Source organism: Haemorhous mexicanus, chromosome 3, assembly GCF_027477595.1.
Source record: "Haemorhous mexicanus isolate bHaeMex1 chromosome 3, bHaeMex1.pri, whole genome shotgun sequence".
NCBI lineage: Eukaryota > Metazoa > Chordata > Aves > Passeriformes > Fringillidae > Haemorhous > Haemorhous mexicanus.
The window spans coordinates 51,435,787-51,689,227 of record NC_082343.1 but is presented as its reverse complement, the minus strand read 5'-3'; the positions used below and the strand labels follow the sequence as shown (position 1 = coordinate 51,689,227).

At 39.3% G+C, this 253,441-nt stretch overlaps 1 long non-coding RNA gene across 1 annotated transcript; it reads right to left on the bottom strand.

Moving 5' to 3' along the window:
• Nucleotides 1-33,862: 33,862 nt before the first annotated feature.
• On the bottom strand, nucleotides 33,863-117,415 carry LOC132325007 (uncharacterized). Its single transcript, XR_009485813.1, has 4 exons — nucleotides 117,212-117,415; nucleotides 116,321-116,385; nucleotides 38,180-38,368; nucleotides 33,863-34,344 (listed from the first exon to the last, which is right to left on the bottom strand). It is a non-coding gene; the product is annotated as an uncharacterized LOC132325007 (long non-coding RNA).
• Nucleotides 117,416-253,441: the final 136,026 nt, after the last annotated feature.

The window sequence follows — 253,441 nt, the reverse complement described above, 5'->3', positions numbered from 1 at the left end:
CTCAAATATTCTGAGATCACATTTAATCTTTTGGACTGGAGATAAGAGCTGGTTCTAGACCACCTGATGAAACTCAGTAAGCACAAATCTTTGAGGGACTTAGAGCAAACTGGAGCTGGAAATAGATGGTCTTTAAGGTCCCTTCTAACCCAAACCACTCTGTGATTGTCTTTTTATGTTGCATTACCCACAGTCTTTCAGGCTTTAACAAAATGAAAGTTAATTCTACTCTCATAAGTAAAAAATAATTCAGATTAGTTCTAAAACAATTATTACAGGTCTCAAAGTCATGGCTCTAAATCCCTGTCTTCCCCATATAAGCTACATGGGTTGCAATTCAGTTTGGACAGAAAATTAAATTTAGTGCTTATCTGTAATCATTTTCCAATTTAGATATGGAATAGATAGTTATACATTTAAGATTGTCTATCATCTGGAATCTTCAAATAGGTATTAGATGTGTTTTCTTAATGAAATACTATAGGTCAGAGGGAAGTGATGGACAAGTGCTACTTAAACTTATGTGGTCCTGACGTGCAGCTGTCCTTAGTAAGTCATAAGCACATTGCTAAAATGTAGCTCTGTGACTGATAAACCACCTCTACATTCTACATGCAAAGGTTTGAGAGGGCCCAGGCTAGCAATATGCTTGCACTTTGAGCAAGGCAAACACAGTCAAATCTGTTGTGGGCAGCCATCACAGCATCTACTGATAGCAGTGCTCTTTGCCCTTCCTTCCCCTGTTAAATACCCAGACTATAATTTCAGGAAGAAAATATTTATTTCCTTCTTTACAGATAAAAGTTAAACATCTCTAGTGAGGTGCTGTTCTGAAAAAAAGAGGAGGTTCTCTGTCTATGGAGAAGACCAAAAAGTAGAAAATTGCATTTGTGCTTTATGCCTGTTTTGAAGTGACATAGCATTGGCCTTCACTATTGAAAGGTTAATATTTCCTACCCCTGCATTATTTAAAAATTCTTTATGTGGGACTTAAAATTGGGAGAACATTAGGGATGCTCCTTTTCCCAAACTTCAAATGCCCCAAAGTCCTACAGGGCTGCTGGCTCATTGTCTGGATCTACACATATTCTCTGTGCCACAGATTACAATTCTGGACAGAGAAAAATTGGTGTTTTTTCTTACACACAAGAATGATTAAAGTATAACTTATTTGGTAATGCTGATGACCTCAAACATGGATGGCCCATCCTTATTCTTTGGGAAGGTACCAATGGAAACATTCTAGGGAAGAGTAACTAGCTGAGCTTTGTCCTTAAAAACCAAAAACCAAAACAAAGGAACAACCAAGAAGAGGAAGAAGTCTTCCTGACAGATTTTTGATAATGAGAGCTGTTAGTGGCCTTGTACTTGTATCCAGCCATGCTGTGATACAAGGTCAGACAAGATGCATCTGGCCTGGCCACTGGTTAGGAGAGTATTTCTGAGTAATATTCTGCCTGCACAGAATAAATAACCTCGGGCCGTCAGAGATGCTATTGAAACTCAAGTGCTCTACCTGATAAATGAATGGATTTTTTTTTCACCAGACATTATTTTCTGAAGAGACTGAAATATCAAGAGCCATATAATTGCTCTTTGTACCATCACAATTAATTTCTAAAATTTTTCTGATGTTTTGTAATGGCCACATGACCAGGAAAAATATCCTCTTGATGATAATGCATGAAACTGTTAGCAGGTATAAAAGTGATGCTTAAATTCTGTATGTTAATAAATTTCTAAGCAGCTTTAGAAGCATATTATTTGTTGAAGAGACCACATACCTGCATAATTTTGTGAGTAACTATATCACAGTCAGCTGAGAGATGATCAAGTGAAAAATCAGTTTGAAAAAGACATCTACTAAAAAAAAAAACTTTTTAGAAAGCTTCCTTAAGTGCTCAAAGAAAAAAAAGCCATTGAAACAAAATAAAGGTCAGTAAATTTTTGCTTTTTCCATTATAGAGAAGCTTGAGTGACCCACTCACGCTGCACAGCTTTTATATGGCAGGCCAACCAGATTATCTGATGGAAACTGAAAACTCATTAAAGGAGATTTCAGAGCAAGCGTTTATTTTGTCAAATCACGAGATCCACGTGGTGATGTGTAACCTCCTGCGTAGAGCTGCTTGGTGCCTGAAGAGTGGAAGGTAACCAGCAAGGCAGCTATTTAATAAAGTGACTTCAGGGTTGATTTGGGGTGAAGGGTTTACAAGCTTGTAAATTTGAGGTTTGGGCATATTGGTAGATACCAGTTTAAAGTTATGAGCAACTTGATACTAGAAGGAATATGATACATGTGCTACTAGCTATTGTTTGTTTTTTTTTTTTTTAACAAAATGGTTTTAACTGGGCAAAATGTATACTATTGCTCAAGTGATGGAGAATTTTGTGTTTCCTAATTTCAAAATGTTATTTTAGATGGATGGCCCTTTGACTTTATCTAGAACAGCTGTTTCTGATCAAAAAGTTTTCCGTATACTTGCTATTTACCTTTTAAATGAGACAAAATATATAATCAATTAAACCTGATTTTCCTGCTCATGTATCTTAGTATTTTGTCACATATCTGGCAAATCACAATTTAAGTGGGGGCAGTACTCTAAATTCTGATTTTAACCTAGGTAATTTGTATGTCAATTAACTAAATTGAACATATATATATTACTTAGCACAGAGACTGAGAAACCTGGGGTCCAGTCAAAATATAAAACTCTGTATAGAAGTGCACATCCAAGGAATTGTTGGACTGCTTTATTTGGCTCAATGCATGTTTAAATTATATTAATCCGCAAATCTGCCACAAAAAAATCTTCAAACAAAATTTCCATAGGCTGATTTTTATATTGTGCTTTTGTGTAGCATGATTTGCAACTTGTGCATCATGAAGTTATTACTTATCTTGCTTAGTTCCTTGGTTTGAATCTTTCTATTCAGATGTCAACACTTCAGCCATGTGATCTCATAGGAGAAATAACAAGGCTACTTTCTGACTGCATAATACTGTTTCTCCCCTTAAACATTTTCCCTGTACTGCCATTATATTAAAATGTTAGACTCAGCTATTTCTCTGAGGAAAACCAGATTCTACCATTATTTCTTCATTTAATAACTGTGTAAGTTCCAGAAACTTTCAGTCATCAAGTTCTTGATAACCCCTTATCAATCAAAAAGCCTGCCTTATTCTTCTTATACCTTTTACAGTTAAAATACTTTTATCCCATTATTTAGTGCTGTAAACGAATTGTTAATGACAAAGGCTGTAATATTGTGGCAGTAAATATTTTGTTAATTGTTTTTGAAGACATTCTGGTAGCTCTAATATGATGTTCCATGCCATGTATATCACTTCAGACACAGATTCAGGTTGAAACAAAATTTGTTTGCTCTCTATTTATATTTTTAAAAAAAATGTTCACTGAAGAATTAATTATTTATTCCAAACTGATGGCCTAATCATCCATACTTTTGACAACAAACTGTCAGTAATAGTACAGAACTACCCTATTTTTGAAGCATTTTTCATCTGCTTTGTATTAGTTTCAAATGTATTCAAAGAGTATTTCAGAATAACTCCAGTTAGTTTAAAACATCACATCCCCAACGTGAAGTTTTTTGCCTTTTTTATAGGTCAATCTCATCAGGTGAGGTTTTCCAATATAAACAGCAAGTGTGTCCCTGTACTTGTTTTTTTGTTTCTGTTCAGTCAGGCAAGTACATTATAAATATTGTCAGTAGTGTTAAGTCTTTCTGATGGAGAAGCAAACGGATTCCTGAATTTCTGAAAATGACCCCTGCTTATTTAAGAGCAGAACCAGCAGCACTAATGCAAGCTTATAACTTGAGTAAATACCTCTGATTACATCTGAGCTTTCCTCCATTGCCCGTCTACCAGATGAAGTCTCAATAAAAGTAACTTGACTGGGCTCTGCTTTGCTTCCTGGAGGAAAGGTAAGGGTCTAGTTTGTACCTCTTGGGCTTTCAAATGAAATACCTCCAGTGTGATCCAAGTGTATGCAACATAACTAGTTTTTGAATTCACAGGGAGATTAAAAAAGAAACCATAGTTTGAGGCGTGAACAGCCCCATTCATTGCAAGGCTGTTACCTCATGTAAATAGTATTTTAAAATATCAGTACTCTTAACTATTTTGTTACAGAAAGCATGCAAAAACAGATGGGAAGTTCAATAGGAAGATTCATGCAATTTGCTCAGAGAACTGCTCTTTTGAGAGAAGCATTTAACAATACACAGTAAAAATTTTTTTTTCATTTTTACTCCTTGTTTTAAAGTCATTTAAAGAAGACAGACACAGCTTTCAAAATGTGCTCTTGTCAAAGAGTTTGTTAAAACAAGAGTCTGGTTTAGCTAAATGGTAAGGGAGATTCAGACCCCTGGAATCAACTGCACATATAGGAAAAAAGAAATACTTAATGTGATACAAAAAGTTACTGCAATTGCCAAGCATTAATACCAGAACAATCTTCTTGCTTTACAAACACAGGCTTACTGCAAAGCCAGGCATTGTGCAAAGCCTTGTTTAGAGCTGATATGATTTACGTTTGGCTTCATCACCATCACTGGCTAAATAGCTGCATTTGCTGCATTCTGTGCTGTGTGTAATGCATGAATATTTTTGGATATTATGCTGTGTAAATCAATCTCATGGTGGAATACTGAATCAGCTGTGCTGTTGCCCTTGCACACAGACATCTTAAAACTCATGTTACTTTTATATTTCTTACTGTCTCTTGGGATTTCTGTTACTTCTAAAAGGCAACTGCAGAATTTTCCTTCTACTGAAAAAGGAGGATTTGCAAATATTTCAAGACCACATTTTGTTCTTATCTAGCTTGTACTTCTTAGAATTGATTTCTGGAGTCTTTTCTGTTTATGCTGTGGTTTGGGAAAAATATGTCACTTCAGTAGATTGAGCTCACTGACAGTAAAGAACCATTATGAGGAATTTTTTTACTTCAGTCCCCTTTCCTTAATTTATTTAATAATATCTCCTTAAAAACATAAAATATATTCACTGGCCTGTAATACTATCGCAGTGAAGCTCAAGACGTCTAAGAGACAAAGCGATTTTCAGATATTTTCATTAGATGTGTTTAGCTGCCGTGTTAAGCAGTAGCTGTAGTTCCTTTCTCTGAAACAGGATAACCCAGGGATGAGCAACATTAGGACTGTAGCAAACAATTTGCAGCCCATGTTATGCACATTAACTAAAATATGGTCATTACTTTTTCACCCTCTAAGAAGAGCTGCATAGTTTTAGACGTATGTTTTGGATATATCCGACATACCTCTGACTGCAAGAATGCCTGTTGTACTGTTATACACAGATAATCAAAAGCAGAATCTCCAGGCCACATATCTCTGGTGATTTTGACATGAGGTCCTTTTGTTCTTCAGATTCATGTGTGGTCTTTGAATCAGATTTTTTTATTTGATGTATTAAGAGTATGGGTTTTCTGACTCCATTTTAACACACACCTATCAGTCAGCTTTAATGCATTTAACATGTAAAACATTCATTTTGTATCATTCTAAATTGTTAGTAGAAAGTTCTAGTCAAGTCTTAATGTTCCACAAAAGCTATTGGTACTGTGTTAACAGCATTAACATTATAAGTAAAACTTAAAAGCTAATTAAAAGACATTATTTGACATGTCCTGTTGTCCAGATTCTATTTTTATAAATGTTATACAATTTTATACAAATAAGTATCATTTTTATAAGCCTCTTCTAATTGTTTTTATCAACATTTTCACTTATCTCCAGGTTTGATGTTAATCTGCAAGACCTATTATTGCCTGAATTACTTTTTTCACTCCATTAAATGCTGGCTTCATTTTTCTTCCCACCCTGTTGAGGTTCTAGAGCCTCTTTGCTGGTGGGCTCTGCAAGGGCCTGTGACCAGCCTATTCAATTATTCTCTTCTCTGCTGTGACACCTACAGAGACAGCTGAAAATTGCCGTCAACAGCAGTGATGAAAAAGTTGAACATTTCCATTCCATCAGTAGTGAGCTGTGATGTGAAAGGGCCAGATTCCCTTCCTCACTGGTGAAAATAATGATATCTTCCTTAAAAACTTCTTTGTCTTTTTCCTCTTCTGCCAACCATAGCATCTCCCATAGCACAGGAATGAGTCACTGCTCCTGTCCCTACCTCTTCATTCTAAAACTGGAAACATAAGATGCTCTGGCTATTCTAGGAAGTGGGAATTGGTCCACACATTCTGAACACTTAGTAAACACTTCAGGGAAGTAAAGACAGAAGCTACTCTTCTTGGAAGTCAGAAAGTACTATGAAAGTGGTATTTTGTCAGTGTAACATTGAAACATTCATCTCTGATGTAAAACTGGACAAAAAGTGCATGTACCAGATCACTTTGTTATTTGTTGTCTGTCTTCAGACCTCTCTCACAGTGTCACTAATGATAACAGTACTTCAAAGACAAAGAAGAGATTAATCTAATGATCCACTCCTATGAACTGTTCATCTTAGATAGACTCTTGAGCCACATCTACCAAACTGTCCCTTTTTGAATGGGCTCAGATCCTGGAACATCCTATTAGCTCTGAGGGCTGACTGCCAGAATATGTGTGAATCATGTACTGTGAAGTGATGCTTTAAAAAAAATAAATAATAAAAATAAATTACTTCAAATATTGGAAGAAGATTCTGCAGTTCATTTTCATTACAGCAGTTGTTTATTGTGACTCAGGAAGTAAAAATTCTTCTGTAGAAATTTCTGCAATACTTGAATTCACGCTACTCCCCTCTGTCTATGACTCGTTTTTCTTTTTGTTGAATTTATCTTGTTTGACGTTAACACTCTATCTTGAATTGAATTAGTTATTAAATTAATGCAATTCTAGCCTCATCACAGTGGCCAAAGAACATGGAGCAAAGATTTCATCACAATTGAAAATTATAAGAATACATTTCCAAGCCTGTTAAAAAAGCAGTACTGCAAAAACTTCAAGTGTCGGTTTGCAGTAAAAAAGAAAAAGTGATGGGCTGCACAATTACCAAGGGCTTTATATGCTACTCTGCTTACAACATACACCAAACAAAGGTCAACAATAATGATTAGGAGTGCATGTGGAATCACAGAATGCCTGTAAAACTGGGATTTATGAAGTTTAAATGCTGGGCTTTATAAATAAAATCACATTGATGAAGTATCAAGTGAGGACATTGTATTGCCATGAAATTCTGATTAGTTTTGACACAGTACCAGATTAAATGAGCATATAATGGCAAAACCTGTGCTGGGAGGAGTGCAGAAGTGAAGCTGAATGTTGGAAGCATACACAATAGTTTTCCCTTTTCCTGATCTATGCACTGTGAAATTTAAATTCCCTTTGCTATTTGAATCCTTTACATGAATTTAAAGGCCAGATCATTTTTAGGGGAGAAGGAAATAAACATATGCCAGTTATTTAAATATTACTGGTTTAAGATCTAGAAAGATTGAGGGTTTCACACTGGACCAGTTCTTGAAACAAAGCAAAATAATTATTAGTAATAATGTGTTTTGGCTAGTCATGCTGGTAGCGTTTAGCATCTTGTGCTCACATAATCATTCTTCAGACTCACTATTTTTCTGCTTTTTTGAAATCAAACATTTTTTATATCATTTCTTATTTCAGTTGCCAGGTTAATTTTCATGTATAAGGACCAAATATTACTTGTTCCTCTTTGAGATCTTGCTTAAAGTGGAATAGGGACTTTAATCAAATCAGGAAGATTAAGACCAACAGTAAATCAAAGATATGTTCTGCTTTCTGCTTTTCTTACAAGATCAAGTAGTAAATAAAGTTTATTACAAGCGGCCACATATTGGGGCTGCAGAGGCTTTCAGCAGATATAAGAAATGGTTAGACAATTTCATGGAAAACAGGCCTTTAAACATTATCAGGAATAGGCAAAGTTCTGATGTCTCTAATGCACCAACTGGAGTAATGGTGCAGTAGAAGGAGAGTGTGTGCCTGAAAGCCCCCAAGTCTAGGTGTTCTCCCTAACAACTGCATCTCCAGCTGCCATTAGAGCATTAGGATGGAGGGATCATTGATCTGACTCAGTAAAGCAATTTTTATGTTCAAATAAGGAGGACTGAAATGGATGAGTCATTAAAATAAGATTAGTACAAAAATAAGACAAAAGTAAGTTAGGTAACACAGAAGATAAACAATTCTTACAGAAGGCACTCAGCCACAATGACTATTACAAGGACAGATAATATATAGGTAAAGAATAATTAGAAACTCACTGGTTTAAGAAGAAAATACAATAATATTTAGAGAAGGAAAAAGCCAGCTGCCACAAAGAGGAGAGAGAGAAAAGTGAAATACAACTCCTAAGAATCATAACAAACAACTAATAATCATAACCATAAATTTATGTAGAAATGAATGAGAGCAGTATGACTTCAGATTTATGTGCCACTATTAGTCATAGGTGAACAGATTATTTAGAATCATCAACAGATGAAGTGAAACTGATCTTAACCAAAAATCTCCAGTTTGACTGCATGTGCTAGGTACTGGGGTCAAAGATACAATGAAATGTCTGAATCCAGTACTCCAATAGACAGAAGTGTTGAGGATCTTATTTTGCAATAACTTTAATTGTATTAATACTCAAAATTCCTTTAAAATAAACACACATGCAAAGTCAGGAGATCTAATATGTCTGGGCTACTTTTAAGATCTAATATGTCTGTGCTTCATTTTAAGTGCCTGTATAACTCCACACAGTTTAATTAATTAAGCTGTATTTAAAGTTAGTAATACTCTATTAATTTTGCTTTAAGTATTGTTCTGAATACTTCAGTAAGCAGAGTGGTGAGGATTTGCAGAAGAGTGATTATTTATGAACTTAGAAGTTTGTTACAATGCAAGTCCTAATGAGCTAGATACAGATCCAAGTTCTGTTCTCAGTTACACTGCTGTAAATCCAGAACAATTCTACTGAGGTCATTGGGCTCTGGGGTGAGACAGAAAGAAAAGCATGTGTTTCAGGACAAAAAGCTAAAAGAAGACTTAGGCTAACACAGGATGTAACTGGACAAAGTCGAGGAATGTTTTAGCTCTAAAAACCAAGCAAATACTTTGCTCTCCTTCCAAGTTTGCTGTAATACAAAAACACTAGTCAAATTACATATCCAGCTAGCAAATTTCCAAACAAGAAAACATGTGTAGTTGTGTCTACAGCCCATCTTCACCCTTTGGAAAGAAATCATATAGTTTTTACATGCAAAGGATGAATGCAGATGCCAACTCCCCTGCAAAATTTCACAGCAGACACAACAGGATGAGAGAGGAAGCTGCAAGTATCTGATGCATCTCTTCAGCCCCATCAGTCTTCCAGACTGTTGCGTGCATCAGGCTAGCCTGTTCTTGGGTGAGAATTTACACTACTCATACTGTTAGTGAAGTTATCCTGGATTTATATTGCTGAAATCCAAGGCTTTCTAGATGTTGAGAACAATACAAAGTCTGCTGTGACAAAAAATTAGAAGCTATAGATAAAGACAGAAAATATACAGGATTTGAGGCAGATAATAAGGCTGACTCTTTGGAAACATTGTTTAATAAAGGCAATAGAAGTACATAGAGCCCATCAACAGAGGACTTGTTCAAAGGAGAGAATGAAGCTTACATTTAAAGGAAGCAGGTGTCTGTTGAGCATCATGATAAACCTCATTTATTTTACACTGGAGCACTCTCTATATCCAGTTCACAATATATCATTGTACAGTTAAGGAAAGGGGACTGGACAAAGCATTAAAAGATGTAAGTATTAAGGAATTCTGCAGTGCAAATGGGAATAAATTGGGCTAACTTATAAACACCACAAGTTTAAAATATTTGGGTTCACAATTTAGAGGAAGAAGCATTTATCATATTTAATCAATCACAACCCTGCTAGTTACTTTATTTGTCCTCTCCTTAGTCTATTAGCAACCTAGTAAGAGGATTAGATCACATCCCCAAAAGCAGTAATACTCTGTCCAAGCTCCCTCATTAAAATGACCTCTTGCTAGATATTTTCCCCAATGAAAAGTATTTATTCCATCACTATTGCTAACAGTTTGGATTGATGAAAAAAAATGTTCCAGACTTGCATGTTTGACCTGGACAGGGTCATCTTCAAGGTTTTTACAGGTGCCTGAAATGTGAGCTATACCATTAAAAACCAGTTACCCCTGACTCACAGCTTGCGGAACCAAACCTGTGCACAGGCAAGATCGTTCACTCTGGATTTCTCAGTGGCTCCCAAATCACTTTTGTCTTCAACTACTAAGGGAGTGTCCTCAAGCTGCAAGAGCCATTTCTGCACCACAGCCTTGGCAGGAGCCAGACTCACTTCAGTGATGTCTACAGAGCTGGAGAGAAGAGGATTTGCTTTAGTCTAGACTGATCTGATAGATCTGCCTCAAACTGACTTAAGATTTTATTTTCACATACTTGTCAGTCTATTTCTCTCAAACTGCATTTTAGACAGTGAGTAAGCCTTGCTTCGGTATTTTTCATCCATTGAGGAGGATGGACTATTGTCTGTAGTTTCACTTTTTGTTTCTAAGGTGCTTTAAAATAATTATTTTTAACACTTTATTTGGATTAATTAATTACATTATTAAGCAATGACTAATTAATTTGTAACATCAGAGACATTCCAGTTTCCAAACACTCTTCATTTAAGAATATTTCTTACCCTTTGTAACTTCTTTGCTTATCTGTTACTATTTTACACTAATAATGAGTCAACTTCTTGCTTATTTGGCTATAATCAAAAAGCCATGCCGAAACCAAATTGCCTAGGGATTTTTTCAGTTATCTTTTCTTTTCCCAAGCTTCTTACAGAAGTTATGTCTTCCTGACCTGTTGTCAGGCCAGCCTGTTAAGCGTATTGCAATCTTAGGTTGAGAACCTACGGCTGTGTGATAAATTAGACATTAGGGGCAGATCTGACAGTGAGCTGAGGAGCTAAAATGCCAGTTTAGGCATCTGAAGTCATAGAATATGTCTTGAGTTGGAAGGAATCCCTAAGGATCATTGAGTACAAGTCCCTGTTTTATTCAGGTCTGCCTAAATCTAAACCATATGACTGAGAGCATCATCTGAAAGAAATTGGAAAAAACACCTTAGATATTGAGGAGACACCTTCTCATCCTTGAGCTTTCAATGATAATAGGAATGCCCTAGGATTTTGATTTAACCTAAATCCTCGTTAGGGCCTAGCCTTTCAGTTCTTTCTCTTAACATTGCTAAAAAAAATGGGTTCTCACTTTGGCCTATGATTTTACAACACAAATGGGATACAAATAGAAGAGAGTATTTTCCTAGCTCTGATAATTGATGTTGAGCTGTGTTAATGCCATGTTTGCAATAATGTGTGACAAAGTAGCTGAGCATTCCTCACAGGGCTCTGCTGGTGTTTTGAAGCACTCTCAGGTCAGATCTTTCTTTACATTGAGATTTTGTCATTGTAGTAAATAAAAGACAGCAAAGCAAGCAAACAAACCCACAAGCCAGAACTCCAGATTGCCTTTTAGAGGATCCAGTCCTATTTATTGTTGACAACTGTAATTTAAAAGAAAATAAGGACTCTTAGCATATTCTTCACTTTCATTTCAAGTAAAAATGTCACAACTGAAGTGATTGTGCTTGTCCCGGTTAAGGAATGGTATTCTCCAATTTAGTGCTCCCATGCTGCTGCTTGCTCTCCCTTCCCTCCTGAGGGTGGCTGGAGAGAAGAATTGGAGGCATAAAAGACAAAGATCACAGGTTGGAATAAGAATGATTTACTGGAAACAGCAATGAGGTAAGAACAATAGCAGCAACAATACTAATAAGAGAGGGTAGAAGGGAAGAGGGGATCCACACAGAAAAAAGCCAACCTGGTAATAGAAAATATTGGATGGCTCCCTCTGCCATGTTTCCTCAACAAGCAGGAATCCCTTCTTGCTGGAAAAGTCTCCCTTTTCCCCATCCCCAGCAATGAAGTGAGGTGTTTTAGAACAACCTCTGTGTCCTGGCCATGCCCCCTCCTGGTTGCTGCAAAAAATTTATCCTGTCCTGGCTGGAACCAGGATAGTGCTGTAGAGTCAAATGTTAAAAATCCAACAAATCATGATGTCAATAAATTGGCAGAACAGTACAAAAAGCCCTAGGGAATATATTATGAATAACATTAAAAGCCTGAATGCAGTGAAATCAGTGGGAATTTTACCATTCAACATGACAAGGTCCCATTGAAACAGAATATTTTGTTGCTTTTCAGTATTATCTTTTATTTATACTGTGGTACTATTCAGAGGCTCAGTATTTTATTCATAGAAGAGTTGTAAGTCCCAAAACTAATTCAAAAGTTTACACAAATGAGCATTGTTTGCATTTTGCCTTATTATTCTTATTATTTCTTGTAGCAATGTCATGTATCGACTCAGAGGACAAAAACAATAATGTGACTCAGTGAGTGGCACCATATTTCATGTAAGTGAGCACAGAAAAAGCTATCTAAAAACTGAAATTTATTTGCATAAATTATTTGCTGAATAATTATGACTATCAAGAACATTTAAACAAAATCTGGACCATCGCAGAAGACGACAATGAGAAAAGCAGCCAAGGACAAGACAAAGTATCTCGTGCAGAGTTCTGGAGTGCCAAAGCTGAGCTGCCACTGCTCTTCAAGCTGCATCATATCAGGCTGGCCTGAGTACTTCAAGTTGCTACAAGTTGCTGCTCTCTTGTCTAAATAAACCACTTACAAGAAATTATTCAAACAATTCAAAATCTCGGAACACATCGGTTTAATAATACACGCTAATTCCAGCAGTTTCCAACTGTCGGTCACTCCTTACTATGCACTTTAAAAATATTTTTAATTAACATGTTCAGTCGTAATAACAACATAGAGACAAACAAATGTTTTACAAATGTTTGAAATCATAGAAAAAGAACAACTAAATTAATACATGTGAATTACTTTTTCTCTGTGGTACTCTTGTTTGAAACATGCGAAGTAAGACAAGGAATTAATTTTCTGCTAGCAATTTCTCCAGTTTTCTTATTCTTCCTAGGTTTCCCTGTGGCTGAATGGGAATAAACTAGAATAAACTAGATTTAGAAGGAACTACCACAGTTTTGTGCTATGTGGTGCCCTGCTGGGTTTCCTATGTGAAGTTGCCATTTAACCAAATAAATCAAATACAGTGTTATAAATCCAAATACATTTTAACTGCTCAGCCTAATTTTCATATTATTGGAGAAAAACACTGTCATTTTTTTCTTCTGACTGAAAATAATTTTAAAAAGGAAGAAAAATCTGCAGAAAATGAGGGGTCTGGCTGGGTTCTATATAGAGTACCTCCCCCCACACCCCATACCCCAATTTCTGCCACAGGTTATCGCCAGGCATTTAAAGAAAGCAAATGCAGAAAATAGAAATATTTATATTTACATCTAGAGCACCATGAAGTAGAGTTATAAATTAAATTCTGTAGATGTTGGTTCCTTAAATGGAACACAAAGCTCCTCTTACATTACTTAAAGTTTTGCTTTATGGAGCATAAGCCTAACACAGCCTTAGGTCAGGATAAAAATATTAAAGACTACATCTTCTATTGGGTGTCTGCTTCCACTTGAGAGGGCCTCCTTGCCAGGAACAAGTGCTGACAATCTGATCCACTTTGAGATCCACTCAAGACTCTTCTTGCCCAGCTTTACTCTGAATTTTAACTTTATGGCTTACCAGTTTATACTACTAAAATGGTGATTTAGCTTTGAGCTGTAGTTTCAAATTGTGCTTTTCTCTCTCTTTTTTAAAAATTTTGTTTGGTTTTTTCCTACTACAAAATCGTTGTACCTTCTACCAAGCAAGGTTTTGAATAAAATTTTCTGCATTCCTGAAAAAAACAAGGTTTTTTCATTAAATTACTCTCAGTGATGCAATGTTTTACTTACTCCATTTGGGATTTGGTTGATGCTGAGTGAACTTTGTGATCTACTACAAAACTTATTGTGAAAACTCAGCAAGTATTCTGGATCTACAATGCTTCTGTTCTCTTGTAATGAGATTATAGAAGTATTTATCTCATAGAAGCTTCATAAAACTCAGCACTCCAAAGAATGGGGGTAATGTAAATTACAGTAGAGAGAAGATAGACAACTGCTTGGACAAAAAATAGAGGAGAAAAAAGCTGTTTCTGGGATAGTGCCAAAGGGCCTCAGTAAATTTATTCAGAAGTAGGCTGAACCTAATTTCCTGGTTTGTTTTTAAAGTCTCACTGAGGATTTATGTAGCTTGCAGTGCTTGTTGTCAGTAGTTTCAAGTGGCCATGTCCACCCAAATTACAAGAAGATTTCAGTCATGGAAATATCTTTTTCTTTTTTTTTAATTTTCACAGTCTAAAACATAGTCTGTACCACCATACATATATTATTGTAAAAGGACAGAAAAGTTTGTATGTACTTCAGGATTTTGTAAAAGCAAACTTTTGAAAAACTTGAAATCATTATAAAATCTTTTCCAGACTTGTGTTTGTTTTTTCAAATGCCAGGGAGGGTCTGTATACATTATAGAAATATATTTATATAAAGAAAAACAGGGACAAAAACCTTTTAATCCAAATGTGTTGAAAATGACACATTTTTCTATGGCAAGTTTGTTCAGCTGCTGTCAATAAGGTCATTATTTAACTGTTTTCTAGATGGAGACAGTTTATCTATAAAAATGTTTTATTTTGTTTTTTGAAGGACATAGTTCAGCTTTGATTTGGCTTTTTCAGTGGAGTACAGCAAATCCTTTTTCTACAAACAAAATGTTCTAATTTACTGCCCTCGATAAGATCCCCAGGCTTGCTTAAATTGTTCAAAGTGTTAGAGGTGCAACCTATGCCAAAAAACTATACTAGAATAAATATTGCATATATTTTCGATTTGTGGGTGAATGTAATGCAAAACAATTTTGGTTGTTAGGCACATTGCAGGCAGGCTCTGCAGGCTTCCCACACACATTGCTACCAAAGCACTTCAGTCCTGACAGTTAACACCATATGATGTTCCACTCTTGAATTACATTGTGAGCAGCAACTGCCAACTCTGTCTGCGAGTTTTGGAATATTCAAACCCTGTAGACCTGATGACTGGTTGGATTTTTTGGTTTGTTTTCCTTAGCACCCTGCTCTTTACACAGTATGAATGTCTGCTTGCTGCGAAGGATTTCTTCTGCACACTTTGCCTCCTGGAAAGTCAATTTTGCTCAACTTACTGTCATTCCAAATCATGGGACAACTCCTTTCTAAGTGAAGGTACTGGATTTCTTTCTCCAGCTCCTATTAATATAATAAACTTGTGTTTATTGACACTATGAATACATAATTTGGTCTCCAGTCTCTTCCTAAAATTTCTTAGCACTTATAAAAACAGTTAACCCTCTGTATAAGTTGACTCCTTTGACTCTATGAAGAGATACACTCAGTAAATTGAAATGAGAATGGCCAGAAAAGTGTCCCCAACAGCCCAACAGAAAAAAAAAAATTCTTCCTCCAGCAGTACTGGAAAGAAGAAGCAGCAGGTTGTGGGGAGGGAAAGAATAGTATGCCTGGTTTTATGCATTAACTTAAATTTATGTTGGCTCATTCTTTATTACACACCAGAAATTTTCCAGTTTTGTTCCACAGTGGTCAGATGAAGAAACTTTAGAGAACGGAGAAAACAGGCAAAGTAAGGATAGGCTGATTTGGAAAGACACTGGAGATCAATGACTGTTTTATTTTATTCAATGTTGCCCTGTATCATTTGTCCTATGAGGGCTCAGCATCACTTGTGGCTTTGGAGCATTTGTCATAGCAACCAAATAAACTGGTACATGCCTAACAAGGCAAAGTGTTGTCCAGTCATACTTCCTTCAGACTCTTGCTGTCAAAAAAGATTTGTAATAAAGACTAGAAATAATAAAGCTGTAGCTGTAGTCTATGCGCAGGCAAAGAAAATTCAAAAAAGACCTACTAGCACATACATGCAGAAATAATTTTGGAAATAGTGTTGGAAATGTAATCTATATATGCATAGGATTGGAGAAAGTAGTAATTAAATTAATGGCCTCAGAAAGTCTACAAACCACCTGCACACCAGCAAAATCAAAAAATTACAGGAAAACATATCCAACTGAAGCAGTGCAGGAAATCCTAATTTTATTCAACATTCTTAAGTATTTTTTCTTTTCCTAAGACAATTTACATTGAACTCAGAGTCGAATCAAGCTCCCTAGGCATTATGGGTGTATTTAGAAACAAGGCCTGCTGCAGTGTACCACCAAGAGAATGCTGGCTTTTGGATGGACATTTAAATAATTTTTAGGTACAAATCCTCTTTAAAATGTAACAGCAGCAGAACTCATTAATTTAGGTCATCTGAAACATCTGTCAGCTTTTCCTGCCTACTTTGACCAGTGTTGCTAGAAGAACCTCTCTTCTCTTCAGTCTTATGTCTCTACCAGAGTTGGAATTTGTAGTTATTATACAGCTTAAGGTTAGTCCACAGCGCCTGTCCACTGCACTTAACCACCAAGTCTGCTGGGTTGTGCTCTTTCCCTCTGGTTTTGTGAAGTATGAAAGAGGTGAACATGGAAATTTGACAGTTTTATTGTTCAGCTTTGCTTGAACATAGTTAACATCTAAAATTAAAACCACAGCATTTACAAGAAGACAATAAACTAATAGAATGCTGGTTTTATTCCATCTGCAAACACCCTGCTTAAGTTTATTTGTTAGATGTCTCTGAGCATTTACTCAGTGAGAGAGATCATATTCACCCAGCCAAAGTTCCTCAGCCCTGGTTCACTCCTGGGTTTTGCCTGTTTGTCCAAACCTGTTCATCAGGTTCATGAGGACACTGAGCCCAGCCTTTGCAGCCCATCAGTTATATCATTGCCATTAATGGCACTCAAATGTTTGCCAAGGTGTGACCAGTCTTCAGTAGATCTTCCTTCCTTGTTTTCAGGTTCAGCTAAAAGAATTTATTTGCAAAAATGTGTCTCATAAGCCCAGTCTGTTTTGCTGCTTTGCTGAGCCTCAACTCAGAGCAGCTACTTGTTTCGTTGTGTTGCCCCTCCATCCTTAATATCTGTTCCTTCCATCTTTTCATATTGTTTAGATAATGCCCATCCTGTCTTCAGTTTGAACATATTGAGTCACTGTTTCAAAGGACATATTCTATGCAAGAAATTCCTGCATGTAGATGCACTTGGATGGACAATTGCCTGCCAGCATCTTTCACCGGCTCTTCCTCTTTGAGCAGCAAGAGAAATGAGGTGAAATGGCAACAGTGTCCTGTAGTCATTACAGGTTTGGAAAATTTAATCTTTACCCTGTCTCACTCCTTTTCCTTCTTCAGTCACAAGCACTGATGGGAGGCACAGAAAAATTGTGCCATTCACACACCCATCACAAGCAGATACAGTAAGATTAGAGTTCGGTGAGGCAGAGAAAACAATCCTGATGCTCCTTGTTAAAGGCAAGGGAAGCAAGAGACATCTAGCTGAGCAGACAGTGGTGCCTTAAGTGGCCAACAGAAAAGGAAGAGAGGTCTGGGAGAGTATTGATTATGTGGCAATTTAGGAGGCAGCAGGACTGATGTACTGTTCATGTTGACATAGTTCAACAATCATTTCTACCCTGTGACAATCAAGCTAATCCTCTTTGCCAGCCTTATTCACCCCAGCCTGGCTTCCTGTGTAAAATACCTGCATCAAAAACTTGCATGAAATAGTGTTTTGTTACAGCACTGCTCTTTTGGGCCTAACCATAGGAAAATAAGGCAATATTCAAAGACAGTTACTTGCCAAAGAAAACAGAACCAAGTGGCAATTCCCATGTTAACCTATCCAGATGAAACAGCATGTCTTGTGTATAGGAAAGAAATTAAAAGTGTTTTTAAGTGTAAGAATTTTGTTCATTCATCATTCAGGGAAAAGAGCTTTCACATGGTGGAAAACAGAAGAAGCTTTTCTGTGTTGTTCTGCTTATATGTGGCAAGAGAATCCTACCTGTTCTTGGCACAGAGTGAAAAAGCAAAGTAATTCAACTGCAGACAATAAATGACCTGGACAAAATAGCTGAAAAAGTGTCATGCACTACAAGAATCCTGTTGTATGTGTAGGATTGCTCCTTTACTTTACTATTAAGCATTCTGATTTGAAGGATAACAGGTGAAACACAATATAGCTGTAACAAGATTCAGTACGTAAGTTGCTCAAGGCAAAGGTCACAATGAGGTTTTTTTTAGTATTTACACATATCACAACCAGCACTGGAATTTATGGGGACTAATACAACACAAATTGCTTCTAGTACTATTCCTATGGTAATAAATGCTATTTATTAGAAAGAGAAAACTGGTAAAAGTCTTCTGTAAAGTAAAGAAATTAAAAATGGCTGTAAATTACATGGGATATATTGAGATTATAGCACTTGGCAGTGTAAGTTTCCTCTCTCCTATGGATAATTGCTGAATTAGGCATAGAATGGCAGGTAAGGGGGCTGACATAAAATGTTGATCCTATTTTCATGAGAGCTATATAACTTATTTTATTATGGAAAGAGGTTAAATTATGATCAATAGTGATCCTTTCAGCCCAGGCTAGCCTGCTGTATCTGTCATAGATGCATAGCTATCTCACAATTCCCAGTGCAGTCCTGACAGCTACCCCTTTAGTCTTGAGCACAGTCTTGGGAGCGTGAGTGAAAAAGGTGCCTCAACCTTGGGATTGCATAGATCTCTGCTCTTCAGCATGGCTTCATGCTGGTTCTTGGGTTTTCAGCATCTCCAAGCAGCTCAGCAATGCAGCCTGACATTGACTGCTACAAATTACAGAGCAGAGTCACAAAACTGGGATAATGTTTTGACTCTCCAAAGTGGAATTTTCATCATGCTGGCAGTGGGCTCATCATTCAAACCAGACTGAGCCTAGACAGAGCTATCCCTTTCTGTATTAGTGGATATTTCTGAAGTCAAGTCTGGAGTCAGGCCCTTTCTTGTGATTAACTTCCCTACCTGAGGAATGAGATCCCTACCTCCTAAGCTCTAAGCAGCTCTTGTTGCCAAGCACTAGACTCAGACTCTCAACAGCTCCTCTCCTGAATGTGGTATTGTGTCCTATTCCTCCTTGCTCTCTCCCTTCCAGACCAGCTACCCCTTCAAATATCAAGTCACACCATTCCCTCTAGGCATTAGTTTCTCAACTCTGTGTTGCATCTGGTGTTTATCCCATTCCCCATGCTATCCTGGAAAGGGGAGGAGGTACTTTCCAACACGCACCATTCTCCCAAACTTTTTTATGCATTAACAACATGCCAAATTTCTCCTCTTCCAGTCTCATTCTGTCTGTTTCCCATTTCTTTTCAAATATGCAGCTACTTGAAGATGCTCTGGCTAATATGCTGACATGAGACTTGCATGTCATGCTGACATGCTGTAATCTTGTAGAGGAGAAATGAAACAACATCTCATTGTTTAGAAATTAAAAAGCATAAATTCTTCCCTCCCCCCTCTGTATTTCCTTGCCAGTTTCCGTTTTGATTGCTAGCTTGGTTTTTTATCCCTCTTGCACACAGCACGCTCCTGAAAGATTCTGTGTACTTTTTTGGATGCAGAAAGCTGTAATGTTCCACCCACTGCATTGCAGTTGTGACTGAGAAACAGTCTGCAAAATATATGGGGTTCCCAGAAGCTCTGAGACACCATTATAAATATATTTAAAGTGAATATACTATGATAATGTTTATTTAGGAATCATATATGGTGTTAAATAGTGGCATTATTGCTCACCACAAGGACTGTACTTTCCTCCTTTATTTGAAGAGGTTCACTATGTTTTTATTTCATTTCAGTTTGATTTTCATGAAAACAGCTAGCTGCTTATTCCTTAGTGACTGCTCCCTTTCTGAAAAAGATGTTTTGTAAAAATATGATTTATGCCCAAAAGGCAAAACTTGTCTTCACTCTGAGCCCAAGGGAGAGAAATGCCCACGTTAGAATGGTCCTCTGTTTTCTTGGCAAGTCTGGTTTGTGAGCCATCACTACATGTAGTATTGTGGAGCTCACAAAAAAATTCTCAGAAACAGCTACCCTGAAGCAGTTCTCAAAGGGTCTGAAGAGTAAAGCCCAAGCCACTACAAAAGGTCAAGAGGTGGATAGAATACTGTAGAGAATATAAATTCACTAACTCAGATTTTCTCCAGAACACAAACTACAATCACAGGAAACAAAGCAACCCCGTAACTTCATAGTGCTGTCAGCAGATGAAGTTTTCACATTTCATACCTTTCATGTACTCCAAAATGATTTTTCTAGCAATATGGACCTAGCCATTATATGCTAATTTAAAGAAGATTTTCTTAACTGTTTTGCAGGAGTTTAAAATGAAGGAGCCACAGTACAAAGAGGAACAGCTTTAGACGTGTGTCTTGCTGGAAGGGGAGGGAAGGCAGAAGGAAAGGGAGGGAGTTGAAGGAGGCAGAGAGAGGGAGGGAAGAAGGGAGAAAAAGAAACTCCCTCTTAATTTCTGTCCCTACCCATCCCCCCTGAAGCAGAAAGTGATGTAATAGCTCACTTCTTTTTTTCTTCTTTTGTTTTTTTTTCCAGAAAATTTACAGTAGATTTAGCTTCCAAAACTCTTATACCTGGTATACAGGAGAATGTTATAACAACAGAATTAATGACATGTTCTTCCTTCTGTATTGTCTATTTGAAAAACTAGCTCTGTCAAGAACTAGTTTATTATGTGAAGAAAGTGCTCACTTTATTTTCTGGCTAGACACAATTCATTGTTTTCCCATGGGTGATGACAGATCTCCCTCCCCCTGTTACAGCTGAAAGCTGGCAAACAGCTATTTGATGGTGTTAGGAAAAACCCTATAAGACAAAAAGAGAAAACGTAAGCCTGATTTAGAAACTCCTCTAGAATTTGAAAGGCAAAAAGATGTTTGTTTACAGGTTAATGGGGTACTAGAAAACAAAGCTGAGTGAAGTGTATTTCAACATTCACCTCTTTCTTATTTATACAAATAATTTTGGATGTGTCTTTGAAAATCTCTGTTATGAAAAGATTTCTAAGTGCAAAGCATAGTCTTTTGAGACTTATAGTCCCTGCCTGTAAGGATAAGATAATAATAACTATATATATCACAAGAGTATTTTTATGTTAGTTTGATAGATTGTTTTACATTAATTTGATATTTAATATATGCATGCACCTATGCAAAAGTCTCTCAAGAAAACAAAGTATTACATTTTCTGCAGTATATTATGTCTTATTTTTACATTCCTTCATATTAGGAAATGCTAACCTGCTCCTGAAACTTCTTGAAAAGTCAGCATTACTGGGGGACTGTGAAAACAGTAATTCAGTTGTGATTCAAATTCAGAAGACCTTTTATTCTCCTATTTCTATCAATGAGGTAAAATGACTATATAGATAATAAGAAAGGTGTGCCTTTGCTCTACAAAATGGTTCTTTGTTTTGAGTTAATATTACAAAAAAGGCTTCTTAAGTGAAGTGGCAGGGCATTCTGAAATTAGCAGATAAAGCAGAATTCAATATTTACTGCCTTTGAAATCTGAAGGAGGATTCACAGATATATTGGTAATGCTTTGCAGGAGACATATCAAGCATTCTTCACCAGGAATAATCTACAGACTGAATTCAATATCTTTCTCTTTGAAAGAGAGGTAATGGTAACAAATCTGCCTTTAACAGTTGTTTTCATTTTGTAAGTTTCTAAAGTGATTGGAATAAAAGCAGTGAAACTATAATAGGCTTTCCTTTCTCTCTATTTGGATGTTGAAGCCAACATTCAACACTGATTTAAAACAGATTTCTTAGAATACTTGGAAATCTTGCCAGGTATTTATCATCCTGACCAAATCCAGCACAGTATATCAGAAAAAAAAAAAATATTTGATTTTTTGATTATCCTTCTCTTGAAGAAGGATTCTGATCTGGGTGGCTTGACAAACCAGAAGCACAATAGTAAGCTGTAGGGTCACATTCTGTAGTTCTTTGCTGCTTTAAAATCACAGTATATAAAAATGAAGTAAAAAAGACCCACTTGGGATCTGGGAAAACCTAAAGAGTGATGATGAAGATTTTGCATGCAAACAAATAAACAGGTATATATTTTTTTCCAGAAAATATTTGCTCTTATTATTTAATGTGTATTTTAAAAAAGCCATTCACACATTCCTCAGTCATCTACAAGAAAAATTCTGTGTGGAATAATTATGGAGTAAGTGGAGTAAGGCCTTTGTCTGTCAATCAGTGAATGGTTCATGTATATGAGCAACTTAAAAAGTAAAGTGTGCAGATTTAAGTACATTTTATCTCAAAACGTCTGAATTTATTTCTCAGCACAGAAAGCCAGGCTACCCAAGGAATCTTTTTTGTGACTGTATACACCTGTCAGCAATGGATGATGATCCCTGACTGAGTCAAGACCTGACAGGCACTGGCAGTAGTTTGTCTCACCTTTTTATTTTCCACTGCACACTGATGCTAGACTCTTTGTTCGCTGGGTTGCTTTTAGCTTTTCCATTTTTTCCTACAAAATGGCAGCATCTATTCATGGTCTCCCTTTATCTTAAGGTGTCAGTATAATGCTACACTGTACTATAAGCTTTGATGAACCCTTGAATACTTGACATTTTCATGGTGATTATTATATTAATGTGAAATAAATCCAGGGTCTCACATCAAGATAATTAGTAAGCTGATCTTCTGGTCCCATCCATAATCACATCTCTGTTCATATATATAATGAATTATTTCTTCAAATAAAAAAAAAAATATTATTTCTTCAAAAGCTTTTTGATTTCAGCTACAACACCTTAACATAAAAACACTGGCCCCAAGGAACAATTTCTGTGTTTTCTAAAACCCCATTTTTCTGCACACAGGCACAAAGGGTACAGATACAAATTTTTTAAATCACAAATATTCCTACCAAAGTTTTTAAAAAAATTATTTCAAATATGTTTTAATGAAGATAAAGTGGTTGAAGAATGGCTTTCCAGTTGCAGTTAGGAACATCAACTATAGCACACTTTCAAAAAACATGCATTCAAAAAAAAAAATTCAGCCCTGAGCTTAAAAAATCTTCAGCAAAATACAGTTGCCATTCACTTTTCAATATCTGGTAACAAAATAGGTGTGAGAATGCCTCAGAAAAACACTGAATTGTTTCAGCTTTTGAGTTAAGTAAATATCCTGATTAATTATAAAATTGTCGGTGTATTCTGTGGGGGATTTTTAGGTCCTTGATATACAAACAAGGTTTGAAAATTCCTCTTAATACAGGGGAAAAGAATGTGAAAAAAAAAAAGGCCTTGGTGCAGAATGAAAGACGTCTTTAAGCTGAATTCTGTATTGAATGTTAACAAATACTCCATGTTAATGCCTCAACAAGAATCTCGTACGGAGGTTTTCGCATGCAAAAAGCAGCAGAGCAGCTTTCCATGGCTACTGCTCCTTGCCTTTCACACCCGCCTCGTCTGCCAGCTGGATCTATCTTGAAGGAGAGACCTTAAATCCCTGCAAGGCAGACTGTAAGGCACATGCAGTAGCAGCAGTGCACTGACATTTGCTAAGCACCAGTGTCCCTCAAGTGACTGGGAGCGAAGCCATTGACGTCACTGAACAATAGGCAAAATATTTCCTCCTCCTCCATAGTCCTGAACTGTAAACACCCAGCTTGCACACAGCAGGCTGAACATTTGGGGAGAGGCGGAGAAGGAGAATGTGAAAAACTCTCAACTGATGCTGCTGAAAACAAGCAGCTGTTCCTGCATAACCAGTCTCTCCTTATTCCTTCCATTTTGCTGTGAGGATTGCTGGTTCCCCCTTAGTGTAGGTCACACAGTAAAGAAGATAAAGCTAAAATAAACTATGAATAAAACCTTGTCTACTGCACTCACAAGGAATTTCTTGAAGCAAAATACCTATTAATTACAAGTTTAAAAATCACACTTTTTTTTTCCCTCTTTCTGTCTCTGTCATGGATAACTGCAATACTGTAACAGCCATCCATGTGTTTTGGGCAAGGTGTGGCGAACTGAATGTAAGTGAATTTCTGTCTCAGTCGTCATCTCTTCATGCAGCTACGTTATTGCAAGCCAAGGAAAAAAACCCCCCTTAGATCATAATTATAATTATAAAATCACATAGATCAGTATATGCTCTAGATTCACTTTTAAGACTGGTATAACTCCTTGAGTTGGAGAGTTATGGTTTATGGCATAGGCAGAAAACAAAAGGCCAGAGCTAATCTTGAAAATGAAAATCCAACTACAGCTTTTTGTGAATATATTAAAAAAAATACTGATACATGAAATCATTAGGATTTGCCAGTTATTTGACAGAATGCTGTACAGTGGTATGAACAGTTAAACAGTTCTGGAATGTTATAAATTAATGGAATCGCATTCAGCTCTTTTCTTTGCAGCTGCTTGGAAGCACCTGCAATCCTACAATCTTCCCTGTTTTCAGAGCATCCCACGGAAGATTCCTGGGGAGCAGAAAAAGGAGACTGCTAGAAACAGGGAGCAGTGTGATGCTGAAAAGAGGTCAGAAATGCTGTACCTCTGAAAAAGCTCAAGAAAACCACTGAACCAGGGAGCCCTGGAAGCTTATGTAAGCCATTTCAGAGAATGCACCAGCTTATTTGGTCCATCAATGTGAGCCAGAGAAATTAATCTCACCAGGAGTCCTCAGCCTTAGATCCAAAAGCCAGCATTGGAAGAAGCCCTCAGATAAAGCTCCATAAAGATATCAGTTTTGTTTTAAGAGCCTTGACTGAAAAAATCAGCTTGATGTGCCTGGAAAGGCTTTAGGAGTGCCAAAAAAAAAAAAAATTCTTGTGCCACCTGATTGCTAACTGAAGAGTCATGTCTGTGGAGGTCAAAGTGATCCACAGACATGGCAAACCATGATGTCTATCTTCCTCTTGCCTCATTTAGGCTTTGCTCACTGAGGCCAAGGTGGTGAATAAGCCCCCTTGGACATATTTGTTCTGAAACTAAGATGAAAGAATCACACCCATCACCATTTTCTGCAGAAGGCAGCATGTAAGAGCCAGGGAGGAGCACCTGTTTCCCTCTCCAGTGCGGTCTTTGTTGAGTGAGGCTTTTAGGTGGCACACCACATTTGCAGCATATATTGAGTTATGATTTCAAAGTGCTGAACAAACAGTCATTTTTTCCTAACAGACCATAAGCAATTGCTCATTATCCCCCATCTAATATGCAGGAAAAGTAGGTGGGCAAATAACCTAGTTTGCTGTTCAATTACTCTAGCATGCCACGATGCTGCACTAATGTGGCTTCGTGTCCAGCTGCTGTGCTTGTGCTGAATTAGCTGTGCTGTTGAAAGTGCCCAGATGAAAAAGAATGAACCTCATCACCTCTCCAGAGTGTGCAGCAGCAGCACACATGATTAATTGCACTTCTGGGGTTTGACACATACTGTTCCACATGTTTTGCTCTGTTTGTCCATGTGCTGGCACTCAGCCTCTGCACCCTATCTGTGCTTTCACACAGAAAACAGTGGCTGAAATGCAACTTCTCATCTTATCAGAGAAAAGGCATGTGGAAAAGTAACATTTTGCTGGCCTGCTTTCCTTTTTTTCCTTTGTCATTTTTCGTCTTTGCATTTACTACTCCATGTAGCTGAGCTAGGTGGCAATATCAAAACGTAGTGAAAAAAAGTAGCTAGATTAAATGAATAAACTGCTGCCTGACATGACCATTTCACACAAATATGTGCAATACCAGCCTAAAATGCTATATTTTTGATCTGATTAAATCTCACTCTTTCCTTACTTACACCTGAACAACCACCTACAATAAAAAGCAATGCATGCCTTACTGGGGACCGGGAGAGCCCTTCACAACTTTGGGAAGCCCAGTATGCTGAGATATAATTGGAAGTGAATTTAGGGCTGCACAGCTGAGAAGGTCTCAGATCTTTGTGTATGCCCCAGTTGTATCCTAGTCCCAAAGAGTTGTTCAAGCAAGTGTCTTTAGTTATACTGTTTTCTACAGGAGGCACTCAGGCATCTGGATTTGAATGAGGCCAAGACCCTAGGACAACCTGTAAAAATATTTGCCACTCAGTCTTATGTCTATTTTGGCACCTTCCTTGAGAAGTACTGTTGCTGGAAGCCAAGTGCAGACTAAGAAAGGGTTACATACTCTTTGGGGAACAGCCTGGAATGTTAAGTACATATACTTCATTCATAGTAATGCATTTTTAAGCATACCTTTAGGCGAACATTTGTGCATTTAAGTTTTACTAGTGCAAATACTCAAAGAAAATACATCTTATTTTGGTTTCTTGCCCACACTGATGTGAACATCATTTGATACATTCATGGTAAATTCCAGGCTTTTCCACCTTTCCCCTTTTGCACAGCTGAAAACATATTTCTCAGAAAATATTGTGTATAGGACTCACAGACATTTCTAGCTACTCCCTGAACATGTGCGCTAAAGAAATTAGGGATGGGGGAAGGAATCACAGAAAGAAAATCACAGGAAAAATTCCCTCACTGAAGGAAACATGCCTTTTACATTGTGATACCTCCATGTATAGCTGAATGGATTTTACACAAATTCCCCTTCAGGCAGAGTCTGAGAAGAGAAAATGCTGAAAAAGTACTGGAAAACAGTGCACTCTAATGAAGTCTCCTACAATTTAAACTACAGAGTATTTGCATAAAATTAAAAGCTAAAGGATTTCCTCTTGTTCCATCTGAGCTAAAATGAAAGCATAATATATCCAAAAGAACATAAGCAGCATTTTCCTGTAGATTAATTGGACCTAATACAATCAGAAAAACCAAAGGTAAAGCTAAGCCACATGTGTATAATTCAAAACATGAGCAAATTCTTTAACTTATGCACAAAGTGCCAGGGAATACTTTGGTAAATAGAATCCCTGCACTCCCAGGAAACAACAGCAGAATCATTACATGGCTGTGTTTTCAAAGGGTAATGTATCTTTAAATCACAGTGTCTAGAAATTTGTTTTATAGATCCTGCTTTAGGATCTACCATGCTATAGGCACATCAGCCATGTTTAATTATGGCCTTCCTTGGATGAGTCCTTCAGCAGTAATAAGAGTGAAGTTTATTAAAAAACAGGTTTCTGTGTGTTCATAAATTCTTGGCATGCATGGTTTAATTATTTAAGTATCCTTATTAGGATTTGGAAATTTGAGCTTTTGACTCAGATTGTGAATTTTGTGAATTGTCAAGTATGGTACAAGCAGAAGTCTAGACTGAATGTACGTGAAGTAAGTATTGATATTGAAAGTAAAAGGAGAAAAAAAGAACATCTTCACAAGACAGTTTTGACATGGAAACCACACCATTCTCTTGAGTACCTTCTTGAATTTCTCCGGATGTCACCTTGAATCCATATTGCTGTTGGCACATAAGAATTTGTTGATTGGGCAGTGTTTCTAGTCCTCATGTACTATCTGGATATTTATTCCCAGCCCAAGTTCCTTTGTTGTAACCATACAGTGGACACAGCAGGCAAAAAAGTTTATATAGTATAGAAGTGATGTAAATTAGATCAACAATGTTAAAAATCAGATGGAAAATGATGTTATATACTTCTTAGCAGTGGGGTTTTTGAATACCACTGATATACTTGCCTCAAAATTTTCTGCTCTGCTTCAGAAAAACCTCAAGAACTATAAAAATAAGGCAGTGTGCTTGGAATAAGTACTAATTGGAATAATCTAGCCCACTGGAGATACTGGGAGAAGCATCTTGGTGGTGCTTCAGATTTTAGAAATGTCTACTGGCAATGTAAGTTTTTACATATCTAGTAACAGGTGTTTAGAAAACCTTGGTGAACTGTAAGAGAAAAGTTTAATTCAGTCTTTCATTGAGCACATACTTTAGCTTTTATCCAGCAACTACTGAACTGTAGAAACTTGATTATACATCTGTTGAAGTCAGTACAGCTTTGACACATTAAGGAAATTAACACAGGTAGGTCTATTGTTCTCACTCTGACTAATTGCAAGTTTAAAATTAGACATTAATTAAAGAACACTTTAATGTCCTTCTGCAGCAGGAATTTGTTCCTACAAAACTTCCACTATTCTCAGCTCTCTAGATAAGCAAAGCTTCTCTTCTGGCCCTGTGTCCTGTGTGGTCGGTCACAGGGATAAAATTCTATAGTGAGGACAGTGGCTTTAGCTCACAGAATCTTACAATACAGCCACAGTGATTACCTTGTATCAGGGAAAATTGGTGACATTTTCTTTATTATGAATAACAAAAAACTTAGGGATCTCCTGAGCAAACCTCCTAGGCAGCCTGTAAATCTTTGCTATTTCTTACAATTCTCCCAATATGTAGCAGAAAAAAAAAAAATAATTAATTAATGTAGAATCCAAGAAATTCCATGTTGTGCACAAACCAGTCACTAATAAAAGCTCAGATGCTGATATGCAAGGTCATAGTAGCTGTTCCAAGACTTGGCTAACCCCCAAGGTTGCCTTGACATTCCTCATGTTATTTATAATTCTGGAAGTTAAGAGCAGATCTATTTATTTAATAGGAGGCTCGATCTATTGCTCCAGAGCTAGTTTAGTAGAAAGTAGTGATATACATCAAAGGGCAATGCTTATGGATGGCTGAAACTGTAAGGCATGCAAAACCAAACAGACTGGAAGCTCATCAGGAGTTTTGAGATGTATCTGTAAAGAACAACATACTTCTTTTGGCTGTAGGTTCACTGTAGGTTTAGATGAAGGACATGATTTCATCCAACATTTTTGTGGTTCATTTGCAACCAGGATGTTTATATAAAGTAAATAGCTGGAATTGAAAATTTGATTCTTTGCTTGCCAGTAATATCTCAAATCTGAAGTGTATTTCAGGAGCTTAGCAGAACCTAACTTATACACAGCTAGCATTTTATATTCATATCTGGAACTCACTATTTTTCTCCAAACCCTGATTATTTATTGCCAAATGCAAATGAAATAGAAAAAGGTTAGAAAATATTATGAAAACCTAAAATGCCTTAAGACAATTTTTTAAAAATGCAAAAGACAACCATGTCTTTTGTTTAAACCCACTAAAAACAGTATCATGAGGGTAAATTCAAGGAGATATGAGATCACATCATAGCATATTTAGAAGGTAATCTTTGGGATATTCAGCAATTAGTCTTTAGAGTTATTCAGCTTCAGAGATAGACCAACACTGTGTATCACCCTGACCTAGCAACTGGTTCAGCTCATGAGGATGTGGAATGCAGTTATTCTGCAAGATAGTGACCTAAGGGAAAAAAACAGGCAGCTCAATATCATGCCAATATTTCTTTTCACTTCAGATTGAAGGTTCTCACTTTTTATTATCTCTCTTCCTTCTTCAGTTTCTTTTGTTTCAGGATAACTGTATTATTTACAGAATTTTACTGTTCAAACTGCCAAGATTAATCTTAGTCAATAAAAAGAGTTTAAGAAAAGTACTCTACATTTACAGAAAAAAATGGACGTTAAATCAGGCACCTGCAAAAAGAGACCAGAAAATGAAGATTCAGACAACTATATTTATTTTCTTTTCATGCATTCTTGTTAAAAACTGCTGTTAGTTGTGGCACTACTTTACTTGAATCCTGCTGTCAGTTGAACACAAAATTCTGAAAATTCTGCTGTTCTTTTGTTTTAAATGAAGGTAGCCATAAGAAAGAGCAATTTCATTAACCTGATTTCTAGAGGAAGCTCCAAGAGAAAAGGAGTTCAGTCTTCACAGTAAGAACCAGGTTCATTTAGCTCTTGCCATATGCCACCAAAGCTGCAGAGGTTCCGATGTTGAGCATCAAACCCTCAGAGTAGATACCACACATGAAAATGCAGGGGAAAAAGATGATTCATAGCTATCAATAAAGTCTTTGAGTCTTACTTCTAACCATGCAATTGCAGGCTCAAGCCATGCCATTTCCAACCTGCCACAGAGTCTTGACATTTTGGGAGCATTTTCAGCTTTGCAAAGGTCAGAAATCTGAAACAACATTTTATCTCACAATAAATAGTTAAAGTCATGGGGCCTTTGTGTGTCTGCATATTTTTTATTAAAACCAATAGTGTTGTGGATATATGAATGGGTTTTATTCTTTTGACAGAAATACTCACCTAGTCTTTTCCTCAGAGAAAAAAATATTTGTCAAAAATATACTTTAACTGAGACTTTTTGTAATTAAGGAATTCAGAACACATTTTTTTCTAGTTCAGAAATTTACATTTCATTATTTCTTAAGCACTAGAATCTTTTTCATAATGGCGTACCATTGTTCATCAAAGGGTCTCCTCTGTATTTCTTGGAATAAAGCCAAAGCAAAATCACATTATGACTAAGTGGAATGCAAATGATCTCTCTTGCTTATTGCCTATCTCGTTTCAATTTTTTTTACAGAATATCTGAATTTTGTCTCCTAAATTAAATTAAAATTCTCTCTTATATACATACACCTACCATTCCACTGCCCTCTGCTGGAGAGAATACATCCTAAAGCAGATTTATGGAAAAGTAATCTGTGATTGACTAGGGGCTGATGTTTCTGGACCCAAAACCAGGTGTTCCTCTCTTGGTGAAGCCTGCAAGCAGTTGGCTAGTACATCCAAAGGCAGATGTTTGGTCATTATCTGTCTCCAGTATAAATAAACATTCCATTCAAAAAAGTAAAAACACTGTGTTAAGAAAACATGAAGACAGCACAATTAAGTACCCAAAAATTAGGATGTGCCAAAGGTAAAGTTTCACGTGGAAATGTATCTCCAACTCCATGTGCATATGCATTTGCAGTGCAGATTTTTTTTTATGGAGGAAAACTAAATTGTTTTTCTGCATGGTTTAGGGGTGCTGTCAGATTGAGGTAGTTTTTTAGTGTGGTTAGATATAAGTGAGGATTTATCTGAATCTTCCCAAAATAATGGCAGGTGCTCTTCTGCTTTTTGTTATTGAAACCAGCTGATCTATAAACATAAGGTGCAAACCAAATTCATAAATAAGCTGAACACACAAATTCAATCTGGATTGTTTGAAAAATCTGTAATAAATTGCTTTGCAGAATGACACACTAGAGTACCACTTACAACTGTGTCAAATAACTATTCAAAACTAGTATTTTGCATAAGCAAAAGGCAATTGAATCAGGACTTGCCTCACTTCAGGCAGCTAGATGGTTATGAAGTGATCACTCATTCACACAAAACATTAAATGAAAATGAGCAAATCTCTTCAATGCACTGTCACTGGCAAAAAATAATCAATATGATGATTTAACATTTATCAATGCTGATTTAACATTCATCTTGCTGCATTACAAAATTTCTCCATGTTTTTCGCCTGGTACAGCTTCACACTGAAAACTACTTCATGTTAAAAGCTGGTAAAAGAGACTGGAAAACAAACAGCATACAGAAAGACTTCCTATATTCTTTCTTCTGTTTTCTATTTAGTTTGCAACGACAGATCTGCAAACCACTTTTCCTATTCTGGATTCATCTGAAGAACAGAGGGAAAAATGAGAATCAAAGATCTTACTTGTTTCAATTTGAGCTATTCTCACTAACTCAGATTTACTTACAGATTAGGAAAGTAAAATTATATGTGCACTTCTACTTTTAAGGTACTACATATCCTGTAAGTGATGAGGCTATAAAATCCATTTGTAAAATCATTTGCTTTTATTTCAACTGAAATTTTGCTGTAAGACAGCCAAATTTCATCACAATCTATACACAAGAAATATTTTTTGCTTAAAATAATACCCAACATACAATCCAGTCATTCACATTTTCATCAAAAATTGGTATTGTTGTTCTCTTGCAGCTGCTTTTTGTCAGACTAAATTTTATTTTACAGAGCATTACAGTAACAGAAGTAAACCCCTCTTGGCAAGAGTTTGTTAGAGATTGAAGTCCTTTCCTTGTATTACCTGAAGGCAGCACACTGCTCAGCAAGTCCCTTGGATCCAAACAGTCCCGGTGGGAAAATCTAATTAAATTGATTTTTTTTTTTCTGGAGATGAAGATTTTGCATTGCTCTGGAGCAGAAATGCTAAAAAAAGCTGTGTTAGACCACACCATGTTTAGCTGCTGAAAAATCAGGGTACAGAGAGTACAAACACAACAGGCTCCCAGACCTCAGGCAGGGGGATGTCTAACGTGGCATCACCAGCACAGTTGGGCAGTGTAACTTCTCCACTTGAAGGCTTCATTCACAGACCTTTAAGTCTTTTCCCTATAATTGAAACCCCTGAAGGAAAACAAAACCAAACCTGACTTGTGTTGCTGAGGGAAATTTGTGAACTGTTTGACAGCTGCTCACCCGTCCTTCCAGGTCCCAAGGCTTTCCAGCAAATGAACCACCAAGCTGTTCCCCACTGGTTCAGGCAGGAACATCTCTGGGTACAAGAACATATTTTTCTTTCCCTTCAGCTGAACCTTTGCCCATCTTCATGTAGCAGGCCTCACTTTAATAGAGAGATTATTCCCTGTGTATTTAAATACATGGGAAAAAGTAATTTCTGTAGAAGTACAGGATGACCTCATGCATGTATCATTTCTCCCACCAGTCTATTTTGGAGGCAAGGACAGGATCCTGGTGTGTGCAGCTCAAAGCCACCTGACCTGCAAGACTGATGGACTCTTGGGCTTCCTCTCTTGGTTCTCAACACAGGGTAAAAATAATCAAAAAGACCATGAATGTTTTGCCTAATACAATATTTGAAAGTAAGTGCATGTAATGTTGCCTTCATCAGTGATTTCCTCATCAGTTTTTTGACATCATGGAATGCAGTGGAGTCTGGTAACAACTGCTGAAATGAAACTCGATCTTAACTCTAAGCAAAGTTCCTGCTACCTTGTGTGTGCACAGAACTAGCATGCAAATGAACAAAACCTCAGGCTAACTAGAAGGCACTGGGGGAGGAATGATTTAAAAGGAGATTTTAATTTCCAGAACCGATTCAAATCTTCGCTGGCTAAAGCCAGGCACAATAATATTAACAGTGAGTTCTATAACAGCACCTCACAACAGTGACACAGACAGGTTTGTGTGTTGTAAGATTTCTCATGTTTCTGCCTCATAATATAAGAAAAAAATTATTAGTTTCTAGAAGTTTTGGGGAAAATGTAGTATTGATCTTGCATAATTTTTTTATCCTTATAAGTTATTAGGGGAAGCTATACTAAAAAAAATTTGTTTCAGTATTAAAATATTTTGTTCATGGCCATGGTGGGGGGAACAGAATAAATTGTTCTTCTGCCATGAAAATTTTCTTTTCTCAGAAGCTCCTCTTGGTTGATTGATTATATATTCCAATGATAAACATTGAAATTATAGCTTTCATGAGAGCATATGGAAAAGAAGAGTCTCCCTCACCTGTAGCTTGAACTGGTCAAAGGAAGGTTCTGAGTCCTAAACCAAAACTCTTCCAGTTAACTTGGAATCTCATACATGCAGCAGAACACCAGGCTGGTGAGCTCTTTGCAGCCTGTGTTGCCAAGGAGACGAGGAACTGGTTTTGGAAAGCGATGTTTTGTACATTTATATAACAAGGAGTTGCAGGTTTCAGTGCTGCAAGTGTACAGATTTCTGCAGTAATATGTATTGAATATATTTGAGATGGCTGGTTTTTTCCACAAAAATAACCCCAAAAACAACAACAAGAAAAAACCCAAAACCAAAACCAAACAAAAACCAACCAAACAAAAGCATATATAGGAGAATAAGCAAAGAAATCTTTGAGACACTGTTAAGGTAATTTTTTTTTTCAAATTTATATTTATTTATTTATTTTTTGCTCTCACTTGGGTAATCAGTAGCACTGAAGGAGTCAAAAGGTTCTGAAGACAAGAACTGACATACTCTCAGCCAGGCCCACAGAAAACAGTGTCTGAAGGTTGTACACTGCTCCAGACCCATTCATGTGGCCAGCCAAGGGCCAAGAGGCAGCAGCCATCTGTCCAGTGAGGATTCTGAGCCATGAAGATGCCTCCTTCCTCGCTCAGCAAGCAAACTGAGGTGGGGCTGGGGCTGGCTGGGACAGAATAGTTGCACCCAGTGTTGACAAGCTGAACTGTTTTCTTGCCTGTCCTCAGTGTGCAGGTGCATTGGATGACCAGGGCTTTTCTTCTAAAGCATTTTCTCTTGCTCTGGTTCAGTTTTATCTTGCTTCTTTCATTTCAGCTGCCCATTTGGACAGTGTATTGAGAAGGCTACACTTCTCCCTTTTGGCTGAAAGGAGTTGTAGAATTTTTAGATTATAGTCACAAATTTCCTAATAAATAAATAAAAAATTTCCTAGCATAGTGATAACTGGTATTTCATTTAATAATTTCAACACAAAGTAGTAAGACAATGACATTGAAACAGATTTTTCTAATTTGTTTGACACTTCAAACAGAAATGTATATTCAAAAGTTCTCACTTTTACCGCCAATTTAAATTGTAGTTAAATTCAGACCTTTGCTGAAATATTTACTGAGAAGAAGTTCATTCACAGAAATTAGTTTTTCATTTAGTTCCAAAAGTTACTGGCATTGTGGGACTACAAAACTGCTGGTCTAAAAGCTTTTGTGAGTACTTATTGCATACTACAATGTACTAGCTGTCATATTAATATAGTCACTACAGAAATAAATGGGATCAGTTAAATGAATTCAATTCTTTACAGAGGTACACAAGATTCCATCTAACTATAGAAAACACAAATTTTCTTAAAATTGGCTACTAAAGTTAAAATTAGTAACAACATATGTCCTTGCTTTCCTGCTTCCCCTGTTTGAAAAAAATTGACATTCCTTTCTGCACCCTAAAATCCAGATTTGCAAACAAAATAAATCAGCCCTTCTATCAAGTTACGCATTTGCAGAATAAGACACTTTCACTATATTAATTCTTGGTATTAAAATACCCTAATGAAGGCAGGAGCCAGATAATGTAGAAGTAAATTCAAAATAACAGAATCTGAATCAAAGAATTTACAGACTAGCAGAGAGTATCACGGACAAACACCAGAAGAACAATTTCCCTAGTATGTTATTTGTCCAATGGCAGGAATAGGAAATCCTTGGGCTTTATAATCCTCAGGTGATTTAAAATAATTAGAAATGGTTCAGATGCATATTGCTAGTTCTGTGTTAAAGGAGTTGAACACAACAGGAAACAATGTTGGTCACAACCTATGTAAAATAAGCTCATACAACTAATAGCGCCTTGTTGAGGACCAATTTTAAACCTTTAAAAACAATTCCTAAGCTGAATTTTATTTAATAATAAGCTCTTTCCATTGTGAAACCAAAGAAAAATATATTTAAATATGAGAATAGGTGTCCTATATGCTGAAAGGCACAAACCAGTATTTCCTGGAACTGGTTAAATAATAGTGGAAAAAGCTCAACTTCTATATAGTGCAATAAGGTCCTCCTTAAATCCAAGTTGTCGCTAAAAATTGTCTAACTTTGGAGCTCTTTGCTCCTCTGATTCTGTGGCTACAAATTATAGATAGTTTCCAGCTTATTAAATGAATCTAGAGTTATATTTTCTGTTATCTTAAAAAGGTTGCATTGGCAGTAACCAAGAAGAAGACTCTGTTTACCTTACTCTGGCTGCTGTACTCTAAATTTGAAGCTTCTGGAAAGGAGAAGGAAGGGGGGAATTGCTTATTTTCTCAAGAGCAAGCTCATCTCTGCTGAACTTTTTAAATGCAGATGGAAAAGACAAGAAGAGAAATGGTGAGCAGCATGATTACAGACTGGGATATTCCTAAGAGGACGCAGCTACTTGCCTCCAGCATTGCCTACAGATTCAAAGCTGAGCTCTGGAGGAAACAGATCAGAGAACAATTCCTAGGAATGGGGAGAAGGCTTCATCCTTTATTTCAACCCCCAAAGTCACTGGCAGCTGCTGATTTTGGAAGGAATTTGGAGAAAGGACTCTCATCCTGCAAGAAACATTGGTTGGGGTAGATTTTTCCATGCTTCGTTTATCCAGTACCCTGATGTTCCCTACTTCCTGAGGCATATTCTCCAACTGTGTTTACTTTTGTGCTAACGGCACATGTAATTTAGAATTTGGAGATTTTGTAGCTTACATAAAAGAAAGTATGACAGGAAGACAGCAGAGAGGTTCTGTCCCTAGATTTTAGCAAATTCAGTGTTGAGACAGGAGAGAGGCATAAGTACTGAGTAATCCCAGGCTGGAATATCAGGACACAGATATCCAAAGTGTTCTGCTAGCACATTTGTTATTAAGCTGCTTTTAGGATTATGTTTAGAGGAGCAGGAGATGATGATGCTAAGCAGTTCAACAGGCAGCTGCATCAAACAACAGGTATCAGAGACTCTTTGTACAACTGGCTACCATCAAAAGACTTGAAATCTGAAATTCTTACAACTAGCTCATCTGTACAGAGAACAAAACCATATTCAATGATACAAATAGCAATGCTGTTGTGGCTGAATGGATCTTGGATACAGTTCTTCAAAATCAAATATTTTCCACCAGAATTTCTCAGTTGCCCAATATTTATTATCTGTGCATGATCGAGAAATTAGGTTTACAAGCATCCTATTCTGCCTAAACTTAAAAAATGCCGAACATTTATTTCCTAAAAGAAAAAGGTGAAATTATAAAAGACTGTTTGTTTTATATTAGCTCTTTTTAACTTTCACCAACTACTCAATTTTTTTTTTCAATCAGATCATAGACAAGACTACTAAATTAAGAATTTTCAGTACGATTTGATGAATTTAAATTAATCTCTCTGTGTGAAGCAAGAGAATAAAGTGGGACATTTGATCTACATTATCAAGCAGATTAAAAAGTCCTGTGCAACAGATGTTAACAAACATGCACAACACTTTCATAGATTTCAGAAGACTATAAGGAAAGAAATCTGATTCCTGCTCTTCAAGCTGACCTTTAATTTGGTCGTCACTGGAATCAGATCACTTGTGGCCTCAGTCTAGCATAGCCTTTCATCCTAACAAGAGTATAGTAGCAAATCCTAATCAGAGTATTAATGAACTCCCAGCTATGTACTGTCTTGAAGGACCACAGGACCTAAGAAAAATTAGAATTCACCTATTTTGCATTCCTGATAGCAGATGATTTTAGTAATAGTGGTAATGAGATAATACTGGACCTGTGAAAAAAATTAAATAAATTACAAAACAATTGAAAAACAAGACCAGAGCTTGTTACCAGGGCATTTTTTAGAAGACTGACTATATAATCTTTCTGGTAATTCATTAACATTGCCTAATTCCAAAGTTTTCTTCTGTTTTCCAAAGCCATGAGATTTAATTGGTTGTTTTCAAAAAATCATTGGGTGAAATTTTCAACAACATGCTACTTTAATTTTAAATTGCAGCAGATTGACAATCTGAGATGCACCTGCAGCTATACATCATCTCCCTGCCACTAAACCTGAATACTTGCTCATTGCACTTTCAAACTTGTCCTTATGCCCTGTTGAAAATCATATTTCAGATTATCACAGGAGGAAGGCTGTTGCCTCCACAAACAGTTTTACTGAATTAGTTACTCTCTAGAGAACTGGTTTGCTTTGAATTTTTGTCCAGAGTCAGGCTTTTCACCACAAAGATTAGAAGCAAATATTAAAGTTTAGTGAAGGAAAGCAAAAGCTGAAGTTCTTGGTTTAAAGACTGGAAACTTACAGACGTGAAGGAAACAAAGAAAAAAAGAAAGAACTATAGATTGTACCTAGCAGTATTACACAATGAGCCTTGAGGTATTATGTAGAACATTCTTACTCAAGGAACAGCTTCAGCTCATACCACTTCATGCCCATCCTTGCTGCTGCTCTTAGTATGGATTAGAACTAGTTTGAAGACCTAAAAGTTCCCACGCTGCTAGAGTTCATCAAATTCTTTTGTGAGTTATTTTCTCCTTTTACTCAGAAAAGAACCTTATCCCCCCATTTCTCATCTCTTCTCTGGCATTGTTATCATGCAGGAATACAGTTTCTGGATCTCCACAATAATGAGTGTTTTGACTCCTGTCCCCCCACCCTGTCTTTCAGAAGAAGCTATAACACGAGTTTTACCTTTAGATAATTAGCAAGTATCTGAAGTGCATGGGATCACCCACAATGTTAATGCATATGGATGAGTATTGAAGGAGAAAGAAAACTTTCTTTCAGTGACTGTGGTTCCTCTGCATTTTTCTTCAGAGCTCTGTCCAAGCTTCTTCTGCAGGTGCTCCTGTGGTTGAAGGGAAATGCCCTCTTATCTACCTGGAAAATAGAAGGAGAATGAAGGTGCAAGAGTATTTTTCTAAGTCAGTTTAGGAGACCTGACATTCTCAGAGCTGAGGTCATCAGTCTTCTCCAAAACTGACAACAAAGATGGATTAGTAGTCAACTGGAGTGCCAAAGCCCCTTGACAGTTTGAAAGTCTATTGACTATCCAGGTTCAAAAGAAAACGGTGTCTAGCCAAGAAATTCTTATGCATGTACAGATCACACTGTTTGTACCCAGGAATTACAAGAACAGCGACTACTGTTCAAAACCTAAACTTGTGTCTATGTCATCTTATGTCTCACTCATGTCATCTTTCTGAAAGATGGTGATGATGAAATATGAAACTAGCTGCAGAAACTGGCAAAGATAAAAATCCAGAGGCAAAATATTAATTAACATGAATGGATATTTCAGGTTACCATAAACAAAAAGGGCACAAAAGGTACTGTGGGTAAGAGCTGAGTGCAACCTTCATATTGTTTTACAGAGCTGGAAAAATTAAGAGGAAACAGAACAAAACAAAATAACTCCACCCCAAAACCCATGAACAAAATAATATGAAAAGCATTTTGTTTTGGCAAAAAGACATAATATAGAAAGGGTTTTGTTTTGTCAAAAATATTTCTCTCCACTGTCTAAGTGTTCTCATTCAGCTGAGCAGCTTAGATGATGCAAGGGACTCAGGCATGTGCATAAAGAATAGCACCTTCCAGGCACATCTAAAGCAAAACAGGGTCTGACTTAATCACCTGCAAAATAAAAACCCATAATAACCTGAATACACATGTAGGAAACACTCAACAGAGAATTGCCTTCCTTTGCATGTTTCAGCTGAGGAGGCTTGTGGAACATTTCCAATTCAACTTCCAAAATGGGTCCATCTAAGCCTAACTTTTAGCACAAGTTAGACTTTTAAGTGCTAGTCTGTACTAAAAATGATACTTCTATTTTAAAAAGTTATTTCTGTATGTAAATATTGTTGGCTATATTCTTTCTCCAATAGGATTTAAAGCTTTGCTAGGTCAGATTTCCATCATTAAATACGTCTCACTCAGCGGGCATTGCAACACAACTAAATCCATTCTCCTTTTAAATATTCAAAGCAAGGAGAAGTTTGAGGGCAGCCCGTGGCATAGATCAAAACCCACAAATTAAGTAACTGAATGAGAAACATAGGAGGCATTTGGCAAAAATTTTCTTTCACAATAAACCACACGGAAACTTGATTTCATTTTTCAAGCAAACATTCAGAGGTTTCAAAATCTATGTTTCTCAAAACTAAAAAGAGAACTTGAAACAGGTTTCTTCAATCATTTGGGGCCAATAATTAATATGACAAATGCTGAAATGCAAAACTGGAAGACCTCAAAGTTCTAGATAAAAGATCAAATCTGCTTTTTATTTTAGTTTTTCATTGCAATTGCCATTCACTACATACATATTTTTTTTGTCTAAGAAAATCTTCACAGTATTTCTTAAATTTATGATGAAATTCGTACAAATTGCCATTCCTACCAACTGCTCTTTTCACTGTAGTCTTGTCTCCCTTTGCAAAAAATGCAACAGTCATGAAATAACTCGCATACAATGAAGCAATGAACTCAGATCTGAGAAATATGAACAGCAGATGTGGGGGTTGTGATTGACTATATATTCAAAATACAGTGACGTGTGAAGAAGAGGCAAAAATGCTTGTAGTGTACAACATATGGTGGTTGAAAAGTAAACAAAGATAATATACACCGCTGCTTTGTTTGAGATACTCTTTTTTTTCCACTTATACCCTATCCAAACACAACCACATTCTATCCCGAGCGACGTGGAAGTGTTTTAAGTGTTATGATTGGCACTGTTCGGTTGAACTGTACACTCAATTAATTTGCTTTTATTTGCCAGAAACACGATCATCTATATCTATTCTACTGAATTCTTTCAGATATTAGGTTCTGCAGATCCAGCTGGGTAAGTACAGCTACAGAAAATAATTTCCATATTACAGTTTGGTTTACCCAAAATGTAATCCGTAACTGGACAAAACATGTTATAGCACTAAGCAATTTGGCGACAAAATAATTAATTACTAAAACTTGAATTTGTGGGTTAAGTCAACAGAAATAAGTAAGCCCAACAAGACAGCCTGAAAGAGAATTCAGAGTCAATTTGGATAGGAGTCTGGCCAAAAGAAAGGGACTAGCACTTCTTCTTTGAATAATTGCCCCATCAGGCAATCCATTCAGTCTTTTTGTACTACACGCATGTGAAATCTGTCATAATGAGTTTTGAGCCCAGAATTTCATAGGTATTGCAAAGAATAAATATTTAATTATACCGAATCACTGTGCAGCAACGTACAACAGAAAGTAACTGAATTGCTCTCTTGATATCTTCAAATGATATTTGAGTGGCTCTTTAAGAACATATGCTTCGCCATAGAACCATCTTGTTACTGGAGTTAGAGAATGAAATAGTAAGTCTTAAGCAGGAAGTCAAACAAGACGACTTAGTGGTGCTGTCTGGCTTTAAAAATTTGTCAAATGCAGGTCGAAGTGAAAGAATACCTATGGGCTGTATTTTATCAGGAGGTAGTAATTGCTGTGCTGGCTGCTATAATGTGATCACATGAAAACCAGCTTTGTTTTTTGTTCTCATGTCTTGTGAGATAAGCCAGTGATTATAGGCAAAACCTAAATACCCACTACTTCTAAATATGAGTACAGCTCTCCATCATTCTAACTTTTTTTTTTTTTTTAAATGGTATACACTCTGTCCTTGACCTAATGCTGCTATTTAGGTGTGATTATCCATTCACTTGGAATCAGTAAGGGCTAAAGAAAAACAGTGAAAAAGAAAGTAAGGACTTCAGAAACATGAGTTAATATCAGATACTAGAAGATCCTGCAAGTCCACAACAAAATCTTCTTGAGAATGTTAATGATCTTGGCTCCATCCCTCCTTTATTTGAAACAGCTGCTGGGCTGATACCAAACCATACACTGAGTGGCAAAGGGAAGGCGAAGGAAAGCATGGCCAACAGCTTGCTTCCAGCTCTAGTGAGCTGTGGTGGGAATGATTATTTGGATTCTAGTACAGCTGGTCTGCTGCAGCCTCCGAATGGAGTGGCTGTACAAAGCAGTCACACGGCATCAGTTTTTGTACTCCACCACTTTCCAGGAGGGTTAATAAGTCCTGAATGAAAATTAAACCAAAATGAGGAGAAGTTTTTGTGCTTTAGGGAGAATCAAAATAATGAATGATATAGTATGCTAGGACCACACAAGCAGGGAGAACAGCTGGTGAAGTAAAGGAGATGAGACTGAGAGGGTACAAATCTTCTCCCTAAGGAAAAAAGTGTGCATATTTGTTTTGAGAAACAAGATATCACAGAATCAGCTATCAAACTCCCTCAATCCAAATACCTCATTTCTGACCTTGCATTTGCTGATTTATTGCCACTGATAACCAGAAGCAGAGCCCTCATCTGCAACTTCAGGGTTTTCCCCTAACAATTCTTGGCCAGAAAGCAATGAGACTTTTCAACAAAATGTAGGCCCAAGTTTCTAAGTGCCCCGCTGCAGTAGATCACTCCACAGAAATAACCAGATTTAAGGATTCTTTCAGGGTAAATCTCACAGCTCAAAAATAACCATAGGCTTAGAAGAGAATCATGATTAACAGCATCCCAGTGTCATTTGGCACCGCTCTTGTCATATCCCCATTGCAGCTCCAGTGATTTAGAGGATATGTGTCTCTATGATCACACAGTAAAATGTAAAACACTTTCTTACATGTCGCAGAATCACACAAGCATCAAGGCTGGAAGAGGCCTTCAAATCTATTCCAACCATCAACCCAGAGCCAACATAATCACCCCTAAACCATATCCTCAAAAGCCACATCCAGGCACCTCTTGAATACTTACAGAGACAATATATCCCCAGACAACTAATTCCAATGCCTAACCACCCCTTCGGTGATTTTCTTTTTCAAATATCTAATCTGGACCTCTCCTGAAAAATGTGGGGTTTTTTTTATTTGTGTTTTGATAATTCATCAAATCATTTTGAAGGTTCAAATAGGTTTACTTGGACTGAGGTTTTTTCTGCCTTGTTGTTTTATCTGCCAAAATTAATGTCAGTTCTCTTCAGATGGTGATGAAAGATGGTTAAAAATTCATAACAACGGAAATAATGCCAGAAGAATGTGCTTGTGAAGTAGGAGTGGCTACCAAGCAGCAGAGGCAATTCATACAAAGCTGTCAGGTGTTGTTCCAGTGAGACAGAAACTCTTGTTATTGACACTTCCTTTCTGGCTCAGAGAAGTCTGCCTTAGCTGGATTACATAAAAAAGCCCAAGAGGAAAGTGAAGCAGGTTGGGGAGCTTGGCAAACACTGAGAAGAACGTGTGCGTGCTCATGCTCCAGCGCACGTGCGTGACGGGCACGTGCGTGCAAGTCCCTGGGTGGATGTCTTTTTTCCCAGTGCATTGTTAAAGTGGAGTGAAAGGGCACTGCCCACGCTCCCCTCCCAGGACTTGACCCGGTGGCAAGGGCCTTGCATTCCTCAGCTGAGAAGTGCGTCAGTTTGCCTGAGCTGAGCCAGATGAAAGCAGCGCTACCAGGCTCTAGCTCTGCCTCAGGCCCTTGCTTTTGAAAGAGCCAACCCTGCTGTTTCTCTTTGGGGCTTATTTCTGGTTTGAGAAGAATTGGCTAAAAGGAAAACCTTCCATTTTTCATTTGCCTTTGTAGCTTAGTGAGGAGACAACATATATTTTTCATTTGAAAATTCATTTATTTTAAACATGGCAAGAGTTGAATTTTATGCTTGAAAATCACAATCAAATCCCCCCCAGAAAAAATTGATGCATTCATAAACTGGAACGTGTTTAGAGTAAGACAGCTCCTTACAATTTCATTTCTAAGCAAGAACAGGTTTTAGAAAACTGCTGGTCCCATAATTTAGTTGAGAGTGGCATTAGGCAGTGGTATTCCTAGTGGTATCCCTGACCAGATCCTTGGGCAAATCATTTTACTTCACTGTATATCCAGCTTCCAAGAGCGATGCCTTTCTGTTGGAAGAGGTATTGTGGATTGGCTCTGTGGGCACTTTCTCATACATGTATCTTTAGTACTATGTTCAGCATGGTTAGTTAAAACATATCAATGTTTTTGTACTAAATGGTAATGTACGCAGTTTCTCTAAAGAGGCTATCACTGAAATATTGAGCATAGTAATATCTTTCTTGATATGATCACCCTCTCAGGAAGAAGTCTCTCGCCTAAAAGCCAGATGTCAGGTCTCATGCATGGAGTAAGAAACTCTCATTGTCTCCCAAGATTACTCTCCCAACCAGACCTACCTGTTACCATCTGCTAGACACTGCTGGCAACCTGTTAACTGGATGCATTTAGAATTTTAGGTCATAACAGGGGGAAGCCAAGGGACACTAATGCAGCAAGGAGATGTGCAACACTTCCCTTATTAGTTGTTTTTTACTTTCATTACATGGCCTAATGATGCTCTGATGCAATTTGTAAGTTTTGCCATGCAGAACTGCCAACACAAAACATATGAAGAGACAATGGTGGGAGAGATTAACAGAGCTCGCCACATACAGAAAAGTGTACCACAATCTTGGGTTTTCCTCTATATATTTATTCCTATAAGAACTGATTGTAACCACTTTTAAAAACACCCAATATACTCAACATTTTATTAGAAACATAGTTCCATAGAACAGCTCGTGTTGGAAGAGACCTTAAAAATCATCTAGTTCTAGCTCCCCAGCCACAGGCTGGGATAATCTTTCCCTAGACCAGGCTGCTCAAAGCCCCATTCAACCAGGCCTTGAGCACTCCAGGGATGGGGCTTCTACAGCTTCTCTGGGCAATCTCTCCCAATGCCCCAGCCCCCTCAAAGTGAAGGACTTCTACCTAATATCTAATCTATCCTTACCCTCTTTCCATTTGGAGATATTCCCCCTTGTCCTTCACCACATGGCAGAGGGACTGTAAAAAGCCCCTCTCCAGCTTTCTTGTAGGCCCCCTTCAGGTATTGGAAGGTTGCAATTAGATGTCTATTTTTTTTTTACTCATAAGAACACAAGCAAAGCTTTTTTTTAACCTGTATTTTATTCATCATTTAATCTCAGTTCATTCTAAAGTTAATCCTCTGTTTCTGAGACCAGATGGATTTTTTTTAAAAAACATTGGAAGAAACCAAGGCTGAGTCAAATGGTTTCAGTGGCTTTTTGTTCTTTTCTAGTGTTGTCTGGAAGCAATTTTCTCAAGCTTTGTAATTTATTTGTCATCTTCCTCAAAATCCCCACGCAAGAAAGAATGAGAGCCTTTCTTTGGAATTAAAAACAAACAGAAGAAACCTTGACATTAGATTTTTATACATATTGTTCATATCCTGAGTGTAATAAATAGGTGTTTTTAGTACCAGTGGTGGGGATCTTGGGGAAAATCAGTTATGACTGAAATCTTGTATTCTGGAAAACAGAAGTGATAGTTTGAGTCTCCAGGGATTCAGTCACACATTACCTACTAAAATTCAAGCGGCCTCATATTTTTCTGTTGTAAAATCTGACATATAAAAGCAGAGTATGTATTCAAATCTTTAACCTGGTGTAAATGTTGCTTCTATACTCTCATAACAACAAAGTAACTCTGCAATAAAAGTAAAATCCAACAACATTTTTATGTTTTACAAATGTCATTTTCTTATGTTTTGTTTTTTTCACAGTCCATATAAAGAGGTTAATGTTCTCATGAACACACAAGAAAATTAAATTTTGATACTATAGGACCAAAAAAGAGACAGAAAAACTAAATTCAAAGCTGAAAGTTCCTGAAAGGAAACAAAAAAACCAACTTATTTTTACTTCTTCTTTCTCTTTTTTCTCTTACTCTTTTTTTTTTATTTTCTTGATCCAGCTCAAATTCTTCCACCGGGCAGAGCTGTGGCAGGATGATAGAGGGCATAAAACTGAAATGTGTAGGTTCCAATTCATTCTTGCAAAATGATCCATATCTTCAACTGCATCTGGAAACTCACATGGACATCAAGCATCAGGTGTGACATTCTGTACCAGCTGTGGGTTCTGGATTGATTTAAATTCAAAGGCTCATAATATGTGCAAACAATCTATTTCAAAAGGGAAAAAGCCCTGTCTGTGTTCAAAGTAGACCAAAGCCATTTGTAAGCCAAAGATGGGAATAGCTTTCCCCAGAAACACTGGAATGTGATAATTTTACAGCACCCCGGCCTCAACACTAGAGTATTTGGTAAACATAAGTTATGAAAAACAGAAACATTGAATCAGAAGAAGAGGTAGAGTCGCTAGATTTACACAATTGCTTTCTACAGCTCCCTGAGATTACCTCAGGCTGACTGGACTGAATGCCTGTCAATTAGCTAACATCCATGCACAAGGATGGAAACAATCCACTCTCAAACACTACAAACAAACATTGGCATTGAGCTAATTTATTTTTAGTTTATATTAAATTCCAGATAAATTCTAAATTAAAAATTTTGAGTTATATGAATGGAGGCAATAATGTGAAGTTCTGAAATATTCTTCATGTATTATAATAATCATAATCTTCAGACAGTTCATTGAATCATAATGTCTTTCTCATGGAAAGCATAAAAAAGCAACAAGATGCATCAGGTAATTAAAAAAAAAACAATGAAGAAGAAACCCGAACCTAGGTTAGCTGATTGGAAACTGTTTCTTTGTATCAGTTGTGACTGTGAAGAAAGGACGAGAAGGCTGGACACGCTTTCAGTGCCTCAAGGGGGCCTGCAAGAGACCTGGAGAAGGGCTTTTTACAAGGGGATAGGACCAGGAGGAATGGGTTTAAATCAAAAGAGGAGAGATTTAAATTTTAAAAAGGAGAAATTTAGGCTAAATATTATGAAGAAATTCTTCATTGTAATGGTGGTGAGACACTGCAACAGATTGCCCAGAGACCTTGTGAATGTCCCATTCCTTGAAGTGCTCAAGCCCAGGGTGCATGAGGCCTTGATCAACCTGAACTAGTGGAAGATGATCCTGCCCACGGCAGGGGCATTGAAATTAAATGATCTTTAAAGTCCCTTTGAACCCAAACCATTAGTTTCTATGAAACTAATGAAAATTCTACTGAGCACACAATCCTGAGATGTATCCAGAGATGTATTTTTCTAGAAAATATCAAGTAGTCCATAAAAGCATTCACCTAGAAAGTTGTATGAAATTCTTCTCACTTTTTTTTCCCCTTAGAACCATGAGCATTCTGGAATTTTCCTCCATTACTGAAACAAGTAATATTCTTGTCTCTCACTAAAAAGTAATTTTTATAACTGAAATTTAGGTGGAATTATATGGTTAGTTCTACATATCTGACAGCATAAAAGCATGTCAATCTCTTGCTGTTGCATGTCATGTCGTCCTTTTCACGGAGGAAACAAAAAGTGGTTACAATGCCTACCTACACCACTCCTACTGGGATCCTCTTTTAGAGTCTTGTACCTCTGGTGGTTAGAAATTCTATTCTAATCTCCCGCCTAAGCTTTTTATGACAAGTTTAATAGATGTTCTCTTTTTGGCCTACCCATGCATTTATAGAGAAAACCTGTTATTTCTTCTCAGTCTTCACTTTGCTAGGGTATACAGGCCAAGCCTTTTTTTCTCATTTTGTCTAACACTCTCTCCATGCCCTTGGCTGCCACTGCAGGCCTCCTTTACATCTGTATTTCACTTGAACTAATGCACCTAAAAACATAAGGAGGTAGAACTGCACCCAATTTTCTAGACGAAGGCTTCCCCAGGCTGTCTTTTCCAGAAGATACCTCTCTGGATAGATCTTGGCTTTTCTTCATAGCCACGACAAGTACAGGATTTGCAATCCAATTAACAAACCTATGCTGATTTTTTTCCTCTACTTTCTTATTACAAGATACTGCCAATCCATATGGCAGCAGTTATCCTCATTATTAGTAGTAAGATGAAATATTATCTCCATATCATATTTTTATTTGTACATAAACATGCATTTTGTTTCTTTATTACTCTGTTAGGGCACATTCCTGATTCTTGGAGATAACTTGTAAAATACTTATCTGGCTGTATAAAAATTCCTCTTTTTCTACATGGAGTAAATATTTTACAATTTTTTTTAATTTTAAAAAGCCTAATTTTTGGTCATATAAAGTTCAGCATTTCTACCATTTTGTCCTACACAACCAGAATTTTCCAGGGGCATGAATTTGAGTCAGTAAAATCTTAATGTAAATAAGACATTTTAACTTGAAAAAATCTATAATTTGTCCTTGATCTACTGAGCCTACTGTTGTTTGCTATTTACCTGTATATTTAGTTAAAATAATTCCTTAATGGAGAACTGCTGTATCTGTGGGCCCTCCACTTTAACTGTTAAACTTCTAGAAGCTGTTGTTTCAGTTTCCTTGATAAACCACTGCTTCATATATGGTGTTGGCTCATACCCCAATGCCAACTTTAAAATTAATGATTCTGGGTTGTTTAGGCTGTTAACATATTCATCTTCTGCTTCACTGTTGGCCATTGAACATTTCCAAATATGTGAATCCAATGAGGAGAGAAAGCAAGCAGCAATGAATAAGGAAGCAATAAGGCTTACAATAATAGCATGAATGTTTTGGAAAAGCAACACACCCATTTTGCATTCAGAGCAGAAATCACTTATGAGCAATCATAAGTAATTTTGTTGTGTAATTTGTTTATTCAGAAAATGTCTTCTTGTATACAAGTTGTCAGGAACTGCACAGAGGCTTCAGCCAAAGGGCTACCACTCTTTAAACAAGAAGCAATTGTGCTTGGTTTCATTCTTTGACACTCTTCCTAATCCACTCCAGATCTGACCTGCTCCAGACCCTGAGTTTTAAACTTGACAAACACTTCAGCCTCAGGCTCTTCATGGGAGAAGATAATTTTCTTTTTAAAGTAAATTTTCTTTTGTTAAATTTCTCTGTCCTATGAAATTACTTCCTGGATTTAATCATGAGAGAAAAGAAAAATCTTTTATCAAGACAGAGTTCTTTCTGTTATGAACATTCATATATTTATTCAAATATGTATCCTAGCAAAGATGAATACTCTGTAAGGTTTAAATATTGTAGTACAAATATTATGTGCAAATAGAGTAGACAAAAATCAAGAGGCAGTGGCTTAAATATGTAACTGCCTATTCATCTGTAAAACAATTGTTTTTATCTGAAAATACTTAAATTTGAGTCATTTTTCTGTGTTACAAAGTTCTGGTCGGGAGAAAATTCAATACACTGCCTCTATTTTATCACATTCTACAAGAAAAAAATAATGAAGTGTTAAACTAACACAGCTGTCTGAAATCAGGTCATGGTAGGAGGTCTTAAGCTTATAGCAGCTTTCTAGCCTGTAAAATACTGTGCCAGAAATTCTAGATGTGGTTCTGCTATGATCTGAAATTTAATTGTGTGACCGTGGCAAAAGTACTTACTCATTCAGCCACCCTTCTCACTGTAAGCTTGTTCTGCAGTAAACCAGGTAACAGTCATATGGCAGTGATATCAAAGTGTTCTTGTTTTGATGGCAGCCCTTGCCATAATGATTAAAGGGCTACATTAATTATGAGCCATTTCTGGGAGTCTCCATTGAAGTGTATTGCCCTTGGGATTTTTTTTTTAAGTTTCAGAAACCATTTTTGACTGAATCTTGCTAAAATGCACACCAAGGTATAAAGCAAAGAATTCATTTAGCAAAGTCTTTCCTCTAGATTGTTCCCAACAATTATTATATATTAGAACACTATAGATTACACTGTACAGTACTGACAATGAAGTTAAGTCTTTACACCAAATACAATGAACTATGTCAACATAGAATGAAAGTACAGAAATTATCAAAAAGAAAATAAAAAAATAAAATTAGTTTGAATAGTCAGTTTCCACAGAAGTCACACAGGCTCTCTCTGAAAAACTACTTAGATTTTTTAAGAATGTTTAAAAAGGCTGATCTCCCCAGCACGCTGGAATTGTACAGTTTTATTAGAATTGAACATGTCTCTAGCCAGAAATTTTTATCCATGTATTTTAGAACATTAAGAAAACTGTTGGTAGCTTGATTTTTCCATGTTAAAGGTGGGAGAAGACAGACACAGAACAATTAAGCCTTCTTCCCATGTTCACCAAAGTCAGTGCTGAAGGTGGAGATACAGTCTGTTCTGGTGGTGGTAGAGGTGCTGGAGGTGGAGATATAAGTTCTGTGCTCCAGGACTCTGCCTTTCTGCCAAAAGCTGAATGTTCATAAGTTTTTTTCAACACTATTTAGAAGATCTAGGTAGACAAAGTTAGTTTTGTAACAGTAGAACTAAAATGATTGGGGTAAAAAATTGCTTGTCTAACACAGGCACATCTTTTGACCGTCTTCAAAGGAATGAAAACAAAGAATACCAACACTGACCGACAACTTTTCTTTCAGATATTTTTATTAAAAAGTTTAAATGACAGGTAGTATACAAGGAATAAAAATATAAATAAAGTGAATTACTGAATTACTCCTAAGTTCTGTGAGAACTGCATCCACACCTCTTCAGACCCTTCTCAAACAAAACTACATGGGGCACAAATGCTCCTCACCATCTGAGATTGTAAGAACCCTCATTTAGAACAGTATCAAAGACACATATTTTATTGCCACAACAGAGTTACATGAATAAAGAAAATTCAATATCATGGGTACCAGCTATACTGAACAGGGTAAGATATACTGGTAATGGGTACCAGTGTACTGAGCAGTTAATGAAACTGATACACGGTTCAAAACCAACACGCCTATAGAGTTTGCAAAGCAAAATCTTTTACTGCACAGTTCCTCAGTTCCTTTTGATTCTGTATCTTTCACATGCTTGTTACAAGTGTTATTCAGTTGTTTTGCTTATTGACTCATAGTTTGGATTGGTGCAGTGAATTCTATATCAGTTTCATGAAGACTTTTACCCAGTTAAGTATGGTTGGCTCCCATTATATTACATTTTTTTTATTCTACTGAATATGACAAATTTGGTAAATTTATTCAGTGTACTATATCAACTCAATTATATGTTTAATCTCTTTCTTTGTGAGCTGTATTTTTCTTGGAACATGTCATATAAAAGCTCAGCATTGTCACACTTACTGCTTGTATAACTTGCAATGTGTTTCACATCCCCAGCAAGTTAATCTGTAGCCTGCCACTTTCTTTCTCTGCTGCGAGGGCATTTTATCATCTTTCCATATAAAAAGGAACTTAATAGGTTTTTGATTAACAAGTCATTGTACATTTTTTGAACAGCTGTGAAGTCTGAATTAAAAGTCTCTATTTTTTTAAAAGAAACAATTTATTAATGTCACTCTAGTGCCAAGACTACTTTCTTTTAATGTTATTATAACCAAACAAAAGTAGAGGACTGAGACAATGAGACAAGAGTACTTGTAAATGTGAAAAATTCAGGAACCCAAAGGGTTACTGTCATTCTGAGGTCAGGAACTGTTCCATCGAGACTGCTCAAGAGTTGCAAGTCTGAAACACCTCTTAAGTTTGTCTATCACAAAGAAAAATTTCCTTGTAATAATCTCAATATTTGTTTAATATTTACCATCTTTGTCTGGAAGTACCTGTGCTTCCTGACTTTGTCTAGAAGATGCCTTCAAGGAGGAAGATTAGCAGATTAACCAGTAATCTTTATTTTCCTCAGGCTGCTCCGATTACAGGACTGCTGCCTAAGCAGGGAAGGTGTTCTATCCAGACAGCAGCATCTGATAGCAATTAGGTAAACCAAGATCTTGTCTGTGAAACTACACAGAGGTTACTACTGCTGATAAGCAGATCAGCTGCAATTGCCTGGAGTTACCTTGCTGCCTTAAGCACGGTGTCCCTGTTAAGTGCACAGAGGATTTAATTTTTTTAATATATGGACTGACACTAACAAAGAACCAAATAATTGTCAAAATGGAGCAGATCAAGTTGCTTATAAATTTAGCCTGAATTTATAACCTTAGTGATCTTATTCAAGTTAATTTTCCTCATTGTTTCTTATTTGACCTTTTTTTTCCATTTTAAAAGGAAAAAAAGGAAAAATATTTATCTGTTTCTTTCAATACGGTTGAAGAAATGCAAGCTTTCTTCTTTTACTCAACACTTGTGAATGTTTCACTGATGAATTCTATTGCCTCCAACTTCAGAGCACAGACATAAAACTTGGCAGAAGCAAAATAAATTAACCTGTTAGGGCAGCTTATGTCATCACAGCTATGCTGCTTTGGGTATTGATTAGGTCAGAGCCACTGCTGATACCCACTCCTTCCTGTGATGTGTGCCCCTGGGAGGCAGCCTGCATTTCATAAGGGGACCCCATAATGCATAAAAAACCCAGAAAATGCTTTATAGTTACTAATTTTAATCAGAGATACTGCAGCACTTGCTGATTAAATGGTTGTGCAGTCTGAAAGCATGTGCAGCCCTGGCTCATGCTGCTCACGAGGTTTCGATATTGTTGGCTTGTGTAAAAGAGTGCCCTTGAGGAAGTACAGCATGTCCCACACAGCTGTAGTCCAATCTGATGGGATAAACTACGGAATGCATATTGCCAAAGCACTTTATGAAAGCCAGTGCCTCTTGTATCTGGGTTTCTAAGAAAAGTAAAGTGCAAATGTATTTTCAGTTTTATTAAGGTTAGCAATTACTGATGACACCCACAAACTGACGGTGATGGCCAGAGTCCAGTGCCGCAAGCCCTCCCACTGGCAGAGCACCTAGGGAGAGGAATTCAGGGTCACATCCTTTGAGCTTGTAGAGTTTCTGTCATGCTTTCAGCAGGGTTTACAAAGGCAAAGCTTCCCTTGCTATACAGCTCACAACAAGTGGAAACTGCATCCTCCAAAAAAGCCCTTGGACCCTCATTAAAACCCCTAAATCTCAGTTCATTATTTTGCTGGATTCACAGCGGACAGAGCTACAAGACATACTCGTGCCAGCCCCTGTAATTGGCCCTAGTGAGGCCACAGCTTAAATCCTGTGTCCAGTTCTAGGCCCTTCAGAACAGTGAGGTGCTGGAGCAAGCTTAAGAGAAGGGCAGTAGAGCTGGGGAAGGGTCTGGAGCACAAGTTCTGCGAGGAGCAGCTGAGGAGCTGGGGTGGTTTAGTCTGGAGAAAAGGAGGGTCAGGGGTTACTTATAACTCTTTACAACTGCCTGAAAAGAGGGTGTAGCCAGGTGGGGGGGTCAGCCTCTTCTCCCTGGGAACAGGTGACAGGCCTCAAGGTGTGGCAGTTTGAGTTTGGACATTAGGAAAACTTCACTGAAAGGGTGGTCACACATTGGAACAGGCTGCCCAGGGACATGGTGAAATCACAACCTCTGGATGCATTCAAAAAATGTGTGAAAATGTTGAACTTGGGGCACAGTTTAGTGTTGAACTTGACAACACCAAGTTAAAGGTGATACTTGATGATTTAAGAGGTCTTTTCCAACCTTAATGATTCTGTGATTCTATGAATGCTGTCTGCCTAAAGCAGGCTCTCCTTGTAATGTTCCTGGAGAGCCTTTTTGGGATTAACTTCCTCTAGAGCAAAGCTACCCCCTATCCTGGCTCCTGTAGGGACTAAAGAGCTGCATCTGCTGGCATGAACAAGCAGAACTTCATCAGCACCTTTTTGAAAGGTTTTGTGTTTCTCTTTCCTAAAAAGATATCTCACACTATGAGAAAGATTTATAAACTTTGTCTGATGAATAGTCAACATCTACTACCATTTCTAGCTTCCAAATATTTCATTTTTATAGAAATTCAGAAGTTTTAATTTGGGGCCAGGGTTGTGATAAGGTAATGCTGACTCTAAGGCCATCTTACCTTTTCAGGGAGCAGGAATAAATCAGCATAATGTATTCAATAGCTGCCTTTATACTTCTCTTCTGAAGGCAACTTTCTGATGTCACCTAGAGCCCTAAAACCCCTGTTCTCTGAACCAGCTGTCCGATGACTTCTTCCTTTTATGCTTTACTTTTTTGAACCTCTGCACATCTCATCTCAGGCACTTTAAGACCAGCTGTAAAACATGGGGTGATCATTTAAACTCCACAGTTGATGGTCCTGCCTGAAAGCAGATTTTTAATTAGAAATAATAGATTGTGTTTAAATATCAGTGTCATTCTCCAAGCATTCACAGATTTTTTTTGAAAAATGAAGAGACAGTATCCCCCATTTGCATTTCTGAGTTGACAGCAGTGTGACCTACAGCAATTTCCAAGGCCTGCCTGTGCTGAGCTTGGGAGCTCAGAAAGCAATCATACACCTATAACCAGGAAAAGAAGAGAGCCTACTGGAGGCCCTTACATAAATCTGTTCCTGCAATAGATTTATAAAATCAATTTACAAAACACAGTTATACAATATATGTGTTTTTTAGGCCCTGGTTTCTAAAAAACACTTTCCAAAAGGGAATTTTAGTGGGTACTGAACAGAGACAATAACTTAGAGATGTCATAATTTCACTTTATCCCACCTCAGTTTATGGAGTGTACAGTTTACGTGCTACTGTTCCACAGTGAACTGCAATGTTCTCATCAAGTGGGTTATGGCAAAGCTGACCCATCCAATCTCATGAGAAGTCTGAAAACTTCATATCTACAGTCTGTATGCTGGTTGCTCAGCTCTGCAAAGTTTAAGTCTCAATGGCCAGTCCTCTCCCGCAGTTGATCCCATTTCAGGGAAATCTCAAAGAATTAAAACATACACACAGTTTTGCTCCCAGTGGAGTGTATGAGCCAGGGCAGACCTTGCCCCACAAGTGTGTCACTGTGCAGAACTTGTGTTGCAATTTGTAGTGAATGGGTTTTGCAATCATTGCTCTAACAGAACCCTTGGTAAATTGCAAAGTAAGTGGTGGCAGGTTCTGTTAGTTTATGTACACAATACCCTCATTAAGCATTGGAAAAATAAAATTCCTCACCTGATCCACAGACAGGAGGAATTTTACAGATTTGCAGATTCATGAGGTCTGAGAAATAATACTCCAAAGGACTCAAAAGAAATAACTTGTGAAATAAGGGATTACTATCTGAAAGTATGTAGGAGACACTGACTGGGCAAATCTGCTCACTTCAGGTTAGGACCTGGTTTTCTAATTTGTCACCATTGTAGAAGCATCTGGGAGAAGAACAGCTAGGGCTGGAAGAGTAAGTATAGTGGTTGTTTTGTTTTGTTTTTTTTTTAAGAAGGGAGAAAATATTGGACCAAACAATCCAGCATGGAAGATTGAATATTACAAAAGAGTCTGTAATAATTCACTGGCACTGGTTCTGCAATAATTCCCATCACAAACTAAGTTTACATTTGTGTCCCTTGTTTTTGATGCAATTCATGAATATCAAAGTCAGGCTGAAGTGGTTTAAACTTTCAAAAACAAAATATTGCATTAAATGTGCTAGTGCTGACAGATGTCGGGTTTACAATCACAGAGCACAATACCCTTTGCAATAAATCATTTTTATACTTAACCTGTTTGAAAGTGATAATGAATCCATATGACATCTGACATTAACAATGAAATAACATACTGAAACAAAAGCCAAATGCTCACATAAAATTTAGGGTTCAATTGCATCACAGACTGTTTGAATACTTCCAAAAAACAATTGAGGAAGGCAGGATATGTTTTGATTACCCTGTGAGGAGAAAAAGAAGTAGCATCCAGATTATTCAAAATGCATTATTCACTTAGGTTTAAATTCAAGACTAACAGCCTGGCATATTTATTTGACCTGAAACTTCCAAGGAAATACTTTTAGCATACTTTATAGCTCTGATAAAACTAATGGCATTTTAGATGAAACAAGTATTATTGTCCAGATCATACTGCACACATACTGCCCACACAAACTTCTCACTAGGTTTATCCAAGCAATCAGTGCTCAGAACAAATAGCAACTTTGAGAACATTTCAAATGATGTCATATACTGTCTAGCAGCTGCTGTACGACTAATACCGTAAAATAAATTCCTACGTCTTTTATAGTGATCTTCTTTCACGGATTTTGCAATGAAAGACAAGCACTGGCTGCCACATTTGCCCCCTGCTCATGTGCACAAGTACTTCAGTGGTGGCTTATCTTGTCATTGCAGGAGACAAAGCAAACAGCAGGTGGAGGGAGCCAGTGCTGCAAGCAACCAGGCTCTAGGATTCTGCTTAGCAATTTCAGGCATCAATATGAACTGAATGCTTGAACCACCCTCACCCAGCTAGACTGTTGGAGCACTGACTGGGAAAGGCATGTGAACTGTAAAGCTTGTCTGTTTTTCTCAGCTATCCAAGGAAACTACGTGTGTCTCTGTATTAGCTTGGCCTCTCGCATATCACTGCACCTTCATGGCCTCTGCAGTGCTGGTAGCATGACACCTTTGAGTCTAATAATAAAGAACTTTGCCTCTTGAGTTCTAACATAAAAATCTGGTGGGTATCAGTAATTTCAAAGTAAATTGGTCAGAGCTGAAAGTAGCAAAAGCAGCAAGTATTAAAGTTCAGTTTGATAAACAGTGCTTCCTCTGAGACAGTTTTAGGGCAACTGTGTTATTCTTATTAAATCTTAGTCTTCATCTGATTTCAGTATTAGCTTTTATAATTGGGGTGTGTTTTTAAACACTCACTACTTTGTTATTCTTTTATTCACCTGAAAGATATTTCTTACTGTCTCTTGAAAAGTTATTCACATCTACTTCTTGTATAGCAGGAAACCATCACATAGTTCCTCCTACTCAACCATAATGCCTCTTGTGCAGTGTATTCCTGGATTTGTTTCCTTAGACAGGCCAAGGCTGGTTTCTAATCTATTCTGCACCTTTACTGAAGAAGGCTTTGTAATTTTTCCTTTCATCTTCCACTGCAGGCAGCTCTCCATTTTCCATTCCCTTTCCTATCCCTGTGGTTTATCTTTCCTGAAGGTTATAGCATTCTCCAGAGATTTAGTCAGGCAGTGGTAATGAAGACCAGTCTGATGAAATTAGGTCAGATATCTGTAACTTTTAGGATTAGCATAACAGATGCCATCAAGTGAGTTCATGCATAGGTACATGGCAGCTGATGATCTGCAAACCAGTATTGGGTTTCTTGATATTAATATTCTCTTCTTGTTCCCTAGTGCCCAAGGAATGCTAGCCCATGTATAGTCCTTCTCTGAACCCTTGTGTCCTTGAGCAACTTGATAACCAGGGAGATGGATAAGCAGCACGTCCCCAGCAACTTCCCAAAGTTTCTGGAGGGTGAGGGCTGGCATCAGGCTCATTCTGAAACTGCCCTGAATCCAGAGAGTTGACCACAGGATATGATCGCCAGCATGACACACTCAAACTTGAACTTGAACTTGAGAACTTGACCAAATATTACGTGATAAGTGCCTTTATGAAAGAAATATTGCTTAGAAAGACCTTTAAAAAGTAATGTATAAAGCCAGCTCGTGGGTATAACACATCCAGCTCCTGGACTTGTTAGATTTTTCCTGTATCTACCTTTCCAAAGAGCGGGGTATGAAGACATGGCTACTGTCAAACCCAATTTACAGAACAAGCTGCTCTCTGAACACCTGCTGTAGTCCTCCTGCTCATCTAACCCCTTTCACAGCCTTTTAAAAGTCTTTTCTAACCTCTCTCAAATGCCCCTATCAATGTAGTTATGTTCCCATAGCACTGTCATTAAACCTGCTGTTGTCCCAGGTCAACATCTCCTAACAACTAATCTAATTCCAGTTGCTCTGAGTAAATAATTTTGCTACTCTGTCTGTCTTTTGGATCATTCCCTAACTCACTAAGGAAGTTAAGACTTGAATAAATTGAAGCCCTGTGGCTTTTAAATTGATGGATGAGCCTTTGTTCTCATTCCTAAATAAATCTCATTTCCAATTTTGTGACCATAACTGAACTGGAACTGCAAACTATGAAGAATGACTCCTCAGGTGTCCAGGCTGTGGATTATGAATTTGCCAGGTAAGAATAATTGAAACATGGATAGACCCAGGAAAGTGTACTTGAAGTGTGTGCAGCACATCCACAAGAGAGGTAACTTAAACAGCTGTGTCATAAGCATTTTTCTGGATTAAAGTTCTGATATATATTTAGAACTTCGTTGTTTGGGGGCAGAGGAGCTAAAGGTAAGGAGTAAACTAAAGGAAGATGAATCTTTGAGGTTTAGACTTGGGTTCCAGGTACACTGTTTTTCTGATAATAAAACTTTTTAAGCTGAAGTGGTTATTTGCTGTTATTATCCCAGATTGCTTGTTTGTTCACCATCCTTGGAGGTGTTTAAGAGGGGTCTGGATGTGGTGCTGGGTGATGTGGTTTAGGGGTTTGGGCATTTCAGTGTCAGTGCTGCGTTGGCAGTTAACCATGACCATCTTACAAGTCTCTTCCAAACTCGATGATTCTATGATTTGTTAACATAGCAAACTGTAACTACTGATACACAAATTGTTTTGATGCCAATTCATAAACTTCATCATGGAAATGGCCAAAAAACCCTTCACCCACTTGTTGCAGCTGCCACTCTTAACCGTGTAGATCTTGCCTTGCCTTTTACTTTAGAAGATATGAACTTCTTGGTAAAGTTTTGCAGCTCCTGTCAGCCAGCCAGTTCCACTCTCTGGAGCTAAATTGAAAAGACAGAATTTGGGGTTGTTGACCAGATTCTACCCTATCTCTGCTTCTACTAAACTATTTTGGCACTATTCCCATCAGTACTCTCTTTGTTAATAAGAAAGAAGAAAAAAAAATTCCTTCTATATGTACAGGCTCAATAACAATCCAGTGCTGCACGTATGATTCAGATGAAGCTGGCAAGATCAAAATGAAAAACACTGTATTAGTAATGCACATCCGGCCATTGGCGTGATGTGCCAGCAACATAAATGAAAAGTACAAAGGAAAGAGGTTTGTTAAATTAAGTAATCCTTAAACTACATGAGCTATGTATTCAGTTTGGCTAACCACAGGGAGACAAGGGCCTATTCTGAGAAAAGGCAGGAAAGATGCTCAGCATGTACTCAACAAATAAATGTTTTCCTAGAATATATAAACGGAGAGTTCTGCTTATCCTTCTGTATATAAAAAGAATTCCTACTGATACCACATATGTTTACATCAAGCATAGACTAATTTTGTGCATTGGCCATGTCAAGCCTTCCTTGCTTTTAACAACACACACTATAAAAGAATTCTGAAAGTAACATAAATCTCTATTTTTTTTTTTTTTTAGTTCTTTAGTTAATACACTTATTATTTGTGAAAAAAAACCCAAAACTTCAGCCAAAGAAGATCAGACTGCCCTTTCTTCCTTCCTCTCCTTCCTCCAGATGAAAAATCAAATACTGAATTACGCAGGTGAAGGCTTTAGCCAAAAGTTTCAACATCATGAAAACAAGAGTCATCACAGTTAGGATGGCTGTGAGGTATTCTATCCAAAATATCAAGGGTGGAACAAATAATCAGCATTTTCCCCTTAGAAGGAACTCTTCTGTTGTCAGATTTTGAATCCCTGAAACAATGGATAGCCCCACAACTTCAAAAGGATTACATGAAAAACAGAGTATTTGTCAAAAAAAGGACAACAGATCCTAAGGAGACCATAAGTATGTCATTATAAAACATTTTGATCTCTTGCTGCCCTTGACGCATTTGTGCTGGGAGTAAACCTCTTTAGTGCCCTGGAGATCAAACAGGCACATTTCCTGAATGCTATACTAATACAAACATTTTCTGAGGAAAAATAAATAATTGAAACAAAACAAATTCTATGAAATCTTGGTACTATTGATATAACTAGAAAAAAATATACAGTGGTTTGAATCAGTCTTCCATTCTCTTACTATATATATTTAGCCTAGCATTTGCCTCACCCTTAATTCACCCTCCTCCTTCTATTGTCCAAACCTGTACACTATTATCCTAGTTTGAAGGGAGCTGCCCACTATTAACATAGTTCTGAGTTGCTTTGAAGGTGAATTACTGTTTGAGATGCAGCATCCCTTTTTTCCAAGCTTGGTTCTTTCCAAGAACCTTTATTATATCTCTTTTGATGTAATTTTTTGCATTTCAGCAGTGAGTAATGCAAAACAGAAGGGCTGAAATTCAGCCTGAATTAATACTTTCTTTGGGCAGTTTTACAATATCCACTACTTTAAAGATCACATCCAATACTTTAAATACTTTATTGCAACCCCCAACATAGACTAAAATAATCACACCTCAGGAAGAGTCTTTCCATTTTTCTTATTAGGACAATATTCCCTTTAAACTTTGTAGTCACATTACCACCTTCCTTCCCTCATGGACCTCAAGTTCCTGTCCCAACATAGTGAGGAAGAGCTTCCTACTTTCTCTTACACTGAAATGCTGATGCCAACTCCTTTTTCGCAGTCCACATGGAGCTGTGGTTTTCCAGACACACTGGCAGCACAGCTGTCAGTCCTCAGTGTTGCAGGGGGGTGTGTGTCTGCAACCTTAGATATCTATTCATGCCTGCATCCCCCTTTCCTTCTCTCTCTGCATGAAAGGTAACACAAGCTCAGTGAAGAAAAGATCACACAAACTAAGACCTTGTAGGAAAAAAGGAAGCAGCCAAGAAATTCAAGTTGAATAGTTGAATAGGAAAGGATAACCACTTCCAGGTTAGCACTTTCCACACCCAAGCCCCAGTGAATGCAGAGTCCAGGTGAGCTCTAGAGCAGGCTATGTGCAACATTCCCTGTGATTCACAGCCTGGTGTCAGATTCTGTTTTGTGAAAGGAAGGATGGGCTTTGTGCTGGTGTGAGCACAGTGCCCTCTTCTCTGTCAAGACATTCATTCTTCCCTTTTGCTTTGAGGGTGCCCTCTCTGTTTGAGGGTCATTTATCTGGGATGGACTGGGTCAACGTTATGCAGCCAGCATTGTCTCCTGGTCCTTTCCTTGTCTCTGAAATTCCTCAGGTGTATGAAGTGAGAATGCACACTTGCAGAGTGCAGACCCTGGGTTGTACAGCCAGTACAGGATACTCTGCACTGCCATGAGCAGATGTTATAACATACAACCAACTGAACAGGAGAATATTCCAAACACTGAAGCTCTACTCAGGCTACGACTAATTAGCAAAGCCATGATGGCATTTTTCATATACAGTTTGAATGGAATCACTACCCAGATGAATAATTAACAAAAAATAAGGGATAAATACTGCTCTTCTTACACAATTTTTAAATTGTTTCAGTTTGTTGTTTCAGTTGCCACAGACAATGATGGGGAATTGTAGTGTCTGAAAAATATCTTGCTTCTTAATTCTGACAAAAATATGGAGTCTCATATGTTGTGCTAGATAGTTTGCAAGCATTAAGATAATACAGTCTTTATCCTGAAGCCCTTTTGAAAAATGAAAACTGGAAAAACAAACAGAACCAAGTATAAGAGACAATGACAGATTCCTTGAAACATTCAGGTTAACCCAGTAATCTCTGGCTTTACAAAATGTTTAAATGGGCTTTTTTTAGAGGGGCATAAGTTTGAAAATTGGGTAAGCCAGGGAAGGTGGGAGCTGGAAGAAGCAGTCAGAAACTGCAGAAGACAGACCCTGTCAGATGAGTAATCCAGAAATGAGTGTTTTCTGCAGCTGCTTGGCCACACTGAGTCTCTGGTAAGTTCCAGCTGCATTTTTACCCCCTGAAAATCTACCTGTTTGTGCATCACTAAGGAAATGCCACACAGGTCTTGGTGTCTCTACGGCAAATGTCCCCACGACCTCTACTAGTACAGCAGTGACATTATAAGCGGTTTACATTCTGTGGATAAGGAGGCAGCATCAGTCTCCAAATCAAATAGGAAATAAATATGTGGAGACAGGTGACTACAGTAATCACAGCTCTCCTGTGCTCTGCATCATATTTTTATTACATTAAAGAATGCAGATGTGGTGTAAATTACTATCATACCAATTCAGTGTTATTCAGCACTTGCTAAGGAGAAAGATTCATAACTAACATTTTAAAAAATCTTCAGGCCAAAGACACAATAAAATCTTATGTTTATATTGATTAACTACATTGTAGATATTTCCCAGTTGTTATTTAATTTGTAGCTTAGAACATTACTTCAGTTCCTAAGACTTAAGACATTCAGAGTGGGTGCAAAATTTTGAACTCTCTCCAGAATGTTTCAAAGCTATCAAAATAGAGGGGATTTCTGCAATGATGATAAATAAAAAACTTTTCTTTTAAATCAAGTGACATAAACCAAATATTAAGTATTAGATATTTGCAACAGGCAACAATCTTTTACATCAAAAAAACCCAACAGTGCAGCTCTGGCATACATAGCTAACTGCTTAACCTAAACTTTGCTTCCCAGTTGTGGTGTGGGGAATGGACTATGAATGAAACAATTAGCAAGAACATGCAATCAGTCTGGGACTCATGCCATGAAGCATGATTTAGGTCAAGAGTCCAGAAGAACTCAAAAAAATCTTGGACATGTGTGGGTAGGAAGAACATCCAAAATAAGCATTTCTAAAAGCCCAAAGGAGTGTGTGGGGGGAGTTAGGCTTCAAGGCAGATCAACATCTAACAAACATGGGTTAAGAAGAACATTGCTGTGGTCAGCTGATTCTGTAGCATTTTCTGAGGCAGCTGATAGAGGTCCCTGTCAGAAACAGCATGCTGAACTACCAGCTATTGGCACAACTGTGTATGCCACTCTCAGATTTCTTGCTGCAAAGGGGAGATCTGTTCTCAAATGTCCCAAAATCCAAAGTAAATGTTTCTAATAGTATTGAAGCTAGGAAAAGTATTTTCCACAGAGCTACTTGGTGCCTGTTTCCATTTCTCTTTGAAAATTGACTGTTATCTTTGTTTTCCTCTGTTATATCACATGAAAAAGAATCTTAAAATACATGAGATCTTTCCCATGTAAACAAATCATTCCTTCCAGAGGAATGTTATATGATGACAGGGTACGTGAAATGGCCTCAGTGATCATGTGGTAACTGAGATCATGAGACACTGTCTGCATTGGAGTTGAATCCAGTCTACTCAAATGCTTTTGGGATCCCCATGACAGAACATTGGTGGAGAGAAAAACCACAAGCATTGGACAAACTGGACCTTCCCCACCTCCTGATGTCTTCAGGGCCTACAGCTTTGATATAAAAAGTATACTAAATTTTTTTTTTTTACTAAAACTAATTTAGCAGATGATTAAACAGGGTTTAAACAGTTTAAGAAAGGCATCATTTGGGTAGTATGGTCACTTTTCTACAGTTCCAACAAATTATTCTGGGATGAAAATAAAGTCTCTACAGCTGTCAGAAATCTTAGCCACCATTTACACACTTCAGGGATTGTTTCGGCCCAGTAGTTCATGGAGGGAGGTGACACAGGAAATGTCAATACTGAGTTACAGAAGCTGATTTTTCAACCATTTTTCACAGAGAGAGAAAGTGTTCCTACTGAGTTTAGAAAATCTTTTACTTGGGCTGTTTTGTTAACAAAGGAAACAGACTGGTGTTTATAATTCAGTATCTTTGTTTTGTTTCTTAAAAAAGTAATGTAACCACCATACTTACAGATGACCATGCCACAAGAAAAAAAATCCCAAAAAGTCAAAAAGAAACAAAAAATTAATCCTGTTCAGTATTTTGAAATATCAACTGTGCTAAGGCAAAACAAAAACTGTATGGGTCTTGTCTTAAGGAAATGGAGCCAGTGTGAATATCCTGTGAACTCTGAAGGAGCAATGCATTTACATTTGGATGCTCTGATTTAATTGTATTAGCACAGGCTGTGACCAAATGATAATTTCCCATATCTACGAGTTCCTCAAATAAAACAATTTTTAAAAGTAACTTAGACTAGAACCGATTTTCTTTTTCTTGTAAATAATGGGGGTGGGGTGGGGATGGGTTGACATTTTTTTTTTTTAATGTTAGAATGAAAATTATTCTTTCAGATCTTTTGGAAAGAACCATTCAAAAGGTGCTCAAAGCCTGAGAAATCTGAGCTTAGGCAACTCTGCTAAACTCTGACTTTTAGCGTGTACAATAGTTAAAACTCAGTGGTTTAAGCAGCACTGGCCAATTCCATTGATCTTACTGGCATTTAACCCTTCATGCCATATCTTAGGCCAAAGGATGTCTGAAAACCCCACCTCCACAGATATGAATCTGTTCAAGATAATTATCAGCAGCACATAGCCTCTCTTCTTATTAGCGGCCTTCAGTGACAACAACAGCAGGCAATCTTGACTGCTCTGCCTATGCCCTCTACTTCTCCATCATCTGGCCACCTTAACATGCTAACTAAGCATTTGAGCAGTAAAAGTTCAGTTCACCACATTCTGTGGATCCCATGGGTGATCAAAGCATAGAAATAGTGCTGGGCTTCTTACAGAGAACCAGAAGACCAAAGCACAAGCACTGTTTTAGCACTTATATCTAGTCACCATTACTTGTGTTAGAGCTGCTGCCTGGGTTACTGTGTCTGCAGTCAATTGGGAAGGAAAATGAATACATTTGATTAACACGTTGGGAACTGTAAAGTAGTGGTTTCAATACATACTTCAAAGCCAAAGATAATAGTCAAACCTATTTGGATTCCCTGACACCTTCCATTTAATGGCTCTTCTTTCCAGGTACTTGTATAATTACCAAGCTTCAATTATTTTAGATAAAATTTTCCATCTTAGCCATCTTCATTAGATGAGTTTTAATTTTTTTGTTTATTTATTTCGGGTATATTACAGCAAAAATACCTTGACTGCCTTCAAGGACAAGGTCATGGAAAAAGAAGTTTTGTCCATGTGAACTGATTCCAGTGACCTTAAACTGAGTGTTTCACATTTCAGATTAAAACCTGGGACAGAGGGAGGAGTAAGCACACTTCATATCAAGGATGTGCCCTCTGGCATCCCTCTGAAATCTGACCCTAGTTGATTAAATTTCATACTGTTGGGGGTGGGGTGTGTGTCTGTGCATGTGTGTGTGTGGAGAAGGAAGTTCACAGCAGTTCAACAGATTAAGATTTTAACAGTTTAGTTCCTCAGAGGTGCCATCTGTAAGGGACTGCACATGATGTTATCATGACTTGTGCTCCAGGTACAAAGTCTCAGCATCTCAACTGAGGTCTGCATGCACTTTTTCAGGTCTCCCAGTAATACCCCTTGGTTTAGGGAGTTAAAAGTAGAGAGGGAAAAAAAAGATAGTGAAGAAAGGGGAGTAAATTGTGATAGGAGTTAGTAAGTATGGGGCACTACTGAGTAAGAGAGGAAATAAGAGATGAGATAGGCTATGAAGACAGGGTTCAGAGAGCAAGGATATGGATTGTCAGTATAGTTATAACTGATGCATTAAAGACAGTCTTGGACAAGAGAGTTAAGAAATTTAAGACAATACCTAACATCTTCAATTTTAACATTTCATAGCTTCATGTCATAGTTTTAATTTTTTAAATGTATCTTTGTTGTATGCAATTGCTTGTAGAGATGACACAATATTCCACATAGCTCTGTTTAAATCCCCTTCAACCTAGACCACAATTAATTTATCTGCTGAAGAAAGTTTTGATAAGAAAGTATTAATAGCTTTCCGTTAATGTCTAAGAGAAACTTCTGTCTCTCAGCAATGACAAGAAATGTTATTTTACACACAAATGTTCAAACACTCTGAATCATTGTAAATTAGTTATTTCAATCATTGAAAATGGGCAAGTACTATGAATTATAAAAATAACTTTTAAACCCGAGCACTTCAGGTTTAAAGAACAGAAACACTTCAATGTTTGCAAGCAATTTCAGAGCAAAAAATCTAGGACAGCACAATTCAAATGGATTCAAGTTCAGTCAGTGACTTCACCAAGAAATACCCCATACTTCTAAAAAGAGAAACTGCATAGCCCAGATTTAAATTCTCCATTTCTGTTTGGCCCTTGGTTATTCACCACATAGAAGTCTATGCCAAAACTGGTTCAAGTGCTCAGACTGGCACCAGCATGAGGATAAAGTTATCTATAAGTCAGCCCAGTTTCAATCACCACTTCTTCTCCCAGAGATATATTTAAGTACTATCTTTCTAATAGTTTCTCTCTTCTGGTCTTGATCTCAGGAAGATCAGGTTTTGAACTATGAGGCAGATCTGACAAGCAATTTGGCCATGATTATACCTCCCCACACATAGCTTCAGAAACTGTTGTTGGACATGTTTGGTGTCTGCTGCATCAAATGATGGGCAGTATCATTTTGATCTTTCATAAGACTGATTCCAAAAAAGCATGATACTCCTGAGTACTTAGTTATTATGAAATATTGTTAATAAAGTGGCTGCTGGAATTCCAGAAGAACATAGATGCTGTTCTTTTATTAACATCCCTGATCTCCAAATATCTCATGGAGAACATTTTCTTGAAGGACATCATCCTACAATGCAAACTGAAGAGTTAAATAGTATTGCACCACTATTTCAATTTCACAACCTCCCTAAGGTGTAGCAATTATCTGGTGTCTTATGCCTTTAGAATACTGCTCATGATCACCTATGCCCTACTGGTAGATGTTTCTAGGTTTTCTTTCCTCCTAAATCAGCCTGCTGTCTGTATTTGCAGAAATACAGAATGCTGCAACTAGAATCCAAATTTCTTCCCCACTGCTTTAGTCTTACATTACTAAATACTGCAGAGCAAAACATCTGTGTCAGATAAAATGTAACCAAATAAAATAGACACTACACACAGATAAAGTCCTTGTAACAGAAAATTAATGGGTATGAAAGTGTTTGTGTGATGTAGATTTTAAAAGGCTGACTATCATGGTTTTGTCTGTGACCTGTTTTTTATGAGAAAGAGCAAAAACCTTAAATGCTACAATTTCTAGTTAAAAACTCTTCATAGTATCAACTTACCTGTTTCCTTTTTTCCCCTGGAGAAAGCTAAAAAGAGCTCCCCAATGTAAGCATAGGGTAACGACATTGGTAGCATTTCCTGTATGCTTTGTTGACTTCACTGATAGGAAGAATAACAGTGAAGTCAAAGATAATGGTAAAAATTATCTTCAAATGCAAACCATGAGAAGTCTACTGAAAGAAGAGAAAAACAAAACAAAACAAACAAACAAACAAAAACCAAACCAAAACAAACAAAACCCCCCCAACCAAACAAAAAATTCCAAGCCCAAATCCTTAGCTTTTAAAAACAATTAACTGAAGTTAACAAGAAATGCAGGACAATATCGTAAATTATCTACCTTAAGACTGCCAAAAATCAATCTACTTCTACTGCTCTTTAAAAGTAACTAAGTAAGTCAAGATGCATTATTATGATAACTTACACCAATCAATATAGGGTCCAAGACCAGTCAGAAAATAAAGAAAAAGAGACAGATTTAAGATGCAGGAAACGGGTTTCAAGCAGTGTCTGAAGGCACCGCACATAATTCAGAGGATAATCATTCCAGAAGAGGAAGGCTTTAAGGCAATCAACTTGTCTGGCACTTTTCATAAGCATTAAATTACCTTAAACAATCAGTAAAATCCTTTTTTTTCCCTGAGGTGATATGCAAGTGATAAAACTATGACTGATCCAAGTCCAGTAATGCATCATAAGACACATTTACGAAAGAAAACGGAAACAAGAATCAGGAATATCTAAATATTTAAAACCTCTAATCCTCTTTGTTTTGGGACCATGGATATGGTTTTAGTCATGCAATTAATTATACACAGGAACAACGATTGCCTTCCAGTAGGACGACACAAAGCTTCACTCTGAGAGGTCACCAAATCCTGTCTCACTTCGTGCATTTGCTTTTATTGGCTCTCCATGCCACCTCCAGCACCAGGAAGCAGATGGGACTTCCTTTCCTTATGGCTGCCAAGCAGGAAATGTTTGACTCTTCGACAGCCATGAGCAGCCAGCCAAGAGCTGTGCTGGAGGAGCACGACAGGAACTGACAGGCGCTCAGACGCTGCAGTCACTTCCGACTGGCAGCCCATCAGGATTGCATATACACTCTGCCATCCTTCCCAAAACTGAGCATTCTTCAAGATTAGAAGTGTCGACCTCAGGTACAAATGGTGGAAACGGGACTAATTAGCCCGGGAATCTATCTTGAGAAAAATTACTTGCTCACAATATCCAGATTCCCACAGTGCCAAGATCATACTTGCTCTAGACTACATCCTTCCTGTCTCTTTTGTTCTACTGCATTTTTTGATGCAAGTCCATACCACATTTTCATTGTGTAGCCCTCCTAGTTACATTTGAGATTTGATTTTGCTTTTTTGCTACATCAATACAGGGGAGATTTTTCTCATCTGGGTACAAACTCCCCCCTCCACAAATTTGGCCTCATAAATGAATAATTCCACAAAGCATTCAAATTCAGAATGACCTATAGTGAGTACTTTGTGGTATTTCTGGAGTCTAACATGAACTTGCATTTTCATTATTTTCAATCTTTCTTGCCATTAATTCTACACAGATCTACAAATACAAATACAAATCTCCCATAATAATACTGTTAGTATCAGCTAAACATGAAAAGCATCTCTAGAGATCACAAAGTACAAGCCCACTATTCAAGGCAAAGACAACTAGACCAGATTGCTCAGTAGCATGTCCAGATGGGGTTTGAACAGTCTCTCTGGGTAACTTCTTAGAGTGTTTGATCACACTCACTGTAAAAAGGCTTTTTCTTACAAGTAAATGGAATTTCTTGTGCTTCAGTTTGTGCCCACTGCCATTTGTGTATTCACTGGATACCACTGAAAAATACAGTAATTAATATACATAATGCTAATAAAAATACATTAAAAATTAAGATTTAAAGGCGTAAAGAAACAAACCATGAGTCAAAACAGGATGTATTATACCTAAAGTTATGACACTTTTAGATTTTGGATGGAAGAAATTATTAGACAAATTCATGTGATTCTAGAAATCACAGGCTAAATAGTCTTATGTAGGGATTTCTTTATTCAGGCTTAATTTTATGTTGTTTAAAAGAACATCTGATCTTGATAGCACAGAAGACAAAATAGTTGCATGTTGAATTAATTAGGAAGTGGAAAATATTTTGCACACTAAATTTCCTCCTCTTCACCCTATATCGAACACTAGTCCACCTGGTTTAGGTACATAATCTATTTATTTGTGCATTTATTTGCTATTATATGTTCTTAGTTTTGGGGTTTTTTAAAACTCCCAGGCTCTGCACTACATATTACAAATGAGTGAAAATGCTCCTACATGAGCATCCACCTTGTCCAGCTTTCTGTGAGGATGGTTGGAAGTCTGAGCACTATATACAGATCCTGATGAAATTCTGTTTTAAAACTTGACCAATTTTTCTACTTCCGGTTCTGTAAACTTTTTTTACATTAGTATTGTTCTCCTTTACATTTCTTTGTGATAGATTCTGCCTTCGTTTCAGCCTTCATGACTATTGGTGGGGTTATATATAATCTGGTTTGCCTCTTAAGTTGCAGGTCTCTTAGCCTTTTGCAGACTGAGAAACAAGTGGCTGTCCATTCTTTCCCAGTGTGGATAGATGTATTTTGGGTGTTTATTGAAGCAGTCTTTGTAAATGAAGCATTTCACTTTCTCTACAGTCAGGAAAGAAGGTGTTTTTCAGCATCACTGGAAGCAATTCTGTTAGCCAAAGCCTGTATGTGATTGAAGCTAACTGGATCTCACCATGTGTCTTTTGGGAAGACTATGATCACTTTGTGCCTCTGCATGATTTTTGCTCTATTTCCAGACCACCGATTTACACTTCTATATTATGCAGCTTAGTGACAACATTGATTTTATGATAAATTTTTTGGTCTGAAAGGTGCTATGAGAACATTAAAATCAGCTATGCTGCACCATGATCCTATCTCTTTGCATGCACCTTTTAATTGCTGAAGACTAAACAGCAGAGACTCATCAATAAAACGCAAACCATAGCAGAATACAAAAATGAGCTTTAGAGCATTTTCTCCCCTTAATTTAAAATAAAATACCTTGAATCAACTTACTGACCATGTAAGAGTTTAAATGAAAGTACTGGGAAATAAATGTAGCCTCTATTTAGCCATATCAGAGCTATTTTTGCCTGTTCATGTTGCTAAAATATTCCCAACAGAACTGACAGCCCTTAACAAAAACAGATCAGCAATTATTGTAAATTAATTCCTTGGCATCTGGTAAAAATTAAATCATGTCATGACTGCTAAGGAGTCAAGTAGTTATACCTGATGTACAGGTCTATCATTGAATGTAGCACTCAGAAACCCTGGTTTACCCGTGTTCTAAGGTAACATATTAACGAGGTTAACATATTAACGGTGATATGCCCTGAGGTGCTGACAAGCAGTAGCTATTGATTTTATGTGAATTATCTCCTTATAAATCTCAGATAAATATGTGAAATATTTCAAGCTGTCCAATACTAGAGAAGTGAATAATGACACATTAATTACCTATTCATATTCCAATTTCTCTTTTCACAACATAAATACAGCTAGTTGCCAAAGAAATGTCTTAACAGTGTGTGACACTTACTCTGTGACTATTTGCAAAGAATGGGTAAAAAATTGTTATACTGCCCAGCAACATAACAATTCAGAGGTCCAATGATTTCAGTTTTGCCATATTTTACTTGCTTTAGCTATGATGCTTTTTTGTAATGTGGTCTCACATCTAGCAATAATTCACTTGAAGAAGAGTGTTTGATCTGATTGCAAACCATTATTAGGACTACTGAGTATTGCTTAGAAAAAATCTTAGAGAGGTAATGATGGAAACCAGCAGGTAGAGTTAAGAATTTGCATGTGTAAAATCTGTGATACTGACTGGATCCCATTCTGGCAAGTTCAGATGAAAGAATTTTCTTGATGTAGTCATAGACAAAAGCATTCAAGTATATTCCATCAAATTTCTTATCACATGATAAGGACTATATCTAGGATATTTTTACCTCTATCTAATATGATAGTAGAACATTAAGAGCCCTTCAAATATCTCTGCTGCAAGTACCTAAATTAAAAAGTATACTAGCCAACTCTTAGAAACTCTACATTGAGCTAAGTTCTTAATTTCTCGTACTGCAGGATTTGGTCACGTCTGAAGAAGCAGAGGTTTTCCCATGAAACCTGGATTGAAACTTCACCAGTCACTGACTGTTAACATTTAAATGTGTGAGGCAGATGTGTTTTACAGAAAAAGAACATCAAGAAGCTCTTCAGTTTTTCAGTGAAAATGCTTCAGAAAACTGCTGTTGGTTAGTTCTGTCTCAAATGTGAAGAAAGGCACCCAAATTTACAGCCTACCCATACTTAATAAAAAGTGAAAGTTTTCCAGATCATTTGGTCATTGATCAGGTGAGAAAGATCAATGCTAAGTCTTGCAGGGACTAACACTGGCAAGGAAGGGATACACAAGACTTTAAATGGCCGATGGCTTCATAGCCCAGTCTTCCTAAGGAAGACATAAAATATAGAGAAAAATTGTTGGGGTATGGGGTATGGTTATATTTTCTCTACAGAGGAGATAGGACTTAAAATTTTCTTGTTTATGTGAGAATCCCTTCTGTTTCAATTGGCAAGACAATCCCATGGTTGATTATGAAAAAATGATATTTTATTATATTGTAATGGAAGCACATGTAACATTAGGAGATTGAAAAATAGACTTCAGATCAATTAACTGTCTTTTAGTATTCACTGTAATGGAGATTTAATTTTCCAAGAGTTAGTTCAAACTGCTGAACAGTTACAGGGGATCTCTATTTCTTCTCTCTGGTGAAGACATTTAATAATATGATTTTGTGATTTAAGTGGCACTATGTCTTAAAAGTGTCCAATTTAATTACTTATTTTAAGTTACCAACAACTCACAGCAAAATTAGGCATTCTGGAAATGCATCTTGTTTGTCTGTTATAGAAACACCATAAAATCAAGTATATATATATATATATATATATATATGTCAATAAAAAGCCAAAGCCTCTTAAGTGATATGATTAGCTATCGTTTCCTCATTCTCAGTTCATATCTTTCCTGGTAAAGTAATTTTTAAATTGGCTACAAATTAACTCAATCTACATTTAAAAATTAATTTGGTCTGTATATGTGTATAAAAATCATCCTCACTGTTCCTTGATGTAGTTACTGTCTCTCCTGATTGTTTATTCATCAGGAAGAAGGCATCATAACAGAGTCAATATTTTTGGAACAAAATCTTTTGTTATTTTTACACTAATGAATTTTATGCTAATTTTAAAAGTGACCATTCAACTTATTATAGAATTTACACAATACCTATGGCATAATGGAGGTAGTGGACAGTGTTGTAGTAGAGAGTGCTGAAGAAATACATTGAGCAGAACCATTGAACACAGCTCTAGCTAAAGTACTACTGACAGATATAACTTAGGCAGATAAATGTTTTCATTTAAAATTCATTCTGTCAATCATTCTCTGAAGATCACTCTGAAAATTTCAGTTCTTTAGTTGAGATTATGCAGACGTGGTTTCTCCTTGTAGGACAAATAAAAATACTTGTACGTTTGAGAACAAATGGTTCATCTTTTTCTTTTCTTGTAGTCAAGCATCTAGTTACATATAAAGTAATTCTTTGATTTTAAGAATAAAATCCCTGTGGTAGCAGACCGAAAAGTTATATTTTGTATACAGGTGTACCTTTGAATACTCAAGAGAACACTTTTTCCATTTCATCTAGCTGCAAATTTTTGAAAATTGATGTGAGACTTCATTACAGATACTGCAGCAATAATTTACTCCTAACAAATTCAAGACACCATTTTGAAGAAGAAAAGGTTAGATTGCTCACTATGCACATTCCAGTATATACATTAATAATATTTACTAAGTTATTTAGGTTTATTCACAACCTTCAGTTGAGACACAAATTATTCCCTCCGGCTTAGAAATCAACATTTATTATGATAAGGTGTCATCTAATTGGAGAGCCCTTCTCTCGTCCTCTGCAAATCATAGAATATTCTGAGTTGGAGGGGATCCACCAGGATAATTGAATTCTAACTCCTGTGTTTCATTTCAGACAGTCTTCAGGTGTTACAGAAAGAACCCCCTACTCTGTGTCTTTGAATATTTAATTACAAGAAAAAATAATGAAGCATATAATAGTGGATATGCTACATTACATCTACTTTTAGGCATAGGTTTATATTGCATAATCTTCTGTTTTGTGATCATTTATCTGATTCTACCCAATACTCGTCAGCTAAGATCAGCAAAGCTTCCTTCCAGGGGTTCCTGAGTGCTAACTGTAAAATTCTGAACAACAGTCACAGAAAAGCCCTGCATGATTCAGGCAAGCAAAACCTTTCCCAAGGAGGGGATTTGCAGAGGTACATCAGGTGGCATAAGGTACAGTGCACTAAACAAGTCAGTGCTTAAGAGTTTTAACACAACCCCCTGTGTCTAAACTGGCATATTTGACTTTGCTTAAAATTTTGGAAATATTGCATAATAGTATGCTAGTTACTGTTAAAATCTTAATTTGTGCCTGGTATATTAACCATGACTTCATGAAGTTCTTTCTGGGCATTTTTTTCTCTGCTTGGTTGTGCATAAAAAAAATGATAAGATACTAAAAACTTTACAAGTTATGTTGCAAAACATCTTGCCTTCTGCTTCTTGCCACACAAACATCATATTTAAGGAAACATGAAACAATAACACTGGAAAATAAGACTTTCATCAAGTGTACTAGCAATTAGTTCCAAATAATAAGTATGCATCTGAATGTAAAAACTTGGGTAGTCTTTTATAGTTGGTATGCACACAGAAAAGAAAAGAACAGACTAGAAGGTTTCAAAACTGCTTCTTTAGTGTCCAAATACTATTTTGGGCAATATACAAAAACCAAGCCAAACAACTGGAAATAACAAAAGTGAGAGATGGCTTGTCTTTGTTTAATTCATTGCACACATATTCAATCTCAACTTGAAAACAAGAAAGCTTGAATGGGTTACTGTGAGCCTCTCCATCCTGCATAAGGTCACTAAATTAAAAGCATGTCCAACTTTCACATGTTTTGGCACCCTTCACTGTGAAGTTAAAACCTCAGCCTCAAGACAGGTTCCAAATCAGATAAAAGCCTCAATACTACTGATCTCATGATCAGCTGTGAATTCTACCACTAAAGCATATGATTTGTGAGCACCTTACCTAGCCAACTCTCAGGATATGGAAGTCTGTAGTTACAGGACACAGGACCATATTTAAATAATTTTTCAGCATTTAGACCTAAGAGAACATCTTCAAAATTTTCATGATATGAAGGGTCATCTATAGGTATTGCCTGGTACAGAAGCACAAAGGAAATCACATATTTCCATAAATAGCAATAGATCTCATAAATATCCCCTTTTTGCATTGTGTGATGAATATACAGCTTGGTATGAAAGTATAAAATAATGATATTCATGCCATTGATTTTTAATAAACTGGGCAGTATCTTTGAGCTCATCTTTGGCATTCCCAAGAATGAGTTTTTCTGAGCATTGGCCAAATTATCTATAATAAATGGTTATTAAAATAAAATACCAATTTCTTTAATTGCTGCAAATTGTGGTGTTGCATATATAACTACTGTGAATTACTCATTGTCCCAGCCTTATCTTGCTTTTGTGAACAATACAATGACATCAATGGGAAGCCAGTTAACAGAGATATAAATCTATTTAATGGGAGCCTAATTTAAGAATTTAAGAAAGTTTAACTATTCCCTGTGATCCATACCAGGTATGCCTGTCAAAATGAAGCAGCACATTCAGCAGTCTTTGTTTCGAAGTGATTCAGTGAGAGGCGAATAACATTTTTTGCTATTTTGGAAGGTGTTCTTTTCATTCCAGTGCCATTCTTTTAAGTAGGAAATAAGAACATACTTCAGTCTGTGAGGCTTTCTGGACTGGCATCCTGAATGCCTTGAAGTAAACTGCTTGGGGAAGTCAAGGGGACCTTTCAAGGTCATGCACTTGGGTACAAGGCATAATCCTTAAGCAAGCCAAATTAAGATTATTAATGTAAAAACACAGCTGTCTTGATAAAGGAAGCCATATAGTTTTGTCAGACTAAAATATTTAGCAACATGCTTGATATCTCTCAACCCCATCACCCTAGGAAAGAAAATAAAAAACAAATACAAAAGAATGGAGCTCAACATCAGCAAAGTAGACAAATGCCTTTTGCATAGTAATGCTGTTAATAGAGTTGCTCATCTACATAGCTGCAAACCCTTCCATTCTTGCATTGGAAACAGGTAAAAATACTCCCTTGCTGTCATTGCAAAAGTTAAAAGGCTTTTGTGCCTGGGAAAGAATTCTGTAGTTCTTTGTTTTTGTTTGTTTTCTCTAACCAATTTAACCACTTCTTGTCCGTGAGAACATGCAAGGCTTTTGAAGACTGATTCTCCCCAGAACTATTCTCAAATAAATAAACCACTAAACCGCCTGTTAAAATGTTTTCCTCTTCAAGACAGCATAGCCCTAGGTGTTATCCAGGGTAAGGTTTGCTAAACTCAGACCCAAAATAAGTATTGTTTGTTCCTACAGAAAGTCTATATATGCATATGAACTCCACTGACATTCCAAACAGACAAAATCCTTATAACTGGTATTAAATGCTGACATATAGAGATTCTCAGTATCTAGAGATGTGTTTTTTTATTCATGGTAGCATTTTTTTTTCTCTAGCAATACACTATGGCCAATAAGAAAATACCAAGCTTACTACTAAATATATATTTTGTGATTTTAGATACCAAAATGTTTTTGAACCTTGTCCCTTGGTTATTCTATCTCAATCACTTGAAAAAAGCTTAATTCGTGATGCACCCATGTACATCATGGGTACATAAGTTTGTTTTAACTATCAACTAAAAGGCTAGCTAGAATCAAAGCTGCACTAACTTTTTGGTAACCCAGCAGCTACATGTCTGGAATACTCTGATAGCACTTATCTATATTTTGGTTACAAACAATAATTACCTCTATCAATAGAGGTAATGCTTTTGAATTCCTGTGGTATGACATGACATAGAAATGCAGATTATCAGTTTCACATAAAGCATTTGATACTTTAATATGTATATATTTATGCTGATTTAATCGACAATACTTAAAAGCAAACAAAATCAACCTGGATAAGGTTCTAAAAAGCACTTTCCCTTCAATTTCCTGAAGCCATAATAAACCTCATATGATCTGCATCCCAGTTACAGTATTGTGGCAGAAATCTCCTCCTCCAAAAGAGGACATTCTAACATGATGGCATATCTACGCATAGTAATGGCAAATCAAATTTAAGAAGACCATAGGAGCAACAATAGTCACAAGTATGAAGAATTCGAAAGCTGTGCAAAAACTACAACAGTCAATATTGCCACAAAAAAGGAAAGAAAATGTAGAAATTTAAGATTAAATGTCAGAGAAATGATTACTGTAATAGATATGCAAACAAATCAAAAATTATCCAGGAGAACAATTCAGCCTGACATAGTTGCAGCAAAATAGCTAAAATTTGTCAAGATGTTTCTGAAGAACTCAATCTTCAGATATCCTCAATCTCAAACTGAATAAATTGACTGACCCAGAACATCATCTGCCTTCAATACTATTTTCTCAGTTAATGAATTTTGGAACACGTATGTAATAGGATTAGCAGTTAGTGAATGCAATGAATGCAATAGGAGTAAATGAATATAATTTTAGTAGATAAGCACATGAAAATAAAGCTTCCTATCTAGAGCAACAATTTAGATTACTTGCCATCCTGTAAAAAAACAAGACAAAGCCCAAATAGTGTAAGCAAAAGCACTAAAGAGAGATATGCCTATTACATGCCTACAAGTGACAAATATTACAGATATGTTGAACATAATATTTTCCAAAATAATGGAAAATAGAAGTGGATGAGAAAATCATTCCTCATCTCATTTCAGAAAACAGAAGAGGATTCTAGAAATCTGCAGTGGAACAAGAGCGCTATTGCTATTATTATCTGTGACTGCTAATTTAGTGATGTTCCAGTCAAATTGTGTGGCTACTTATTTCTGACAGATAGACACATTCTAAAGGCATTTTCAGGTATACCTTTCAATTTCTGGTATATGAACACACCATTAAGAGGCAAGGAAATGAATCTTAACTTTCAAAAACAAAGTAATCTGTGTTTTGAAACTTGCAACCCCCTCAGAGAAAGCAGCAAGCAAAAGACAAAGGCATTTCAGTGTATGTACAGATCTACAGGTACTAATTAATGAAGATACTACGAGAATTTTTAAACTCCCAGAGCCTTTCAGATATAAAAAACTAATATGCAATGGTGTTTGCATATGTTAAATGTTTAAGCATTATGCTCAAGGAAAAAGAGAATATTAGTGATTCATGACCACTGAGATTACTCACAAACTCTGAGGCACTCTGATCTTAATACCAAAACTACACAAATACAGTTTAAGCAAATCACTAGTATGCTCAGTAGCATTTTAGGCAAAGCCAGTCTTTAAACATGAATATATGGCAGATTACCAGGATTCTCAACTCATATTGAAGCATCAGCCAAGTTATGTACAAACCCAAATTAAAAAAGAACTGAGAAGAACTGCAAAGCAATTATATACTGAAATAAGTTGACATCTGCATAGTCCCTGCTAGGGTCATCAGAAAATAGTAAAGGTATTGCACAGGTCTCACAAGAATGCTGGAATTACAAAGATGAGATAAAGAAGTCAGAAGCAAAAAGACTGAACACCCAAGATCTTGCAAACAAGATTATGTCTGATTGTAGAAGCCTGTAGTCAGAACACAAGGAGTGATAAAATGCCCCCAAATTATAACTGAGATGTCCAAGTAGATGAAATACTGCTGTATACATGCAGAGATACATCTAGCTAAAAGGAGAGTGAAAATTTCCTAAAATTTTTTTTTCAAATCTGTCAGAAAACTAGGGATAGACTTTCCAACCAATCTACTATTCAACCAATCTACTACTTCAATTTCACTTCAGAGCACTGTCCACACTTGTGGACACTAGCCAAAGCACAAAATTAAACATTTCAATAACCACAAACATTGTCTAATTTCAGCTGACAGAATCTGAGACAAGACAGACTATTTTGTATTTGCTATCTTGCCACAGAACAAGTCACTATTGAACACAAATAAATTGGTTATTCAGGTGTGAGGTAATTTCATCTGGCTTTCACTCAATTCTTCTTAATCAAAATGGGGTCAGAATTGATCCATTCCTGTAAAGAGATGCAATCATAACTAAATACTGTTTATTATGAAACATCAGCTAGTCAAAGTATTTTCAAATGGTTCTGAAAAATGACTGTTGTGTATACATTCTGCCTTATAAGTACACCTTATTCTACTGGCAGTGGTAATAACTCAGAGAAAAGAAGACAGGCAAAGGTCAAAGCCTATTTTTGCAGGCAAGGTAATGACTGCCCAGACATTGGTTGTGTCAAGTCAGACACAACCAGACATTTCCTGAGCATAAACCAAACACCTGTCATTAGGCTTTTTAACTTCTAGAGATAAGTACTGAATTTGAGCTAGTTCCCAGAAAGAGGAGCTAGACTTTTTCCACGTATTTTGATGGCATTGACTCATTTGGGCCCTTACAGTATCCTACAATGATATGATGTAATGGTGCCTGTCACAATTGTATTGTAGCTACTCAGGTGGGGATGCATGGTGTGACATGACCCTGGAATGTGATGCCCATGTCTTGGATATTGAATAAGGATAATCATGAAACAAAGGGGAGGAGAGAGGGCCATTCAGATGGACTTGGCAATGCTGAACTACTAAGCCACTGAGCTATGACTGGTAATCAGCAGCATGTTGGGAGTGGATATGTGGTGCTGGCCAAAACAATGATGCCTGATCAGAACAACCATGATTCAGTCAAACTGAGCCCACTGCTAAAACCCTCCAAAATCTCCAGCCATTCCCTGGGTCTCAGAGGGCTATGCAGTAATGGGATGCATCTCCTAAAAATGATCAGATGGTGTCCAGCTGGCCTTGGAAAGAACATCAGAGTCTTCTGCTCCAGAGGGGTGGGTTAGTCTTTCATGTTTCTTGCACTACCTCTAGCTCTTCCTGGCACTCACTAATGTGTTACAACACACTGCTTCACAATGCTGGCACACACAAGATTTCCCTTCAGATGGTGATAGAGCTGAAAGAAGCAGATTTGTTTATTCTCTCAAAGAGAAATGCCCAGAAATAGATCTGAAATTTATTTGGAAACAGGCAATAATCTGTGTGGGACTCTCTCTATAGAGAGGAGTAGCATCAAGCAGTATTGTTGTTCAAATTAATTTACCTGCTTTGGCTTCTAGATAATAAATGTTCCAGGGAAACAATCAAGAGATGCTGTAAAAAATACACTAAGAAAAAAGGGGGAAAGGCTATATATGCAGCAAGCATGCAAGGAAGTAGGCCTAATGGAAGACTAAATACAGGGAGACTTATAGCTTAAAGAACTATCACATTAATGGGGTTGCAAACTGTATGGAACCATGAAAGGCTAGGGGCCTCCTAAGACATGGAAATTTTCCATTTTGAAGACTGTGATATAGAGAAGTTATTTAGAAATCGTGGCCCTTCACTCCTTCACACACCCTTCAAGGTCAAGTATTCCCTATGAGCCCCTCAAAATACAAACACAAGTTTGAGAACTGTGTTTTGATTGAAACAGCTGCTTTAGAAGGATGAGTTAAAAATTTAAAGAGTCAGAAAGCTTTCTGCAATTTGAAAAAGAGGGGATTGGCCTCTAAAGGTGGAGAAAACATGGATGCTTAATCCATGACAGTGATAAAAACATGGTTTCACCACTCTTTCATTAGAGCTTTGTGGTCCTTACAACTAAGATATGGATATAATATAGATAAACACATCTCAGAAAACCAAGATTATGCAAGACAGCAAGTTAAAGAAGATAGACAACTGGTTTCTTTCCTTCAGACTCTTGCTTAACTGACAGATGCAGCTTTTTGAAGTCAGTGCTTATGAAAAAGAACTGGTAGGAATGACTGATACTAGAGCCACAAAGTCATCTCAAACTAGTAATTCACTAATTACATACAAATTTATAAAAGGTTTTAACAAAAATTATTGCATCAATATGTTAGAGGCATTCAGCACTCCTAGTAATTTGCAGTAGAGTGGATGGACAGTTTTCACTGCACCCTCTCATACTGAGCTGCTTCAGTTTGAAATGTCCAGTAAGATTAATGAGTTAGTTAGAAAAGTGGGAAAGGCTAAGGGAGATGCTGAAAAGAACATGACACAAAAACCTAGTGTTATACATCTTCTATTGCCATCAAGTATCAGAACAGAGCGCCTAAAAAAAGTCACATTACAAAAAATGTGTAGCTTTTTAAAAACAAGCCACACAATTACATATTTTTATTCTTATTGTGCTTGCTCTAATTATTTATTCCTCAGTATAAAGCTAGAAATCTGGCACCTTACAAAGACAATACTATAATCATTAAGGTTGGAAAAGACCTCCAAGATCATCAAATCCAAAAAGCAATAAAAAGTTTCCTGTATTATCCCAGAAGGAATCTCAAATACAGCAGCAGCTGTAGTAGTTTTTTCATAACTAGCAGTGAATATCCTCTTCAAAAGTGCATTTTATGCTGGTGTTACTTTTCAGTGGTGTGACATAGAACTGGTACCCCTGTGTCAGTTGCTCATGCAAGAAAGGAAGAAAGGACGATGTGATGTTGGCCTCCTGTCTCAATAGTGGCAGCTATTTAATACAATACTAACAGGGCCCCTACAGAGGCTCTGATATAGTACTTGAAAAATAATAACAGTTATTATCAATCCCTACAGAGTTTTCTAGACTGTGTGGCAAAGTATATAAAAGAGATTTACAAGAAAAAACTGTTCTGAACATAATATGACCTAAGGATAAATCATTTAAGTTGAAAGAATTATCAATTCATGGGCCAAAGAGGAAAACATTTTAGTCACTTTGTTTCAGTGAATGATGTCGATTGTCTCTTTTTTGGCTACAAAGTGAACTATCAAATAAATATCACAAAAAAGCACCCTAAAAAATCATCCAGGCTGATCTAGTAGCTATCAGTTTGTAGGAAAAACAAAAACAGAAATAAAACATACATCAAAACAGTACTTATACCTCTGGATGACTGTGAAAATCAATTATTGTACACTAAGAACGTACTGATGTTTCTATTTCTTCTTCAATCACATGCAATATTAAAAATCACTGTAATTATTCTATAGATAGAAGTATTTCCACAACTTCACCTTATCTGCAGATCAGAAGAGCAAGCTGACACAGAGAGGCAATGGGTAAGGCAAGATACTTCACTGTGTTTTAGGCTTCTATATTTTCCTTCCAGTTCTAAGAAAAAAAAGCAGATGCTAGCATACAAGGAAAAACAAATTCCAAAGGAGAAATTTTCACATCAGCATAATTATGTCTCATACAAATATATATATTTTTCTTTTGAGAATACAAGGAAGAAAGCATTCACAGACCAAAAATGCAAACAGTTGTTGAAAAGATCTCTAAATAATTGAGATACTGAGATGTGGTCTGATCAACCATATTGGCCTTAGTCACCTGTAAATGATAATCCCCTTCAGGCCCTTGTTAGCCTATAAAACTTTTCAATCAACTTCCCTGAGAAACACCACCCCAAGAGGACTTGGCTGAAAAGCCCATAGCACTGAGTGACCTTAAAATAGGAGGACATCAGCTGCTGGCCAGATTATTCCTTTGGTAACAGCCCAGCACCTGTTAGGGCTTGTAACGATTCACTGGCCACGTGCGTGTTTCTATTAACCCTGCCTTGTTTCCTGCTGCCTCACAGGGATGATATCACACAATACTCAGCAATTTTTCCTCCAGCAGGGAGGGCATTTGGTGGTCAATACACTGTGATATAAAACAAAGGAATCATTACTGATGCTTCCAGATTAATTATTTTGCTAACAGTCAGGGTTTCCTTTAGATGATGCATGTTTCTCTATCAAAAGTATAAAAAATATCACTAGCATGAACTGTAGAAATGACAACCACATGGAATATAAATGGAATCTGTATTTTGAAAGGAAATATTTTGTAAGCTAAAAACTATTGCTGTAGTGCATTGGGTATCTAATTATGAGGACTGATAATCACTGTTAGTGCTTAAATTTTGTCATGCAAGACCAGGCACTCTTACCACAAATTTTTTAATTTAAACTATTATTTGAAGTAGTGTTTGCTATCATCCTATCAGCCAGTAGCCACAGTGCAGTTCAGTGCTTAAGTACAATTGCTCAGTGCGAGGGAGTTTTGGTCAACGTCCCACGTAACCTCCAGAGACGTGACAGATGCCTTCCAGGTTAAAAGGGACAAGACAGTAGAATCTGTATGTTACATAAGGTTTGGTCAGTGACACAGCAATTGCAAAAGGATTAAAAGTGTATCTCTACCATGTGATAGAGCCCTTTCAATGCCAGTGTAAACCTGATCTAAATCATCCACATAACCTAGAGTCAGGCAGAGCTAAGTTCCTGAAACCATCTGTGCTGTAGAGGTACACTCCTAAATCTGACAAGCCCTCAGAATTAAATTATTTTACTTCTAGTCTTAATATTCAGTGTGGATGAAATTCAACTGCTAACAAAAGTCAAAGTCACATTCATCTTTAGAATTATCTATTTGAGGCCTATGTCCCCAGGATTATTTGCCCTTAATTTGCAAGGCAAAATGCTCTTTATTAGCAAAAGAATCTCTGAATCCCACACTACAAATTCAGAAATAAGTTTTGCAGCTATTCCTACAATTGAATAGATTAAACCTCAGTTAGATAAACCTGAAGATGACAGTGATAAGTAAATTGCTCATGTGAAGACAGTGAATTTAGAAAGCCCTTCTGTTAAATGAGAGTACATGTAAGTACATCCATTTATCATAATTACTAACTTCTACTAGGCGAAAAGATGTTCTCTGAAGTTAAGAGAAGCTGTGCTGTTTAAACTTTTTTTGGCAGAAGTATTTGAAATACAGATGTATCAAAAATGCTAGAAGTTAATGGTAACAGGGCGAAGAAAACTTTGCCTTCACACTGAAAGCAAAATTGTTAAGTGAACCTATCCTCAAGTTATGGTAAATTGTTTTATACTGTGGAGAGGATAAAGTCATATGTTGTCCTTGTATGCAGCTGCCATTAATAAAACAAAATACATTTTCTGCAAGCCAACCATCACACATCACACATCAATAAAATTTCTTCTTCATCTTCAGATGAAATATAAATCCTGTTCCAATAAAAGGAAGGATCATGGCAAGATGGGGAAAAGCCTATGCCTAAAACAATGGATGGCAACTTCTTCCCTATGAAGGGACTATAAAAACAATAATAAAGTCTATGAAATAAATTATTGATTACTACATTGAGCTGAGTTACTTGAAAAGCAGAGAAGGTCCAAGATGACTTAGGTGCAAACCACATTGTGGATGTAGATAATAAAGTCTCTGAGTACCAACAGACCTGGTGCTCATGTGACACTGACTTTTATCATAATTATGGACATTGATATAATACAGGGAAGAGTGAGATATGGCTCCTATAGCTAATACATATAGGATCTTCCTTCCTTCATGCTCTCACAGTGTTGAAATGCTACTGTGAACTCCAGCTAATGAAAATATTTAAATAAAAAGGCACTTTCTTTTTCACTCCTGATGTACAAAGCCCGATTTTCTCTATATAGGATAATGTATCACAGATGTGATCTCTTTTCTTAGAGATTCTAAAAATGAAATTCTGTGTTAAAACTTGGTCTGGATTAACAAGACCAAGTTAATACCACGTATTAACTTGGTCTTGTTAATGGTATTATTCCTAACAAAGACTATTAATTAAGAAAAGCTGAGCTTACTAAATACAATCAAAACATTTATTTTTAAAACTATTTAAAGAAAATTACAAGCTAAAAAAGCAATGCCAAACTTATTTACACATTTCCAGAGAGACTACTCATTAAAATACTGGTTTACTGCTTAAGTGTTACTTTGATGAGTGTTTAGGAGAAACCCCACATCTAAAACCCCCTGTGTTTCTTAATTATTTCCACATAAAAAGTTATTTTATAATGTATAAGTTCAAGTACTTTGAGAAAAGAGATTATGTTCAGCTTGCTTTTACATTAGGATGGGTATAGATATTAAAGCTATTTGCAAGAAGGCACTGAGACTTCCTGGGAAACACAAAGGTTTATTGTTTCAGAGATTAAGATTCTGTTCTTTTCTCTTTCCCTGACTTCTTTTGAAATGCTGAAACTCAGTTATTAACCTTTCAAACTTTCCACAAAGCTTCATTTCTTCAACAATTACTTGCTCATTATGTGTAAAGCAAATATGTAACAATTAAACAGAGCTTTTCTCCTCAGGACACCTCCACCTCGAAGTTCAAATTCTGATTCGGTTAATTTGAAGTGGTTTTCTTTTCAGAAATAACTTTAGTGGCACACAGCTGGTGGATTTTTTCACGTGATTGTCTTCAGCCTTCCGAATACATGAGAGTCCTTTTGAAACCAGCATTTTACCAAGATGTGACATTTACCTGGGTGGTTAGAAACCCATGTTTTGGAGCTGTAAGATCAAGGACTAGTCCTTGTCCTAGAATCTGTGTGACTTATCATTGCAGAGACATTACCTAGCTCTACACCCATTTCTATTCCATGTTAATTAAAGTTTAAATCCTACAATAAAGAGAATAAGATAAATCCCATTGTAAAGTTGAGTTTAATCTTGCCTTAAGACATCAATTTGACTCAGAAGTTTGTAAAATTTTCAGAAAAGCTCAAGACAAACATGATTTTCAATGACAAGAACAGTAGGATTTTAAAGAATTTAAAAACATGTAGGAACAGTTCAAGATCCAACTTTTTTATCAGTTAGGGAATGAGAAGGGGGGAAAATTGACCTGGTACATGTTCATTGCTAATTTTCTTGACCTTCTTTCCCTACTAATACATCCCTTGAATCATTTTGTACCATTTTGCAGGTGTGACATTATTTAACCTGAGACCTATAGGTGCTGGAAAAGTTTGGACTTGTTGCTCAAAACCAAAAATGTTTTTCAAGAATACTGTTTTCTTCCTTGCAGGAAATCCTGTAATTCAAAGGTAAATAAGCCCTAAGTATAACTACAGGACAGTATTTTGAGATTTAAATTTACTTTAAAAATCAGATTTAATTGAAAGCAAAAAATATTCTGACTCAGAAAAATATTCATATTGTTTTTAATAAGTGATCCATACTGTGAAAAAAATAATACACTGTATCCCAAACTACAACTTTAGGATTTGCTATCTCTTTTTTTTCAAAGCAAGTATGCTTTATACAATGGGAGACAGATGTTTCCATGTTTTTGTATAATTTAGTTTACTAATTTAGATCTCAGTTTATTATTCAGATGTTTGATGTTGTAACTGTGCTATGTTTAACTATTGATCATTAGAAGAAAGGAAACAATGTAGTGTATTTTAATGACTACATTGTTAACAACATAATTTAACAAATATTCTTTAACAAACGGGTTTGAAGATGTTAATGTATTTATGACTCTGTATATGACTACACTGAGACAGCTAAAGTAATTAGAAATACATTCTGTTATGCACAGTATAAACCATGGATTAAAAGAATTAAAAGGAAAATGGGTTAATACAAGATAAAAAAGAAAAATCCCATAAAACTTGTACAATGAAACTGAAGGGGGTTCTGTTTCATGCTATCTCCAAAATTTTGTTGATTATACTTTTTATTCTGTTTTTACTAGGAATCTGTCAAACAATCAAAGAAATCTATTTTCTAATAATGCAGCCTACAATTAAAGCTCCAAGACTTCAGTTGACAGAACACAGAGGAACTATAGTTTATGATTAATCTTGATGGTCATGGGAAATACTTTTCAGAGGAGGGAAGAACTGATACTCTTCAAGACTCTTTTTCCACATTCAGTAATTAATCCTCCAAAGATGTCCTGCTCTCATCTTCCAACACTCTTCCTGAAGCTCTTTTCTGCTAGAGGATTGGGGAGCATATTCAGGATCCCTGCTCAAATTCCCCAGTGGGCCCAGCCTCAGATTCTCCACAATAAATGAGCCAACCTTTCTAAAAAGGTTTTCAGGAGTTCATTACGTAAGTTATCTTCTATCTCACATTACTCTAACCTCGTGATACAAATGTCAGCCTGCTAATGAATAGGTCATGTCCAACCTTCTCCTTCATCATATGGCTGGGCAAGAAGGGACTTTTACACAATCATTCACTGTAAATGTTTCTGCTACAGCTGAAGCAACCAGAAGACTAATGTGTCTATTTATAGTATTTCTAATTATGTGTGTATTAAATAGTAGTGGCACTTAATATGTGTTTTAGAATAACTTCCTTTTCCACTGAGAGTTTTTTTTCCAAGCTGACTCCAATTATCTCAAGAAGCCAGGCTCGACATACTGGCATACCACTCGCACATGTGCTTAGGACAGTCTCAGAATAGCAATGTCACTCTGCCTAGAGACTGGCAACCTTGGAAGAGATGTTCAGATACCACTTCAGGTAACCTAGAGAAGTCACGAATCCATGCAATGTAAATCCAGCATGACTATCTTTCTGTTCCTCTTTTTTCCCAGTCATCCCACTGTAGGAAACCTACAGTGCTTTGCTCATTATTACTGCTTCTGTTAGCAGTCCTTCAATCTTACAAAATACAGTTTTGAAATTCACTTAGATGGTTCCATTCAGACTGTCACAAAATTCTGTGGTATTCTGTGGATCAGTTTTTGATAATTTAAACATCATCTTACAGACTAACATGAAAGATATTTTTACATAAGCATTAAAATCCAGACTGAGTTTTGGTATGAGAGCAAGGAAATGTGTGAACAAAAGCTGTTTCAAAATGATGGTAGGAGGAGATTAAAAACAAAAATCTCCTTTGCAGAGACAATATTTCAAAGGCCCAATGTACCACTTTTAATTTAAATTTATTATCAGAAATTACATAGCCAGAATAAACTAGTAATTGCACAAAGTGTGCCAAATTTTGTCATATTCCATAACTATTATTATCCATTTATTTAAATGGAGTTATAAAATACCACTGATTGACAACTGAAGATTTAATCCTTTGAATGCCATATTCCTTTGTATATATTTTGAAAATTTTTCAGTACCAGTAGCGGTGCTGTTGTGGCCATTTGACCTCCTCCAGAAAGAAGTTACAGGAAGATAATTTTGCTCTGAAAAATTGAGGATGTAAAAGGAAAAAAGCAGAAAAGGAAGGTGTAACCTTCCATTCATTGTCAGCACTAGCAAAAATAATTTAGTTCATATTTAACTACTTGGTATCTGTACCTTTAAATGTTACCATCACCTTGTTTGAACAGAGCATTTCTTTCATAGCACTGAAGTGGAAAATTATGCATTTACATTTTGAACCCTAAGGAAGAGTCTCAGTGTTTTCCTAAGGAAACACTTTTTGATGGCATCATTCTTCATGTCGTTCCACTATTTCAGATAGACTTGCTCCCACTGTGCAAAAGACTCCTCAGCATCTGGTAAAGTTATTTTCCTATTTTTGTGGAAACAGGCCAAGATGTGCAGCAACAGCTAGTAACTCTGTAATAATGAAGTAACTCTTTCCTGGAAAGTTAGAAGTTTAAAATTTAAGTATCTAAAGAGCAATATTACAATGTAGAAAACAGAATTCATTGCATTATCCCCTGAAAAGAAAAGATTAGAAATGTATGTACAGAGGGAAATATTATTAAGCATATTATTATTTAGTAGATAGAAAGTCATACTGTGTACTTACCCTTGTTCTGCTAGGCCATACGGCCCACATCTACGCCGCTTCACAAGTAAAGCTCTGGGTCCATGATCATTTACAGGCCTGCCTTGCACATTTTTTTAGCATGAACAGCTGAGAAAACTTGGTGTTATTTCAGGGATCGCATCCAAAGTAGGGAAATCAGGTTTATGCCATCCCTTCATGAGGACCTTGGCTCCCAGTTCTAGGTGAGGATGGGGCCGTGCCATGCTGTGCCCCGCTGCCTCTCTGGATTTCACAGGGACACCACGTTGTTGTAGGGTCTGTCCTACAAGGTGCCTGTTGTAGGAGGCAAACAGAGCCCCAGGTCAGCCTGGAGCAAGGCTGCTTGAGGGGCTGCACCCATCTCTGCAACTGAGAAGGGCCAGTGCAGCACACACTTGCTGGCCACTGTAACAGCAGCGTAGATGAGATTTAGATCAGCATGAAAGGTAGAGAAGATGCCAAGTAGATGTGACAAGAACATAAGCAGGGAAAGTGGGAATGTGGAAAAACCTTTTTACTTCTCCATCATTACTTCTCCACCAAATGAACAGAAGAGAGAGGAAGAAAAGTCAGATCTCCCATTTCTCTGCTCCATGGTAGGTGCCCCCCCTTTTTCTCTCTCTTGTTTTTTTTCATCTCATTGAGGACAGACTTGTTGATTTAGAAATATCTTTAGGACTACTGCAGATAAGCTGAGGCTAACAGACTACACTCAAGTATTTTGCTTGAACTCTAGACCTTACTCTGGCACATCTTCCTTTCATTGTATTACTGTCTCTTCTCTTACCATAAAAAGAATGAAAATGTACACTAACCATTTTCATTAGTTTACAGGGTGCATGATGATTTTGACAACTGATGTGTGTTTGATAACTACATGGCACTCATTTATTAATGTTTTGGTCAACATTTCTCCACATTTCATTCCAGGAAATCCTTCTATTCAATCCCAGTCTCAAGAGGTGGATGAGCAAGGTGTGGGTACAGCTTGCTGATACTTCAAAGATTTTGCTTATTCTGCAAACCGATAATCTGGGAGAAAAGCCTTCTAAGAATACTAAAAATATCATTCGCCTTTTGCTTTTTACCTTCTTGGTATTCTTGTTTCCCTCTCTGCTTTGGTCTTTTTCCCTTATCCCCTCTCTACAGAAACACATAAATGAGCAAACACCACTACCTCCACTCAGAGCATTATATCATCTCATATCTCAGCTCAGCTCAGCTCTCCTTCCTTCTGCCTTCAACAATCCAGTATCTTACTCCTGCAATCTTTTGTTCTGTTTGTTTTTTTTCACCTATTTGCAGTGATAGTTCTGGCCAGAAACAGAAAACATGATCAGAGAGAAAAGAACAAACTAGGAAGTTTTAATTTTCCCATAGGTTATGGCATACTTTTTCACAAAAGAATCTCATTTCTCTCCCACTTCAGGAAATCACTGATTTACAAATGCTCACCATGGGACTGGTGGGAACACAGAGCACGGGGAGTTGTACTTCTATTTACAAAGCAGACCCTTTTTTGGACTCTACTGAGTAAGCAGTGTTCTGCTGACACGGCAAAACAAACAACCTAACCTTCTGCCATATTCTGCACTGGCTAAAACACTCTTCCAAGGCTCATGTCTGCATAACCCTTAGAACTGGTTTAAAAATACTGGGGGGGAATTTCAGTTGTTGGGGGGATGGTGGGGGGGGGTGATAAAAATTTTTGTAATTCATAAATTAAATATTTATTCCTGCTGAAAATTTCATGTAGTGATGTCTTGAGAGTAATTAAGAACAATAAGAATAAAGCTTAACTGAGGGCAAAGAGAGTTTTCTGCAAAGGTTGATACTTGCAAACACCATTTTTATTGACAAACTTTGAATAAAGGAATGGCAATCTAAGAGTTTAGTAAAATGAAATAATGAATTACACAGTGATTAATAGAGATTGTCCTTGCATATGGCCTACCTGATGCATCTTCCTTCTGCACCACCATTGAGAAACTTTGCTAAAAGAGGTTCTATCGTGCCCTTTAAAGAAGACACCAAAGGCAGCACTGCTGAGTTTAGAGCTAAAAGCCTACAAAGGATTGCCAGGTAAGCAGCAACATATTATCTGGTTTTGAGCACCTGGAGTCACGTGACAAAACTTACAGTTTTAAACATTAGTTTGGTTAAATATCTGGTTATGATTTCATATGGCTCCAACCTGCTGGGAATTCCCCCTCTAAAAGACTCACATTCCTATAGTATTGTAACAAATGAACCCATCTTAAATCATAAAGAGTGAAAATACTGTCCAGCAGTACACTTGTGATATGTTGATAAAGCAGTTTAAGCTACAGCACATGTATTCTATCTAATAAATTTGAACTGATGGAGTAAAATCCATGCAATCCAGTGTAAAGAAGTTCTGCAGGAGCATACAATGACTTAGCATGTGTGTACATACATGCAGATGTGAGGATTTTTTAAGTCCTTGTAGTAATCCATCATAAATGGAAGAAACAGACATACAGCAGAGCCAACTGAAGAAAAAAGGAATCAAAGCAGCAAGTTAAAATGGCTTTGTGGGTCAGATGCAACAGACAATTTAGGTCCCTAGCATGGACCTAGGATTTAGATGGTGATTATCTATTTAAATCTGATTCTCAAACCCAGGCACGCTCCACTCTTCATACTTTCCCTTAGAATCCTCTGCATTCTTCTAAGGATGATGAGAATTTTCTGAGTTACAATGAACTGGATAATTTGATGCCCTGATCAATTTCAGGATCCAGAAGACCTCTATTTCTGCAAAAATATGTGAGGCAACCTGTCTGGCTGGTACTCTCAAAGCATTCATGAAACTCTCCTGGAGCACTGGGGTCTCTACAAATGTGGTAGAAATTTTTGATAGCAAAATTGCACTCTGCTCAAAGAGGGGACCTGCAGAGGAGCAGGAGATTCTTCTGAAAGCCCAGAGCAGATTATGTCTGGGCTCCAGAAAGGGGAGACATTCAAAAAGCTGTCATTCACTCTCAGCAGTTCTTTTTCTAGCATTCTGACCACTTTGCTAGTTTCAGGCACCTGCCTCTTGATTTTAGGCAATCACAATCTTAAACTGGTGCAGGTTTTGAATTTTGTTTTGGTGCACTCCATTGCCAGAAACACCGCAGAGGGGGACATGACACCATTTCAGTATTCTGAATTCATCAAGAGAAATGGACTGAAAAATGATAAAGTAACAGATGGATCTAACTTTGGCCAGGGCAGATTCTGAATTCAACTGAGAAGCAGCTTAAAGCATGGCAGGGCCCACCTCCAGACGGTAAAGAACCTTCATCTTCTCTAGATTCACTAGTCATTTCCTGTAATTACTGAACTGAATTACGTTCTTCAAGCCAAAGAAGTTTTATCATTGAGGCGAACAAAAGTAACTGCACAGTATAGAAACCTTTTGCTATCTGAATTTTGTTTAAGAACAATATGTTTCACCCAAATTTAAAAGTCTTTCCAGTATTAACTGTAAGAGGAAATTTTTTTCTAATCTCGTAAAACTAGTGAAAAAGAAAATTAGGAATCTGATAATGTATATAATTATTTATGTTTTTTTAAAGAAAAGATCTTGAGAGGAGTTTCTAAAATGTCTCAGCTTAGCAGTGGCAGTAGAAATTTGCTTCTGTTACTGATTTATTCACAGGAAATGGCTTTAAAGCATAGCAACACACCACAGATAGGATAATTAGGTGCTGTATTTTGGGCTCTCACAGTAGGTTTTCCTCTAATATACCAAAAGAGGGATATTTTTAAAAAAAAAATTCAGAAACCTTCTACATCTCTTTACATCCGGAATAATAAACTGTCTTGCTACCTTTGCACAATCTGTAGCTCCCCAGTATCTGCAGGAAACCCACAAGACAAACCTCACTTACGCACATATTCACCACAGCAAAATCACGTGGTCAGCAAGGTGAAAATAACAACTGAAGCCTGATGCAGCTGGAATACATTTGAAATATAAAAAGACAAACCAACCTACGCCTCAGCATTATTTTTTCTAGTTAAAGTTATCTTTTATTGCATCTTATTATAAATATATTATCTATACACAGAAACATACCATTAAAAGAAACAACCATAAAAAGCCCCAGAATTTTACAATTATTTTAATGTGAATTTTAAAAATCATTGTAATGCAAAATGTGTATGTTCTGGAGGAACTCAAATGTAATTTAGTCATTCTGCGATACTATAATCCTTTATGTCAACAGAAACCTTCTGTGCTTGTTCAAACTTGCCTACTCTCAAACTGCCCGAAATTGATATTTGACCTTCTGGGTTTAAAATCTACACTTATATCAATTTATATCCATAACTGCACATCTTATAAAAACATGGCTAGACAGCTATCATGAAAATCAATTACACCCTATTTTATTTAATGCATAACTTATTAGGTGATATCTTTAGATAAATATTTTTAGTCATACAAGATAGTTTTACACTATGTTTAGTTTGTTGAGTGCCACTGTACAATACCTCTGTCTTTACGACATAAAATACTTCTGTCAGAGCTTTATAGACAACATATGTACAAAAAGCACATAGTTAACTTCAGAAATGTAAACTTCAGCAACATTAGTTTTTAATTCTGAACAAAACAGTAGGGAGGGCTGAACCACTGCTGTCCAAACAAAAGCCAAATAGGAATGTTTTCTGGGGTTTGAAAAGGTTACACTAAGCTTGCCTGTTTGTTTTCTTTCAGTTTTATGCACTATGGCACTTCCTAGATTCAGGCAGAAGCTCAAATACAGTGCTAAGAGAAGAGCTCTTCCTCTGCTACTGTATTTCTGCTCTGATGAGAAACAGGAAATACCAGCAGTCTCATGAGAGTTCCTGTTCTCTGCAGATCCCCAGCTCAAATGGGGATTATTGCACAAACCCAGCTCAGCCTGAAAACTTTTTGAAATTGTGGGACACAAAAAATCCTAGCAGAATTCAGTAGCTTTATCATTTGAAGACATTCATAAATACGTAGTGAAACAATGTAATTTTTCTGTCATGGCTACAACAAGCCTTAACTATTAACGTTGAAAGGAAAAATTTCCAGGTCTGTATACAGACCCTGAAAATATGCTTTAACAAATAAATAAAAATAAACATTTTAAAAGAGGGGTTCATGTCTTTACTTTGCAATAGCTTGAGGGACTAGATTTTTCAGAGATGTCTTTTCGTACCTTTTCTGATAAACAGAATCCTTCAAATTTTACCATTAAGTATATGAAACCGTGGCCTCTGTGAACTTCCATTTTCAAATCCTTGATTAAAAGTTTCAAAACTCAAAAGGTATTCAACTTCAATTAGCAACAAGAGAATTCATGAGCAGAGTGGCTACGCTGGTGCCAAAAGTAATGCTGGCAACTGCCAACAGCAGTTGCTTAGAGTATAAAAGAGACAAACAGAGCAATCCTTTCTCTAGAAAGGATTTTGGCAATCTAGTAAGGGACCTTCTGAGACAGAAGGCGTACTTGGGTCATTATGTTTACTGGCAATATAAATCTTAAATTTCATTTTGAAAACAATCATATTTTTGGCCTCAGAATCTTGTGGCGATGAATCCAACAACTTAACTATGCATTGTGTGAAAGAGTGCTTCCTTTGTTTTGCTTTCAGAGTTCCTGTGTTACAAAGTGCATAACGATTCCTTACGCCCCTTCTCCATGATTTTATTATGCTTTTTCCTCTCAACTCACCTCTGGTCATTTTCCACACCAGAGAGATCTCTCCTAGCCTATTAACTCCCTGTGTTCCATACTCCATACCACAATTCATACCCCTTACTTATGTACTTTATATCCTAATATCTACTTTCTGAAATGCAGTAACTGTGACTGCAAGTAATGTTCAAGATGTGAGCATATCCTGGATTAATTTAGTGGTGTGATGACTCTGTTTATTTTACTCTCCTCTGCTTTCCTCATTCTTTTCTTGGCTTTGGCTACTAGTATGTGAGCTGATGTTTTCAGAGGCCTACCCAAGGAGTCCAAGATGTCTTTCCTTCAAAGTATGCTCACTTACAATTGATTGCTTTGCAAACATAATTGAGGTTTCCCCCCACCCTCGTACATTACAGATATTAAGACTCAAGAGTAATCTTTTTACCCGCTGTTAAGGATCACAAAGTCCTCTGGCAACTAGCCCTAGCTCTGGCCATCCTGAACGATTTTTGATTATTGGAAAATTTCTTCATATCCTTGTTCCTCTGCTTTTTTGGGTCCCCTTATGACTAGCTGGACAGTTTTCCAGCACAAACTCTTGTGAGACTCCAATGGAAATCTCTCAACACCATGAAAACTTACTCATATTGTGACCATTATGCTTGAAAGGATCTATTTTGCAGAAGTTTTGCCTTTTCACAAGCCATTGTGAAGGACTTTGTGAACACTTATTTTTAAATACAAGTATGCTCGACTCATTAGGCCACCACCATTTACCTGCTATTGACTCTTTCTAAGAAGCTAAAACATGGGCAGGAGCGGCCTCCCTTGACACAAGAGTCTTGGTGTTGTGTATTAGTTCTATTCATTACTATGATTTATAAAGATTTGACTGGTAATGCTGGTAATGAAGACAGAGTCTGTAAGTTGCCAGAGTAGCCAAGGACTTCTAAAGTGTGCTGTCATATTTTCCTCCTTAACCTCCTCAGATAGGGTAACTGCTGCAAGTGGCATGTTACACACAGTTCTTAATTCACTGTTTTAACACCTGAGATCTTTTAAAATGCCAGGGTGGCTCTGGTAAGCTGATTACTCTTACCCATATTTTAAAAAGAAAAAAAATTATTTTAAATACAATGATAGACTGGCATTAAAAACAAACAAACAAACAAACAAACAAACAAACAAACAAACAGCGAATAAAACCCCACCAAAAACCTAACCAACAAAACAACCCTACAGGTTTCCTACCCCTGTAATCCTATAGATAACTACAGGGCTGCATCTTCCTATGGCTTCTTGATGGCACCCATACTAGAGACTGGATTTGTTATGGATAGCTTAGTAAAACCATTTCCTATGACTGTAAAACTTGAAGATGAAAACTCTCACAAAAGCAGCTGGACTAGGTCTTCAGAGAATTATGTATCTTTGAAAAAAACACTAAGCAGGGCTTCATCACTGACAAAGGAAGCTAACACAGTCTGTGCAGAGCTTCAGTGAAGCAGCAAGTACAGGCAAAACTTCTATCCTCATCCCACTGAAGGAACCACTCAAGATGGACAGCACTACCAGATCAATACATTTTCAAAGGAAGCTCCTAAAATTCTTAAGAGCTTTGTAATCGTGACAGATGTTCAAATACTTTGATACAAAGATTTTCAGTCCTAAAGAGGTTTTGGAGGAAGAGTAAAGAACATAGGAACCTACTTACCAATTCAGAAGATGTGGTCAGAATAGGAGCTGTGATTACTATTCTACTTTCAGTAGCACTCAGCTGATCTGCTGCAGATTCCGAATAAAAGATTATAGAAAAGTGCAAAACTTGATTCTCTTAACTTTCTAAATCTCATTCAGAAAGTGTTTTGTATTGTTAGTATGTATGCTGCTGTGAATCCTTATTAATTCTAGACTATTTTGCCTTGTGGAAATCCATTCTACATAGTAAATTTCAAATCTGTCATTATTTTAAAATTTATTTTAAATGTACTATCTTAAAATGCCATTAGTACACCAAGGGATTTATATTCTGAGAGAAGATATACAAATATGTAACTGTCTCACTTACCAATTTTATCTAAAATGTCTTAAATCTAGTGAGTTTCCATGCTAAATTTCAATCAATCATTATTTAATGATCTTAATTTCACTGCATTTAGTTTTTAGCTTGGTTTTTAGAACAAGACATATTAATACAACATGTTCTATGAAAATTTGTGTTCCCCAGAAATACGAATGAGTCTGAGTTAGCATAGATTGCAAAAAAGCTTCTGAATACTTCTGCCTCAGTTTTAAAGGTCCACTGCTTCAGATGGTTTTGACCAGATTTAGAAAAACATAGAATCTGGATGATTGCTTCCAAATTAGACTTTGGAAATATTCCACTTTCTCTAAGCTTCTATGCAGCACCTTTCTCTATTCTGTACTCTCCTACTGGTTCGTGTCCTTCATTTCTCTCCCGTTCATGTTCACATTTGACATTGTTTCTACTCCACAAGCATGCAGAATTTTACAATCTAACTTTTTTCTGTCACTTTTTACAAGTCCTGCACAAAAATACACCTTTTCATAACAGTGTTACAGATTGCCATTTGAACAGCATCATTTGTCATGCGAATAATGTCCCTGGTGCAACACAGCATCCTAGTCTGTAACAAATCCTGTCAGGCAGTGCTGATAAGGTCCTTTCAGCTGCAGACTGTTCAGACTGTATTAGACACAGTCACATTAGGCCAGCATACTGCCAATACTCCCCTGATCCCTGCAGGCTGTGAAACTGCAGTCTGGCCTCCCCCTGCCTGCTCTAGAATATTTCCTGTACTTAGATTTTCTGCATGTCCCTCAGGCCAGACTTCCAGGCAAGGGCTGACAAGATACATGTCCTCTGTCAGCCTCTGGGGACTCTGTTGTTAGGATTCATCCTGCAAGAACATGGGAGCCCGAGCCATTATGTGCATGTGCTTCCTTGTTCTAGATGGTTTTTAGATTGATATTGGGCGTTTTTTCAGGTGAGATCATAGGACTCTTGGGGGACAAGAAATCCAGTCCAAACCCGTCCCTAATACTGCCAAGAGTTTCTCCTCTGTATCATGGGATCTGCCTTCCATGCAGCATACTTTCCTCTTTCCTGGCTGACTCCATAGAGTCCCTATTATAATAAAAATATTATCTCTGTTTTTCTGCCTTTCCTAAGCTTCCTGCCTGAGAACTTCCCTCGGTAAGTCAGCACAGGGTGTGACAGGTTTCTGCAGTTATGGCCCCAAGCACAGCACCCTCTGCAGCCCATCCACCTACTCACACAGATGCTTGCAGGTGCCCTCTTGGCTCGGCAGCTCACACAGGGAGTAGCTGGCATTCTGCTGTACCTCTGCTGACTCTAGTATTGCATTTGGAGGTGTCCTCCTTAATGACCAAACATGCTGTGCTGGGGGCAACTGTCAAAAGATGGCCTAGATAAAAGTTTTAGCAACCCCTCCACCCATCCACTGGAGCCTGCCAGCAGTTCAATTTTTAAGACTCTGCATTAGACCATCGTTTCTTTGTCTTCCCTTCTGGGGGATTTCCACATTCAAACCACTGTCCCCAGCAGAGCTTCTGGAGAAGACTGACTTCATGAAGGATGTGGCTACCTCATTGTTATAAGTCAGGACAATTCAAGTTTTTTCTTCACTGTAGGCAAAACTGAATATAGAGGAGGCCCTCAGCTCCATACCCGATCCTGTCACCACTCTTAGTCCACGGCAACACGATCTCTCCTTTAGCTGCAAGAGGTAAAGATGGGGACCATGCAGAATGCAGCTGAGCACCCACATTGCAGATGTGCTGGGGCTGCTCGGTGAGAGCCTTGTGGAGGAGAACTGCTCTGCTGCTGTTATTGCCCCATTGAAGTAACATGCTCACAGAGTTGAACTGCAACAACTGCAGCTCAGGAGGAGACTTGCTCTCAGTCCTTTCTTTAAGGACATGATTCGGCCACTCCTCTTTGTCCCTGCAGACACCAGCTCTAGTCTGACCATACTTATACCCAGCCACAGTTTCAATGTCCTCCCATCTGCATCTGAGGGACTGAAGCTGGATGATCCTGCACTCTCTGTCTGGCAAAGGAGCCTGACAGCATCCAGCTGAGTCAACACACATGAAAACATTCTTGATTCACAAGAAGCAGTTCCCCCGAAACTGCAAGAGCCCTTCTTAGAAAAGATAAAATGTAAAAATCCAGAGTTAAAAGCAACAACACAGTGAGGATTATGTTGGTTTTTTTTATTAAATACATAGACGGGACTATACTGTGTGTTACAAATCCCACAATGAACTGAGCAGTAGGCAAAATAGGTGCTTAAGTAGAAAAGAGTAGTTTTGGAATATAAATACATAATCTGAATTTTAGCCCCTGCAACCCTTTCCAAAAGCTGAACAGAGCTAATGGCTTCAAGTTTTAGTTTCTTTTCTTTTTTTGGTTTTTTTTTTTTTTTCATTGGGGATCTTTTTTAAACTGATAATAAACTCATAAAAGTTGGATGGGAAGGGAAAAAAATATCAGTCTTCACTTTTGCCTCTAAAGATACCAATTTATCATCATCTTCTGTATTACATTGTGATCATGGGACAATAATGACAGGAGAGAAAAAATGCAGGCACTATTATCTGTAATTTATTTAATGGATACAAATCATAAGAAAAAAGACATATGAACTGCTGTTTCCTTATCTTTTGTATATCAACCCATTTTCTCTCAGAAGCCTAAATTTTATGGGAAAGCATTAAAAGCAATTTTGCAAAAGGTCATAATTGCAACAACAGCCAGCATTTCCTAACTAACGTTGGGAACTCTTCAGTAAATTGTAATATCCAGGAGATGACATCTCTCTATTAATAGATACAAAAAACGTCCTGCTTTTCCTAACATGTGTGTGCCACACATGGAAACAATTTCCTTTTACAGTATTATCTGGACTATGAAAAAGAAGACATTCACTTCCAGGAGGCCTGACTGACAACTTTTCTTGTATTTTCCAGCAGGCCTGAATATATGATACAGAAGCTCTGAGAAACAGACCTTTTACATCCTATTTATTATCCCTTTAATAGGAACAGATCATGATGAGACACATCAGCAAGTTCATATATGCATTTCCCTAGCAGGAGACAAGCATTGTTTTCCACGGCAACTTATATGCTAACAGACATAATTTTCATTTGTGAAAAGATTTTTTGGTAATTAATGCTACCTATTTAACATATGTACAGTCTTTAAGCTTTGTAAATACAATTATTCTAGTTTGCAAATAAAGGCTAATCAATTAAACTGATGTCATGTAAAACAAGAGTGTCAGTCAGAAATAAATTGGGGAATTCTGATGCATCTCATGGTGCCATGACTTTAAATACTGTCAGCCTTCAGGATCAGGTTGCATCTTCTGTTTTGTTTGTCCCATACCCTTTAAGAGAAACCAAAACTTGAAGATGAATAAAATAAATTCAGAGTATTGCACATTCAGAAAAACATGTGTAAAATAAAACTGCAGGAGGGAATTTACCTAGTGCAAGTCACAAAATGGTGGAAAATAGTGTTATAATCACATCTAATAATGATTTATTGATACAGAATCAGATAGCTGAATGGCTTTATAAAAACACCCAGCTGAATAAACAGTAATTAATCTGGGAGAAGAGAGGAGGTGGATAGTTCCGACCACGGTGCCCTGTGCTCCTGCCGGCTTGGCTGTGTCTGCCAGGTGAGGGGTTTGCAACACTGCAGCTGCAGAGCCTGGCTGCAGATGACAAACCTGTACCTGGGCTGGAAGACCCTACTTGACTGGATAGAGGAGGAAAGCAGGACAAGGTACCTCAAGGAACAAAAGCACTTCTTCTATTCAGATCTGTATTCACACATAATGCTACTGACACATGGCTGCAGTGAATACAGTGGCAAAGTATGCCTGGTGTGAATCCAGATGAGATGATGCTTGTGTTTGGAAGTGAGAAGTAAATAGTAACAATAAACTGCTAAATATAATCTTAAAAGAAGGATACAGTTTGGAAAGAAAGAAACTGAGAGAGATATTTCTATCTATAAAGAATGGGATTTTACACTCTTAATAACTTATAGTAAGAAGATGAAGAAAAATTTATAGGACTTAAATAAAGTACTATGGTCTCTTCAGTGAATATTCTTAAGAATTACTAAGTGGCATACAAATTGGAAAAGATGTCATTGGGATACTTTTAAAAATCATCAAACATGCTAAGTCTGGGACACAGTCTGTCTATAAACTAATTACAAGCAGGCTGCAACACATTCTTTCTCATAAACTTGCACATTACAGAGCCAAATTTAGGTTAGTTGTGAGGCTTGAGACAAATGCAAAAGGATTTCAGTTGCTGAGAAATGTTTCGCTTTGCTAAAAAAAACACTCAGAAAAAAACGGCTGGGAAAAAAAAAAGAAGAGAAGGGAAGAAAGAAGCATCTCTGGAGGTTTACTGCTAGCTTAGTTTCTGGTTTGTGTCAACTTGTTTATATCAGCTGCTGATTTGCGTCACTGGCTTGGCTTTGTGGTTGTATCTGGGGCCTGATGGACACCCTGGTGCATTAAGAAATTCACCACAACAGTACAGCATGTTAAGATCAGATAGCACAGCCTAATGTTGTTTTCTTAAGCACACACACCACACACAACCCTACTAAGAAGTCACTGCAGGCAGCCAGGAGAGGTGAACTCTAGGTTTGATGCAAAGCAGCTTTAAATTCAGATACTAGGAAAACGTAGCACTAAGAAAGTGCATACTACATATTTTTAGGGCTACCAAAAATTGTACATATATTTTTCAAAGGGTCTGTATTTCTAGGAATCAAAATACCTTATATGTGTTCATTTCCTCTTAAGTTTTTAGTAGAGGCACCTTGACCCACTGCATACTTACTGTGTTGTGAAGTGATTTTTTTTATTTTGAGATGTAAAATAATATTTTAGCTGTGGCTTTAATTGGCTCATTGGAAATTTTAAAAAGCAAATCCTGAATATTTAAGCTTAAACTTCTGACCATTTGTAATATTGACCACAATATAACTTAGATGCTCTGCCTGCACCACATAGGCTGCCCATACAGAAGTCAAAGTTACACTTTAAGCTTTCTGCCCATGATTAGATGGCACATGTTCACACATACAGAACTGCCTAATTAAAATGCCTATCTAACTGAAAGCTGTAGGAATGGTGCTATCCTGCTATTCCAGATGCACAAATTTTAAAATACTAATCAGAGACTACTGGAATTCTGAGGGCAGACTTCAATAAAGTTTTTGTTTCAGCTGAGGTTCTGCTTCACATTTGCTGTTCAAGCTTCCAGAAAAAAGCCTTACAATTCTTTCTATTTTTCTGATAGTTCGTAGAAGGTCTAGTGAACAAACAAAGAGAATACAACTTAACAGACATATTTCATAATACAAAATAAAATGTTTTCAAATCCATGTTTGCTTTATGCAAACTTTCTATAAGAAACAGCAGCTCCAAGAGCCTCAAAATATTCCACAAGCATGTTCCTTATATAAAACATGGGGTTTCTGTTTAAAAATGACAAACTTGATTAAATTTAAGATATTAAAATAACTTTCAGTGCAAGCACTACTGTTAAAATCTTTTAACCAATGTGTTTTACTTCTCTATTCTAAGATACTTGGCTTTTGCCAGATGTGAGATGAAGTCAGATTTTGAAATCTTGAATTCTTGAGTGAAGCAGAAGGATTATCCCCTAGGTTGTACTAATAATATACCATATTTTAGATTGAGGAACTGCTGTTCTAGAGACTACCAAGTGAATCTAGAAAGACTCACCAAAGCAAAAAAACTTGCAAAGAATAATAATCCAATTTTTAAACAACGGTCCAGTAATAATCCAGGGAAAAGCACTTCCTAGTCTGTATGGTCTAGAGCAATTTTTCCAAAGCATACGGTTCAGCAGAATGCATACAGAAATAATGCTGCTGCCTGCACAGAAAATGGCAGTGAATATCACAAGAGATGCTAAAGCAGTTCTACAGTTCCCAAAATATTCTACAATGCAGGAATAACTCATTTAGTAGTGAGTATAATCTCCTGGAGGCATGTGCAGTCTTGTCCCTAAGAAGTGAAGAAGCTGACCTCCTTATCTGTATCAGCACACGATGCCCACTCTCAACCTGAGGAACCTCTCCTTTCTCCCCCTCTCCTGTGTGTTGACACAAAGCATCATACTGCATCCTGACTGACAAGGTATTAACCTACAGTCATCACTTTTGATAGATACTTCTTTCAAGAGGTGCTGGAACACATGGTGTCAAAGAGAAATTTATCACATGGCAGCTCGACTTGCTGAGTCTGACCTGCATTTTGAAGTAAATAGTAGATTCTGTACATGCTTTTTATGATTTATTCTTTCAGAAGTATAATACAACAGCAAATGCTAGAGACAGTTTTCATTGAGTCGTTATTAGTCATCCCTGTTAAAACATAGTTGAGAGAAGCAAAAGAGTTTTGATTTCTTTCAACAGCTTTTATAAATATCTCCTCATCTTCCTCTTTATCAGCACTCCTCTGTTCTGGAACTGGGAGCATCCAGAAGCATTGTGAAGTGTTAACAGAGCTGGTGAAATCTGCCACACCAGCTGGAAGAGGCACGCTGAGGATCTGGTGAGTAGGAATGAGCCAGATATTTAGCTGGAATAGGTCTGTGGTTTCAGGGCTGTGCCACAGACTTTAGGCTTTAAGGAATTCTGGTCCTGCTGGCTCCAGGATAGGAGGGAAGAACAATGAGGAACAATAAGGAGTAATTTGGCCATGGTTTGGTGTATGAAGACTGTGCTGAAGATAGCAGAACTCCCTGAATGCCCAACTCCAGCACAGGGAGGATGGGAAAAAGAACCAAAAAGGGATGAGCAGTGATCTCCAGGGGATTTGTGCACCAAAGAGTACTGTCACCTCATCCACATGGGGCTACTTCCTTTAAGGATCCTTCTGCTCTTCGCCACTACATTAAGTCAGGAGTTTTGCCTTCCCCATTTTTGCAAGTCTCTTTTGATTCAGCCATCCCAGAGAGCTTTTGTGGTTCCCAAATTCCATCTTTTCAGGCCTCCTTAAAAATAGCAGAAGGGCCCCAAAGTATGCCACTAAGACAGTCAGGGAAACTTGGAAAGGAGGTTTTGCAAAAATATTTACTATGTGAACACCCTTCTGCTGGTCTTCATAGGAACTGAACTAAGTGACCAAGGGGGAAATCTGAAACCAAAGCTTCTAACTGAACCCACAATTAAATAGAAAATCAACATGCCCTGCCTGTAAGGACAACTGAAAAACTATTTCAAAAGCACAAGCCTTTAGTGTCTTTATAGCTTTACAATAATTTTTTTCCAATTTGTTTAAGTGTATACTAGTTGAATAAGATACACAGAAGGATGTGTCCTCTTTGGTGCTCTGCTGACAGCTTAAACTAATTCTGTTTAGTTCAGAGGTTTGACTATCTGCTTATTGTCAATTCTGGCTATTAGTCACTTTGATGTAGCAAAGTTGGAAAAGAGGAATCTAAGTCAGTCCTTTAGTCCAACAATCCTCTCTAGCTGAGAACATAAGAAAATTAAAATTTGGCTGTAATACTTATATTTTATATCTTCAGAAATTTCAGCATTGGGAAATAATTATTATAGGGAAAACCTGTATATGTTCTGCTTTTTTTTTTAATAGAAAAGTAACTGCTTTTGAAATAAACAAGTTTAAATTGCAGTGTACATAATGTTGTTTGAGTCTTACAACTTATTTCTTCATGCTCCTTGTTTTATGTAACCGACATGGTAAGAATGGGTGAGGCAGAGTTAGTGCATTTACATAATGTGATAGAGAAACTACCGTGGAGCTTTACTAAGCCATGACAGAGATAGCTACAGCAATGTAGGGGAAAGCCATTCTTGGCCTGAGAAAGCCACTGCTTGTTACCAGTGAAAGCTGCTCTGATGGCAGGTGAAAACCCACTTCGGTGCATGGGCTGTTCATAAAAATGAATATTTGATACTGTTCAGAAGAGACTCCTGAGAATAACACTACAAAGAGAATTTGATAACTTCAAAGGAAGCTAACAAAATTTTCACCCAAAACAATGAATGCCACATATTTGAGCATCCAGATTAAAAACCAGTGGAGGACAGTGAAAAAGACTGAATATCCCCTGCTTCATTCCAAAGAGATGAAAGGGGGGAGGGCTTGTGGACATGCCATATTGAGCAAAATATTCTCCCACGGGAAATGTCTAGCCATATGTACAGGCACAGTATGACTGTAGATGAGAGAGTGAGAATATGAAGGAAAATACCATTTTGCTAAACAGCCTGTCAAAGACTTGGCATCCTTTGGGATATTTTGTCCAAAATTTTACGGTTTTAAGCTGTTGCAAATCAGAGAGAATAGTTTTGTGAGAAATATGTAAACAGGTCAGTATGACACTCATCAGATGAATGGATATCTCATTTTAAGGCAGTGTCAAATACTGTAATGCAGTTATTGCTCAACTTCCATATTTTACTAGTGCCAGTATCACTGAATAAAAACACAATTTAATGTATTACAATAACCAACTACTGTCTTGGTAACCACTTCAGGTCAAAGATTGAATCTGCTTTCTCATTACAGTTTAACAGAACATGCATTTGAGGCTCAAAAAATCTTGTGCCCAGACACCAACAACAAATCACTTTAGTGTGCCACAATTTCCCTACAAATTAAACAAAGTGTAATATTTTTAATTCTTAGCAAAGTGCTTTCAAATCAACTGATCAAGCTTTAGAAACTGTACAAGTGCTATTACTTGCTTATGCTTATTTGAATGCACCACTTGGCATGATAATATTAATAAGGCATATTAATATTTCTGTGTAAACACATACGTGTTTTTACCCAAATTCTTAATTTAATGAATACATTCAAGTAAATTATCACAGTTGTCTCTCTGGCACCTTTATAAAATTCATGAATGATGCAGTCAATTCATCTGTATTTCTCAATTTAATATTCATTTAAACTAGTTTCCTGTACACAGAAGGAAGGGTTTCTGGCAGAGAAATACTGATGTAGCTACAACAGGCTATTTAAAATGCTAGCCCTTTTACCCATCCCTCTCCCACCCCAGATGGAAGCCTAGCAGACTTGGTAAATTGGAAGACACATGCACTTTTCAAATATTACTGTCAATAATCCATCAATTCAGAGTGAATTCCCCTTCTCTGCTGTTAAAGCCAACCCTCCAGACTGAATCTGAACAGCCAATACCTTCTTTTTCTGTGAACTCTGAAAAAAGATGCTAGGGGAAAGCTAAGGTACAAGGTGTAAATAATCTGGTGTTCATCAGTGAGTTTACTGGTTCATTATTTTTAATTTCCATTGGCTCATAGCATATTCATATTACGACAACATAACCTGGGCTGGAATAGACCTCAGGAGATTTCTACTCTAATCTTCTGCTCAATGCAGGATGAACTGTAAGGTCAGACAAGGTTTCTCAGGGCTTTATCTATCGAGGCCATGGAGAAGACACAGCCCCACTGGGCAAGTTATTCCAGTGATTGATTGTCCCTATGGTAAAAAAGTTTTGCCCAGCTCCTTCAGCCTCACTGCAAAGCAAGTGCTTTAGCCTCCTGACCACCTGGGTTGCCTTCTGCTGAACTTGCTCAAGTTTATTGTCTTTCCTAAAATGGAGGGTCCTGAAACAGGGCATAGCCTTCCAGATTTCATTTCATGACTAGAGATCTCATTAGTACTGAGCAAAGAAGGGTAATTACTTCTCTTGATCCTGTTAGCATAGCAAAGGAAGCTGTTGTTTTTCTTTACTGCCAGGGCATGCTGCTGGCTCACGTGCAGCTTGCTGTCTGACAACATTCCCATGGCCTTTTTTGCTTTGACCATCTCTGTCTAGTAATTCCTACTGTCCAAAGTAGGTCTTATGCTCAAAAAATCCAAATTCCTGTCAATGACATCAGCTATGCAACCAGACATTGACTTGTGGAATCCACCTGCCCCTCCAAGCCTTTCGTCTACACTGGCAGGGCTCACATAACGTCACCTAGGTCTCCATAAGTTTGGTCCTCATTCCCACAGCTGTCTGATCACTCCTGATATGTTCAAGGTTCCTGCTCCAGATGTAGTAGTGCTGCCAATGTACTCAAGCAGCAAGAGAAATAGCACATGGGTCAGGCAAGCCTTGGCAGTTTCTCTGCAGCGTGATGGGTCTGAGTTCCCAGCAAGCACCGGAATTCTTAGGCAGCAAGTTAGACAAACATATTGAGCCTTCTGCACCCCTAGAGGTGGGTCCTATGCTACTGTCACTCGTGGCTTCCTCTTGGTGCTAATGCATGGCTCCCCAGAAGCTTGTGTTTCTTGCCCAGGGATGGCTGTCTCTAACCTTGCCTGCTACCAGCACACTGAACCAGTCCTGCAAACGCAGGTTGGCCATCCTCCCCTCACCAGGAGTCACCTGACTCCTGTCTTTCCCAGGCTGGGGCTTTCCACTTGACTCCCACAATTGACTGTGGTCTCTGGCTGCCATCCCTCTGCGAAGTTACAGGTTCAGGATTTTGCATCTTCAGGATGTCTATGAAGATGCCATTTATTCTCCCTGCTGCTGTGCAGTTTGTCCCCTTGCTCCCACAGCTCTCTGTCTTGGCAAAATATTTTAGTACACACCTTGGACAGGCATGGACACTTTTCTCTTGCTCCAGACTTGGGCAGACACACCAGCTGCGCTCTGCAGTCTGAGATCTGAAAAGTTTTACTCTCACACTGGAGCTGTGACACAAATAGAGGCTTCTGCTGTGCCAGTGATGCCTTTTGAAGGCTGACCGAGAACGGAGGCTAGACAGAGTTAAAGAATAAAGGAGATATTTATTAGAAGGCCTCAATGGATACACCTTGGGCAGTACAAGAGCCCAGTCAGGGCTTCACCCAAGATGAACCCAGAATGGTCACAAAATGGGTGACCGGTCATGAGATCTCACACTTTTTTAACTTCTGGTCCATTTGCATATTGGAGTTAATTGTCCAGTTATAGCTTTAGCTTATGAAGTCCCATCCTTCTTATTTTTGTTTCTTCAGTTCACCATTGTTTATGCTCTTGGGCCTGAGAGTTGGATTGGCTGTCCTTAGTCCCCAGCTAGAGAAGTTTTGTCTCCCTACTCTGTGGAGAGAGCTTACTATCCTCTAATATGAAGCTCAGAACTACACACTAAAGCAGTACAGAATCTGAAAAATATAAAAGCTAAACTCTGAGGCATCAGCAGGGGTAGTTACTCTATTTCGTGGTGGGACATGTGCCCTGTGGTGCAACACTGCTGCTGATGAGTCCCACATGGCTTGCAGATTTCTAGACCATGTGCCTTTTTGAGCAAACTGCTGCTTCTGAGAGCTGTGCCCTGGGACTGCCAACATGAGCTGAATAGATACTTTAACCAGGATCAATCTTTCCCAGCAATGGAGTCTGGAACTGAGGACAACAGAAAAAAACACCCCAGGAGATCTAGAAGTGAAGTCCGAAGCAGTTCACCAAGTTGCAAGTACTAAAAGAGCCCAAGAAGTACCCCAGCTCCATGGCATGTTCCCAATCCCACGAATTGCTGCTCTGGAGGCCCAGTCCCTCTTTGCAACTCCTTGTTACTGTGTTCCTGAAAGAACCTTGCTGTTACAGAATTAACCTGGCTCCAGTGTGGGGTACCTCCTCATGAGGCTAGACATCTGCTTGAACGTGTCCTGACAGCAGTGCGCTTATGAACTCAATCCCCCCTCTGCACTGCCCTCACAGCTTCTTCTTGCAAAGCAAGCCTGGCAAACCAACCCCAGAGTATTGATCAGTTGTGGAGGCCAACACCACACACCCACATCACATCCACAGTAACTGCAAACCCAATCCAGGCATAGAACCATAGAATCCTTGGTTTGGAAAGGACCTCTAAAATCAATGAGTCCATCCATTAACCCAACGATGCCAACTCCACCACTAATCATATCCCTGAGCACCTCACCTACAGGTCTCCTAAATACTTCTGGGGATGGAGAATCAACCAACCACTTACCTCGGCAGCCTGCTCTAATAGCCCTTTTGGTGGAGAAGTCTTCTGTGCCCCAACAGGTTCTACACCAAGAGCCTCTGCTAATGAGACCATGAAACTGCTTGAACACTCTCTGAGCAGGTCTCACTTAGCTCATGGCTGCAGCCGCCCTTATAACATCCAAAACCCGATAGGATTTCTGTAGAAGTAATCACTTGATGTTTATAACAGATTCATGTTTTCTACCTTCCATCAGCAGTTGGTTTTAAAGAGCCTATGTGGTACTGTTAGCACCTCAGGTGTGTCACTCTTTAATTCCTGATGCCTTTGGTGGAGAGTGTAAGGATCCAGAAATTGCTAATCTTTAATAATTCTCACACTACTCAAAAAATAAGTTTCTTAAAGACAGTAAGTTTCTTAAAATATTACTTTTCCTGTCTTTGGACTTAAAAATTATTTCAGCCATCCAAAAAAGAAACTATGTTATAAAATAAAAGCTACATATATAAGGTTATGCCATGTCCTTTCAATATGCATATACTTCTCCCATTGCAATGAAAAGGTTGCCTGCACAATGATGGGTAGACTTTGGCTTAAAATACTGACACCCTGTTTAGACTAAGATATCGTCAGAAGTGATAGGGTAAAAATGTGACCAAATATTTCTCTTGTATCTTTTTACAGTGCTCATGTAATTCTCCAGGCAAAAGGGTCAAAACAAAATAAAACTCAACATTTCAAACTCTGCTCATAAAATAAAATAAATGTCAAAACTCTTAGATTGTAACAAGCTACTGTGAGATGGAGAAAATAGTGTAAGAAAAATATTTCTAATCCAGAATGCCAAATAGACTCTCACATATGATAAGGAGGAAAAAATATTTTAAGTACAAGAAGAGTCTTGTTTAAAATGAAGTAGAATAATAAACTGAACATTTAATAATAAAAGCCTGAAATTAACTAAACTATGCCATGTGAAAGGTTATGAAAAGACAGTGAAAAAGAAACAGTGTTTGACTGGGGAATGTGCAGTTCTTATTGCTATTGATAGAATTTGTACATATATCAGAGACAATGTGGTTCATTGTATATAGCAGAAATCATAAATAACAAGAAGATCCAGACAAATAAGGAGCAATGATTCACCATTACCATACTTTCAGCCCTCTGACTTTACAGGTAGGCATTTCTCTGTCTAGTTTACATGGAACTAAAAATCTGTGTATGAGACTGAATTGATATTCTTTGCATACCATCAGCAGGGACATCTGGAGTCATGAATTTACCATGACAGATAAAACCATTGCCACAGCATCCTCTCAGATTTAATTTTAGAATTACGAATAAACTGGAACTTCAATTTACAAAGAAAAAACCTACTTTCTTAAAACAGGGGGGTTGTCCCAGACAATAGAAGCAGTGAGGACCTGCTGTCTATGTCTTGCCACTAAAGATTTAAAAACTTGAATTTAAGCATCCAACAGTTCTGAATATACTATTCTGACATACTTTCTCCGAAGCAAAATATTTGGGAATTTTAATGGGGTTTAGTTCTTCACAAATGAGTACCATCTAGACCTTTTGTCCCAATGTGGGATGAGAAATATTTCCAAATCTTGAAATTTTTCATGGAACTGAAATTAGGTTTGTCAGATTGCACTAGTTAGCACAAAAGCCATTTCAAAAGAAAATACAACTATTTGATGTAAGTAGGGACAAAACCACATATTTTAGAACACAAAGGGCTAAAGTAAACTTCAGCTGTTGTTTTCAACAACAAACTAATATTTCCATAGTCACAGGGAGTGAGCCCAAGAGGTCTGGACACTGTTTGCACATACTGAGCTCAGAAGTGCACTGGGATGCAGTGCATGGAATCACTCCTGTTTATGGGTTCATTGCACAGCAGAATGTAGGAAGGAAGAAGCTCTGTGAAGGCCCATTCTGCATTTCCAATGTCTCCATCATATAAAGTGAAAACCTTTAAGGTTTCTCAAACTCTGAGTGTGTAAAAGATATTTATCTATGGAAGCTGAGCTGCCTGTTGAGTTTAGGGAGATTCTTGGGGCAATGCTGCACACAAGTGAACTGTTGTAAACACTTGTGCTAACACACAGCTTTGGCTCAGGAGAAGGAGATTATGCCTTTGCCAGCACCCTAAGTGCTCTGAGAGGGCCTAATAGCCATGATTGGCCTCAGACGGAGACTTCTCACACAACTCCTGTCAATTGGCTCAGGAGCCCCATTTAAGCTTAGGCTCTGCTAGGTGACCTGGACTGGCTCTGGCTGATCCTCCTTCCTCAGACGGCACATGGTCCTCTTGAAATTTGTATACACCTACAAGAATTCACTCCAAAACTTGAAAATTGGTGTCTTGTAATGCATCGCACCATGAGCCTTTTTAGGATGATTTTGTCAAGAAGCAACTTATGAGTCTATTGACATTGTTGTGCTGATAAAGGTCAGTATGTTAAAAGCAACATTAACTGAATAACAGAGCACCATGAGACTTCAGTAAAACCTGCCATGTTTTCTTAGTTTTTGGTCTGTAAAGTTTTTCATTAAGTCAGAGTATTAAAATCAGTACTATAAAGCATCCTTTGATATTGCTACTGTATGTGGTTATTAAAGCACATTGCAAAATATTAATGACCAGCTTTTCTTTTCACCTAGTAAGCTGTAACTGCACATAGCAGTACTTAGAAGATGACAAAAACTCTTTTTTTTTTTTAAAGTAGCCTTAGTAAATAGTTTTAAAGTTACTCTTCCTATCTGAGATCCTGAGAAAGGAGCAAAACAGTTCATCTGCAGAAGAAAAAATATGAAGCAAAATACTTGATACTTCCAATTTCCTCCCCAAAATAATTGAAAATAAGAAGTACTAATAATTAAAAATCACAATTCAAGTACTATTGTAACCACTCTTTTTTCAGTTCCTAGGTGCAATTGTATGATCATTACAGATAGAAAGACAATCTTGCAGTTCTGAAACTATTTGCAAGTACCTGTGGGCATAAAGGATAACCTTAAATTTTTCTTCTGCACCAGTTATTCTTCCCATGAGCTGTCCATCTTCAAGCTATAAAATCTAGTTCTAGGTCTACATAGCTAAAATTTAGCGCCTGCTTATCAAGTTTGAGAATGAAATTTTGCAGAGAAGCAACTGGTTAGCTTAATAAAATATGGGGTAAGTATTAACAACATGTACGTTGTATGCTGTTTCCATTTACTTTAAATGGGCAACACTGGAGTTCAGTTAGTACAAATATACTCCAGCTAACCTATGGTAGGAAATAATTCTGCTTTACTGGCACTATTCAAAATGAGAGTTCTATTGCATTATGGAAATGTGGAGAGTTAGTCTAACTTTGCTCACCAAAATCAGTATACATTTCCATGAGGACAAAGAACCCCAAACACTACCTGAAATTTTCTCTGAAAGTCAAATTTAAGATGTAGCTGGAAGCATTGTTCCCAGTAAAGCAGAGGACTGAAAAGACAGGCTTTCTGCTAGAGCCTGGGCAGGAGGCTGGAGGTAGCAAATGGGCTCTGGGTCCAAGTTCATCTGGCACAGTGTATAGGTTGTGGGCCTGCAGGTGAGGCCAAGATTCAGGTCTGTTTGTGTCAGGTTTTGAATTAATGACAGTAAGGACTGAAGACATATGTTTATCCCGGGAATTGTAAGGAACCTGGTGCTGATGCAAGCAGCAGCAATGAAAGATTCATGGAAGATTATTTGGTATCTGGTAGTCACCAGGCTGTAGATTGCTAAAATCAGTGCTATGCTTAGGATGTAGGGCAGAAGAGCTGTAAGAGTTTGCTTTGCTTCACTGTGCAAGGTTTAAGCCTCTGTGGCAGTTTTCCCATTTCCTTTTAATAAAATACTTGGGAGTTGGTCTTTCTACTTCACCCAGTAGGACTGCAAAGTTGTACAAATATGAAGACCATGGGAGCAAATACATCACTACTGCACCTTAGGAAAGAGATAAGAAGAAAGCTTCATAAACCTGTTTTACAAAGCTTTTGCAAAATCAAATAATGCATGAATTTACACCTGTAACCCATTTTTAAAAAGTTCAAGGTGACAAAACTGATATGGAAAATTTAACAAACGACTGCAGCAAGCAGGTTAGTGTTGGATTGATTCACCACTGCTCATTAGTCTTCAGTATCAATGAAGACCTAGTCCCATTTCATACTAAATATTTGCAGAAAAAAAAGTTATTATGACTATTTTTAAGCTGAAAATATTTCATCTCTGCATTAAATCTGCGACGTATTCCCCAAGGTGCTAGTATTCCTTGGTTTGCCCCAGAAAAGACTCAAAAACAAAACCAAACCCAGAGAAAAACCCAGGAAAATCAGACAGCTTTCATCACCTTATAGAATACCTGCTAATTTCTCTCTCCACTGCAGTCTAGATGTATGTCATAAGACACTATAAATGAACAAAATGTCACTTAAACTTTAATTCAACTTTTCCATTTAGTGCATTTTGAAAGTATTAAGTGGAAATGAATATGATAATCATAAGGAAACAGGACAAAAATTTATTCAGGAACTTGATCAACACACTTTTGTTCAGAAAATAATAATGCAGCACTTGAGGAGCAGGGTTGGCATTTAAACAAAAGCTGGATGCATATGAAACAATGTTTTAAATTTGTAAAAAGGTGACAATTCTTTTTGTTTGACTGCCACACATAAAAGTTGGAAATAAATTGCTTTTTTAAACAAAAAGACATCGTCTTTTTAAATTACTGCTCATACAGGGCTCTAGGTACACAAGAGCAACAATATTGTTTTCTTAACTTAGACCATTTCCTACTTCTTGAGAAAAAGATCATTATTTTTATGATTTTTTTCTTCCATTCAGAATATAACAGTCAGATAAAATTTATTTGCTACAAAAGAACTATTAGCTCACTTTGGGATTTATTTTTTTGGGAGGGGAGTGATTTTTTTGTTGGTTTTTTTTGGTATGTTTGGGTGGTATGCGGGTTTTTTTGTTTGCTGTTTTTGGTTGGTTGGTTGGTCAGTTGGTTGGCTTTTTTCCACCATCCATTTTAGTACTGGATAGAGCTGAAAAAAATTGTCATAAATTAAAAAAAAAAAAAAATCCAGTTTCATCCCTTGAGAAAAAAGTGCATAGAGAATCCAAGATGACAACAACACTCTACAAACAGTAAACTTAAGCACATTGTTTACCGTTTCTATTAAAAACTCCAGCAATTTTAAACAGAAACACAAGAAATGCTGGTTTAGCATTCTCCTTGCTCCAAAGCAAACTTGGTTCTTTATGGATTTTTGTGAATTCAGTTTACATCCCCATATGTGTATTATGTGCCAAATGTGAAAGGCAAGGCTATGGCAAAACTGCAGAAAGGGACAGAGTTAAAAGCCTTTGTGTGATCCTCGTATGAGAAGAGTGAGTTACAACCACCAAAATGTCCTCTCACTGCTCTGAAGGATGTTTTTAATAAGGAGATGTTATAAGGGTTAGGGTTAGACCTCCCTTCATCTCCCTAGTGCCATGTGAATACCAAAACCAGGACAAACTGCAAATAACACTTCCTCCAGTTAGTCCATTCTTGGATCTTTTCACTCCTCAGGGAGGTCCTGAGGTTCTCATAAACAATTTTCACATCGTTAAAACACCCACCTGTCTCACTTCTAGGCCTTTCCTAGCCTTAGAGACACCTACATGAATACTCTGATTTCTCTTTTCAGAAAAAAAAAAATCACTCCTTTTCTATTTCCTGAAGAAAGCTTATTTTTTAAAGTCACCACAATATCATCCTTCATAAGGAAAAGTGAGAGCACATGTCTGAGTATTTATGGACAGTAGAAGTGATCCAACACTACATGAGAAAAAAATCTTTTTTTTTTAATCCACTTTTTCTCATCTTCTTTTCTCTGGAAGATGTATGTCTGCTCATTAACTTGTAAGTCTTATGCAGAATATGAACAGGACTATTTAAGACAATCCCAGAATATCAGAGCTTCTCTCCCTAGAGACAGACACTTCCCCACACTCATTAAGAAACTTCTTTCTCCAAATCTGGCACCCAAGTTGCCAGTAGTAACAAAGGCATTTCAGTTCACTTAAGATGTTTCCACCAGATTCTTTATGACTTCTCAACCTCTATAATGGCATGACATTATAGAGGTTGAGAAGTCATAAAGAATCTGGTGGAAACATCTTAAGTGAACTGAAATGCCTTTGTTACTACTGGCCAGGACTTGGTGATGGACTTCACCCTTAGGAAATCTACTATTTCTCACCATGCAATCAAACCAGGGACCAGAAAATATGCGAGAGAAAATTAAGAATAAATTTATTTAAATACATTGCAAAGACTATATTATGAAGAATACATTACTACATTTGGAGAAAAACATAGAGAAAAATGACAAAAATACACACAGCACTCTTTGGATGCCCTGTTTAGAATGTCTTTTCTCTGGTTAGTTGGCAGAACCAAGACTGGAAACTAGTGGAATATTTTTGCCATGACAGAAATTGTGACCCAGTTCTTGCAAGAGATGTACTCCCAGGCACAGCTTTCTTGAGTAAATGCTGCTAATGGAAGAAATAGTAAGCAAACCCACCTGAGTGTAAATACACCCTTGTATCTTTCCTGTAATCTTTAATCTTGGTAGTTATTTTAATAGAGAAAAATTTTGACTTCGGTGCAAATGAAATATAGCTTAGGGCTGCTCCATAAAGAGCAGCCTGTTGCTGGATTTTTCTAGAGAGTATTAGTACTTCAGTTGTCAACAAAGAAACACATGGTTATACTGACTTTTCTGTGTAAACTGAGCACGACAGATAGTTTTTTAGAATTTGCATGCACAAGCTCATTTCACTACATAATTTTTCTAAGTTGTACACACTTGATCTATTTAAGCTACTTGAGCTGCTGTAAAATTGCATAATATTTCTATTGGCTCTAACAACTACATGTGAATCATGAATGAGAAAATGATGGAGTTAAGGCACACCTTTATTAGCAGTATCTTAATCACAGCTAGTCTTATTTCAAATATGACCTCAGCAAGAAACAAAATTTTAGTTTTTGTAACAAGAGTTTGTAATTCTGTACTTGTCAAGTATATGGACCCAAACCAAATTTGCCCCCAAGTTCATTCTACTCTTTCCTGTCTCACCTCTATTTTCTCTAAGATATTATGTAGAACATTTCATATTCTATACCAGGATGAAAGAGAAAGACAAAGAAAATCATTCTATCAGTCACAGGTTAAGAAAAAAACCAACTCCCTCAGGCAAATAGGCTCTTTTACTTATCCCGTTCCAGCTTTGAGACCAATCTAGGTCTCAAAGTGGTAAGGAGCAAGCACGGCCTGTCTCCTGAAACACTGTAAACACCACAGAGATGACCAGGATAAGCCTGGCCTGGGGCTAAGGATGCTCTTCCAAGCAGCTTGGGAAGACATTGGAATAGGCACCACAGTTTCAGCTGAAACCTGGCAATTCATTAAAACATTGTGATAGCCAGCAGTGCAGGTTAAACTCTTATCCCTCTATGGTCTTGGACCAGCATGAGGTTTGTATGATTGAATACAAAGCCAATGAAATGTCTGACTAAATGTATTACCAATAAAAACAATCTGACACAAGGGCTCAAGACAGCCATGCTTCTGTCATTCAAGTTGCCCAATATCACAGCTGAGTAAAACAGGACAGAAAAACATAAAAAAATCAGAAATTCTTTAAAGTCTTTTAACTGAAAAGAGATAAATATGTAAAGATACAACTAAAGCAAAGTTTAAAAGAGCAAGATTTTTCCAGTGAACAATCCTCCCCTCCCCTTATTTCTAATATAATTTTATATCTCTGAGCTACTAAAAAGAAAATAAGCAGTGCATTTATTGAAAAGTCTGTTTTTATCTGAAAATACTATTTTTATCAGTTATCAACAGAGAGAAACTTAAGACTGAAGCAAGGAAATCCTATCAGCTGCAAACAACTTAAAAGACAATGAAGTTCCACAAGCATCTGTGGGTCACAGGAACAATGGTGCATACTAGGGGACAATTTAGTATTCCTCTGTCTAAGAAACATGGTTATATTTTGAGTATAGTTTTTTGAGCTTTTTTAAGAGCAAAGAGGATGGTGAAATTGGAGTATCTTATCGTTAGCCATTCCGGCTCATCTGCTTATTCATTAAAACATACAAAATTCAATATACTTTTCCATTTTTATGTACCCAATCTTGAAAATTTTCCTTTTCAAGGTGCCTCTAAGAGATGAGGCCAACTCTCTTATTCCACAAAAGGGACTTTGTGGAACTGCATGCAGTGGTTACAAGAAGGCAAAGTATGCCTTTGGAGTTCTTTTCCCAGTATTTTTTAGACTGTCTATGAATTAGTAAAAATTGGAATAGTATTCTGCTACTTTGAAAATATCTCAGCATTCAGATTTATTTTGCATAAAAGAAATATAAGCATTTAATGTTACAATTAACTTAGGACTCTGTGATTCAGCTTTATGAAAAAATCCATGCTTATTAGAAGTTAACATGTAAAACACTAATTCTGTAGGGCAAGCAAGAAAGTCTCTCCATTTACTTGAACCAGCAGAATTTGACCCAAATTATTATTTGCCTCTAACATGGATCTTGTGTTGCTGAAGTGCATGAAAAGAATTTCCAAATCAGCAACCCACAACTATAATTTGCCAGTATGTGGCTTCATATCAAGGGTTGCAAAGAAATGTTGGTTTTTATTCTGTGAAATATGGAAGTCTCCCACAAAACTCAGAACTGTGTATTAATATAAACTTGGAGTAAATAATCAAAAGGGGCATACTTGGTAGTGCCAGGAAATGAAAACCAGAAAATCTGAAGAAATTTTCTTAGATATATTACTCTTAAACTTCATAATATTTAATAACTGGAAGCTATTGAAATAGCATTAAATCATCTAATTTATCCTACGTTAGATTTTACCCAGGTACCTGTATATAAATCTGTTCAGAAAAATATTTGCATTCTCAGATAACTAAGCTGCATATCCCAAGCATAGACAAGGGTTTGGCTCTCAGTAGTGACAGATGCTAGCTAAGCCAAGATGGATGATATCAGCAGCAACCATACGAGTAACTGCTGAAGGAAGCAAAAGTTCTTGTCTACCTAGAGACAAAACTCTTTCCCAATTCTGCTAGTATGATCCTAGTAAGCATCTCAGCCTTGAAAGTACCTCAGCACAAGTACCTCAGCACAACTTTTCTTCTAAAAAAGAGATTTAGTCCTACCTTGTAACTCTTCTGCTGTTCTGCTTTTGTGATCCTCCTTTGAACCATCTCAAAGAACTTCAGGGCTGAGCAAGGACAAATGAAGAAGCATAGGGGAAAGATTAAAGTGTTGTTTGGAAATTACCTAACCATCGGTTTAGCAGTAACTCCTATTAAAAAGAAGAACAAATCATGGAATGAATAATCAAACCACTGCATGACTGAAGTAGCACTCATCATAGTTGTGTTGAAAAAAAATTGGGTCAGATCATAGTTTCTTTCTGTGAAATGAGTAACATGCTTTGAGAGGGTAACACTCTGTGCATAAGGAAGAGGCAGCTGATGTCATATATCCATCTTTTGTAGAGTTTTTGACACTTTTTCACACATCCCCAGTTTGCTCATGCAGATGTTACATACTCTGAAGGAAATATGCACATTGAAGGTACAAAACTGGTAGAAAACCTATTTAGAAGTAGCTTTAGAAGCATCATTATTTCACTACCAATATGCCATCTGCAGCAGTCTTCCCTGGGGCTGATACCATTTGATGCATTAGTTCTTGAAGTGGGCTGTAAAGTAAAGAGGAAGCTTTTTAAACTGGCAGTTACACCAGCCTGTGAGGAACTGCAAGCACTTCGGGCAGGAGGGCTATAATTCAAAGTGATCTTGACAAACAGGAAATAAATCTGAAAAAGGAGAGTGCAATTCAGTAAGGACATGTGCAAGATGTAGATGCAGAGCAACAAGCATACATACAAGTTGGGGAATGTTTAGCTGGCAGCTGTGCTGAAAAGGATCTGAAACTCCAGGCTTGGTCAACAGTATCAATGCCATTGGTAAAAAGCACACATGACAATCATGCAGGAGATTGATAAAGTTACTCTACCTTTTTCAACTCTAAGGGCTTACCTGCAGTACTGTGTTTAATCCGGGTACATTTTAAGAGAGATTTGGACAAATTCCAGAGCCTAACAAAAAGCAACAGGCACAGCTGAAATCTCTAAAACATCACCTCTGAGGATAGACTGAAAGCACTGAGATTCTTCATGCTGAAGAAGAGACCAAGGGGAAAAATCATTTTAGAGTTCAAATTCTGAAGAACACTCCTCCTGATTGATGCATAGAGGAAGGCAATAATGTACTCTATTTGCAGGTAATAGGAGTAATATGCATTTGCCTTTTATGCAAAAAAGGCATTATTAGCTGATGCAATTGTCTCACTCTACTCAGCACTTGACAGGAGCCACACCTGCAGGACAATTCTGATCCCAACAAAGAAAGATGCAGACAGCTTAGAGAGAGTCCAAAGATGGGACACAAACATGATCAAAGATTGAAGGAGTTAGTTCTTTTCTCCCAGGAGAAAAGAGGGCTCAGAGGGACCTCATCACAGTATTACAGTATTTAAAGGGTATCTACAAGGAGACCAGAGGACCTATCTTCACAAAGAGCCACATGGAAAAGACAACAGGCAATCAGTACAGGTTACACTGGGAGAGGTTTCATCTCTATATAAAACAGAAATAGTGAAAGCAGTCATTCACTGTAACAGCCTCCTCAGGGACATGGTAGAGGCCCCACTACTGGAGTTTTTCAAGATGTGACTGGACAGCGTGCTAGATAAACCCATCTAGGCAGGCTTCCTTTCATGTGAAAAGTTGGACCAGAGTATCTTTTGAGGTCTTTTCCAACACATGTTCTATGAACCTTTTCAGACCACAAGTAAAAATGCAGCAGCACAGAGTGGGTGAAGAGGATGTGTAAACTCCAACTCTGGAAGATTTTTAAGAACAGTCTGTTATGGTATGTACATGATTTGCTTTGCCTTAGAGAGGCCAAAGAGACTGCAGATCACTTTAGAGTCCTGTGTTCTATGATTCTGGGGCAAGCATATCAAATAGACTTTTCTCTCCACAGCTCATTTGATTAGTACCAACTGCTGCAAGTACTAAAAGTGATAAGTAGAATTAATACAATTAGGCGTAGAAAGGCAGGTTCTACCAGCTTATTTAAAAAGAAATAAGTTTGGGTAGTGCAAACAAAAGATGAGAGCTATGAAACATCAAAATTACATAATAGTTCCAAGTACAGTAAAAAGAAGAGTGAGAACTACAAGCAATTTCAAAACCATTCACTAGTAACTGGACTTACACATTTATATAAGAATGAAGATTTAAGTGTACTCCCCTTTTATCTAATAATGCAGAGAAGTGAGCTGCAGTGGGGAAATACAAAACCAAAACCATTTAGAGAAGGTGATTCAATAAGCTGTATATGAAAGCCTGAGAGACTTGGAGTAATATAAAAATAATCTTTAGTTCTTTGAGGATCTGTAGGCCCAAGTAAGAGAAATTATCAAGAGACCAGAGACTGACCATGTAAAAGTAGAATAATTGAATCAAGAGCTGAAATGGAGAATGATAGAAAATTACTGTAACTGACAGGTAGAACCAGACTACCTATGATCTTGGGAAAAGACTGCTAGTAATATGACCTTAGCCATGAAACAATTTGCAAAATCATAAAAACACCTAGGAGGAAACATTGCTCATCAAAATACCAAAGAGATAAGTGAAAGTATCTAGTAAGTATTTCAGGAGTAAATCAATTAACCTTGATCCTGCTATTTTCCAATGCACTGGTATTATGTAATAGGTTTTTCATTTGAGTGATTTATGTACCTGCATCTGAGATCTTTGTCCCTGATGTGGTCAGGTTGCTATGCCCTCACTTTAAACGAAGCCTTTTTGCAGTGACAAGAAGCCAGCAGCAAAACACATGGGTATTAAACTCTGCATCCTGAAACTAAAAACTTAAGCAACAGGAAGGAGTAGCTGCCTTTAGATAATCTGACTAAATAGCAAGAAGATATAGAAAGGCTATAAGAAGTTGCATCAGGATAGAAAAAAATGTTACAAACATAGAAAAAAAGAGGCAACACTGTTTAAGTGTGAATTCTGTCTGCATTCAAAGAGTAGATAGAGAACCCTGACAGAAAAACATCACACAGAAGGAAAAGAAGAAGGATCAAGGACAATTACTAGATTTCTGTTTTCAGAAACAAAATAACTGAATTGATAAATGTACAATGAAATGAGAAACAGAGAAAAGAAAAACTTTTTGTCAATAATGTTTTTTATAAATGAAGTCTTGCCTGTAGTCAGAAGGTAACAGAATCAAGACAGGCATGTAAGTAGGAGTTAGAAAATGTACAATTGATAAAATGTACATAAAAACAATAGCTAAAATAGATACTCATTATGAATCGTGACAGCAGAAAGATATATTAAAACTCCCTGACAAGATGGGATTCTTAAACATCTCTAGGGATGGCAATAGAAGGTTGTAAGGTTAGTTAACACTGAAAACTGAATAGTAGAAAAGTATCTTCAGTCAATTCCTTATCTCTTGCTCAACAGCACAGGTAGAACTGAGTCTTAGGTGTTGTATATGTTGAGTATCTGAATTGCAGGATTTTTTAAAACAAGCATCTTTACAAGTAATTTGTGTTCTTGCTGTGCACAGTAGTTAAAGAGAAACATTTTATGAAAAATAGTGTTCTGTTCCTTTTGCTTTCAATCATCAAACCATTTACATGTTTAATCAGTAATTCACTAACTTTCATTTTGAGTTCATATTACTCAGAAATTTCTCTGAATGCCAACTTACACTGACTTCTAAAGCATCTTGAAAAATCCCACATGTAACTTTGACAAAGCAGTACATTTAGGTAAGACAAATTGAAGCTGAAGTTTTTATTTTTGCTTGGCAGATACCAAAACTGACTAGATCGCAGTACCAGCACATCACCCTAGCAGAGGCAGAATTACCACATAACTCAGTGCCCATCACTGCAAAAATAAACTGCATGTTAGGTTGAATGCAAAATTTTAGTACAAAATTAAGATGAGATTTTTCAGGTTATTTGATCCTGGTCAAAACTTATTCCATCTTTCTTGGAGACTGAATAAATTTAAAAAGTTGCTGCAAGCTATCTTTCCTTTGACTGCTATTTAGACATGTTCAAGCACAACGTGCTCTCTACAAACACCAGCTCCATCTTATGCATTGGCCAAGTGCAACACATTCAAGTGGATCACCAGAGTCCATCTAGAAAATACTTGGATTTCAGTACAAGTCCAAAATTGTGCTACTCCTTGGCTAATCACAAAAAGCATGAAAAATTTTAATGGCTTTGATATAAAAACATAAGTTGCACAAAACAGTAATATTTTTTATAAATATGACTTGAAAATTTGTCATGAAGACAAACAAATTTATATTGGTTCACTTATCTCTCAAATATCTTCAGTGAAGATCTAGCAAGACTCCATAACAAATTGATTAGAAACAGGTAACAGCAAGGATTCACAACATCATATTTGCAATAGAATTATTAAAGTATTCCCCAAGTTTTAAAATGGCCACTCCTTGCTGACAATAGTGATTCTTACTCAAGTAAGAGTAAGAATCCAAAGCAGTGAAAGCATGGAAAGAACTGAACATTAATAAAATACTGAACAATAAAATATTACAGAGAAATAAACAATGTTTAAAAAGACAAGCTTGAAGACTGAAAAAGACGTGTTGCGAGAACCTACCAAAGGACTACAAACTAAAGTCTCCAAACTGATTTCATAAAAACTCCAATCCTTAAAAAAAAAAAAAAAAAAGATACCAGATGAATCACATCAACTACATTCTGAAACAAAACAAGTACATTTTAAAGAATAAATTACTTTTCTGAAAAAAATATGGTGGGGAGTAGTCTACAAATAAAATACTATTAACCATAGGATACAATAGGGATATTCAGGAGGTTCATTACTCTTTATTAAATCTTATTGTATAGCTAATAAACAGCACAAAAGGAAAACAATTTAATCAAAACATATGCAAAGATGCACTAAACATACAAGGGAACAATGGTATTTTCAAAAGTTAAAAAGCAATACTGCTGCACTTAAGTTACAGGCAAATTCTATCGTCAAGGTTTTGAGTACACCAGAAAAATTAGACCTAACATCATGTGCTGCAACACTGCCATCCTGTGGCAAAGCACCAGAAGGTTTCTGTGAACATAAGAGTTTTTCAAATGATAACCTCCTTTCAAAAAGACTTAACATTCTACTCCAGAAGACAGGGAAACATCAGTAGAGGTTTAGCTATACTTCAGGAAATGCTGCTCAAGAAGCACTAACTTTGGTGAAAACACAATAAAATTTTTCTTCAGAGGATTCATGACCTCATTGTCTGGATACAAAATTTGAACCTATGGCTTCTGAAACCTAGTTTTCTGGCAGTGAAATAAAATGAGTTTACCTTCTTTTCCTCATGTTGAAAAATAAATATTCCAGTATGTTCATAATACTGGTACACAATCTGAGATCCAAGGGAGTGTTCATGTGACTCTCCTAATAACTTCATTTAAAATGAAAAGAGTCTTATATTCCCTGTTTATATCAGATCCTAGGACTGTGCCACTTCATAGTTCCAGCCTTGCTTCAAGTCTCTGCATAAATAAGATGACTAAGACTTGATTTCCTTAAAACATTTTAAAACCCTAAACTGGAAATATGTTCAAATGGGGGGGAGGGGGGGAAATAGTAGGTTTCTTTAAACATTTTGCTGAATTTTAATGTAAGACTTTTTTTGCATTTGGCCTATAAGTAAAAACTGTAGTAGACTGTGAAATCAGTGTTCTGCATTACAAAATTTGTTTTGTGAGAACAATCAAAAACACTCACATAAAGGTGATAAAACACAAGAAAAAGAAGACCCATGGTCATAACTGGTCTTGTACGTACTCCAGGAAACACTTTGAGACGGTGACATGGCTGAACAAAATCAATGAGGATAAAGGACATTCTTAAACACATGCAAAAGTCTCTTTTGAGGCAAGACTGCTTACACGCCCCCCTGAAATGAGGACACTCACTTAAGGAGCAGGAAATGAGTCAAAGATTAAACTAACATGGAAATCTTAGTTCAAAGACTTTCAAATCTCCAAGAAGCTGCCACAGATATTTAGGTTTCCAAAAAAACACATGCAGACATTTATACTGTCAATATCCACATATTTGGGGCACACCAGCTTTGTAGCATAGTTACTTCTTATGACTTGTTTTCAAAGCACTAGAAATCAAGAACACAAGATACAATAATCTCAGGATGCAGAACATCTTGCACAACTGATCTCTAACTATTAAAGAAATAGTTGATTAACATTTTGACACTTCTTTTTCTTATCAATATAATGTATTTAAAATTCTTCTTTCGGTAGCCCCATAAATTACTCAAGCTTCAACTTATGGGAAACAGATTGTTTGCTAAGAACACCAAATACCAGAAACTTGATTATATTTTGCTATCATGAGAAAATAACCTACTAATCAGTTAAACAGTTAACTTCTACCAAAATAGCACCGTGCCTTGAAAGCTTTTAGGTTATCCAATCCCAAACTTTGTTCCTACTTTGTATACTCAGGTGACACCTAGTGGCTGCCCCTGCATGTGACAGATTTTACCTTTCATTGCAAGTTAGGCTATGACAAAAACCTTGATCTATTGTTCATCATTCTAGAATTCCTGCAAGATTTTCAGAATACATCTGACATCTACAAACTTTCTACATGTACACTACAATATGCCATCTTTGTTCATGTCCCTTTCTATTCCCCATACATACCAAATGCAAGATAAAGGGAAGCCCCTGCAACTGAAAAATGAAGTGAACACAGTGAGCATGAGCTTTTGAATCCATTGAAATACTCCATGCATCCATAATTACTGTTCTTTCTTTTTCAAGAGTCTTGCTTATCTTATCTTCTTCTAGCAGAATAGGAACTGCAAACTTGTCGCTGCTTTTGGGCAGGACGTGTTGTGTTTGGTGTATGCTTTCTTTTCTTTGGTCTTTTTCATGGCCATCAATGTATGGACAAAATTCATCCTATTATTTTGTATCTGTACACCTTCCCAGGCTAGATTCCATAGCTGCTCCTGACTTCCATTGCCTTTGCAATGATGAGTCCAAATATCGTAAAAAAAAATTTACTGTCAGGAAACAGAAAAAAAGATTTTTGACATTGAGACTGGAATACATACTGCCACATCTTTAGCTGTAATGGAAGTGTGATTATCAACCTCAGGAACAGCTTAATCACCAGATCATATTATGCACTATAGGAAGTACATCAGAAGAATTTTAAGACATAGGCCCTTATAAGAAGTAACATGGGGTAAAAAAGTCTTCTTCAGATCAGCATATCAAACCTTGAATTACAGTAGCTTTCTATATGGAACATTCTTAACTCCAGAATAGTGATTTTTAACTGTCCCTTTATCTGAGCAATTTCCATATCACACCTAAAGTATCACACAATCGAAGGTTGGTGTTTTCTGTAAACTACCTCATAGTGACAGGTATCAGGTATGGCTGTTGCTAAGAAGGTAGCAGATGCAGATCATATTAAAATCCCCAAAAGTTCTCATCAGTAAAAGCAGGTAAAAGAGAAAGCATGATAGAGTTCATTGGCAAGGTTTGCTCTACAGATTACTACATGGTAAAAGCACACAGAGAAAAAGTAAACTGAAATCTGAAATAAATCACCACAAAAGTGAACTCAGCCCAAAAATTATCTGTGCAGAGACAGGGGCAAGGGTAAAGATAAGAAAAGGTGAGGGTTAAAAGGGAATAAGGGAGAGCCTCCTGTTGAGTCACAGCTTCAAAGTGGACTCCCTTGCCAAACTTTGCCTCAGGCTCAACCAGAAGTAAAAGGTATCTACAGGTGAATGCAATGCAAGGCAAAGCAAAGTAAATTCCCTGTCCAGGCTCAGGCTCCCGGGGGCTTGGCCTAGCCCAGTCCAGGCAGTGGGGATTTTGGAATGGGATGGGCGGGGCCAGGACAGGTGTGCCCAGGATGGACGCCCTGAGGCCTCGCTACTCGCCTGAGCAGGGAAGGCATGAGCAGCCCCGAGCCTCCCTCCTGGCCTTTCCCTGGTGCTGCTTCCTTTCCAGTGCCAGGCAGTGCTCAAGACTAAAGGCAGTAACAAACCCACTGGCCTGCTGTGCCTCAGAATTAAAAGAAATAAAGCTTAGGTGCTTGACTGTAGTGAAATAACACAACTCTAACAATCCCCAACATGACTGAGGACTGTCTCAATGCAAGTACTACATAAATGAATAATGTCTTCAGTCCTAGGTCTTTGTCATGCCTTTATTCTGAGGGAGAGCATGGAAAATAGATGCACAAATTTTCTGGCCAAACTAGGAATAAAATCCTTTTCTGAGACAAAGGACGAGATGCCCAGGATGGAAGCTTGTACCTTTAAAATATAGGAATAAAATTCCTATATTTTAAAGGTACAAGTAAAACAAACAAGTAATGAGGATCAGTTCCAGAAATCCACTGAGATGATTTATATATACAACAACCAGCCTAGAGTTTACTCATCGCTGAGCTATGTTTGGCAGCAAAGCAATCTTGACAGCTGAAGTAAAAGTTGGATGTCATCTTTGCTATCCTAAGAGGGAAGCCCAGAAACCCTGAATGCTTTTCTTTCCTGTATATGATTAGTCCTGCCTTGAAAATACCTCAATGTTAGGGTATTTCCAGAACTAAACTTGAGATTTTCAGACTTCAGAGTAAAATTCTCTCCAACTGACTGAGCAGACTCATATTTCATCCTCCTCAAGCATCTGAAATAGCTCTTCTATCTGGAATATATGCATTTCCTATAAGAGGCAAGAAACATCTCTTATCATTATGCAATTTTGACTTGGAGTTAACACATTAGAAATAAGAAAGCTGTCCACAAGATTAAAGAGGTTTCCCTTGGCAGAAGATCATTTAATTTAACCTTTTTGATTTTCTACAGTGCTTCTGTTCACACAGATCGGGGAGACCCACAGATGGTCACGGTGCTGCTGGAATACACTCTGCTGTCCTGGCTGCCATCCCCTGTGTTTTGGGACACAGACACAGAGCTCTGGTAAATTATCTGCAGCCCTTTGCTCTCCAGTCTGTCAAGGCACTTCTACCCTTCTACAGGAGAGACTACCTTGAGTTACTGCAACTGATTCCCTTAATGGCTCATGCCAAAGGCATGGAATTTACAGCCAGGGAACTCAGGTTTTGAACTTGCAGCACGCTATTTACCTACTTTGGGGAAACTGCCTGAGGGAGTTTTTTCTGCCCTGTTTTTTCCTGATATTGCCTCAGTCATGCAAGGAAAGTTCCTTCAAAAAAGAGAAAGAAGATCCCATATTTGACCCTAAAGACAGGATGTGCAATGGCCACTAGCTACAGGACAGCAGGTATGTCCTCATTGTTAGTTTACCACAAGTAACTTGTTCTTGAGCCCTTATCTTCAGTTTAAGTTATATTTATTGCAGGAAAAGACCATCCCCACAAGTGATAGCCAGGAACAGGCATTTTACTTTGCATTCACATCCTTATTTTCTATTTTTAGACAACGCCTGAAGCTCCCTGCTCAGCTTTGCCAAGAAAAATGCTTTGTTCCTGGTTCATGACATTAGCTTTTCCTTGGAGAAGCTGGGGAAGTAGATAAGCTTTCAGAAAAAGGCTTACAGCTAACTGCCATAAGGGCAGCATGAAGGATAAAATCTCTTCCTCTAAGAATTATTAAGAACTGTGATCCCTCAATGCTGCTGCCTCATTTCCTAGAAAACATACATCATGTCCAACAGATAATACAGTTCTTGTACATTGCTGACTTCAGCCCACCTTTCTGCCAGTGCTGGCAGTCTCACCAGTGCATGTGTTAGAAATGTTGCTTCAATTTATTTTCAGTGTTTTAAGCTTGGCTTTTCACTGTCTCATCTGCACCATGCTTCATATTCTGAGAGCCAAGCAGCAGCTCAGAGTGATACTCTATGAAGGATGAGGCCCATGTTCTGCAGCTCAGAGCCACAAAACTTTGGTATGAAGTTCACACAGGTAGAAAGAGATGTTCCTGGACATTATTCCATCAGCTTTTCTGGGGATCCTCTTTTCCACTAGGCTCCACATACACATTTCTTCTGACTAGACTGCAGGCCCTTCTGGGGCTCCTCCCTTGCTTGCAAAGCACCTGGCAGGGTAGCAACCTTCATTGGCAGAGAAGCAAAGTCACCCATAGGCCTGACGCAGAGAGACACTGAGTGGTTAAACACTGTGATTCAGTGAGAACCTGTAGATGAGATGGCGAAAGCTGGGTATGATCCAGGCCAGGCTGACTGACAGACCGAATGTTCACGTGCCCTGCTCAGCAGGTTGCTAAATCCCAGCCTGCAGGGGAGTAAAGTCTCAGGGCCAGCCTGTGGGCCTGCACTACCCTGTAAACTCTTCACTTTCCACCCTGACAGTCATCCTGCTGCTGAGATCCTACAGGACTACTTGCTCCCTGTGACTTGTTTGATGAGCATATGGATAGTCTCCTTCCTTTAATGCCTCATCATAAACAAGCAAGCAAAATACTGGGACTGAAATCACCAAGTGGAGCACTGGGGGAGCTGTTTGCCAAAGGCTTCACTCACTGCGATGTTCCAGGCTCACCCCAGGCCAGCTGCAGTGCTCACAGATTTGTATGCAGATATCTGATTCAGAATCAGTGTCTTACAAGGAAAACATTTTAACAAGCACTGAAAAGCAGAATACAGTTCTTTAAGCAACACTTGTATGAAGGCCTAGCAATGTCCCGAAGATCTGGTGTGGGCCCAAGCCACTTTCCCAGCCTGCCACACGCTCAGGATAGCCCAAGGAGGCCCTGCTCAGCCAAGTCTGACCCAGTGACACCTTGCAGAGTCCAGTTCCATGAGTACAAAGTTGCCCCAAAAAGGCACTGTGGAGCAGTTGCAGGTGAAACAGTGATCTTAGCTGTCCCAGTTATTGCCATCTCTTAAACCATCACAAACAGTGCTCTGCACTCTTAGGCTTTTAAAATATGAAGTACTGGATCTGAATCTGCATTTCTGAGTCTTATAATCTGAAGATCATTTTCACAAAAGAGGTAAGGAGGGGCAAGTGCCACATATTCTTTCATCCTCAGTATTTTTAAATTCATTTTATGCTACGGTTGAAATGGAAATCAGAGTGGTAACAGCTAAAGGCCTGAATGTTTTAGATGCAATGCTGCCTTGACAGTGATCAAGCAGAAGGACATTTGAAAAAAAAAAGCTGTATCCTTCAGCACAATGACATGAAAGCCTTTGGGTTTTACAGTTGAAAAGTAACATTGTCACATGCCCTGCACTGGAAAGGCGTGAGAGAGATACTTAGAGCACTTCCACAACCTTAGCAGCAGCTTTGAGCCTTTCCAGAGCAAAAGAGAGTACTCTTTATTTTGCTCAGCTTGAAAGGTACCAACTACGACACTTCGATAGATGAGATTTTTTCCCACTCACATTAGAATCCTAAAATCAGAAAGTGGTTTGGGTTGGAAGTGGCCTTTAAAGGTCATCTAGTCAAACCTTCCTGCAATGAGCAGGGACATCTTCACCTACACCAGGCTGCTCAGAGCCCCATCCACCCTGCCCTTGAACCCTTCCAGGGATGGAGCATCTACAACCTCTCTGAGAAGCCTGTTCCAGTGTTTTGCCATTCTCATTAAAAAAAAAATTTCTTCCTTAAACCTGGTCTGAAAATACCTTCTTTCAGTTTAAAACCATTGTTCTATCACAATAGACCCTGATTTTCAGTCCATTCCTATCTTTCTTATAAGCCCTCTTTAGCTTCTCTTCTCCCACAAACATGCACTGGCACAGGAAGAGGCTGCTTTTCCTTCCTTGACTTTTCATTCCAATGTTATTAGGACAGTAACTTTTCACCAGTTTCCTAATGTTTCTTGTTCCTCTATGAAATCTTATCAGAACAGTGAGGTTAAGATGGGCCATGCTATCACTGGAAAAGGTAGTATGTGAAGAAATATGCTTCAAATTTAACTAATTTTATCTTCATCCTGAACATGACATTAGAAACTCACTGCTTGTTTCTGGAAAACTATATTTAAAAAAACCATTCTACCTCCTCTAAATATCCCTGGCTTCTCCATTAATTCTATATCTCAGACTAATCAAAATAATAAATTTTCAGTCTATGATGTATACTAAAAATCAGAGGATCGAGTGTAGTTGATGATACATGATGGGAAAATTGCCAGGCTAGTAACTATTAGGATTTCCCTTTAAAAAAAACTAAAAAGCAGATTCAATTTCTTTTAATGCTTTATAAAAAGAACATTGCTTACATGCTACTCAAGCATGAGGAAAAACAAAACTTGTTTGCTTATGCCAGCTGATGTCTGCTCAGTTGTGCAGTGATCATGTTTAATTCTGATTCTCTGGGCTATCCATGTGTGCTCAGCTGTGCATGCAGCAAATCATGCAGCAGCCTGCAGGTTATTAGCCCATAGTTTCTGCAGATTGTAATGACTTCTGGCACAGAATATAAAACATACAGGTTTCTGGGCTAAGGCAACTTGAGACATTTTCCCATCCACTTGTTTATTCCCTGTCTTTTCACAGCAGCTCACTGCTCAATTATGCCAGTGCCATGTGTGGTCAAGCTATAAACCTGATGGGAGAAGAGAAACATTAAATGCAACTATGGGGCTTGTAGGATGTTTACAAACCTTAACTTTGCAAGTTTAATCTTAAATCCATTTCAGCAACGACATTTACACTGCAGCCCCACAAGAACCGATATCAGCATTACCTGTGAGGCATCAGACTCTGAGAACTTCTAAGCCAGTTGTGCAGCAAAAAAGAGCCATGGGACAACCACTTTCCTCTTGAATCTGAGTAAATGCTGTTGCAATTTACATGCTTTGAAATTCTAATTTCACATGTGTCATCTCAAAATAGAGCAACTTACAAGAAGTTTGAACTCATTCATGCATGACCAGAGTACCAATTATTTGGACTAAATGTCTTTATCACAAAAATCACTTCATCTAAACAGATGTATTTGAGGTGAACTATTCCAGCCATTTGATAGGAATCTCAAACTAAATTCCAGTTGTGAACTATTTCTGTCAGGGACTATTCTAGAAGGTCTTACAAAGAGAAGTCCAACTTATTTTGTGGTTTTTTTCAATAAAAGTAATTACCAAGTTGGTATGAAAATGAAAAATGGTGAAATTCAGAACCCAGAAAAAAATATTATTCCAGTTCAATTTTTTTATTTAAAGTACACACACAATGGCATTCATATCTTCCCCTCAAAGTTGTGGCTTCCTCCTTGATTTCTTCCCTCTGCTTTTGCAACAAATGGGAGGTTAGTTTTAGCATGTTTTGGTCCTTTGCACTGCACCTCATTTTCTGCCAAAGCACTTTCTTGCAGTCACTGAAATTCCCGATTTCCTGGGTTTTTTGCCTTTTTTTCAATTGCATTTCATTTGATCATATCTTCTTTTTACTTCTTTCCAGAGTGTTTGTAAGTCTTTCTTTTCAAGGCTCACAAGATTTCGTTTCCCTTCCCGAAAGAAAATATTATTTCCTTTTGAGAAGGGAAACGAAATCTTGCGATTTCAATGGGGATCAATTGAGCAAGCTTTGGTGCAAGTCCCTGCTCTTGATGGCATGCCATGCCTTTTGATGGTTTTCACTCTGGCAAATATTTTTATTTTTATTTTTATTTTTTGAAGTCTCAAGAACATGTCCCTCATATCTTCCCCTCAAACTTGTGGCTTCCTCCATGATTTTTTTCCCCCTGCTTTTCCAGCATCTGGGAGGTTAGTTTTGGCATGTTTTGGTCTTTTGCACTGCGCCCCATTTTCTCCCAGACCATTTTCCTGCAGTCACTCAATCTCCCGTTTTTTTTTAGAATTTTCCTTCAATTGCATTTCATTTGATCATATCTCCTTTTCAGAGTGTTTGTAAGTCCTTTTTTTCTCCCTCTGCAATTTGAATGGATCAATTTTGGCAAGCTTTGCTCCATGTCCCTGCACTTGATGGCATCCCATGCCTTTTGATGGCTTTCAATTGGGCAAAGATTTATTTTTTGAAATTTTTTTTTTAACATGTCACCGACATGTTTATGAAAAATCCTTTCCTTAGGATTTTTTCCTCCTGAGTAGTGAGAGGCCTCAAAAACAAACTGTAAACAATTTTTATCTGCTGCTGTGGAATGCAACAGGTGGATCTGTGATTGGTCTCATTTGGCTGTTTCTAATTAATAGCCAATCACAGTCCAGCTGTCCAGACTGTCACGGTCAGAGACAAACGTTCGTTATACATTCCTTTTCTATTCTTAGGTAGCCTTCTGCAGAACCCCTCTTTTCTATTATTTTAGAATAGATTTTAATATAATACATATCATAAAATAATAAACCAAGCCTTCTGAACATGGAGTCAACTTTCTCATCTCTTCCCTCATCCCTGTGAACATTGTAACATCCACAAATTGGCATTCCTATCTTCTACTAAACATGTGGCTTCCTCCGTGATTTTTCCCCCTGCTTTTCCAACGTCTGGGAGGTTAGTTTTGGCATGTTTTGGTCTTTCGCACTGCGCCTCATCTTCTCTCAGACCACTGTCCTGCAGGCACTCAATCTCCCGATTTTTTTTAGAATTTTCCTTCAATTGCATTTCATTTGATCATATCTCCTTTTCAGAGTGTTTGTAAGTCATTTATTTTTCCCTCTGCAATTTGAATGGATCAATTTTGGAAAGCTTTGCTCCATGTCCCTGCACTAGATGGCCTCCGATGCCTTTTGATGGCGTTCAATTTGGCAAAGATTAAGTTTATGTTTTTTTGTTTTTTTTTTTTTTTTTACCTATTTACACCGTGGTGTTGATATCTTCCCCTCAAAGTTGTGTGTACCTCCTTGGATTTTGTTTTGCTTTTGCAACACCTGTCAGCATACTTTTGGCCTTTTTTGGTGCTTTGCACTGCACCTGGCTTCTGCCCAGACCACTTTCTTGTAGTCACCAAATTTCCCATTTTTCTTTTTCTTTTTTTTTCAATCTTGTTTCCTTTGATCATATCTCCATTCCAGAGTGTGTGTAATCCCTTCTTATTTGTTTTGGCCTTCAGCGGGAATCAATTCTGGCAAGGCTTGCTGTATGTTGTGCGTGTCCCTGCAGTTGTTTGCATGCCATGCCTTTTCATGGCTTTGACTTTGGCTGAGATTTTTTTTTTTCTTTTTTTAAGTATCCATGCAATGTCCCTCATATCTTCCCCACCAAGTTGTGTCTGCCTCCTTGGATTTTGTTTTGCTTTTGCAACACCTGTCAGGTTATTTTTGCCTCTTTTGGTGCTTTGCACTGCACCTGGCTTCTGCCCAGACCACTTTCTTGTAGTCACCAAATTTCCCAATTTTCCCTTTTTTGGGGGTGTTTTGCAATTGCATTTCTTTTGACCATATCTCCGTTCCAGAGTGTTTGTAAGCCTTTCTTTGCAGGGTCGCAAGATTTCGTTTCCCTTCCTGATAGGAAATTTCATTTCCTTTCGGGAAGGGAAACGAAATCTTGCGATTTTAATGGGGATCAATTGGACAAGCTTTGGGGCAAGTCCCTGCACTTGTTGGGCTGTCATGCCTTTTCATGACTTTGGCTCAGGCTGAGATTTTTTTTTTCTTTTTTTTTTTTTTTACTGCATCTGTGCCATGTCCCACATATCTTCCCATCCAAGTTGTGTGTACCTCCTTGGATTTTGTTTTGCTTTTGCAAAACCTGTCAGCATACTATTGGCCTCTTTTGGAGCTTTGCACTGCACATCATTTCTGCCCACACCACTTTCTTGTAGTCACCAAATTTCCCATTTTTCTTTTTTTTTTTTTTTGAATTTTGATTCCTTTGATCATATCTCCATTCCAGTGTGTGTGTAAGCCCTTCTTCTTTGTTTTGGCCCTAAGCAGGGATCAATTCTGGCAAGGCTTGCTGTATGTTGTGTGTGTCCCTGCAGTTGTTTGCATGCCATGCCTTTTCATGGCTTTGACTTTGGCTGAGATTTTTTTTTTTCTTTTTTTAAGTATCCATGCAATGTCCCTCATATCTTCCCCACCAAGTTGTGTCTGCCTCCTTGATTTTTGCCCTTTTTTTACAACACCTGTCAGCATCGTTTTGGCCTCTTTTGGTGCTTTGCACTGCACCTGGCTTCTGCCCAGACCACTTTCTTGTAGTCACCAAATTTCCCAATTTTCCCTTTTTTAGGGTTTTTTTGCAATTGCATTTCTTTTGATCATATCTCCTTTCCAGAGTGTTTGTAACCCTTTCTTTGCAGGGTCGCAAGATTTCGTTTCCCTTCCCGAAAGGAAATTTCATTTCCTTTCGGGAAGGGCAACGAAATCTTGCGATTTTAATGGGGATCAATTGGACAAGCTTTGGGGCAAGTCCCTGCACTTGTTGGGCTTTCATGCCTTTTCATGGCTTTGGCTCTGGCGGAGATTTTTTTTTCTTTTTTTTTTTTTTAATGCATCCGTGCCATGTCCCTCTTACCTTCCCCTCCAAGTTGTGTGTACCTCCTTGGATTTTGTTTTGCTTTTGCTAAGACTGTCAGCATACTTTTGGCCTCTTTTGGTGCTTTGCACTGCACCTGGCTTCTGCCCAGACCACTTTCTTGTAGTCACCAAATTTCCCATTTTTCTTTTTTTTTTTTTTTCAATTTTGATTCCTTTGATCATATCTCCATTCCAGAGTGCGTGTAAGCCCTTCTTATTTGTTTTGGCCTTCAGCAGGGATCAATTCTGGCAAGGCTTGGTGTATGTTGTGCGTGTCCCTGCAGTTGTTTGCATGCCATGCCTTTTCATGGCTTTGACTTTGGCCGAGGTTTTTTTTTTTTCTTTTTTTAAGTATCCATGCAATGTCCCTCATATCTTCCCCACCAAGTTGTGTCGGCCTCATTGATTTTTGCCCTTTTTTTAAAACACCTGTCAGGTTATTTTTGGCCTCTTTTGGTGCTTTGCACTGCACCTGGCTTCTGCCCAGACCACTTTTGTGTAGTCACCAAATTTCCCATTTTTCTTTTTTTTTTTTTCAATCTTGTTTCCTTTGATCATATCTCCATTCCAGAGTGTGTGTAAGCCCTTCTTATTTGTTTTGGCCTTCAGTGGGGACCAATTCTTGCAAGGCTTGGTGTATGTAGTGCGTGTCCCTGCAGTTGTTTGCATGCCATGCCTTTTCATGGCTTTGACTTTGGCCGAGGTTTTTTTTTTTTCTTTTTTTAAGTATCCATGCAATGTCCCTCATATCTTCCCCACCAAGTTGTGTCTGCGTCTTTGATTTTTGCTTTTTTTTTACAACACCTGTCAGGTTATTTTTGGCCTCTTTTGGTGCTTTGCACTGCACCTGGCTTCTGCCCAGACCACTTTCTTGTAGTCACCAAATTTCCCAAATTTCCCTTTTTTAGGGTTTTTTTGCAATTGCATTTCTTTTGATCATATCTCCTTTCCAGAGTGTTTGTAAGCCTTTCTTTGCAGGGTCGCAAGATTTCGTTTCCCTTCCCGAAAGGAAATTTCATTTCCTTTCGGGAAGGGAAACGAAATCTTGCGATTTTAATGGGGATCAATTGGACAAGCTTTGGGGCAAGTCCCTGCACTTGTTGGGCTGTCATGCCTTTTCATGGCTTTGGCTCTGGCCGAGATTTTTTTTTCTTTTTTTTTTTTTTTTAATGCATCCGTGCCATGTCCCTCTTACCTTCCCCTCCAAATTGTGTGTACCTCCTTGGATTTTGTTTTGCTTTTGCTACAACTGTCAGCATACTTTTGGACTTTTTTGGTGCTTTGCACTGCACCTGGCTTCTGTCCAGACCACTTTCTTGTAGTCACCAAATTTCCCATTTTTCTTTTTTTTTTTTTTCAATCTTGTTTCCTTTGATCATATCTCCACTCCAGAGTGTGTGTAAGCCCTTCTTATTTGTTTTGGCCTTCAGTGGGGATCAATTCTGGCAGAACTTGCTGTATGTTGTGCGTGTCCCTGCAGTTGTTTGCATGCCATGCCTTTTCATGGCTTTGACTTTGGCTGAGATTTTTTTTTTTTCTTTTTTTAAGTATCCATGCAGTGTTGCTCATATCTTCCCCACCAAGTTGTGTCTGCCTCCTTGATTTTTGCTTTTTTTTTACAACACCTGTCAGCATCCTTTTGGCCTCTTTTGGAGCTTTGCACTGCACCTGGCTTCTGCCCAGACCACTTTCTTGTAGTCACCAAATTTCCCAAATTTCCCTTTTTTAGGGTTTTTTTGCAATTGCATTTCTTTTGATCATATCTCCTTTCCAGAGTGTTTGTAAGCCTTTCTTTGCAGGGTGGCAAGATTTCGTTTCCCTTCCCGAAAGGAAATTTCATTTCCTTTCGGGAAGGGAAACGAAATCTTGCGATTTTAATGGGGATAAATTGGACAAGCTTTGGGGCAAGTCCCTGCACTTGTTGGGCTGTCATGCCTTTTCATGGCTTTGGCTCTGGCTGAGATTTTTTTTTTCTTTTTTTTTTTTTGAATGCATCCGTGCCATGTCCCTCATATCTTCCCAACCAAGTTGTATGTACCTCCCGGGATTCTGTTTTGCTTTTACAACACCTGTCAGCATCCTTTTGGCCTCTTTTGGTGCTTTGCACTGCACCTGGCTTCTGCACAGACCACTTTCTTGTTGTCACCAAATTTTCCATTTTTCTTTTTTTTTTTTTTCAATTTTGTTTCCTTTGATCATATCTCCATTCCAGAGTGTGTGTAAGCCCTTCTTATTTATTGTGGCCTTCATCAGGGATCAATTCTGGCAAGGCTTGGTGTATGTTGTGCGTGTCCCTGCAGTTGTTTGCATGCCATGCCTTTTCATGGCTTTGACTTTGGCTGAGATTTTTTTTTTTTCTTTTTTTAAGTATCCATGCAATGTTGCTCATATCTTCCCCACCAAGTTGTGTCTGCCTCCTTGATTTTTGCCCTTTTTTTACAACACCTCTCAGGTTATTTTTGGCCTCTTTTGGTGCTTTGCATGGCACCTGGCTTCTGCCCAGACCACTTTCTTGTAGTCACTAAATTTCCCAATCTTCCCTTTTTTGGGGGTTTTTTGCAATTGCATTTCTTTAGATGATATCTCCTTTCCAGAGTGTTTATAAGCCTTTCTTTGCAGGGTCGCAAGATTTGCTTTCCCTTCCCGAAAGGAAATGAAATTTCCTTTCGGGAAGGGAAAGCAAAACTTGCGATTTTAATGGGGATCATTTGGACAAGCTTTGGGGCAAGTCCCTGCACTTGTTGGGCTGTCATGCCTTTTCATGGCTTTGGCTCTGGCTGAGATTTTTTTTTTCTTTTTTTTTTTTTGAATGCATCCGTGCCATGTGCCTCATATCTTCCCAACCAAGTTGTTTGTACCTCCTTGGATTTTGTTTTGCTTTTACAACACCTGTTAGCATTCTTTTAACTTTTTTTGGTGCTTTGCACTGCACCTGGCTTCTGCCCAGACCACTTTCTTGTAGTCACCAAATTTTCCATTTTTCTTTTTTTTTTTTTTCAATTTTGTTTCCTTTGATCATATCTCCATTCCAGAGTGTGTGTAAGCCCTTCTTATTTGTTTTGGCCTTCAGCAGGGATCAATTCTGGCAAGGCTTGCTGTATGTTGTGCGTGTCCCTGCAGTTGTTTGCATGCCATGCCTTTTCATGGCTTTGACTTTGGCTGAGATTTTTTTTTTTTCTTTTTTTAAGTATCCATGCAATGTTGCTCATATCTACCCCACCAAGTTGTGTCTGCCTCCTTGATTTTTGCCCTTTTTTTACAACACCTGTCAGGTTATTTTTGGCCTCTTTTGGTGCTTTGCACTGCACCTGGCTTCTGCCCAGACCACTTTCTTGTAGTCACCAAATTTCCCAATTTTCCCTTTTTTGGGGGTTTTTTGCAATTGCATTTCTTTAGATGATATCTCCTTTCCAGAGTGTTTGTAAGCCTTTCTTTGCAGGGTCGCAAGATTTGAAACCAAATCTTGCGATTTTAATGGGGATCAATTGGACAAGCTTTGGGGCAAGTCCCTGCGCTTGTTGGGCTGTCATGCCTTTTCATGGCTTTGGCTCTGGCTGAGATTTTTTTTTTCTTTTTTTCTTTTTTTTAATGCATCCGTGCCATGTCCCTCATATCTTCCCCACCAAGTTGTGTCTGCCTCCTTGGATTTTGTTTTGCTTTTACAACACCTGTCAGCATTCTTTTGGCCTCTTTTGGTGCTTTGCACTGCACCTGGCTTCTGCCCAGACCACTTTCTTGTAGTCACCAAATTTTCCATTTTTCTTTTTTTTTTTTTCAATTTTGTTTCCTTTGATCATATCTCCATTCCAGAGTGTGTGTAAGCCCTTCTTATTTGTTGTGGCCTTCAGCAGGGATCAATTCTGGCAAGGCTTGCTGTATGTTGTGCGTGTCCCTGCAGTTGTTTGCATGCCATGCCTTTTCATGGCTTTGACTTTGGCCGAAATTTTTTTTTTTTCTTTTTTTAAGTATCCATGCAATGTTGCTCATATCTTCCCCACCAAGTTGTGTCTGCCTCCTTGATTTTTGCCCTTTTTTTACAACACCTGTCAGGTTAGTTTTGGCCTCTTTTGGTGCTTTGCACGGCACCTGGCTTCTGCCCAGACCACTTTCTTGTAGTCACTAAATTTCCCAATCTTCCCTTTTTTGGGGGTTTTTTGCAATTGCATTTCTTTAGATGATATCTCCTTTCCAGAGTGTTTATAAGCCTTTCTTTGCAGGGTCGCAAGATTTGCTTTCCCTTCCCGAAAGGAAATGAAATTTCCTTTCGGGAAGGGAAAGCAAATCTTGCGATTTTAATGGGGATCATTTGGACAAGCTTTGGGGCAAGTCCCTGCACTTGTTGGGCTGTCATGCCTTTTCATGGCTTTGGCTCTGGCTGAGATTATTTTTTTCTTTTTTTTTTTTTGAATGCATCCGTGCCATGTCCCTCATATCTTCCCAACCAAGTTGTATGTACCTCCTTGGATTTTGTTTTGCTTTTACAACACCTGTCAGCATTCTTTTGGCCTCTTTTGGTGCTTTGCACTGCACCTGGCTTCTGCCCAGACCACTTTCTTGTAGTCACCAAATTTTCCATTTTTCTTTTTTTTTTTTTTCAATTTTGTTTCCTTTGATCATATCTCCATTCCAGAGTGTGTGTAAGCCCTTCTTATTTGTTTTGGCCTTCAGCAGGAATCAATTCTGGCAAGGCTTGGTGTATGTTGTGCGTGTCCCTGCAGTTGTTTGCATGCCATGCCTTTTCATGGCTTTGACTTTGGCTGAGATTTTTTTTTTTTCTTTTTTTAAGTATCCATGCAATGTTGCTCATATCTTCCCCACCAAGTTGTGTCTGCCTCCTTGATTTTTGCCCTTTTTTTACAACACCTGTCAGGTTAGTTTTGGCCTCTTTTGGTGCTTTGCACTGCACCTGGCTTCTGCCCAGACCACTTTCTTGTAGTCACCAAATTTCCCAATTTTCCCTTTTTTGGGGGTTTTTTGCAATTGCATTTCTTTTGATCATATCTCCTTTCCAGAGTGTTTGTAAGCCTTTCTTTGCAGGGTCGCAAGATTTGGTTTCCCTTCCCGAAAGGAAATGAAATTTCCTTTCGGGAAGGGAAACCAAATCTTGCGATTTTAATGGGAATCAATTCGAAAAGCTTTGGGGCAAGTCCCTGCACTTGTTGGGCTGTCATGCCTTTTCATGGCTTTGGCTCTGGCTGAGATTATTTTTTTCTTTTTTTTTTTTTGAATGCATCCGTGCCATGTCCCTCATATCTTCCCCACCAAGTTGTATGTACCTCCTTGGATTTTGTTTTGCTTTTACAACGCCTGTCAGCATCCTTTTGGCCTCTTTTGGTGCTTTGCACTGCACCTGGCTTCTGCCCAGACCACTTTCTTGTAGTCACCAAATTTTCCATTTTTCTTTTTTTTTTTTTTCAATTTTGTTTCCTTTGATCATATCTCCATTCCAGAGTGTGTGTAAGCCCTTCTTATTTGTTTTGGCCTTCAGCAGGGATCCATTCTGGCAAGGCTTGCTCTATGTTGTGCGTGTCCCTGCAGTTGTTTGCATGCCATGCCTTTTCATGGCTTTGACTTTGGCTGAGATTTTTTTTTTCTTTTTTTAAGTATCCATGCAATGTTGCTCATATCTTCCCCACCAAGTTGTGTCTGCCTCCTTGATTTTTGCCCTTTTTTTACAACTCCTCTCAGGTTATTTTTGGCCTCTTTTGGTGCTCTGCACGGCACCTGGCTTCTGCCCAGACCACTTTCTTGTAGTCACCAAATTTCCCAATTTTCCCTTTTTTGGGGGTTTTTTGCAATTGCATTTCTTTAGATGATATCTCCTTTCCAGAGTGTTTGTAAGCCTTTCTTTGCAGGGTCGCAAGATTTGAAACCAAATCTTGCGATTTTTATGTGGATCAATTGGACAAGCTTTGGGGCACGTCCCTGCGCTTGTTGGGCTGTCATGCCTTTTCATGGCTTTGGCTCTGGCTGAGATTATTTTTTTCTTTTTTTTTTTTTGAATGCATCCGTGCCATGTCCCTCATATCTTCCCCACCAAGTTGTGTCTGCCTCCTTGGATTTTGTTTTGCTTTTACAACACCTCTCAGCATCCTTTTGGCCTCTTTTGGTGCTTTGCACTGCACCTGGCTTCTGCCCAGACCACTTTCTTGTAGTCACCAAATTTTCCATTTTTCTTTTTTTTTTTTTTCAATTTTGTTTCCTTTGATCATATCTCCATTCCAGAGTGTGTGTAAGCCCTTCTTATTTGTTGTGGCCTTCAGCAGGGATCAATTCTGGCAAAGCTTGCTGTATGTTGTGCGTGTCCCTGCAGTTGTTTGCATGCCATGCCTTTTCATGGCTTTGACTTTGGCAGAGACTTTTTTTTTTTCTTTTTTTAAGTATCCATGCAATGTTGCTCATATCTTCCCCACCAAGTTTTGTCTGCCTCCTTGATTTTTGCCCTTTTTTTACAACACCTCTCAGGTTAGTTTTGGCCTCTTTTGGTGCTTTGCACTGCACCTGGCTTCTGCCCAGACCACTTTCTTGTAGTCACTAAATTTCCCAATTTTCCCTTTTTTGGGGGTTTTTTGCAATTGCATTTCTTTAGATGATATCTCCTTTCCAGAGTGTTTGTAAGCCTTTCTTTGCAGGGTCGCAAGATTTGCTTTCCCTTCCCGAAAGGAAATGAAATTTCCTTTCGGGAAGGGAAAGCAAATCTTGCGATTTTAATGGGGATCAATTGGAAAAGCTTTGGGGCAAGTCCCTGCACTTGTTGGGCTGTCATGCCTTTTCATGGCTTTGGCTCATGCTGAGATTTTTTTTTTCTTTTTTTTTTTTTGAATGCATCCGTGCCATGTCCCTCATATCTTCCCAACCAAGTTGTGTGTACCTCCTTGGATTTTGTTTTGCTTTTACAACACCTGTCAGCATCCTTTTGGCCTCTTTTGGTGCTTTGCACTGCACCTGGCTTCTGCCCAGACCACTTTCTTGTAGTCACCAAATTTTCCATTTTTCTTTTTTTTTTTTTCAATTTTGTTTCCTTTGATCATATCTCCATTCCAGAGTGTGTGTAAGCCCTTCTTATTTGTTTTGGCCTTCAGCAGGAATCAATTCTGGCAAGGCTTGCTGTATGTTGTGCGTGTCCCTGCAGTTGTTTGCATGCCATGCCTTTTCATGGCTTTGACTTTGGCTGAGATTTTTTTTTTTTCTTTTTTTAAGTATCCATGCAATGTTGCTCATATCTTCCCCACCAAGTTGTGTCTGCCTCCTTGATTTTTGCCCTTTTTTTACAACACCTGTCAGGTTAGTTTTGGCCTCTTTTGGTGCTTTGCAATGCACCTGGCTTCTGCCCAGACCACTTTCTTGTAGTCACTAAATTTCCCAATTTTCCCTTTTTTGGGGTTTTTTTGCAATTGCATTTCTTTTGATCATATCTCCTTTCCAGAGTGTTTGTAAGCCTTTCTTTGCAGGGTCGCAAGATTTGAAACCAAATCTTGCGATTTTTATGCGGATCAATTGTACAAGCTTTGGGGCAAGTCCCTGCACTTGTTGGGCTGTCATGCCTTTTCATGGCTTTGGCTCATGCTGAGATTTTTTTTTTCTTTTTTTTTTTTTGAATGCATCCGTGCCATGTCCCTCATATCTTCCCAACCAAGTTGTATGTACCTCCTTGGATTTTGTTTTGCTTTTACAACACCTGTCAGCATCCTTTTGGCCTCTTTTGGTGCTTTGCACTGCACCTGGCTTCTGCCCAGACCACTTTCTTGTAGTCACCAAATTTTCCATTTTTCTTTTTTTTTTTTTCAATTTTGTTTCCTTTGATCATATCTCCATTCCAGAGTGTGTGTAAGCCCTTCTTATTTGTTTTGGCCTTCAGCAGGGATCAATTCTGGCAAGGCTTGCTGTATGTTGTGCGTGTCCCTGCAGTTGTTTGCATGCCATGCCTTTTCATGGCTTTGACTTTGGCTGAGATTTTTTTTTTTTCTTTTTTTAAGTATCCATGCAATGTTGCTCATATCTTCCCCACCAAGTTGTGCCTGGCTCCTTGATTTTTGCCCTTTTTTTACAACACCTGTCAGGTTAGTTTTGGCCTCTTTTGGTGCTTTGCAATGCACCTGGCTTCTGCCCAGACCACTTTCTTGTAGTCACTAAATTTCCCAATTTTCCCTTTTTTGGGGTTTTTTTGCAATTGCATTTCTTTTGATCATATCTCCTTTCCAGAGTGTTTGTAAGCCTTTCTTTGCAGGGTCGCAAGATTTGCTTTCCCTTCCCGAAAGGAAATGAAATTTCCTTTCGGGAAGGGAAAGCAAATCTTGCAATTTTAATGGGAATCAATTGGAAAAGCTTTGGGGCAAGTCCCTGCACTTGTTGGGCTGTCATGCCTTTTCATGGCTTTGGCTCTGGCTGAGATTATTTTTTTCTTTTTTTTTTTTTGAATGCATCCGTGCCATGTCCCTCATATCTTCCCCACCAAGTTGTATGTACCTCCTTGGATTTTGTTTTGCTTTTACAACACCTGTCAGCATCCTTTTGGCCTCTTTTGGTGCTTTGCACTGCACCTGGCTTCTGCCCAGACCACTTTCTTGTTGTCACCAAATTTTCCATTTTTCTTTTTTTTTTTTTTCAATTTTGTTTCCTTTGATCATATCTCCATTCCAGAGTGTGTGTAAGCCCTTCTTATTTGTTTTGGCGTTCAGCAGGGATCAATTCTGGCAAGGCTTGCTGTATGTTGTGCGTGTCCCTGCAGTTGTTTGCATGCCATGCCTTTTCATGGCTTTGGCTCTGGCTGAGATTATTTTTTTCTTTTTTTTTTTTTGAATGCATCCGTGCCATGTCCCTCATATCTTCCCAACCTAGTTGTATGCACCTCCTGGGATTTTGTTTTGCTTTTACAACACCTGTCAGCATCCTTTTAACTTTTTTTGGTGCTTTGCACTGCACCTGGCTTCTGCCCAGACCACTTTCTTGTAGTCACCAAATTTTCCATTTTTCTTTTTTTTTTTTTTCAATTTTGTTTCCTTTGATCATATCTCCATTCCAGAGTGTGTGTAAGCCCTTCTTATTTGTTTTGGCCTTCAGCAGGGATCCATTCTGGCAAGGCTTGGTGTATGTTGTGCGTGTCCCTGCAGTTGTTTGCATGCCATGCCTTTTCATGGCTTTGACTTTGGCTGAGATTTTTTTTTTCTTTTTTTAAGTATCCATGCAATGTTGCTCATATCTTCCCCACCAAGTTGTGTCTGCCTCCTTGATTTTTGCCCTTTTTTTACAACTCCTCTCCGGTTATTTTTGGCCTCTTTTGGTGCTTTGCACTGCACCTGGCTTCTGCCCAGACCACTTTCTTGTAGTCACCAAATTTCCCAATTTTCCCTTTTTTGGGGGTTTTTTGCAATTGCATTTCTTTAGATGATATCTCCTTTCCAGAGTGTTTGTAAGCCTTTCTTTGCAGGGTCGCAAGATTTGAAACCAAACCTTGCGATTTTTATGTGGATCAATTGGACAAGCTTTGGGGCACGTCCCTGCGCTTGTTGGGCTGTCATGCCTTTTCATGGCTTTGGCTCTGGCTGAGATTTTTTTTTTTTTTTTTTTTTTTATTGCATCCGTGCCATGTCCCTCATATCTTCCCCACCAAGTTGTGTCTGCCTCCTTGGATTTTGTTTTGCTTTTACAACACCTCTCAGCATCCTTTTGGCCTCTTTTGGTGCTTTGCACTGCACCTGGCTTCTGCCCAGACCACTTTCTTGTAGTCACCAAATTTTCCATTTTTCTTTTTTTTTTTTTTCAATTTTGTTTCCTTTGATCATATCTCCATTCCAGAGTGTGTGTAAGCCCTTCTTATTTGTTGTGGCCTTCAGCAGGGATCAATTCTGGCAAAGCTTGCTGTATGTTGTGCGTGTCCCTGCAGTTGTTTGCATGCCATGCCTTTTCATGGCTTTGACTTTGGCTGAGACTTTTTTTTTTTCTTTTTTTAAGTATCCATGCAATGTTGCTCATATCTTCCCCACCAAGTTTTGTCTGCCTCCTTGATTTTTGCCCTTTTTTTACAACACCTCTCAGGTTAGTTTTGGCCTCTTTTGGTGCTTTGCACTGCACCTGGCTTCTGCCCAGACCACTTTCTTGTAGTCACCAAATTTCCCAATTTTCCCTTTTTTGGGGGTTTTTTGCAATTGCATTTCTTTAGATGATATCTCCTTTCCAGAGTGTTTGTAAGCCTTTCTTTGCAGGGTCGCAAGATGTGGTTTCCCTTCCCGAAAGGAAATGAAATTTCCTTTCGGGAAGGGAAAGCAAATCTTGCGATTTTAATGGGGATCAATTGGAAATGCTTTGGGGCAAGTCCCTGCACTTGTTGGGCTGTCATGCCTTTTCATGGCTTTGGCTCATGCTGAGATTTTTTTTTTTTTTTTTTTTTTTTGAATGCATCCGTGCCATGTCCCTCATATCTTCCCAACCAAGTTGTATGTACCTCCTTGGATTTTGTTTTGCTTTTACAACACCTGTCAGCATCCTTTTGGCCTCTTTTGGTGCTTTGCACTGCACCTGGCTTCTGCCCAGACCACTTTCTTGTAGTCACCAAATTTTCCATTTTTCTTTTTTTATTTTTTCAATTTTGTTTCCTTTGATCATATCTCCATTCCAGAGTGTGTGTAAGCCCTTCTTATTTGTTTTGGCGTTCAGCAGGGATCAATTCTGGCAAGGCTTGGTGTATGTTGTGCGTGTCCCTGCAGTTGTTTGCATGCCATGCCTTTTCATGGCTTTGACTTTGGCTGAGATTTTTTTTTTTTCTTTTTTTAGGTATCCATGCAATGTTGCTCATATCTTCCCCACCAAGTTGTGTCTGCCTCCTTGATTTTTGCCCTTTTTTTACAACACCTGTCAGGTTAGTTTTGGCCTCTTTTGGTGCTTTGCAATGCACCTGGCTTCTGCCCAGACCACTTTCTTGTAGTCACTAAATTTCCCAATTTTCCCTTTTTTGGGGTTTTTTTGCAATTGCATTTCTTTTGATCATATCTCCTTTCCAGAGTGTTTGTAAGCCTTTCTTTGCAGGGTCGCAAGATTTGAAACCAAATCTTGCGATTTTTATGGGGATCAATTGGACAAGCTTTGGGGCAAGTCCCTGCACTTGTTGGGCTGTCATGCCTTTTCATGGCTTTGGCTCTGGCTGAGATTATTTTTTCTTTTTTTTTTTTTTAATGCATCCGTGCCATGTCCCTCATATCTTCCCAACCAAGTTGTATGCACCTCCTGGGATTTTGTTTTGCTTTTACAACACCTGTTAGCATTCTTTTAACTTTTTTTGGTGCTTTGCACTGCACCTGGCTTCTGCCCAGACCACTTTCTTGTAGTCACCAAATTTTCCATTTTTCTTTTTTTTTTTTTTCAATTTTGTTTCCTTTGATCATATCTCCATTCCAGATTGAGTGTAAGCCCTTCTTATTTTTTGTGGCCTTCAGCAGGGATCAATTCTGGCAAGGCTTGCTGTATGTTGTGCGTGTCCCTGCAGTTGTTTGCATGCCATGCCTTTTCATGGCTTTGACTTTGGCTGAGATTTTTTTTTTTCTTTTTTTAAGTATCCATGCAATTTTGCTCATATCTTCCCCACCAAGTTGTGTCTGCCTCCTTGATTTTTGCCCTTTTTTTACAACACCTCTCAGGTTATTTTTGGCCTCTTTTGGTGCTTTGCACTGCACCTGGCTTCTGCACAGACCACTTTCTTGTAGTCACCAAATTTCCCAATTTTCCCTTTTTTGGGGGTTTTATGCAATTGCATTTCTTTTGATCATATCTCCTTTCCAGGCTGTTTGTAAGCCTTTCTTTGCAGGGTCGCAAGATTTGGTTTCCCTTCCCGAAAGGAAATGAAATTTCCTTTCGGGAAGGGAAACCAAATCTTGCGATTTTAATGGGGATCAATTGGAAAAGCTTTGGGGCAAGTCCCTGCACTTGTTGGGCTGTCATGCCTTTTCATGGCTTTGGCTCTGGCTGAGATTATTTTTTTCTTTTTTTTTTTTTTTGAATGCATCCGTGCCATGTGCCTCATATCTTCCCAACCAAGTTGTATGTACCTCCTTGGATTTTGTTTTGCTTTTACAACACCTGTTAGCATTCTTTTAACTTTTTTTGGTGCTTTGCACTGCACCTCGTTTCTGCCCAGACCACTTTCTTGTAGTCACCAAATTTTCCATTTTTCTTTTTTTTTTTTTTCAATTTTGTTTCCTTTGATCATATCTCCATTCCAGAGTGTGTGTAAGCCCTTCTTATTTGTTTTGGCCTTCAGCAGGGATCCATTCTGGCAAGGCTTGCTCTATGTTGTGCGTGTCCTCGCAGTTGTTTGCAAGCCATGCCTTTTCATGGCTTTGACTTTGGCTGAGATTTTTTTTTTTTCTTTTTTTAAGTATCCATGCAATGTTGTCATATCTTCCCCACCAAGTTGTGTCTGCCTCCTTGATTTTTGCCCTTTTTTTACAACTCCTCTCAGGTTATTTTTGGCCTCTTTTGGTGCTTTGCACTGCACCTGGCTTCTGCCCAGACCACTTTCTTGTAGTCACCAAATTTCCCAATTGTCCCTTTTTTGGGGGTTTTTTGCAATTGCATTTCTTTAGATGATATCTCCTTTCCAGAGTGTTTGTAAGCCTTTCTTTGCAGGGTCGCAAGATTTGCTTTCCCTTCCCGAAAGGAAATGAAATTTCCTTTCGGGAAGGGAAAGCAAATCTTGCGATTTTAATGGGGATCAATTGGAAAAGCTTTGGGGCAAGTCCCTGCACTTGTTGGGCTGTCATGCCTTTTCATGGCTTTGGCTCTGGCTGAGATTATTTTTTTCTTTTTTTTTTTTTTGAATGCATGCGTGCCATGTCCCTCATATCTTCCCAACCAAGTTGTATGTACCTCCTTGGATTTTGTTTTGCTTTTACAACACCTGTCAGCATCCTTTTGGCCTCTTTTGGTGCTTTGCACTGCACCTGGCTTCTGCCCAGACCACTTTCTTGTTGTCACCAAATTTTCCATTTTTCTTTTTTTTTTTTTTCAATTTTGTTTCCTTTGATCATATCTCCATTCCAGAGTGTGTGTAAGCCCTTCTTATTTGTTTTGGCCTTCAGCAGGGATCAATTCTGGCAAGGCTTGGTGTATGTTGTGCGTGTCCCTGCAGTTGTTTGCATGCCATGCCTTTTCATGGCTTTGACTTTGGCTGAGATTTTTTTTTTTTCTTTTTTTAAGTATCCATGCAATGTTGTCATATCTTCCCCACCAAGTTGTGTCTGCCTCCTTGATTTTTGCCCTTTTTTTACAACACCTCTCAGGTTATTTTTGGCCTCTTTTGGTGCTTTGCACTGCACCTGGCTTCTGCCCAGACCACTTTCTTGTAGTCACCAAATTTCCCAATTTTCCCTTTTTTGGGGGTTTTTTGCAATTGCATTTCTTTAGATGATATCTCCTTTCCAGAGTGTTTGTAAGCCTTTCTTTGCAGGGTCGCAAGATTTGGTTTCCCTTCCCGAAAGGAAATGAAATTTCCTTTCGGGAAGGGAAAGCAAATCTTGCGATTTTAATGGGGATCAATTGGACAAGCTTTGGGGCAAGTCCCTGCACTTGTTGGGCTGTCATGCCTTTTCATGGCTTTGGCTCTGGCTGAGATTTTTTTTTTTCTTTTTTTTTTTTTGAATGCATCCGTGCCATGTCCCTCATATCTTCCCCACCAAGTTGTATGTACCTCCTTGGATTTTGTTTTGCTTTTACAACACCTGTCAGCATCCTTTTGGCCTCTTTTGGTGCTTTGCACTGCACCTGGCTTCTGCCCAGACCACTTCCTTGTTGTCACCAAATTTTCCATTTTTCTTTTTTTTTTTTTCAATTTTGTTTCCTTTGATCATATCTCCATTCCAGAGTGTGTGTAAGCCCTTCTTATTTGTTGTGGCCTTCAGCAGGGATCAATTCTGGCAAGGCTTGCTGTATGTTGTGCGTGTCCCTGCAGTTGTTTGCATGCCATGCCTTTTCATGGCTTTGACTTTGGCCGAAATTTTTTTTTTTTCTTTTTTTAAGTATCCATGCAATGTTGCTCATATCTACCCCACCAAGTTGTGTCTGCGTCCTTGATTTTTGCCCTTTTTTTACAACACCTCTCAGGTTAGTTTTGGCCTCTTTTGGTGCTTTGCACTGCACCTGGCTTCTGCCCAGACCACTTTCTTGTAGTCACCAAATTTCCCAATTTTCCGTTTTTTGGGGTTTTTTTGCAATTGCATTTCTTTTGATCATATCTCCTTTCCAGAGTGTTTGTAAGCCTTTCTTTGCAGGGTCGCAAGATTTGGTTTCCCTTCCCGAAAGGAAATGAAATTTCCTTTCGGGAAGAGAAACCAAATCTTGCGATTTTAATGGGGATCAATTGGAAAAGCTTTGGGGCAAGTCCCTGCACTTGTTGGGCTGTCATGCCTTTTCATGGCTTTGGCTCTGGCTGAGATTTTTTTTTTCTTTTTTTTTTTTTGAATGCATCCGTGCCATGTCCCTCATATCTTCCCCACCAAGTTGTATGTACCTCCTTGGATTTTGTTTTGCTTTTACAACACCTGTTAGCATTCTTTTAACTTTTTTTGGTGCTTTGCACTGCACCTGGCTTCTGCCCAGACCAATTCCTTGTAGTCACCAAATTTTCCATTTTTCTTTTTTTTTTTTTCAATTTTGTTTCCTTTGATCATATCTCCATTCCAGAGTGTGTGTAAGCCCTTCTTATTTGTTTTGGCCTTCAGCAGGGATCAATTCTGGCAAGGCTTGCTGTATGTTGTGCGTGTCCTCGCAGTTGTTTGCAAGCCATGCCTTTTCATGGCTTTGACTTTGGCTGAGATTTTTTTTTTTTCTTTTTTTAAGTATCCATGCAATGTTGCTCATATCTTCCCCACCAAGTTGTGTCTGCCTCCTTGATTTTTGCCCTTTTTTTACAACACCTGTCAGGTTATTTTTGGCCTCTTTTGGTGCTTTGCAATGCACCTGGCTTCTGCCCAGACCACTTTCTTGTAGTCACTAAATTTCCAAATTTTCCCTTTTTTGGGGGTTTTTTGCAATTGCATTTCTTTTGATCATATCTCCTTTCCAGAGTGTTTGTAAGCCTTTCTTTGCAGGGTCGCAAGATTTGCTTTCCCTTCCCGAAAGGAAATGAAATTTCCTTTCGGGAAGGGAAAGCAAATCTTGCGATTTTAATGGGGATCATTTGGACAAGCTTTGGGGCAAGTCCCTGCACTTGTTGGGCTGTCATGCCTTTTCATGGCTTTGGCTCTGGCTGAGATTATTTTTTCCTTTTTTTTTTTTTTGAATGCATCCGTGCCATGTCCCTCATATCTTCCCCACCAAGTTGTATGTACCTCCTTGGATTTTGTTTTGCTTTTACAACACCTGTCAGCATCCTTTTGGCCTCTTTTGGTGCTTTGCACTGCACCTGGCTTCTGCCCAGACCACTTTCTTGTTGTCACCAAATTTTCCATTTTTCTTTTTTTTTTTTTTCAATTTTGTTTCCTTTGATCATATCTCCATTCCAGAGTGTGTGTAAGCCCTTCTTATTTGTTTTGGCCTTCAGCAGGGATCAATTCTGGCAAGGCTTGGTGTATGTTTTGCGTGTCCCTGCAGTTGTTTGCATGCCATGCCTTTTCATGGCTTTGACTCTGGCTAAGATTATTTTTTTCTTTTTTTTTTTTTGAATGCATCCGTGCCATGTCCCTCATATCTTCCCCACCAAGTTGTATGTACCTCCTTGGATTTTGTTTTGCTTTTACAACACCTGTTAGCATTCTTTTAACTTTTTTTGGTGCTTTGCACTGCACCTGGCTTCTGCCCAGACCACTTTCTTGTAGTCACCAAATTTTCCATTTTTCTTTTTTTTTTTTTCAATTTTGTTTCCTTTGATCATATCTCCATTCCAGAGTGTGTGTAAGCCCTTCTTATTTGTTTTGGCCTTCAGCAGGGATCAATTCTGGCAAGGCTTGCTGTATGTTGTGCGTGGCCTTGCAGTTGTTTGCAAGCCATGCCTTTTCATGGCTTTGACTTTGGCTGAGATTTTTTTTTTTTCTTTTTTTAAGTATCCATGCAATTTTGTCATATCTTCCCCACCAAGTTGTGTCTGCCTCCTTGATTTTTGCCCTTTTTTTTACAACACCTCTCAGGTTATTTTTGGCCTCTTTTGGTGCTTTGCAATGCACCTGGCTTCTGCCCAGACCACTTTCTTGTAGTCACCAAATTTCCCAATTTTCCCTTTTTTGGGGGTTTTTTGCAATTGCATTTCTTTAGATGATATCTCCTTTCCAGAGTGTTTGTAAGCCTTTCTTTGCAGGGTCGCAAGATTTGAAACCAAATCTTGCGATTTTAATGGGGATCATTTGGACAAGCTTTGGGGCAAGTCCCTGCACTTGTTGGGCTGTCATGCCTTTTCATGGCTTTGGCTCTGGCTGAGATTTTTTTTTTCTTTTTTTTTTTTTGAATGCATCCGTGCCATGTCCCTCATATCTTCCCCACCAAGTTGTATGTACCTCCTTGGATTTTGTTTTGCTTTTACAACACCTGTCAGCATCCTTTTGGCCTCTTTTGGTGCTTTGCACTGCACCTGGCTTCTGCCCAGACCACTTTCTTGTAGTCACTAAATTTTCCATTTTTCTTTTTTTTTTTTTTCAATTTTGTTTCCTTTGATCATATCTCCATTCCAGAGTGTGTGTAAGCCCTTCTTATTTGTTTTGGCCTTCAGCGGGGATCAATTCTGGCAAGGCTTGGTGTATGTTGTGCGTGTCCCTGCAGTTGTTTGCATGCCATGCCTTTTCATGGCTTTGACTTTGGCCGAAATTTTTTTTTTTTCTTTTTTTAAGTATCCATGCAATGTTGCTCATATCTACCCCACCAAGTTGTGTCTGCCTCCTTGATTTTTGCCCTTTTTTTACAACACCTGTCAGGTTATTTTTGGCCTCTTTTGGTGCTTTGCAATGCACCTGGCTTCTGCCCAGACCACTTTCTTGTAGTCACCAAATTTCCCAATTTTCCCTTTTTTGGGGGTTTTTTGCAATTGCATTTCTTTTGATCATATCTCCTTTCCAGAGTGTTTGTAAGCCTTTCTTTGCAGGGTCACAAGATTTGAAACCAAATCTTGCGATTTTTATGGGGATCAATTGGACAAGCTTTGGGGCAAGTCCCTGCGCTTGTTGGGCTGTCATGCCTTTTCATGGCTTTGGCTCTGGCTGAGATTATTTTTTTCTTTTTTTTTTTTTGAATGCATCCGTGCCATGTCCCTCATATCTTCCCCACCAAGTTGTATGTACCTCCTTGAATTTTGTTTTGCTTTTACAACACCTGTTAGCATTCTTTTAACTTTTTTTGGTGCTTTGCACTGCACCTGGCTTCTGCCCAGACCACTTTCTTGTAGTCACCAAATTTTCCATTTTTCTTTTTTTTTTTTTCAATTTTGTTTCCTTTGATCATATCTCCATTCCAGAGTGTGTGTAAGCCCTTCTTATTTGTTGTGGCCTTCAGCAGGGATCAATTCTGGCAAGGCTTGGTGTATGTTGTGCGTGTCCTTGCAGTTGTTTGCAAGCCATGCCTTTTCATGGCTTTGACTTTGGCTGAGATTTTTTTTTTTTCTTTTTTTAAGTATCCATGCAATGTTGCTCATATCTTCCCCACCAAGTTGTGTCTCCCTCCTTGATTTTTGCCCTTTTTTTACAACACCTGTCAGGTTAGTTTTGGCCTCTTTTGGTGCTTTGCAATGCACCTGGCTTCTGCCCAGACCACTTTCTTGTAGTCACCAAATTTCCCAATTTTCCCTTTTTTGGGGGTTTTTTGCAATTGCATTTCTTTAGATGATATCTCCTTTCCAGAGTGTTTGTAAGCCTTTCTTTGCAGGGTCGCAAGATTTGAAACCAAATCTTGCGATTTTTATGTGGATCAATTGGACAAGCTTTGGGGCAAGTCCCTGCACTTGTTGGGCTGTCATGCCTTTTCATGGCTTTGGCTCTGGCTGAGATTTTTTTTTTCTTTTTTTTTTTTTGAATGCATCCGTGCCATGTCCCTCATATCTTCCCAACCAAGTTGTATGTACCTCCTTGGATTTTGTTTTGCTTTTACAACACCTGTCAGCATCCTTTTGGCCTCTTTTGGTGCTTTGCACTGCACCTGGCTTCTGCCCAGACCACTTTCTTGTAGTCACCAAATTTTCCACTTTTCTTTTTTTTTTTTTTCAATTTTGTTTCCTTTGATCATATCTCCATTCCAGAGTGTGTGTAAGCCCTTCTTATTTGTTTTGGCCTTCAGTGGGGACCAATTCTTGCAAGGCTTGGTGTATGTAGTGCGTGTCCCTGCAGTTGTTTGCATGCCATGCCTTTTCATGGCTTTGACTTTGGCTGTGATTTTTTTTTTTTCCTTTTTTTAAGTATCCATGCAATGTTGCTCATATCTTCCCCACCAAGTTGTGTCTGCCTCCTTGATTTTTGCCCTTTTTTTACAACACCTCTCAGGTTATTTTTGGCCTCTTTTGGTGCTTTGCACTGCACCTGGCTTCTGCCCAGACCACTTTCTTGTAGTCACCAAATTTCCCAATTTTCCCTTTTTTGGGGGTTTTTTGCAATTGCATTTCTTTTGATCATATCTCCTTTCCAAAGTGTTTGTTAGCCTTTCTTTGCAGGGTCGCAAGATTTGAAACCAAATCTTGCGATTTTTATGGGGGTCAATTGGACAAGCTTTGGGGCAAGTCCCTGCACTTGTTGGGCTGTCATGCCTTTTCATGGCTTTGGCTCTGGCTGAGATTATTTTTTTCTTTTTTTTTTTTTGAATGCATCCGTGCCATGTCCCTCATATCTTCCCAACCAAGTTGTATGCACCTCCTGGGATTTTGTTTTGCTTTTACAACACCTGTTAGCATTCTTTTAACTTTTTTTGGTGCTTTGCACTGCACCTGGCTTCTGCCCAGACCACTTTCTTGTAGTCACCAAATTTTCCATTTTTCTTTTTTTTTTTTTCAATTTTGTTTCCTTTGATCATATCTCCATTCCAGAGTGTGTGTAAGCCCTTCTTATTTGTTGTGGCCTTCAGCAGGGATCAATCCTGGCAAGGCTTGCTGTATGTTGTGCGTGTCCTTGCAGTTGTTTGCAAGCCATGCCTTTTCATGGCTTTGACTTTGGCTGAGATTTTTTTTTTTCTTTTTTTAAGTATCCATGCAATGTTGCTCATATCTTCCCCACCAAGTTGTGTCTGCCTCCTTGATTTTTGCCCTTTTTTTACAACACCTCTCAGGTTATTTTTGGCCTCTTTTGGTGCTTTGCACTGCACCTGGCTTCTGCCCAGACCACTTTCTTGTAGTCACCAAATTTCCCAATTTTCCCTTTTTTGGGGGTTTTTTGCAATTGCATTTCTTTAGATGATATCTCCTTTCCAGAGTGTTTGTAAGCCTTTCTTTGCAGGGTTGCAAGATTTGAAACCAAATCTTGCGATTTTTATGGGGATCAATTGGACAAGCTTTGGGGCAAGTCCCTGCACTTGTTGGGCTGTCATGCCTTTTCATGGCTTTGGCTCTGGCTGAGATTTTTTTTTTCTTTTTTTTTTTTTGAATGCATCCGTGCCATGTCCCTCATATCTTCCCAACCAAGTTGTATGTACCTCCTTGGATTTTGTTTTGCTTTTACAACACCTGTCAGCATCCTTTTGGCCTCTTTTGGTGCTTTTCACTGCACCTGGCTTCTGCCCAGACCACTTTCTTGTTGTCACCAAATTTTCCACTTTTCTTTTTTTTTTTTTTTCAATTTTGTTTCCTTTGATCATATCTCCATTCCAGAGTGTGTGTAAGCCCTTCTTATTTGTTTTGGCCTTCAGCAGGGATCAATTCTGGCAAGGCTTGCTGTATGTTGTGCGTGTCCCTGCAGTTGTTTGCATGCCATGCCTTTTCATGGCTTTGACTTTGGCTGAGATTTTTTTTTTTTTCTTTTTTTAAGTATCCATGCAATGTTGCTCATATCTTCCCCACCAAGTTGTGTCTGCCTCCTTGATTTTTGCCCTTTTTTTACAACACCTGTCAGCATCCTTTTGGCCTCTTTTGGTGCTTTGCACTGCACCTGGCTTCTGCCCAGACCACTTTCTTGTAGTCACTAAATTTCCCAATTTTCCCTTTTTTGGGGGTTTTTTGCAATTGCATTTCTTTTGATCATATCTCCTTTCCAGAGTGTTTGTAAGCCTTTCTTTGCAGGGTCGCAAGATTTGCTTTCCCTTCCCGAAAGGAAATGAAATTTCCTTTCGGGAAGGGAAAGCAAATCTTGCGATTTTTATGGGGATCAATTGTACAAGCTTTGGGGCAAGTCCCTGCACTTGTTGGGCTGTCATGCCTTTTCATGGCTTTGGCTCTGGCTGAGATTATTTTTTTCTTTTTTTTTTTTTGAATGCATCCGTGCCATGTCCCTCATATCTTCCCCACCAAGTTGTATGTACCTCCTTGGATTTTGTTTTGCTTTTACAACACCTGTTAGCATTCTTTTAACTTTTTTTGGTGCTTTGCACTGCACCTGGCTTCTGCCCAGACCACTTTCTTGTAGTCACCAAATTTTCCATTTTTCTTTTTTTTTTTTTCAATTTTGTTTCCTTTGATCATATCTCCTTTCCAGAGTGTGTGTAAGCCCTTCTTATTTGTTGTGGCCTTCAGCAGGGATCAATTCTGGCAAGGCTTGCTGTATGTTGTGCGTGTCCCTGCAGTTGTTTGCATGCCATGCCTTTTCATGGCTTTGACTTTGGCTGAGATTTTTTTTTTTTCTTTTTTTAAGTATCCATGCAATGTTGCTCATATCTTCCCAACCAAGTTGTGTCTGCCTCCTTGATTTTTGCCCTTTTTTTACAACACCTCTCAGGTTATTTTTGGCCTCTTTTGGTGCTTTGCACTGCACCTGGCTTCTGCCCAGACCACTTTCTTGTAGTCACCAAATTTCCCAATTTTCCCTTTTTTGGGGGTTTTTTGCAATGGCATTTCTTTTGATCATATCTCCTTTCCAGAGTGTTTGTAAGCCTTTCTTTGCAGGGTCGCAAGATTTGGTTTCCCTTGCCGAAAGGAAATGAAATTTCCTTTCGGCAAGGGAAACCAAATCTTGCGATTTTAATGGGGATCAATTGGAAAAGCTTTGGGGCAAGTCCCTGCACTTGTTGGGCTGTCATGCCTTTTCATGGCTTCGGCTCATGCTGAGATTTTTTTTTTTTTTTTTTTTTTTTGAATGCATCCGTGCCATGTCCCTCATATCTTCCCAACCAAGTTGTATGTACCTCCTGGGATTTTGTTTTGCTTTTACAACACCTGTTAGCATTCTTTTAACTTTTTTTGGTGCTTTGCACTGCACCTGGCTTCTGCCCAGACCACTTTCTTGTAGTCACCAAATTTTCCATTTTTCTTTTTTTTTTTTTTCAATTTTGTTTCCTTTGATCATATCTCCATTCCAGAGTGTGTGTAAGCCCTTCCTATTTGTTTTGGCCTTCAGCAGGGATCAATTCTGGCAAGGCTTGCTGTATGTTGTGCGTGTCCTTGCAGTTGTTTGCAAGCCATGCCTTTTCATGGCTTTGACTTTGGCTGAGATTTTTTTTTTTTCTTTTTTTAAGTATCCATGCAATGTTGTCATATCTTCCCCACCAAGTTGTGTCTGCCTCCTTGATTTTTGCCCTTTTTTTACAACACCTGTCAGGTTAGTTTTGGCCTCTTTTGGTGCTTTGCACTGCACCTGGCTTCTGCCCAGACCACTTTCTTGTAGTCACCAAATTTCCCAATTTTCCCTTTTTTGGGGGTTTTTTGCAATTGCATTTCTTTAGATGATATCTCCTTTCCAGAGTGTTTGTAAGCCTTTCTTTGCAGGGTCGCAAGATTTGAAACCAAATCTTGCGATTTTTATGGGGATCAATTGGACAAGCTTTGGGGCAAGTCCCTGCGCTTGTTGGGCTGTCATGCCTTTTCATGGTTTTGGCTCTTGCTGAGATTTTTTTTTTCTTTTTTTTTTTTTTGAATGCATCCGTGCCATGTCCCTCATATCTTCCCAACCAAGTTGTATGTACCTCCTTGGATTTTGTTTTGCTTTTACAACACCTGTCAGCATCCTTTTGGCCTCTTTTGGTGCTTTGCACTGCACCTGGCTTCTGCCCAGACCACTTTCTTGTTGTCACCAAATTTTCCACTTTTCTTTTTTTTTTTTTTCAATTTTGTTTCCTTTGATCATATCTCCATTCCAGAGTGTGTGTAAGCCCTTCTTATTTGTTTTGGCCTTCAGCAGGGATCAATTCTGGCAAGGCTTGCTGTATGTTGTGCGTGTCCCTGCAGTTGTTTGCATGCCATGCCTTTTCATGGCTTTGACTTTGGCTGAGATTTTTTTTTTTTCTTTTTTTAAGTATCCATGCAATGTTGCTCATATCTTCCCCACCAAGTTGTGTCTGCCTCCTTGATTTTTGCCCTTTTTTTACAACACCTGTCAGCATCCTTTTGGCCTCTTTTGGTGCTTTGCACTGCACCTGGCTTCTGCCCAGACCACTTTCTTGTAGTCACCAAATTTCCCAATTTTCCCTTTTTTGGGGTTTTTTTTGCAATTGCATTTCTTTTGATCATATCTCCTTTCCAGAGTGTTTGTAAGCCTTTCTTTGCAGGGTCGCAAGATTTGCTTTCCCTTCCCGAAAGGAAATGAAATTTCCTTTCGGGAAGGGAAAGCAAATCTTGCGATTTTAATGTGGATCAATTGGACAAGCTTTGGGGCAAGTCCCTGCACTTGTTGGGCTGTCATGCCTTTTCATGGCTTTGGCTCTGGCTGAGATTTTTTTTTTCTTTTTTTTTTTTTGAATGCATCCGTGCCATGTCCCTCATATCTTCCCCACCAAGTTGTATGTACCTCCTTGGATTTTGTTTTGCTTTTACAACACCTGTTAGCATTCTTTTAACTTTTTTTGGTGCTTTGCACTGCACCTGGCTTCTGCCCAGACCACTTTCTTGTTGTCACCAAATTTTCCAATTTTCTTTTTTTTTTTTTCAATTTTGTTTCCTTTGATCATATCTCCATTCCAGAGTGTGTGTAAGCCCTTCTTATTTGTTTTGGCCTTCAGCAGGGATCAATTCTGGCAAGGCTTGCTGTATGTTGTGCGTGTCCCTGCAGTTGTTTGCATGCCATGCCTTTTCATGGCTTTGACTTTGGCTGAGATTTTTTTTTTTTCTTTTTTTAAGTATCCATGCAATGTTGCTCATATCTTCCCCACCAAGTTGTGTCTGCCTCCTTGATTTTTGCCCTTTTTTTACAACACCTGTCAGGTTATTTTTGGCCTCTTTTGGTGCTTTGCACTGCACCTGGCTTCTGCCCAGACCACTTTCTTGTAGTCACCAAATTTCCCAATTTTCCCTTTTTTGGGGGTTTTTTGCAATTGCATTTCTTTTGATCATATCTCCTTTCCAGAGTGTTTGTAAGCCTTTCTTTGCAGGGTCGCAAGATTTGAAACCAAATCTTGCTATTTTTATGGGGATCAATTGGACAAGCTTTGGGGCAAGTCCCTGTGCTTGTTGGGCTGTCATGCCTTTTCATGGCTTTGGCTCTGGCTGAGATTTTTTTTTTTTTTTTTTTTTTTTTTTTTAATGCATCCGTGCCATGTCCCTCATATCTTCCCCACTAAGTTGTATCTACCTCCTTGGATTTTGTTTTGCTTTTACAACACCTGTCAGCATCCTTTTGGCCTCTTTTGGTGCTTTGCACTGCACCTGGCTTCTGCCCAGACCACTTTTTTGTTGTCACCAAATTTTCCATTTTTCTTTTTTTTTTTTTTCAATTTTGTTTCCTTTGATCATATTTCCATTCCAGAGTGTGTGTAAGCCCTTCTTATTTGTTCTGGCGTTATGTAGGGATCAATTTTGGCAAGGCTTGGTGTATGTTGTGCGTGTCCTTGCAGTTGTTTGCATGCCATGCCTTTTCATGGCTTTGACTTTGGCTGAGATTTTTTTTTTTTTTCTTTTTTTAAGTATCCATGCAATGTTGCTCATATCTTCCCCACCAAGTTGTGTCTGCCTCCTTGATTTTTGCCCTTTTTTTACAACACCTCTCAGGTTATTTTTGGCCTCTTTTGGTGCTTTGCACTGCACCTGGCTTCTGCCCAGACCACTTTCTTGTAGTCACTAAATTTCCCAATTTTCCCTTTTTTGGGGGTTTTTTGCAATTGCATTTCTTTTGATCATATCTCCTTTCCAGAGTGTTTGTCAGCCTTTCTTTGCAGGGTCGCAAGATTTGCTTTCCCTTCCCGAAAGGAAATGAAATTTCCTTTCGGGAAGGGAAAGCAAATCTTGCGATTTTAATGGGGATCAATTGGAAAAGCTTTGGGGCAAGTCCCTGCACTTGTTGGGCTGTCATGCCTTTTCATGGCTTTGACTCTGGCTGAGAATTTTTTTATCTTTTTTTTTTTTTTTAATGCATCCGTGCCATGTCCCTCATATCTTCCCAACCAAGTTGTATGTACCTCCTGGGATTTTGTTTTGCTTTTACAACACCTGACAGCATTCTTTTGGCCTCTTTTGGTGCTTTGCACTGCACCTGGCTTCTGCCCAGACCACTTTCTTGTTGTCACCAAATTTTCCATTTTTCTTTTTTTTTTTTTTTCAATTTTGTTTCCTTTGATCATATCTCCATTCCAGAGTGTGTGTAAGCCCTTCTTATTTGTTTTGGCCTTCAGCAGGGATCAATTTTGGCAAGGCTTGGTGTATGTTGTGCGTGTCCTTGCAGTTGTTTGCAAGCCATGCCTTTTCATGGCTTTGACTTTGGCTGAGATTTTTTTTTTTCTTTTTTTAAGTATCCATGCAATGTTGCTCATATCTTCCCCACCAAGTTGTGTCTGCCTCCTTGATTTTTGCCCTTTTTTTACAACACCTCTCAGGTTATTTTTGGCCTCTTTTGGTGCTTTGCACTGCACCTGGCTTCTGCCCAGACCACTTTCTTGTAGTCACTAAATTTCCCAATTTTCCCTTTTTTGGGGGTTTTTTGCAATTGCATTTCTTTTGATCATATCTCCTTTCCAGAGTGTTTGTCAGCCTTTCTTTGCAAGGTCGCAAGATTTGCTTTCCCTTCCCGAAAGGAAATGAAATTTCCTTTCGGGAAGGGAAAGCAAATCTTGCGATTTTAATGGGGATCAATTGGAAAAGCTTTGGGGCAAGTCCCTGCACTTGTTGGGCTGTCATGCCTTTTCATGGCTTTGGCTCTGGCTGAGATTTTTTTTTTTTCTTTTTTTTTTTTTGAATGCATCCGTGCCATGTCCCTCATATCTTCCCAACCAAGTTGTATGTACCTCCTTGGATTTTGTTTTGCTTTTACAACACCTGTTAGCATTCTTTTAACTTTTTTTGGTGCTTTGCACTGCACCTGGCTTCTGCCCAGACCACTTTCTTGTAGTCACCAAATTTTCCATTTTTCTTTTTTTTTTTTCAATTTTGTTTCCTTTGATCATATCTCCATTCCAGAGTGTGTGTAAGCCCTTCTTATTTGTTTTGGCCTTCAGCAGGGATCAATTCTGGCAAGGCTTGCTGTATGTTGTGCGTGTCCCTGCAGTTGTTTGCATGCCATGCCTTTTCATGGCTTTGACTTTGGCCGAAATTTTTTTTTTTTCTTTTTTTAAGTATCCATGCAATGTTGCTCATATCTACCCCACCAAGTTGTGTCTGCCTCCTTGATTTTTGCCCTTTTTTTACAACACCTGTCAGCATCCTTTTGGCCTCTTTTGGTGCTTTGCACTGCACCTGGCTTCTGCCCAGACCACTTTCTTGTAGTCACCAAATTTCCCAATTTTCCCTTTTTTGGGGGTTTTTTGCAATTGCATTTCTTTAGATGATATCTCCTTTCCAGAGTGTTTGTAAGCCTTTCTTTGCAGGGTCGCAAGATTTGAAACCAAATCTTGCGATTTTTATGGGGATCAATTGGACAAGCTTTGGGGCAAGTCCCTGCGCTTGTTGGGCTGTCATGCCTTTTCATGGCTTTGGCTCTGGCTGAGATTTTTTTTTTCTTTTTTTTTTTTTGAATGCATCCGTGCCATGTCCCTCATATCTTCCCAACCAAGTTGTATGTACCTCCTGGGATTTTGTTTTGCTTTTACAACACCTGTCAGCATCCTTTTGGCCTCTTTTGGTGCTTTGCACTGCACCTGGCTTCTGCCCAGACCACTTTCTTGTTGTCACCAAATTTTCCACTTTTCTTTTTTTTTTTTTTCAATTTTGTTTCCTTTGATCATATCTCCATTCCAGAGTGTGTGTAAGCCCTTCTTATTTGTTTTGGCCTTCAGCAGGGATCAATTCTGGCAAGGCTTGCTGTATGTTGTGCGTGTCCCTGCAGTTGTTTGCATGCCATGCCTTTTCATGGCTTTGACTTTGGCTGAGATTTTTTTTTTTTCTTTTTTTAAGTATCCATGCAATGTTGCTCATATCTTCCCCACCAAGTTGTGTCTGCCTCCTTGATTTTTGCCCTTTTTTTACAACACCTGTCAGCATCCTTTTGGCCTCTTTTGGTGCTTTGCACTGCACCTGGCTTCTGCCCAGACCACTTTCTTGTAGTCACCAAATTTCCCAATTTTCCCTTTTTTGGGGGTTTTTTGCAATTGCATTTCTTTTGATCATATCTCCTTTCCAGAGTGTTTGTAAGCCTTTCTTTGCAGGGTCGCAAGATTTGGTTTCCCTTCCCGAAAGGAAATGAAATTTCCTTTCGGGAAGGGAAACCAAATCTTGCGATTTTAATGGGGATCAATTGGACAAGCTTTGGGGCAAGTCCCTGCACTTGTTGGGCTGTCATGCCTTTTCATGGCTTTGGCTCTGGCTGAGATTTTTTTTTTCTTTTTTTTTTTTTGAATGCATCCGTGCCATGTCCCTCATATCTTCCCAACCAAGTTGTATGTACCTCCTTGGATTTTGTTTTGCTTTTACAACACCTGTCAGCATCCTTTTGGCCTCTTTTGGTGCTTTGCACTGCACCTGGCTTCTGCCCAGACCACTTTCTTGTAGTCACCAAATTTTCCATTTTTCTTTTTTTTTTTTTTCAATTTTGTTTCCTTTGATCATATCTCCATTCCAGAGTGTGTGTAAGCCCTTCTTATTTGTTTTGGCCTTCAGCGGGGATCAATTCTGGCAAGGCTTGGTGTATGTTGTGCGTGTCATTGCAGTTGTTTGCATGCCATGCCTTTTCATGGCTTTGACTTTGGCTGAGATTTTTTTTTTTCTTTTTTTAAGTATCCATGCAATGTTGCTCATATCTTCCCCACCAAGTTGTGTCTGCCTCCTTGATTTTTGCCCTTTTTTTACAACACCTCTCAGGTTATTTTTGGCCTCTTTTGGTGCTTTGCACTGCACCTGGCTTCTGCCCAGACCACTTTCTTGTAGTCACCAAATTTCCCAATTTTCCCTTTTTTGGGGTTTTTTTTGCAATTGCATTTCTTTTGATCATATCTCCTTTCCAGAGTGTTTGTAAGCCTTTCTTTGCAGGGTCGCAAGATTTGCTTTCCCTTCCCGAAAGGAAATGAAATTTCCTTTCGGGAAGGGAAAGCAAATCTTGCGATTTTAATGTGGATCAATTGGACAAGCTTTGGGGCAAGTCCCTGCACTTGTTGGGCTGTCATGCCTTTTCATGGCTTTGGCTCTGGCTGAGATTTTTTTTTTCTTTTTTTTTTTTTGAATGCATCCGTGCCATGTCCCTCATATCTTCCCCACCAAGTTGTATGTACCTCCTTGGATTTTGTTTTGCTTTTACAACACCTGTTAGCATTCTTTTAACTTTTTTTGGTGCTTTGCACTGCACCTGGCTTCTGCCCAGACCACTTTCTTGTTGTCACCAAATTTTCCAATTTTCTTTTTTTTTTTTTCAATTTTGTTTCCTTTGATCATATCTCCATTCCAGAGTGTGTGTAAGCCCTTCTTATTTGTTTTGGCCTTCAGCAGGGATCAATTCTGGCAAGGCTTGGTGTATGTTGTGCGTGTCCCTGCAGTTGTTTGCATGCCATGCCTTTTCATGGCTTTGACTTTGGCTGAGATTTTTTTTTTTCTTTTTTTAAGTATCCATGCAATGTTGCTCATATCTTCCCCACCAAGTTGTGTCTGCCTCCTTGATTTTTGCCCTTTTTTTACAACACCTCTCAGGTTATTTTTGGCCTCTTTTGGTGCTTTGCACTGCACCTGGCTTCTGCCCAGACCACTTTCTTGTAGTCACCAAATTTCCCAATTTTCCCTTTTTTGGGGGTTTTTTGCAATTGCATTTCTTTTGATCATATCTCCTTTCCAGAGTGTTTGTAAGCCTTTCTTTGCAGGGTCGCAAGATTTGAAACCAAATCTTGCGATTTTTATGGGGATCAATTGGACAAGCTTTGGGGCAAGTCCCTGTGCTTGTTGGGCTGTCATGCCTTTTCATGGCTTTGGCTCTGGCTGAGATTATTTTTTCTTTTTTTTTTTTTTAATGCATCCGTGCCATGTCCCTCATATCTTCCCAACCAAGTTGTATGTACCTCCTTGGATTTTGTTTTGCTTTTACAACACCTGACAGCATTCTTTTGGCCTCTTTTGGTGCTTTGCACTGCACCTGGCTTCTGCCCAGACCACTTTTTTGTTGTCACCAAATTTTCCATTTTTCTTTTTTTTTTTTTTCAATTTTGTTTCCTTTGATCATATTTCCATTCCAGAGTGTGTGTAAGCCCTTCTTATTTGTTCTGGCGTTATGTAGGGATCAATTTTGGCAAGGCTTGGTGTATGTTGTGCGTGTCCTTGCAGTTGTTTGCATGCCATGCCTTTTCATGGCTTTGACTTTGGCTGAGATTTTTTTTTTTTTCTTTTTTTAAGTATCCATGCAATGTTGCTCATATCTTCCCCACCAAGTTGTGTCTGCCTCCTTGATTTTTGCCCTTTTTTTACAACACCTGTCAGCATCCTTTTGGCCTCTTTTGGTGCTTTGCACTGCACCTGGCTACTGCCCAGACCACTTTCTTGTAGTCACCAAATTTCCCAATTTTCCCTTTTTTGGGGGTTTTTTGCAATTGCATTTCTTTTGATCATATCTCCTTTCCAGAGTGTTTGTAAGCCTTTCTTTGCAGGGTCGCAAGATTTGCTTTCCCTTCCCGAAAGGAAATGAAATTTCCTTTCGGGAAGGGAAAGCAAATCTTGCGATTTTAATGTGGATCAATTGGACAAGCTTTGGGGCAAGTCCCTGCACTTGTTGGGCTGTCATGCCTTTTCTTGGCTTTGGCTCTGGCTGAGATTATTTTTTTCTTTTTTTTTTTTTGAATGCATCCGTGCCATGTCCCTCATATCTTTCCAACCAAGTTGTATGTACCTCCTTGGATTTTGTTTTGCTTTTACAACACCTGTTAGCATTCTTTTAACTTTTTTTGGTGCTTTGCACTGCACCTGGCTTCTGCCCAGACCACTTTCTTGTAGTCACCAAATTTTCCATTTTTCTTTTTTTTTTTTTTTCAATTTTGTTTCCTTTGATCATATCTCCATTCCAGAGTGTGTGTAAGCCCTTCTTATTTGTTTTGGCCTTCAGCAGGAATCAATTCTGGCAAGGCTTGGTGTATGTTGTGCGTGTCCCTGAAATTGTTTGCATGCCATGCCTTTTCATGGCTTTGACTTTGGCTGAGATTTTTTTTTTTTCTTTTTTTAAGAATCCATGCAATGTTGCTCATATCTTCCCCACCAAGTTGTGCCTGGCTCGTTGATTTTTGCCCTTTTTTTACAACACCTGTCAGATTAGTTTTGGCCTCTTTTGGTGCTTTGCACTGCACCTGGCTTCTGCCCAGACCACTTTCTTGTAGTCACCAAATTTCCCAATTTTCCCTTTTTTGGGGGTTTTTTGCAATTGCATTTCTTTTGATCATATCTCCTTTCCAGAGTGTTTGTAAGCCTTTCTTTGCAGGGTCGCAAGATTTGCTTTCCCTTCCCGAAAGGAAATGAAATTTCCTTTCGGGAAGGGAAAGCAAATCTTGCGATTTTAATGGGAATCAATTGGAAAAGCTTTGGGGCAAGTCCCTGCACTTGTTGGGCTGTCATGCCTTTTCATGGCTTTGGCTCTGGCTGAGATTATTTTTTTCTTTTTTTTTTTTTGAATGCATCCGTGCCATGTCCCTCATATCTTCCCCACCAAGTTGTATGTACCTCCTTGGATTTTGTTTTGCTTTTACAACACCTGTCAGCATCCTTTTGGCCTCTTTTGGTGCTTTGCACTGCACCTGGCTTCTGCCCAGACCACTTTCTTGTTGTCACCAAATTTTCCATTTTTCTTTTTTTTTTTTTTCAATTTTGTTTCCTTTGATCATATCTCCATTCCAGAGTGTGTGTAAGCCCTTCTTATTTGTTTTGGCGTTCAGCAGGGATCAATTCTGGCAAGGCTTGCTGTATGTTGTGCGTGTCCCTGCAGTTGTTTGCATGCCATGCCTTTTCATGGCTTTGGCTCTGGCTGAGATTTTTTTTTTTTCTTTTTTTAGGTATCCATGCAATGTTGCTCATATCTTCCCCACCAAGTTGTGTCTGCCTCCTTGATTTTTGCCCTTTTTTTACAACACCTGTCAGGTTAGTTTTGGCCTCTTTTGGTGCTTTGCAATGCACCTGGCTTCTGCCCAGACCACTTTCTTGTAGTCACTAAATTTCCCAATTTTCCCTTTTTTGGGGTTTTTTTGCAATTGCATTTCTTTTGATCATATCTCCTTTCCAGAGTGTTTGTAAGCCTTTCTTTGCAGGGTCGCAAGATTTGAAACCAAATCTTGCGATTTTTATGGGGATCAATTGGACAAGCTTTGGGGCAAGTCCCTGCACTTGTTGGGCTGTCATGCCTTTTCATGGCTTTGGCTCTGGCTGAGATTATTTTTTCTTTTTTTTTTTTTTAATGCATCCGTGCCATGTCCCTCATATCTTCCCAACCAAGTTGTATGCACCTCCTGGGATTTTGTTTTGCTTTTACAACACCTGTTAGCATTCTTTTAACTTTTTTTGGTGCTTTGCACTGCACCTGGCTTCTGCCCAGACCACTTTCTTGTAGTCACCAAATTTTCCATTTTTCTTTTTTTTTTTTTTCAATTTTGTTTCCTTTGATCATATCTCCATTCCAGATTGAGTGTAAGCCCTTCTTATTTTTTGTGGCCTTCAGCAGGGATCAATTCTGGCAAGGCTTGCTGTATGTTGTGCGTGTCCCTGCAGTTGTTTGCATGCCATGCCTTTTCATGGCTTTGACTTTGGCTGAGATTTTTTTTTTTCTTTTTTTAAGTATCCATGCAATTTTGCTCATATCTTCCCCACCAAGTTGTGTCTGCCTCCTTGATTTTTGCCCTTTTTTTACAACACCTCTCAGGTTATTTTTGGCCTCTTTTGGTGCTTTGCACTGCACCTGGCTTCTGCACAGACCACTTTCTTGTAGTCACCAAATTTCCCAATTTTCCCTTTTTTGGGGGTTTTATGCAATTGCATTTCTTTTGATCATATCTCCTTTCCAGGCTGTTTGTAAGCCTTTCTTTGCAGGGTCGCAAGATTTGGTTTCCCTTCCCGAAAGGAAATGAAATTTCCTTTCGGGAAGGGAAACCAAATCTTGCGATTTTAATGGGGATCAATTGGAAAAGCTTTGGGGCAAGTCCCTGCACTTGTTGGGCTGTCATGCCTTTTCATGGCTTTGGCTCTGGCTGAGATTATTTTTTTCTTTTTTTTTTTTTTTGAATGCATCCGTGCCATGTGCCTCATATCTTCCCAACCAAGTTGTATGTACCTCCTTGGATTTTGTTTTGCTTTTACAACACCTGTTAGCATTCTTTTAACTTTTTTTGGTGCTTTGCACTGCACCTGGCTTCTGCCCAGACCACTTTCTTGTAGTCACCAAATTTTCCATTTTTCTTTTTTTTTTTTTTCAATTTTGTTTCCTTTGATCATATCTCCATTCCAGAGTGTGTGTAAGCCCTTCTTATTTGTTTTGGCCTTCAGCAGGGATCCATTCTGGCAAGGCTTGCTCTATGTTGTGCGTGTCCTCGCAGTTGTTTGCAAGCCATGCCTTTTCATGGCTTTGACTTTGGCTGAGATTTTTTTTTTTTCTTTTTTTAAGTATCCATGCAATGTTGTCATATCTTCCCCACCAAGTTGTGTCTGCCTCCTTGATTTTTGCCCTTTTTTTACAACTCCTCTCAGGTTATTTTTGGCCTCTTTTGGTGCTTTGCACTGCACCTGGCTTCTGCCCAGACCACTTTCTTGTAGTCACCAAATTTCCCAATTGTCCCTTTTTTGGGGGTTTTTTGCAATTGCATTTCTTTAGATGATATCTCCTTTCCAGAGTGTTTGTAAGCCTTTCTTTGCAGGGTCGCAAGATTTGCTTTCCCTTCCCGAAAGGAAATGAAATTTCCTTTCGGGAAGGGAAAGCAAATCTTGCGATTTTAATGGGGATCAATTGGAAAAGCTTTGGGGCAAGTCCCTGCACTTGTTGGGCTGTCATGCCTTTTCATGGCTTTGGCTCTGGCTGAGATTATTTTTTTCTTTTTTTTTTTTTTGAATGCATGCGTGCCATGTCCCTCATATCTTCCCAACCAAGTTGTATGTACCTCCTTGGATTTTGTTTTGCTTTTACAACACCTGTCAGCATCCTTTTGGCCTCTTTTGGTGCTTTGCACTGCACCTGGCTTCTGCCCAGACCACTTTCTTGTTGTCACCAAATTTTCCATTTTTCTTTTTTTTTTTTTTCAATTTTGTTTCCTTTGATCATATCTCCATTCCAGAGTGTGTGTAAGCCCTTCTTATTTGTTTTGGCCTTCAGCAGGGATCAATTCTGGCAAGGCTTGGTGTATGTTGTGCGTGTCCCTGCAGTTGTTTGCATGCCATGCCTTTTCATGGCTTTGACTTTGGCTGAGATTTTTTTTTTTTCTTTTTTTAAGTATCCATGCAATGTTGTCATATCTTCCCCACCAAGTTGTGTCTGCCTCCTTGATTTTTGCCCTTTTTTTACAACACCTCTCAGGTTATTTTTGGCCTCTTTTGGTGCTTTGCACTGCACCTGGCTTCTGCCCAGACCACTTTCTTGTAGTCACCAAATTTCCCAATTTTCCCTTTTTTGGGGGTTTTTTGCAATTGCATTTCTTTTGATCATATCTCCTTTCCAGAGTGTTTGTAAGCCTTTCTTTGCAGGGTCGCAAGATTTGGTTTCCCTTCCCGAAAGGAAATGAAATTTCCTTTCGGGAAGGGAAACCAAATCTTGCGATTTTAATGGGGATCAATTGGACAAGCTTTGGGGCAAGTCCCTGCACTTGTTGGGCTGTCATGCCTTTTCATGGCTTTGGCTCTGGCTGAGATTTTTTTTTTTTCTTTTTTTTTTTTTTGAATGCATCCGTGCCATGTCCCTCATATCTTCCCCACCAAGTTGTATGTACCTCCTTGGATTTTGTTTTGCTTTTACAACACCTGTCAGCATCCTTTTGGCCTCTTTTGGTGCTTTGCACTGCACCTGGCTTCTGCCCAGACCACTTCCTTGTTGTCACCAAATTTTCCATTTTTCTTTTTTTTTTTTTCAATTTTGTTTCCTTTGATCATATCTCCATTCCAGAGTGTGTGTAAGCCCTTCTTATTTGTTGTGGCCTTCAGCAGGAATCAATTCTGGCAAGGCTTGCTGTATGTTGTGCGTGTCCCTGCAGTTGTTTGCATGCCATGCCTTTTCATGGCTTTGACTTTGGCCGAAATTTTTTTTTTTTCTTTTTTTAAGTATCCATGCAATGTTGCTCATATCTACCCCACCAAGTTGTGTCTGCGTCCTTGATTTTTGCCCTTTTTTTACAACACCTCTCAGGTTAGTTTTGGCCTCTTTTGGTGCTTTGCACTGCACCTGGCTTCTGCCCAGACCACTTTCTTGTAGTCACCAAATTTCCCAATTTTCCGTTTTTTGGGGTTTTTTTGCAATTGCATTTCTTTTGATCATATCTCCTTTCCAGAGTGTTTGTAAGCCTTTCTTTGCAGGGTCGCAAGATTTGGTTTCCCTTCCCGAAAGGAAATGAAATTTCCTTTCGGGAAGAGAAACCAAATCTTGCGATTTTAATGGGGATCAATTGGAAAAGCTTTGGGGCAAGTCCCTGCACTTGTTGGGCTGTCATGCCTTTTCATGGCTTTGGCTCTGGCTGAGATTTTTTTTTTCTTTTTTTTTTTTTGAATGCATCCGTGCCATGTCCCTCATATCTTCCCCACCAAGTTGTATGTACCTCCTTGGATTTTGTTTTGCTTTTACAACACCTGTTAGCATTCTTTTAACTTTTTTTGGTGCTTTGCACTGCACCTGGCTTCTGCCCAGACCAATTCCTTGTTGTCACCAAATTTTCCATTTTTCTTTTTTTTTTTTTCAATTTTGTTTCCTTTGATCATATCTCCATTCCAGAGTGTGTGTAAGCCCTTCTTATTTGTTTTGGCCTTCAGCAGGGATCAATTCTGGCAAGGCTTGCTGTATGTTGTGCGTGTCCTCGCAGTTGTTTGCAAGCCATGCCTTTTCATGGCTTTGACTTTGGCTGAGATTTTTTTTTTTTCTTTTTTTAAGTATCCATGCAATGTTGCTCATATCTTCCCCACCAAGTTGTGTCTGCCTCCTTGATTTTTGCCCTTTTTTTACAACACCTGTCAGGTTATTTTTGGCCTCTTTTGGTGCTTTGCAATGCACCTGGCTTCTGCCCAGACCACTTTCTTGTAGTCACTAAATTTCCAAATTTTCCCTTTTTTGGGGGTTTTTTGCAATTGCATTTCTTTTGATCATATCTCCTTTCCAGAGTGTTTGTAAGCCTTTCTTTGCAGGGTCGCAAGATTTGCTTTCCCTTCCCGAAAGGAAATGAAATTTCCTTTCGGGAAGGGAAAGCAAATCTTGCGATTTTAATGGGGATCATTTGGACAAGCTTTGGGGCAAGTCCCTGCACTTGTTGGGCTGTCATGCCTTTTCATGGCTTTGGCTCTGGCTGAGATTATTTTTTCCTTTTTTTTTTTTTTGAATGCATCCGTGCCATGTCCCTCATATCTTCCCCACCAAGTTGTATGTACCTCCTGGGATTTTGTTTTGCTTTTACAACACCTGTCAGCATCCTTTTGGCCTCTTTTGGTGCTTTGCACTGCACCTGGCTTCTGCCCAGACCACTTTCTTGTTGTCACCAAATTTTCCATTTTTCTTTTTTTTTTTTTTCAATTTTGTTTCCTTTGATCATATCTCCATTCCAGAGTGTGTGTAAGCCCTTCTTATTTGTTTTGGCCTTCAGCAGGGATCAATTCTGGCAAGGCTTGGTGTATGTTTTGCGTGTCCCTGCAGTTGTTTGCATGCCATGCCTTTTCATGGCTTTGACTCTGGCTAAGATTATTTTTTTCTTTTTTTTTTTTTGAATGCATCCGTGCCATGTCCCTCATATCTTCCCCACCAAGTTGTATGTACCTCCTTGGATTTTGTTTTGCTTTTACAACACCTGTTAGCATTCTTTTAACTTTTTTTGGTGCTTTGCACTGCACCTGGCTTCTGCCCAGACCACTTTCTTGTAGTCACCAAATTTTCCATTTTTCTTTTTTTTTTTTTCAATTTTGTTTCCTTTGATCATATCTCCATTCCAGAGTGTGTGTAAGCCCTTCTTATTTGTTTTGGCCTTCAGCAGGGATCAATTCTGGCAAGGCTTGCTGTATGTTGTGCGTGGCCTTGCAGTTGTTTGCAAGCCATGCCTTTTCATGGCTTTGACTTTGGCTGAGATTTTTTTTTTTTCTTTTTTTAAATATCCATGCAATGTTGTCATATCTTCCCCACCAAGTTGTGTCTGCCTCCTTGATTTTTGCCCTTTTTTTTACAACACCTCTCAGGTTATTTTTGGCCTCTTTTGGTGCTTTGCAATGCACCTGGCTTCTGCCCAGACCACTTTCTTGTAGTCACCAAATTTCCCAATTTTCCCTTTTTTGGGGGTTTTTTGCAATTGCATTTCTTTAGATGATATCTCCTTTCCAGAGTGTTTGTAAGCCTTTCTTTGCAGGGTCGCAAGATTTGAAACCAAATCTTGCGATTTTAATGGGGATCATTTGGACAAGCTTTGGGGCAAGTCCCTGCACTTGTTGGGCTGTCATGCCTTTTCATGGCTTTGGCTCTGGCTGAGATTTTTTTTTTCTTTTTTTTTTTTGAATGCATCCGTGCCATGTCCCTCATATCTTCCCCACCAAGTTGTATGTACCTCCTTGGATTTTGTTTTGCTTTTACAACACCTGTCAGCATCCCTTTGGCCTCTTTTGGTGCTTTGCACTGCACCTGGCTTCTGCCCAGACCACTTTCTTGTAGTCACTACATTTTCCATTTTTCTTTTTTTTTTTTTTCAATTTTGTTTCCTTTGATCATATCTCCATTCCAGAGTGTGTGTAAGCCCTTCTTATTTGTTGTGGCCTTCAGCGGGGATCAATTCTGGCAAGGCTTGGTGTATGTTGTGCGTGTCCCTGCAGTTGTTTGCATGCCATGCCTTTTCATGGCTTTGACTTTGGCCGAAATTTTTTTTTTTTCTTTTTTTAAGTATCCATGCAATGTTGCTCATATCTACCCCACCAAGTTGTGTCTGCCTCCTTGATTTTTGCCCTTTTTTTACAACACCTGTCAGGTTATTTTTGGCCTCTTTTGGTGCTTTGCAATGCACCTGGCTTCTGCCCAGACCACTTTCTTGTAGTCACCAAATTTCCCAATTTTCCCTTTTTTGGGGGTTTTTTGCAATTGCATTTCTTTAGATGATATCTCCTTTCCAGAGTGTTTGTAAGCCTTTCTTTGCAGGGTCGCAAGATTTGGTTTCCCTTCCCGAAAGGAAATGAAATTTCCTTTCGGGAAGGGAAAGCAAATCTTGCGATTTTTATGGGGATCAATTGTACAAGCTTTGGGGCAAGTCCCTGCACTTGTTGGGCTGTCATGCCTTTTCATGGCTTTGGCTCTGGCTGAGATTATTTTTTTCTTTTTTTTTTTTTGAATGCATCCGTGCCATGTCCCTCATATCTTCCCCACCAAGTTGTATGTACCTCCTTGGATTTTGTTTTGCTTTTACAACACCTGTTAGCATTCTTTTAACTTTTTTTGGTGCTTTGCACTGCACCTGGCTTCTGCCCAGACCACTTTCTTGTAGTCACCAAATTTTCCATTTTTCTTTTTTTTTTTTTCAATTTTGTTTCCTTTGATCATATCTCCTTTCCAGAGTGTGTGTAAGCCCTTCTTATTTGTTGTGGCCTTCAGCAGGGATCAATTCTGGCAAGGCTTGCTGTATGTTGTGCGTGTCCCTGCAGTTGTTTGCATGCCATGCCTTTTCATGGCTTTGACTTTGGCTGTGATTTTTTTTTTTTCTTTTTTTAAGTATCCATGCAATGTTGCTCATATCTTCCCCACCAAGTTGTGTCTGCCTCCTTGATTTTTGCCCTTTTTTTACAACACCTCTCAGGTTATTTTTGGCCTCTTTTGGTGCTTTGCACTGCACCTGGCTTCTGCCCAGACCACTTTCTTGTAGTCACCAAATTTCCCAATTTTCCCTTTTTTGGGGGTTTTTTGCAATGGCATTTCTTTTGATCATATCTCCTTTCCAGAGTGTTTGTAAGCCTTTCTTTGCAGGGTCGCAAGATTTGGTTTCCCTTCCCGAAAGGAAATGAAATTTCCTTTCGGGAAGGGAAACCAAATCTTGCGATTTTAATGGGGATCAATTGGAAAAGCTTTGGGGCAAGTCCCTGCACTTGTTGGGCTGTCATGCCTTTTCATGGCTTTGGCTCATGCTGAGATTTTTTTTTTTTTTTTTTTTTTTTGAATGCATCCGTGCCATGTCCCTCATATCTTCCCAACCAAGTTGTATGTACCTCCTGGGATTTTGTTTTGCTTTTACAACACCTGTTAGCATTCTTTTAACTTTTTTTGGTGCTTTGCACTGCACCTGGCTTCTGCCCAGACCACTTTCTTGTAGTCACCAAATTTTCCATTTTTCTTTTTTTTTTTTTTCAATTTTGTTTCCTTTGATCATATCTCCATTCCAGAGTGTGTGTAAGCCCTTCCTATTTGTTTTGGCCTTCAGCAGGGATCAATTCTGGCAAGGCTTGCTGTATGTTGTGCGTGTCCTTGCAGTTGTTTGCAAGCCATGCCTTTTCATGGCTTTGACTTTGGCTGAGATTTTTTTTTTTTCTTTTTTTAAGTATCCATGCAATGTTGTCATATCTTCCCCACCAAGTTGTGTCTGCCTCCTTGATTTTTGCCCTTTTTTTACAACACCTGTCAGGTTAGTTTTGGCCTCTTTTGGTGCTTTGCACTGCACCTGGCTTCTGCCCAGACCACTTTCTTGTAGTCACCAAATTTCCCAATTTTCCCTTTTTTGGGGGTTTTTTGCAATTGCATTTCTTTAGATGATATCTCCTTTCCAGAGTGTTTGTAAGCCTTTCTTTGCAGGGTCGCAAGATTTGAAACCAAATCTTGCGATTTTTATGGGGATCAATTGGACAAGCTTTGGGGCAAGTCCCTGCGCTTGTTGGGCTGTCATGCCTTTTCATGGTTTTGGCTCTTGCTGAGATTTTTTTTTTCTTTTTTTTTTTTTTGAATGCATCCGTGCCATGTCCCTCATATCTTCCCAACCAAGTTGTATGTACCTCCTGGGATTTTGTTTTGCTTTTACAACACCTGTCAGCATCCTTTTGGCCTCTTTTGGTGCTTTGCACTGCACCTGGCTTCTGCCCAGACCACTTTCTTGTTGTCACCAAATTTTCCACTTTTCTTTTTTTTTTTTTTCAATTTTGTTTCCTTTGATCATATCTCCATTCCAGAGTGTGTGTAAGCCCTTCTTATTTGTTTTGGCCTTCAGCAGGGATCAATTCTGGCAAGGCTTGCTGTATGTTGTGCGTGTCCCTGCAGTTGTTTGCATGCCATGCCTTTTCATGGCTTTGACTTTGGCTGAGATTTTTTTTTTTTCTTTTTTTAAGTATCCATGCAATGTTGCTCATATCTTCCCCACCAAGTTGTGTCTGCCTCCTTGATTTTTGCCCTTTTTTTACAACACCTGTCAGCATCCTTTTGGCCTCTTTTGGTGCTTTGCACTGCACCTGGCTTCTGCCCAGACCACTTTCTTGTAGTCACCAAATTTCCCAATTTTCCCTTTTTTGGGGGTTTTTTGCAATTGCATTTCTTTAGATGATATCTCCTTTCCAGAGTGTTTGTAAGCCTTTCTTTGCAGGGTCGCAAGATTTGAAACCAAATCTTGCGATTTTTATGGGGATCAATTGGACAAGCTTTGGGGCAAGTCCCTGCGCTTGTTGGGCTGTCATGCCTTTTCATGGCTTTGGCTCTGGCTGAGATTTTTTTTTTCTTTTTTTTTTTTTGAATGCATCCGTGCCATGTCCCTCATATCTTCCCAACCAAGTTGTATGTACCTCCTGGGATTTTGTTTTGCTTTTACAACACCTGTCAGCATCCTTTTGGCCTCTTTTGGTGCTTTGCACTGCACCTGGCTTCTGCCCAGACCACTTTCTTGTTGTCACCAAATTTTCCACTTTTCTTTTTTTTTTTTTTCAATTTTGTTTCCTTTGATCATATCTCCATTCCAGAGTGTGTGTAAGCCCTTCTTATTTGTTTTGGCCTTCAGCAGGGATCAATTCTGGCAAGGCTTGCTGTATGTTGTGCGTGTCCCTGCAGTTGTTTGCATGCCATGCCTTTTCATGGCTTTGACTTTGGCTGAGATTTTTTTTTTTTCTTTTTTTAAGTATCCATGCAATGTTGCTCATATCTTCCCCACCAAGTTGTGTCTGCCTCCTTGATTTTTGCCCTTTTTTTACAACACCTGTCAGCATCCTTTTGGCCTCTTTTGGTGCTTTGCACTGCACCTGGCTTCTGCCCAGACCACTTTCTTGTAGTCACCAAATTTCCCAATTTTCCCTTTTTTGGGGGTTTTTTGCAATTGCATTTCTTTTGATCATATCTCCTTTCCAGAGTGTTTGTAAGCCTTTCTTTGCAGGGTCGCAAGATTTGGTTTCCCTTCCCGAAAGGAAATGAAATTTCCTTTCGGGAAGGGAAACCAAATCTTGCGATTTTAATGGGGATCAATTGGACAAGCTTTGGGGCAAGTCCCTGCACTTGTTGGGCTGTCATGCCTTTTCATGGCTTTGGCTCTGGCTGAGATTTTTTTTTTCTTTTTTTTTTTTTGAATGCATCCGTGCCATGTCCCTCATATCTTCCCAACCAAGTTGTATGTACCTCCTTGGATTTTGTTTTGCTTTTACAACACCTGTCAGCATCCTTTTGGCCTCTTTTGGTGCTTTGCACTGCACCTGGCTTCTGCCCAGACCACTTTCTTGTAGTCACCAAATTTTCCATTTTTCTTTTTTTTTTTTTTCAATTTTGTTTCCTTTGATCATATCTCCATTCCAGAGTGTGTGTAAGCCCTTCTTATTTGTTTTGGCCTTCAGCGGGGATCAATTCTGGCAAGGCTTGGTGTATGTTGTGCGTGTCATTGCAGTTGTTTGCATGCCATGCCTTTTCATGGCTTTGACTTTGGCTGAGATTTTTTTTTTTCCTTTTTTAAGTATCCATGCAATGTTGCTCATATCTTCCCCACCAAGTTGTGTCTGCCTCCTTGATTTTTGCCCTTTTTTTACAACACCTCTCAGGTTATTTTTGGCCTCTTTTGGTGCTTTGCACTGCACCTGGCTTCTGCCCAGACCACTTTCTTGTAGTCACCAAATTTCCCAATTTTCCCTTTTTTGGGGTTTTTTTTGCAATTGCATTTCTTTTGATCATATCTCCTTTCCAGAGTGTTTGTAAGCCTTTCTTTGCAGGGTCGCAAGATTTGCTTTCCCTTCCCGAAAGGAAATGAAATTTCCTTTCGGGAAGGGAAAGCAAATCTTGCGATTTTAATGTGGATCAATTGGACAAGCTTTGGGGCAAGTCCCTGCACTTGTTGGGCTGTCATGCCTTTTCATGGCTTTGGCTCTGGCTGAGATTTTTTTTTTCTTTTTTTTTTTTTGAATGCATCCGTGCCATGTCCCTCATATCTTCCCCACCAAGTTGTATGTACCTCCTTGGATTTTGTTTTGCTTTTACAACACCTGTTAGCATTCTTTTAACTTTTTTTGGTGCTTTGCACTGCACCTGGCTTCTGCCCAGACCACTTTCTTGTTGTCACCAAATTTTCCAATTTTCTTTTTTTTTTTTTCAATTTTGTTTCCTTTGATCATATCTCCATTCCAGAGTGTGTGTAAGCCCTTCTTATTTGTTTTGGCCTTCAGCAGGGATCAATTCTGGCAAGGCTTGGTGTATGTTGTGCGTGTCCCTGCAGTTGTTTGCATGCCATGCCTTTTCATGGCTTTGACTTTGGCTGAGATTTTTTTTTTTCTTTTTTTAAGTATCCATGCAATGTTGCTCATATCTTCCCCACCAAGTTGTGTCTGCCTCCTTGATTTTTGCCCTTTTTTTACAACACCTCTCAGGTTATTTTTGGCCTCTTTTGGTGCTTTGCACTGCACCTGGCTTCTGCCCAGACCACTTTCTTGTAGTCACCAAATTTCCCAATTTTCCCTTTTTTGGGGGTTTTTTGCAATTGCATTTCTTTTGATCATATCTCCTTTCCAGAGTGTTTGTAAGCCTTTCTTTGCAGGGTCGCAAGATTTGAAACCAAATCTTGCGATTTTTATGGGGATCAATTGGACAAGCTTTGGGGCAAGTCCCTGTGCTTGTTGGGCTGTCATGCCTTTTCATGGCTTTGGCTCTGGCTGAGATTATTTTTTCTTTTTTTTTTTTTTAATGCATCCGTGCCATGTCCCTCATATCTTCCCAACCAAGTTGTATGTACCTCCTTGGATTTTGTTTTGCTTTTACAACACCTGACAGCATTCTTTTGGCCTCTTTTGGTGCTTTGCACTGCACCTGGCTTCTGCCCAGACCACTTTTTTGTTGTCACCAAATTTTCCATTTTTCTTTTTTTTTTTTTTCAATTTTGTTTCCTTTGATCATATTTCCATTCCAGAGTGTGTGTAAGCCCTTCTTATTTGTTCTGGCGTTATGTAGGGATCAATTTTGGCAAGGCTTGGTGTATGTTGTGCGTGTCCTTGCAGTTGTTTGCATGCCATGCCTTTTCATGGCTTTGACTTTGGCTGAGATTTTTTTTTTTTTCTTTTTTTAAGTATCCATGCAATGTTGCTCATATCTTCCCCACCAAGTTGTGTCTGCCTCCTTGATTTTTGCCCTTTTTTTACAACACCTGTCAGCATCCTTTTGGCCTCTTTTGGTGCTTTGCACTGCACCTGGCTTCTGCCCAGACCACTTTCTTGTAGTCACCAAATTTCCCAATTTTCCCTTTTTTGGGGGTTTTTTGCAATTGCATTTCTTTTGATCATATCTCCTTTCCAGAGTGTTTGTAAGCCTTTCTTTGCAGGGTCGCAAGATTTGCTTTCCCTTCCCGAAAGGAAATGAAATTTCCTTTCGGGAAGGGAAAGCAAATCTTGCGATTTTAATGTGGATCAATTGGACAAGCTTTGGGGCAAGTCCCTGCACTTGTTGGGCTGTCATGCCTTTTCATGGCTTTGGCTCTGGCTGAGATTTTTTTTTTCTTTTTTTTTTTTTGAATGCATCCGTGCCATGTCCCTCATATCTTCCCCACCAAGTTGTATGTACCTCCTTGGATTTTGTTTTGCTTTTACAACACCTGTCAGCATCCTTTTGGCCTCTTTTGGTGCTTTGCACTGCACCTGGCTTCTGCCCAGACCACTTTCTTGTTGTCACCAAATTTTCCAATTTTCTTTTTTTTTTTTTCAATTTTGTTTCCTTTGATCATATCTCCATTCCAGAGTGTGTGTAAGCCCTTCTTATTTGTTTTGGCCTTCAGCAGGGATCAATTCTGGCAAGGCTTGCTGTATGTTGTGCGTGTCCCTGCAGTTGTTTGCATGCCATGCCTTTTCATGGCTTTGACTTTGGCTGAGATTTTTTTTTTTCTTTTTTTAAGTATCCATGCAATGTTGTCATATCTTCCCCACCAAGTTGTGTCTGCCTCCTTGATTTTTGCCCTTTTTTTACAACACCTGTCAGGTTAGTTTTGGCCTCTTTTGGTGCTTTGCACTGCACCTGGCTTCTGCCCAGACCACTTTCTTGTAGTCACCAAATTTCCCAATTTTCCCTTTTTTGGGGGTTTTTTGCAATTGCATTTCTTTTGATCATATCTCCTTTCCAGAGTGTTTGTAAGCCTTTCTTTGCAGGGTCGCAAGATTTGAAACCAAATCTTGCGATTTTTATGGGGATCAATTGGACAAGCTTTGGGGCAAGTCCCTGTGCTTGTTGGGCTGTCATGCCTTTTCATGGCTTTGGCTCTGGCTGAGATTATTTTTTCTTTTTTTTTTTTTTAATGCATCCGTGCCATGTCCCTCATATCTTCCCAACCAAGTTGTATGTACCTCCTTGGATTTTGTTTTGCTTTTACAACACCTGACAGCATTCTTTTGGCCTCTTTTGGTGCTTTGCACTGCACCTGGCTTCTGCCCAGACCACTTTTTTGTTGTCACCAAATTTTCCATTTTTCTTTTTTTTTTTTTTCAATTTTGTTTCCTTTGATCATATTTCCATTCCAGAGTGTGTGTAAGCCCTTCTTATTTGTTCTGGCGTTATGTAGGGATCAATTTTGGCAAGGCTTGGTGTATGTTGTGCGTGTCCTTGCAGTTGTTTGCAAGCCATGCCTTTTCATGGCTTTGACTTTGGCTGAGATTTTTTTTTTTTCTTTTTTTAAGTATCCATGCAATGTTGCTCATATCTTCCCCACCAAGTTGTGTCTGCCTCCTTGATTTTTGCCCTTTTTTTACAACACCTGTCAGGTTATTTTTGGCCTCTTTTGGTGCTTTGCACTGCACCTGGCTTCTGCCCAGACCACTTTCTTGTAGTCACCAAATTTCCCAATTTTCCCTTTTTTGGGGGTTTTTTGCAATTGCATTTCTTTAGATGATATCTCCTTTCCAGAGTGTTTGTAAGCCTTTCTTTGCAGGGTCGCAAGATTTGCTTTCCCTTCCCGAAAGGAAATGAAATTTCCTTTCGGGAAGGGAAAGCAAATCTTGCGATTTTAATGGGGATCAATTGGACAAGCTTTGGGGCAAGTCCCTGCACTTGTTGGTCTGTCATGCCTTTTCATGGCTTTGGCTCTGGCTGAGATTTTTTTTTTCTTTTTTTTTTTTTGAATGCATCCGTGCCATGTCCCTCATATCTTCCCCACCAAGTTGTATGTACCTCCTTGGATTTTGTTTTGCTTTTACAACACCTGTCAGCATCCTTTTGGCCTCTTTTGGTGCTTTGCACTGCACCTGGCTTCTGCCCAGACCACTTTCTTGTAGTCACCAAATTTTCCATTTTTCTTTTTTTTTTTTTTCAATTTTGTTTCCTTTGATCATATCTCCATTCCAGAGTGTGTGTAAGCCCTTCTTATTTGTTTTGGCCTTCAGCAGGGATCAATTCTGGCAAGGCTTGGTGTATGTTGTGCGTGTCATTGCAGTTGTTTGCATGCCATGCCTTTTCATGGCTTTGACTTTGGCTGAGATTTTTTTTTTCTTTTTTTAAGTATCCATGCAATGTTGCTCATATCTTCCCCACCAAGTTGTGTCTGCCTCCTTGATTTTTGCCCTTTTTTTACAACACCTCTCAGGTTATTTTTGGCCTCTTTTGGTGCTTTGCACTGCACCTGGCTTCTGCCCAGACCACTTTCTTGTAGTCACCAAATTTCCCAATTTTCCCTTTTTTGGGGGTTTTTTGCAATTGCATTTCTTTTGATCATGTCTCCTTTCCAGAGTGTTTGTAAGCCTTTCTTTGCAGGGTCGCAAGATTTGGTTTCCCTTCCCGAAAGGAAATCTTTCGGGAAGGGAAAGCAAATCTTGCGATTTTAATGGGGATCAATTGGAAAAGCTTTGGGGCAAGTCCCTGCACTTGTTGGGCTGTCATGCCTTTTCATGGCTTTGGCTCTGGCTGAGATTTTTTTTTTTTTATTTTTTTTTTTTGAATGCACCTGTGCCATGTCCCTCATATCTTCCCAACCAAGTTGTGTCTGCCTCCTTGGATTTTGTTTTGCTTTTACAACACCTGTCAGCATCTTTTTGGCTTCTTTTGGTGCTTTGCACTGCACCTCGTTTCTGCCCAGACCACTTTCTTGTAGTCACCAAATTTTCCATTTTTCTTTTTTTTTTTTTTTCAATTTTCTTTCCTTTGATCATATCTCCATTCCAGAGTGTGTGTAAGCCCTTCTTATTTGTTTTGGCCTTCAGCAGGGATCAATTCTGGCAAGGCTTGCTGTATGTTGTGCGTGTCCCTGCAGTTGTTTGCATGCCATGCCTTTTCATGGCTTTGACTTTGGCTGAGATTTTTTTTTTTTCTTTTTTTAAGTATCCATGCAATGTTGCTCATATCTTCCCCACCAAGTTGTGTCTGCCTCCTTGATTTTTGCCCTTTTTTCACAACACCTGTCAGCATCCTTTTGGCCTCTTTTGGTGCTTTGCACTGCACCTGGCTTCTGCCCAGACCACTTTCTTGTAGTCACCAAATTTCCCAATTTTCCCTTTTTTGGGGGTTTTTTGCAATTGCATTTCTTTTGATCATATCTCCTTTCCAGAGTGTTTGTAAGCCTTTCTTTGCAGGGTCGCAAGATTTGCTTTCCCTTCCCGAAAGGAAATGAAATTTCCTTTCGGGAAGGGAAAGCAAATCTTGCGATTTTAATGTGGATCAATTGGACAAGCTTTGGGGCAAGTCCCTGCACTTGTTGGGCTGTCATGCCTTTTCATGGCTTTGGCTCTGGCTGAGATTTTTTTTTTTTTTTTTTTTTTTTTTAATGCATCCGTGCCATGTCCCTCATATCTTCCCCACCAAGTTGTGTCTGCCTCCTTGGATTTTGTTTTGCTTTTACAACACCTGTCAGCATCCTTTTGGCCTCTTTTGGTGCTTTGCACTGCACCTGGCTTCTGCCCAGACCACTTTCTTGTAGTCACCAAATTTTCCATTTTTCTTTTTTTTTTTTTTCAATTTTGTTTCCTTTGATCATATCTCCATTCCAGAGTGTGTGTAAGCCCTTCTTATTTGTTTTGGCCTTCAGCAGGGATCAATTCTGGCAAGGCTTGGTGTATGTTGTGCGTGTCCCTGCAGTTGTTTGCATGCCATGCCTTTTCATGGCTTTGACTTTGGCTGAGATGTTTTTTTTTCTTTTTTTAAGTATCCATGCAATGTTGCTCATATCTTCCCTACCAAGTTGTGTCTGCCTCCTGTATTTTTGCCCTTTTTTTACAACTCCTCTCAGGTTATTTTTGGCCTCTTTTGGTGCTTTGCACTGCACCTGGCTTCTGCCCAGACCACTTTCTTGTAGTCACCAAATTTCCCAATTTTCCCTTTTTTGGGGGTTTTTTGCAATTGCATTTCTTTTGATCATGTCTCCTTTCCAGAGTGTTTGTAAGCCTTTCTTTGCAGGGTCGCAAGATTTGGTTTCCCTTCCCGAAAGGAAATGAAATTTCCTTTCGGGAAGGGAAACCAAATCTTGCGATTTTAATGGGGATCAATTGGACAAGCTTTGGGGCAAGTCCCTGCACTTGTTGGGCTGTCATGCCATTTCATGGCTTTGGCTCTGGCTGAGATTTTTTTTTTCTTTTTTTTTTTGAATGCATCCGTGCCATGTCCCTCATATCTTCCCCACCAAGCTGTGTCTGCCTCCTTGGATTTTGTTTTGCTTTTACAACACCTGTTAGCATTCTTTTAACTTTTTTTGGTGCTTTGCACTGCACCTGGCTTCTGCCCAGACCACTTTCTTGTTGTCACCAAATTTTCCAATTTTCTTTTTTTTTTTTTCAATTTTGTTTCCTTTGATCATATCTCCATTCCAGAGTGTGTGTAAGCCCTTCTTATTTGTTTTGGCCTTCAGCAGGGATCAATTCTGGCAAGGCTTGGTGTATGTTGTGCGTGTCCCTGCAGTTGTTTGCATGCCATGCCTTTTCATGGCTTTGACTTTGGCTGAGATTTTTTTTTTTCTTTTTTTAAGTATCCATGCAATGTTGCTCATATCTTCCCCACCAAGTTGTGTCTGCCTCCTTGATTTGTGCCCTTTTTTTACAACACCTGTCAGCATCTTTTTGGCTTCTTTTGGTGCTTTGCACTGCACCTCGTTTCTGCCCAGACCACTTTCTTGTAGTCACCAAATTTTCCATTTTTCTTTTTTTTTTTTTTTCAATTTTCTTTCCTTTGATCATATCTCCATTCCAGAGTGTGTGTAAGCCCTTCTTATTTGTTTTGGCCTTCAGCAGGGATCAATTCTGGCAAGGCTTGCTGTATGTTGTGCGTGTCCCTGCAGTTGTTTGCATGCCATGCCTTTTCATGGCTTTGACTTTGGCTGAGATTTTTTTTTTTTCTTTTTTTAAGTATCCATGCAATGTTGCTCATATCTTCCCCACCAAGTTGTGTCTGCCTCCTTGATTTTTGCCCTTTTTTTACAACACCTGTCAGCATCCTTTTGGCCTCTTTTGGTGCTTTGCACTGCACCTGGCTTCTGCCCAGACCACTTTCTTGTAGTCACCAAATTTCCCAATTTTCCCTTTTTTGGGGGTTTTTTGCAATTGCATTTCTTTTGATCATATCTCCTTTCCAGAGTGTTTGTAAGCCTTTCTTTGCAGGGTCGCAAGATTTGCTTTCCCTTCCCGAAAGGAAATGAAATTTCCTTTCGGGAAGGGAAAGCAAATCTTGCGATTTTAATGTGGATCAATTGGACAAGCTTTGGGGCAAGTCCCTGCACTTGTTGGGCTGTCATGCCTTTTCATGGCTTTGGCTCTGGCTGAGATTTTTTTTTTTTTTTTTTTTTTTTTTTAATGCATCCGTGCCATGTCCCTCATATCTTCCCCACCAAGTTGTGTCTGCCTCCTTGGATTTTGTTTTGCTTTTACAACACCTGTCAGCATCCTTTTGGCCTCTTTTGGTGCTTTGCACTGCACCTGGCTTCTGCCCAGACCACTTTCTTGTAGTCACCAAATTTTCCATTTTTCTTTTTTTTTTTTTTCAATTTTGTTTCCTTTGATCATATCTCCATTCCAGAGTGTGTGTAAGCCCTTCTTATTTGTTTTGGCCTTCAGCAGGGATCAATTCTGGCAAGGCTTGGTGTATGTTGTGCGTGTCCCTGCAGTTGTTTGCATGCCATGCCTTTTCATGGCTTTGACTTTGGCTGAGATGTTTTTTTTTCTTTTTTTAAGTATCCATGCAATGTTGCTCATATCTTCCCTACCAAGTTGTGTCTGCCTCCTGTATTTTTGCCCTTTTTTTACAACTCCTCTCAGGTTATTTTTGGCCTCTTTTGGTGCTTTGCACTGCACCTGGCTTCTGCCCAGACCACTTTCTTGTAGTCACCAAATTTCCCAATTTTCCCTTTTTTGGGGGTTTTTTGCAATTGCATTTCTTTTGATCATGTCTCCTTTCCAGAGTGTTTGTAAGCCTTTCTTTGCAGGGTCGCAAGATTTGGTTTCCCTTCCCGAAAGGAAATGAAATTTCCTTTCGGGAAGGGAAACCAAATCTTGCGATTTTAATGGGGATCAATTGGACAAGCTTTGGGGCAAGTCCCTGCACTTGTTGGGCTGTCATGCCATTTCATGGCTTTGGCTCTGGCTGAGATTTTTTTTTTCTTTTTTTTTTTGAATGCATCCGTGCCATGTCCCTCATATCTTCCCCACCAAGCTGTGTCTGCCTCCTTGGATTTTGTTTTGCTTTTACAACACCTGTTAGCATTCTTTTAACTTTTTTTGGTGCTTTGCACTGCACCTGGCTTCTGCCCAGACCACTTTCTTGTTGTCACCAAATTTTCCAATTTTCTTTTTTTTTTTTTCAATTTTGTTTCCTTTGATCATATCTCCATTCCAGAGTGTGTGTAAGCCCTTCTTATTTGTTTTGGCCTTCAGCAGGGATCAATTCTGGCAAGGCTTGGTGTATGTTGTGCGTGTCCCTGCAGTTGTTTGCATGCCATGCCTTTTCATGGCTTTGACTTTGGCTGAGATTTTTTTTTTTCTTTTTTTAAGTATCCATGCAATGTTGCTCATATCTTCCCCACCAAGTTGTGTCTGCCTCCTTGATTTTTGCCCTTTTTTTACAACACCTCTCAGGTTATTTTTGGCCTCTTTTGGTGCTTTGCACTGCACCTGGCTTCTGCCCAGACCACTATCTTGTAGTCACCAAATTTCCCAATTTTCCCTTTTTTGGGGGTTTTTTGCAATTGCATTTCTTTTGATCATGTCTCCTTTCCAGAGTGTTTGTAAGCCTTTCTTTGCAGGGTCGCAAGATTTGGTTTCCCTTCCCGAAAGGAAATGAAATTTCCTTTCGGGAAGGGAAACCAAATCTTGCGATTTTAATGGGGATCAATTGGAAAAGCTTTGGGGCAAGTCCCTGCACTTGTTGGGCTGTCATGCCTTTTCATGGCTTTGGCTCTGGCTGAGATTTTTTTTTTCTTTTTTTTTTTTTGAATGCATCCGTGCCATGTCCCTCATATCTTCCCCACCAAGTTGTGTCTGCCTCCTTGGATTTTGTTTTGCTTTTACAACACCTGTCAGCATCCTTTTGGCCTCTTTTGGTGCTTTGCACTGCACCTCGTTTCTGCCCAGACCACTTTCTTGTAGTCACCAAATTTTCCATTTTTCTTTTTTTTTTTTTTTCAATTTTGTTTCCTTTGATCATATCTCCATTCCAGAGTGTGTGTAAGCCCTTCTTATTTGTTTTGGCCTTCAGCAGGGATCAATTCTGGCAAGGCTTGGTGTATGTTGTGCGTGTCCCTGCAGTTGTTTGCATGCCATGCCTTTTCATGGCTTTGACTTTGGCTGAGATTTTTTTTTTTTCTTTTTTATAGTATCCATGCAATGTTGCTCATATCTTCCCCACCAAGTTGTGTCTGCCTCCTTGATTTTTGCCCTTTTTTTACAACACCTGTCAGCATCCTTTTGGCCTCTTTTGGTGCTTTGCACTGCACCTGGCTTCTGCCCAGACCACTTTCTTGTAGTCACCAAATTTCCCAATTTTCCCTTTTTTGGGGGTTTTTTGCAATTGCATTTCTTTTGATCATATCTCCTTTCCAGAGTGTTTGTAAGCCTTTCTTTGCAGGGTCGCAAGATTTGGTTTCCCTTCCCGAAAGGAAATTTCATTTCCTTTCGGGAAGGGAAAGCAAATCTTGCGATTTTAATGGGGATCAATTGGAAAAGCTTTGGGGCAAGTCCCTGCACTTGTTGGGCTGTCATGCCTTTTCATGGCTTGGCTCTGGCTGAGATTTTTTTTTTCTTTTTTTTTTTTTGAATGCATCCGTGCCATGTCCCTCATATCTTCCCAACCAAGTTGTATGTACCTCCTTGGATTTTGTTTTGCTTTTACAACACCTGTCAGCATCCTTTTGGCCTCTTTTGGTGCTTTGCACTGCACCGGGCTTCTGCCCAGACCACTTTCTTGTAGTCACCAAATTTTCCATTTTTCTTTTTTTTTTTTTTCAATTTTGTTTCCTTTGATCATATCTCCATTCCAGAGTGTGTGTAAGCCCTTCTTATTTGTTTTGGCCTTCAGCAGGGATCAATTCTGGCAAGGCTTGGTGTATGTTGTGCGTGTCCCTGCAGTTGTTTGCATGCCATGCCTTTTCATGGCTTTGACTTTGGCTGAGATTTTTTTTTTTCTTTTTTTAAGTATCCATGCAATGTTGCTCATATCTTCCCCACCAAGTTGTGTCTGCCTCCTTGATTTTTGCCCTTTTTTTACAACACCTCTCAGGTTATTTTTGGCCTCTTTTGGTGCTTTGCACTGCACCTGGCTTCTGCCCAGACCACTTTCTTGTAGTCACCAAATTTCCCAATTTTCCCTTTTTTGGGGGTTTTTTGCAATTGCATTTCTTTTGATCATGTCTCCTTTCCAGAGTGTTTGTAAGCCTTTCTTTGCAGGGTCGCAAGATTTGGTTTCCCTTCCCGAAAGGAAATCTTTCGGGAAGGGAAAGCAAATCTTGCGATTTTAATGGGGATCAATTGGAAAAGCTTTGGGGCAAGTCCCTGCACTTGTTGGGCTGTCATGCCTTTTCATGGCTTTGGCTCTGGCTGAGATTTTTTTTTTTTTATTTTTTTTTTTTGAATGCACCTGTGCCATGTCCCTCATATCTTCCCAACCAAGTTGTGTCTGCCTCCTTGGATTTTGTTTTGCTTTTACAACACCTGTCAGCATCTTTTTGGCTTCTTTTGGTGCTTTGCACTGCACCTCGTTTCTGCCCAGACCACTTTCTTGTAGTCACCAAATTTTCCATTTTTCTTTTTTTTTTTTTTTCAATTTTCTTTCCTTTGATCATATCTCCATTCCAGAGTGTGTGTAAGCCCTTCTTATTTGTTTTGGCCTTCAGCAGGGATCAATTCTGGCAAGGCTTGCTGTATGTTGTGCGTGTCCCTGCAGTTGTTTGCATGCCATGCCTTTTCATGGCTTTGACTTTGGCTGAGATTTTTTTTTTTCTTTTTTTAAGTATCCATGCAATGTTGCTCATATCTTCCCCACCAAGTTGTGTCTGCCTCCTTGATTTTTGCCCTTTTTTTACAACACCTGTCAGCATCCTTTTGGCCTCTTTTGGTGCTTTGCACTGCACCTGGCTTCTGCCCAGACCACTTTCTTGTAGTCACCAAATTTCCCAATTTTCCCTTTTTTGGGGGTTTTTTGCAATTGCATTTCTTTTGATCATATCTCCTTTCCAGAGTGTTTGTAAGCCTTTCTTTGCAGGGTCGCAAGATTTGGTTTCCCTTCCCGAAAGGAAATGAAATTTCCTTTCGGGAAGGGTAACCAAATCTTGCGATTTTAATGGGGATCAATTGGACAAGCTTTGGGGCAAGTCCCTGCACTTGTTGGGCTGTCATGCCTTTTCATGGCTTGGCTCTGGCTGAGATTTTTTTTTTTTTTTTTTTTTTTGAATGCATCCGTGCCATGTCCCTCATATCTTCCCAACCAAGTTGTATGTACCTCCTTGGATTTTGTTTTGCTTTTACAACACCTGTCAGCATCCTTTTGGCCTCTTTTGGTGCTTTGCACTGCACCTGGCTTCTGCCCAGACCACTTTCTTGTAGTCACCAAATTTTCCATTTTTCTTTTTTTTTTTTTTCAATTTTGTTTCCTTTGATCATATCTCCATTCCAGAGTGTGTGTAAGCCCTTCTTATTTGTTTTGGCCTTCAGCAGGGATCAATTCTGGCAAGGCTTGGTGTATGTTGTGCGTGTCATTGCAGTTGTTTGCATGCCATGCCTTTTCATGGCTTTGACTTTGGCTGAGATTTTTTTTTTTCTTTTTTTAAGTATCCATGCAATGTTGCTCATATCTTCCCCACCAAGTTGTGTCTGCCTCCTTGATTTTTGCCCTTTTTTTACAACACCTCTCAGGTTATTTTTGGCCTCTTTTGGTGCTTTGCACTGCACCTGGCTTCTGCCCAGACCACTTTCTTGTAGTCACCAAATTTCCCAATTTTCCCTTTTTTGGGGTTTTTTTTGCAATTGCATTTCTTTTGATCATATCTCCTTTCCAGAGTGTTTGTAAGCCTTTCTTTGCAGGGTCGCAAGATTTGGTTTCCCTTCCCGAAAGGAAATGAAATTTCCTTTCGGGAAGGGAAACCAAATCTTGCGATTTTAATGTGGATAAATTGGACAAGCTTTGGGGCAAGTCCCTGCACTTGTTGGGCTGTCATGCCTTTTCATGGCTTTGGCTCTGGCTGAGATTTTTTTTTTCTTTTTTTTTTTTGAATGCATCCGTGCCATGTCCCTCATATCTTCCCCACCAAGCTGTGTCTGCCTCCTTGGATTTTGTTTTGCTTTTACAACACCTGTTAGCATTCTTTTAACTTTTTTTGGTGCTTTGCACTGCACCTGGCTTCTGCCCAGACCACTTTCTTGTTGTCACCAAATTTTCCAATTTTCTTTTTTTTTTTTTCAATTTTGTTTCCTTTGATCATATCTCCATTCCAGAGTGTGTGTAAGCCCTTCTTATTTGTTTTGGCCTTCAGCAGGGATCAATTCTGGCAAGGCTTGGTGTATGTTGTGCGTGTCCCTGCAGTTGTTTGCATGCCATGCCTTTTCATGGCTTTGACTTTGGCTGAGATTTTTTTTTTTCTTTTTTTAAGTATCCATGCAATGTTGCTCATATCTTCCCCACCAAGTTGTGTCTGCCTCCTTGATTTTTGCCCTTTTTTTACAACACCTCTCAGGTTATTTTTGGCCTCTTTTGGTGCTTTGCACTGCACCTGGCTTCTGCCCAGACCACTATCTTGTAGTCACCAAATTTCCCAATTTTCCCTTTTTTGGGGGTTTTTTGCAATTGCATTTCTTTTGATCATGTCTCCTTTCCAGAGTGTTTGTAAGCCTTTCTTTGCAGGGTCGCAAGATTTGGTTTCCCTTCCCGAAAGGAAATGAAATTTCCTTTCGGGAAGGGAAACCAAATCTTGCGATTTTAATGGGGATCAATTGGAAAAGCTTTGGGGCAAGTCCCTGCACTTGTTGGGCTGTCATGCCTTTTCATGGCTTTGGCTCTGGCTGAGATTTTTTTTTTCTTTTTTTTTTTTTGAATGCATCCGTGCCATGTCCCTCATATCTTCCCCACCAAGTTGTGTCTGCCTCCTTGGATTTTGTTTTGCTTTTACAACACCTGTCAGCATCCTTTTGGCCTCTTTTGGTGCTTTGCACTGCACCTCGTTTCTGCCCAGACCACTTTCTTGTAGTCACCAAATTTTCCATTTTTCTTTTTTTTTTTTTTTCAATTTTCTTTCCTTTGATCATATCTCCATTCCAGAGTGTGTGTAAGCCCTTCTTATTTGTTTTGGCCTTCAGCAGGGATCAATTCTGGCAAGGCTTGCTGTATGTTGTGCGTGTCCCTGCAGTTGTTTGCATGCCATGCCTTTTCATGGCTTTGACTTTGGCTGAGATTTTTTTTTTTTCTTTTTTTAAGTATCCATGCAATGTTGCTCATATCTTCCCCACCAAGTTGTGTCTGCCTCCTTGATTTTTGCCCTTTTTTTACAACACCTGTCAGCATCCTTTTGGCCTCTTTTGGTGCTTTGCACTGCACCTGGCTTCTGCCCAGACCACTTTCTTGTAGTCACCAAATTTCCCAATTTTCCCTTTTTTGGGGGTTTTTTGCAATTGCATTTCTTTTGATCATATCTCCTTTCCAGAGTGTTTGTAAGCCTTTCTTTGCAGGGTCGCAAGATTTGGTTTCCCTTCCCGAAAGGAAATTTCATTTCCTTTCGGGAAGGGAAAGCAAATCTTGCGATTTTAATGGGGATCAATTGGAAAAGCTTTGGGGCAAGTCCCTGCACTTGTTGGGCTGTCATGCCTTTTCATGGCTTGGCTCTGGCTGAGATTTTTTTTTTCTTTTTTTTTTTTTTAATGCATCCGTGCCATGTCCCTCATATCTTCCCAACCAAGTTGTATGTACCTCCTTGGATTTTGTTTTGCTTTTACAACACCTGTCAGCATCCTTTTGGCCTCTTTTGGTGCTTTGCACTGCACCGGGCTTCTGCCCAGACCACTCTCTTGTAGTCACCAAATTTTCCATTTTTCTTTTTTTTTTTTTTCAATTTTGTTTCCTTTGATCATATCTCCATTCCAGAGTGTGTGTAAGCCCTTCTTATTTGTTTTGGCCTTCAGCAGGGATCAATTCTGGCAAGGCTTGGTGTATGTTGTGCGTGTCCCTGCAGTTGTTTGCATGCCATGCCTTTTCATGGCTTTGACTTTGGCTGAGATTTTTTTTTTTCTTTTTTTAAGTATCCATGCAATGTTGCTCATATCTTCCCCACCAAGTTGTGTCTGCCTCCTTGATTTTTGCCCTTTTTTTACAACACCTCTCAGGTTATTTTTGGCCTCTTTTGGTGCTTTGCACTGCACCTGGCTTCTGCCCAGACCACTTTCTTGTAGTCACCAAATTTCCCAATTTTCCCTTTTTTGGGGGTTTTTTGCAATTGCATTTCTTTTGATCATGTCTCCTTTCCAGAGTGTTTGTAAGCCTTTCTTTGCAGGGTCGCAAGATTTGGTTTCCCTTCCCGAAAGGAAATGAAATTTCCTTTCGGGAAGGGAAAGCAAATCTTGCGATTTTAATGGGGATCAATTGGAAAAGCTTTGGGGCAAGTCCCTGCACTTGTTGGGCTGTCATGCCTTTTCATGGCTTCGGCTCATGCTGAGATTTTTTTTTTTTTTTTTTTTTTTTGAATGCATCCGTGCCATGTCCCTCATATCTTCCCAACCAAGTTGTGTCTGCCTCCTTGGATTTTGTTTTGCTTTTACAACACCTGTCAGCATCTTTTTGGCCTCTTTTGATGCTTTGCACTGCACCTCGTTTCTGCCCAGACCACTTTCTTGTAGTCACCAAATTTTCCATTTTTCTTTTTTTTTTTTTTTCAATTTTGTTTCCTTTGATCATATCTCCATTCCAGAGTGTGTGTAAGCCCTTCTTATTTGTTGTGGCCTTCAGCAGGGATCAATTCTGGCAAGGCTTGCTGTATGTTGTGCGTGTCCCTGCAGTTGTTTGCATGCCATGCCTTTTCATGGCTTTGACTTTGGCTGAGATTTTTTTTTTTCTTTTTTTAAGTATCCATGCAATGTTGCTCATATCTTCCCCACCAAGTTGTGTCTGCCTCCTTGATTTTTGCCCTTTTTTTACAACACCTCTCAGGTTATTTTTGGCCTCTTTTGGTGCTTTGCACTGCACCTGGCTTCTGCCCAGACCACTTTCTTGTAGTCACCAAATTTCCCAATTTTCCCTTTTTTGGGGTTTTTTTTGCAATTGCATTTCTTTTGATCATATCTCCTTTCCAGAGTGTTTGTAAGCCTTTCTTTGCAGGGTCGCAAGATTTGGTTTCCCTTCCCGAAAGGAAATGAAATTTCCTTTCGGGAAGGGAAACCAAATCTTGCGATTTTAATGTGGATAAATTGGACAAGCTTTGGGGCAAGTCCCTGCACTTGTTGGGCTGTCATGCCTTTTCATGGCTTTGGCTCTGGCTGAGATTTTTTTTTTATTTTTTTTTTTTTAATGCATCCGTGCCATGTCCCTCATATCTTCCCCACCAAGTTGTATGTACCTCCTTGGATTTTGTTTTGCTTTTACAACACCTGTCAGCATCCTTTTGGCCTCTTTTGGTGCTTTGCACTGCACCTGGCTTCTGCCCAGACCACTTTCTTGCAGTCACCAAATTTTCCATTTTTCTTTTTTTTTTTTTTTCAATTTTGTTTCCTTTGATCATATCTCCATTCCAGAGTGTGTGTAAGCCCTTCTTATTTGTTTTGGCCTTCAGCAGGGATCAGTTCTGGCAAGGCTTGGTGTATGTTGTGCGTGTCCCTGCAGTTGTTTGCATGCCATGCCTTTTCATGGCTTTGACTTTGGCTGAGATTTTTTTTTTTCTTTTTTTAAGTATCCATGCAATGTTGCTCATATCTTCCCCACCAAGTTGTGTCTGCCTCCTTGATTTTTGCCCTTTTTTTACAACACCTCTCAGGTTATTTTTGGCCTCTTTTGGTGCTTTGCACTGCACCTGGCTTCTGCCCAGACCACTTTCTTGTAGTCACCAAATTTCCCAATTTTCCCTTTTTTGGGGGTTTTTTGCAATTGCATTTCTTTTGATCATGTCTCCTTTCCAGAGTGTTTGTAAGCCTTTCTTTGCAGGGTCGCAAGATTTGCTTTCCCTTCCCGAAAGGAAATGAAATTTCCTTTCGGGAAGGGAAAGCAAATCTTGCGATTTTAATGGGGATCAATTGGAAAAGCTTTGGGGCAAGTCCCTGCACTTGTTGGGCTGTCATGCCTTTTCATGGCTTTGGCTCTGGCTGAGATTTTTTTTTTTTTTATTTTTTTTTTTGAATGCATCCGTGCCATGTCCCTCATATCTTCCCAACCAAGTTGTGTCTGCCTCCTTGGATTTTGTTTTGCTTTTACAACACCTGTCAGCATCTTTTTGGCCTCTTTTGGTGCTTTGCACTGCACCTCGTTTCTGCCCAGACCACTTTCTTGTAGTCACCAAATTTTCCATTTTTCTTTTTTTTTTTTTTTCAATTTTGTTTCCTTTGATCATATCTCCATTCCAGAGTGTGTGTAAGCCCTTCTTATTTGTTTTGGCCTTCAGCAGGGATCAATTCTGGCAAGGCTTGGTGTATGTTGTGCGTGTCCCTGCAGTTGTTTGCATGCCATGCCTTTTCATGGCTTTGACTTTGGCTGAGATTTTTTTTTTTCTTTTTTTAAGTATCCATGCAATGTTGCTCATATCTTCCCCACCAAGTTGTGTCTGCCTCCTTGATTTTTGCCCTTTTTTTACAACACCTGTCAGGTTATTTTTGGCCTCTTTTGGTGCTTTGCACTGCACCTGGCTTCTGCCCAGACCACTTTCTTGTAGTCACCAAATTTCCCAATTTTCCCTTTTTTGGGGGTTTTTTGCAATTGCATTTCTTTTGATCATATCTCCTTTCCAGAGTGTTTGTAAGCCTTTCTTTGCAGGGTCGCAAGATTTGGTTTCCCTTCCCGAAAGGAAATTTCATTTCCTTTCGGGAAGGGAAAGCAAATCTTGCGATTTTAATGGGGATCAATTGGAAAAGCTTTGGGGCAAGTCCCTGCACTTGTTGGGCTGTCATGCCTTTTCATGGCTTGGCTCTGGCTGAGATTTTTTTTTTCTTTTTTTTTTTTTTAATGCATCCGTGCCATGTCCCTCATATCTTCCCAACCAAGTTGTATGTACCTCCTTGGATTTTGTTTTGCTTTTACAACACCTGTCAGCATCCTTTTGGCCTCTTTTGGTGCTTTGCACTGCACCGGGCTTCTGCCCAGACCACTCTCTTGTAGTCACCAAATTTTCCATTTTTCTTTTTTTTTTTTTTCAATTTTGTTTCCTTTGATCATATCTCCATTCCAGAGTGTGTGTAAGCCCTTCTTATTTGTTTTGGCCTTCAGCAGGGATCAATTCTGGCAAGGCTTGGTGTATGTTGTGCGTGTCCCTGCAGTTGTTTGCATGCCATGCCTTTTCATGGCTTTGACTTTGGCTGAGATTTTTTTTTTTCTTTTTTTAAGTATCCATGCAATGTTGCTCATATCTTCCCCACCAAGTTGTGTCTGCCTCCTTGATTTTTGCCCTTTTTTTACAACACCTCTCAGGTTATTTTTGGCCTCTTTTGGTGCTTTGCACTGCACCTGGCTTCTGCCCAGACCACTTTCTTGTAGTCACCAAATTTCCCAATTTTCCCTTTTTTGGGGGTTTTTTGCAATTGCATTTCTTTTGATCATGTCTCCTTTCCAGAGTGTTTGTAAGCCTTTCTTTGCAGGGTCGCAAGATTTGGTTTCCCTTCCCGAAAGGAAATGAAATTTCCTTTCGGGAAGGGAAAGCAAATCTTGCGATTTTAATGGGGATCAATTGGAAAAGCTTTGGGGCAAGTCCCTGCACTTGTTGGGCTGTCATGCCTTTTCATGGCTTCGGCTCATGCTGAGATTTTTTTTTTTTTTTTTTTTTTTTGAATGCATCCGTGCCATGTCCCTCATATCTTCCCAACCAAGTTGTGTCTGCCTCCTTGGATTTTGTTTTGCTTTTACAACACCTGTCAGCATCTTTTTGGCCTCTTTTGATGCTTTGCACTGCACCTCGTTTCTGCCCAGACCACTTTCTTGTAGTCACCAAATTTTCCATTTTTCTTTTTTTTTTTTTTTCAATTTTGTTTCCTTTGATCATATCTCCATTCCAGAGTGTGTGTAAGCCCTTCTTATTTGTTGTGGCCTTCAGCAGGGATCAATTCTGGCAAGGCTTGCTGTATGTTGTGCGTGTCCCTGCAGTTGTTTGCATGCCATGCCTTTTCATGGCTTTGACTTTGGCTGAGATTTTTTTTTTTCTTTTTTTAAGTATCCATGCAATGTTGCTCATATCTTCCCCACCAAGTTGTGTCTGCCTCCTTGATTTTTGCCCTTTTTTTACAACACCTCTCAGGTTATTTTTGGCCTCTTTTGGTGCTTTGCACTGCACCTGGCTTCTGCCCAGACCACTTTCTTGTAGTCACCAAATTTCCCAATTTTCCCTTTTTTGGGGTTTTTTTTGCAATTGCATTTCTTTTGATCATATCTCCTTTCCAGAGTGTTTGTAAGCCTTTCTTTGCAGGGTCGCAAGATTTGGTTTCCCTTCCCGAAAGGAAATGAAATTTCCTTTCGGGAAGGGAAACCAAATCTTGCGATTTTAATGGGGATCAATTGGACAAGCTTTGGGGCAAGTCCCTGCACTTGTTGGGCTGTCATGCCTTTTCATGGCTTTGGCTCTGGCTGAGATTTTTTTTTTCTTTTTTTTTTTTTTTAATGCATCCGTGCCATGTCCCTCATATCTTCCCCACCAAGTTGTATGTACCTCCTTGGATTTTGTTTTGCTTTTACAACACCTGTCAGCATCCTTTTGGCCTCTTTTGGTGCTTTGCACTGCACCTGGCTTCTGCCCAGACCACTTTCTTGCAGTCACCAAATTTTCCATTTTTCTTTTTTTTTTTTTTTCAATTTTGTTTCCTTTGATCATATCTCCATTCCAGAGTGTGTGTAAGCCCTTCTTATTTGTTTTGGCCTTCAGCAGGGATCAGTTCTGGCAAGGCTTGGTGTATGTTGTGCGTGTCCCTGCAGTTGTTTGCATGCCATGCCTTTTCATGGCTTTGACTTTGGCTGAGATTTTTTTTTTTCTTTTTTTAAGTATCCATGCAATGTTGCTCATATCTTCCCCACCAAGTTGTGTCTGCCTCCTTGATTTTTGCCCTTTTTTTACAACACCTCTCAGGTTATTTTTGGCCTCTTTTGGTGCTTTGCACTGCACCTGGCTTCTGCCCAGACCACTTTCTTGTAGTCACCAAATTTCCCAATTTTCCCTTTTTTGGGGGTTTTTTGCAATTGCATTTCTTTTGATCATGTCTCCTTTCCAGAGTGTTTGTAAGCCTTTCTTTGCAGGGTCGCAAGATTTGCTTTCCCTTCCCGAAAGGAAATGAAATTTCCTTTCGGGAAGGGAAAGCAAATCTTGCGATTTTAATGGGGATCAATTGGAAAAGCTTTGGGGCAAGTCCCTGCACTTGTTGGGCTGTCATGCCTTTTCATGGCTTTGGCTCTGGCTGAGATTTTTTTTTTTTTTATTTTTTTTTTTGAATGCATCCGTGCCATGTCCCTCATATCTTCCCAACCAAGTTGTGTCTGCCTCCTTGGATTTTGTTTTGCTTTTACAACACCTGTCAGCATCTTTTTGGCCTCTTTTGGTGCTTTGCACTGCACCTCGTTTCTGCCCAGACCACTTTCTTGTAGTCACCAAATTTTCCATTTTTCTTTTTTTTTTTTTTTCAATTTTGTTTCCTTTGATCATATCTCCATTCCAGAGTGTGTGTAAGCCCTTCTTATTTGTTTTGGCCTTCAGCAGGGATCAATTCTGGCAAGGCTTGGTGTATGTTGTGCGTGTCCCTGCAGTTGTTTGCATGCCATGCCTTTTCATGGCTTTGACTTTGGCTGAGATTTTTTTTTTTCTTTTTTTAAGTATCCATGCAATGTTGCTCATATCTTCCCCACCAAGTTGTGTCTGCCTCCTTGATTTTTGCCCTTTTTTTACAACACCTGTCAGGTTATTTTTGGCCTCTTTTGGTGCTTTGCACTGCACCTGGCTTCTGCCCAGACCACTTTCTTGTAGTCACCAAATTTCCCAATTTTCCCTTTTTTGGGGGTTTTTTGCAATTGCATTTCTTTTGATCATGTCTCCTTTCCAGAGTGTTTGTAAGCCTTTCTTTGCAGGGTCGCAAGATTTGGTTTCCCTTCCCGAAAGGAAATTTCATTTCCTTTCGGGAAGGGAAACCAAATCTTGCGATTTTAATGGGGATCAATTGGAAAAGCTTTGGGGCAAGTCCCTGCACTTGTTGGGCTGTCATGCCTTTTCATGGCTTGGCTCTGGCTGAGATTTTTTTTTTCTTTTTTTTTTTTTGAATGCATCCGTGCCATGTCCCTCATATCTTCCCAACCAAGTTGTATGTACCTCCTTGGATTTTGTTTTGCTTTTACAACACCTGTCAGCATCCTTTTGGCCTCTTTTGGTGCTTTGCACTGCACCTGGCTTCTGCCCAGACCACTTTCTTGTAGTCACCAAATTTTCCATTTTTCTTTTTTTTTTTTTTTCAATTTTGTTTCCTTTGATCATATCTCCATTCCAGAGTGTGTGTAAGCCCTTCTTATTTGTTTTGGCCTTCAGCGGGGATCAATTCTGGCAAGGCTTGGTGTATGTTGTGCGTGTCATTGCAGTTGTTTGCATGCCATGCCTTTTCATGGCTTTGACTTTGGCTGAGATTTTTTTTTTTCTTTTTTTAAGTATCCATTCAATGTTGCTCATATCTACCCCACCAAGTTGTGTCTGCCTCCTTGATTTTTGCCCTTTTTTTACAACACCTGTCAGGTTATTTTTGGCCTCTTTTGGTGCTTTGCACTGCACCTGGCTTCTGCCCAGACCACTTTCTTGTAGTCACCAAATTTCCCAATTGTCCCTTTTTTGGGGGTTTTTTGCAATTGCATTTCTTTTGATCATGTCTCCTTTCCAGAGTGTTTGTAAGCCTTTCTTTGCAGGGTCGCAAGATTTGCTTTCCCTTCCCGAAAGGAAATGAAATTTCCTTTCGGGAAGGGAAAGCAAATCTTGCGATTTTAATGGGGATCAATTGGAAAAGCTTTGGGGCAAGTCCCTGCACTTGTTGGGCTGTCATGCCTTTTCATGGCTTTGGCTCTGGCTGAGATTTTTTTTTTCTTTTTTTTTTTTTGAATGCATCCGTGCCATGTCCCTCATATCTTCCCAACCAAGTTGTGTCTGCCTCCTGGGATTTTGTTTTGCTTTTACAACACCTGTCAGCATCTTTTTGGCCTCTTTTGGTGCTTTGCACTGCACCTGGCTTCTGCCCAGACCACTTTCTTGTAGTCACCAAATTTTCCATTTTTCTTTTTTTTTTTTTTCAATTTTGTTTCCTTTGATCATATCTCCATTCCAGAGTGTGTGTAAGCCCTTCTTATTTGTTTTGGCCTTCAGCAGGGATCAATTCTGGCAAGGCTTGGTGTATGTTGTGCGTGTCCCTGCAGTTGTTTGCATGCCATGCCTTTTCATGGCTTTGACTTTGGCTGAGATTTTTTTTTTTCTTTTTTTAAGTATCCATGCAATGTTGCTCATATCTTCCCTACCAAGTTGTGTCTGCCTCCTTGGATTTTGTTTTGCTTTTACAACACCTGTCAGCATCCTTTTGGCCTCTTTTGGTGCTTTGCACTGCACCTGGCTTCTGCCCAGACCACTTTCTTGTAGTCACCAAATTTCCCAATTTTCCCTTTTTTGGGGGTTTTTTGCAATTGCATTTCTTTTGATCATGTCTCCTTTCCAGAGTGTTTGTAAGCCTTTCTTTGCAGGGTCGCAAGATTTGGTTTCCCTTCCCGAAAGGAAATGAAATTTCCTTTCGGGAAGGGAAACCAAATCTTGCGATTTTAATGGGGATCAATTGGACAAGCTTTGGGGCAAGTCCCTGCACTTGTTGGGCTGTCATGCCATTTCATGGCTTTGGCTCTGGCTGAGATTTTTTTTTTCTTTTTTTTTTTTGAATGCATCCGTGCCATGTCCCTCATATCTTCCCCACCAAGTTGTGTCTGCCTCCTTGGATTTTGTTTTGCTTTTACAACACCTGTTAGCATTCTTTTAACTTTTTTTGGTGCTTTGCACTGCACCTGGCTTCTGCCCAGACCACTTTCTTGTTGTCACCAAATTTTCCAATTTTCTTTTTTTTTTTTTCAATTTTCTTTCCTTTGATCATATCTCCATTCCAGAGTGTGTGTAAGCCCTTCTTATTTGTTTTGGCCTTCAGCAGGGATCAATTCTGGCAAGGCTTGGTGTATGTTGTGCGTGTCCCTGCAGTTGTTTGCATGCCATGCCTTTTCATGGCTTTGACTTTGGCTGAGATTTTTTTTTTTCTTTTTTTAAGTATCCATTCAATGTTGCTCATATCTACCCCACCAAGTTGTGTCTGCCTCCTTGATTTTTGCCCTTTTTTTACAACTCCTCTCAGGTTATTTTTGGCCTCTTTTGGTGCTTTGCACTGCACCTGGCTTCTGCCCAGACCACTTTCTTGTAGTCACCAAATTTCCCAATTTTCCCTTTTTTGGGGGTTTCTTGCAATTGCATTTCTTTTGATCATGTCTCCTTTCCAGAGTGTTTGTAAGCCTTTCTTTGCAGGGTCGCAAGATTTGGTTTCCCTTCCCGAAAGGAAATGAAATTTCCTTTCGGGAAGGGAAACCAAATCTTGCGATTTTAATGGGGATCAATTGGAAAAGCTTTGGGGCAAGTCCCTGCACTTGTTGGGCTGTCATGCCTTTTCATGGCTTTGGCTCTGGCTGAGATTTTTTTTTTCTTTTTTTTTTTTTGAATGCATCCGTGCCATGTCCCTCATATCTTCCCAACCAAGTTGTGTCTGCCTCCTTGGATTTTGTTTTGCTTTTACAACACCTGTCAGCATCTTTTTGGCCTCTTTTGGTGCTTTGCACTGCACCTGGCTTCTGCCCAGACCACTTTCTTGTAGTCACCAAATTTTCCATTTTTCTTTTTTTTTTTTTTCAATTTTGTTTCCTTTGATCATATCTCCATTCCAGAGTGTGTGTAAGCCCTTCTTATTTGTTTTGGCCTTCAGCAGGGATCAATTCTGGCAAGGCTTGGTGTATGTTGTGCGTGTCATTGCAGTTGTTTGCATGCCATGCCTTTTCATGGCTTTGACTTTGGCTGAGATTTTTTTTTTTCTTTTTTTAAGTATCCATGCAATGTTGCTCATATCTTCCCCACCAAGTTGTGTCTGCCTCCTTGATTTTTGCCCTTTTTTTACAACACCTCTCAGGTTATTTTTGGCCTCTTTTGGTGCTTTGCACTGCACCTGGCTTCTGCCCAGACCACTTTCTTGTAGTCACCAAATTTCCCAATTGTCCCTTTTTTGGGGGTTTTTTGCAATTGCATTTCTTTTGATCATGTCTCCTTTCCAGAGTGTTTGTAAGCCTTTCTTTGCAGGGTCGCAAGATTTGGTTTCCCTTCCCGAAAGGAAATGAAATTTCCTTTCGGGAAGGGAAACCAAATCTTGCGATTTTAATGGGGATCAATTGGACAAGCTTTGGGGCAAGTCCCTGCACTTGTTGGGCTGTCATGCCTTTTCATGGCTTTGGCTCTGGCTGAGATTTTTTTTTTTTTTTTTTTTTTTTTTTAATGCATCCGTGCCATGTCCCTCATATCTTCCCCACCAAGTTGTGTCTGCCTCCTTGGATTTTGTTTTGCTTTTACAACACCTGTCAGCATCCTTTTGGCCTCTTTTGGTGCTTTGCACTGCACCTGGCTTCTGCCCAGACCACTTTCTTGTAGTCACCAAATTTTCCATTTTTCTTTTTTTTTTTTTCAATTTTGTTTCCTTTGATCATATCACCATTCCAGAGTGTGTGTAAGCCCTTCTTATTTGTTTTGGCCTTCAGCAAGGATCAATTCTGGCAAGGCTTGGTGTATGTTGTGCGTGTCCCTGCAGTTGTTTGCATGCCATGCCTTTTCATGGCTTTGACTTTGGCTGAGATTTTTTTTTTTCTTTTTTTAAGTATCCATGCAATGTTGCTCATATCTTCCCTACCAAGTTGTGTCTGCCTCCTTGGATTTTGTTTTGCTTTTACAACACCTGTCAGCATCCTTTTGGCCTCTTTTGGTGCTTTGCACTGCACCTGGCTTCTGCCCAGACCACTTTCTTGTAGTCACCAAATTTCCCAATTTTCCCTTTTTTGGGGGTTTTTTGCAATTGCATTTCTTTTGATCATGTCTCCTTTCCAGAGTGTTTGTAAGCCTTTCTTTGCAGGGTCGCAAGATTTGGTTTCCCTTCCCGAAAGGAAATGAAATTTCCTTTCGGGAAGGGAAACCAAATCTTGCGATTTTAATGGGGATCAATTGGACAAGCTTTGGGGCAAGTCCCTGCACTTGTTGGGCTGTCATGCCATTTCATGGCTTTGGCTCTGGCTGAGATTTTTTTTTTCTTTTTTTTTTTTGAATGCATCCGTGCCATGTCCCTCATATCTTCCCCACCAAGTTGTGTCTGCCTCCTTGGATTTTGTTTTGCTTTTACAACACCTGTTAGCATTCTTTTAACTTTTTTTGGTGCTTTGCACTGCACCTGGCTTCTGCCCAGACCACTTTCTTGTTGTCACCAAATTTTCCAATTTTCTTTTTTTTTTTTTCAATTTTCTTTCCTTTGATCATATCTCCATTCCAGAGTGTGTGTAAGCCCTTCTTATTTGTTTTGGCCTTCAGCAGGGATCAATTCTGGCAAGGCTTGCTGTATGTTGTGCGTGTCCCTGCAGTTGTTTGCATGCCATGCCTTTTCATGGCTTTGACTTTGGCTGAGATTTTTTTTTTTCTTTTTTTAAGTATCCATGCAATGTTGCTCATATCTTCCCCACCAAGTTGTGTCTGCCTCCTTGATTTTTGCCCTTTTTTTACAACACCTGTCAGGTTATTTTTGGCCTCTTTTGGTGCTTTGCACTGCACCTGGCTTCTGCCCAGACCACTTTCTTGTAGTCACCAAATTTCCCAATTTTCCCTTTTTTGGGGGTTTTTTGCAATTGCATTTCTTTTGATCATGTCTCCTTTCCAGAGTGTTTGTAAGCCTTTCTTTGCAGGGTCGCAAGATTTGGTTTCCCTTCCCGAAAGGAAATGAAATTTCCTTTCGGGAAGGGAAACCAAATCTTGCGATTTTAATGGGGATCAATTGGAAAAGCTTTGGGGCAAGTCCCTGCACTTGTTGGGCTGTCATGCCTTTTCATGGCTTGGCTCTGGCTGAGATTTTTTTTTTCTTTTTTTTTTTTTGAATGCATCCGTGCCATGTCCCTCATATCTTCCCAACCAAGTTGTATGTACCTCCTTGGATTTTGTTTTGCTTTTACAACACCTGTCAGCATCCTTTTGGCCTCTTTTGGTGCTTTGCACTGCACTTGGCTTCTGCCCAGACCACTTTCTTGTAGTCACCAAATTTTCCATTTTTCTTTTTTTTTTTTTTCAATTTTGTTTCCTTTGATCATATCTCCATTCCAGAGTGTGTGTAAGCCCTTCTTATTTGTTTTGGCCTTCAGCGGGGATCAATTCTGGCAAGGCTTGGTGTATGTTGTGCGTGTCCTTGCAGTTGTTTGCATGCCATGCCTTTTCATGGCTTTGACTTTGGCTGAGATTTTTTTTTTTCTTTTTTTAAGTATCCATGCAATGTTGCTCATATCTACCCCACCAAGTTGTGTCTGCCTCCTTGAGTTTTGCCCTTTTTTTACAACACCTGTCAGGTTATTTTTGGCCTCTTTTGGTGCTTTGCACTGCACCTGGCTTCTGCCCAGACCACTTTCTTGTAGTCACCAAATTTCCCAATTGTCCCTTTTTTGGGGGTTTTTTGCAATTGCATTTCTTTTGATCATGTCTCCTTTCCAGAGTGTTTGTAAGCCTTTCTTTGCAGGGTCGCAAGATTTGGTTTCCCTTCCCGAAAGGAAATGAAATTTCCTTTCGGGAAGGGAAACCAAATCTTGCGATTTTAATGGGGATCAATTGGACAAGCTTTGGGGCAAGTCCCTGCACTTGTTGGGCTGTCATGCCTTTTCATGGCTTTGGCTCTGGCTGAGATTTTTTTTTTTTTTTTTTTTTTTTTTTAATGCATCCGTGCCATGTCCCTCATATCTTCCCCACCAAGTTGTGTCTGCCTCCTTGGATTTTGTTTTGCTTTTACAACACCTGTCAGCATCCTTTTGGCCTCTTTTGGTGCTTTGCACTGCACCTGGCTTCTGCCCAGACCACTTTCTTGTAGTCACCAAATTTTCCATTTTTCTTTTTTTTTTTTTTCAATTTTGTTTCCTTTGATCATATCACCATTCCAGAGTGTGTGTAAGCCCTTCTTATTTGTTTTGGCCTTCAGCAAGGATCAATTCTGGCAAGGCTTGGTGTATGTTGTGCGTGTCCCTGCAGTTGTTTGCATGCCATGCCTTTTCATGGCTTTGACTTTGGCTGAGATTTTTTTTTTTCTTTTTTTAAGTATCCATGCAATGTTGCTCATATCTTCCCTACCAAGTTGTGTCTGCCTCCTTGGATTTTGTTTTGCTTTTACAACACCTGTCAGCATCCTTTTGGCCTCTTTTGGTGCTTTGCACTGCACCTGGCTTCTGCCCAGACCACTTTCTTGTAGTCACCAAATTTCCCAATTTTCCCTTTTTTGGGGGTTTTTTGCAATTGCATTTCTTTTGATCATATCTCCTTTCCAGAGTGTTTGTAAGCCTTTCTTTGCAGGGTCGCAAGATTTGGTTTCCCTTCCCGAAAGGAAATGAAATTTCCTTTCGGGAAGGGAAACCAAATCTTGCGATTTTAATGGGGATCAATTGGACAAGCTTTGGGGCAAGTCCCTGCACTTGTTGGGCTGTCATGCCATTTCATGGCTTTGGCTCTGGCTGAGATTTTTTTTTTCTTTTTTTTTTTTGAATGCATCCGTGCCATGTCCCTCATATCTTCCCCACCAAGTTGTGTCTGCCTCCTTGGATTTTGTTTTGCTTTTACAACACCTGTTAGCATTCTTTTAACTTTTTTTGGTGCTTTGCACTGCACCTGGCTTCTGCCCAGACCACTTTCTTGTTGTCACCAAATTTTCCAATTTTCTTTTTTTTTTTTTCAATTTTCTTTCCTTTGATCATATCTCCATTCCAGAGTGTGTGTAAGCCCTTCTTATTTGTTTTGGCCTTCAGCAGGGATCAATTCTGGCAAGGCTTGGTGTATGTTGTGCGTGTCCCTGCAGTTGTTTGCATGCCATGCCTTTTCATGGCTTTGACTTTGGCTGAGATTTTTTTTTTTCTTTTTTTAAGTATCCATTCAATGTTGCTCATATCTTCCCTACCAAGTTGTGTCTGCCTCCTTGATTTTTGCCCTTTTTTTACAACACCTGTCAGGTTATTTTTGGCCTCTTTTGGTGCTTTGCACTGCACCTGGCTTCTGCCCAGACCACTTTCTTGTAGTCACCAAATTTCCCAATTTTCCCTTTTTTGGGGGTTTCTTGCAATTGCATTTCTTTTGATCATGTCTCCTTTCCAGAGTGTTTGTAAGCCTTTCTTTGCAGGGTCGCAAGATTTGGTTTCCCTTCCCGAAAGGAAATTTCATTTCCTTTCGGGAAGGGAAACCAAATCTTGCGATTTTAATGGGGATCAATTGGAAAAGCTTTGGGGCAAGTCCCTGCACTTGTTGGGCTGTCATGCCTTTTCATGGCTTGGCTCTGGCTGAGATTTTTTTTTTCTTTTTTTTTTTTTGAATGCATCCGTGCCATGTCCCTCATATCTTCCCAACCAAGTTGTATGTACCTCCTTGGATTTTGTTTTGCTTTTACAACACCTGTCAGCATCCTTTTGGCCTCTTTTGGTGCTTTGCACTGCACCTGGCTTCTGCCCAGACCACTTTCTTGTAGTCACCAAATTTTCCATTTTTCTTTTTTTTTTTTTTCAATTTTGTTTCCTTTGATCATATCTCCATTCCAGAGTGTGTGTAAGCCCTTCTTATTTGTTTTGGCCTTCAGCGGGGATCAATTCTGGCAAGGCTTGGTGTATGTTGTGCGTGTCATTGCAGTTGTTTGCATGCCATGCCTTTTCATGGCTTTGACTTTGGCTGAGATTTTTTTTTTTCTTTTTTTAAGTATCCATTCAATGTTGCTCATATCTACCCCACCAAGTTGTGTCTGCCTCCTTGATTTTTGCCCTTTTTTTACAACACCTGTCAGGTTATTTTTGGCCTCTTTTGGTGCTTTGCACTGCACCTGGCTTCTGCCCAGACCACTTTCTTGTAGTCACCAAATTTCCCAATTGTCCCTTTTTTGGGGGTTTTTTGCAATTGCATTTCTTTTGATCATGTCTCCTTTCCAGAGTGTTTGTAAGCCTTTCTTTGCAGGGTCGCAAGATTTGGTTTCCCTTCCCGAAAGGAAATGAAATTTCCTTTCGGGAAGGGAAACCAAATCTTGCGATTTTAATGGGGATCAATTGGAAAAGCTTTGGGGCAAGTCCCTGCACTTGTTGGGCTGTCATGCCTTTTCATGGCTTTGGCTCTGGCTGAGATTTTTTTTTTCTTTTTTTTTTTTTGAATGCATCCGTGCCATGTCCCTCATATCTTCCCAACCAAGTTGTGTCTGCCTCCTTGGATTTTGTTTTGCTTTTACAACACCTGTCAGCATCTTTTTGGCCTCTTTTGGTGCTTTGCACTGCACCTGGCTTCTGCCCAGACCACTTTCTTGTAGTCACCAAATTTTCCATTTTTCTTTTTTTTTTTTTTCAATTTTGTTTCCTTTGATCATATCTCCATTCCAGAGTGTGTGTAAGCCCTTCTTATTTGTTTTGGCCTTCAGCAGGGATCAATTCTGGCAAGGCTTGGTGTATGTTGTGCGTGTCATTGCAGTTGTTTGCATGCCATGCCTTTTCATGGCTTTGACTTTGGCTGAGATTTTTTTTTTTTCTTTTTTTAAGTATCCATGCAATGTTGCTCATATCTTCCCCACCAAGTTGTGTCTGCCTCCTTGATTTTTGCCCTTTTTTTACAACACCTCTCAGGTTATTTTTGGCCTCTTTTGGTGCTTTGCACTGCACCTGGCTTCTGCCCAGACCACTTTCTTGTAGTCACCAAATTTCCCAATTGTCCCTTTTTTGGGGGTTTTTTGCAATTGCATTTCTTTTGATCATGTCTCCTTTCCAGAGTGTTTGTAAGCCTTTCTTTGCAGGGTCGCAAGATTTGGTTTCCCTTCCCGAAAGGAAATGAAATTTCCTTTCGGGAAGGGAAACCAAATCTTGCGATTTTAATGGGGATCAATTGGACAAGCTTTGGGGCAAGTCCCTGCACTTGTTGGGCTGTCATGCCTTTTCATGGCTTTGGCTCTGGCTGAGATTTTTTTTTTTTTTTTTTTTTTTTTTTAATGCATCCGTGCCATGTCCCTCATATCTTCCCCACCAAGTTGTGTCTGCCTCCTTGGATTTTGTTTTGCTTTTACAACACCTGTCAGCATCCTTTTGGCCTCTTTTGGTGCTTTGCACTGCACCTGGCTTCTGCCCAGACCACTTTCTTGTAGTCACCAAATTTTCCATTTTTCTTTTTTTTTTTTTTCAATTTTGTTTCCTTTGATCATATCACCATTCCAGAGTGTGTGTAAGCCCTTCTTATTTGTTTTGGCCTTCAGCAAGGATCAATTCTGGCAAGGCTTGGTGTATGTTGTGCGTGTCCCTGCAGTTGTTTGCATGCCATGCCTTTTCATGGCTTTGACTTTGGCTGAGATTTTTTTTTTTCTTTTTTTAAGTATCCATGCAATGTTGCTCATATCTTCCCTACCAAGTTGTGTCTGCCTCCTTGGATTTTGTTTTGCTTTTACAACACCTGTCAGCATCCTTTTGGCCTCTTTTGGTGCTTTGCACTGCACCTGGCTTCTGCCCAGACCACTTTCTTGTAGTCACCAAATTTCCCAATTTTCCCTTTTTTGGGGGTTTTTTGCAATTGCATTTCTTTTGATCATGTCTCCTTTCCAGAGTGTTTGTAAGCCTTTCTTTGCAGGGTCGCAAGATTTGGTTTCCCTTCCCGAAAGGAAATGAAATTTCCTTTCGGGAAGGGAAACCAAATCTTGCGATTTTAATGGGGATCAATTGGACAAGCTTTGGGGCAAGTCCCTGCACTTGTTGGGCTGTCATGCCATTTCATGGCTTTGGCTCTGGCTGAGATTTTTTTTTTCTTTTTTTTTTTTGAATGCATCCGTGCCATGTCCCTCATATCTTCCCCACCAAGTTGTGTCTGCCTCCTTGGATTTTGTTTTGCTTTTACAACACCTGTTAGCATTCTTTTAACTTTTTTTGGTGCTTTGCACTGCACCTGGCTTCTGCCCAGACCACTTTCTTGTTGTCACCAAATTTTCCAATTTTCTTTTTTTTTTTTTCAATTTTCTTTCCTTTGATCATATCTCCATTCCAGAGTGTGTGTAAGCCCTTCTTATTTGTTTTGGCCTTCAGCAGGGATCAATTCTGGCAAGGCTTGGTGTATGTTGTGCGTGTCCCTGCAGTTGTTTGCATGCCATGCCTTTTCATGGCTTTGACTTTGGCTGAGATTTTTTTTTTTCTTTTTTTAAGTATCCATGCAATGTTGCTCATATCTTCCCCACCAAGTTGTGTCTGCCTCCTTGATTTTTGCCCTTTTTTTACAACACCTGTCAGGTTATTTTTGGCCTCTTTTGGTGCTTTGCACTGCACCTGGCTTCTGCCCAGACCACTTTCTTGTAGTCACCAAATTTCCCAATTTTCCCTTTTTTGGGGGTTTTTTGCAATTGCATTTCTTTTGATCATGTCTCCTTTCCAGAGTGTTTGTAAGCCTTTCTTTGCAGGGTCGCAAGATTTGGTTTCCCTTCCCGAAAGGAAATGAAATTTCCTTTCGGGAAGGGAAACCAAATCTTGCGATTTTAATGGGGATCAATTGGAAAAGCTTTGGGGCAAGTCCCTGCACTTGTTGGGCTGTCATGCCTTTTCATGGCTTGGCTCTGGCTGAGATTTTTTTTTTCTTTTTTTTTTTTTGAATGCATCCGTGCCATGTCCCTCATATCTTCCCAACCAAGTTGTATGTACCTCCTTGGATTTTGTTTTGCTTTTACAACACCTGTCAGCATCCTTTTGGCCTCTTTTGGTGCTTTGCACTGCACTTGGCTTCTGCCCAGACCACTTTCTTGTAGTCACCAAATTTTCCATTTTTCTTTTTTTTTTTTTTCAATTTTGTTTCCTTTGATCATATCTCCATTCCAGAGTGTGTGTAAGCCCTTCTTATTTGTTTTGGCCTTCAGCGGGGATCAATTCTGGCAAGGCTTGGTGTATGTTGTGCGTGTCCTTGCAGTTGTTTGCATGCCATGCCTTTTCATGGCTTTGACTTTGGCTGAGATTTTTTTTTTTCTTTTTTTAAGTATCCATGCAATGTTGCTCATATCTACCCCACCAAGTTGTGTCTGCCTCCTTGAGTTTTGCCCTTTTTTTACAACACCTGTCAGGTTATTTTTGGCCTCTTTTGGTGCTTTGCACTGCACCTGGCTTCTGCCCAGACCACTTTCTTGTAGTCACCAAATTTCCCAATTGTCCCTTTTTTGGGGGTTTTTTGCAATTGCATTTCTTTTGATCATGTCTCCTTTCCAGAGTGTTTGTAAGCCTTTCTTTGCAGGGTCGCAAGATTTGGTTTCCCTTCCCGAAAGGAAATGAAATTTCCTTTCGGGAAGGGAAACCAAATCTTGCGATTTTAATGGGGATCAATTGGACAAGCTTTGGGGCAAGTCCCTGCACTTGTTGGGCTGTCATGCCTTTTCATGGCTTTGGCTCTGGCTGAGATTTTTTTTTTTTTTTTTTTTTTTTTTTAATGCATCCGTGCCATGTCCCTCATATCTTCCCCACCAAGTTGTGTCTGCCTCCTTGGATTTTGTTTTGCTTTTACAACACCTGTCAGCATCCTTTTGGCCTCTTTTGGTGCTTTGCACTGCACCTGGCTTCTGCCCAGACCACTTTCTTGTAGTCACCAAATTTTCCATTTTTCTTTTTTTTTTTTTTCAATTTTGTTTCCTTTGATCATATCACCATTCCAGAGTGTGTGTAAGCCCTTCTTATTTGTTTTGGCCTTCAGCAAGGATCAATTCTGGCAAGGCTTGGTGTATGTTGTGCGTGTCCCTGCAGTTGTTTGCATGCCATGCCTTTTCATGGCTTTGACTTTGGCTGAGATTTTTTTTTTTCTTTTTTTAAGTATCCATGCAATGTTGCTCATATCTTCCCCACCAAGTTGTGTCTGCCTCCTTGATTTTTGCCCTTTTTTTACAACACCTCTCAGGTTATTTTTGGCCTCTTTTGGTGCTTTGCACTGCACCTGGCTTCTGCCCAGACCACTTTCTTGTAGTCACCAAATTTCCCAATTTTCCCTTTTTTGGGGTTTTTTTTGCAATTGCATTTCTTTTGATCATATCTCCTTTCCAGAGTGTTTGTAAGCCTTTCTTTGCAGGGTCGCAAGATTTGGTTTCCCTTCCCGAAAGGAAATGAAATTTCCTTTCGGGAAGGGAAACCAAATCTTGCGATTTTAATGTGGATCAATTGGACAAGCTTTGGGGCAAGTCCCTGCACTTGTTGGGCTGTCATGCCTTTTCATGGCTTTGGCTCTGGCTGAGATTTTTTTTTTCTTTTTTTTTTTTTGAATGCATCCGTGCCATGTCCCTCATATCTTCCCAACCAAGTTGTATGTACCTCCTTGGATTTTGTTTTGCTTTTACAACACCTGTTAGCATTCTTTTAACTTTTTTTCGTGCTTTGCACTGCACCTGGCTTCTGCCCAGACCACTTTCTTGTTGTCACCAAATTTTCCAATTTTCTTTTTTTTTTTTTCAATTTTGTTTCCTTTGATCATATCTCCATTCCAGAGTGTGTGTAAGCCCTTCTTATTTGTTTTGGCCTTCAGCAGGGATCAATTCTGGCAAGGCTTGGTGTATGTTGTGCGTGTCCCTGCAGTTGTTTGCATGCCATGCCTTTTCATGGCTTTGACTTTGGCTGAGATTTTTTTTTTTCTTTTTTTAAGTATCCATGCAATGTTGCTCATATCTTCCCCACCAAGTTGTGTCTGCCTCCTTGATTTTTGCCCTTTTTTTACAACACCTGTCAGGTTATTTTTGGCCTCTTTTGGTGCTTTGCACTGCACCTGGCTTCTGCCCAGACCACTTTCTTGTAGTCACCAAATTTCCCAATTTTCCCTTTTTTGGGGGTTTTTTGCAATTGCATTTCTTTTGATCATGTCTCCTTTCCAGAGTGTTTGTAAGCCTTTCTTTGCAGGGTCGCAAGATTTGGTTTCCCTTCCCGAAAGGAAATGAAATTTCCTTTCGGGAAGGGAAACCAAATCTTGCGATTTTAATGGGGATCAATTGGACAAGCTTTGGGGCAAGTCCCTGCACTTGTTGGGCTGTCATGCCATTTCATGGCTTTGGCTCTGGCTGAGATTTTTTTTTTCTTTTTTTTTTTTGAATGCATCCGTGCCATGTCCCTCATATCTTCCCCACCAAGTTGTGTCTGCCTCCTTGGATTTTGTTTTGCTTTTACAACACCTGTTAGCATTCTTTTAACTTTTTTTGGTGCTTTGCACTGCACCTGGCTTCTGCCCAGACCACTTTCTTGTTGTCACCAAATTTTCCAATTTTCTTTTTTTTTTTTTCAATTTTCTTTCCTTTGATCATATCTCCATTCCAGAGTGTGTGTAAGCCCTTCTTATTTGTTTTGGCCTTCAGCAGGGATCAATTCTGGCAAGGCTTGGTGTATGTTGTGCGTGTCCCTGCAGTTGTTTGCATGCCATGCCTTTTCATGGCTTTGACTTTGGCTGAGATTTTTTTTTTTCTTTTTTTAAGTATCCATGCAATGTTGCTCATATCTTCCCCACCAAGTTGTGTCTGCCTCCTTGATTTTTGCCCTTTTTTTACAACACCTGTCAGGTTATTTTTGGCCTCTTTTGGTGCTTTGCACTGCACCTGGCTTCTGCCCAGACCACTTTCTTGTAGTCACCAAATTTCCCAATTTTCCCTTTTTTGGGGGTTTTTTGCAATTGCATTTCTTTTGATCATATCTCCTTTCCAGAGTGTTTGTAAGCCTTTCTTTGCAGGGTCGCAAGATTTGGTTTCCCTTCCCGAAAGGAAATGAAATTTCCTTTCGGGAAGGGAAACCAAATCTTGCGATTTTAATGGGGATCAATTGGACAAGCTTTGGGGCAAGTCCCTGCACTTGTTGGGCTGTCATGCCTTTTCATGGCTTTGGCTCTGGCTGAGATGTTTTTTTTTTTTTTTTTTTTTTTTTTGAATGCATCCGTGCCATGTCCCTCATATCTTCCCCACCAAGTTGTGTCTGCCTCCTTGGATTTTGTTTTGCTTTTACAACACCTGTCAGCATCCTTTTGGCCTCTTTTGGTGCTTTGCACTGCACCTGGCTTCTGCCCAGACCACTTTCTTGTAGTCACCAAATTTTCCATTTTTCTTTTTTTTTTTTTTTCAATTTTGTTTCCTTTGATCATGTCTCCATTCCAGAGTGTGTGTAAGCCCTTCTTATTTGTTTTGGCCTTCAGCAGGGATCAATTCTGGCAAGGCTTGCTGTATGTTGTGCGTGTCCCTGCAGTTGTTTGCATGCCATGCCTTTTCATGGCTTTGACTTTGGCTGAGATTTTTTTTTTTCTTTTTTTAAGTATCCATGCAATGTTGCTCATATCTTCCCCACCAAGTTGTGTCTGCCTCCTTGATTTTTGCCCTTTTTTTACAACTCCTCTCAGGTTATTTTTGGCCTCTTTTGGTGCTTTGCACTGCACCTGGCTTCTGCCCAGACCACTTTCTTGTAGTCACCAAATTTCCCAATTTTCCCTTTTTTGGGGGTTTTTTGCAATTGCATTTCTTTTGATCATGTCTCCTTTCCAGAGTGTTTGTAAGCCTTTCTTTGCAGGGTCGCAAGATTTGCTTTCCCTTCCCGAAAGGAAATGAAATTTCCTTTCGGGAAGGGAAAGCAAATCTTGCGATTTTAATGGGGATCAATTGGACAAGCTTTGGGGCAAGTCCCTGCACTTGTTGGGCTGTCATGCCTTTTCATGGCTTTGGCTCTGGCTGAGATTTTTTTTTTTTTTTTTTTTTTTTTTTAATGCATCCGTGCCATGTCCCTCATATCTTCCCCACCAAGTTGTGTCTGCCTCCTTGGATTTTGTTTTGCTTTTACAACACCTGTCAGCATCCTTTTGGCCTCTTTTGGTGCTTTGCACTGCACCTGGCTTCTGCCCAGACCACTTTCTTGTTGTCACCAAATTTTCCATTTTTCTTTTTTTTTTTTTTCAATTTTGTTTCCTTTGATCATATCTCCATTCCAGAGTGTGTTTAAGCCCTTATTGTTTGTTTTGGCCTTCAGCGGGGATCAATTCTGGCAAGGCTTGGTGTATGTTGTGCGTGTCCCTGCAGTTGTTTGCATGCCATGCCTTTTCATGGCTTTGACTTTGGCTGAGATTTTTTTTTTTCTTTTTTTAAGTATCCATGCAATGTTGCTCATATCTTCCCCACCAAGTTGTGTCTGCCTCCTTGATTTTTGCCCTTTTTTTACAACTCCTCTCAGGTTATTTTTGGCCTCTTTTGGTGCTTTGCACTGCACCTGGCTTCTGCCCAGACCACTTTCTTGTAGTCACCAAAGTTCCCAATTGTCCCTTTTTTGGGGGTTTTTTGCAATTGCATTTCTTTTGATCATGTCTCCTTTCCAGAGTGTTTGTAAGCCTTTCTTTGCAGGGTCGCAAGATTTGGTTTCCCTTCCCGAAAGGAAATGAAATTTCCTTTCGGGAAGGGAAACCAAATCTTGCAATTTTAATGGGGATCAATTGGACAAGCTTTGGGGCAAGTCCCTGCACTTGTTGGGCTGTCATGCCTTTTCATGGCTTTGGCTCTGGCTGAGATTTTTTTTTTTTTTTTTTTTTTTTTTTGAATGCATCCGTGCCATGTCCCTCATATCTTCCCCACCAAGTTGTGTCTGCCTCCTTGGATTTTGTTTTGCTTTTACAACACCTGTCAGCATCCTTTTGGCCTCTTTTGGTGCTTTGCACTGCACCTGGCTTCTGCCCAGACCACTTTCTTGTTGTCACCAAATTTTCCATTTTTCTTTTTTTTTTTTTTCAATTTTGTTTCCTTTGATCATATCACCATTCCAGAGTGTGTGTAAGCCCTTCTTATTTGTTTTGGCCTTCAGCAGGGATCAATTCTGGCAAGGCTTGCTGTATGTTGTGCGTGTCCCTGCAGTTGTTTGCATGCCATGCCTTTTCATGGCTTTGACTTTGGCTGAGATTTTTTTTTTTCTTTTTTTAAGTATCCATGCAATGTTGCTCATATCTTCCCCACCAAGTTGTGTCTGCCTCCTTGATTTTTGCCCTTTTTTTACAACACCTGTCAGGTTATTTTTGGCCTCTTTTGGTGCTTTGCACTGCACCTGGCTTCTGCCCAGACCACTTTCTTGTAGTCACCAAATTTCCCAATTTTCCCTTTTTTGGGGGTTTTTTGCAATTGCATTTCTTTTGATCATGTCTCCTTTCCAGAGTGTTTGTAAGCCTTTCTTTGCAGGGTCGCAAGATTTGGTTTCCCTTCCCGAAAGGAAATGAAATTTCCTTTCGGGAAGGGAAACCAAATCTTGCGATTTTAATGGGGATCAATTGGACAAGCTTTGGGGCAAGTCCCTGCGCTTGTTGGGCTGTCATGTCTTTTCACGGCTTTGGCTCTGGCTGAGATTTTTTTTTTTTTTTTTTTTTTTAATGCATCCGTGCCATGTCCCTCATATCTTCCCCACCAAGTTGTGTCTGCCTCCTTGGATTTTGTTTTGCTTTTACAACACCTGTCAGCATCCTTTTGGCCTCTTTTGGTGCTTTGCACTGCACCTGGCTTCTGCCCAGACCACTTTCTTGTAGTCACCAAATTTTCCATTTTTTTTTTTTTTTCAATTTTGTTTCCTTTGATCATATCTCCATTCCAGAGTGTGTGTAAGCCCTTCTTGTTTGTTTTGGCCTTCAGCGGGGATCAATTCTGGCAAGGCTTGGTGTATGTTGTGCGTGTCCCTGCAGTTGTTTGCATGCCATGCCTTTTCATGGCTTTGACTTTGGCTGAGATTTTTTTTTTTCTTTTTTTAAGTATCCATGCAATGTTGCTCATATCTTCCCCCCCAAGTTGTGTCTGCCTCCTTGATTTTTGCCCTTTTTTTACAACACCTCTCAGGTTATTTTTGGCCTCTTTTGGTGCTTTGCACTGCACCTGGCTTCTGCCCAGACCACTTTCTTGTAGTCACCAAATTTCCCAATTTTCCCTTTTTTGGGGGTTTTTTGCAATTGCATTTCTTTTGATCATGTCTCCTTTCCAGAGTGTTTGTAAGCCTTTCTTTGCAGGGTCGCAAGATTTGGTTTCCCTTCCCGAAAGGAAATGAAATTTCCTTTCGGGAAGGGAAACCAAATCTTGCGATTTTAATGGGGATCAATTGGACAAGCTTTGGGGCAAGTCCCTGCACTTGTTGGGCTGTCATGCCTTTTCATGGCTTTGGCTCTGGCTGAGATGTTTTTTTTTTTTTTTTTTTTTTTTTTGAATGCATCCGTGCCATGTCCCTCATATCTTCCCCACCAAGTTGTGTCTGCCTCCTTGGATTTTGTTTTGCTTTTACAACACCTGTCAGCATCCTTTTGGCCTCTTTTGGTGCTTTGCACTGCACCTGGCTTCTGCCCAGACCACTTTCTTGTAGTCACCAAATTTTCCATTTTTCTTTTTTTTTTTTTTTCAATTTTGTTTCCTTTGATCATGTCTCCATTCCAGAGTGTGTGTAAGCCCTTCTTATTTGTTTTGGCCTTCAGCAGGGATCAATTCTGGCAAGGCTTGCTGTATGTTGTGCGTGTCCCTGCAGTTGTTTGCATGCCATGCCTTTTCATGGCTTTGACTTTGGCTGAGATTTTTTTTTTTCTTTTTTTAAGTATCCATGCAATGTTGCTCATATCTTCCCCACCAAGTTGTGTCTGCCTCCTTGATTTTTGCCCTTTTTTTACAACTCCTCTCAGGTTATTTTTGGCCTCTTTTGGTGCTTTGCACTGCACCTGGCTTCTGCCCAGACCACTTTCTTGTAGTCACCAAATTTCCCAATTTTCCCTTTTTTGGGGGTTTTTTGCAATTGCATTTCTTTTGATCATGTCTCCTTTCCAGAGTGTTTGTAAGCCTTTCTTTGCAGGGTCGCAAGATTTGCTTTCCCTTCCCGAAAGGAAATGAAATTTCCTTTCGGGAAGGGAAACCAAATCTTGCGATTTTAATGGGGATCAATTGGACAAGCTTTGGGGCAAGTCCCTGCACTTGTTGGGCTGTCATGCCTTTTCATGGCTTTGGCTCTGGCTGAGATTTTTTTTTTCTTTTTTTTTTTTTGAATGCATCCGTGCCATGTCCCTCATATCTTCCCAACCAAGTTGTATGTACCTCCTTGGATTTTGTTTTGCTTTTACAACACCTGTCAGCATCCTTTTGGCCTCTTTTGGTGCTTTGCACTGCACCTGGCTTCTGCCCAGACCACTTTCTTGTAGTCACCAAATTTTCCATTTTTCTTTTTTTTTTTTTTCAATTTTGTTTCCTTTGATCATATCTCCATTCCAGAGTGTGTGTAAGCCCTTCTTATTTGTTTTGGCCTTCAGCGGGGATCAATTCTGGCAAGGCTTGGTGTATGTTGTGCGTGTCCTTGCAGTTGTTTGCATGCCATGCCTTTTCATGGCTTTGACTTTGGCTGAGATTTTTTTTTTTCTTTTTTTAAGTATCCATGCAATGTTGCTCATATCTTCCCCACCAAGTTGTGTCTGCCTCCTTGATTTTTGCCCTTTTTTTACAACACCTCTCAGGTTATTTTTGGCCTCTTTTGGTGCTTTGCACTGCACCTGGCTTCTGCCCAGACCACTTTCTTGTAGTCACCAAATTTCCCAATTTTCCCTTTTTTGGGGTTTTTTTTGCAATTGCATTTCTTTTGATCATATCTCCTTTCCAGAGTGTTTGTAAGCCTTTCTTTGCAGGGTCGCAAGATTTGGTTTCCCTTCCCGAAAGGAAATGAAATTTCCTTTCGGGAAGGGAAACCAAATCTTGCGATTTTAATGGGGATCAATTGGACAAGCTTTGGGGCAAGTCCCTGCACTTGTTGGGCTGTCATGCCATTTCATGGCTTTGGCTCTGGCTGAGATTTTTTTTTTCTTTTTTTTTTTTGAATGCATCCGTGCCATGTCCCTCATATCTTCCCCACCAAGTTGTGTCTGCCTCCTTGGATTTTGTTTTGCTTTTACAACACCTGTTAGCATTCTTTTAACTTTTTTTGGTGCTTTGCACTGCACCTGGCTTCTGCCCAGACCACTTTCTTGTTGTCACCAAATTTTCCAATTTTCTTTTTTTTTTTTTCAATTTTCTTTCCTTTGATCATATCTCCATTCCAGAGTGTGTGTAAGCCCTTCTTATTTGTTTTGGCCTTCAGCAGGGATCAATTCTGGCAAGGCTTGGTGTATGTTGTGCGTGTCCCTGCAGTTGTTTGCATGCCATGCCTTTTCATGGCTTTGACTTTGGCTGAGATTTTTTTTTTTCTTTTTTTAAGTATCCATGCAATGTTGCTCATATCTTCCCCACCAAGTTGTGTCTGCCTCCTTGATTTTTGCCCTTTTTTTACAACACCTGTCAGGTTATTTTTGGCCTCTTTTGGTGCTTTGCACTGCACCTGGCTTCTGCCCAGACCACTTTCTTGTAGTCACCAAATTTCCCAATTTTCCCTTTTTTGGGGGTTTTTTGCAATTGCATTTCTTTTGATCATATCTCCTTTCCAGAGTGTTTGTAAGCCTTTCTTTGCAGGGTCGCAAGATTTGGTTTCCCTTCCCGAAAGGAAATGAAATTTCCTTTCGGGAAGGGAAACCAAATCTTGCGATTTTAATGGGGATCAATTGGACAAGCTTTGGGGCAAGTCCCTGCACTTGTTGGGCTGTCATGCCTTTTCATGGCTTTGGCTCTGGCTGAGATGTTTTTTTTTTTTTTTTTTTTTTTTTTGAATGCATCCGTGCCATGTCCCTCATATCTTCCCCACCAAGTTGTGTCTGCCTCCTTGGATTTTGTTTTGCTTTTACAACACCTGTCAGCATCCTTTTGGCCTCTTTTGGTGCTTTGCACTGCACCTGGCTTCTGCCCAGACCACTTTCTTGTAGTCACCAAATTTTCCATTTTTCTTTTTTTTTTTTTTTCAATTTTGTTTCCTTTGATCATGTCTCCATTCCAGAGTGTGTGTAAGCCCTTCTTATTTGTTTTGGCCTTCAGCAGGGATCAATTCTGGCAAGGCTTGCTGTATGTTGTGCGTGTCCCTGCAGTTGTTTGCATGCCATGCCTTTTCATGGCTTTGACTTTGGCTGAGATTTTTTTTTTTCTTTTTTTAAGTATCCATGCAATGTTGCTCATATCTTCCCCACCAAGTTGTGTCTGCCTCCTTGATTTTTGCCCTTTTTTTACAACTCCTCTCAGGTTATTTTTGGCCTCTTTTGGTGCTTTGCACTGCACCTGGCTTCTGCCCAGACCACTTTCTTGTAGTCACCAAATTTCCCAATTTTCCCTTTTTTGGGGGTTTTTTGCAATTGCATTTCTTTTGATCATGTCTCCTTTCCAGAGTGTTTGTAAGCCTTTCTTTGCAGGGTCGCAAGATTTGCTTTCCCTTCCCGAAAGGAAATGAAATTTCCTTTCGGGAAGGGAAACCAAATCTTGCGATTTTAATGGGGATCAATTGGACAAGCTTTGGGGCAAGTCCCTGCACTTGTTGGGCTGTCATGCCTTTTCATGGCTTTGGCTCTGGCTGAGATTTTTTTTTTTTTTTTTTTTTTTTTTTAATGCATCCGTGCCATGTCCCTCATATCTTCCCCACCAAGTTGTGTCTGCCTCCTTGGATTTTGTTTTGCTTTTACAACACCTGTCAGCATCCTTTTGGCCTCTTTTGGTGCTTTGCACTGCACCTGGCTTCTGCCCAAACCACTTTCTTGTTGTCACCAAATTTTCCATTTTTCTTTTTTTTTTTTTTCAATTTTGTTTCCTTTGATCATATCTCCATTCCAGAGTGTGTTTAAGCCCTTATTGTTTGTTTTGGCCTTCAGCGGGGATCAATTCTGGCAAGGCTTGGTGTATGTTGTGCGTGTCCCTGCAGTTGTTTGCATGCCATGCCTTTTCATGGCTTTGACTTTGGCTGAGATTTTTTTTTTTCTTTTTTTAAGTATCCATGCAATGTTGCTCATATCTTCCCCACCAAGTTGTGTCTGCCTCCTTGATTTTTGCCCTTTTTTTACAACTCCTCTCAGGTTATTTTTGGCCTCTTTTGGTGCTTTGCACTGCACCTGGCTTCTGCCCAGACCACTTTCTTGTAGTCACCAAAGTTCCCAATTGTCCCTTTTTTGGGGGTTTTTTGCAATTGCATTTCTTTTGATCATGTCTCCTTTCCAGAGTGTTTGTAAGCCTTTCTTTGCAGGGTCGCAAGATTTGGTTTCCCTTCCCGAAAGGAAATGAAATTTCCTTTCGGGAAGGGAAACCAAATCTTGCAATTTTAATGGGGATCAATTGGACAAGCTTTGGGGCAAGTCCCTGCACTTGTTGGGCTGTCATGCCTTTTCATGGCTTTGGCTCTGGCTGAGATTTTTTTTTTTTTTTTTTTTTTTTTTTTGAATGCATCCGTGCCATGTCCCTCATATCTTCCCCACCAAGTTGTGTCTGCCTCCTTGGATTTTGTTTTGCTTTTACAACACCTGTCAGCATCCTTTTGGCCTCTTTTGGTGCTTTGCACTGCACCTGGCTTCTGCCCAGACCACTTTCTTGTAGTCACCAAATTTTCCATTTTTCTTTTTTTTTTTTTTCAATTTTGTTTCCTTTGATCATATCACCATTCCAGAGTGTGTGTAAGCCCTTCTTGTTTGTTTTGGCCTTCAGCAGGGATCAATTCTGGCAAGGCTTGGTGTATGTTGTGCGTGTCCCTGCAGTTGTTTGCATGCCATGCCTTTTCATGGCTTTGACTTTGGCTGAGAATTTTTTTTTTCTTTTTTTAAGTATCCATGCAATGTTGCTCATATCTTCCCCACCAAGTTGTGTCTGCCTCCTTGATTTTTGCCCTTTTTTTACAACTCCTCTCAGGTTATTTTTGGCCTCTTTTGGTGCTTTGCACTGCACCTGGCTTCTGCCCAGACCACTTTCTTGTAGTCACCAAATTTCCCAATTTTCCCTTTTTTGGGGGTTTTTTGCAATTGCATTTCTTTTGATCATGTCTCCTTTCCAGAGTGTTTGTAAGCCTTTCTTTGCAGGGTCGCAAGATTTGGTTTCCCTTCCCGAAAGGAAATGAAATTTCCTTTCGGGAAGGGAAACCAAATCTTGCGATTTTAATGGGGATCAATTGGACAAGCTTTGGGGCAAGTCCCTGCGCTTGTTGGGCTGTCATGTCTTTTCACGGCTTTGGCTCTGGCTGAGATTTTTTTTTTTTTTTTTTTTTTTAATGCATCCGTGCCATGTCCCTCATATCTTCCCCACCAAGTTGTGTCTGCCTCCTTGGATTTTGTTTTGCTTTTACAACACCTGTCAGCATCCTTTTGGCCTCTTTTGGTGCTTTGCACTGCACCTGGCTTCTGCCCAGACCACTTTCTTGTAGTCACCAAATTTTCCATTTTTCTTTTTTTTTTTTTTCAATTTTGTTTCCTTTGATCATATCTCCATTCCAGAGTGTGTGTAAGCCCTTCTTATTTGTTTTGGCCTTCAGCAGGGATCAATTCTGGCAAGGCTTGGTGTATGTTGTGCGTGTCCCTGCAGTTGTTTGCATGCCATGCCTTTTCATGGCTTTGACTTTGGCTGAGATTTTTTTTTTTCTTTTTTTAAGTATCCATGCAATGTTGCTCATATCTTCCCCACCAAGTTGTGTCTGCCTCCTTGATTTTTGCCCTTTTTTTACAACTCCTCTCAGGTTATTTTTGGCCTCTTTTGGTGCTTTGCACTGCACCTGGCTTCTGCCCAGACCACTTTCTTGTAGTCACCAAATTTCCCAATTTTCCCTTTTTTGGGGGTTTTTTGCAATTGCATTTCTTTTGATCATGTCTCCTTTCCAGAGTGTTTGTAAGCCTTTCTTTGCAGGGTCGCAAGATTTGGTTTCCCTTCCCGAAAGGAAATGAAATTTCCTTTCGGGAAGGGAAACCAAATCTTGCGATTTTAATGGGGATCAATTGGACAAGCTTTGGGGCAAGTCCCTGCGCTTGTTGGGCTGTCATGTCTTTTCACGGCTTTGGCTCTGGCTGAGATTTTTTTTTTTTTTTTTTTTTTTTAATGCATCCGTGCCATGTCCCTCATATCTTCCCCACCAAGTTGTGTCTGCCTCCTTGGATTTTGTTTTGCTTTTACAACACCTGTCAGCATCCTTTTGGCCTCTTTTGGTGCTTTGCACTGCACCTGGCTTCTGCCCAGACCACTTTCTTGTAGTCACCAAATTTTCCATTTTTTTTTTTTTTTCAATTTTGTTTCCTTTGATCATATCTCCATTCCAGAGTGTGTGTAAGCCCTTCTTATTTGTTTTGGTCTTCAGCAGGGATCTATTCTGGCAAGGCTTGGTGTATGTTGTGCGTGTCCCTGCAGTTGTTTGCATGCCATGCCTTTTCATGGCTTTGACTTTGGCTGAGATTTTTTTTTTTCTTTTTTTAAGTATCCATGCAATGTTGCTCATATCTTCCCTACCAAGTTGTGTCTGCCTCCTGTATTTTTGCCCTTTTTTTACAACTCCTCTCAGGTTATTTTTGGCCTCTTTTGGTGCTTTGCACTGCACCTGGCTTCTGCCCAGACCACTTTCTTGTAGTCACCAAATTTCCCAATTTTCCCTTTTTTGGGGGTTTTTTGCAATTGCATTTCTTTTGATCATGTCTCCTTTCCAGAGTGTTTGTAAGCCTTTCTTTGCAGGGTCGCAAGATTTGGTTTCCCTTCCCGAAAGGAAATGAAATTTCCTTTCGGGAAGGGAAACCAAATCTTGCGATTTTAATGGGGATCAATTGGACAAGCTTTGGGGCAAGTCCCTGCGCTTGTTGGGCTGTCATGTCTTTTCATGGCTTTGGCTCTGGCTGAGATTTTTTTTTTTTTTTTTTTTTTTGAATGCATCCGTGCCATGTCCCTCATATCTTCCCCACCAAGTTGTGTCTGCCTCCTTGGATTTTGTTTTGCTTTTACAACACCTGTCAGCATCCTTTTGGCCTCTTTTGGTGCTTTGCACTGCACCTGGCTTCTGCCCAGACCACTTTCTTGTAGTCACCAAATTTTCCATTTTTCTTTTTTTTTTTTTTCAATTTTGTTTCCTTTGATCATATCACCATTCCAGAGTGTGTGTAAGCCCTTCTTGTTTGTTTTGGCCTTCAGCAGGGATCAATTCTGGCAAGGCTTGGTGTATGTTGTGCGTGTCCCTGCAGTTGTTTGCATGCCATGCCTTTTCATGGCTTTGACTTTGGCTGAGATTTTTTTTTTTCTTTTTTTAAGTATCCATGCAATGTTGCTCATATCTTCCCCACCAAGTTGTGTCTGCCTCCTTGATTTTTGCCCTTTTTTTACAACTCCTCTCAGGTTATTTTTGGCCTCTTTTGGTGCTTTGCACTGCACCTGGCTTCTGCCCAGACCACTTTCTTGTAGTCACCAAATTTCCCAATTTTCCCTTTTTTGGGGGTTTTTTGCAATTGCATTTCTTTTGATCATGTCTCCTTTCCAGAGTGTTTGTAAGCCTTTCTTTGCAGGGTCGCAAGATTTGGTTTCCCTTCCCGAAAGGAAATGAAATTTCCTTTCGGGAAGGGAAACCAAATCTTGCGATTTTAATGGGGATCAATTGGACAAGCTTTGGGGCAAGTCCCTGCGCTTGTTGGGCTGTCATGTCTTTTCACGGCTTTGGCTCTGGCTGAGATTTTTTTTTTTTTTTTTTTTTTTTAATGCATCCGTGCCATGTCCCTCATATCTTCCCCACCAAGTTGTGTCTGCCTCCTTGGATTTTGTTTTGCTTTTACAACACCTGTCAGCATCCTTTTGGCCTCTTTTGGTGCTTTGCACTGCACCTGGCTTCTGCCCAGACCACTTTCTTGTAGTCACCAAATTTTCCATTTTTTTTTTTTTTTCAATTTTGTTTCCTTTGATCATATCTCCATTCCAGAGTGTGTGTAAGCCCTTCTTATTTGTTTTGGCCTTCAGCAGGGATCAATTCTGGCAAGGCTTGGTGTATGTTGTGCGTGTCCCTGCAGTTGTTTGCATGCCATGCCTTTTCATGGCTTTGACTTTGGCTGAGATTTTTTTTTTTCTTTTTTTAAGTATCCATGCAATGTTGCTCATATCTTCCCTACCAAGTTGTGTCTGCCTCCTGTATTTTTGCCCTTTTTTTACAACTCCTCTCAGGTTATTTTTGGCCTCTTTTGGTGCTTTGCACTGCACCTGGCTTCTGCCCAGACCACTTTCTTGTAGTCACCAAATTTCCCAATTTTCCCTTTTTTGGGGGTTTTTTGCAATTGCATTTCTTTTGATCATGTCTCCTTTCCAGAGTGTTTGTAAGCCTTTCTTTGCAGGGTCGCAAGATTTGGTTTCCCTTCCCGAAAGGAAATGAAATTTCCTTTCGGGAAGGGAAACCAAATCTTGCAATTTTAATGGGGATCAATTGGACAAGCTTTGGGGCAAGTCCCTGCGCTTGTTGGGCTGTCATATCTTTCCATGGCTTTGGCTCTGGCTGAGATTTTTTTTTTTTTTTTTTTTTTTTTTAATGCATCCGTGCCATGTCCCTCATATCTTCCCCACCAAGTTGTGTCTGCCTCCTTGGATTTTGTTTTGCTTTTACAACACCTGTCAGCATCCTTTTGGCCTCTTTTGGTGCTTTGCACTGCACCTGGCTTCTGCCCAGACCACTTTCTTGTAGTCACCAAATTTTCCATTTTTCTTTTTTTTTTTTTTTCAATTTTGTTTCCTTTGATCATATCTCCATTCCAGAGTGTGTGTAAGCCCTTCTTATTTGTTTTGGCCTTCAGCAGGGATCAATTCTGGCAAGGCTTGGTGTATGTTGTGCGTGTCCCTGCAGTTGTTTGCATGCCATGCCTTTTCATGGCTTTGACTTTGGCTGAGATTTTTTTTTTTCTTTTTTTAAGTATCCATGCAATGTTGCTCATATCTTCCCCACCAAGTTGTGTCTGCCTCCTTGATTTTTGCCCTTTTTTTACAACTCCTCTCAGGTTATTTTTGGCCTCTTTTGGTGCTTTGCACTGCACCTGGCTTCTGCCCAGACCACTTTCTTGTAGTCACCAAATTTCCCAATTTTCCCTTTTTTGGGGGTTTTTTGCAATTGCATTTCTTTTGATCATGTCTCCTTTCCAGAGTGTTTGTAAGCCTTTCTTTGCAGGGTCGCAAGATTTGGTTTCCCTTCCCGAAAGGAAATGAAATTTCCTTTCGGGAAGGGAAACCAAATCTTGCGATTTTAATGGGGATCAATTGGACAAGCTTTGGGGCAAGTCCCTGCACTTGTTGGGCTGTCATGCCTTTTCATGGCTTTGGCTCTGGCTGAGATTTTTTTTTTTTTTTTTTTTTTTTTTGAATGCATCCGTGCCATGTCCCTCATATCTTCCCCACCAAGTTGTGTCTGCCTCCTTGGATTTTGTTTTGCTTTTACAACACCTGTCAGCATCCTTTTGGCCTCTTTTGGTGCTTTGCACTGCACCTGGCTTCTGCCCAGACCACTTTCTTGTAGTCACCAAATTTTCCATTTTTCTTTTTTTTTTTTTTCAATTTTGTTTCCTTTGATCATATCTCCATTCCAGAGTGTGTGTAAGCCCTTCTTATTTGTTTTGGCCTTCAGCAGGGATCAATTCTGGCAAGGCTTGGTGTATGTTGTGCGTGTCCCTGCAGTTGTTTGCATGCCATGCCTTTTCATGGCTTTGACTTTGGCTGAGATTTTTTTTTTTCTTTTTTTAAGTATCCATGCAATGTTGCTCATATCTTCCCCACCAAGTTGTGTCTGCCTCCTTGATTTTTGCCCTTTTTTTACAACTCCTCTCAGGTTATTTTTGGCCTCTTTTGGTGCTTTGCACTGCACCTGGCTTCTGCCCAGACCACTTTCTTGTAGTCACCAAATTTCCCAATTTTCCCTTTTTTGGGGGTTTTTTGCAATTGCATTTCTTTTGATCATGTCTCCTTTCCAGAGTGTTTGTAAGCCTTTCTTTGCAGGGTCGCAAGATTTGGTTTCCCTTCCCGAAAGGAAATGAAATTTCCTTTCGGGAAGGGAAACCAAATCTTGAGATTTTAATGGGGATCAATTGGACAAGCTTTGGGGCAAGTCCCTGCACTTGTTGGGCTGTCATGCCTTTTCATGGCTTTGGCTCTGGCTGAGATTTTTTTTTTTTTTTTTTTTTTTTTTTAATGCATCCGTGCCATGTCCCTCATATCTTCCCCACCAAGTTGTGTCTGCCTCCTTGGATTTTGTTTTGCTTTTACAACACCTGTCAGCATCCTTTTGGCCTCTTTTGGTGCTTTGCACTGCACCTGGCTTCTGCCCAGACCACTTTCTTGTAGTCACCAAATTTTCCATTTTTCTTTTTTTTTTTTTTCAATTTTGTTTCCTTTGATCATATCTCCATTCCAGAGTGTGTGTAAGCCCTTCTTATTTGTTTTGGCCTTCAGCAGGGAACAATTCTGGCAAGGCTTGGTGTATGTTGTGCGTGTCCCTGCAGTTGTTTGCATGCCATGCCTTTTCATGGCTTTGACTTTGGCTGAGATTTTTTTTTTTCTTTTTTTAAGTATCCATGCAATGTTGCTCATATCTTCCCTACCAAGTTGTGTCTGCCTCCTGTATTTTTGCCCTTTTTTTACAACTCCTCTCAGGTTATTTTTGGCCTCTTTTGGTGCTTTGCACTGCACCTGGCTTCTGCCCAGACCACTTTCTTGTAGTCACCAAATTTCCCAATTTTCCCTTTTTTGGGGGTTTTTTGCAATTGCATTTCTTTTGATCATATCTCCTTTCCAGAGTGTTTGTAAGCCTTTCTTTGCAGGGTCGCAAGATTTGGTTTCCCTTCCCGAAAGGAAATGAAATTTCCTTTCGGGAAGGGAAACCAAATCTTGCGATTTTAATGGGGATCAATTGGACAAGCTTTGGGGCAAGTCCCTGCGCTTGTTGGGCTGTCATGTCTTTTCATGGCTTTGGCTCTGGCTGAGATTTTTTTTTTTTTTTTTTTTTAATGCATCCGTGCCATGTCCCTCATATCTTCCCCACCAAGTTGTGTCTGCCTCCTTGGATTTTGTTTTGCTTTTACAACACCTGTCAGCATCCTTTTGGCCTCTTTTGGTGCTTTGCACTGCACCTGGCTTCTGCCCAGACCACTTTCTTGCAGTCACCAAATTTTCCATTTTTCTTTTTTTTTTTTTTTCAATTTTGTTTCCTTTGATCATATCTCCATTCCAGAGTGTGTGTAAGCCCTTCTTATTTGTTTTGGCCTTCAGCAGGGATCAGTTCTGGCAAGGCTTGGTGTATGTTGTGCGTGTCATTGCAGTTGTTTGCATGCCATGCCTTTTCATGGCTTTGACTTTGGCTGAGATTTTTTTTTTTCTTTTTTTAAGTATCCATGCAATGTTGCTCATATCTTCCCCACCAAGTTGTGTCTGCCTCCTTGATTTTTGCCCTTTTTTTACAACTCCTCTCAGGTTATTTTTGGCCTCTTTTGGTGCTTTGCACTGCACCTGGCTTCTGCCCAGACCACTTTCTTGTAGTCACCAAATTTCCCAATTTTCCCTTTTTTGGGGGTTTTTTGCAATTGCATTTCTTTTGATCTTGTCTCCTTTCCAGAGTGTTTGTAAGCCTTTCTTTGCAGGGTCGCAAGATTTGGTTTCCCTTCCCGAAAGGAAATGAAATTTCCTTTCGGGAAGGGAAACCAAATCTTGCGATTTTAATGGGGATCAATTGGACAAGCTTTGGGGCAAGTCCCTGCGCTTGTTGGGCTGTCATGCCTTTTCATGGCTTTGGCTCTGGCTGAGATTTTTTTTTTTTTTTTTTTTTTTTTTAATGCATTCGTGCCATGTCCCTCATATCTTCCCCACCAAGTTGTGTCTGCCTCCTTGGATTTTGTTTTGCTTTTACAACACCTGTCAGCATCCTTTTGGCCTCTTTTGGTGCTTTGCACTGCACCTGGCTTCTGCCCAGACCACTTTCTTGTTGTCACCAAATTTTCCATTTTTCTTTTTTTTTTTTTTCAATTTTGTTTCCTTTGATCATATCTCCATTCCAGAGTGTGTGTAAGCCCTTCTATTTGTTTTGGCCTTCAGCGGGGACCAATTCTGGCAAGGCTTGCTGTATGTTGTGCGTGTCCCTACAGTTGTTTGCATGCCATGCCTTTTCATGGCTTTGACTTTGGCTGAGATTTTTTTTTTTTTCTTTTTTTAAGTATCCATGCAATGTTGCTCATATCTTCCCCACCAAGTTGTGTCTGCCTCCTTGATTTTTGCCCTTTATTTACAACTCCTCTCAGGTTATTTTTGGCCTCTTTTGGTGCTTTGCACTGCACCTGTCTTCTGCCCAGACCACTATCTTGTAGTCACCAAATTTCCCAATTTTCCCTTTTTTGGGGGTTTTTTGCAATTGCATTTCTTTTGATCATGTCTCCTTTCCAGAGTGTTTGTAAGCCTTTCTTTGCAGGGTCGCAAGATTTGCTTTCCCTTCCCGAAAGGAAATGAAATTTCCTTTCGGGAAGGGAAAGCAAATCTTGCGATTTTAATGGGGATCAATTGGACAAGCTTTGGGGCAAGTCCCTGCACTTGTTGGGCTGTCATGCCTTTTCATGGCTTTGGCTCTGGCTGAGATGTTTTTTTTTTTTTTTTTTTTTTTTTTGAATGCATCCGTGCCATGTCCCTCATATCTTCCCCACCAAGTTGTGTCTGCCTCCTTGGATTTTGTTTTGCTTTTACAACACCTGTCAGCATCCTTTTGGCCTCTTTTGGTGCTTTGCACTGCACCTGGCTTCTGCCCAGACCACTTTCTTGTTGTCACCAAATTTTCCATTTTTCTTTTTTTTTTTTTTCAATTTTGTTTCCTTTGATCATATCTCCATTCCAGAGTGTGTGTAAGCCCTTCTTATTTGTTGTGGCCTTCAGCAGGGAGCAATTCTGGCAAGGCTTGGTGTATGTTGTGCGTGTCCCTGCAGTTGTTTGCATGCCATGCCTTTTCATGGCTTTGACTTTGGCTGAGATTTTTTTTTTTCTTTTTTTAAGTATCCATGCAATGTTGCTCATATCTTCCCCACCAAGTTGTGTCTGCCTCCTTGATTTTTGCCCTTTTTTTACAACACCTGTCAGGTTATTTTTGGCCTCTTTTGGTGCTTTGCACTGCACCTGGCTTCTGCCCAGACCACTTTCTTGTAGTCACCAAATTTCCCAATTTTCCCTTTTTTGGGGGTTTTTTGCAATTGCATTTCTTTTGATCATGTCTCCTTTCCAGAGTGTTTGTAAGCCTTTCTTTGCAGGGTCGCAAGATTTGGTTTCCCTTCCCGAAAGGAAATGAAATTTCCTTTCGGGAAGGGAAACCAAATCTTGCGATTTTAATGGGGATCAATTGGACAAGCTTTGGGGCAAGTCCCTGCACTTGTTGGGCTGTCATGCCTTTTCATGGCTTTGGCTCTGGCTGAGATTTTTTTTTTCTTTTTTTTTTTTTGAATGCATCCGTGCCATGTCCCTCATATCTTCCCCACCAAGTTGTGTCTGCCTCCTTGGATTTTGTTTTGCTTTTACAACACCTGTCAGCATCCTTTTGGCCTCTTTTGGTGCTTTGCACTGCACCTGGCTTCTGCCCAGGCCACTTTCTTGCAGTCACCAAATTTTCCATTTTTCTTTTTTTTTTTTTTTCAATTTTGTTTCCTTTGATCATATCTCCATTCCAGAGTGTGTGTAAGCCCTTCTTATTTGTTTTGGCATTCAGCAGGGATCAATTCTGGCAAGGCTTGCTGTATGTTGTGCGTGTCCCTGCAGTTGTTTGCATGCCATGCCTTTTCATGGCTTTGACTTTGGCTGAGATTTTTTTTTTCTTTTTTTAAGTATCCATGCAATGTTGCTCATATCTTCCCCACCAAGTTGTGTCTGCCTCCTTGATTTTTGCCCTTTTTTTACAACTCCTCTCAGGTTATTTTTGGCCTCTTTTGGTGCTTTGCACTGCACCTGGCTTCTGCCCAGACCACTTTCTTGTAGTCACCAAATTTCCCAATTTTCCCTTTTTTGGGGGTTTTTTGCAATTGCATTTCTTTTGATCATGTGTCCTTTCCAGAGTGTTTGTAAGCCTTTCTTTGCAGGGTCGCAAGATTTGGTTTCCCTTCCCGAAAGGAAATGAAATTTCCTTTCGGGAAGGGAAACCAAATCTTGCGATTTTAATGGGGATCAATTGGACAAGCTTTGGGGGTAGTCCCTGCACTTGTTGGGCTGTCATGCCTTTTCATGGCTTTGGCTCTAGCTGAGATTTTTTTTTTTTTTTTTTTTTTTTTTTTGAATGCATCCGTGCCATGTCCCTCATATCTTCCCCACCAAGTTGTGTCTGCCTCCTTGGATTTTGTTTTGCTTTTACAACACCTGTCAGCATCCTTTTGGCCTCTTTTGGTGCTTTGCACTGCACCTGCCTTCTGCCCAGACCACTTTCTTGTAGTCACCAAATTTTCCATTTTTCTTTTTTTTTTTTTTCAATTTTGTTTCCTTTGATCATATCTCCATTCCAGAGTGTGTGTAAGCCCTTCTTATTTGTTTTGGCCTTCAGCAGGGAACAATTCTGGCAAGGCTTGGTGTATGTTGTGCGTGTCCCTGCAGTTGTTTGCATGCCATGCCTTTTCATGGCTTTGACTTTGGCTGAGATTTTTTTTTTTCTTTTTTTAAGTATCCATGCAATGTTGCTCATATCTTCCCTACCAAGTTGTGTCTGCCTCCTGTATTTTTGCCCTTTTTTTACAACTCCTCTCAGGTTATTTTTGGCCTCTTTTGGTGCTTTGCACTGCACCTGGCTTCTGCCCAGACCACTTTCTTGTAGTCACCAAATTTCCCAATTTTCCCTTTTTTGGGGTTTTTTTGCAATTGCATTTCTTTTGATCATATCTCCTTTCCAGAGTGTTTGTAAGCCTTTCTTTGCAGGGTCGCAAGATTTGGTTTCCCTTCCCGAAAGGAAATGAAATTTCCTTTCGGGAAGGGAAACCAAATCTTGCGATTTTAATGGGGATCAATTGGACAAGCTTTGGGGCAAGTCCCTGCGCTTGTTGGGCTGTCATGTCTTTTCATGGCTTTGGCTCCTGCTGAGATTTTTTTTTTTTTTTTTTTTTTTTTTTTAATGCATCCGTGCCATGTCCCTCATATCTTCCCCACCAAGTTGTGTCTGCCTCCTTGGATTTTGTTTTGCTTTTACAACACCTGTCAGCATCCTTTTGGCCTCTTTTGGTGCTTTGCACTGCACCTGGCTTCTGCCCAGACCACTTTCTTGCAGTCACCAAATTTTCCATTTTTCTTTTTTTTTTTTTTTCAATTTTGTTTCCTTTGATCATATCTCCATTCCAGAGTGTGTGTAAGCCCTTCTTATTTGTTTTGGCATTCAGCAGGGATCAATTCTGGCAAGGCTTGCTGTATGTTGTGCGTGTCCCTGCAGTTGTTTGCATGCCATGCCTTTTCATGGCTTTGACTTTGGCTGAGATTTTTTTTTTTCTTTTTTTAAGTATCCATGCAATGTTGCTCATATCTTCCCCACCAAGTTGTGTCTGCCTCCTTGATTTTTGCCCTTTTTTTACAACTCCTCTCAGGTTATTTTTGGCCTCTTTTGGTGCTTTGCACTGCACCTGGCTTCTGCCCAGACCACTTTCTTGTAGTCACCAAATTTCCCAATTTTCCCTTTTTTGGGGGTTTTTTGCAATTGCATTTCTTTTGATCATGTGTCCTTTCCAGAGTGTTTGTAAGCCTTTCTTTGCAGGGTCGCAAGATTTGGTTTCCCTTCCCGAAAGGAAATGAAATTTCCTTTCGGGAAGGGAAACCAAATCTTGCGATTTTAATGGGGATCAATTGGACAAGCTTTGGGGGTAGTCCCTGCACTTGTTGGGCTGTCATGCCTTTTCATGGCTTTGGCTCTAGCTGAGATTTTTTTTTTTTTTTTTTTTTTTTTTTTGAATGCATCCGTGCCATGTCCCTCATATCTTCCCCACCAAGTTGTGTCTGCCTCCTTGGATTTTGTTTTGCTTTTACAACACCTGTCAGCATCCTTTTGGCCTCTTTTGGTGCTTTGCACTGCACCTGCCTTCTGCCCAGACCACTTTCTTGTTGTCACCAAATTTTCCATTTTTCTTTTTTTTTTTTTTCAATTTTGTTTCCTTTGATCATATCTCCTTTCCAGAGTGTGTGTAAGCCCTTCTTATTTGTTTTGGCCTTCAGCAGGGATCAATTCTGGCAAGGCTTGCTGTATGTTGTGCGTGTCCCTGCAGTTGTTTGCATGCCATGCCTTTTCATGGCTTTGACTTTGGCTGAGATTTTTTTTTTTTCTTTTTTTAAGTATCCATGCAATGTTGCTCATATCTTCCCCACCAAGTTGTGTCTGCCTCCTTGATTTTTGCCCTTTTTTTACAACACCTCTCAGGTTATTTTTGGCCTCTTTTGGTGCTTTGCACTGCACCTGGCTTCTGCCCAGACCACTTTCTTGTAGTCACCAAATTTCCCAATTTTCCCTTTTTTGGGGGTTTTTTGCAATTGCATTTCTTTTGATCATATCTCCTTTCCAGAGTGTTTGTAAGCCTTTCTTTGCAGGGTCGCAAGATTTGCTTTCCCTTCCCGAAAGGAAATGAAATTTCCTTTCGGGAAGGGAAACCAAATCTTGCGATTTTAATGGGGATCAATTGGACAAGCTTTGGGGCAAGTCCCTGCACTTGTTGGGCTGTCATGTCTTTTCATGGCTTTGGCTCTGGCTGAGATTTTTTTTTTCTTTTTTTTTTTTTGAATGCATCCGTGCCGTGTCCCTCATATCTTCCCAACCAAGTTGTATGCACCTCCTGGGATTTTGTTTTGCTTTTACAACACCTGTCAGCATCCTTTTGGCCTCTTTTGGTGCTTTGCACTGCACCTGGCTTCTGCCCAGACCACTTTCTTGTAGTCACCAAATTTTCCAATTTTCCTTTTTTTTTTTTTACAATTTTGTTTCCTTTGATCATATCTCCATTCCAGAGTGTGTGTAGGCCCTTCTTATTTGTTTTGGCCTTCAGCAGGAATCAATTCTGGCAAGGCTTGGTGTATGTTGTGCGTGTCCTTGCAGTTGTTTGCATGCCATGCCTTTTCATGGCTTTGACTTTGGCTGAGATTTTTTTTTTTTTCTTTTTTTAAGTATCCATGCAATGTTGCTCATATCTTCCCCACCAAGTTGTGTCTGCCTCCTTGATTTTTGCCCTTTTTTTACAACACCTGTCAGGTTATTTTTGGCCTCTTTTGGTGCTTTGCACTGCACCTGGCTTCTGCCCAGACCACTTTCTTGTAGTCACCAAATTTCCCAATTTTCCCTTTTTTGGGGGTTTTTTGCAATTGCATTTCTTTTGATCATATCTCCTTTCCAGAGTGTTTGTAAGCCTTTCTTTGCAGGGTCGCAAGATTTGGTTTCCCTTCCCGAAAGGAAATGAAATTTCCTTTCGGGAAGGGAAACCAAATCTTGCGATTTTAATGGGGATCAATTGGACAAGCTTTGGGGCAAGTCCCTGCACTTGTTGGGCTGTCATGCCTTTTCATGGCGTTGGCTCTAGCTGAGATTTTTTTTTTCTTTTTTATTTTTGAATGCATCCGTGCCATGTCCCTCATATCTTCCCAACCAAGTTGTATGCACCTCTTTTGGTGCTTTGCACTGCACCTGGCTTCTGCCCAGACCACTTTCTTGTAGTCACCAAATTTCCCAATTTTCCCTTTTTTGGGGGTTTTTTGCAATTGCATTTCTTTTGATCATATCTCCTTTCCAGAGTGTTTGTAAGCCTTTCTTTGCAGGGTCGCAAGATTTGGTTTCCCTTCCCGAAAGGAAATGAAATTTCCTTTCGGGAAGGGAAACCAAATCTTGCGATTTTAATGGGGATCAATTGGACAAGCTTTGGGGCAAGTCCCTGCACTTGTTGGGCTGTCATGCCTTTTCACGGCTTTGGCTCGGCCTGAGATTTTTTTTTTTCTTTTTTTTTTTTTGAATGCATCGGTGCCATGTCCCTCATATCTTCCCAACCAAGTTGTATGCACCTCCTGGGATTTTGTTTTGCTTTTACAACACCTGTCAGCATCCTTTTGGCCTCTTTTGGTGCTTTGCACTGCACCTGGCTTCTGCCCAGACCACTTTCTTGTTGTCACCAAATTTTCCATTTTTCTTTTTTTTTTTTTTCAATTTTGTTTCCTTTGATCATATCTCCTTTCCAGAGTGTGTGTAAGCCCTTCTTATTTGTTTTGGCCTTCAGCAGGGATCAATTCTGGCAAGGCTTGCTGTATGTTGTGCGTGTCCCTGCAGTTGTTTGCATGCCATGCCTTTTCATGGCTTTGACTTTGGCTGAGATTTTTTTTTTTTCTTTTTTTAAGTATCCATGCAATGTTGCTCATATCTTCCCCACCAAGTTGTGTCTGCCTCCTTGTTTTTTGCCCTTGTTTTACAACACCTCTCAGGTTATTTTTGGCCTCTTTTGGTGCTTTGCACTGCACCTGGCTTCTGCCCAGACCACTTTCTTGTAGTCACCAAATTTCCCAATTTTCCCTTTTTTGGGGGTTTTTTGCAATTGCACTTCTTTTGATCATATCTCCTTTCCAGAGTGTTTGTAAGCCTTTCTTTGCAGGGTCGCAAGATTTGCTTTCCCTTCCCGAAAGGAAATGAAATTTCCTTTCGGGAAGGGAAACCAAATCTTGCGATTTTAATGGGGATCAATTGGACAAGCTTTGGGGCAAGTCCCTGCACTTGTTGGGCTATCATGCCTTTTCATGGCTTTGGCTCTGGCTGAGATTTTTTTTTTTTTTATTTTTTTTTTTTAATGCATCCGTGCCATGTCCCTCAGATCTTCCCAACCAAGTTGTTTGCACCTCCTGGGATTTTGTTTTGCTTTTACAACACCTGTCAGCATCCTTCTGGCCTCTTTTGGTGCTTTGCACTGCACCTGGCTTCTGCCCAGACCACTTTCTTGTTGTCACCAAATTTTCCATTTTTCTTTTTTTTTTTTTTTAATTTTGTTTCCTTTGATCATATCTCCTTTCCAGAGTGTGTGTAAGCCCTTCTTATTTGTTTTGGCCTTCAGCAGGGATCAATTCTGGCAAGGCTTGCTGTATGTTGTGCGTGTCCTTGCAGTTGTTTGCATGCCATGCCTTTTCATGGCTTTGACTTTGGCTGAGATTTTTTTTTTTTCTTTTTTTAAATATCCATGCAATGTTGCTCATATCTTCCCCACCAAGTTGTGTCTGCCTCCTTGATTTTTGCCCTTTTTTTACAACACCTGTCAGGTTATTTTTGGCCTCTTTTGGTGCTTTGCACTGCACCTGGCTTCTGCCCAGACCACTTTCTTGTAGTCACCAAATTTCCCAATTTTCCCTTTTTTGGGGGTTTTTTGCAATTGCATTTCTTTTGATCATATCTCCTTTCCAGAGTGTTTGTAAGCCTTTCTTTGCAGGGTCGCAAGATTTGGTTTCCCTTCCCGAAAGGAAATTTCATTTCCTTTCGGGAAGGGAAACCAAATCTTGCGATTTTAATGGGGATCAATTGGACAAGCTTTGGGGCAAGTCCCTGCACTTGTTGGGCTGTCATGCCTTTTCATGGCGTTGGCTCTAGCTGAGATTTTTTTTTTCTTTTTTTTTTTTGAATGCATCCGTGCCATGTCCCTCATATCTTCCCAACCAAGTTGTATGCACCTCTTTTGGTGCTTTGCACTGCACCTGGCTTCTGCGCAGACCACTTTCTTGTAGTCACCAAATTTCCCAATTTTCCCTTTTTTGGGGGTTTTTTGCAATTGCATTTCTTTTGATCATATCTCCTTTCCAGAGTGTTTGTAAGCCTTTCTTTGCAGGGTCGCAAGATTTGGTTTCCCTTCCCGAAAGGAAATGAAATTTCCTTTCGGGAAGGGAAACCAAATCTTGCGATTTTAATGGGGATCAATTGGACAAGCTTTGGGGCAAGTCCCTGCACTTGTTGGGCTGTCATGCCTTTACATGGCTTTGGCTCGGCCTGAGATTTTTTTTTTTCTTTTTTTTTTTTTGAATGCATCGGTGCCATGTCCCTCATATCTTCCCAACCAAGTTGTATGCACCTCCTGGGATTTTGTTTTGCTTTTACAACACCTGTCAGCATCCTTTTGGCCTCTTTTGGTGCTTTGCACTGCACCTGGCTTCTGCCCAGACCACTTTCTTGTTGTCACCAAATTTTCCATTTTTCTTTTTTTTTTTTTTCAATTTTGTTTCCTTTGATCATATCTCCTTTCCAGAGTGTGTGTAAGCCCTTCTTATTTGTTTTGGCCTTCAGCAGGGATCAATTCTGGCAAGGCTTGCTGTATGTTGTGCGTGTCCCTGCAGTTGTTTGCATGCCATGCCTTTTCATGGCTTTGACTTTGGCTGAGATTTTTTTTTTTTCTTTTTTTAAGTATCCATGCAATGTTGCTCATATCTTCCCCACCAAGTTGTGTCTGCCTCCTTGTTTTTTGCCCTTGTTTTACAACACCTCTCAGGTTATTTTTGGCCTCTTTTGGTGCTTTGCACTGCACCTGGCTTCTGCCCAGACCACTTTCTTGTAGTCACCAAATTTCCCAATTTTCCCTTTTTTGGGGGTTTTTTGCAATTGCACTTCTTTTGATCATATCTCCTTTCCAGAGTGTTTGTAAGCCTTTCTTTGCAGGGTCGCAAGATTTGCTTTCCCTTCCCGAAAGGAAATGAAATTTCCTTTCGGGAAGGGAAACCAAATCTTGCGATTTTAATGGGGATCAATTGGACAAGCTTTGGGGCAAGTCCCTGCACTTGTTGGGCTGTCATGCCTTTTCATGGCTTTGGCTCTGGCTGAGATTTTTTTTTTTTTTTATTTTTTTTTTTAATGCATCCGTGCCATGTCCCTCATATCTTCCCCACCAAGTTGTGTCTGCCTCCTTGGATTTTGTTTTGCTTTTACAACACCTGTCAGCATCCTTTTGGCCTCTTTTGGTGCTTTGCACTGCACCTGCCTTCTGCCCAGACCACTTTCTTGTTGTCACCAAATTTTCCATTTTTCTTTTTTTTTTTTTCAATTTTGTTTCCTTTGATCATATCTCCTTTCCAGAGTGTGTGTAAGCCCTTCTTATTTGTTTTGGCCTTCAGCAGGGATCAATTCTGGCAAGGCTTGCTGTATGTTGTGCGTGTCCCTGCAGTTGTTTGCATGCCATGCCTTTTCATGGCTTTGACTTTGGCTGAGATTTTTTTTTTTTCTTTTTTTAAGTATCCATGCAATGTTGCTCATATCTTCCCCACCAAGTTGTGTCTGCCTCCTTGATTTTTGCCCTTTTTTTACAACACCTGTCAGGTTATTTTTGGCCTCTTTTGGTGCTTTGCACTGCACCTGGCTTCTGCCCAGACCACTTTCTTGTAGTCACCAAATTTCCCAATTTTCCCTTTTTTGGGGGTTTTTTGCAATTGCATTTCTTTTGATCATATCTCCTTTCCAGAGTGTTTGTAAGCCTTTCTTTGCAGGGTCGCAAGATTTGCTTTCCCTTCCCGAAAGGAAATGAAATTTCCTTTCGGGAAGGGAAAGCAAATCTTGCGATTTTAATGGGGATCAATTGGACAAGCTTTGGGGCAAGTCCCTGCACTTGTTGGGCTGTCATGCCTTTTCATGGCTTTGGCTCTAGCTGAGATTTTTTTTTTTTTTTTTTTTTTCGAATGCATCCGTGCCATGTCCCTCAGATCTTCCCAACCAAGTTGTATGCACCTCCTGGGATTTTGTTTTGCTTTTACAACACCTGTCAGCATCCTTCTGGCCTCTTTTGGTGCTTTGCACTGCACCTGGCTTCTGCCCAGACCACTTTCTTGTTGTCACCAAATTTTCCATTTTTCTTTTTTTTTTTTTTCAATTTTGTTTCCTTTGATCATATCTCCTTTCCAGAGTGTGTGTAAGCCCTTCTTATTTGTTTTGGCCTTCAGCAGGGATCAATTCTGGCAAGGCTTGCTGTATGTTGTGCGTGTCCCTGCAGTTGTTTGCATGCCATGCCTTTTCATGGCTTTGACTTTGGCTGAGATTTTTTTTTTTTCTTTTTTTAAGTATCCATGCAATGTTGCTCATATCTTCCCCACCAAGTTGTGTCTGCCTCCTTGATTTTTGCCCTTTTTTTACAACTCCTCTCAGGTTATTTTTGGCCTCTTTTGGTGCTTTGCACTGCACCTGGCTTCTGCCCAGACCACTTTCTTGTAGTCACCAAATTTCCCAATTTTCCCTTTTTTGGGGGTTTTTTGCAATTGCATTTCTTTTGATCATATCTCCTTTCCAGAGTGTTTGTAAGCCTTTCTTTGCAGGGTCGCAAGATTTGGTTTCCCTTCCCGAAAGGAAATGAAATTTCCTTTCGGGAAGGGAAACCAAATCTTGCGATTTTAATGGGGATCAATTGGACAAGCTTTGGGGCAAGTCCCTGCACTTGTTGGGCTGTCATGCCTTTTCATGGCGTTGGCTCTAGCTGAGATTTTTTTTTTCTTTTTTTTTTTTTTGAATGCATCCGTGCCATGTCCCTCATATCTTCCCAACCAAGTTGTATGCACCTCCTGGGATTTTGTTTTGCTTTTACAACACCTGTCAGCATCCTTTTGGCCTCTTTTGGTGCTTTGCACTGCACCTGCCTTCTGCCCAGACCACTTTCTTGTAGTCACCAAATTTTCCATTTTTCTTTTTTTTTTTTTCAATTTTGTTTCCTTTGATCATATCTCCTTTCCAGAGTGTGTGTAAGCCCTTCTTATTTGTTTTGGCCTTCAGCAGGGATCAATTCTGGCAAGGCTTGGTGTATGTTGTGCGTGTCCTTGCAGTTGTTTGCATGCCATGCCTTTTCATGGCTTTGACTTTGGCTGAGATTTTTTTTTTTTCTTTTTTTAAGTATCCATGCAATGTTGCTCATATCTTCCCCACCAAGTTGTGTCTGCCTCCTTGATTTTTGCCCTTTTTTTACAACACCTGTCAGGTTATTTTTGGCCTCTTTTGGTGCTTTGCACTGCACCTGGCTTCTGCCCAGACCACTTTCTTGTAGTCACCAAATTTCCCAATTTTCCCTTTTTTGGGGGTTTTTTGCAATTGCATTTCTTTTGATCATATCTCCTTTCCAGAGTGTTTGTAAGCCTTTCTTTGCAGGGTCGCAAGATTTGCTTTCCCTTCCCGAAAGGAAATGAAATTTCCTTTCGGGAAGGGAAACCAAATCTTGCGATTTTAATGGGGATCAATTGGACAAGCTTTGGGGCAAGTCCCTGCACTTGTTGGGCTGTCATGCCTTTTCATGGCTTTGGCTCTGGCTGAGATTTTTTTTTTTTTTTATTTTTTTTTTTTAATGCATCCGTGCCATGTCCCTCATATCTTCCCCACCAAGTTGTGTCTGCCTCCTTGGATTTTGTTTTGCTTTTACAACACCTGTCAGCATCCTTTTGGCCTCTTTTGGTGCTTTGCACTGCACCTGGCTTCTGCCCAGACCACTTTCTTGTTGTCACCAAATTTTCCATTTTTTTTTTTTTTTTTTTCAATTTTGTTTCCTTTGATCATATCTCCATTCCAGAGTGTGTGTAAGCCCTTCTTATTTGTTTTGGCCTTCAGCAGGGATCAATTCTGGCAAGGCTTGCTGTATGTTGTGCGTGTCCCTGCAGTTGTTTGCATGCCATGCCTTTTCATGGCTTTGACTTTGGCTGAGATTTTTTTTTTTTCTTTTTTTAAGTATCCATGCAATGTTGCTCATATCTTCCCCACCAAGTTGTGTCTGCCTCCTTGATTTGTGCCCTTTTTTTACAACACCTGTCAGGTTATTTTTGGCCTCTTTTGGTGCTTTGCACTGCACCTGGCTTCTGCCCAGACCACTTTCTTGTAGTCACCAAATTTCCCAATTTTCCCTTTTTTGGGGGTTTTTTGCAATTGCATTTCTTTTGATCATATCTCCTTTCCAGAGTGTTTGTAAGCCTTTCTTTGCAGGGTCGCAAGATTTGGTTTCCCTTCCCGAAAGGAAATGAAATTTCCTTTCGGGAAGGGAAACCAAATCTTGCGATTTTAATGGGGATCAATTGGACAAGCTTTGGGGCAAGTCCCTGCACTTGTTGGGCTGTCTTGCCTTTTCATGGCTTTGGCTCTAGCTGAGATTTTTTTTTTTTTTTTTTTTTTTGAATGCATCCGTGCCATGTCCCTCAGATCTTCCCAACCAAGTTGTATGCACCTCCTTGGATTTTGTTTTGCTTTTACAACACCTGTCAGCATCCTTTTGGCCTCTTTTGGTGCTTTGCACTGCACCTGGCTTCTGCCCAGACCACTTTCTTGTAGTCACCAAATTTTCCATTTTTCTTTTTTTTTTTTTCAATTTTGTTTCCTTTGATCATATCTCCATTCCAGAGTGTGTATAAGCCCTTCTTATTTGTTTTGGCCTTCAGCAGGGATCAATTCTGGCAAGGCTTGCTGTATGTTGTGCGTGTCCCTGCAGTTGTTTGCATGCCATGCCTTTTCATGGCTTTGACTTTGGCTGAGATTTTTTTTTTTTCTTTTTTTAAGTATCCATGCAATGTTGCTCATATCTTCCCCACCAAGTTGTGTCTGCCTCCTTGATTTTTGCCCTTTTTTTACAACACCTGTCAGGTTATTTTTGGCCTCTTTTGGTGCTTTGCACTGCACCTGGCTTCTGCCCAGACCACTTTCTTGTAGTCACCAAATTTCCCAATTTTCCCTTTTTTGGGGGTTTTTTGCAATTGCATTTCTTTTGATCATATCTCCTTTCCAGAGTGTTTGTAAGCCTTTCTTTGCAGGGTCGCAAGATTTGGTTTCCCTTCCCGAAAGGAAATGAAATTTCCTTTCGGGAAGGGAAACCAAATCTTGCGATTTTAATGGGGATCAATTGGACAAGCTTTGGGGCAAGTCCCTGCACTTGTTGGGCTGTCATGCCTTTTCATGGCTTTGGCTCTGGCTGAGATTTTTTTTTTTTTTATTTTTTTTTTTGAATGCATCCGTGCCATGTCCCTCATATCTTCCCAACCAAGTTGTATGCACCTCCTGGGATTTTGTTTTGCTTTTACAACACCTGTCAGCATCCTTTTGGCCTCTTTTGGTGCTTTGCACTGCACCTGGCTTCTGCCCAGACCACTTTCTTGTAGTCACCAAATTTTCCATTTTTCTTTTTTTTTTTTTTCAATTTTGTTTCCTTTGATCATATCTCCTTTCCAGAGTGTGTGTAAGCCCTTCTTATTTGTTTTGGCCTTCAGCAGGGATCAATTCTGGCAAGGCTTGGTGTAGGTTGTGCGTGTCCTTGCAGTTGTTTGCATGCCATGCCTTTTCATGGCTTTGACTTTGGCTGAGATTTTTTTTTTTTCTTTTTTTAAATATCCGTGCAATGTTGCTCATATCTTCCCCACCAAGTTGTGTCTGCCTCCTTGATTTTTGCCCTTTTTTTACAACACCTGTCAGGTTATTTTTGGCCTCTTTTGGTGCATTGCACTGCACCTGGCTTCTGCCCAGACCACTTTCTTGTAGTCACCAAATTTCCCAATTTTCCCTTTTTTGGGGGTTTTTTGCAATTGCATTTCTTTTGATCATATCTCCTTTCCAGAGTGTTTGTAAGCCTTTCTTTGCAGGGTCGCAAGATTTGGTTTCCCTTCCCGAAAGGAAATGAAATTTCCTTTCGGGAAGGGAAACCAAATCTTGCGATTTTAATGGGGATCAATTGGACAAGCTTTGGGGCAAGTCCCTGCACTTGTTGGGCTGTCATGCCTTTTCATGGCGTTGGCTCTAGCTGAGATTTTTTTTTTCTTTTTTTTTTTTTGAATGCATCCGTGCCATGTCCCTCATATCTTCCCAACCAAGTTGTATGCACCTCCTGGGATTTTGTTTTGCTTTTACAACACCTGTCAGCATCCTTTTGGCCTCTTTTGGTGCTTTGCACTGCACCTGCCTTCTGCCCAGACCACTTTCTTGTAGTCACCAAATTTTCCATTTTTCTTTTTTTTTTTTTCAATTTTGTTTCCTTTGATCATATCTCCTTTCCAGAGTGTGTGTAAGCCCTTCTTATTTGTTTTGGCCTTCAGCAGGGATCAATTCTGGCAAGGCTTGCTGTATGTTGTGCGTGTCCTTGCAGTTGTTTGCATGCCATGCCTTTTCATGGCTTTGACTTTGGCTGAGATTTTTTTTTTTTCTTTTTTTAAGTATCCATGCAATGTTGCTCATATCTTCCCCACCAAGTTGTGTCTGCCTCCTTGATTTTTGCCCTTTTTTTACAACACCTGTCAGGTTATTTTTGGCCTCTTTTGGTGCTTTGCACTGCACCTGGCTTCTGCCCAGACCACTTTCTTGTAGTCACCAAATTTCCCAATTTTCCCTTTTTTGGGGGTTTTTTGCAATTGCATTTCTTTTGATCATATCTCCTTTCCAGAGTGTTTGTAAGCCTTTCTTTGCAGGGTCGCAAGATTTGGTTTCCCTTCCCGAAAGGAAATGAAATTTCCTTTCGGGAAGGGAAACCAAATCTTGCGATTTTAATGGGGATCAATTGGACAAGCTTTGGGGCAAGTCCCTGCACTTGTTGGGCTGTCATGCCTTTTCATGGCTTTGGCTCTGGCTTAGATTTTTTTTTTTTTTTTTTTTTTTTAATGCATCCGTGCCATGTCCCTCATATCTTCCCCACCAAGTTGTGTCTGCCTCCTTGGATTTTGTTTTGCTTTTACAACACCTGTCAGCATCCTTTTGGCCTCTTTTGGTGCTTTGCACTGCACCTGGCTTCTGCCCAGACCACTTTCTTGTAGTCACCAAATTTTCCATTTTTCTTTTTTTTTTTTTTTAATTTTGTTTCCTTTGATCATATCTCCATTCCAGAGTGTGTGTAAGCCCTTCTTATTTGTTTTGGCCTTCAGCAGGGATCAATTCTGGCAAGGCTTGCTGTATGTTGTGCGTGTCCCTGCAGTTGTTTGCATGCCATGCCTTTTCATGGCTTTGACTTTGGCTGAGATTTTTTTTTTTTCTTTTTTTAAGTATCCATGCAATGTTGCTCATATCTTCCCCACCAAGTTGTGTCTGCCTCCTTGATTTGTGCCCTTTTTTTACAACACCTGTCAGGTTATTTTTGGCCTCTTTTGGTGCTTTGCACTGCACCTGGCTTCTGCCCAGACCACTTTCTTGTAGTCACCAAATTTCCCAATTTTCCCTTTTTTGGGGGTTTTTTGCAATTGCATTTCTTTTGATCATATCTCCTTTCCAGAGTGTTTGTAAGCCTTTCTTTGCAGGGTCGCAAGATTTGGTTTCCCTTCCCGAAAGGAAATGAAATTTCCTTTCGGGAAGGGAAACCAAATCTTGCGATTTTAATGGGGATCAATTGGACAAGCTTTGGGGCAAGTCCCTGCACTTGTTGGGCTGTCTTGCCTTTTCATGGCTTTGGCTCTAGCTGAGATTTTTTTTTTTTTTTTTTTTTTTGAATGCATCCGTGCCATGTCCCTCAGATCTTCCCAACCAAGTTGTATGCACCTCCTTGGATTTTGTTTTGCTTTTACAACACCTGTCAGCATCCTTTTGGCCTCTTTTGGTGCTTTGCACTGCACCTGGCTTCTGCCCAGACCACTTTCTTGTAGTCACCAAATTTTCCATTTTTCTTTTTTTTTTTTTCAATTTTGTTTCCTTTGATCATATCTCCATTCCAGAGTGTGTATAAGCCCTTCTTATTTGTTTTGGCCTTCAGCAGGGATCAATTCTGGCAAGGCTTGCTGTATGTTGTGCGTGTCCCTGCAGTTGTTTGCATGCCATGCCTTTTCATGGCTTTGACTTTGGCTGAGATTTTTTTTTTTTCTTTTTTTAAGTATCCATGCAATGTTGCTCATATCTTCCCCACCAAGTTGTGTCTGCCTCCTTGATTTTTGCCCTTTTTTTACAACACCTGTCAGGTTATTTTTGGCCTCTTTTGGTGCTTTGCACTGCACCTGGCTTCTGCCCAGACCACTTTCTTGTAGTCACCAAATTTCCCAATTTTCCCTTTTTTGGGGGTTTTTTGCAATTGCATTTCTTTTGATCATATCTCCTTTCCAGAGTGTTTGTAAGCCTTTCTTTGCAGGGTCGCAAGATTTGGTTTCCCTTCCCGAAAGGAAATGAAATTTCCTTTCGGGAAGGGAAACCAAATCTTGCGATTTTAATGGGGATCAATTGGACAAGCTTTGGGGCAAGTCCCTGCACTTGTTGGGCTGTCATGCCTTTTCATGGCTTTGGCTCTGGCTGAGATTTTTTTTTTTTTTATTTTTTTTTTTGAATGCATCCGTGCCATGTCCCTCATATCTTCCCAACCAAGTTGTATGCACCTCCTGGGATTTTGTTTTGCTTTTACAACACCTGTCAGCATCCTTTTGGCCTCTTTTGGTGCTTTGCACTGCACCTGGCTTCTGCCCAGACCACTTTCTTGTAGTCACCAAATTTTCCATTTTTCTTTTTTTTTTTTTTCAATTTTGTTTCCTTTGATCATATCTCCTTTCCAGAGTGTGTGTAAGCCCTTCTTATTTGTTTTGGCCTTCAGCAGGGATCAATTCTGGCAAGGCTTGGTGTAGGTTGTGCGTGTCCTTGCAGTTGTTTGCATGCCATGCCTTTTCATGGCTTTGACTTTGGCTGAGATTTTTTTTTTTTCTTTTTTTAAATATCCGTGCAATGTTGCTCATATCTTCCCCACCAAGTTGTGTCTGCCTCCTTGATTTTTGCCCTTTTTTTACAACACCTGTCAGGTTATTTTTGGCCTCTTTTGGTGCATTGCACTGCACCTGGCTTCTGCCCAGACCACTTTCTTGTAGTCACCAAATTTCCCAATTTTCCCTTTTTTGGGGGTTTTTTGCAATTGCATTTCTTTTGATCATATCTCCTTTCCAGAGTGTTTGTAAGCCTTTCTTTGCAGGGTCGCAAGATTTGGTTTCCCTTCCCGAAAGGAAATGAAATTTCCTTTCGGGAAGGGAAACCAAATCTTGCGATTTTAATGGGGATCAATTGGACAAGCTTTGGGGCAAGTCCCTGCACTTGTTGGGGTGTCATGCCTTTTCATGGCGTTGGCTCTAGCTGAGATTTTTTTTTTCTTTTTTTTTTTTTGAATGCATCCGTGCCATGTCCCTCATATCTTCCCAACCAAGTTGTATGCACCTCCTGGGATTTTGTTTTGCTTTTACAACACCTGTCAGCATCCTTTTGGCCTCTTTTGGTGCTTTGCACTGCACCTGCCTTCTGCCCAGACCACTTTCTTGTAGTCACCAAATTTTCCATTTTTCTTTTTTTTTTTTTCAATTTTGTTTCCTTTGATCATATCTCCTTTCCAGAGTGTGTGTAAGCCCTTCTTATTTGTTTTGGCCTTCAGCAGGGATCAATTCTGGCAAGGCTTGCTGTATGTTGTGCGTGTCCTTGCAGTTGTTTGCATGCCATGCCTTTTCATGGCTTTGACTTTGGCTGAGATTTTTTTTTTTTCTTTTTTTAAGTATCCATGCAATGTTGCTCATATCTTCCCCACCAAGTTGTGTCTGCCTCCTTGATTTTTGCCCTTTTTTTACAACACCTGTCAGGTTATTTTTGGCCTCTTTTGGTGCTTTGCACTGCACCTGGCTTCTGCCCAGACCACTTTCTTGTAGTCACCAAATTTCCCAATTTTCCCTTTTTTGGGGGTTTTTTGCAATTGCATTTCTTTTGATCATATCTCCTTTCCAGAGTGTTTGTAAGCCTTTCTTTGCAGGGTCGCAAGATTTGGTTTCCCTTCCCGAAAGGAAATGAAATTTCCTTTCGGGAAGGGAAACCAAATCTTGCGATTTTAATGGGGATCAATTGGACAAGCTTTGGGGCAAGTCCCTGCACTTGTTGGGCTGTCATGCCTTTTCATGGCTTTGGCTCTGGCTTAGATTTTTTTTTTTTTTTTTTTTTTTTAATGCATCCGTGCCATGTCCCTCATATCTTCCCCACCAAGTTGTGTCTGCCTCCTTGGATTTTGTTTTGCTTTTACAACACCTGTCAGCATCCTTTTGGCCTCTTTTGGTGCTTTGCACTGCACCTGGCTTCTGCCCAGACCACTTTCTTGTAGTCACCAAATTTTCCATTTTTCTTTTTTTTTTTTTTTAATTTTGTTTCCTTTGATCATATCTCCATTCCAGAGTGTGTGTAAGCCCTTCTTATTTGTTTTGGCCTTCAGCAGGAATCAATTTTGGCAAGGCTTGCTGTATGTTGTGCGTGTCCTTGCAGTTGTTTGCATGCCATGCCTTTTCATGGCTTTGACTTTGGCTGAGATTTTTTTTTTTCTTTTTTTAAATATCCATGCAATGTTGCTCATATCTTCCCCACAGAGCTGTGTCTGCCTCCTTGATTTTTGCCCTTTTTTTACAACACCTGTCAGGTTATTTTTGGCCTCTTTTGGTGCTTTGCACTGCACCTGGCTTCTGCCCAGACCACTTTCTTGTAGTCACCAAATTTCCCAATTTTCCCTTTTTTGGGGGTTTTTTGCAATTGCATTTCTTTTGATCATATCTCCTTTCCAGAGTGTTTGTAAGCCTTTCTTTGCAGGGTCGCAAGATTTGGTTTCCCTTCCCGAAAGGAAATGAAATTTCCTTTCGGGAAGGGAAACCAAATCTTGCGATTTTAATGGGGATCAATTGGACAAGCTTTGGGGCAAGTCCCTGCACTTGTTGGGCTGTCATGCCTTTTCATGGCTTTGGCTCTGGCTGAGATTTTTTTTTTTTTTATTTTTTTTTTTGAATGCATCCGTGCCATGTCCCTCATATCTTCCCAACCAAGTTGTATGCACCTCCTGGGATTTTGTTTTGCTTTTACAACACCTGTCAGCATCCTTTTGGCCTCTTTTGGTGCTTTGCACTGCACCTGGCTTCTGCCCAGACCACTTTCTTGTAGTCACCAAATTTTCCATTTTTCTTTTTTTTTTTTTTCAATTTTGTTTCCTTTGATCATATCTCCATTCCAGAGTGTGTGTAAGCCCTTCTTATTTGTTTTGGCCTTCAGCAGGGATCAATTCTGGCAAGGCTTGGTGTAGGTTGTGCGTGTCCTTGCAGTTGTTTGCATGCCATGCCTTTTCATGGCTTTGACTTTGGCTGAGATTTTTTTTTTTTCTTTTTTTAAATATCCGTGCAATGTTGCTCATATCTTCCCCACCAAGTTGTGTCTGCCTCCTTGATTTTTGCCCTTTTTTTACAACACCTGTCAGGTTATTTTTGGCCTCTTTTGGTGCTTTGCACTGCACCTGGCTTCTGCCCAGACCACTTTCTTGTAGTCACCAAATTTCCCAATTTTCCCTTTTTTGGGGGTTTTTTGCAATTGCATTTCTTTTGATCATATCTCCTTTCCAGAGTGTTTGTAAGCCTTTCTTTGCAGGGTCGCAAGATTTGGTTTCCCTTCCCGAAAGGAAATGAAATTTCCTTTCGGGAAGGGAAACCAAATCTTGCGATTTTAATGGGGATCAATTGGACAAGCTTTGGGGCAAGTCCCTGCACTTGTTGGGCTGTCATGCCTTTTCATGGCTTTGGCTCTGGCTTAGATTTTTTTTTTTTTTTTTTTTTTTTAATGCATCCGTGCCATGTCCCTCATATCTTCCCCACCAAGTTGTGTCTGCCTCCTTGGATTTTGTTTTGCTTTTACAACACCTGTCAGCATCCTTTTGGCCTCTTTTGGTGCTTTGCACTGCACCTGGCTTCTGCCCAGACCACTTTCTTGTTGTCACCAAATTTTCCATTTTTCTTTTTTTTTTTTTTCAATTTTGTTTCCTTTGATCATATATCCATTCCAGAGTGTGTGTAAGCCCTTCTTATTTGTTTTGGCCTTCAGCAGGGAGCAATTCTGGCAAGGCTTGGTGTATGTTGTGCGTGTCCTTGCAGTTGTTTGCATGCCATGCCTTTTCATGGCTTTGACTTTGGCTGAGATTTTTTTTTTTTCTTTTTTTAAGTATCCATGCAATGTTGCTCATATCTTCCCCACCAAGTTGTGTCTGCCTCCTTGATTTTTGCCCTTTTTTTACAACACCTGTCAGGTTATTTTTGGCCTCTTTTGGTGCTTTGCACTGCACCTGGCTTCTGCCCAGACCACTTTCTTGTAGTCACCAAATTTCCCAATTTTCCCTTTTTTGGGGGTTTTTTGCAATTGCATTTCTTTTGATCATATCTCCTTTCCAGAGTGTTTGTAAGCCTTTCTTTGCAGGGTCGCAAGATTTGGTTTCCCTTCCCGAAAGGAAATGAAATTTCCTTTCGGGAAGGGAAACCAAATCTTGCGATTTTAATGGGGATCAATTGGACAAGCTTTGGGGCAAGTCCCTGCACTTGTTGGGCTGTCATGCCTTTTCATGGCTTTGGCTCTGGCTGAGATTTTTTTTTTTCTTTTTTTTTTTTTGAATGCATCCGTGCCATGTCCCTCATATCTTCCCAACCAAGTTGTATGCACCTCCTTGGATTTTGTTTTGCTTTTACAACACCTGTCAGCATCCTTTTGGCCTCTTTTGGTGCTTTGCACTGCACCTGGCTTCTGCCCAGACCACTTTCTTGTAGTCACCAAATTTTCCATTTTTTTTTTTTTTTTTTTTCAATTTTGTTTCCTTTGATCATATCTCCTTTCCAGAGTGTGTGTAAGCCCTTCTTATTTGTTTTGGCCTTCAGCAGGGATCAATTCTGGCAAGGCTTGCTGTATGTTGTGCGTGTCCCTGCAGTTGTTTGCATGCCATGCCTTTTCATGGCTTTGACTTTGGCTGAGATTTTTTTTTTTTCTTTTTTTAAGTATCCATGCAATGTTGCTCATATCTTCCCCACCAAGTTGTGTCTGCCTCCTTGATTTTTGCCCTATTTTACAACACCTGTCAGGTTATTTTTGGCCTCTTTTGGTGCTTTGCACTGCACCTGGCTTCTGCCCAGACCACTTTCTTGTAGTCACCAAATTTCCCAATTTTCCCTTTTTTGGGGGTTTTTTGCAATTGCATTTCTTTTGATCATATCTCCTTTCCAGAGTGTTTGTAAGCCTTTCTTTGCAGGGTCGCAAGATTTGGTTTCCCTTCCCGAAAGGAAATGAAATTTCCTTTCGGGAAGGGAAACCAAATCTTGCGATTTTAATGGGGATCAATTGGACAAGCTTTGGGGCAAGTCCCTGCACTTGTTGGGCTGTCATGCCTTTTCATGGCTTTGGCTCTGACTGAGATTTTTTTTTTTCTTTTTTTTTTTTTGAATGCATCCGTGCCATGTCCCTCATATCTTCCCAACCAAGTTGTATGCACCTCCTTGGATTTTGTTTTGCTTTTACAACACCTGTCAGCATCCTTTTGGCCTCTTTTGGTGCTTTGCACTGCACCTGGCTTCTGCCCAGACCACTTTCTTGTAGTCACCAAATTTCCCAATTTTCCCTTTTTTGGGGGTTTTTTGCAATTGCATTTCTTTTGATCATATCTCCTTTCCAGAGTGTTTGTAAGCCTTTCTTTGCAGGGTCGCAAGATTTGGTTTCCCTTCCCGAAAGGAAATGAAATTTCCTTTCGGGAAGGGAAACCAAATCTTGCGATTTTAATGGGGATCAATTGGACAAGCTTTGGGGCAAGTCCCTGCACTTGTTGGGCTGTCATGCCTTTTCATGGCGTTGGCTCTAGCTGAGATTTTTTTTTCTTTTTTTTTTTTTTGAATGCATCCGTGCCATGTCCCTCATATCTTCCCAACCAAGTTGTATGCACCTCCTGGGATTTTGTTTTGCTTTTACAACACCTGTCAGCATCCTTTTGGCCTCTTTTGGTGCTTTGCACTGCACCTGGCTTCTGCCCAGACCACTTTCTTGTAGTCACCAAATTTTCCATTTTTTTTTTTTTTTTTTTTCAATTTTGTTTCCTTTGATCATATCTCCTTTCCAGAGTGTGTGTAAGCCCTTATTTGTTTTGGCCTTCAGCAGGGATCAATTCTGGCAAGGCTTGGTGTATGTTGTGCGTGTCCCTGCAGTTGTTTGCATGCCATGCCTTTTCATGGCTTTGACTTTGGCTGAGATTTTTTTTTTTTCTTTTTTTAAGTATCCATGCAATGTTGCTCATATCTTCCCCACCAAGTTGTGTCTGCCTCCTTGATTTTTGCCCTTTTTTTACAACACCTGTCAGGTTATTTTTGGCCTCTTTTGGTGCTTTGCACTGCACCTGGCTTCTGCCCAGACCACTTTCTTGTAGTCACCAAATTTCCCAATTTTCCCTTTTTTGGGGGTTTTTTGCAATTGCATTTCTTTTGATCATGTCTCCTTTCCAGAGTGTTTGTAAGCCTTTCTTTGCAGGGTCGCAAGATTTGGTTTCCCTTCCCGAAAGGAAATGAAATTTCCTTTCGGGAAGGGAAACCAAATCTTGCGATTTTAATGGGGATCAATTGGACAAGCTTTGGGGCAAGTCCCTGCACTTGTTGGGCTGTCATGCCTTTTCATGGCGTTGGCTCTAGCTGAGATTTTTTTTTCTTTTTTTTTTTTTTGAATGCATCCGTGCCATGTCCCTCATATCTTCCCAACCAAGTTGTATGCACCTCCTGGGATTTTGTTTTGCTTTTACAACACCTGTCAGCATCCTTTTGGCCTCTTTTGGTGCTTTGCACTGCACCTGGCTTCTGCCCAGACCACTTTCTTGTTGTCACCAAATTTTCCATTTTTCTTTTTTTTTTTTTTCAATTTTGTTTCCTTTGATCATATCTCCATTCCAGAGTGTGTATAAGCCCTTCTTATTTGTTTTGGCCTTCAGCAGGGATCAGTTCTGGCAAGGCTTGGTGTATGTTGTGCGTGTCCTTGCAGTTGTTTGCATGCCATGCCTTTTCATGGCTTTGACTTTGGCTGAGATTTTTTTTTTTTCTTTTTTTAAGTATCCATGCAATGTTGCTCATATCTTCCCCACCAAGTTGTGTCTGCCTCCTTGATTTTTGCCCTATTTTACAACACCTGTCAGGTTATTTTTGGCCTCTTTTGGTGCTTTGCACTGCACCTGGCTTCTGCCCAGACCACTTTCTTGTAGTCACCAAATTTCCCAATTTTCCCTTTTTTGGGGGTTTTTTGCAATTGCATTTCTTTTGATCATATCTCCTTTCCAGAGTGTTTGTAAGCCTTTCTTTGCAGGGTCGCAAGATTTGGTTTCCCTTCCCGAAAGGAAATGAAATTTCCTTTCGGGAAGGGAAACCAAATCTTGCGATTTTAATGGGGATCAATTGGACAAGCTTTGGGGCAAGTCCCTGCACTTGTTGGGCTGTCATGCCTTTTCATGGCGTTGGCTCTAGCTGAGATTTTTTTTTTTTTTTTTTTTTGAATGCATCCGTGCCATGTCCCTCATATCTTCCCAACCAAGTTGTATGCACCTCCTTGGATTTTGTTTTGCTTTTACAACACCTGTCAGCATCCTTTTGGCCTCTTTTGGTGCTTTGCACTGCACCTGGCTTCTGCCCAGACCACTTTCTTGTAGTCACCAAATTTTCCATTTTTCTTTTTTTTTTTTTTCAATTTTGTTTCCTTTGATCATATCTCCTTTCCAGAGTGTGTGTAAGCCCTTCTTATTTGTTTTGGCCTTCAGCAGGGATCAATTCTGGCAAGGCTTGCTGTATGTTGTGCGTGTCCCTGCAGTTGTTTGCATGCCATGCCTTTTCATGGCTTTGACTTTGGCTGAGATTTTTTTTTTTTCTTTTTTTAAGTATCCATGCAATGTTGCTCATATCTTCCCCACCAAGTTGTGTCTGCCTCCTTGATTTTTGCCCTTTTTTTACAACACCTCACAGGTTATTTTTGGCCTCTTTTGGTGCTTTGCACTGCACCTGGCTTCTGCCCAGACCACTTTCTTGTAGTCACCAAATTTCCCAATTTTCCCTTTTTTGGGGGTTTTTTGCAATTGCATTTCTTTTGATCATATCTCCTTTCCAGAGTGTTTGTAAGCCTTTCTTTGCAGGGTCGCAAGATTTGGTTTCCCTTCCCGAAAGGAAATGAAATTTCCTTTCGGGAAGGGAAACCAAATCTTGCGATTTTAATGGGGATCAATTGGACAAGCTTTGGGGCAAGTCCCTGCACTTGTTGGGCTGTCATGCCTTTTCATGGCGTTGGCTCTAGCTGAGATTTTTTTTTCTTTTTTTTTTTTTTGAATGCATCCGTGCCATGTCCCTCATATCTTCCCAACCAAGTTGTATGCACCTCCTGGGATTTTGTTTTGCTTTTACAACACCTGTCAGCATCCTTTTGGCCTCTTTTGGTGCTTTGCACTGCACCTGGCTTCTGCCCAGACCACTTTCTTGTTGTCACCAAATTTTCCATTTTTCTTTTTTTTTTTTTTTCAATTTTGTTTCCTTAGATCATATCTCTATTCCAGAGTGTTTGTAAGCCCTTAATATTTGTTTTGGCCTTCAGCAGGGATGAATTCTGGCAAGGCTTGGTGTATGTTGTGCGTGTCCCTGCAGTTGTTTGCATGCCATGCCTTTTCATGGCTTTGACTTTGGCTGAGATTTTTTTTTTTTCTTTTTTTAAGTATCCATGCAATGTTGCTCATATCTTCCCCACCAAGTTGTGTCTGCCTCCTTGATTTGTGCCCTTTTTTTACAACACCTGTCAGGTTATTTTTGGCCTCTTTTGGTGCTTTGCACTGCACCTGGCTTCTGCCCAGACCACTTTCTTGTAGTCACCAAATTTCCCAATTTTCCCTTTTTTGGGGGTTTTTTGCAATTGCATTTCTTTTGATCATATCTCCTTTCCAGAGTGTATGTAAGCCTTTCTTTGCAGGGTCGCAAGATTTGGTTTCCCTTCCCGAAAGGAAATGAAATTTCCTTTCGGGAAGGGAAACCAAATCTTGCGATTTTAATGGGGATCAATTGGACAAGCTTTGGGGCAAGTCCCTGCACTTGTTGGGCTGTCATGCCTTTTCATGGCTTTGGCTCTAGCTGAGATTTTTTTTTTCTTTTTTTTTTTTTGAATGCATCCGTGCCATGTCCCTCATATCTTCCCAACCAAGTTGTATGCACCTCCTGGGATTTTGTTTTGCTTTTACAACACCTGTCAGCATCCTTTTGGCCTCTTTTGGTGCTTTGCACTGCACCTGGCTTCTGCCCAGACACTTTCTTGTAGTCACCAAATTTTCCATTTTTCTTTTTTTTTTTTTCAATTTTGTTTCCTTTGATCATATCTCCATTCCAGAGTGTGTGTAAGCCCTTCTTATTTGTTTTGGCCTTCAGCAGGAATCAATTCTGGCAAGGCTTGGTGTATGTTGTGCGTGTCCTTGCAGTTGTTTGCATGCCATGCCTTTTCATGGCTTTGACTTCGGCTGAGATTTTTTTTTTTTCTTTTTTTAAATATCCATGCAATGTTGCTCATATCTTCCCCACCAAGTTGTGTCTGCCTCCTTGATTTTTGCCCTTTTTTTACAACACCTGTCAGGTTATTTTTGGCCTCTTTTGGTGCTTTGCACTGCACCTGGCTTCTGCCCAGACCACTTTCTTGTAGTCACCAAATTTCCCAATTTTCCCTTTTTTGGGGGTTTTTTGCAATTGCATTTCTTTTGATCATATCTCCTTTCCAGAGTGTTTGTAAGCCTTTCTTTGCAGGGTCGCAAGATTTGGTTTCCCTTCCCGAAAGGAAATGAAATTTCCTTTCGGGAAGGGAAACCAAATCTTGCGATTTTAATGGGGATCAATTGGACAAGCTTTGGGGCAAGTCCCTGCACTTGTTGGGCTGTCATGCCTTTTCATGGCGTTGGCTCTGGCTGAGATTTTTTTTTTTTTTATTTTTTTTTTTTAATGCATCCGTGCCATGTCCCTCATATCTTCCTAACCAAGTTGTATGCACCTCCTGGGATTTTGTTTTGCTTTTACAACACCTGTCAGCATCCTTTTGGCCTCTTTTGGTGCTTTGCACTGCACCTGGCTTCTGCCCAGACCACTTTCTTGTAGTCACCAAATTTTCCATTTTTCTTTTTTTTTTTTTTCAATTTTGTTTCCTTTGATCATATCTCCATTCCAGAGTGTGTGTAAGCCCTTCTTATTTGTTTTGGCCTTCAGCAGGAATCAATTCTGGCAAGGCTTGGTGTATGTTGTGCGTGTCCTTGCAGTTGTTTGCATGCCATGCCTTTTCATGGCTTTGACTTTGGCTGAGATTTTTTTTTTTTCTTTTTTTAAATATCCATGCAATGTTGCTCATATCTTCCCCAGCAAGTTGTGTCTGCCTCCTTGATTTTTGCCCTTTTTTTACAACACCTCTCAGGTTATTTTTGGCCTCTTTTGGTGCTTTGCACTGCACCTGGCTTCTGCCTAGACCACTTTCTTGTAGTCACCAAATTTCCCAATTTTCCCTTTTTTGGGGGTTTTTTGCAATTGCATTTCTTTTGATCATATCTCCTTTCCAGAGTGTTTGTAAGCCTTTCTTTGCAGGGTCGCAAGATTTGGTTTCCCTTCCCGAAAGGAAATGAAATTTCCTTTCGGGAAGGGAAACCAAATCTTGCGATTTTAATGGGGATCAATTGGACAAGCTTTGGGGCAAGTCCCTGCACTTGTTGGGCTGTCATGCCTTTTCATGGCTTTGGCTCTAGCTGAGATTTTTTTTTTCTTTTTTTTTTTTTGAATGCATCCGTGCCATGTCCCTCATATCTTCCCAACCAAGTTGTATGCACCTCCTGGGATTTTGTTTTGCTTTTACAACACCTGTCAGCATCCTTTTGGCCTCTTTTGGTGCTTTGCACTGCACCTGGCTTCTGCCCAGACCACTTTCTTGTAGTCACCAAATTTTCCATTTTTCTTTTTTTTTTTTTCAATTTTGTTTCCTTTGATCATATCTCCATTCCAGAGTGTGTGTAAGCCCTTCTTATTTGTTTTGGCCTTCAGCAGGGATCAATTCTGGCAAGGCTTGGTGTATGTTGTGCGTGTCCCTGCAGTTGTTTGCATACCATGCCTTTTCATGGCTTTGACTTTGGCTGAGATTTTTTTTTTTCTTTTTTTAAGTATCCATGCAATGTTGCTCATATCTTCCCCACCAAGTTGTGTCTGCCTCCTTGATTTTTGCCCTTTTTTTACAACACCTCTCAGGTTATTTTTGGCCTCTTTTGGTGCTTTGCACTGCACCTGGCTTCTGCCCAGACCACTTTCTTGTAGTCACCAAATTTTCCATTTTTCTTTTTTTTTTTTTTTCAATTTTGTTTCCTTTGATCATATCTCTATTCCAGAGTGTTTGTAAGCCCTTAATATTTGTTTTGGCCTTCAGCAGGGATGAATTCTGGCAAGGCTTGGTGTATGTTGTGCGTGTCCCTGCAGTTGTTTGCATGCCATGCCTTTTCATGGCTTTGACTTTGGCTGAGATTTTTTTTTTTTCTTTTTTTAAGTATCCATGCAATGTTGCTCATATCTTCCCCACCAAGTTGTGTCTGCCTCCTTGATTTGTGCCCTTTTTTTACAACACCTGTCAGGTTATTTTTGGCCTCTTTTGGTGCTTTGCACTGCACCTGGCTTCTGCCCAGACCACTTTCTTGTAGTCACCAAATTTCCCAATTTTCCCTTTTTTGGGGGTTTTTTGCAATTGCATTTCTTTTGATCATATCTCCTTTCCAGAGTGTTTTTAAGCCTTTCTTTGCAGGGTCGCAAGATTTGCTTTCCCTTCCCGAAAGGAAATGAAATTTCCTTTCGGGAAGGGAAAGCAAATCTTGCGATTTTAATGGGGATCAATTGGACAAGCTTTGGGGCAAGTCCCTGCACTTGTTGGGCTGTCATGCCTTTTCATGGCTTTGGCTCTGGCTGAGATTTTTTTTTTTTTTATTTTTATTTTTTAATGCATCCGTGCCATGTCCCTCATATCTTCCCAACCAAGTTGTATGCACCTCCTGGGAATTTGTTTTGCTTTTACAACACCTGTCACCATCTTTTTGGCCTCTTTTGGTGCTTTGCACTGCACCTGGCTTCTGCCCAGACCACTTTCTTGTTGTCACCAAATTTTCCATTTTTCTTTTTTTTTTTTTTCAATTTTGTTTCCTTTGATCATATCTCCATTCCAGAGTGTGTGTAAGCCATTCTTATTTGTTTTGGCCTTCAGCAGGGATCAATTCTGGCAAGGCTTGGTGTATGTTGTGCGTGTCCCTGCAGTTGTTTGCATGCCATGCCTTTTCATGGCTTTGACTTTGGCTGAGATTTTTTTTTTTCTTTTTTTAAGTATCCATGCAATGTTGCTCATATCTTCCCCACCAAGTTGTGTCTGCCTCCTTGATTTTTGCCCATTTTTTACAACACCTGTCAGGTTATTTTTGGCCTCTTTTGGTGCTTTGCACTGCACCTGGCTTCTGCCCAGACCACTTTCTTGTAGTCACCAAATTTCCCAATTTTCCCTTTTTTGGGGGTTTTTTGCAATTGCATTTCTTTTGATCATATCTCCTTTCCAGAGTGTTTGTAAGCCTTTCTTTGCAGGGTCGCAAGATTTGGTTTCCCTTCCCGAAAGGAAATGAAATTTCCTTTCGGGAAGGGAAACCAAATCTTGCGATTTTAATGGGGATCAATTGGACAAGCTTTGGGGCAAGTCCCTGCACTTGTTGGGCTGTCATGCCTTTTCATGGCTTTGGCTCTGGCTGAGATTTTTTTTTTTTTTATTTTTTTTTGAATGCATCCGTGCCATGTCCCTCATATCTTTCCCACCAAGTTTTGTCTGCCTCCTTGGATTTTGTTTTGCTTTTACAACACCTGTCAGCATCCTTTTGGCCTCTTTTGGTGCTTTGCACTGCACCTGGCTTCTGCCCAGACCACTTTCTTGTAGTCACCAAATTTCCCAATTTTCCCTTTTTTGGGGGTTTTTTGCAATTGCATTTCTTTTGATCATATCTCCTTTCCAGAGTGTTTGTAAGCCTTTCTTTGCAGGGTCGCAAGATTTGGTTTCCCTTCCCGAAAGGAAATGAAATTTCCTTTCGGGAAGGGAAAGCAAATCTTGCGATTTTAATGGGGATCAATTGGACAAGCTTTGGGGCAAGTCCCTGCACTTGTTGGGCTGTCATGCCTATTCATGGCTTTGGCTCTGGCTGAGATTTTTTTTTTTTTATTTTTTTTTTAATGCATCCGTGCCATGTCCCTCATATCTTCCCAACCAAGTTGTATGCACCTCCTTGGATTTTGTTTTGCTTTTACAACACCTGTCAGCATCCTTTTGGCCTCTTTTGGTGCTTTGCACTGCACCTGGCTTCTGCCCAGACCACTTTCTTGTAGTCACCAAATTTTCCATTTTTCTTTTTTTTTTTTTTCAATTTTGTTTCCTTTGATCATATCTCCATTCCAGAGTGTGTGTAAGCCCTTCTTATTTGTTTTGGCCTTCAGCAGGGATCAATTCTGGCAAGGCTTGGTGTATGTTGTGCGTGTCCCTGCAGTTGTTTGCATGCCATGCCTTTTCATGGCTTTGACTTTGGCTGAGATTTTTTTTTTTTCTTTTTTTAAGTATCCATGCAATGTTGCTCATATCTTCCCCACCAAGTTGTGTCTGCCTCCTTGATTTTTGCCCTTTTTTTACAACACCTCTCAGGTTATTTTTGGCCTCTTTTGGTGCTTTGCACTGCACCTGGCTTCTGCCCAGACCACTTTCTTGTAGTCACCAAATTTTCCATTTTTCTTTTTTTTTTTTTTTCAATTTTGTTTCCTTTGATCATATCTCCTTTCCAGAGTGTTTGTAAGCCCTTAATATTTGTTTTGGCCTTCAGCAGGGGTGAATTCTGGCAAGGCTTGGTGTATGTTGTGCGTGTCCCTGCAGTTGTTTGCATGCCATGCCTTTTCATGGCTTTGACTTTGGCTGAGATTTTTTTTTTTTCTTTTTTTAAGTATCCATGCAATGTTGCTCATATCTTCCCCACCAAGTTGTGTCTGCCTCCTTGATTTGTGCCCTTTTTTTACAACACCTGTCAGGTTATTTTTGGCCTCTTTTGGTGCTTTGCACTGCACCTGGCTTCTGCCCAGACCACTTTCTTGTAGTCACCAAATTTCCCAATTTTCCCTTTTTTGGGGGTTTTTTGCAATTGCATTTCTTTTGATCATATCTCCTTTCCAGAGTGTATGTAAGCCTTTCTTTGCAGGGTCGCAAGATTTGGTTTCCCTTCCCGAAAGGAAATGAAATTTCCTTTCGGGAAGGGAAACCAAATCTTGCGATTTTAATGGGGATCAATTGGACAAGCTTTGGGGCAAGTCCCTGCACTTGTTGGGCTGTCATGCCTTTTCATGGCTTTGGCTCTGGCTGAGATTTTTTTTTTTTTTATTTTTTTTTTTTAATGCATCCGTGCCATGTCCCTCATATCTTCCTAACCAAGTTGTATGCACCTCCTGGGATTTTGTTTTGCTTTTACAACACCTGTCAGCATCCTTTTGGCCTCTTTTGGTGCTTTGCACTGCACCTGGCTTCTGCCCAGACCACTTTCTTGTAGTCACCAAATTTTCCATTTTTCTTTTTTTTTTTTTTCAATTTTGTTTCCTTTGATCATATCTCCATTCCAGAGTGTGTGTAAGCCCTTCTTATTTGTTTTGGCCTTCAGCAGGAATCAATTCTGGCAAGGCTTGGTGTATGTTGTGCGTGTCCTTGCAGTTGTTTGCATGCCATGCCTTTTCATGGCTTTGACTTTGGCTGAGATTTTTTTTTTTTCTTTTTTTAAATATCCATGCAATGTTGCTCATATCTTCCCCACCAAGTTGTGTCTGCCTCCTTGATTTGTGCCCTTTTTTTACAACACCTGTCAGGTTATTTTTGGCCTCTTTTGGTGCTTTGCACTGCACCTGGCTTCTGCCCAGACCACTTTCTTGTAGTCACCAAATTTCCCAATATTCCCTTTTCTGGGGGTTTTTTGCAATTGCATTTCTTTTGATCATATCTCCTTTCCAGAGTGTTTGTAAGCCTTTCTTTGCAGGGTCGCAAGATTTGCTTTCCCTTCCCGAAAGGAAATGAAATTTCCTTTCGGGAAGGGAAAGCAAATCTTGCGATTTTAATGGGGATCAATTGGACAAGCTTTGGGGCAAGTCCCTGCACTTGTTGGGCTGTCATGCCTTTTCATGGCTTTGGCTCTGGCTGAGATTTTTTTTTTTTTATTTTTATTTTTTAATGCATCCGTGCCATGTCCCTCATATCTTCCCAACCAAGTTGTATGCACCTCCTG